We start from the raw sequence: 270,751 nt of genomic DNA, 5'->3' as shown, positions 1-270,751 counted from the left end.
GCAGCCATTCCCACCTCACCGATTCCTGTAGACCTCGGCCCAGCTATTCCCAAAGAAGCGGCCCGCAGGCTGTTTCCCGTCCTTGTCCTCGTACTTGTACTTGCCGGTCAGCAGGCCCCCTGCGGGAAGGCTGCCATCAGACTTGCTGGCCCGCACTGCGCCCAGAGGCTGCTCTGGACTGGGGGGGATGGTGGGGGACCCCGGAGGGATGGAGGACAGCCCAGCCTCTGGTCACACCTCTCCCTCCTTCCCAGGTCCTGGACCTGGATTTCCGGTCAGGAGTGGGCAGACACAGGACAGGACCAGGAACGCCCTCCCCCAGGGGAGCCTGCCCCACTGCAGCCCGTACCAGCCAGAGGGTTGTAGGCGTAGAACCTCAGTCCAAAGTGCCTCAGGCAGGGGAAGAGCTCCGTCTCCACCTGCCGGGTGGTGGCGTTGTACATGCCCTGCAGGTAGAAATCCCGGCTGGAGAGGGTGCCCTTGTCAACGGAGGGACCCCAGCCTTCTTCTTTAAAAACCTTCAGTCAAAATCTGCCTTTAGCAATGATTTCCAAAATCACTAGTGTTGGTAAGGGATGGGGAGATGGTGCTGGACCCATGGAAGGGAAACCAGACTGGATATATCATTCCACAAATATCTGAGGGTGCCAACCGTGGGCTGGACACTGGGCTTCCAAACACCAGCAAGTCCAGCAAGGTCTCTGTCTCCAGCTCCAAGAGATGTTAGAGTTGAGTGAAAAACACAGACAGAAGATAATGATCACAATAAAAGTGGATTCTACGATCATAGCAGATGCTCACAAATATTTGCTGAATGTACGAAGATGATGTCTGGAGACTGGATGCTCCTCTGGGGTGTGGGGAAAGGCTTCCAGAAGGAGAGGCATCTATGTGAGCCTGAGCACTCCTGCCAAAGCATGACGGGAGGAGTGCTCAAGGCTAAAGTGCAGAACAAGGAAGCGGGAAGGATGGACAAAGGGCACATGCAGGCAGAAGGGGGAGCCCGCGCCAGAGCGAGCACATGCCTGCTGGCCAGGCTGAGGAGCTTGCACATGACCCTGTGGCCACCTGGGAGCCACCTGCAGGCTGTGAGTAGGGGAGGGGCTGCTATGGGGAGGGCACAGGGGGCAGTTAGTGGGGTCTAGGGACTCCGGGATGAGCAGGTGCCCTGAGACGGAGGCCTCTGCAGCCCAGCCCTCACCTGGTACACGGTGGGCACGATCCAGCCGTTGCTCTTGCAGAGGGTGCAGATCTCAGCCACCTCCCAGGAGGCATAGTTGGAGAGGCCCAGCTCCACAAACTTGCCCTGCAGGGGAGGCGGCGGTCACATCCCACTGCGGCCCGGGACACCAAGAAGGGTTGACAGTGGGGAGGGGGGCACCCTGGGAACTGGGGACAGACCCCACTCTGGGACTGCCCTGGTGTCTCCACTCTCCTGGGTAGTGACAGGGCAAGGAGAGCAACAGCAGAGCTCCTCCCAAGCTCAGGGGGCCGCCCTCACCTCCTGGTGCAGCTGGTGGCAGGCGCGCAGTGTCTCCTCCACAGGGGTGCTGTGGTCGGGTGCGTGCAGGTAGAAGAGGTCCACCCGGGGACACTGCAGCCGCTTCAGTGATGTCTCTAGCTGGGACCGGACACAGTCAGGCTTCAGCGACTTCCCTTCCCAGGGATTGGCCTTGGTAGCGATTTTCACTTTGGGGGGAGAATGTAATGGTTGAGAGACTTATAACCTCTTACTAGCATGTAACCCTGGCTAAATTATTTAAATTCTCCGAGTCTGCATTCTCTAATCTGTAAAGTGGGGATATAACATGGAACTGTCCTCACAGGGAGATCGTGAGGATTAAATAATATCTGATACATAACTTCTCCATGTTCGCTGCTGTAATCACTGTCATTAGTCACCAAACTGCTGGCTGTGCCAGGCCTTGCACCAGAGGCTGAGTTCGCAGAGATGAACTAACTGACTCTGGACCTCTGCCCTCCGGGAGCTCCCCCGTCTAGCAGGCGATGTTACAGTATGGTAAGTGCACTAGAGACAAGCACCTCATGCTACAGGAGCCCAGAGGAGAGGTGTGTGGCTCCACAGCCAAGGAGGAAGGGTGGCAAGCACAATGCATAGCGTGGGAACATGGGCAAAGTCACAACAGCAAGAAAACACAGCATGTGAAGGGCCGTCATGAAGGCAGGGAGCAGTGGCACATGAGACAAGCGAAGGGGCACAGACCTAACCCCAAAGGGCTTTCTCAAACACCAGCATGCAAAGGTTTATGACTGGACCCGTCAGCCAGGTTCACTCTGGCTGCAGTACAGAGAAAGAACTCAAGGGGGCAGGCCTGGAGACAGCCAGAGGAGTAAAGAGGCTGCCAGAAGAATTCAGGAGACACGCAGCTGCCTGAACACCGGGCACTGGCAGAGGTCAAGCTGAGAGGCAGGTAGAAGGCAAAGGAAGCAGAAGGCAAGTGTATGTCCCCCTCCCCTTGCAGACTCACAGCGTCTGCACATCCACTGCAGACCCAGCCTCCATGAGAACAAGACAGTGTTCTGCCACACAAACAGCTTAGTGCTGGAAAGAACACTGGCTGTCTGGACTGACGGATGCGGGGACTGTGCACTTTTCACACTTGGCAAAGGCAGGTCGGAGGGTCGGAGGGGAGTCATCAGACCATGGGAAATGAGAGAGAACAAGCCCTGTAGCTTCTCATCCAGATTTTCTCCATTCCCCAACATTTCTCAGTTCCCCTGCAACGTCGGTGTGAACTTTGCCTCAGCTCCAACCTGAGGACTTGGGCTCAGTGAGTGCCTGGACTCAAGGAGGAAAGAAAGGAAGGGTTGGAGGAGAAAAACCAATTCAGAAACAAAATCTTCACTATCAGGAAGAGGCAGCCAGGTGAACTAGAAAGCGGGTGCCTTAGAAACGTGTTCCCGTTCTGTTCCTCCAGATCCACCAAGCTATGGATCCAAGGAGGACTCGGGGGCCCACGGTGCAAGGGCTGGGAAGGGAGAGGCTCAGGGTGGAAGAGAGGAGGCAAAGAGTGGGAGTAATAACAGTAGCTACCGTTCACTGAGCCCCAATATGTGCCAGGCACCCTCCTAGGCACCTCGCTAATGTAACGAGGGACAGTCCCTCCCACACATACACATCCTTCACTCAAGCCACACCTGCCTACTGGACATCCTTCCACACACGGGGCGCTTTGCATTTCCAAGCCCAGACTTTGCGCAGCTATGCCCTCAGCCTCAAATGCCCCTTTCCTTCATTCTCTGCCCAGCAAACGACTATTGGTCCACTAAGGCCCAGCTCCAGTGTTCTCTGAGCTTTCCCTAGTGCCTCTCTCTGTCCAGACCATCCTCTCCTCCCGCCAAAAGTGGTTCCTTTTCTATGATCCTCAGTGATCATTTGCTTCAATCTTCCCCGTTAGACTCTGAGCTCCCCGGAGGTGGGTTAGAGTCACTTTCCTTCCTATAGCCCCATATCACAGCCTGGCACCAGGCTATAGGAGTGGACAGAAAGGCCTCACGCCCTCTCTCACACCTTCCTACTCCTCACTCTACCATCCCTGCTTCCCCAGCCGGGCCCATGGCGTCGCTACAACTCTCCCTAAGAGAGCCAGGGGTACCGCCAACTGAACAGAGCAAAGTCTAGAGCCTGACCAAAGACCAGGATGGGAAAAGGGCGCTCCTGGAGCGCATGGGCCGTGAGGACAATGCAATAGGGAGAGGTGTAGGCAAGCGCCTGGAGCCCGGTTATGGGCACCTGGGAGGGATGAAAGGTGAGCTGCATAGCTCCGGAGACCAGTGTTGCAGAACCAAGAAAGCAACGGGGATAAGAAGCGAAGGACTAGAGCAGACTCAGGGTAAGACTCGGGGATTCGCGAGCTGCAACCCCCTCCCTGCAGGAAGGTAAAGGAAGGTAGAGGAAGGTAAAGGGAGGGGAAGGAGGTCAAGACAAAGCCCTGGCCGGCTGTCCGGGCCTAGATGTGCTCGGGGCCCGAGGAGCTGGGGTTCACAGAGCTGCGGGGTGGCCAGGGGAGCATGGCGCCCCGGGAGGGGCCGAAGGGGTCGGTCCTGACCGTGGCAGGTGCACGGCTGGGGCCGGGTCAGCGCTGCACGAAGCGGGGGGGAGGCCAGGGGCAGGGCGCGGGGGCTAGGCCATACCTTTGCAGTCGCCGCCGCCCAGCCCGAGCCCCAGGCCGCCCAGGATGCTCTCGGACTGGCCGTCGCTGTACATGAAGGCCGTGTCCAGCTCGGTGTGGCCGCGCTCCAGGAAGGCGCGTACGGCCGCGGCGCTGGCGGGCGCGTCCATGCGGCGCCCCATCTCCATGGTGCCCAGCACGGTGGCGGGCCGGACCCCGGCGTCCGAGGCGGCCCGCGGGGTAGACAGCAACCGGGACATGGCAGCGGTGGCGGTGCGAGCGTCGGGCTGCCCGGGGCGAGGTGCGCGGCGAACCCCGCCGCGACCCACCGCACGAGCCACTGCACGTGATGCGGCGGCCAACATGAGGTCTGCGCCTGCGCGCCGGGGTGCCTCGGGCCCCGCCCACCAGCCGCGGGGGAGGAGCCCCTGAGGCCGCAAGGGAGCGAGGACAAGGTGCGCGCCCCGCACGCACGCTCGGCCGGCTCGCGGCGCCTCCAGGGACCGTCCGCCAAGTGCGCGGCGCAAGAGGCGGAGCCGGGGGCTCCGGGGCGGGGCGGGGCGGGGCGGGGCCTCGGTCAGCTGACCCCGGCTGTGAAGACCGAACCCAGAAGCTGGGCCCGGGCGGCGAATCCTGACGCGGTGAGCCGGGATAGAGGCTGGGGGCCAACGCGAAGGCCGCGGGTCGGGACTCTGGGGCTTTCCTGCTGCATCTTTCCAAACCCTCCTGCAGCCCCTGAGCGGTCTTGGGGCTCCTGTCCCCTCCTTGGGGCGCGAGATCCTGGGACGCGGCTCTGGGCCGGGATTGGGTGACTCTTCGGGGGCAACTAGCATGGCCTCTCGGACCAGCCTGCCTAGGGGTTGGGGTCTGGGTCCCCTTTCACCTCCTAGTCCCTGCCGACGGGCCCCTTCGCTTCTGACGACTTTGTTTTCCCCAGGCCGGGCCAGGGGAGGGGGCCTCGCGGCCACTGTCCCCAGCGGCTGCCCTGTCATTATCCCCGCCAAACAAGCAGCCCGCGCTGGGCTAAGTCACCAGGAGGGAGTTGTGACCCAGGACCCAGAGACCTGGAGTGGGCCGTGTCCCCAAGCCGGACGCCCCTCCCCTCCGTGTACTCCCCGGGTCTGCAGGGAGCGCCGACTGCCCGCTCCCCACGCCGTGCCGAGGACGGGTTTCCAAGTGTGTACATAGAAAGTCTGCGTTTGGACGTGTGAGGACTGGCACGGGTCTTGCCCATTCAACACTTAGTGAAGGCTGCTGTGTGCCAGGGACCCCCGGGGGGGGGGAGCGGAGAAGGTGGGGTACAGTCAGGACAGAATAACAGCCATCCCCGCTGTTACTGCTGAGTTAGTGCTAACCTGTGCCAGGTGCTCTTCTCATCGCTTGGTGGGTTTCTCCCATTTAACTCTGCTGTCAGCCTAGGAGGTGGACGCTTGCCTTATTCCCCCGCTGTACAGATTGGAGAGGCTCGATCTCTTGCCCCGGAGTTCTGTCCTAGGAGGTCTGGGCAGGGCGGTTCCACAGGGCTTTCTCTTCAAGCCGAGGCCCTTCGAGCTCACAGTTACGTCTTTCTCCCTCCCTCCCTTCCTTTCTCTCTGTCTCGCTGTTTCTTTTCCCCTTTCCTGTCTTTCTCTGTGCAGCTGGTGTGTCTAGGCCCTGAGAATAAGCTTACAGCTAGGGCGGGGCAGAGGAGTGCGTTTAAAGTGGTCGCTGAGGATTCTTCAGGTGTGTGGACAAGGGGAGGGCAAGAGACAACAGGTGTTGTCCAGTCAGCTCTTGCCAGGCCTCTTTGAGAGAGCAGGTTAGCCTGGGCCGCAATGTCTCTTTCCCAGGCGCTGCAGGAGAAGAAGGACACTCCCGGGGAAGAGACAGCACGCGCAGAAGCCTGGAGGCCTGAGGAGTATCTGAAGACCTGGAGCAGGGGAGGAGACGGGTGGAGAGGGCAGTTCTTAGAGTGCCTCGGGGCTTTGCCTCAAGGAACTTGGCCTCCATTTAGTAGATCAAGGTGGTCAGGTCACTTGACCAGCTTCAGCGGGAAACCTCTCCCTGCCTCAGCTTGGGGTCTGGCAGAGGAGCTCCGAGGTGGCAAGAGACACCTTCTCCACTGCAGCCTTTCTCAAAGTGTGGCCCCGTGCACCAGAATCAGCTGGGGGAGCTTCTTGAGCCCAAGTCCCTGGTTGCCAGCCCAGACACACTGATCTTAATTTGTTTTTTTTTTTTTTAAAGATTGGCACCTGGGCTAACAACTGTTGCCAATCTTTTTTTTTTTTCTGCTTTATTCCCCTCCCCCCCCAGTACACAGTTGTATATCTTAGTTGCAGGTCCTTCTAGTTGTGGGATATGGGACACCACCTCAACGTGGCCTGATGAGCGGTGCCATGTCCGTGCCCAGGATCCGAACCCTGAGCCGCCACAGCGGAGCGCGCAAACTTAACCACTCGGCCACGGAACCGGCCCCTAATCTTAAATTTTGAACGAGTGCCTTCCAAGGACCCCTGCTTTGGTCCTTGTTAAACCTGTGGACGCAGTCACGCTTTGTTGCAACCCTGGACATCTGTTCACTTAGTGCTGTTTGTCCAGGAGGTGGGCCCGTTCTCAGAAGCAGGCCTGGGCCCAGGCTGGCTCCCTACTGGGGTCAGAACCTGCAGGTGACAGGCTGTAAGCATAGCGGCCCTCAGAGGAAGGCGCTTCTGTCCGCGGCTCGGGTGTGGCTCAGAGTCTCCTGAGCCCCAAGGTGCACACGGTGCTGTGCGGGGACAGGGACCAACCACCCAGTGCCCTGGGACCTGTGAGCCAAGGTACACCCTCAAGACACCCCCTCCCTCACTGGGCACATGTCCACCGTATTTCTTCCCTAACCTGGTGATGAGAGAGAGTGAGCGCGCAGCCTCAAAGTGGTTGAGATACTGGTCTCTCCTCAAAACAGTCACTACGATGCGGTGCGTTGCGTCGCATCAGGCACTGGGCTCAGAGCCTTGGTGCACTTCCTCTGCAGAACGACCCAAAGAGTGAGTGTCATTCTCCTCAGACAGGTTCAGACAGGCTACTCACTTGCTCAAGGCCGCTCAACCTTATCTGTAAAATGGGGACGGTATTCCACCGCCCCCCTCCCGCCACAGGGAAGTTACAAGGATGGCAGTTTACTAACGTGTGATGAGCTGCAGTGGCATGATCAGAATCTGTAGGGGAGGGTGGGGCAGGCAGTCCAATTAGGGGATCGCTGGGGAACAAAAGGACTTGATTTGAACTGCCTTTGGTGTTGCCAAGGTACAGTTCTTACCTGAACTGTATGATCCCCTGGGGTGGCCTTGCAGGTGCTGGTGGCAGGACATCAGGTAAACGATTCCAACATCAGCTGTGCTGAAAGTCATCAAGGTGGGTCCCCAAGGTGCAAGCAGAGGCTTCCAGCCACCCTTGCCGGGCCCTTGGAGATACTGCAGTGAACCAGGCAGGCGGTGACCTGGGGCACCCTTGCCTCCAGCTCGGGGCCTCTGCCCGCGGGTAGTCACGTTAGGGCTGAGAGCCTAGAGCTTCCTAAGAGAAGCAGCTGACTCGCTTCCTTTCCCTCCCCAACGCTCTCAGATGGCCGCAACCTCAGCAGTTCCACGGGTCCAGCCTGGGCCTCAGTCCTGGGCTATGACACAATACTGGGGGGCTAAGAAATAAAAAACAGACGTTTATTTCTTACCATTCTGGAGGTTGGGAAATCAGAGCTCAAGGTGCTGATAGGGTCAGTGTCCGATGAGTGTCCACTTCCTAGTTCATAGATAGTTGTCTTCTCACTGTGCCCTCACGTGGCAGGAGGGGTGAGGGAGCTCTCTGGGGTCTCTTATAAGGGCACTATCCCCGTTCATGAGGGCTCTGCCTCAAAACACCGTTGCCTTGGGGGTTAGGTTCCAGCGCATTTTGGGGGAACATAGACATTCAGTCTATAGCACGGGGCATTGCTTTATGAGGGTCCTGGGCCTCCTGACACAAGTGGGAACTGAAGCGGGCTGGAGAGAGCTCAGCCCAGGCGAACAAAACCCCTCTAAGCACAGGGAGGAAAAAGGAAGCCTGCGTTCTGGGCGTGAGAAGCTGGGCAGCTGTGCCAGACCACGGGAGAGTGCTGCCACGCCCAGGGACAGTGCGCCTGAGGAAGTGTGACATGGTGGCTGTGAGCTAGGGTTTGGGGCCCAGTCCTGGCTTTGACTCCCGGCTCTGCTGCTTCTTGGCTGGGTGGCCCTGGCAAGTCATTTCCCTGGTTCCTCACGGACGCATCAGTAGCCCGCACTTCACAGAGTCGATGTGAGGCAAAATGCGTACGTGCTGCAAGGTGCTTAGCACAGAGCTCAGTGACCGGGGCTGTGATGATTCTTCGTGGTAGGGGTGGCTCCAGCAGGCTCCACTTTCTCTCCCTTCTCTGGGACTGTCACACGGGCAGTCGCTGTCCAGGGTGCCTGGGCACCAGGAGGGGTCTTCCCTGCCTGCCACTGCAACGAGCCATCCTCTGGCTCTGTTGGTGGTGAGGATGGGGAGGTGGCTGTGGACTCCTTGTCAGCAGGTGTTCCACACATGTGAGCTCCTGGGAGATTCGAGCACACCACGCTTGAATCCCAGCCACCTGTGCAACCCTGGGCCTCACCTGGGCCTCATTCTCCACTTCCTCATCTGACCGACTTGGAGGAGGAGCCTTCTTTAAGTGAGAGAATGCACCTAATGGGCCTGGTCTCGGCAGACCCTCACAGCGCAATTTACAATGACAAAAGATTGGAAACAATCTAAATGTTCAAGAGTTAGAACACAGGTGACGTTGCTTGAGGGCTCAGTTCTCCACACTGTGTTGATGAACTCATTTAACCCTCACAGCTGTGCGAGGGAGGCTCTGTTATTGCCCCATTTTACAGATGGGGGAACTGAGGCACAGAGGGGCTGTCGCAGCATTAACATGTGGTGAGCTGGCATTTGAGGGCGCTTTTCCCTGCCTGCAGGCCCAGCGCTCTGCCTGCAAGTGTGGTGGGCACACGTTTGCTTCGATCTCCGTCCTTGAGGCTGATTGTGTCCTCTGGCTCAGGGGCTTGGTCAGTGACGCGTGATAAAGCTGGCATGGGGCCGTGACTGGGATCCCGACCTCCCAAGGCTAAAGGCCCCCTGTCTTTCTCCCTCTAGAGCCCTCCTCCTTCCATCCCTCCCACAGCAGCCATGGTCTGGAAGAAGCTGGGCTCCGGCAACTTCTCTAACTGCCCCAATGGCTCCCGCCAGTGGATATGGGACGTGTTTGGCGAGTGTGCCCAGGACGGCTGGGACGAGGCCAGCGTGGGCCTGGGCTTGATCTCCATTTTCTGCTTCGCTGCATCCACCTTCCCGTGAGTAGTGGCAGGTGGCAGGGGTGGGGCAGTGGCTCCAGGGACTGCACAGAGGAGGGGCTGCCTGGCTGGCATGGGCCTCTCCAGACTCAAAACCGAGTGTGCTCCCTCCCCCACCCCCACTCACTGACTTCTAACCCACCGTGGAGGGCCCTGCACTGAACCCGACCCTAGGCCTTGTGCTGGGCGATGCTGCAACAGATAAGAACAGTGGCTACTGTTTACTGAGTGCCCACTATGTGCCTGGCTCAGTTCTAAGCACTTGACATGCTTTTGCCTCATTTAATCCTCCTAACAACCCTGTGAGATAGGGACAGCTACTATCCCTACTTTACGAGGAAACAGAAACCCAGAGATGTTAAGGAACTTGCTCTAGGTTGCACAGCTAGTAAGAGAGGAGGCGGAGGGGCAGGAGGGATGAACTAGACACGGCCTCTGTCCTGTGACAGTCCAGTGGTGGACAAGCAGTGATTGCACAATAGTGTGGCCACTGCTGTGATTGCGGAGTGAGGACACTCTGTGACCTGGACAAGTCATTTTGCTGCTCTGTGCCTCAGTTTCCTCATCTGTGAGATGAGATGATTGTTCTCCACCTCCCAAGGTTGTCATGAGGGTGGCATGGGGGATGGGTATAGGGAAAGCACCCAGCTCAGGGCCTTTGCACATGCATGCCGAATCCCATGGCTGGCCAGGGTGTGTGAGGGTCAGGGGGCAGGGAGAGGTGAGGTCGAAGAGGTCTTTGAGGGCCCTGTCATGGAGAGGCATTCTCCCCTGTTAGGAAATTTGCTCTTTATCCTGAGGGGGAAAGATAATCAGGGGCTTGACATTTTTTTAAATAGCTTTTTTGAGAGATAATTCATATACTATACAATTAGCCCATTTAAATGTGCAATTCAGTGGTTGTAGTATTTCCAGAGTTGTGTAACCATCGCCACATTCAGTTTTAGAACATTTTCATCACCCTAAAAAGAAACCCAAAAATAAATGAGCCCTTCCTCATTTCCCCCTAATCTCCCAGCCTCTGACAGCCACCCGTCTACCTTCTGTCTCTATACGTTTGTCTGTTCTGGATATTTCATATAATGGAGGCATACAGCATGCGGCCGGCTTCTTTCACTTAACATAACGTCTTCACGGTGCATCCATGTTGTAGCCATGTATCAGTACTCTGTTCCTTTTTCTGTCCGAATAATATTCCATTGCATGTGTCTACCATATTTTCTTTATTCACTCATCCATTGATGGACATTGGGTTGTTTCTACTTTGGGCTCTTATGATTAAGGCTGCTGTGTACCGTCACGTACAGGTTTTGGTGGAGACGTATGTTTTACGTGTCTTGGGTATGGACGTAGGAGTGGAATTGCTGAGTCATGTGGTGACTCTGTGTTTAATCTTTTCAGGAACTGCCAGACTGTTTTCCAAAGCGGTTGCCCCATTTTATATTCTCAGCAGCGTATGGAGGTTTCAGTTTCTCCAAATCTTCATCAGCCCTTGTTGTCTTCTGTCTCTTCTATTACGGTGTCCTAGGCGGTGGGAAGTCGGGTCTCGCTGTGCTTCGATTTGTGTTTCCCTGATGACTAGTGATGCTGAGCAGCTTTTCATGTGCTTATTGGCCGACTATATATCTTCTCTGGAAAAAGGTCTCTTTGGATCCTTTGCCTGCTTTTCAACTGGATTGTCCTTCTTTGTTGAGTTGTAAGAGTTCTTTATATATTCTAGATACGCCGCCCTCGTCTGACGTAGGCTTTGCCAGGTGATTTCTCACTCTGAGGGTTGTCTTTTTGCCTCTCTTGATGGTGTCCTTCGAAGCATAAAACTTCTAAATTTTGATAATGTTCAGTTTATCTATTTTTTTGCTGTTGCTTGTGCTTTTGGTGTCATATCTAAGAAATCATAGCCTAATCCAAGGACAAAGATATGCGCTTATCTTTTCTTCTAAGAGTTTCTTAGATTGATCTGATTCTGATACGGATTCGATGTGTGTCTTTTCCCCAAACCATCAGGCAGTTAACTCACTTCTGACTCTACTTGGAGACAGCATCAGATCCCACCCGTTAAGGGCTCAGTCCTGGAAGGGTGCCTGCCCCCGCCCGGCCCCCACCTCGGATGCCAGTCCCAAGTCCAGGCTGTCGTCTGTGCTGCTGACTGCCCTGCTGCAGGTCGGAGCTTCCAACAGCCCCTCCTCGGGGCTGAGTCACTTGCAAGAGCAGCTCCCAGAACGCAGACATTTTACTTCATAGGTCGCTGACTTATCCTAACAGAGTATAACTCAGGAGCAGCCAGATGGAAGAGATGCGTAGGGCAAGGTATGTGGGAAGGGGCGCCGAGCTTCCGTGCTCTCTGAGTGTGCCACTCTCCCCAGATCTCCACATGCTCACCAGCCCGGAAGCTCTCCGAACGCCATCCTTTTGGGTTTTTATGGGGGCTTCATCACACAGGCATGGGATTAAATCACTGGCTGTTGGCGATTGAACTCAAACTCTGCCCCACTCCCCTTCCTGGAGGTCAGGGACTTTCACTTCCCCCTCTAATCACGTGGTTGGTTCCCCTGACAGTCAGCCTCCTCTCTCCTTAGGTGACCTAGGGGCCTTTACCAAAATCACCTAATTAACATATCAAAAGACACCTTTATTGCTCTGTTCACTTAGAAAATTCCAAGCGTGTTGGGAACTTTGTGCCAAGAACAGAGAAGACCAAATACATATTTTTTGTTGTAAATCATAGTATCCCAAATGAGCTCTCACATTTCTTCTTTGATCCAGTTTGAGCTATATTTTGTATACGGTGCGAGGTAGGGGTCCAGCGTCATTCTTTTGCGGGGGAACATCCAGTTGTCCAGGTACCACGTGTTGAAGAGACTGTCCTTTACCCATTGACTCACCCCAGTGCTGTAAGGTCTGGACATTTTTGCTGAATCACCTTGTTCCGGGTGCCGTGGGAGGTGTGGTGCAAGTCGGCACAACAGACCCTGTCTTTGCCTTTGCAGAGCTTCCATTCTGGCTCCCTCCCAGACAGTCTGAGAGTCACGGGGAAGAAGGACGGGGGGGGGACAAGGAGAGGGGCTGGAGGCTGTGTAAGATGCCCAGCAAGCCATGATGTCAGGGGGCATTGGAGAGGCCCTTAGGAAGCAGAGTGGACAGGTGTGGGTGACCGACGGAGGTCGAGGGAGAGAGACGCCTGTCCTCAGCTGTGACCTTCCCCAGAAGTCTCTGAGGAGCTGGCCGAGGCTTCGCTTTCCTGCCACGGCATGGGGCTGGCCCTGCCTGGGCCTGGCTGATCAACCAGTGAGGGGGGTCAGGGGCCTGGAGGGATCCCCAAGTGATGACAGGAAGGGCAGCCACCTTCCTCCTCGGGACTCGGCCTCTCCTGGGTTTGACAGAATCACTTTCCCTGCCGTTTATGGAGACACAGCAAGTCACAGCGTCCTAGAAGGAGCTTTAAGGGCCACGTGATAAACCTTAATTAAGGGCCTTCTCCGAGCCAGGCCTGTGCTGGGCACCATCCCTGCCCTCAGGAAGCTTGAGTCCAGGAGGGACGAGGATGTCCAGTGTTACAGAGGCGCAGGGAGAGGATGCTGGTGAGCTCACGTCAAGGAAGGCGCTGGGGAGGAACTGGCACTTCCTGAAAGATGGAGAGGAGCGGGTGGCAGGCTGTCTGCGGAAGCAGAGCTTGGAGGAAGGGAAAGCAGTCCTGGTGGAGGGGGCGGGGCAGAGGGACAGCCGGACCCGGGGGCCTTGTAAGGGCATGCTCATGAGGATGTGGGTCCTTGCTGAAGAGCAGTGGAAGGCTCTGGAAGATTTTGGCAAGATTGGAGTTTTAGAAAGCTCCTGAGAGGGAGGATGGATTTGAGGGGAACAGGCTGGGTTAGGAGACCTAGAGAGGTAGGTGGAGGGGGCTCCATGGGAGATGGCGATGGGAGGACGGCGGGGGTGGGGCAGGGGGAACAGCGCCCAAGTGCAGCTTTCCTAGGCTCTCACTTGGGTAAAGGATGGGGTGAGGTGCCATCTACTTACCGTTCATTTATTTAAATACACACAGATGATTAGAAAGAAATGGAACAGTGAATGGCAGTTTGTGTAATGGTGAAGAGCAAGACTGGAGCCTCAGGGTCTGGGTGTGAATCCTGCCTCCAGGTCTCCCTAGCCGTGTGACATGACTTGCGCGGTCCCCAGTGAGGTGGCTCGTCAAAGTAGACTTGACCTGCTGGGGGGCTGTGAGGACTGAGTGAAGGAATGTGCACGAAGGGCTCAGAGCTGCGCCTGAGGCCCCATTGCCACTGTCAGCATTGGACTCATGCTGAGACCTGGCCAGAGGTCCAGAGAGACGGTCCCAGCACCAAGGATCTTTAGGAAAACACTCAAAGTACCGAAAGCCACCGGCTATTGTAAGGAAAGCCAAGCTCCAGGAACCACAGTGCCCCCCTTGTCTGTTGCCCTTTGAAGATAACAGGCTGTGGTTCAGCCCATCTTATCATCAACCGCTCCTGGAGATAGGGCAGCGCTCAAGCCTTGGGCCCACTGCCACCACCGCTATCCTTCTTCGAAACCCCCACACCCTCCATAGAAGAATCCAGGGTTCTATAAAGTGGTTCTCAGGGCCTAACACAAAACCTCAGGACCCAAAAAAACCCAGGTCCCCACTGGGAGACCCCAGGGTGCTGTGGAGGAGAATCTGAACAGTGCTCTGGATCTCTCTGGAGAGTGCACATCCCATAGTTTCCAGGTTGGAAGGGAGCCCCCAAAGGATCAAGAAAGGCTCGCGAGGATTCTGCCTGCGGGAAGGATTGGCTCGCGGGCGACCTCCCGTGCTTCCCGCCCCTGCGCTGCTAGTCTGTGGTTGTGGTTGTCTCCTCCGGGGCTGTTCCCTCCTTGACACTCCAACACGGCGTCCGAGTCCTCGGGCCTGAGCACGTGTCTCCCTCCTTTGCCACAGCCAGTACATCAAAGCCTGCAAGACGGGCAACATGGACCAGGCCCTGTCTCTGTGGTTCCTCCTGGGCTGGATCGGCGGAGACTCCTGCAACCTCATTGGCTCCTTCCTCGCTGACCAGCTGCCCCTGCAGGTGGGCCGGCCCCTGGGCAGGGTGGGCTGCCTAAGACAGCCATGGCATAGGCACTGGGGCAGCCAGCAGGGGAGGCCTGGGCTCCAGAATCCTGACCCATCGTCCCATCTGGTGAGGGCCCCACTCTGTAAAGAGAGCCCTCTGCCTTGCCACACAGTATGACAGCGTGCTGATCAATGCCCTTTTCTGGGCCTCAGTTTCCCCATCTGCAGAATGAACACATCCAACCAGAGGATCGCCGGGCTGTTTTGCCTGTGAGGTGCTGTGGTCCTAACTAAGCTTTCAGGGCAGGGAGGGGGAAAGGAGTTTTCCCCTGGAGGCCCAGCTGCCATCATCCTCCTGTGGTGAGACAGAGCTGGGTATCGCAATCAGGAAGCCATTGTCTTCCCAAGCAGGACTGTAAAGTCCTGGTTTTGGTTTTTTTTTTTTTTTTTTTTTTTTTTTTGCTGAGGAAGATTCACCCTGTTGCCAAACATCCTTTTTTTGTATGTGAGCTGCTGCCACAGCATGGCTACTGACAGATCAGTGGTATAGGTCCACACCCAGGAACCAAACCTGGGCTGCTGAAGTGCAGCACACTAGGCCACCAGGGCTGGCCCTGGACTATAAAGTGTTAATTGCTCCTGTATCAGGCCAAAACAGAGCCCTCACTTCCTGCTTGCATCCCATTTTGTCCTGACTACTGGAGCTAGCCGCCATGTCCTGCACTGCCCAGGCCGGGCCCTCTGCCCACCTGATCTCTGTGCCAGGTAGGAACTGTGATCCCCTCCTTTCTAGAGGAGGAAACAGCTCAGAGAGGTGAAATGACTTGCTTAGGGTCACCCAGGTGTGTTGTGGCAGAGCACTACCCCTGTGCCAAGGTGTGGTCCTCGGAACCTGGGAGCGCAGCTCATGCCCCAGGCCCCTGCTTCTCTTACAGACGTACACTGCGGTGTATTACGTCCTGGCGGACCTGCTGATGCTGTCGCTGTACTTTCATTACAAGTCTAAGAGACGGCCCTCTGCGTGTGAGTACGGAGGTCCCTCTGTGTCAGGGCTCGAGGGGCAGCCGAGAGGGCCGGGAGCTTGGGAGGAAGCGGGTTTTCCATTGTTGGGTGATAAGCCAAACCTCGGAAAGACTTTCTGGGCCTTATCTGAAGGCCTGAGCCCTGATGGGCCAAGATAGAGGCCAGAGGGCGGTGAGCACGTCCGGGCAGGGCCACAGGGAGTGGCCTTCACTCGAGTTCTCAGTCTGCAAGTGTGACTTCAGCAGCTCCTCTATGCCCAACGGTGGCTTCGAGCTGAGGAAACAAGGACAGGGCACACAGACCATCACTGTCCTTGAGGATCCAGAAGGGATGATACCTGAGGTCAGTTCGGGGGCTATTCAAGACCGGGCACTTGCGATGGGGCTGTCTCAGCATTTCCAGTTTGCATAAGCCCCTCCTGTCCATACTGCTCTCATCATTTCACCTCTACAACCCGAGATACTGTTATTATACCCATTCTACAGATGAGAAATTAAAAGTCAGAGAGCTTAGGTCACTTGCCCAAGGTCACACAGCCACTGAGGGGCAGGGCCAGGACTCAATTCCCAGTCTGTCTGCTGCCACTCAGGTACCTAACCTCGGCTTCCCTCCTGCCTCATGTCCAGCCTCGGCCCCCATCAATTCTGTGCTCTTCTTCGTCTTGGGGATGGCGTGTATCACCCCGCTGCTGAGCAGCATGGGCTCTGTGGCTGCCCCGAGGGAGGTCTTCCAGGGGCGGACGCTCCTGTCTGTGGAGCCGGCCAGTAAGGTGAGGTGTGGGTAGGCGATGGTAGAGTGGGGAGCGGGCTGGCTCATCCCAAGGGCCCACCCCTTCGTGGCCACGTGGGCGGGAGGTTGCCCTCCAGGAGGGGGCTTGGGGATCTCAGCCTGCACCTCCGGCCCCTCCAAGGCACTGAGCGCCCCCTTCTGCCCTCTCAGCCCTTCACTCGGCAGGAAATCATTGGCTTCGTCATCGGCTCCGTCTCCAGCCTGCTGTACCTGCTCTCCCGGCTGCCCCAGATCCGCACCAACGTGAGCCTCGGGCAGGGACGGGTGGGGCTGCACGGGAGAAGAGCCAGCCCGCAGCTCAGGCCCTTAGGGTTAAGGGGTGGCATGGTGCGGGAGTCTTCGCGCAGAAGGTCTGCGTCCAAACTCACTGTTGGCTTGGGCAAGTTAATCCAATTCTCCCAGCCTCAGTTTCTGCCTCTGGAAAATGGGCATGCTGATGCCTGCCGTCAGGGGTCCGGGTGACCTTTGTGTGTCTCAGGGAAGGTGAGAAAGAGGGGCGGAGAGGAGAGGGTGGGGAGTCAGGGAGGGGGAGGCTTGCTGGGCAGCGAGCATCAGCATGGCGCTGGAGAGCAGGCGTGGTGGGGCCAGCAGGCACGGGCAGCTGCAGTCTCCTGTGCACCTGAGCGGGGCGTCTGGGAGAAGTCTTTGGACTGGGGATGGGGAGTCAGGCCCTGGGAAGGCTGGTCTGAGTGCCAGGCCCATGTTGGACACTGGGCACACAGTGAAAAATCAGTTCAGAGCATGTACAGTGTGCGGGGCTGATGGACACGTGGACAGTTCCAGTCCACGAGCCCTGTTTGAGGTCTCTGACCCCATGCCCCTCACCTCCAGTTCCTGCGGAAGTCGACCCAGGGGATCTCCTACTCACTGTTCGCCTTGGTGATGCTGGGGAACACACTGTACGGACTGAGCGTGCTGCTCAAGAACCCCGAGGTGGGCCAGAGCGAGGGCAGCTACGTGCTGCACCACCTGCCCTGGCTCGTGGGCAGCCTGGGTGTGCTGCTGCTCGACACCATCGTATCCTTCAGGGTGCGTAGGGCAGGTGGGTTGGGGTAGGCATGGCAGCGGCAGCCTCTGCCTGCACACAGCATCAGCATCCATCCATTCATCCACCCCTCCATCCACCCATCCTTCCATCCATCCATCCATCCACCCACCCACCCCTCCATCCACCCATCCTTCCATCCATCTATCCATCCATCCATCTATCCATCCATCCATCCATCCATTCACCACTCCACCCCTCCTTCCATCCATCCATCCATCCATCCATCCGTCCACCACTCCATCCATCCATCCATCTATCCATCTACCCCTCCTTCCATCCATCCATCTATCAGTCCACCACTCCATCCATCCATCCATCCATCCACCCACCCATCCACCCACCCACCCACCCACCACTCCACCCCTCCTTCCATCCATCCATCCATCCATCCATCCCACCCATCCAAGAGTCAGACCTCGTGTGTGCCCGGCGCCCCGGTAGGCACGGATCCAGTAGTGAACAAGAACAGACACGGCCCTTGCCTCAGGAAGCTTACAGCTCAGTCAGCACACACGTAATTATCAAACAGTTACTTCGTTGCAGTGGCACTGAGTAAGTACCACAGAGAAAAACTACGAGAGTCTGAGCAGGAGACTGTTCTGGTTTAGAGGCTCAGCAGAGGCCTCCATCAGTGCTATTTAAACTGTGCCCTGAAGGAGAAGGAGTCAGGTAAAGGCAAGGGAGGGATGTTCTAGGCACAGTTTGTGTAAAGGCCCTGAGGAACAGGGAGAAAAACCAGCCCATCCATGCCAGAGGAATGAAAGCTGGAACATGGAGACATACATGCATTAGAGTCAGAAAAACGTGGGTTCAAATCCTGGCTCCACAGTTTCATAGCTGTGTGACACGGGGCAAACCCTTAACCTCTCTGTGCTTGCATATCTTTCTCTGCATGGTAGAGGTAACAGTCACTGTCTCACCAGGATAATAGGGCAGTTACATAAGATGAGGTACCCAGAACCACCCAGCACACAGTGAGCGCTCAGTAAATGTTTGCTAAATGACTGAATGGGGCATTATTTGGATCTCATTTGGGAGAAAGTAAACATGGGCCTTGTTTCAACATTTGCTGAGTCCCTGCTGGGTGCAATGAGAGAGAAAGGAAATCTTAAGCTCTAGTGCCCTAAATGACCCCAGCCACTTGGTGAGCCCCCAGGATGCTGTAGGGTGAGAGGAAGGCAAGATCCTGGGGCTGGGGTTGCGGGGGTGCCGCCTGAGGGAAGAAGACCCCACGCTGGACTTGGAAGGTGCACAGAGTTTGGCTGGGGAGGGGACCGTGGTCAGAGTGGAGGGGGCAGCGAGAGCAGAGGCCAGGAGGACGTGGCTGATCTTCCCACCTGCCGGAGTGGGGACGAGAGGCGGGGAAGAGGGAGCCACAGGCCGCCAGGGGCAGGTCCAGCCCACGCTCTGCTCGGTGTGGCCTTGACGTCGGCCCCTCCAGATCTCCATACAGTTCCTGGTGTACCGGAAGGCTGCCACCTCCTCAGAGCGCCAGCCCCTCCTCCCCAGCTGACCAGACCCCAGGCCAAGGCGACAAGGACGTCCAGGTGCCACACTCAGGAAGAGAGAAGGGTGAGGGCAGTCACGGTGCTGCTGACCTGGACTGGGCCGTGGAAAGAGCTGGTGGGGCCTAGAACTCCCGGCCCAGCCGTCTGCCCTGTGGCTCCGAAACCTCTGTGGGCTGACTCTTCCAGAAGCCCTGACTAACTCTTCCAGGAGCAAGATGGCCCCCAGGGCCAGCCCGGCCCTCCCTTGGAGCGCACCTCCCAGGGTCCAAGGCAGCTGTCCCTGTGAGCCTCGAGGGAGGGGCTGCGGCCAAGGCCTTGGGCTCTCAGAAGATGGTGAGGCTGCCCATCGGCTCACCTACCTCATTCTGCTGTCTCACCCCTGGGTGCGGGGCACCGCGCGGCCCGGTGCCCAGGACTGCGGCCTGGCGCCCAGGCCTGTCCTGCTGGCTGCAGACAGCCAAGTAAACGGTCCTTCCCAGCGGGGCCTGTTCTGTTGCTCCTTCCCCCGTTGCTGGGGTCTGGGCTGCTGTGGGAACTGCGGCGGGTGGGGATCTGGGCCCTACCTTCCAGGGCCCAGGCGGGACCTAAAGGGTCAGGGTGTGGGATTGCCGAGCAGGAGGGGACGGAGTCTGCCAGTCAGCCCCAGGGGCCTCTGGTTTCTTCAGCCTGCTTCTCTGGGACAGGCCCCACACCTGGTGGTGGGGACACTCCAACAGGGTCCCTGCACCTCGGCGCTCAGGAAGAAGCAGGATACTTAAGGTCCAGATCTTGGTTCTGTGTCTTAGCTTCTTGGTGCCTGAGTTACCTCATCTGTGAAATGGGATGACAGTATTACCACTTCATGGCCTTATAAAGTGGTGTCATTACACAGTTTAGCCCGAGAGTCTGGCATGTAGTAAGGAATCAATAACGGTTAGCTTTGATTATTTTTAGTTGGAGGAGAAGGATGACCAGATCTCCCTGGAGATCAGGGAGACCTTCCTGGAGGAGGTGACATGGCAGAAGGATGAGCAGGGGACAGGTGGGAGTGCTGCAGGCCGGAGGAAGGGCAGGTGCAAGAGCAGGGGGAGGGAGGAGGGGAGGGCAGGCGCAGCCCTGAGCTCCACTTCCCAGGCCCCAGCCTTACTTTGTCACCTGGACCCTGTTCTGTGTCCACTTCCCTGTTGGCCACGACCCTATGGGTGCCTGAGGACAGAGGGGCCAGCTCCCCTCTGTGCTGGCCGCCTCTCGCCCCCACACACCCCACCCCACTTCCCCAGAGCCACCGGGGTGGGCGAGAAGCTGCACCCCAGCGTCTCAGAATCTTCGTCTTGCAGCCCCCAGCAACGGGGCCGCAGCCTCGGCCGCGAGAGGGCGCCGTGGCCCAGTTTGTGCCCCCAGCATTTGTGGAACACAGCCTTCCCTGCTCGGCCCACGCTGTGCAGGGGACCCTGGGCGGGGGGGAGGGGGGGGGGGGCGGTGAACCCACTCTGGTCCCTGCCCTCACGGAGGGGAGACGGTAGCTGGGGTCTGGTGGGAAGGGCTGGGCCCAGAGGGTACAAAGTGCCATGGGAATGAGGGGATGAGACCAGCCCCAGGAGACTCAACCAGAGAAGGCTGCACGGAGGAGGTGCCCTGGAGCTGAATCTGGAAGGGAGAGGGAAGGGCAAGGCAGGACAAAGGAAGGGTGTGTGCAAAGGCCTGGAGGTGGGAGTCCGGGCTGCTCTCAAGGTGGCACCACTTATGAGGAGCCTTGAAAGCCAGGCTGACATGAGGATGGTCGTGGAGGCAGGGCTGGCTGGCAGCGGCTCACAGCAGTTGACTGAGTTTGGTCTGGGGAAGAGGAGCAGGGAATTGGGTCTGGGGAGACCAGGGAGGGGGCACCTCTGGAGTTCGGGTGGGCAGGGAGGGCCGGCAGGGCCGATCTCCCCCAGCCCTGTCCTGGGCATGCCTGCGGAGCCCCGGGTGTACCCAGGCAGCTGCTGACGTTCATTGAGCACTGGCTGTGTGCAGGGTGGGGCTGCGCGCGGTCTCATTCGGTCTGCCCAGCCCCCTCTGAGGTAGCTGTAGTCGCAGTGGCCATTTTACAGATGAGAGAACAGGCTTGGAGGAATTAAGCAACTTGCCCTAGGTGACCTTGCTAGGAGTGGCCACTGTGTGATTTGCATTAGGTCCCTCAGCTGCAGGGCTTGAGGGTCCTCAGAGTCCCCTCCCTCCCTCTGTTCATGGCTAGGGGTCCAGGGCTTCAGGCCGGGGGCAGTCCCAGCCTCACTCTCACCCTCGGGAGTGGCCCAACCCTGCTGGGCTCAGGCTCCCTTCCCACTGTCCTGAACCGTGACTCCCACAAGCTTCTGGCTTTGTCCCAGCAGAAGTGGCCCCCCGGCCCCAGTTGGCCCTGGACCGGGCTTGGTTCAGGTGCCCTTTGTCAGCCAGCTGTCTGGCTCCATCCAGGGCTGTGACCTGGCTCGATGCCACTTACCTGGAACCAGGTGGTGCCCTCCCAGCCTGAAGAGCTGGGGGCTCAGTATGGCAGCATGAGTCCCAAGGGCGGGCCTGAACTAGAGCTGGCAGGGGAGAAAGACGTGAACCCTCATGTCCCTGCCCGGGAAGCCCTTGTCTGATGGGGGGGTGACATGATCCCTTGCTCCTGGGAAGCACCCAGTCTCATGGGGTGGTGGCTCTTGCTTTCAGGCGCTGCCCAGTCTGCTGAAGTCTGTGGTTCCTTCCTCCTCAGGAAGCCCGGGTCTCATGGGGGAGACCTGGCCCCTGGCCCGGGGAGTGCCCTGATGGAGAACGTAGTTGTGGTGAAATGAGATGGGCTTGTCGGCTCGTGCCCCAGCACCTGACACGGGTGTGTGTAAGGGCCTGGGAAATAAATGACGGCCACGTGAGCTTGTCTACCCACAGCCGGGACCTCCCCAGGTTCCTCTTGGAGAACGGAGGGCCAGTCCGATTGATGGATTCCACCGCATGGGCTGGGCCATGCTTGCTGGCAGACGGGGCCTGGAGGGGAAGGGTCTCCAGGTGGATTTCCTGTCTCCCCCAGCTCACACCTCGTGCTCCTTGCTGCAGGCAAGGGCTGGTGGGGTCCTCATCTCTAGGTGTGGCCTGACGGGATGGCAGCCCCCACCTCCAGTCCTTCCTCCCGCCTGAAGCGTGGGCCCAGCAGAGTTCTGCACTTGGTTTCAGGTCCAGGCTCAGCTGAAAAAGTGGCAGTGCACTTACCAGTTGCCCTTGGCCAGGAGGGTTTCTCCCTTAGGACCTTGATGGGCAACGGGAGGCTGGACCAGTCACCCCCAAAGATCCCTACCTTGGTGGGTTATATTTTAGCTATTGAATGAGATGCCATATGTGAAAATGCCTTGCACGATGCCTGGCCCTGGTGCTCCCCAAATCCCAGGGGACGGAGGCAGGCAGGCAAAGCTGGCTGGCAGGTGGCATTCTCCAACAAAGCAGACGGAACAGCCGGCAGCCGGGTCCTCAGCACTCAGCCCAGGCCCTCCCAGCCCAGGGTTCCCCTTGGCTGTTTAGCAGACCTGGCACTTTTTGAAGCCACAGCTCAGACAATATGGCTTCAGTCCCCAGAGCTGAGAAAAAGGAGAAGTCCACAGCTCGCCCTCTCTTCCGCCCTTCTCCTGCTGACTTCACCGGAGCTGGAGGGTGGGACCACAGAGGCCCCCGGGGGGAACAGCCAGGCGTCCCAGATGTCCCAGCACCCTATGGGGAAGGGGGTTGCCTTTTGCTTCAGATTAATTCGATTCACCTGATAACTACTGATTAGTCCTCCACCCCTGTGACAGCCCTGAAGACACGGCCCCCCACCGGTAGCACTGTGCCTAGCACATAAAAGTGCTCAGTAAGGATTATTTTTCTTAATAAGTACTTCTCCACCCCGACCAGACAGTATGGGCGGACTTCTCTCCTCTTCACCATCATATCCCCAGTACACAGTGGTGCTCAATGAATGCTTGGTGAATGAATGAGTGAATGCAGTGAATGCCTGAAACACTGTCCCTCAGGGAGCCTACAATCCTGGGAAGGAGGCAGGCCTGTTAGCAGTGATCAGAGCTGTTGAATGGGGTGCACTTTAAGATTTTATTTTTTTAATTTTTTTTTAAAGATTTTATTTTTTCCTTTTTCTCCCCAAAGCCCCCCAGTACATAGTTGTATATTCTTCGTTGTGGGTCCTTCTAGCTGTAGCATGTGGGATGCTGCCCCAGCGTGGTTTGATGAGCAGTGCCATGTCCGCGCCCAGGATTGGAACCAACGAAACACTGGGCCGCCTGCAGAGGAGTGCGCGAACTTAACCACTTGGCCACGGGGCCAGCCCCTGAATGGGTGCACTTTAAATGGGTGAATTGTACATGTGAATTAGATCTCGAAAAGGTTATTTGAAAAAATATCAAATTAGCTATTATTAAAATTTGAGTGGGAAGTGATGGGTAATGAGAATAGATTGCATCTTGCAACCCTTCTGCTCGCACACTGTTGCTACAGAGTAATGTGAATGCCTGATGGGCGTGAGGGTGGTGGCCAGTTAGGTGCGAGGAGTAAAGGGTTTCCTTCACCACACTGGGCAGAGAGAGACAGACACGTGTAGGACGGAGTCTGTCCGTCCCGGGGAGCATTTCGGAGCACTCATCCCAAACTGAAGAGTTTCACAAAAAAGGCAGAGACACTGATAATCAGAATGTGTGTCTGGGAAGGAATATTTTAAATGGCATGGAAAATAACTAAGGACAGAAAATTCAAATAAAACATTAAAAATATTGTACCACATTTAAATATTCAGAAACTTAAATTTCTCTAAATTATGAGTTTATATAAAGTAATGTTTGTATTCTGAATGTCATCTTTTTAAAAAGCTAATTGAATAACCAGAATAGAAGGGATACGAATTATAACCAAACTTTTTATAAAACAAGAAAAAATAGCACCAACTAGTTCTAAAGAAATATCTGTTTAACAGGTCATCTGCTTTCTAAAGGGCCAAGAAGTGAATTGCAAAATCAGTAACAGAGCTCTCACTCGAAATATTTTTAGTGAAACAGGTAAGTTTTGACTGAAGCAACAATTTGACAAGGCGTGATTAAGTAATCTGGTTTTCCAGCTGAAGGTTTTACAAATTTTAGTTATATTGAGAAAAGAAAATAATTATAAAATGAGACATTTTAACTTAATATTTAATTTCTATAATATTTAATTCATAACATTAATTTTTTTAATTTTTTTTTTTTTTTAGGATTTTATTTTTTTCCTTTTTCTCCCCAAAGCCCCCAGGTACATAGTTGTGTATTCTTAGTTGTGGGTCCTTCTAGTTGTGGTGTGTGGGATGCCACCTCAGCGTGGCTCAATGAGCGGTGCCATGTCCATGCCCAGGATTCGAACCAACGAAACCCTGGGCCGCCTGCAGTGGAGCACGAACTTAACCACTCAGCCACGGGGCTGGCCCCCCATAACATTAATTTGTTTTCATCCTTTCTTATTAAATTTTAAAAGGTTTTGCCGTAGAGGCTTAAAAAACAAAAATTGATGAGAGAACAGGAGAAAAAGATCCTCTCTTGGAACTCAGAAGTGATTGTACCGTGCAACTTTGCTGTAGCTGATTATTTCTATTAGCTTTCTGGTGGATTCTTTAGGGTCTTCTATATATAGAATCATCGTCCACAAACAACTAGAGTTTTACTTCTTCCTTTCCAATTTGGATGCCTTTTATTTATTTTTCTTGCCTAATTGCTCTGGCCAAAACCTGCAGTACTGTGTTGAATAGCAGTGGGGAGAGTGGGCACCTTGTCTTGTTCCTGTTCTCAGAGGGATGGCATTCAGTTTTTCACTGTTAAGTATGATGTTGGCTGTGGTTTTGTCATATATGTCTTTATTATGTTGAGATATTTTCCTTTATACTCATTTTATCGAGTTTTTATCATAAATGGCTGTTGGATCTTGTCAAATGCTGTCACTCTATCTATTGAGATGATCATGTGATTTTTATTCCTCATTTTGTTGATGTGGTGTATCACGTTGATTGATTTGCAGATGTTGAACCATCCTTGCATCCCTGGTATAAATCCCACTTGATCATGGTGTATGATCCTTTTAACGTATTGCTGTATTTGATTTACCAATATTTTTTTGAGGATTTTTGCATCTATGTTCATCAGCCCTATTGGCCTGTAATTTTCCTTCTTTGTGTTGTTGTTGTCTGGCGTTAGTGTCAGGGTGATGTTGGCCTCATAGAATGAGTTAGGAAGCATTCCATCTTCAATTTTTTGGAATAGTTTAAGAGGGATAGGTATTAAATATTCTTTTAATGTTTGGTAGAATTTCCTCAGAGAAGCTATCTGGTCCTGGACTTTTGTATTTTGGGAGGGTTTTGATTACTGTTTCAATCTCTTTACTTGTGATTGGTCTATTCAGATTCTCTATTCTTGATTCAGTTTTGGGAGGTTGTATGGGTCTAAGAATTCATCCATTTCTTCTAGGTTGTCCAGTTTGTTAGCATATAGCTTTTCATGGTATTCTCTTCTAATCCTTTGTACTTCTGTGGTGTCTGTTGTAATTTCTCCTCTTTCAATTTTAATTTTATTTATTTGAGCCTTCTTTTTTCTGACTGAGTCTGGCTAAGGGTTTGTCAATTTTGTTTATCTTCTTAAAGAAGTTTCATCGATCCTCTCTATTGCTTTTTTAGTCTCTATTTCATTTTTCTTTTGCTCTAATTTTATTATTTCCCTCCTTTTGCTGACTTTGGACTTTGTTGTTCTTTTTCTAGTTCTGTACTTTAAGATTACTTGAGATTTGTCTTCTTTCTTGAGGTTGGCCTGTATTGCTGTAAATGTCCCTCTTAGCACTTCTTTTGCTGCATCCCATAAGAGTCGGTATGTCGCATTTTGATTTTGTCTCTAGGTAGTTTTTGATTTCTACTTTGATTTCTTCACTGATCCAAGGGTTTTTCAGTAGCATGTTGTTTAGTCTCCACATATTTGTGACTTTCTCAGCCTTTTTCTTGTAGTTGATTTCTAGTTTCATAGCATTGTGGTCAGAAGGGATGCTTGATATGGTTTCAATCTTCTTAAATTTATTGAAGCTTGCCTTGTTTCCCAACATATGGCCTGGCTTTGAGAAAGTTCCATGTGCACTTGACAAGAACGTGTATTCTGCTGTTTTTGGATGGAATGTTCTCTATATATGTATTAAGTCTGTCTGGTCTATTTATTTAAGGCCACTGTTTCCTTGTTGACTTTCTGTCTGGATGATCTATCCATTGTTGTAAGTGGGGTGTTGAGGTCCCCAACTATTATTGTGTTGCTGTCAACTTCTCCCTTTAGGCCTGTTAATAGTTGCTTTATATACTTTGGTGCTCTTGTGTTAGGTGCACATATATTCATAATTGATATGTCCTCTTGGTGGAATGTCCCTTTTATCATGATATACGGCCCCTCTTTGTCTCTCATTGTCTTTGTTTATCTTGAGATCTGCTTTGTCTGATATAAGTATGGCAACATCTGCTTTCTTTTGCCTGCCATTTGCTTGGAGTATCGTCTTCCATATGTGTTTCCTGGAGGCAGCATATTGTTGGGTCTTATTTTTTAATCCATCCAGCCATTCTGTGTCTTTTGATTGGAGAATTTGATCCATTAACATTAGAATGATTATTGATATATGAGGGCTTAATACTGCATTTTATCTCTTGTTTTCCAGTTGTTCTATATTTCCATTGTTTCTTTTCCCTTGTATTTTTGACTGCCATTTCAGTTTGGTGTTTTTCTGTGATGGTTTTCTAGTTTTCTCTTTATTTATGATTTGTAGCTCTGCTCTGATTTTTTTAGTGCTTGCCATGAGGTTAGCATAAAAGATTTCATGGATGGGATAGTCCATTTTCTGATAGCCTCTTATCTCCTTTAGCCTAAGCAGGTTCAATCCCTTTTTTCTTCCCCTTCTGAGTTATTGTTGTCACAAATTGTTCTTTTCTGTGTTGTTTGTGATTAAAGTGTTAATAGTTATTTTTGATGCTTTCCTTCCCTTTGTCTTTTATGCTATAATTGAGTGTTTACTAACCTATTCTGATAGAGAGCTGCAGTTTTCTAATTCTGTTTCTCTCCTTGCTCAAGGGTTATTAAACCTTTGCTCTTTGGTTTCAGATGGGAGGGCTCCTTTCAACATTGCTTGTGTGGCAGGCCTGGTGGCAGTGAGCTCCCTCAGCTTCTCTTTATCTGGGAAAGCACATTTCTCCTTATCTGAAGGATAGTTTCACGGAAGCGTATTCTTGGCTGAAAGTTTTTGTCTTTCAGTATTTTGAATATACCATTTCATTCTCTTTTAACCTGTAAGGTTTCTGCTGAGAAATCCACTGAAAGCCTGATAGGGGTTCCTTTGTAGGTTATTTTCTTCTGCCTTGCTGACCTTAATATTTTTGTCATTGACTTTTGCCAGTTTTAATGTTATATGCCTCAGAGAAGGTCTTTTAGCGTTGATGTAATTAGGAGTTCTATTGGCTTCATGTAGGTCCAGTTCTTTCCCCAAGTTTGGGAAGTTCTCAGCTATTGTTTCTTTGAACGAGCTCTCTGCTCCTTTCTCCCTTTCCTCTCCCTCTAGAATACCTATAATCCTTATGTTGCTTTTCCTAATTGAGTCAAATATTTCTTGAAAACTTCATTTAAAAAAAAATCTTAGGTTTCTCTCCTCCTCCACCTGAAGCATTTATTTCTATCCTCTAAATCACTAGTTCTGTCCTCCATAACGTCAGCTCTATTTTTTATGGATTCCAGATGATTTTTTATCTCATTAACTGTGTACTTCATATCCAGAATTTGTTTTGTTTTAGAGTTTCCATCTCTTCGGTGAAGTATTCCTTCTGCTCATTAATTTTATTCCTGAGCCCACTGAACTGTCTTTTTGAGTTTTCTTGTAACTTGTTGAGTTTCTTTATAACTATTTTGAATTCTGTGTCATTTAGATTGTAGATTTCTGTGAATTCAGGATTGGTTTCTGGAGACTTGTCATCTTCCTCCTGCTTTGAAGTGTTACTGTGGTTCTTCATGGTGTTTGAGCAAGTGATCCTTTAACAGCACATTTGTGGTATCAGGTTGCAGATTCCACCTGCCACCCCTGGGGGTGGGCAGGAGCTGTATTTTCTGATCCCGTCCCATCTGCTGGAAGTTGTGCCTGTGGGGCTTCTCTGCATTTGCATGCTGGCCACAGCTGCTTGGCAGGTCATGCACACACGTGGAGGTGGGGGCCTCTGTGCTCTGCCAGTGGGTCGCTCTGCTGCAGGACACTGTGCTCAGCAGGGGACCAGCCGAGTTGGTGTGCTAGGTGGGAAGGGAAGGGCACTTTCTTACGTGCACGGTTTGGCTGAGCTGCTGCACTTAGTGGGGGCTCCTTCACAGGGGCTGAGCTGTGCCACTCAGTGGGGAGCATTCCCACAGGCAGGGCAGCATGGTTGGTGTTCCTGTGGGCCAGGCTACAGCTCCACAAACACTCACATGGGCTGGGCTGCCCCTGCCTCCTCTTACAGTTGCACTGGCTGCTGTGTGAGGACCTGTGACCTAGATCACTGTTACCACGGAGGGTGTGGGATGCGTTGAGAGAGAACATCTTGATTGGCCTGGCGTGGGTCACGCAAAGGAGAGGAGGGAACACCACGACTGCACTGCACTGAGGCTGCATGGACAGGGTGGTACCAAGGGAAGGAAGAGGGGCTGTGAGGCCAGGTCCACAATGACTGGTCCACCCCACCAACAGTGAGGGGATCCCACAGGGTCTGCCATGCAGCAGCAGCTTAGTCAATGATTTGAATGAATGAGTTTGGAGACAGGGAGTCATGGAGTCTGGGGCCCCAGAAGGACCTCAGGAAGGGCTCCAAGAGGCTGACTTGTCAAGACCACAACAAGCAGGGAGTGAAAGGGCAGGGCCTTGGAGAAACAGGAAACCCGATTATCCACCTGAGCCCTCACACTTCTGGAGATGAAGACCATCACCAGCGCCAGGGGAGCAGGGTGAGTTCGTGCAGAGCTGAGGCCAGGAGGCAGGCTCCCGACTCCCAGACCAGGGCTCCTGCCACCCCACCCTAAGCGAGACTACCTCCTGTTGTGTGAACCGGCACTAAAGGGCACCTTCAGGCAGCATCTGGTGAGCCCACAGGGGTGGGGGAAGCTTTGCTGCTGCCAAACCTTGGGAGTCTGCCACCTGCAGCACGTTGACCCAGAAGGCTAGTCAACCCGCCAGGGGCCCTTCGTGCCATTTCCTTAGCCGGCCTTCCTGTCTTGCCTCAGTGGAGCAGGGAAAGGAGTGGCCATGAGGGGCCCAGGCCAGGCTACAAACACTCCTCTTTTGCACTTCCTTCCAGCTGCCCCTCACCTAAGAAACCCAGTGTCAGAGCCCACTGTAACTAGTCTCACCAGCCTGACTTAACATCAGTAAAAGAGCAGTGATGGCACCTGTGGAAGATTCTAGAAGACAAAGCAAGATCAGGCCTGGCATGTGTCACAGCCACAATTTCTTGGTTTCAAGTGTTACTTTTGGGCACATGAACACCTAATAAAAATGAACACTCATTTATTCAGCACCTTCTGTGTGCCAGGTACTCTGCTAACACAACCCCACGAGGCTGTCACCTCCGTTGTCCACATTAGGAGACAGGCTCCGGGTTCGCTCCCCCTACCCCAAGGTCCCGCGGCTGGGGCATCCAGAGCTACATCTTCATTCTTCCCAGCTTTCCTCATCCTCTCCACCCGGTACTTGAAAGGAGCTGAGGGCAGGGGTTTTTCCTGTTACCCATTTCCATCTCCATGGTACTCTGCACGCAATGAAGATGTGCCCCATCTGGGAACTTTCTCGTCAGACCAAGCAGAAAGAAGCTAAGACTGGGTCAGGGGTGTCAAGGGTCCAGGCACCTCAAACCAGAGGGGGAGCCAGGGTGTGGGTCCTACTGACCCACCACACGGCTGCCCTGCTGGCACCTAGGAGAGCGTGGACTCAGAGTGTGTCACCTCAGCCCTCTTCCTCACATCTCTGAGGGCTATCGTGAAGACAGAGTGGGATGCATGTGGATGGACCTGCGCACAGTAGGTGTTTGCTGAGATGACAGGAGAGCAGGGAGCAGGGTGGGGAGGAGAGATGAGAGGCCCAGGGACTCCGACCTCATCACACCCTGTGTGACTTCTAGTGGCCCCAGCTCTGCAGGGTGGTGGGGCTGGGGTCTGCGAGGAGTAGGGGGGCCGAGAGAAGCAGCTCCAGGCTCCGCAAGGACCCCTTTTCTCCTCACTCACCAGGCGAGTCCCCATACTTCCTGTGCCCAACACCCCACTGAGCCTGCTACCCGTCCCATGGGATCAGCTCTAACGGCCACGGCTGCACGTGCTTAGAAAGTGAGGCAGGCGAGAAAGAACACAAGGCCAGTGCTAACTGCGTCCCAGTTTCTTTTTATTTATTTTTTTTGTTCTTTTTTTCCTTTTTTTTTTAAGTATGGAAGCTCAAGTATAAGATGTAGATTTGTTTTTAAGCTTTACAAAAAAACAAAATAAAACAAAAAACTCCTTTTGCATTCCATAAAAATTGACAGAAAAGCACCTGGCCAGAAGAGCAGAACGGTCAGCAGGCCCCACCCCGCACCCCCACAACGCGGTCTCCGCGGGACAGGGGCCAGTCTGCAGGACAACGCTGAGGGCCACCTCTCCTTTCTCCCAGAGCTGTCCCCTGTCCCCCTCAACCCCCAACCCCAAGCAACTCCCAAACACACGTGGAATCAGATTTCCAGTTTTTCTTCTATCTTTCACACACCACAGTTATTTCATAAAATTTTTTTGTTTTACATTTTTTACACCAATGTAACAAAAAGGTGGGAGGGAAGGGGAGGCAGACAGACAGTGTATTTTATGCTTCTAAATGGGTGGGTGGGAGAGACGGGGGGCTGGGGCAAACAAAAAACACACGGTCTCCATGGAAACATCGAGAGTTTGGGTAGCAAAACGTGGTGGGAAGTAGGCCTCAGAGACAGAGAAGGGCGTTTATGGGGCTTTATTCTTGGGGAGAGATGGCGCTGTGCGGTTGGTCGGTGATGCAAGTTGTTATGTGACCTGTCAGGGAGGGAGGGGACGAGGGAGGGAGCAGAAACGAGTTTCTAAGAAAGGAACCTAACGAGCGCACGGCGTGTCCGTTAGCGGAAGCAGAGGTTTAACACTGCTGCTTTCTCTTCAAAGCCTCCACCAGGTCGTTCTTAAGAGCTTCTTGTTTTGATTTGTCTGCAAAAGTCTGCACAGACCTGCCAGGGAGGAAAAGAACTGTCATTAGAAGGTTTACCAGGAAGAGGTGTGGTGGTGACCGGCTGGGCACCAGGGTGCTGGTGCCTGGCTCAGAGAGCTGCCTGCGAGCGACCGACATCCTGGGGCGAGTGACCAACCTGCTGAGGTGAGGGTCTCGATCACGGGGCCAGGCACTGGGTGTCGCTGGAGCGCAAGCAGTGCTGGAGAGGTGCGGAAGCGGCACAGCCCGAGACCTGTGCCCTCAAGAACCTCACTGGGCGCCACTGAGAAGGCGCACAGCCCACCTGGACAGATGCTCAGCTCTGCACCAGGCTGCGGGGGACCTGGCCGTGGTCCCTAATCCACTCCTCAGGGCCCAGGGCCCACCATTAGTCTGAACCAGAAGGTGGCTTCTGGGCTTCAAAGCACAATGCAGCAAAGACCCTCTGAGCTTCAGCCCAGCTGTGGCCTCAGGCCAGGGGCTGAGAGGCAAGGACTGGGCCATGAGGACCTGCTATAAAGCTTGCCCCTCTGCTCCCCTGCCCAGCAGAAGAGGCTTGTCGCTCTCCCCACAAGTGCAGGGTGCAGCCGGACCCCACTCAGTGAGTGTTTAAGAACCAGCGCCCTGGACACCTGTGCGCACTGGTTCATGGCCAGGAGAACACAGAGGGCAGGTGCTTTCTGGCTTCTGCTGTGAGGCACCATCAGCTGTTAACTTGGCCCAGAAAATCCCTCAGCCTGGATCGAGAGGCAGCGTGGGGCTGAGCTAAGGGGGCCTGGGTCCCTGCTGCCGAATCCTAGATTTGCGGGGAACGCAAGTGCATTTCCGCATGGCGCTAACACTCTCGACAAAGCTCGCAGCGACCAAGCTTTGCAGAGGCTGTATACCGTTTCCAAGGTGTTTCCACACTTTTCTGCTGTAACTCTCCACGAGCGTCCTGGAAGAGGCCCAGTGCTGTTCTCAGTTTACAGATGAGGAGACAAGCTCAGAGAAACGCCCCCGGCAGTGACCTGAACGATCACTTTGTTGCAACATGTTGGTTAACCAAGAACTTATTAAACTATTTACAAACTTTACAGCGTTTTCAAAGCAGAGGAAAGAGGAGGCGGAAGGCTGCCTCGCAGGAGTGCTGTGGATGGCATGCTCCATGGGAATCCCAGGTTTGACATGCATTGACCATGAGAAGGAACGGGGCAGAGGAGTCAAAAATCATCCCCAAATGCCGAAAATGGGGAAAGTAGTATGAAGTGGGACCTGGGAGAAACAAGAGCAGCCCAAGTTGAATTCTGGCTCCTGAACCCTAGGAAAATCACAAGCAGCGCCTCCAAATGTAAGAGGGTGGCACAGAATTATTTTGAAAGAATCTGTATACAACTAAAACAAATTCCACAAGAAATGTCGACATTTTTGGTTGATGCTGCTGAAATACACATTTCTTATTTTCCCTGGACTGCCCCTGGCTCAGCGGTCGCCAAAGGAAGGGTCAGATAGCAGCCCTGGTGGCCCTTGGGCTCCAAATCTCAGCCAGTCCACAAGGGGCTTCTGGAGAAGCTCCCAAGGTTAACACAGCCAGTGGGCGGACGCGGTGGGGGAGCAGCGGCTCAGAAGGCTCCCCGGCCTGCACGGGGGTGGGCTCTTTTGGGGAGGAGAAGCCAAGCATGCCAGCCCCGACCCCCATAAAGGAGAAAGTTCCAGAGTTCAGAGTTAGAGGCAGAGTTAGATTCAGGTAAGAGAGCTGCTAAAGGTCTAAGGAATGAGGAGCAGGGCGCTCATTTAGGGGGACAGAGCTTGGGAAGGTCATTGCCAAGCAACCTCGAACCAATGCCTGGAGGAAGCACTAACTTGGTGTGGGAAGGAAGACCTGGACAGACGGGGCGTCAGGCTGCCCACTGCTGCGGAGGGTTTCTATGCTGTAAAGCTCCCGTGGGTGGCCAGGGCTAGGGATCCAGAAGACTCTAGACCCACCCTAAAAGCTGAAGGCCTGGGGAGAAAACCGCACTACCATGGAACACCTTAAAAAGGGGTTTTCTCAACGCCATGATGGGAACGCAATGGTCCCGGCATGAGGCTGGAGGCTGCCAGGAGCCTGGAGCCTGAAGTTGGCACACACAGACCAGGCCAATGTGCCAAAGTCCCATGGACCCAGAAGAGCAGCTCTGCCTGGTTAGGTAAGCGCCCCCACCCCACTGAGCCTCCTCCGGGCCAGGCGCTCAGGGTCCAGCCCATGGGCCTGGGGGTAAGCCCGTAAGCCCCGGGCTCTGCAGCCTGCTGGCTGGGTTTCCAAAGCCCAATATTGCAGCCTGTTCCCCCCACCCCCCGCCTCCCTGGGGATGCAAGTACTTTCATACAGCCGTATCTGTCACAAGCTCAAGTCATGGTTCTCAGCCATTATCAACAAGCCCATCAGTGTGAGGCGTTTAAGAGGACAGCTGTGGCTCGTTAATGGCGGCAGGTTAGGCTGGTCCAGGCAGCTCCAGCAGGAACCGGTTTGGGGGTGCACCAGGCCAGGCTGGGGGATTACAGCCCCGACTGCGCTCCATCCTCGGACTCGGAGTGGGACACCCCTTTCAAGCCAGCTAGCCCCAAAGAGTCGACTTCTGCCTGAGAAGGGGCTTATTTGGCTTCTGGACTCTTTGGTGAGACGGTCGGGGAGGACCCAGCTGTGCAGGGAGCAGACTCAGGGAGGCTGCCTGGAGCGTGCGGTGAGCAGGAGGCGGGCCAGCCCCTGGCCCGTGGGATCAGAGCCGTGCAGACAGGCGGCTTCCGCCCGAGAGCCAAGCAAGCCCCCAGCCTGGGCTCCTTCAGGGCAAAGGCCAGAACCACCCAACGGCCCACACCACTCCCCGCCCGGCGTGCACAGCACACACACCACACACGTGACACGGGTCCATGTTACAGGGGCAGAGTCTACACGTTAACGTGGCTGCTCACGGCCGTGAGTGGACACGGGGGTTAGTGGTGGTTTAAATGGCCGCGCGGCAACAGCCAGACCGGCAGGTCTCGGCGGGTTGGTGAGTCCTGTTTAGTTGGGGGTGCTCACGCCTCTCAGGCAGGGTACCTGGATCGGCTTAATTATCAGGCTGGATGTGGATCTGGCGCTGGGTCAGCACTTGGGAAAGCTCCCTCTGCAACTGCTGAAACTTGGGGTTGTCGGGGATAACGTCAACAGATCTACAGAGAGTGTTCAGAGATGAGTGCAGCAGGAGGGGAGAGGGCACACGGACGGAGGAGCACAAGGGCGGGGTGGCAGCTGAGGAGATACAGGGGACACACAGGCAGAGAAAGAGGGGAGCGTCACCAAGGCCACGGCCGCTCGGGCTGCGGTGCGGAGGTCGCAGCGGCGGAGGCTGGCCGGCGGGGGTCCTGGTTTCGGGGACTCACAACCCCCCACCCTGCAGGCTCTCTGTGTCTCTCTCCTATTTCCCAGTGGCTGCCCGACACCGTGCAGGTTAGCAGGGTGTTTGGGGTGGATGGTGCAGCGGCCCCAGGCAGGAAGCTCTGGGCACAGGTGACTGAGGAGGCCTCAGACTCAACAGCCAGAGGAGGGTAACGTTGCCAGTGGGGGTAATACAGCCCACCAGGCAGGGCCAGACCCAGTTCCCCACAGGCGGAGTGGCAAGTCGGGAAAATGCGAGTCCAAAGGGGACGCTTGCTATTTTAAATCTGTGTGAGGGAGACCAAAACCATGTCTCCTGGACCAGTTCACAAGCCAGGGCCCACCCTCCTCTCGGTCCACAAGGAGAGCCCTGCACACGGAGCGAGGGATTCGAGGGCCGGAGGCCGAGGCTGAGCACGAGCCCCTGGGCTCAGAGCGGTGCTGGGCTGCGGAATAAAGCCGCGGGGTCTCATCTCATCTCTGCAGCAGCCCTGCCTCCCTGACCGGACGGGGGCTGCTGCCAGGAGTGCCTCATCAAAGGCCACGCGGCTCATAGTGACAGAGCCTGCAGAGATCCCGGCCCCTGACTCCACGCAGAGCTCACCCCACAGCCGCCTTCACCGGGGCCGATGCTGCAGGACCAAGGGCACGAGATGGGTGGGGAGGGCAGCTCAGGACCCTGGCCACAGGTAACCGAGCCCCGGCAGAAGACATCAGGGTGGCGGGGGCCATCTCCAGGAAGCAGCAGGGCGAACAGGCTCTTTCTGGAGGACACTCTGCTGCCCCAAAACCAGCCAACCAGAGGCGGCCAGGCCACATGGCCATCTGCCCTCCCCCACGTGTCTTGGGGTCTGGTTTGGAGGATCTCTCAGAGCCCAGAGCCTAAGGGGCTGGGCAGATTCTTTACACGGGACTGACAGGCTGGGCACTGAAAGGAGGCCAACTCCAGGGACCAGGGCACCAGCGGCTGTTAAGGTGACCGTGCCCCAGAGTGCCAACAGGGAGGAGGGCGGAACCAACACCTGCCGAGAGTGCAGACCACGGAAAGGCGCTTGACCCTTGAAAACCTGCACAGCAATCCTGGAAGGCGGGTACTTTGGTGCCCTATTACAAATGAGGAAACTCAGGCCCAAGGCCACAGAGCTATTAAGCAGTAGACCCAGGATTCAAATCCACATCTTTTTGGTTCCAAAGCTTGTTCTTCTGGGTACATTACCTCAGGCCATTGACGATGTCCTTCGTTTTTCCAAAGTAGATCTCGTTCAGCGTACTTCTGATTTTATTTTCCATGTCCTGGGAAGGGAGGTCAGTCAGACACATGGCAAACACCCTGCCACCTCGCACCAGCTCCACCCGCAGTCCCCGCGGTGACCACAGGGGGGAGGCGCAGGATCACACACGACCGCGGGGAGCCCACACCATCTGTGCCCCCACCACCATGTGCCCTCAGGCAGGGAGGGAGCTGAGGCCTCGGCACTGACGGCCAGCGCTGACCGCTCTCGGGAGCTGCTCTAACCACATGGCCGCCCCTCAGCCTTTCCACCAATTTTGTGAACAGTTCTGTGAAACCGGAGAGCAGTGCCCTTCCCCCACACTGCGCGGCAAGGGAGGCTGAGGCAGCCTCGACTGAAGCTCCTCCAGAGCCCCTTGGCATTGCAGGGCCTGGCTCCATCGCAGGCTCAGGTCTCTGCTCACACCCGGGAGCTCAGGGCGCAGGTCTCGTGGGAGAGCGCGGTTTGGCGCTGGAGGGGGTGCCTCCGGGGCTGGGCGCTGCTTCCCCAGATCAGAAGGCGCAGAAAAGACCAGCCCAGGGCAAAAAAATGAGAAATGCACCACTGGCTGCTACGGAGTTGGAAGAAAGCAGCAAGGGCAAGGCCAGTAGGCCGGCAGATGGGGCTCAGGGGCAAGCTGTCATGCACTGTGGAGGCGGCCCAGAGCCGGAGCGCACTCACCTCTACCAGGCGCCCGATGTTGGCTATGTGTGGGGAGCAGTCGCTCACAGTCTCATCCTTCTCCATCTGCAAAGACAAGAACGTCCCTCCAAGTCAGAGGGAGCCGGGTGCTCCCTGCGAAGGGCAGCCTCTATGACAGCACGGCCCGCCCCACAGTGTGCAGAGAGCCTGTCATTCCTGCTGGCCCCTCGGGAGCCAGCAGCAGGGGGTACACGGCCACTTTTCCAGTGGGGAAACCCAGCACAAAATGACTTAAATTTCAGGTCATAAACAGCCCAGCCAGCAGAAGCCCAGAGTCACTGTTCCCAGGGGAGAGTGTGTTGCTGCCACCCTTGGTGGAGCAGACACCCCCCAAGCCCACGGCAGGGCAAAGGTGACCACCCTGCCAGGCACCAGCTCACCCAAGGCCGACTGGGGAGGATGCGCCCAGTTTGTCGTTACATCACCACTTGCAGGCAGGCGCAGCCACAGGTGGTCTGTCCCTGGGCTGGGGCCTGACACCGCAGGTGAGTCTCCAACATCCCATGACACTGCTGTGCCCCGCCTGCACCTGTAACGGCAGCCACGGCAGCCACGGAGGGGGACCGACAGCCCTGGGGGACAGGAGGCTCCGAGGCTCAGGGAGAGAAAGTGACTTTTGCAACGTTAGCAGCAATGGCAGAACCGGGTCAAACCCTTTCTTACTTCAGAGCCTGCGTTCTTTCTGTGGGGCTGCGGGACCGGCCGGGTGGGCGTGGAGAATCTCAATCTAGACGCCCAGGTTAGGATGGGCCCAAGCACCTGGAGCCTCAGGCAGAGCCGGTGCCGGCCCATAGTCAAAACTGAGTATTGAATGGAGAGGGGGCAGGGAGGCAAGAGGGAAGCATGCACGCTTATTCATGAAGTACGGATTTCCCCACTTTCTTCCTCAGTTTACACTTATTTCCTTCACAAGATCACCAACTGCTTCAGAAGAGGTTCGCCTGCTTTACGCCTTGCAGGGTGCCCGGCAGGTGTGAGCACACAAAGCTCACTGTTCGCACCTAAGGACAGGCAGCTGCCACGGCCACTGCTGGGGAAATAAAACACGGAAGCGGAAACAGGTAATGAAGAGACAGGATGACAAGAGGAGACAATATCAGGAAGGCTAGAGCTCCGGGGCCGGCTTGGCGTGCTCGGAGGCAAGTGGCCCCTGCTGCGCCACCAAGGGGATGACTTTCAGGCCCAGAAAGTAGGAGAGACCCCGTGAGGGAGGGGGAAGCACAGATGGGCGAGCTGATGGTAGGAGAGAACCCAGTCACTTCAAACGATTAGGGTTCCAGGGGCAGACGGACCCGATTCCGAAACGGCTGTCCCTGAAACACTACAGCGCACTTGAGAGGGGCCAGGGCACTGGGAGGGCGACACTACTGTCAAGAAAGAGGGAGGATAGAGTTAGAAATTAAACACTAGTTGGATCCAGACAACAGTTTTTTTTTTTTTTTTTTGAGGAAGATTAGCCCTGAGCTAACATCTGCCGCCAATCTGTGCCCATCTTCCTCTACTTTATATGTGGGATGCCTGCCACAGCATGGCTTGCCAAGCGGTGCCATGTCTGCACGCAGGATCCGAACTGGTGAACCCCGGGCCGCCGAAGCAGAATGTGCGCACTTAACCACTGTGCCACCGGGTCGGTCCCAGACAACAGTGTTTGATGGGGCTGTTAAAAATCATCTGTTAGCACATTTTACAGCAGCTATCTCTAGAAGCCAGCATGGCCTTGCTATGACTAAGTTCCGCCAGGAGAATCTCTAATTTCCTATTTCGATGGGGATGCAGGGCTGAAGAGCAGAGAACTCCTCTGGTGAGATCACGTCACTTTGGCAGGTTCCGTCTAACACCCTGTGGCTGTGGCTGTGGCAGTGGCAGAGGCATGGGCTGGACGATGGCCTGCTCAGACGGAGCCTCTGCCGATAGGGATCAGGCCCGATGTCCCCAGGGTGGCCTCTGTGGCATCCTGCAGGAGTCTCTCCCTGGCCCTGGGTCAACTTGTTTGTCCAGAACTTAAAGGCAGGCACAGGTGAGACCCATCGGCAGCCTGTCAGCAGCATCAAGGGTGAGATGATCAGAAGGGTCACTACAGAACCCGGAAACGTGGGTCAGCCACCAAGCGTGGAGCACTTCCCGGGGGCAGTCACCTCATTCCTTTAGTCTTCATAAGAACTCCACGTTAAACCCCGGAAACTGAAGCTTAAAGACGTCAAGCAATCTGCCCAGATCACAGCTGATTCCCTGCCTCAGGATGCTGCCCACTCACCTGGGCAAACGTAAGCCAGACCTTCGGCCCACATGTCAGCCCAGTACAAGCTGGGGAGCAAGTCCTCTAGGAGACTCTTGGTTTGCAGATGATTTCAAGCTTGACAAGAACGTGATGTGGCTGCTACGACAGCTTTCATGCCACTTGAAGTCTGTAATGAAACTATTCCTGTGCCAGATCAGAGGCAGCACTCTCACCCCACATGTGACAAAGCTGCAGCTGCAAGCCTCTGCCACTCACCCGGGATGGCAATGGTCCCTTCTGCTCCGTGCAGGCCCTGGCCCCTTTGCAGGGCTGGATTCTGTGCAGAGCACTGGGTTTTACGAGAGCCACGGACAACTTAGAGTTCATCCGCTTAAAAGGTCTGAACACCTTGACCCCAAGAAATGGGAGAGAACTGGGGGTATTTCAGGCTGGGCAGGGAGACTCAGGAGATCCTGGCGGTGCTCCGGCCGGGGGAGCAGACCCAATCCACGCCACTGCCAAGGGCAGTGGGGCGACCACGGGGCGAGGGAACATCACGGGATGACAGATCTGTCTGGAACAGGCGTCTGCTAGAAGGCAATGAGGCCCAGGTCCCTGGAGCTGTCTGAGGAGAAATGAGGTGGCCATTTGTCAAGATGCTACAACAGGGGGGATCTGGTGTAGAGTGACAGTCTGGAACCTATGGCCTCGAAAGGCCCTTCCAAGTTATGAGATGGAATCTCTGCAGAACAAAGACGTCCGGCTCTGGCAAGACTGTTTTGCTGAGGACCAGCCAAATGGAAACGAGGGAGAGAGAGAAGCTAGAGCACTCGGGCTCTCTGACCCCACACTGGGCCCTGAACTGTCCCAGGCACTCTTTCGCCAGCAATCCTGGGAAGTCTTGATCCTCAGTGACTCCAAGGGTCCCCACAAAACAGGAGAAGTGAGAGTGCCCATGAACTTAAAAGGGGCAGCTACACCCCACCATTTCTGGTCTAATAAGTACCCCGCCCCAGGCAGAGCCACACTGTTTGCCGGGGCATTGCCTGCCCTCAGCAAGACCCTGCTGCCAAGACAGCTGAGGGTGTGCATGTTGAACAGGAGTTGGGAGCACACTCAGGAGGAAGAACAGTGCTCTATCCACTTTTTTTTTTTTTTTTTTTTTTTGCAGAGGAAGATTTGCCCTGAGCTAACATCTGTTGCCAATCTTCCTCTGTTTTGTATGTGAGCCACTGTCATGGCATGGCCACTGAGAGACAAGTGGTGTAGGTCCACACCTGGGAACCGAACTTGGGCCGCCGAAGCAGAGCATGCTGAACTTAACCACTAGGCCATGGGGCCGGCCCCTGTCCACCCATTTTTAAGAGATTTTTGGAGGCGAACACACTGGGATTGTGTGTTCTCTCCCCCGACATGGAAACGGTTCCTATGCCCAGACTGAGGGCCACTCAGCACCCCTTCTGGGCAGGGAGGAGCCTGGGGGTCTGATCTAAAGGAATTATGTCCTTCTGGCCCTAGAGACTCCTTCCCTCCCTCCCCAGCTCCACGCAGAGGGCACATTTCTGGCAACCCCAAGGAAGCAATGAGGCTTTGAGCTCATTGAGGGCCCCATTTTAAATGAGCACCAACAGCCCAGAGTGAGGCCAGGACTGCTGGCAAAGGGCCACGAGGGTAAGTAAAGTCACATCAGCAACCCAACCTCTTGGGCATCACCTTTGTGCTTCAGAATTAAGAGCCCCCTTCCAACGACGGAAAGGCTGAAACCTCTGGATGCTCAAGGGAAGAAGAGGTCCTGGCGGAAGGGGGGGAGTGAGAAGGGTCTCCCGCAGGAGCAGACTGACTGCCCAGGAGGTCACGCGGGGTCCCTAAGCTCATGGCAGCGGATCTAAGCCCAAGGAAAAGGCCCAGCAGTGACGGGGTAGGAAAGGAAGAAGGTGGGAAGAGGGTCCTGGCACACAGACATGTTTCCACAGCCCCCTCGCCACACCCCTGCCCACTGCCTCCACACCTGGTCAGGGGCAGCTTGCTGGCAATGCCGACCCACCAAAAATAGAACTATTTTTGCAACGCATATATTATTACATCCTTATAAAAGCGGCTGCCAAAAGAAAAACATTTTTATGTGCTGTGGCTGCACAGATGTTCCACAAGGTGGTTCCAAGTGAGGCTGAAGTCAGAGGCCAGCCCACTCGTCCCCATCAAGCACCTCTCCTCCTCTCTGTGGCCTGGGGATGGGGAGGGTGTGGGCAAGGGTTTGGAAAGCAGGCTGTTTCTGTCTGGTGTCTCCCACTGCCATGTGCATCTTCCAGTGCACACGGCCTGGAAAGTGGGACCCTGAAGGCAGCCAGCCCCAACTCCACAGCTCCTGCAATGGAGCCCAAGGGGCCAGGGCCTTGGCCTCTCTTGGCTTCAATTTCCTTGCCTCTACCTCGTTCTAGATGAGCGAATAAGCACACAATGCCCGCAACGGTGCCTGGCTGAATGGCAGCTCCGTTCCCAGCACTCTTCTGGTCCTGGCTCTCGGCAGAAGCCAGCGGTGTCCTCCCGATGACCGAGCTGTGCTCTGGCTAAGAGGCTGGCAGAAGGCCGGGACGTACCACGCCGTCAGGCCAGAAGACGGTGCTCAGGCAGCCTCCTCAAGGAAGGTTAGGTCTGCCTAGTTTGGGAAAATTTTAATTGAGCCTGAAACTGTACAGATACTAGAAGATAGGAAAGTCTCTGCTTGCAAGATACATGGTAGTAATAGTTACTATTTACTAAGCATAAACCACGTGTCAAAATGGCTTTCTATTCCTACTCTACGATAATCTTTCTAGAGGCATTACTAGCTCCACGAGGAAAACGCCGAGTTCCAGAGAAGGCAAGCGGTCTGTCTAGTCACCCAGCTGGAAAGTAACCAGGTGAGCATCTGCACCGAGGTCTGGAGGGTTCTGAACCTGTCTTCTTCCATGATACCTCTCCATTTGCTCTTGATCCACGTTCTTTACTGGAAAAACCAAGGACAAAGCACAGTGCAGGGCTCAGAAATTCTGAGCAGTACCCGTCCCTGCGCCCCCACCTCCGATCCCTTCCTCTCCTGCCAGTCCTTCCCAGCAGGGGACAGTCGCCAGAGGCAGTTTCACACAGCTTTCCTTCTCAACCAGGCGCTGGGTCGCTCCACCTCAGGTCACGTGACTGAAGCCACACGGTCCCTAGAAGCCACGCTGCCCAGGTGTCTCCCCGCCCGGAGCACAGGGAGCGTGGCCGCGGCTGTGGCTGTGTCTCCCGCAGTGGGAGAGCACTCCCGGGCCCGGCCGCCTTCGTGCCCTGCCTCCGGAAGGAGGGCCATGGGCCTCTGCGCAAATACACAGCCTTACCTACTGCCAAGCACGAGTCAGAGCTTTCCCTGCCACGACCCGGACGGGCGCCTCTGCTGGAGTTTCAGCGGTTGGAGACAATCACATACGGGCACCTACTGCTGAGCAGGGAGAGAGCTGGCCTTGCAAACGACCGGCCTCAACTTTCCCCCAACAAAACATTCCACCTTCATTTCTAAATATTTAGAATCTGAAAAAAATGAACATCTGCAGGGTCCGGCCCCGGGTCGGAAACCTTGGATCTCTTTCCAGAGATTTACGGTCTTGCCTCTTTCCCACATCTCCAGCTGTCACACAGGAGAAGTGACCTCTCCATGCAACTTCCTTTTCAACATGCTGGTACTTGGCTCACAACATTTTTTTACTCGCTCCACAGCCTTCCACTGGGGCCTAGGTGGCAGTCCGCCAAAGGGCACCTTCCGCCTTCCTCCCCTCACAGGACGGTCTGATCTGGCCGGGATGAGCTTCCACAAACACCACTGACCACCTTTCCTCCCACAGCCCCACAGCTGCAGGGACTTGCCAAAACACTTGATCTGCTTCGCCTTCCAGCTGACATCCCTAAGAGACATCTTTTGGTGGGGGTGGGAAACAAAAGGCCAAAGTGGAGGAGACGGGGTGAGGGCGCCTAGCGTGCACTTGGTCTGAGCGCACTGTGGTCTCCACACCCGGTGTCATGACCAGGTGTGAAATGAGACTCAAGTAATTAATCTGTCATGGTTAAATTCACCAACGATTTACACAAAGTCAGTGGGGGCAACTCTCTGTCTCACTCACCTGCACCCCCAGAAGCCATCTCAAGTGAGCAAGGAGGGGGCTGAGGGCAGAGCTGGAAGGCCCTGGGACGGGAGGGGCCCACGTGGAAAGCCTCCACCAGGCCTAAGCCGCAGTCCCTCTCGGGACGGGGCGTGGGAAACAGGAAAGCGACGGAGCACCTGGGGGCCGTGCCCAGAGAAGGGCGACCCAGGCCCGGCTGCTGCCAAGGCGTGAAAGCCTTGTCCTACTGTGTGGTGGCACCTCCGTCTCAGGGGGGTGTGTGTGTAACTAGACAGACTGTCTGGCCTCTGTGCATTAGACGTGGAACTGGGAGCCCTGGGGCCGGGCCTGCTTGGCCTTGCTGCGTGTTCCTGACTGCGGCCAGAACGGCCTGCAGGGTGGGCGCCCGGCACCGTGGGCCTGGCGAGACAGCCCTTTCCTTCCTGCTGCACCTGGGGCACGTGTGAATGTGGGAGCGAGTGTGTGAGTGCAGTGAGGCCAGCATCCAGAGGAAAAGCCTGGGCCTGGGCCACTGCCGGTGTGGCTTAATGGAGAAACTCAAGGGAGGAAGACCTTCATGGGACCCCCGACTGCTCACATCCTGGTGGTCACCCCAAGCCCTGACCACTCTACTCCAAAATGTCTCCCGACCTGTCCCTCTCTCCTCCTCGTGCCTTGAGGCCAACGCCAGCTCTTTCACTGGCCCCTCCTGGCCACAGGCTTGTCCCCTCTAGCCCTCCCAGGGCTGCCCCCATCCAGGCCCTGGTCGCCTCTCTCCTGGACGACTCTAACGGTCTTCTCTTGCCAACCCACCCTCCATGCCAGCCAGCAGAGGCATCTTTTGAAAACACGCATCAGATGAGGTCACTCGACTCCCTACAAATCCTACAGCCTGCTCGCCACCTCTGGCGGTGAATGTGTCTCATGCAGCCCACTTGCTTCCTGCAGGAGAATCCACCTTACAGCAAACGAACTCTGAAGGAGGGACCCAACGCGGTGCTGCTGAGCATGCTCCCAGGAGGCCTGCCCCTCCACGTGACTCCACAGCTTTGGCCCCATCGCCAGGCCTGTTTCTGGGAACACTGGGCGCCCACAGGGTAGTGTCTGATGTATTGCGTCTGCTCAATACATTTCCCTTAGAACATCTATTTAGAATCTACTGAATGCCAGGTACACGGGACAGAGGAAAACCAAAAAAGTGTGGTATGGTAGAAAGTAGCCTATTGTTTTAAGGTGGACAAATCTGGGTTCAAATCCTGACTGCCTCCTACTAGACAAGGCACCACAGGCAAATTACTAACCAGCTGGAACCTCAGTGTCCTCCCCTGTTAAATGGGAGTAACTCTATCTTGCTTACAGTCTAATCAAAGGAGACAGCCCACACAACCACGCATGTTCCCTCTCTATCACTGATGTGCTCCATTTTCCGGGAACCTCTTCATCTCATAGCCAAGGAAACCACACACGTGTTTCCAAGGCTCATCTGGGACGCACGGCTAAAGCCGCAACCCTCATTTCCCGTTTGCTCAGAAGCTGCGCATCATTAACTTGGATCTGTGTCCCTGTTGCTCCCTGCCCCTCCCTTTCCAGTTACTTACATTGGAAGCCAGCCCTAGCTTTAATGCACCTCAGATGAGTGACGTGTCAGCCGTTCGGATGATGGCAGAAGCACGGACCTCCTCATTAAAGCCCGAGAGCACAAGGCAATCCAAACGAGGCCGCGGTGCAGCCGGGGCGCGGAGGACAGCCGCTCGCCAGGCCTGTGCTTGGCTCGGCAGGAGGCACTGCTCACGGCAGGCAGGAACCAGACTCTGGCCACGGGCTGACAGCTCTGATTTAAACTATTAGGAAGGCTGAGGATTAAATATTTGTCCAGGTCACTGTAAACCCAGTGGAATTATAAACAGTTCAGAGCGGTAAGTGATGCAGGAAACAGTCTCTGGACACAGATTTAGGATTTTCCACCATTCCCAGGTGGCAGGGCAGGGGGAGGCTGGCTGGGGGAGCGCTGGCTGCCTGGGGGTTTGGCTGCCCCTCTCCGGTCAATGGTTCCTGGAAGACAAAGGCCCATTTCCACGCAAAAGGATGGGCTCTGCCCCAGTGAGAACTAGCCTTGGTTGTGGGATGGCCAGGGGACAGCCCTGCTCAGAGGCCAGAGAAAGGGACCCCCAAGACCCCTTCCGGCCTCAGGCCCCTCTGACACAGCGGAGGTCGTGGATGTTTCACATGGAGAGTCTAAGGCTGCGATACGCATCCCAGGCACGCGAGTGGACCACACTTGCACGACCACTGTTCAAGGCATGCAGATGCCTGTGTGACCATAACACACATTTGCTTAAGCGAGTTCCTAAGTTTATCCTTTCTGCCATAGATTTTTGCTATCAATGGCTATTAAAAGTATAATTATCTTATTGAGAAAACATTTTTGTTTGTTTTTTTTTTTATTAAAGATTTTATGTTTTTCCTTTTCCTCTCCCAAAGCCCCCTGGTACACAGTTGTATATTTTTAGTTGTGGGTCCTTTCTAGTTGTGGCATGTGGGACGCTGCCTCAGCATGGCCTGATGAGCAGTGCCATGTCTGTGCCCAGGATCTGAACCGGTGAAACCCTGGGCCACCGAAGCAGGGCGTGCGAACTTAACCCCTGGGCCAAGGGGTCGGCTCCGAGAAAACGTTTTTGATGTTAAAAGGAATCCTCATCAAGTCAGGCACTACTAAAGGGGAAATGGGAAGGTGATCTTCGCAGAAGAAGGCGCCTCCCGAGGACGTTCTCAAGGAGGCTGCTCTTCTGCCAATACTGACCTCCCTGAGGCCAAGGCTGCCGTGGGCTGAACCTTCCCTTCCCTTACACAGACGCCCACCGCACTGCACTGGCATGAGGTTAGGCCTTTCCTTGGGAGGGGCTGTCAAGGGTCCTAAAGGTGAACCCTTAAACGAGGGTCTTAAACCTGCTGAGATGCCTAAAGTAACTTGTGAAGTAGAAGTCAGGACAAGCCGTCTTGTGGGGAGGCAGTGCCTTCTAGTCCAAGCTCCCAGTTCACCTTAGATATACCTGGAAGGGACAGCTTGGAGATAGGTTGCTAATGATACCTAAGCAAAAATGGGCGAGAGAAAGGTACACAGTAGCACCTGTCAAATTTAACGTGCACATATTACCGGAAGCATTTTCTTAAATTTCGATCCCGATTTGGTAGGCCTGGGTAGGGTTCCAGATTTCTGCGATTCTGACAAGCTCTTTGGTCCTGGACTAGGCCATGAGCAGCAAGGCACAGACACTCTTGAGCTGCAGAGGAGAGGCTCAGAGAGCCAACCTGCCTGATGGGCTGCTCGTGACCAGAAAGACGGGAAATGGAGCAAAGCACTGCTTCTCACAGCACTAACGAGCCTGGGGTACAGAGGCGGGTGAGCCCTGATGAGAGTGAGGAGAAAGCAAGCATGGCCAAGCCTGCAGCCAGCTGGTCCTACTAAGGCAGGAAGCCAGCTGGGCAACGGCAGGTGGTGAACAACCACAGACAGCTCAAAGGGCACTCTCCGAAAATGTGAAGCCCGGGTCACAGTGGGTTTACAGCTGGCTGCACAAGCTGACCCTAAGAAGCTGACTGTTAGACTAACGCCTCCCTCTCAGGAAGTCTCTGGTAGCCATGCTGGAGGGCTCTGAACTTGGTCTTGAGCTAATATCAAGACACACAGTCATCTTAGTAAATGTGCGAATAACAAAGCCGGAAGGAACGGCTAATGCTTGGATGACGGGGACCAAGATTCGACATTACTGTCACTGGCAGGGCGAACAAAACACGACGTGAGGACGAATGTAAAATCTCATTTAAAAAAGGCTGACAGCACCAGAACAGAACGGGAACTCCCCGGACCCTAGCGGCTCCTGTGAAAAAGGGATGGCGGGGGTGCCAGCAGGCATGTTGCGAGGTGCCAGGCAGAGCAATCCTGGGCACCCTCTAGAGGACAGGACCTATTCTGGATGCCACCTTCTCGTGGAGGTCGACATAAAAGGAAGGGGCTATGTCCCAAGCAAGCTCCCTGACCTACCCAAGTCTTGTCAGTTAGGAGGCGACTTCTGAACTCTCCCAATTTGTGTGCATCTCGTGACTCAAGCAGCCTGCTGACTGCTTTGGCCAAATGTACTCCTTTCCTCTTTCCCAGGTGAGTGAGTGCTCTGAGCTTTGAAAAGTACTCTGCTTGGGCCCACACTGGAGGATCCTGGTGAATGTCCCCAGGTTCCATGCTTGGAGCTGTGCTGTGTGTTGGGGCCAGAGCCAAGCAGACAGCAGGCTCGCCACCATGCTTGTCGGTTCCCAGTCCCTACCAGGTGCCTGCGTGGCAGGGCAGGTAAACCCGCTTAGATGCTTCCCTCTCTGTGTCCTTTTAGTTTTTACTTCAGCCTCTTCTTCTGGCAGCCTGCGGCCAACCATCCAGGCTGACCCTCTGGCTCTGCTGTCCCCCTACCTACAAGATATGTCCCTCAGTCCTCTCTGCAGAAAGCGCCTCGACCAGTGTTCAATGTCTGCTGCCTGCTTGTGTCTATTCTTCCCTCTACTGCGAAAAGCAGCCAGATTCTGCTCTAGGAAATCAACACCCCTTTTCCACTTAGCCCACCATGGGCCACAAGACCCAAGTCTGGCCAGACTATTCCATTCCCTCTGGCCTCAGGAAACGACTCTGTGATGGACAAGTAATCCAAGCCAGGCCAGTAAGACATCCCTGGGGTTATGGTAGAGCTGTTCTGAAAGAGAAGCTCCTTCCCCCAGGACTGCCAGAGGCAAGAGCTAGAGGCTTCCAGGAGCCACCGTGTGGAGGCAGAGTCACGACATCACTTGCGTCCTAGACTAGCCCAGCTACGCTGAACGACGTCTGACCTTCTCAGTTATGTGAGCTGATTCATTTTCATTTTCGCTTAAGTCAGAGTTTACTTCTGTCTCTTGCAACCAACAGTCCTAATTCACAATCTACGTCACAACTGAGAAATCAATTCAGTGTAAAATGTTATCAGCAGTATGTCCTAAACGTCACAGGAGTATTTTAATGAAAACACCTTACCCAAAGACAAAGCCTCCCATGGGTGAATCTCAGGAACCCCCAAGAGGCCTGTGGGGAGCCCGTGTCAGGCACAGGCTGGCCCGGACCCCTCCCTGGGGGCAACCGCCCACTCCTCTGCGTCCACCAGCCCTGTGGCTGGCAGCGGCGGGCACGGGCACCTCTACCTGTCTGGTGAGGCTGCCTCCGAGGTTCATGGTGCCGGAGCCGGACTTGTTGGTTTGCAGCCACAGCATCACCGTGGAGGTCAGCTTGTAATGGGCGGTGCGGCCACTGGATTTCTCCTGGGGACGAGACAGAGATCAGAACCTTGGGTGCAACCCTGAGCTGAGGAGAGCCTGCAGTGGCTCCTACCAAGTCCCATCCTAAGATGTTACCACAGCCCTTTCCTTATAAAATCCCAAGTGGTTTTGAAAGGGACCAAATCCGCGATCCATGTATTCAGCTCTTCTGGGATCTTTATTATGTGACCTCTGTGATCTTGCTCATCTCTATCCAGTGGCTTCAGGGCATTTTCAGGAACTAGCAGGGGCTTATGCATCTCAGTGCTCCCCCCTCTGAGAAGCCTCTGCTACAGAACGGGGCTGCAATGGTTGGTGTGGCGCCTGTACTCAGAGGCCCGGCTGCCAGCCCCTGGGGCTGCTGTACCTGCACTTCTACCACGTGGATGGAATCCCAGCAGCCCTTGATCTTCTTTGAGCCATCTCCAGCCTTCTTTATGAGGATCACTCCAGCAAAGCCATGATCCAGATCCCAGAGGTAGACAGATGACACACCACCTTCAAAATACCTGCAGGAAACAGGCCCACGTGCCCATTAGACATTAAGCCCACCAAATTACAGATCACCAGCCCAGATCCCAGGGGTGGCCACTCAGCAAAAATTGATCTAAATGTCTGTCTGGGATTCAGGACCCTCCCTGCAATGGTTCCAGGGTTGATCCTTGCATGTGTTCTGATGGTCCGTTGGTCGAGGGAGGGTGTGTGGCATCCTCTGTGTGGTCGCAGAAAGAACATGAGTTTAGGAGTCCCAAAGACGAATCTGAGTTTGAGCTCGGCCACTTACTCTAGCTTTGTGGTCTTTGGCAAGCTTACTAAACTTCTCTGGGCTTCAGATTCCTCCCAGATGAAGGATCCAGCAAAGTAAGTGTGTGATGTATACAGGCACTCAAGGGGAGGGTGCGGGGGGCAGTCATTGCTATCGAGTAATCATTACTGTTCGATACTGTTATCTGTTTGGATGGCTATTTCACAGGGGAGACAAGGTGAAAAAGGCAGAGCTACAAACTCCTGCCCAGCCAGAGGCCAGGCCAGCAGGCCGCCTCTCAGAGCAGCGTGCTGCGAACCCCAGCCAGAGATAAAGGGCTGAGTGGGGACAGAGCCTCCTCCTAAGGTCTGAATCAACGTGGAAAAATCCCTAATTAGGATCAAATGGAAGAGGGAAAGAAAAGGCCAGAGGAGAACAGGAAATCAGGCTAGAATCCCAAATCTGAGGAACCCAAGCCAGCAGCTGATGGAGTCAGGCTGCCGCGAGCAGCGCCCGAGGCGCTCGGAAGCAGAGCTGGATCATCAGCTGACACGCAGTACCTCGATTTCTGCTGACGACCAACTGAAACACTGGAAAAAGCTCGTCTCCGGTGGCTAGCACATTCTTTACCAGAAAGCCTGGCCTCTCTGACCCCAATTAACCCCCGCCCCAAGGTGCAGGCACACTCGGGCCGCTCGGAGGGCGGTGCCACCCATGAGCACGGCGGGGAGCGAAGGCCGGGAGGTAGCAGGCAGGCGGGGTCCCGGGACCAGCCCCGCTGGGCCCAGCTCCACTCACCGTTTCTCCAGCCGACAACCACTGATGAAGGGCTACCAGAGATGAGCTGTGTGAACTGGGCCTTAGTTTCTTTCTAAGACAGGACAATACTATCTACTTTACAGGATTGTTGAGAAAAAACAACACAGGAAAGCAGATACCCGACAAATGATTATTACTAATTTTAATAGCAAAACCAGTACTAAAAACAAACATGGCTATGAATTATACCTCAATAAAGCTGGTATATAATAAAAAAAATATGGTAAACGTGAATATTTACAAAATCTAGGTGAGGAGTATACAAGAATTCTTTGTACCTCTTTTTGGGGTAATTTTTGCTGTAAATCTGAAATTACTTCAAACTAAAAAGTTCTTGTACAAAGGTCAGGACGTGCTCTGTGCCAGAGTGCAGCCGAGAGAGTGGATCAGACAGGCCTCCTGCATTCAAGCCCCAGGGCCCACCTGTGCTGTCCTCTGGCTCTGGCGCCCATGGGCCCACACCAAGATCTGCTACCCTCAGGCAGGGCTCCTCAGGCAGGCTGGGCCACACCACTGCCACCGCGTCCTGTCCCCACTTCCCCGTCCACACCATCCACTGTGATTAAGCTGTCACATGAATTCAGGACGCTGCCTCCCCCCAAGTCCCCGGGGGGCAGCAGAGGACAGGCATGCCAGGCTAACTCGGGAGACGCTCAGTCAGGATCCCCCAGACAGACGTGTCAAGGTGCCAGGCCAGGGCTAAATGTCAGCCAACAATGGAGGGTGGAGAGGGGCCTGGCTCCAGGCAAGCACAGCACAGCGAGGTACTGTGAGGAGAAACACACAGCGAAGGAGCAGACACCCCTGTGGGGCCCAGAGCTGAGTACCAACCGAGGGGACCTCCAGGAAGTCAGCCAACACTGGGCACTCAGGGAGGTCCTCTCTCTTCTCCAAATCTCTCTCCAACCCCCCTCCCTGGGGCGGGGCCAGAGAAGCAGGTGAGCCTTCTGGTCTAGGACCTGAGGCCCCACCTCCCTCCAGAGGGCCATCCTGGTCTGGACTAGCCTTGCGGGAACCTGGGCACACACAGGCGACCCTGGAATGCTCCTGGGACATGTGGGGACACATCTGTCACCTCCAGACTAGAGGCCTTGCATGCTCGGGTAAGCCTGCAGCAGGGGCTCCAGGGGCCTTTCCAGCTTGTGACTCCCTCGGCTCACAGTTCACTGGGACGCAGAGCACACTCCTGAAGAAAGAGCAGCCCGCGGTAGACCTGTGCATACCCGTCCTGTTGGTGACAGATGGCTGCGTTCTAACACACAGTCTCGCCTTTTAGTCTGCCTGGAGAAGAGCAGCCCCACATCAAAAGAAAAAAAACAGCAACTTTAAAAACTGTGGCTTTTCTTGTGCCGGCAAACGGGAAGGGCCAATAATTCCTCCTTTCCGTTGGCCATCCTGGAAGGAAGGCTTGAAGCCCAGCGGGCACGTCCATCCTTCCGCCCCTCACAGCTGGTGGCCCCAGCCTTCCTGTGCCTCCCCAAGCCAGAGCATGGTGCTGTTCTCGTCAAAGGCTCGCCGTCCTCTGTGTGCTGGAACACCGGAGAGCAGGTCAGGATGCCCTGGAAGGGATGCAGGAGAAATCCTAGGGGCCTCACAGCTCTTGTCACCACCACCAGGTGACCAGTTCAAAAGCACCACGTGGCCCACAGCTGATCCCCCTCAGTCCCATCACTGAGATTTGTTTTCTTCCAGAAAAACTAAACAACAGCATTTAACATTTCATAAGGTGGAACTGGTCGCTTCCACTCGGACGTCCCGCCCCATGGACCAGCTCCCGCTCTGGGCAGCTTCTCCCTGGCATCCTCCGCTTCCTTTGTGGGCCACACTGACTAGGTTCCAAGTTTCAAAATGTTGGAGACAAAGGAGGTAAAAACGCAAGCTCAGTTCTGACCTCCATGTGGATTACTATTCTTTTCCCCAAAATTAAAAAAATTTATTGCAAGAACATTATAAAAAAAGGAAATTTAAAAATTAGCCCACAATGCCATAAATCAACTTATCCCATAAATCCAATTTTTCCAAATCCCCTTCCAGTCTTTGTCCAGATGCATAATTTTTATAGAACCATAAGCACAGCGATGGTTCTGTGTTGGGTTCGGCTTTTCTCACTTGGCACGGAATCATTAGCACTTTTCCATGGAGCCACATGACCTCCATAACTGTTTTTAATAGCTGGGATAGTATTCCATTGGGCAGTATCCTAATTTGCAGTCAATCTGACTTTTAATAAAGAAATGACGACAGCAGAGTCAGAGGCACTGCTGGTCTCACGCGGGCTCAGCTCCCTCTCCCAGGCGGGGGGGCGGGGGGCGTTCCCTCCCAAGGAGGGCAGACATGCTGAAGCCTGGCCTCCGCAGGTATGGCCCCAGCACCACAACAATTCAAGAACCAACTTGCATTTCATTCACCAAAAAGGATCTCCAGGGACTCAAGGGGCCACAAGTCTCAACCTGATGTTCTGCCAAAGGGAGCAGAAGCCTGAGTGACTGGAAAAGGCCGTCACAGAATCTCCCAGAAACACCAGCCTCTCTGGCAAGTGTTGTCAGGACAGCTGTGTGCACGGTCGGCAAGGTGACTGCGGGGAAGACAGACAGCCCCCCATTACATGGTTTATGGCTGTGCTCTGCGCGTGAAGCATTAATTAAAGAGGGATCTCAACAAGTTTTTGAAAATTTATTTTTACCTACTGTACTTTGATCATAATGACATGAAACAGGAAAAAAAATAATTTTTATGTGGTTCACGTTTATGAGTTTTTACATAAAGGCTTTTGTGGGTATTTTAAGAATGTGCTAAAATGCTGTCTGAAACCACATAAAGCCATCTGAGGAGTGGCCCGCCAGAACTAACAGCGCACACATGGAAGCACTTTAACTGGTCTTTGTATATTTAATGAGTTAAATAGTATTAATATTGTTTAAATGCTAACATGCTATTTCAATAAGGTGGCGCTACCATCACCAGCGACTCGCTCTGGGCCTTGCACGTCACTGTGAACGAATGATCAAACGTGGCCCAGCGCGGAGAGCAGGCTCAGGAGCAGTGAACCTGGCCCTGCCCTGGGCTCTGCCCATGCTTGGTCATTTCAAAATCCCCAGCTCTCTGGGGAGGGACGGAGGGAGGAGGACGGGCCCAGTACCAACGGCCACGGCTCAGCTGATCTGGGCTGAAGAGGGAAGGCCCAGAGAGCTCCTGGAGGGAGGTCTGGTCAAGCGGGCACCTCGAGAACATCTTTAAAATGGGGAGACTCAAAGATGATAGCATGGGCTTTTCTCAGGCCTGAAATAAACACACACGGTGAGGAGGGTGAATGATCTGTTAGCTGGATGACACAGGGACGATCTGTGGGGAGACTGGAGAACCACCTTGGAAAGCCCTGAACTGTGAAGTGCTGGGGCCACTGAAAGCTCCAGGGACATTATAAGTGAAATGACTGAGCACCCAGGAACAGAAGGACAATGCTGTGCTGGTGTCCAGAGAAGAGCGAACTCCTTCAAGAGTGCCTTCGCTTCCACAAACAGTCCTGGTGGCTTTCAAGACTTTCCAAGGAAAGACTAACATCTTCCGAGGCAAACAGAGCCGCCAAGAACTCAGACAGCTGGGACTAAGGACATGGGGCCTACTTGGGTTGGCTCCGTGAGTCCTGCCGTTTGAAAAACAGTGTGTTGATTACAACAGGCAGATACGGGTTTCATAAACTCCAAAGACCGGGTCACTAGGGGACACCTCTGTGCCGGATAAGCAGGAGCAAAAGGCAAGACCCTCAGATGGGCTGGCTATTCATCAGCACAGTCAATTATAAGTCAGCATCTGGTCAAGTTTACTCTCTACCGTCAGTTAGATCCCTGAATTTGGATCAACTAAAAGCCTAATGAGTGAGCAACTCTCCTCTCCCTCTCAGAGTTGTACGCATTTCTCCCTGAAAATCACTCTTCCTCTTGAATAACACCACGGTCACATATTCAGATTCTGTGTCCATAACTCTTCAACCACAGGACTTCCGGGGGGAAACAGGAAAAAGGGAAAGCATAATACTTCACACTCAAAATGACCTACTTCACAAAACAAAGAAGAAAATATTTCGGCCCCCAAAGCTTTCTGGAGTGTCTGAAGCTGAGGTGTGCGTGGAGACCTCGGATGGAAACGTGTCTCAGGAATCTGAGCTATGACTGTGCGTCACCCCACTCCCAGTCTCGGCCAAGACTGGGCTACACACGCAACAGGGCAGACGGGCCTGGGATGCACTTGGAAGTTGGGCTTTACTCCTTCCTTTCAAATTGCCTCCTGGGAGAATATCGGACTCATGGTTCTAACACGGGGCCCCCCACAGGTAATGAGTCACATGCCACGACCTCTCGCAAAAGAACCAAGGCCAGGAGGGGTGTGCTGGGAGCAGACCTTTCTTGGGTTCAGTCAGACGTGGTCTTTCAGCCATCAGCGGCTGGGCTGCCTTCACAGGACCTGCCCACGGGGCTCAAGCAGACTTGGATCTCTGGCCCAAGACCTCTGCAGCGCCAAGTCAGAGGCAGGTGCCTCCAAACCCAGACGAGTCCAGGGGGCACGACAAGGGACACCCCCGAGATGCTGCTGGAGCGCGAGGGGCTGTCTTCTACAGTCTGCTTCATTAAATAAAGCCAAGGAGCATTTATTTGGCACCCATGTGGTGCCAGGACTGTTTTCCCATTTCTAAGACGAGAAAGCTGGAGCAGAGGTTCACCAGGGTCTCTCCCAGCTCTGAGACTCAGGATTTGGTGGCTGCTTCAAGGCCTGTGCAAGGCAGACTCTGAGCACCACAGCGCAGACCCCCACCACCTTAATCAAGTTGGTCAAAATTCTGCTTACACACCTCCAGTGACAGGGAACTCACTATATTCCTAAGGCAACGTTTCTGTTCTCACTGGACCTGGGTGAAAACTTCTACCTACTGCCTTCCAGAGCCACGCAAAACAAGAACTTAACGCCCCTTCACCTCATGTAGTTCTTTCAAATACCTAAACACAGCTTATGAGACCCCAAGATTTCTCTTTCTGGCCTTCTTGCCGTTGTACTATCCTCCTGAGATGTGATTTCAAGTCCCCACACGGTGGCCACCCTCCTCCCTCAGGGCGCGAGGACAGAGATCAGCGCCCGGCCCACGGGCTCACCAACGCAGAGCAGAGATGGCCTGACTCTTGGAGCAGGGGCTCTCTCTCCACCAGGGAGCTTGCGACTGGATCAGCTCTCCTGGCAATCACACGTCCCTCATGCTGACACACGCTGAGCTTGCAGTCATCTTGGACAAATCACACTGTCGCCCACAGCCTACACTTTTGAGCACTCGGTATACTGGACCCGAGAACATCACCTGCCACTGAAGTCTGCTGTGTCTAATTCGTACAGACACGGCTTCACCATTCAACACATCTCTAGGGTTTGCACCTGCTGTCATCTGTAACCTATCCAAGCCACCCTTCCTTGGAGGTCTTGACATATGGGATCACGTCAACGTCGATGCAATCCAAACAAGTATACAACGGAGTTCCAAACTGTGTGCGCACCAGGTGTCTGAACCACAGAATTCCAAGACTTTCTAGAAAGAGTACTGTAGGCTGGAGTGATGCTTCTGTGGACAAAACTTAGGGTCAGCTTGGAAGGATGGCTGTGGTCTGGACACTTCTTTCAAGCTTGGGGATAGTACAAAAATGGGACTTCCCACGGCCTCAATTCTGACTGGAGTCGAAGGGACCTGGAAGGGTGTATGAGGGAGAGACAGAGGGAATACATGAGGTGGACCCGGCTGAAATGCCAGATGAAGAGTTCAGACTAAAAATGTTTTAAATGCCAGTGCAATTAAAACAAGTGGAACCCTCTGTTACCCAGTGCCTAGCTAGGAACCCTAGCCCTCAAAGGGTGCAAGGCTGTAAAGTTCCACGAGATTCTTCCTTTTCTTGCTCTATGTCCTTCTGTCACATACATGGTCTGTTCTGCTTCTGAGATCTCAGTAAAGAGCAGCAGTAAGACCTGGGATAAATGGCCACGAGGGACACTCAGTTGCAACCGGCACTCCGTCATGATGGTAAGGAGGTCATGTGGGCACTTGTTCAAACAGAAATCCCCATGCGTGATTGATTTTAAGGCAAAGACAAGGACAATCAAACCCAGAGGCAGAGCCATTCCACCAGCGGCTGAGGTTCCTACCCCAAACAATACCTTTTTGTTTCCTCCCAGCCTAAAAAAGAAAATAAAATCTCCAGCTACCAGCAGTAGTTTAATGATCATCCTTAACATCCTTACAACATAAAAGGGCACCTGGTACCCACAGGTGGGAACAATTCAATTGCATCTCAGGAAAAAAGAAAAATCTCCAATTTGCTTGGAGAGGCATCTAAAACCTGCCTCCTTCCTTGCAGTGCAGACCGACATTCCTTTCTTGTGGGTTCCAAACCGGCCACGACCAAGAAGCTAAGCGCATCCCTGTCCAAAAGAAGGTCGTGGGTGCTGCCTAATGGTCCAGCTTCTGGAAAGCCCACAGGAGCTGCAGAAGGCAGGCTGATGGCCACAACTATGAGGGGCTAGGGATGTGGGTTCTCTTCCCCACTGGGCACCAGCCTCCCTTCAGCAGCACCTGGAAAAGCCCTCCTGGAGGCTAGGACGAGCACAGGAAGCAGGGGACCGGAAGTGCTGGCCACGCAGCCGGCACAGAGCAGGCACGCAGCCTCCGGCGTCTGTTCGTTTTCCAAAGGCACTCTCTAGGCTGAGGAGGCAGATCTCCTCTCTTCTCCCGGCCCTGACGCGTGAACCGCCATGAAGAAAGGTCCTGCTTGCTCCGTGAGCAGTCTGTACCCACAGCCCCAGGGGCTGGTGTGGCTGCCGCATAAAGCAGAGAAGGAGCACTTGGCTTTGGGCTGGCCACATCCAGATTTGCCACTGAAACCCCATCACCCTCTTTTGTGTGTTGAGAACAGCTGTTTTCACCTCGGTTTGTGAAAAGTGTTCCAGAGTCTGCCCGTGGACAGGGGCCGGGTATTCTGCGGAAATTCCTCTAGGACACACAGGTGCAGCCACCCCCCGAGCACACATACCGATCGGCTTAGGCATGTGTGACTTTGATGCCAGTTGCACACAGACGTGCACATCTGGACCGTGGCTGCCGCACTTTATAGCCTCTCTTTACAAGGCTTTTATTTTTTTTACTTGAAGAGAAATAACAAAGCCCTGGAAACAATGGTGCCGCTGCAGGGGCCGCCCATCTGGCTCTGGGACCTGACCAAACCGCCACGCTCAGCACCCACGACCACCTCCAGCCTCTCTGGATTCCCCGTGAAAACACCGCTGCTCCGCTCAGCCCACCTCATGACAAGGCTGACGGCTGAGGCCTTCTGGAGTTTCAAAGCCAACACCCTTGTCCAAGAGCTGCCATTTTGAGAAGCCATTCTGTCAGGGCTTTGCAGACATTATTTTACAGTTAAGAAAATTGAATGCCAGAGAGAAAGGAAAGCGCCTGACTCACACAGCTGGGAAGGGGGAGCTGGGACTGGACCTGAGTCTGGCAGGCCTCATGCGGGAGGGGGTACCACCTGGGGTGCAGGTGGGCAGACCAGGCCTCAGGTGGCTTTGGTTCACCCATGAAGTTGAAGTTGGGTAAGTTAAAGACACACATGCAACCACACCACTGTACACAATGCAGCCTCAAGGTGGAGGAGAAAGTCAGAGAAGGAAAGAAGCATATGGCGAGCGGCCAGGACTCTGGGGCACACCACTGAGCAACCTCTGTCGGGAATTCTGGAAAGGAGGGTCCTCCACCTCAATGAGGCAGCTGAGGTCTGCTGGCTAAACCTTTGTAAGGGATCTGCTAGGAGACGAGAAAGCAGCTCAGCCAGGGAGCACGGGGTCTCTGGCAGGACGGAGGAGCCTGACCACTGGAGGGAGCTGGTCGTTGCTTCCAGATGGTGTCTTCACCCCAAAACGTGGAACTGCACAACCCAAAGCGTGACTGTGTGCCATACGGTTATAGGAACTGAAGGAATCAGAGTCCCTGATGCTGACCCAGGGTATCATGTTTGTAAACGAACTTGTTTTCCACACACTGCTGTTGTCCATTTGACTTTCTTTTAGCAGATGAAAATCAGACAGGGCATGCCAAGGCAACGCAACCCTGGACTGCTGCCCTAGGATGCCAGATGAAGGCCCTGCAGTGGGCGCTCCCTTACTGCCCTCCAGGCTGGTCCACTCTTCAGGGGCTCTAGAAACGGTAGCAGACACCTCTGCTTAAGAGTTGTGGTCACAGGCCGGCCCGGTGGCGCAGCGGTTAAGTTCGCACGTTCTGCTTCAAGGCCCGGGGTTGGCCGGTTCAGATCCCGGGTGCGGACATGGCACTGCTTGGCATGCCATGCTGTGGTAGGCATCCCACATATAAAAGAGAAAGATGGGCACGGACGTGAGCTCAGGGACAGTCTTCCTCAGCAAAAAGAGGAGGATTGGCAGCAGTTAGCTCAGGGCTAATCTTCTTTAAAAAAAATAAATAAAGAGTTGTGGTCACAAGAGAGCTGAGACTCATCCTGAGAGCAGGAAGCAGACGCCACTCAATTCCCCCAGAAAGCCGACAGGGCTTCTCTTGACGCGTCTCCCTATTTACTACAACCGGGGTGAACTTGGGTTTCCCCATTAACTGCTTCCAGCACTTTCACATGAGCCCAAGGCTGTGGCAAGCTGGAGCCCCACAGCAGGCAGTGTGGGTTCTCAGAGGCCCTCTGTATGCATGGCTGAAGATACAAATAATATATGTGAAAACCCAAACACTAGTTATGCCGACGACAAGCTGAAAGCCAGACACAACTGTCCCGTCTTTACCCTGCCGTCCCGGTGGCAGGGTCCTTCTGGAGACCTTTAAATCGGGAAGGGGCCTAGACCTCTGGGCAAAGGGAAAAGGGTTATGCAGCACGAGCCACTCAGACCTATCTGGAGGGGTAGGGAGTGAGGGCGGATGTGCCAAACCAAATGGTCCAGGTTTCATCCAGCCCCAGAACCTTCCTGAACAATTCTCCCATTACCTCACACTTACTCTGCTCCGTGCTTTCACCCACTTCCCAGTGTTCTGACTCTAGAGAGCGAAGGGATGGCCAGGCTGCTTCCATCGGTGGGAAATACTGGGTAACCTTAAACTGCAGCTCTCACTCAGCCGGACTGAGGGGAGAGCCGTGAGGACGAAGCAGCCAGACTAAGGGAGTCTGCATCAGGGTCTTTCCACTCCCACTCTCCAATCCAGCCCCCAAACCGCTTACGGAGGAACTTCTGAGGATGTACGTCAGAGTTGTACAGGTACCTACGTACCCCTGGGACCCTTCCTAATGCAGTGAGAATGACACCCCAAGCCCAAGCCTGACAGGGGCCAGTGCGCCTCTCCCCATGGCTCATGTCCTGCTCTGGCCTTCACTCGTTGACCACTCAGCCCAGAACCACCTCAGGACTCTGCCCAGTGATCCCCACTGCTCAGAGCACTGCCTCCATCCTTCCCCCACCTCCCTGCCAGGTCACTCGGCTGAGCCTGGGGTCCCCAGCACCCCCCGGGCTTGCATGGTTCACTAGGAGGACTGGCCTCAGGACTCAGCACAGAGTCGTGCTCCAGCCAAGGAGACAGGCAGAAGCGGCCCAGGGAGAGGGTGCACGGGGCAAGTCCCGAGGAGACCAGACACAAGGTCCCAAGGGCTCTCCGAGGGGGTCACACAGGATGTGCCCAACTCCTCTAGCAACGAGTTGCGACAACACGTGTGAAGCACTGTCCACCAGGGAAGCTCGCCAGACTCGGTGACCAGCGCCCTCTACCCAGCACACACCCAAATCCTGGACGCCCAGGAGTGCAGCAGGAGTCAACACAAACCACGGTGTGTGTACAACAGCTCATGCACCAGGAGCCGTTCTTACCAGCGGACGGCGGGAGCCTTCCTGAGACCCAGGCTCCCGGGGCAGCCAGCCACTGCAGGCCGGCGGCCTCAGGCCCGCGGGGACGGCCCTCCTCTGCACAGGGCAAATCCGCTACAGTCAACGCGGTGTCCCCGCCTGGAGTCAGCCCCTCTGTTCCTCGCTGCCTTGGCACCGGTTTTCGATCCTTTACAGCACTTACCCAGCTGAGCGAGCACTTTGGTCACTTGTTCACTTCTTCCTGGGTGAACCTCCTCAGACCTGTTAAAACCTGAGCCCCACAGCGGGGGCGGGGCTGCACCGGATCCGCTCCCCACAACACCCTCAGTCTCAGAGCAGGGCAGGTTCAGTCAATATTTGTCTCCCTCTCCCGTCACCACACTCCTTCTCTCGGTTTCGGGGCCAGAGATTTACTCAGGGTCGCGCTGTGGGCTGGCGGCAGAGCCTTGAGGGGAACCCACAGCTTTCTTACGCGGCTATGGCTGGGAGCATCACACAGCCTGCTGTCTCACCACGGCCGCACCCAAACGGCCCCCGCCCACCAAAGCACAGAATATAAGACATCCATCAGACAACTGTTGCAAAATTAGAATACTCCTGTCATGCTGACAGCTGTAACGGCCCGAGAGGGCATGAGGAGTCAGCGCAAGGGGAGCGTTATCAGCAGCCCCTCACCGAATGCCCCGTCAGCCGCTAAGACGGGCAGAGGCACCTTCTCAAAGGTAAGGAAACAGAGGCGCAGAGAGTCTACTTATCTGTCCACAGTCAGCCAGAGTGAGGGCAGAAGAGAGAACCAAGTCCAGGCCTCTTTCAAAGCCCAGCTCCTCCCCCTTCTGCAGCCTGGCCTGGGACCCGGGGGTGGGGTCAGAGGCCTCTGCAGGTGTCTGTGCCTCCTGCCTGATGGCCCCGCCCACTAGCAGTTACCTGCTTCTACCTCTGCAACTTCCATTTCATCAGAAAATCTCCGCTGCCTTCTACAATTCCCACCAGGACCAAAACACTAAAACTCCCCAGGCCCAACACTCAGGTCCAAAGAGCGAGTAGCCCCTGGAGGGCCAGGGCCCACGGACTGGGAAGGCAGCAGGGAGCATGGCATCTCAGGGTCCCAGGACACCAAGCAGTGAACCTTTTCTACACACGCATCTGGACGCCCTGCCCTTCCCTGGCCAGCATTGCACAAACATCAAATGACAGACGGACGGACAATGGAGGGAAGGAGTGGAAACAACCACAATTCTAACGTGGCCCAAGAAAGGGGAGAGGAGGCAGGGAGCCAGGGCAGGGCCCATCGGCCCACCACCCTGTCTGCTCCCGGAGAGGCTCGTGGGCTTCTGGGACTGCCACAGGGACGCCAGCCTTGTTTCACTCTGTAAACTTCTTCCAGACAAGAAGGGCTGATTAGAAAAGCTAATTAAAGCTTTTGAAGATTATCTCAGACCCAAGCAAGGAAGAACACGAAATGCCTTCCCGCCCTGCTCCTCCACCCCCCAGACTCTGGCCTTCATTAAGCTTTGATTTCAATCAATTGCACACCCACTAAAATTAACTTATAAGGCCAATAAATTGCAACCGCATGTTTGAAGGTATTATCTGCTGCAAGCCAAGAGCCAAGGATCACAGAGCACGGGGCAAGATGTCTGGCACAGATGGGAGTAATCATCTTGGAAGAAGGGAGTGCCAGCCCCTTCGGTTAGAACATCTGGTGTCGGTAGAACCTGGGCCGACAGACAAGGAGGGAGACCCCAAGAGAACGCCAGAACACGGAAGGTTTCCTGTCTTCTCTGGGAACCTGAAAAATCACAGCACTGATCTTGGGGTTCATGACAGCCAACTCGGGGGTCACACTCCGGCAGCTTCAAGGGCCTATCCCACACCGAGGGCCCCACTGCTAAGTCTCTCCTGACAAAGACGGATGACTTCAGTCACGTGATGAGGTTTTCTGACTGATGAACTATGCTAGGCTTGGGTCTAAAAAAGCAGAGTCAACTCTGCCAAGAAAGAAGTGATCCCATGAGCCAGCACCCAAGAGCTGCCCTTCCTGCTCCTTCTCCCACTCCCCAGGGGCTAGGTTCTAATGACATTCCCTGGACTGGGCCAGGCCCAAGAAGTAGAGGTAGAAAAGCATCTTGGGGCTTGGGAGAGAAGAATGAGTAGCCTAGATATTGGGGACCAGGGTCGCAGGGCTTGGGGAAGGGAAGTGACAAAACTCAAGATGCCGTGAGAGTACACACCTCACCCAGCCCAGCACTCCAGGAAAACATGCCTGTCGTCTCCTAAGCATTTTCAGCAAACTGGCAATTTTAACGTAAAAACAGGGTTGTTTGGGTAGTGCTATCAACAGCTGCTTGATGGTTATTCTCCTCGGGGAAAGTTACTACCATGAGTCCTTTCTGCCACCTACGGAGGCAAAGGAGCAAATCTGGGATTTCCTGGGAGGGGACTGGTGGGCGGGAGGGTGAGAATGCAGCAGAGGAGGGGTAAACAGGAGCCGATCAGCTTCAAAGAGATCATGCAGGCACACGGCTCTTCTCCCTGGGCCCCTACTCGCTTCTTGCTCACCTTAGGGCAAGACTCAGCTCCCAACTGCTGGCACCTTTGTTCCATGACCGAGAAATGCTGTGTGCAGGCAGGGGTGGGGGTGCCACACCCCACAGGAGTTACAGGCCGGAGGGCCTGCTGGCCAACCTCTCCCCAGCTCCCTCACGCTGGCCATACCAACTCCAGGAGCTGACGACTAACTCTCATTCTCTACAGAGTCAAAGCCTTTGCAGAACCGGGGATCAAAGCCCAGAGCCTGAGGACAGAATCTGAGACTTCCCCTCCGGATGCTAATGGAGACCATCTCTCTGCAGCAAGCTGGGGACAGTGAGTGCTCCCCCTCTGGAAAGGCCTGTGAGGCTCTAGGACACCTGGCCTGGATCCTGGTTCAGCTTTAAGTGTCTGTGCGCTCACGGAGGTCTCCTTCCACTCACCTTCTTAAGGAGAACATCAAGAACAAGGTTAATGGGCCCCGAGAGCAAGGGAAGAAGGGAACGAGGAGGCTGTATGGACCGCCACACACATGCATCACTGGTGCTGGCGGAGCTGCGTCTGCCTATTTGTTGGATGACAACAAAACACTTCCACAAGTCCCCTCGTGAAGCATAAGCCGACGGGACGCAGCGGTGGGCGGAGTGGCAGGAAGAGCACTTTAGGCCTTCTTTATTCTGTTTCTCGGTCAAATCTCCAGCACTTGAGATGACGAAGAGGATAAATCTCTGTGTGAACTGAGTTCAGTGCGGCCTTCCCAGTAGAGAGCGAGGGCCCTTCCCCCTAGTGGTCCACAGAACAAGCAGCCCCCTGATGGCTCCTGCAGCAAAGCGCCCACCACAAGAGGATTCCGAGGACTCCGAGTGGCCGGGGTTTGGCAGCTTTCAGTTATTTGGGGGGGGGGGGGGGGGGGGGGGGGGGCAAGGGGCCAGAGCACAAGCCAAAGTCAGTCCTAACTCTGCGATCCATCAGGATCCAAGAATTTGGAACTCAGTGGCATCTGGGGTGGTGAGGGATTAGAGCGGGTTCATGCAGGGGACAGGGCTGCTCTTCACGTTCCCCACCCTACGGCGCAGAGGCCAACGCTCCATTTGGGAGTGGGGTGCCCAGGAAATGGCAGCCTCACTCACCCTACCCTCCTGGGCACAAGCAGCCCCTCTGCCTGGAGCGCTCTTTCTCAGCCCCAGCAGGGCTGGCCCCTTCTGGCATCAGACCTCAGCTCCAACATCACCTCCTGGAGAGACCTTCCCACCCGTCACTCCTGGCCCCGTCACCCATCAGGGCACTTGTTCACATGCTACTGTGCGTCTCTCTCCACTGGACGCCACAGGGGCGGGGGCTTGGGCTGCGGTGCTCAGGCCGCACCCATGCCCCCCAGGATTTAGTGGGCCAGGTGCTCGCGGCAAGGTCTCTTCACGTCGGCAGAGCATGTGAGCAAATTCTGGACGCTGGAGCTGGGTGAGGATGGCTCTACACACCATTCCATCGCTTCCTGGCGGCACGAACTTGGGCACGGCACCTCACCTCTCTCAATTTTTCAACTCATTTGTAAAACACGGAGGGGAAAATCCTCTCACAAAGGCTGTTGTGAGGACTGAACGAAATGAAGACAACCGTGAGGCAGTTAACACGGTGCGTGCCCAGTCACTGGCTGGTAACCGCGGTTACCATCGCTGCCATTTATTACCAGCATTGTCAGTACAGCATGAAATTGATCCCACTTGGGAATTGTAGTTTAACAGCCGGCTTTGGCTTCTTCCCAATGGCTCCATAAAAGAAGATAGTAAAAACAACCACAAATAAACTACGAGAGAGCAAGGAGTCAACTTCTCAGCATCACTTCCTACAATGGGGCAAAATTCTACATGGAAGAGCTCTTTAAACACTGGAATTTGTTTTAACTATGAGAATCAATATTTTGTGGAAACCTCAGGCAAATAAGGACTCAAATCCAAGCTCTCTGCCTCTGTCCTGTGGCCTACTGCGAGTTAGTTAGCCTCTTGGAGCCTCAGTCTCCTCATCTGTATAAAAGGGACAAAACTCTCTTCCCTAGAGGTTCTTGTGAGGATTAAAGATAAGACAGATAAAACACTGGCATGGGACAGACACTGAAGATACAGCTGAGTCACAGGGCGACAAGTTCAGGGCAAGCAAACGCTGCGGGCCACCTGTTCCCAGCTTCCTCAGAGCTGCTCGTGTGTTTCACTCATCTGCTCGACGGTGGCGGGGTTGGCGCATGTCTTTGTGTCAGACTCAGAAGGCACTTTTCCTCCCGAACCAGCTTCTAAAGGAAACTCTTTCTAGAACGAGTTGTATCAAATCTGCTATGAATGGGAAGAGCACGGTGGCTGTCTGCAGAGCGGAGACCTGAAATTCCCACCAAGCGCCACCAACCATCTGTGCCGCCACCTGCTTTCTGCAGCATCACAGCATCTCAGCACTTCAGATGCTTTGTTTCTCTCATTTCCATCTTCGTGCCGATATCCTAGATCAGGATGGGCAAACTACAGACTGAGGGCCAATCCCACCCACCTCAAGGCTCAAGAGGTGGTTTTTACATTGTCAAAAGTAAAACAACAACCAAAAAAACCACGCAAAGAGTAAGCGACAGAGATATGTGGCCCACAAAACCTAGAATGTTTACTGTCTGGCCCTCTACAGAGAAAGTCTGCCGACCCCTCTCCTAGACGACTTAGCGTGTGCTGAGACAGTATCGTATGTTTACAGCTGTACCATATTTTCACTAGAGAACTTCATTTAAAATGGGATTCTGTCGATTAAAACCAACACCTCAGAGGACAACCTTCCTGGAGCCTTTCCGTGCAAGGCTGGTCAATTAGGTGTGGTGTGGCGGGAGGCAGGACTGGATGGAAGCAGAAAGGAGAGGTGGGAATCTAAGCAGACCAGGCAAAACAACTTCCCGAGGCAGGGGCTCCACTCGTCCTGCCCTGGCAAGTGGTCTGGAAGCGGGTACCCCGAGCTCCAGGTTAAGAAGTGGGTTGGCGCATGCAGGACAGTGAAGAAAGAGGGGCCTCCGGGGACACAGGCAGCTGAGTCTGACTCCCCGCTCAGCCTCTTGCCTTGACCAAACACCTTAATCTGCCTGAGTCTTAATTTCTTCATTTGAAAAACGGGGAGTAAAACAGCTACCACGTTTGTGAGTGCTGGCGATGCTGTGGAGAAAACACCTGGCACTAACCTGCCGTTACCATGAGTCATGACCAAGGCACAGGCGAGTCTGTGTACGGTCACGTTCTATCACCGAGTCGTCTCATAACCGACCCCGTTACCAGCGCAGCACCCGGCGTCCTGCTCTGGGTGCTGAGAATTCTCATCATTTAGGCGAGATAGGTGACAGGTTCAAGGAGACCGCCTGGCCTGGTCATGCTCTCATTTATGATTTACTTATCAAAACCACAGGTGTTAAGGCGCACAGGGAGCAAGGCACTCACAGGTCTCGATACTGGTCAAAGGCGTTGTTGGCTTCCACCTCCAGCTTCCTCAGCCGAGCAGAAGGCATGGCCCCATCTTCCAAAGGAGGGTCATACTTGTTACTCCATGGTGACCTGGAGGGGAGGACAGAGGAGGAGAGCTCATGAACTGTCACGGGAACACACGGCCTATGAGCCTTCAGCCCAAGCCCAGCTCTCTGAAATTTCAGAGAAAAAGCCACCACCCACAGTGAAGGTTTTTCCAGGTCCTAGCAACAAACACGGCTTTCTCGAGTTTGCAGAGCAGGGTCAGTAACAGGCAGCTTGGTATGACCCCTGTGCTCCACCACTCACCAGCCGTGCACTCCCAGCAGGTGTCCTGACTTCTCTGAGCCTCACTTTCCTTGTGTACAATGAGGCCACTATCTGTTACCCAGAGGGCTGTGGTGAGAAGCAAAGGAGAAAGACACACCAAGTGCGAGACGAGAGCCTGGCATGGAGCAAGTGTTCAACAAATGTAATTTCTTTCTTACCTTTTTTCTAACTTTTCTAATTTTCCTTTGCTTTCACCATTGTATTGATCAACAGATGTCCCTCTCTCCCCCTGACCTGCTGGCAGAGACGGATAAACATTTACTCCACAGACCTTCTTACTCAGTTAAGGATGAAGAAGAGAGCTGTCTGTTATGGAAGCAAGCAAGAGCTTGAGCCCCACAGGGACATGCTGACTGCGCACAAGAAGACCTGAGTGAGTGAGTCCTCCACGAACAGAGGACAGCTGTCCTAACATCCCAGGGCCCGGCACACCTATAAAGACTGCGAAGTAATGAGAACGAGCCTCTTTTTCCAGTCCGAAGACTTGCTGCATTTTTTAAAACATATTTTGCCACATCAGAAAAGCATTTAATCACTGAGTAGTGGAAAGGAAGTTATAAGGAAAATACCTACTCATTAATTCCTGCAGGTGGAGTTCAGAGTTGGGGGTTCAGAGAAAGACAGAGAATGAAAAAGGTGAGAGAGGAATGAGCAGGAGGAGAAGAAAATGTGGAATTTGGACAAAGTCCTTCACGCGTTCAGGCATAAACACCTCAATGTGCTCACTGTAAGGAACCCACACTGCCTTCCCCACTTTCCCTGCTGACACCAGAGGTTCACATCACTTAGGACTCCAAAGAACCTTTTGATTTGGGGTTGATTTTAAGGGAAAAAAGTATCACTCTCTTCTGAAGCCCAGTTTTAACAAAGTCTGCGCAGAAACATCTTTCCTCTTGGTAACTGGTGCCCCCCTAGGCACCTACATAGCAAATCACAAGCATGGAGCCAGAGAAAGCTGGGTGACCTCTTCTCCGAGCCACCTGCAGACAGCGGTCCTAGCTTCTCGACTGCCGGCCCAGGGGGAGCAGGGGGAGTGGCCATGCTGGGTGTCTCATGAGGGTCTCCAGACAGCAGGTGCCCTGACCACCTCGAAGCAGAAGGAGCCTTTGGGAGCCCTCCTTTCCAAGCTGACTGTCCCCACTCACCACAATGGAGGTAGAGACTTTGCAAGAACGGGGTGAAACGCTCTCTTCTGCCACGTGACCAACAGCTGGCTGTTGCGGTCACACTGGACTATGCACACACCATAGGAAAGAGTCGTTCAACAAGCCAGGACCCCATCTGGCTTGGAGGGCAGGTGTGAAACTGACACTGGGCACCCTCCCACCCTCCCCGAGAGGCCTCTCCCTTCCCAAGCACGGGCTGACGCGTCCGTTCTCGTTTCTGTAATGTGTCTTGTTTATCCGTCAAAACAGTGCTGCCTGACAGAACTTTCCACAATGATGGAAATGTTCTGTATCTGCGTTGTCCAAAATGGCAGCCACTAGCTTCATGTGGCTACTGGGTACTTGTGGCTAGTGCAACTGACAGACTGAATTGTAAACTTAATTTGAATTAATTTAAATTTAGATACCCAACTCCAGAACTCCAAGAAGGCAAGAGTCTTTTCTGTCTTGTTCTCCACCATCTGCTCAGCACCTAGAACAGTGCCTGGCACTCAACCACATGGTCACTTAAAAAAATGGGTGTTAGAAGAATGAAGAAATTCTTGCACCCACCCCCCCAAAGCAGAAGTAATCATTCCGGCCTCCCTGGCCCCTCTCTGCCACAGAGACATCGATTCTTACAGCGGTCACGTTCCTGCCTCGCCCTTGCCCCAGACTGCAGCAGAACTTTGAGAAGGGAGCCTGCGCTGCTCACCCTCCTGCCCCAGGACCCAGCAGAGTTCGTGTGCGGGTGCCAGTGCACGCATGGGGCGGGGGGAGAAAGCACCCATAGGAATTCTGCTGGTGGTCCTCCAAACTGACAGAGAGGCAGCGACTTTCTGCTCTTTCTGCTGAGGGACAGCAAAGCATTAAAAAAAAATCAACAAAGGCCTCTTACTGGATCCAGAGACAAGGATGCAGTTGAGGAGGAGTGCTGTCACCACCACTACTTACTTGTAAACTAGGCCTGGTTCCCCCACTCGCCAGGGGGAGTGGGAAAGAATCTGAGCGTGAGAAGATGAACTTCCCGTCGACGTGCCCCTTTGAGACTCTGCTCAGCACAGCCAGAGCTCTGGCCTTTGTTTCCCAGTCAAGCGGCCATCGCCTTCCTCTGGGCCTAGAAGACCCGCCAACTGGCTTTCATTTAAAGGCGACCTGATTAGACATAAGAGCCCATCTCTCTTGCAGAGAAGGGGCCTGGAATTTTCAAGAAGCCTGTAACTCACATTTCTCCTGGCTCACAGACGACAGCATTTCAAGCCGTTAGTCCTGGAGCCGGGGTAATTGTAGCTGGGGGAAAAATCATAACATTACCCAGAATATTCTTAGTGGAAGGGGCACTCAGAACACATTTAAGAGCTTAAATGGAAGCCATTTGAAAAAAGACAGATGGACAGGAACGCTTAGATTTCAAAAGTCAGGCCTTTCATTTCCCTCAGAGAATGCTTTTTGTTTCAGCTAACAGGTTTCAAACAGTGCTGCTGGCAACGGCCACACCATAAGGATCTTATTTAAGCAAACGATCAAACACAGTTAGGATGAAAATGTGTGGAGAAAATCAGAAGGCCTTGAAGTTTTAAGTCAAGGAGGGAAAGGAAAGAAAATCCTGAGCCTAGACACCCTGGGCCCCTCTTTGGCCAAGGTCCCCGGGGAACAGGGACCTGGAGGGGCTGCAGGTACCCAGTCCCCGGGAAGCCCGGCCTTGGCATGGCTGTGGAAATAATCCCAGCCTTCCACAGGCTGCTGGGGAATGGCTGCCTCACACAGCAAGCTGGAGGTTTCAGGTGGAATGACAATACTGAGTGAGCAAGACTCAGTCCATGGATTACTTCTTCCAGGAAGCCTCCTCTGAACCCCGGGCCTGGTAAGTCTGCCTGTCCTTTGGTCTGTCAGACCACTCAGCACCCTCACGGACCTCTCTCCCAGTGAGGACCAGACCTGGATCTGTGCCCACAACCGCAACAGTGACTAGGCCTTCAAGGCTGAACTTGATCGACCTCAGGGCTGTCTCACCACCTGCTGATGGAGACTCCCACGTCTGCACCTCCATCTCCACCCAGACCTCGCTCCTGGAACGCCAGACTATCCACAGCCTACTTGACAGCTCCACTTCCATCTGACGGGCATCTCAAGCTTAAAATGCCCCCAAACCAGCTCCTCCCAGAGTCTTCCTCACCTCAGCAAACAGCGACCCCACCTTCCAGCTGCTCAGTCCCCCAGCCTTGTGATCCCCCCTCACCCCACTCATTCTTCCACGTCCCATCCACCCGCAAATGCTGCTGCCTCTACTTTTAAAACTTACTCAAATCCAACTCTCACCAAACCTCACATCTCCACTTGAGTCTCTGGCCTGGATTAGGCCACAATATATTCTTTACCTAACTTCCATTTGAAGCTAGCAAAGGGACAGGATTATAAAGCAGTTGTCTAGTCTCTTTAAATAGTGAGTATTAATTAAATCTTTGCAATTTACACCAAATTCTGTGCTATTCAGTACTTCGCCTGTGTTATTTCTCTTAGCCCCTAATAACCCCATGCTATGTCCTATGACCCTCACTCTGGCCTTCAGGGCCCTGTGCCATCTGCCCTTGCCACACCTCTGACCTCAAGCCCCACTCTCAGCCCCCTCCCTGACTTCTCCCACTCTGGCCTCCCTGCCGGGTTTGATCCTGACCAGCTCATCTCCACCTGGGGCCTTTACCCCCGAAAGCTCTTCTCGCAGACCTGTGCCTGATCACACTTTTTCATCCTTGAGTCTCATTTCAGACACTACCACTAAGGAAGAGCCCCCCGCCCCCCCCGTCCTTTTTAACTTACTTTATTCACTCTTCACAATCGATATTATTTATGCATTTACTTACCATCTGGCCTCCTCAATAGGAGATAAGCTCTACAGAAGAGGGACTGAGAATAGTGCCTGGCATATACTGTACATGCTTCTACAGAGATGCTACTGAGCATTCTGTTGAAAGAATGGATACTATTACTTCCACTTCACAGATGGGAAAATTAAAGACCAGAGAGAATAATTTGTCAACGTCCTTGTTGCTAGAGGGGGCAGTGCTGGTTTGGAGCCAACGCTGGCTGACTCCAGATACTTTTTCCTGCTTCCATTTTCCAGACCCCATCCCATCCCCTAGAAGAGCATGAGCCTGAAGCTTTAAGACTCAGCCCAGCTTCTGTGGCTTCTCAAGCAGACTGGCACTTCTCCCTCCACCATTCTCCAAGGCACTGACTATGGCAATCCATCACAGAAAGACTAGGCTGGTTTAGGAATTCCCATTGTTTTTAGTAAGAAGAACTCCCTAGACACCCTTAAAAACTTAGCTCAGACACCATCTCCTTCAGGAAGTCCTCCTGGAGTCAACCAGCCTCTTCTATGCTCCCTTCAGATCCTGCATCAGCTTGGCACTGGCTGCCCGAATCACATCACACAGTAATCAGTTGCCGGGTGCGTCTCCTGCTCTAGACCAGTGATCATCCAGGGTAGAGATTAACATCAACCGAGTTACTTATAGCCCTCAGCACGATCATGGGAAGAGAAAGGAGAGTTGCATATTTGCATGACAGAGCTTTATATAAATGTCCCTTAACCACACAGGCCCTCCTCGTGCTCAGGATTCCCCATCACGTACACACCCTGTACTGTGCCCTTGGCAGGACTTACTGCAATTATACTGAAATGCTCATTGTTTTGTAATAACACCCGTCTCCCATTAGACTGTAAGCTCCCCCAGGGCAGGGGCCTCCTGTTCACTGCTGAATCTCCAAAGCTTACTAGAGGCACTCCACAAACATCTACTGCTTGACTGGATGGAAGCAAGGGAAGAAGGGAGAGAGGGAGGAAGGACTAGCCAAAGGACAAATGGAAAGAAGGCTGATGGGCCGCTGACTGTCAAAGTCCAGCGGTCCCTGTGCCGCTGGCAGGCGGTAATGACTGCCCCAGGGTGTAGTGTGGCAGGCCTGCTGCATTCTTGGGGCAGGAGCTCACCTATAGGAGTCCCCATCTCTGTTGTAGTCGCACAAAAGGTAATCCTTTCCCACCACCTTGTCTCTGGCAATTTTCAGTGGCTGGTCAACAGAAGACAGGAGATCTTCACATAGACTGGGGACCTGGCAGAAAGAAAAGAAAAGGCAGAAACGGGTTAAAACAGTACATCAAATCCAGGCTGGCTAACGTGACTATAGCCATATCCTGATCAGCACATTTAACACCTGGCCCTTGGTACCCTGCCAGAATTGTGTGCCTGTTCTTTTCTTTCCCACATGTGTCTGACACCAACTGTGTCCCTCTATAAAGAAACCTGTTCTTGAATTACAGTGGCGCGTGATTTCCAACACAGCCTTCCTTCCAAATCTGCGTGCAGCTTTAATGACCCGCTCGCCAGGGTGGTCTAGGACATGTAAGTACGTCTAGGCTTGGTATTGGTCTCTGGTGGGCAGAGCACAAGCTGAAGTCCTGAGAAGAAGGTAAACATCTTAAATACACAGGAATCCAAAGAACTCTGAGAAGAATAACCCGTCCGTGCCAGAGAACTCCCACAGGCTCCCATGCTGGGTGGAGCTTCCAGTACTTTCCAGGCCCCCGGCCAAGCATTACCAGGTTGGCTCGTAGAGTCAGCCGTACCTGCTGCAGAGGTAGCCTCCCACCAGGTCCCAGCCCGCCGCGCTCCAGGTGGCTTATCTCAGGGTGACCAGCCTGGAGCCACCTCACGGAGGAGGAGGGCCCAGGGTCTGGGTGGGCAGGGCTGAATGCTGCTGAAGTTGACACACGGGCCTGCGAGGACCCAGGCTGCTGGCCGCCTCCTCCCAACTCAAACATCAATTTCCACCAAAATATTCCAGGAAGGGACGGCAGCGCTTTCAGAAATGGATTCCCTCAGGCGTGAGTCACTTCCATGCTATATTTTCAATGTGCTGACTTACTCGTTTCATGGGCCTGGGTTTATGGAGGCCCCACCATATCGTTTACCAGGCAAGTGGCTGCCAATTGCACCAACAGCCTTTCCAAATGGAAAAGTTAAATCATGTGGCAAAGACACCCGGAAGAGTGGCTCAGCAGAGGGGCTGACAGCTGCAGTGGTTCCAGAAGCCCCCCACCATCAGGAAGACAGGGACAGGGAACACGGCCACCTCAGAGACCACCCAGCCTCCGTGGACTTCTCAAAGGCCCCTCTGCTGACTCTCAGTGTGCTGCAGAACTCAGCCTGTAAGGCACTGTCTGGCACAACCGTACCGATGTGGCCCTGCCTGGCAGCTCACAGAAGTTCTGGGCTCAGTGAAGTGACTGTTTCTCATCCACGGAGCAGCATCAGTCATCGGCCCCCCCAGAAGATACAGCATCACTCACCCCTATAGACAACCCGCTTATTTCCAGAAGTTCTTCTCCATGCAACACCTGCTTGGGTACCTCCCTCCCGCAAACATACAAAGTTAGTCTTGGTGATGATAATATCAAACCCCCTATAGTAGTGCCAAGTGTCTGCCACATATCGCGCACCCGGCTGGGCCCCTCATGCCCGGCATATTGTCTGCTTGAAAGCTCACACTCATCTCGTGAAGTAGGGATGTATTAGCTCGATTTTACGATTAGACAACTGAGGCCCAGAGTCAGTCAGGTGCCCAAGGTCCACACAAGAAGTAAGCAGAAGAGACAGGAACCTCCTCCTCTGAGATGATTCTGGTTTAACAGACAGCTAAGAAGGAAGACAGTGCAAGCCAAAAGCACACTGGTGGCAAATAACACGCCCCATCCCCACCCCTGCTCAGCTATAGATGGCCAGAGAGCCTGGAAGAATGTCCTGGCCGAGGCAAGGAAGAGTTTAACAGCTTCCACCCAGGCAGCTGGGATGTGGAAGTGGCCTTGCTTTCCTGTCGCCAGCCCAGTGAGATGGCCCTGAGCACTTCCATGCCTGCCCATCCTGTTCCCGCTTTCCCTGAGAGTCATTATATATTCTGACGGGCTGCTGCCTTGGCTTACCTGTTGGGCCTTGACTTCTGCCTAGAACCTCATCCTAACTGGGTTGGGGCCCTGACAGTATTTTCCCAATTTATCTTGGATTATGGTAGTAAGCAAACAGGGTCTCAAATAAGACTTCCTGACTCTACTACTTACTGTCCTCACGGCCCTGGGCAGGTCATTCATTCTACTTCTCTACTAAGACTGGATTTCCTCACCTGTAAATTGCGGTATTAACACGAACTCATGGTGGTTTTGGGGATCACACGCGATAACGCAGTGTTCAGTCCAGCACCCAGCACCGGGGAACACATGCACATCAGTAACGACGTGTCGCCACTCCCACTTTCCTGCCCTGCGCTATCATCTGCTGTCTGTCATTCTTGGATGGCAACACCAGCCTAGGCCCCAGCTGAAGTCCCTCTACTGCTCCAGGGCCCTCAAGAACCCAGTCCTTCTTAACCCCAGTTCTGCCTGGACTCCCCACTCCCACCAGTCATGCTGCCCGTAGCTGAGTCCTCCAACACAGGGAAGCTTACAAAATAATGGGATTTGGTATAAAACAGGCTTGACTTCACACCCATCTAAGAGGTTAATCCACAGATCAAAGGTATTTCAATAATTTCTTCCCCGCACTTCAACCACCTGAAGTGATTGTTTAATTTATTTGTTGTCTGTCTCACTCAGAGGATATGGATTTTCTCAGGGCATATGGATTTTCTCAGGGCAGGGACTTCAGCCTTGTTCCCGGTTGCATCCCGTGCCTGCGGCAGCGCCTAACACACAGCAAGTGCTCGAGACATCTGGGAGGGAGGGAGGAGTTCTACAACATGGAACCCCCCAAACACCCATTAACTTTATTTTTAAATAAATTGGTGTGCAGCAAGAATCTTTACCAAGAGTTTGTTGTCGAGAACTAAATCTTGATGGACACCAATGACCAATTTCACTTATGGTTCCAACCAGGCATTCTCCAATATGAACAAACATGATGTAGTGGAAAAGCATTAGACAAAGAGAACGGGAGTTTTAATTAAAATCCTGGCATTTTTATTAGTCTATGACCCTGAGGAGCGTGGCAACGATGACAAGACTAAGACTTCAGAGACCTGAGTTCCAGCCGCTGCTCTGCTATCAACTGGCCACGCAGCCGGGCTCCGCCCAAGGCTGGTCATCTGTCAGGCGCGGGAGGTGAGCAGCATCAGAGACGGACTGGTCTGTGACAGGAGTCTCCCCACTCCAGTGAAAACGATTCAGGTAAAGAAAGACTACAAGCAAAGGGACATCGAGTCCCTCATATGGTTCGATGTATTCATCCTTTATTTGGAAAATGTCCCTTTGGGGGGGGGGGGCATGTTAAAACGTCCTTAATTTTATAAAATGACAGGTTTATTTTGTTTTCGTTTCAAAGGTTGGCAACCCAATGACCTACTCCTCCTCTTTTTTTTTTTTTTTTTAAAATGTTTCTGGCCTGTGAAGTCAAAAAATGTGGCAGCCACTGGTCTAGAAAATGGGATCCAGCCCTCCTCGCCTGCTGAAGTAGATCAAGGTCCTTTCAAAGTAAAGGACTGGAAGGGCCGCCATTCCTCCCCTTTTGTAACTCACGTCCTTCAAAGCACAGAGCTGAGTAAGGCAACAGTGCAAGGGGTTGACCTGTGGTACCAGATGTCATCAACAGCCACTCTTGTTGCCTGCCCAGCCTACTTTCCCCATTTTTGGGCACAAAGCTCTTCATTCCACGCATTAGGCAAGGCCGATCTCCACTCCACCACTGTCCATGGGCAATCGGAGGGCCTCAGTCCCTGGCCTATTCAGGGATGGAGACGTCTTATGAGTTTCCTCTAGGGGCTATGGAGAGAGGTGTGGCTCACCTTCTCTCCACCAGGGAAGCTGGGATGCAGGGGAGGGCCTCGGGCTGCAGCAGGCATCAGGAGAGCACCTGCCTGGGCTTCTAGGCAATGCAGAGCCACAGTGATGTTCTCTGAGCTCCTGGATCCAGTCACCCTTGAAGATCCGCGCCTGGGCTTTTCAAAGTCTATGGTCAGGTGCTGACCAACTTCAGAAGAATATACATCTAAACTGTCACTTAAACAATTATGGCAGTGCACAGAAAACAGAGAAAACTCGCAGATGGCATACCGTTTGCCCCACCATGAAAACCACTGGGGAAGTGATATGGCCAACTTCACCCTAGCAGGCACAATTTTTGCCTTTTGGATAAACCCTCAAGTTGAGCCATATTTTTGTATTCTATTTCCTTCTATCATCCTGTTTCTTCAATCAAAGATAAAATGCTCTGGAAGAATATCTTCTTATTGTCATGGGGATTGAGAAGTGTGGACTACATGGTGTGCCCACAGGATCTGTACCAGAGCAGCTGCCCAAGGGAGCATTAGTCATACTCTGGCACCACCTACCAATCCGTCTGACTCCCTCCCATCCCACCTCTCCACTTCTGCCTGAACCCTCTCAAACAACCACCATCCTATTCACTGCTCTCTGAACATACAAGTTTGCACACGCGTTCTTTCACTTAAAAACCTTCCCCATTTAGGGTTGCTGGATAAAATACGGGATGAGCCAGTTAAGTTTTAATTTCAGATATACAATGAACCTCAAATACACGGGACATATATTTTTATTTGCTAACCTAGCAACCTATCCCCATTCCTCTCTTAAATCCTACGATCCTTCAGGGCCCAGCCCAAATTCCGACTTCTTTATCAAGATGCCAAATTCTTCAGAATTCCTGCAGTAACACTGACGTCAACTGAATCCCAAATGCTTCGGGAACAGCTGTTCTAATACTGCCATCAGCTACCATTCTACTCCTTCCTCGATACTTAACACTCTTCCCCAAGTGCTGACTCTGTGCCCGCAGAGGCAGAGCCCAGGCCCCAGGCCCAGTCCAGCGACAGGCACACTGCGGCGGGTGCTCCCGAACGATTGCTGACTTCCGTGGAAGTGGGTATTAATCCTGGGATCTGAGGTCACGTTATAGACCCAGAATAAGGGCAGTTCATCTTGGTAATCTAGTCAATTAGTTTAGGACTTGCTCCCTACACTCAGCCGCACCCCCACTCCCATCTCTTAGTCACGTCAGATGCTTGGACAGTGGAAGAAATCACATTAAGTCTCATGGATCATGAGTTTGCACAGCAATTTAAATGAAAGGACAGGTCCAAATAAAGCCAAGAGTTCACTTTGGGGTGCCTGTGTCATCTGCTCTGCTGCCTCCAAAGCCAAGGAGGGCCTCTGGTGAGAACACGTGTTGGTGCCGACACCCGAGGGCTGGATGGTTTCTGTCCAAAATGCCCATCTCAGCTGCTTAACAGCCTTTGTAAGGAATTCGCAGATAACACCAAAGGTGTCGGATCCGTCCAGGCTGGAGGGGGATTTAAACTTAATTCCTAGTGACTCGGAATAACGAACAACGCCGCACTGGCCAGGACAGCGCTTCCGTCGTTCTGGTGGTGAGGTTCAGGGCTCCACCAATTTCTCCACTGCCACAAACCCCTTAGTGGGTGCAACCCAGCAAGGAGGAACCACTATGCCCTTCACGACCGATCCCCTCACCAGGGCCTGGGGACCCCTGGAAAGATGGGGGTGGGGTTGTAAAGCGAACTCAGGCAGGAAGAGAAGAAATCCCAGAAGCTAGAGGAGAGGCTAGGGTGCCGTGAGCGACTGCCTCAGGGGACGCCTTAAACAATGAGGATCTGGAGGAGGATGGAATAGTGAATGCCCTGGAAGCATGTGCCAGGCACTGTACTACAGAAGCTCACCTCCTTTCATCCTCCAAACAGCCCCGGGTGTAGACACGGTTACCATCCCTACTTTAAAGAGGGGAAAGCAGGGCCTTAGAGAAATAACTTACCCGAAGTCACAGAGCTACAAGCCAATGTCTGAGAAAGGACACGGGAGATACGTTAAAAAAAATTACATCCACTCTTGCTGTTGCCCCAAACTGAATACTTTTCTACTATCTAACCCAACAGCTGATCACATGAAAAGAGATACAAATCAGAAGTTTCCGGCCACAAGTGAGGTTTGCGTCTGTGCCGCCATATGGTTCTACTTTGCCTCTTCCTCTTCTCCATTAGTTATTAATGTTGAAAAAAATTGTTCAACCAGAAAAAGAAACTTGAGATGAACCCTTAAAAAAAGCACAAAAGCCAGACCAGCTCAGCTCCACGGATAATCTAATCCGCGGCGCCTTTGTCTTGAAGGAGCGCACCCTTGTACCTCGGCTTTTTAAAAAATGGCCAAATGAACACATTCCATCTTTTGATCTGCCCGCTGGCTGAGAGCCTGCCACCAGAGAGATAAGAATCGAAAACAGACCCTGATCACCGCGTCGCACACTCAGATGAGTAATGGTGGTGCAATCAGGGCTCGGCAGAGTCCTGGCTGGCCCCACTCCCCGCAGTGAGGGGAGCCCACTCCCCAGCGGACGGCAAAAGCTCAGGACACTGGGTCCCTCCGGGTGGCCAGCAGAGGGCTCTGCTTACAATTTATTCCTTTTATTTTTCCCAAGGCCCCAAACTTTCCCCTTCTTTCCCTAGTAAACATAAAAAAGAAAATAAAGAGAGTGTGTTTAGTGACACACATGCTAGTGTCAGAAACATAATCTACAGTGCAGCATTCTGGAAAACTCCAACCTGGAAATAAAACTTGAGTTCAAACCCTTGCTCTGCCACTCCCTGGCTGAGTATAACCTTCCGGAATCTCAGAACTGGGAACTACAACACCCTCCTCAAAGAGGAATTCATTCCACTCAATAAATGCTGAGTGCACATGCCATCTGAGGAGGGGGTTCAGGGGCAGAAGATGGACACATGCGGCCCTCTCTCATGAGGCGTGCTCCAGCCACCAGAAAGAGTTAAGGCACAGGAGCCATCTCGAGTGGCAAGGGCTGTGAAGCAAACCTGATGGGGACGGGAGACTAGGACTGTGGGGATCCAGGGGTCCAGAAGGTGGCACAGGATGGTACAGGAAAGGACGACTGTGGGGATCCAGTGGTCTAGGAGGTGACAGAGAGATGACACAGGAAAGGAGGACTGTGGGGATCCAGTGGTCTAGGAGGTGACAGAGAGATGACACAGGAAAGGAGGACTGTGGGGATCCAGGGGTCCAGAAGGTGGCACAGGTGGCACAGGGAAGGACAACTGTGGGGATCCAGTGGTCTAGGAGGTGACAGAGAGATGACACAGGAAAGGAGGACTGTGGGGATCCAGTGGTCCAGAAGGTGGCACAGGTGGCACAGGAAAGGACATCTGTGGGGATCCAGTGGTCTAGGAGGTGACACAGAGAGGACACAAGAACGAAGAAAAGCAGTGGCACTGGAAGCAGAGGGAAGAGCGGGCACAAAGGCCCCAAAGGGGAGTATACAGAAGAGAGGGGCATAAGTGTGGCTGGAATGGGACTGGGGCAGGTGAGGCAGTGCCTGTGGGCCACTCTAAGTGTGTTTTAAATATTTATAATAGGTAACAGTCACACAGGTCAAAATTCAAAAAGGTACAAGAGCACATGCAAGGGATAGCCTCCCTCCCACCCATCCCTGCCTCCTCGCAGTGATGGGCTTGGAGGCTGGAGGGTCCCTAGCTCCCAGGTGGAAAGGAGGATGCACTCAAGGACCAGCCCATCCATCTATGTGGGCATGGGCAGCCTCCACAGCCTAGGGGAGATGAGAGACGCCCCCCGCCCCTCACGACCGCTCAGTGCGGAGGAAGCACAAGTCCTCCCCGGGTTCCCTGGCAGCAGCTTTGATACAAGGACCTTAGTTTGTCATCAGGAACACTTTGGGCCATGGAAGCATAGTTTTCACATGAACCGATCTAGGAGTTTTCAAGCGATTTCATCTAATGCCTTTCTGAGTGTGGCTGCCCCGCTGTAAGGAGACAGCACCTTCAAGCCCGCAGCCCCACCCTGTCCTGTAAGTCACACTCAGACGGTTAAGCTTATCTTCGATGGGAAGGAGCCGATGTTCCAAGAGACTCAGGCACCAGCGGACCTAAGTGAGCAGAAGAGGAACCCAGGGGCCTCCACTGACCTCCAGGGAGCCTTGCTCACCCTGAGGGGCATCAAAATACATCAGCACAGCATAAAAATCACATGAGCTCATGTCATTAAGCACCTGCTCTGAGGCGAGGCTGGTGCCCTGCATGACCCCATGAGCTGGGCAACTGTCTTCTGAGGCAGGACTGGCGGTGCCCTCCTCACTGTGCGGATGAGGAAACCCAAGTGCAGGAAGCTGCCCATGACGCTCACATAGCTAGTGGGATGGGCAGCGGAACGGGAATCTAAACTCAAAATTCTGCTGCAGCTCTTCCAAAGCACGGGACCCCAGGGCCAAGGAGAGGCGCTCCCACCCTCCAGTCGCGCTCAGAGGAAAGGGGGTGACAAGGGAAGCGAATCGGGGAGAAACATGGGTCTGTGTGGACCAAAGCCCCCCTTCCCAGGCAGCGCTGGAGCACACACAGGAGCCAGTGCCTGAGAGGGACTGCCCTGAGGGGCCCCTGCTGCTCCGCCTGCCCTCCCCCCCACCCCCCCACCACCCTCCCACATGCGCTGCAGCCACTCCTGGACCGTGGGCAGGGACCCTGCGCTCCCCACCCTGCACAGAGCCTGGCGAGAAACGGGCACTGGGCACCTGCTGTACCAAAGGCCTCTCAGCCCTCCACCCCCAACACCTCACACAAGGGGTGCGTGTGGGCCCACCTCCTACTTCAGATCCAGCCTCTCTCCCAAGTGAGCTATCACTCAACTCTGAGAATATTCTTTAAAAGCACAGACTGCAGTCTCCATTTGAAGACTATAAAATGTAAGACATACTATTAATGAGAACATCGCTAAATGTAGGTGTTAAGTGTAAGAAGCGATTTCTCAATTTGAGAAACATTGAAATGAGAGTGAACCGTGCACCTTAAATTCGCGGCGCTGGTACACGGGGTCCGCTAGCAGACTAAGTATTGCTCCCAGTAGGCACACAGCTGTTGGCTGGGGTTATGGTCGCTTCGGGTCCAGCACAGATGAAGCTGGCCAGCAGGGCCAACATTAGGAAACTGTTCTTGACCAACAAATGTTTTATTCTACTTAAGAATTTTTCACATGCCATTAACAACAAAGAGCTTTCTCAAGAAACAATAAACCCCCCTCTCCCTTTCTTTTCTTAAGCAGGTGCCCCAAACCACCCCGGAGATAAATAATAAAATAAAGGCAAACTTCCTGGGCTGGGTTTCAGCCATTCATACTCAAGACTCAAAAGCTCTGCCTTCTGGAAGCTCACGGCCTGGAATAAGAGGCCAGAATGGTTTTCTAAAGGAAGGGTCAGGACAAAGAGAAGACAAATTGAAAGGAGAAACTAAAATCACTATATGTGAGTCAACCTCACAGGCACAAGGCTCCCGTTGTCCACATGTAACCTTACGCTTCCCTGAAGGGGATGAACAGGCCCTCAGAGCCTAATTAAATTAACCGTTCCCTGGCCAGGAGCATCCGCACAGAGAGACATCAGGGTCTTTCTAGGCCGCCTGCTTCTCTTAATTAAGGGCTAGTCCCTGAGGGATAGAGCACAATACACAAGCACCTTCAAGAAGCCAGAGGCAGAAACTCACTGGATCTAAGTTATCCTGGACTTGATACTGAGCCCTGCACGTAGCCCCCAAAGCTGGTACTAGAAGCTGCCACAGAGAGCAGGTGATGTCTCGGCCTAGACAGCAGCATGGAGGCAGGCTCGCTGACTCAGTGCAAGCCTCCCACCACAGCCTCACTGCTCTGACAGAAGCGCTGGTCCCTGCCCCCCTACCCAACATCTGAGCCCCTCCCACCGCAGCCTCACCACTCTGACAGGAGCGCTGGTCCCTGCCCCCCCAACCAACATCTGGGACAATCTCTCCACACCACAGCCACCCTCTCCACCAGAATCGTTTGTCCTTCTCCCAGCACCACCCAATGACCCCCAGTTATCCTGAGGTCCACCTCCTCCAGGCATTCCCAGAGCCTCCTTGGTGGAGGCAACTCCACCCATCTATGAGCCCTGGTCCATGCTCCTACAGGGCTGTACAAGACTCGGTCTTGGCCTCACAGATTCAGGACAGGGTGTCCTTCCTCTGGGCGGGGATGAGACATCTGGCCCGCCCTGTGCCCAGCGTAATGCTGGCAGGGCTTCCTCAGTGTTGGTGGGACCATGTAGAATTGTGGAAAAGTAGGGCTACCCAGCTTGAGTCCTCATCTTTTGAAGCCCAGTCGGCCTCAGTGGGGAGCAAGCTCCCAAAATGTTTTGTTTTGTTTTTTTGGTCCATTGAGGCATTTTATTTGCACGTATGTATTATATCCCTAGAAAAAGAATCCCAGGATTTTCCCTCCTGTTTCTGTCTTGCTTCTTCATGGTCCATGATGCCAGCTGAGGTGGTTAGTACAATGAAACCAAACTGACGGGACGGGAGTAAGTTATTCTGCCATTTTTCTTGATCTTTCAGTTGCACCTGAAATCTGCGGCTGATCCCTCCACACTTGTTTAATCTGCCAGTGACGTTCACAACAATCATCCCAGCTCTGTGGTCATCAGTGATCTCAGACCTGCCAATGGAACCACACTTCACCATCACAGTCAGAAACCGGATGACGACCCCCAGAGCACGGCCTAGTGAGAACGTCATCTGCGTCTCTTCTCGGCACTGCTGATGCTCGAGAGCATCAGCTGGCACATTCACGAGCACCACTGTGGCAGCACAGAGATGGCAGAAAGAGCGCAAATGTTCTTCGGTGCCTCTCCAGGAGATGGGACTACGGGCCTGGCTGGGTGGGTAGGGGTAAGAGTGAATGAGAGAGAGAATGGGCGAGAGACTGATGATCTGGGATGGCACGGCATCCCTGAGACCACTGGTCCCACAAGACGGATGGAGACTCAAGCTCTCTCACCCCAGGGGTGTGGACTACCACCCTGCCAGGACCTGTGGGGCTGGGCCTGCCCCTCACACTCCACACGGGTGCCTCCTGAAGCCGAGCCCACAGCCGTCCCTGCAAGAGGAAGGTGAGCATGGACACTGAGCCGTGATCCGCTTCCTGGACATCCCTCGGTCCTGCTTTCTCAGTCAATGTTGTTAACGTATTATCATATCGGCTGCATTCTTATAAACCACTTTAAATCTTTCTGGGGAAAAAGACCAGGTAAAAACACATGAAGAAAACTCTTTTTATAAGACGATCTTTTTGCTAAGACACTGAGTTTTATGGGCAGGATGGGACCTTCATCCACTTAATATTATAAAAGCTTTGACCCTAATGACAACAAATGTTGTTCTAAGTGCTCACTATGCACGAGGCACTCTTCTAAGCACGTGACACACTCTCTCACTTCATCATTACGGCAACCCTGTAGGAGGCAGTGGTGTTACTGTTATCCCAAATTATCATCAGTTACAGATGAAGACACTGAGGCACAGGTAGATTAAGCACTTGGCTAAGGTCACAGAGTTAGGAGGTGGCAGAGCAGGTCAAGGAAACGCGTGCAATCCCACCCCAGAGCCAGAGAGCCCTCAACCACTCAGCTGGTGTCACCTCTAGCATGTTGCCAGGCAAGTAACTGAGGGACAAAAACATTTAAGCTGGAAGAATCATCAACTGAATGGTGGCAGAGAGCAGCACTTGGCAAAGGGGGTTTTTGCATCATTAGGTCAGCATGAATTTCACTCCTAAACACCACCAGAGGGTAAAGCAGTGAGGTCGAATTGCAGAGGATAATGGAAAACTCAGTCCATTTCCTCATCACCAGAGGCTCTGGTTTAGGCCCAGCCTCAGGCTTTAGACTTTCCTTAAGGCTCTGAGTGGGTTGCCATGGAGTACATAGAGTAAGACTCTGCTAGGGAAATCTCTGACAAGAGGGCATAGGCCCCTGAATGAGAAGCGAGCTGCAGACAGGGCAATGCAGCGAGATGCAGAAACAACTGCTCTTCACCGCTCATCGGGGAGCGTCACCATGGCTGACGAGGACAAACCACTGGACAGTCATCCACATGACACGGCGGAGGGGAAAGTCCAGGGAAATCACGTGTCCAGCTGAGCAGTCAAGGGACAGCCGTGGAGAAATGTGACAAGGAATCGCTAAGCCAGGCCAAACACGGGCGCAGACAACTCAGGAAGCATTTCCAATTGTGAAACCCCACGAACACCCTGAAGTTCAACAGGGTTTCCCCAGATCCCAAGATGAGGCAGGGTCCACCTGTGCGTGTAGACGGACCAAACCATTCTCACCACCACCTGCTGTGGCCTTGCAATGAGCCAGGCTCATCCACTCACATCCACTCCTTAGAGCCACCCTGGGAGGCCAGTGACCTCTGAAGCAGCAGCAGAAGCTCAGACCCACACAGCCACTGAGTCACATGCCAGAGTCCCAGTTCTTTCCACCACTATTCTCCCCAAACTCTCAAGGCGGCAAACTACTTGACATCGCCCACCATCTACCAGAAGTCCAGCGATACTGCTGGTTCCTGTGCAGCGGACATGTTCCTGCCGTTTGCGTGTCTGAGTGGGGGTGGGGAACAGCACTGAGGCGCCACGTCTTGTGAGGCACACCCAGAACAAGGCGGTGGCTCCCTTAGCACAAAAGTCATCCTGGCTGACTGGCCGCAACATTTCACCCTGAATTCCTTCCATCCGATGGATGTCTCATCAGGTTTTGTTTTAATTTCACTGAGTCATCCAGAGAAAATGACCATACATAGACAAGAAAAAAATCTGTAACTCTTCCTATTGGGGAAGCAGTCAGCTCCACTCAGGAGCAAATGGTGTGTCCCCTTCGATGGCTGGGTCTTCCAGGGCCAAGAGCTCCTCTGTCTCTCCACTCTGGCTCATTATGAAGTGAAACTCAAAGCTGCGGCTCCAGACCCACTGATTAAATACAGCGTCCCCACCCTCCAGGAGCTCAGAGTCTCAGGAGAGAGAGGCTCAGATGCAGCACTGCGTGCTCTGTGCCCCGATGGACCGAGCAAGTGCTGGAGGCTATGGAAATGCAGAGGAGGGCCACCCAGAGCTTCTCTGGAGGTGAGGAGATGAGGAGCAGCAGGCGGGCGGGAAGACGTCTTGAGGAGATAGAGCCAGCTGAGTTGTAAGAGTGAAGCATGAGTGTGGCAGACAAGGTCACAAAGCAGCCTGTGGGACTGAGGTGCAGTGGGAGTGCCCGCTGGGTCACGCAGTGCAGCGTGGAGTGCAGACGCAACGGCCGCACAACTCTGCGATATGCTAAACCACAGAATGTACACTTTAAAAGGGGGAATTCTATAGTATGTAAATTATGTCTCCATAAAGCTGTTGTTGTTGATTTTTTTTTAAAAAGTGAATCAAGAGAGAATCTTCCAGGCAGAGAGTACAGGTATATCCAGAGAACTTGAGCTCAGTGTAAATGTAAAAAGAACTAACTGAGCTCTTCAGGAGACGCTCAGGAGTGTGTTAGGCGACCTTAGTCTAGGGCAGGACAAAGTGACTCTGGCAGCAGGCACCGGGGCGGGGTGCCTGTCTCTCTCAGGTGTAGCTGACTGCTGCCCCTACAGCCCAGAGCTTCCCTGAAGCAAATACACTAATGCAGACATCGTAGAGGACACACCCCCAGCCTGAAGCCAGAGCTGGGTCTGCGACAACACGGGACTAGGTGACTGGACGAGCCGCAGCCGCCCCTGGTCTCAGCCTCCTCTCCTCCAAAACGGACCAAGGCAGACGAGAGGTGCCTGTGGGGTGCTGGTGTAGAGGGAGGCGCTCAAGGTGACGAGTGAGAGCGGAAGTCTGGGCCCTCCACTGTCTGTTTCATTCAAGGTTTGTATAAGATTTAGTTTGTAAAGAAGGCTCCATTGACTTTAAAAATGTCTGAAAACCACTAGACTAGATGACCAAGAACGTTCATTTTAGTTTTAGGATCCTACAAAGTTTCACAGTTCAAGACTTAGTCTATTTACTTATTATCTCTATAACCATCCAGAAAAGGGCTTTATGAGCTAATGCAAGGTTTGTGATGTTCTTCCTGAAACAAAACATCTACTGAGCAAGGACCCACGTGAGATGCAAAACCAGCTAAGGCCTGGGCCTGCCTCCGAGGTGCACAGCCTTAGACACAGACAGAAACGGCGAATTATCCACACCACGAGGAAGAAGGAAAAGGCTGTGACCGTGTGAGTTTCTCCCCTGAATTCCATGCTCAAACTTAAAATTCTCAGGAAATTTCTCTGTTTATATACAGAACCCAAAGTACCTCCCTTCTCTCTTCCAGGAGTGATCTCCTGGCCCCAGGGCCCCTCACCCCATCTCGATTCACCAAGTTTCTCCTACTGCCCATAGCATGGGTATCAACTTCAGCGTCCCCTTCATTCACCTGCGCCCTCGTCCCCGGCAGTCAGCACAGTTAAAGGGGCCAGGCTTCTGCCAGACAGCCCCAACGACAAACCCCAAGGGACACACAGGCCCCTCCACGGCCCGGCCCACATCCCTGGCCTGTTCCAAATGTCAGGGAAAGCAGGCTGAGCACGCCACCCTCTTCTCAAGTGGTTTTAATCTGGTTCCCCAGTGAGATGTGTCCTAGCGGGTGGCCCAGGCACTCCTCATCCAGGGCTGGCACCTGCCGAGCGGCACAGGGGCTCCTGACGGCTCCTGGGAAGGACACGCTTTCTGCCTCCTCGGGTCCTGGGAAGCGGAATCTCTCTCCGGCTCACTTTTATGTCCCACACCTCCGATCAACCAAGGCAGGATCTGACTGAGACTCTTCAGACCTCCTCAACGGAAGCTCTCCAAGTATTTCATAAAACACTGCTCTCTGGGGTCCACCAGCAACAGGATGCCACACGGTTCCTGAAACACAGCAGCTGGACAGACCTCTGACTAGAAAATTCTATCAGGGCAAGGCCAAGGAAGGGGTCTTTGTGCATTTCACATGAAAGATGTCTTCCGGCTCCAGTTGACAAGAACCCAGTATCTTCTCCACCTCAGGAGAGCTTAGCCTTCTGCTACTGTACCCTGGTTCTTACCTAGCTCACGTTCCTTCCAAAGTGCCTGCCTGACCTGGCGGTACTGCTGCCCACTTAACAGACCACGGGAGGACTAAGCTCTTTTGTTCATTTTGCCCAGAGTGAAAGCAAAATGACACTGCAGCCCCTCATCCACCTAGAAGATACCACAGCCTGGACACCAGGAGCAGCCACTGCCATCTCCCAATGCCCTGAGGAGATACACACATCAAGGTTAACAAAAAAATGACCAATGAGCGGCTGCACAAATAATCCCAAAGAGACTTAAATTTCCTGTGCATAGGCAGAATAAAAACCATAAAGGGAAAAACTTTCCCCAAACAAAAGCGGGGCTTTCAAGGAGACTTGCTGAGCAGCAAACATTCTGGAAAGATGGAATTTTAAACACAAACACAAAAGGGCAGAGATTTGAGGCAGAAGAGCTGTGCACACAGCTGGGAGGCCCTTAATTAGGGAAAGATTTGCAAAGCCTGTGGAGCATCGGCAACTCTCCCCATGGTCTCGGAATGGAAAGAATGTGGAAACCAATGGGTAACCCACAAGTTCCAGTTCTGCTTGACACTCTCATCCAAAATGAAGCATGCGGTCTTGTTCCTCGACACCTCTTCAGTGGTCCCGGGGATCCTTTACAGCCACAGAAGAGATCCACCTGGCTGGATTGTCCCCTTCCTAAGGGTGCTTCCCACGCACAGCACACAGGAAAGCTCTTCTGTCAAGGGGTCCTAAGGCAGAAACATAACTCAAGGGAAAACTAAACACCCCCTCAGACCTGGGGGCTGTATTTTTTGTTTGCCTATATTAATGGCACTTTCACAAGTGTTTCCAACGGACTTACACACCCTGCACATGGCCAGATGATCTGTAATAAAACAGAAAAATGATATCCCCCTGCTGCACCCAGAGGGAACACCTGCCCATACGACTCCCGAGCGGCGGAAGCAGTGGTTTTCCCCAAACAGCCGACACCCATGTCGATACACTTTTTTGGGGGACGGCACAATGTTCAACGCGGCATTGGGCAGTCTTTTTAAACAGGTAATTTAAAGATATCCTGTGTCCCCTAGCAGTTATGAGGAGAGTTCCCAAATCTTAAGTTATAAGGATAATAAGGATCAGGAGCAAAGGCACAGACTCTGCACCCATCTCCTCCAAAATCTAGGCGTTCAGGAAAAAGGGAAAGTTGGGAGTTTCCTTTGGGTTCCCTTGGGAGCAGCAGCTGTCACCAACCAGAGCTCAGGAGGCACTTGACAGGGCACCTGAATGACCTTATTCACAAAGTCCTAGGTCCCTGTGACATCAGACAGATAAAGGCAGGTGGCACTGGCGACTCCTAAGAACACTGGGTCTCAACAGAGCCAGCAAGGTCCCTGCCTCCCAGGAAGGACTGATGTGGGCTCTTCCAGAGGCAGGCAGCCGGGGGAGTAATCTAGGGAAATGACACACTTCCCAGCTCTAATCTTAAAACTGCAGATAATCCATCTCTGTCCTTTCCCTTATTTATCTGGCAAGTCTGAGTGGCAACTAAAAGCTGATCCTCAGCAAAAGTCGAGTGCGTGCCCATCACCTTATTTGGCAAGGGACCCATGAGGTCTGAGCCAATGCCCAAAGCTTACTAGACATCAATTCACAAGTTCTAACTGCACAGAACATACTGCCCCCACTCAATCCTGGACCAGCCAGCTCCTTTCCTAGCACCCTGTTAGAGTGTGTCTCGGGCTTCACCTAGTCTGAGAAGCTTTTCCTGAAACCAGCCAGCAAGGGTAGGCTCGGTGCCCCTCCATGGTGCTCCCACAGTGTTCTGTGTTTCTCTCCACTGGAATCCCTGTATTCTGTCCATGCGGGTATCTGCTTCCTCCACAACTAGGAGCTCTTTAAAGACACAAACATTATCATGCTTATCACTCTAACCCCAGGGCTTCAGCTCAGACTCTAGCACTCAGCAGGGCTATGAGCACACCTTCACTGACTGTCTATCATGTGCCACATGCTGAGGACAAAAAGGGGAACAAAGCAGGCAAGATCCCTGCCCTCAGAGAGCTTAGCGGGCAGTGAAACAGTCATGTAATTAGGCAATTCCAGCCGGGAATAAAGGCCACTGCTGGGGTCACAAAGTGGGACACGGTGGGGAGTGAGGCCCAAGCAGAGGCTTGAAAGATAAGGAAGAGCTGGTGTGGAGATGTGTTCCCAGTAAATGGGACAGTATGTACAAAGATCCCACAAGACAGAGCATGGGGCCTTTGGAAGACCCTATAGCTGGTCAGTATGGCTCAAGTAGAGGGGTCTTGGGGGAGACAGGAGGAAGAGGATAGGGTCAGACCAAGAGTTCTGAAACCTAGATTATTCTCTGGGCTGGATCCTGACGACAGTGTGGAGTCATGAAGGGCCATAGAGGGTCAGGATCAGAACTGCATTTTGGAAAGGGTACTCTGGCTGCAGAGAGTGAGATGGGGTGGGTGGGGCGCTACAGGCAGGGAGGTCCAGAGGCTGTTAGAATCATCCAGTAATCAAGGGTAGCGTAGTTGCAACAAATGTGCACTGTTCTAAAACGAGGATAAACATACTTTCACCGACAGGCTGGATGGAGGTGGGCGGCACTCTTTAAAAGTGATCACTTTGGGCCCATGGAACCACATGTGTCACTGGCCTCCAACAGCTCGAGCTGCACCCAGTGCCCCTGAGACCTGGACTCCCAGATGCAGTTCTTCCATGTGGCACACCCTGCTTAATGCCTTCACTGTTAAGCCCAAGAGGCAAAGAACCAGAGGTAGTGGCATTAAGGCCACCTGTTATTGTGAGAAGATCTCAGCATCGTATGCCCCATTCCTGGCCGGAAGACAGCACCAGCTCCTAGAGCCTAATCAAGAAGCGCTCACCCACCAACCTGTCCTCACAGGAGAACGCAGCCTGCTTCTGACAAGGGACGTGCTCCTCCGAAAGGACAGCTGAATTGTAATGGGAAAGGCGAGGACTTCAAGCTCCCGTGACTGGATTTCTCCTCCACTCACCACATGTTGTCATAAAAGCCGAGGAGGAGAGGTCACCATCATCTCCTTTTCCTTCGTCACAGCAGTTACACTGTCCACTGAGCACTGACGTGCACCCAATGCTGCCCTAAGCAAGCCACATACTGCTCCTTTCATCCTCACAACTGTGCTCTGTGAGAACGAGGGAAAGTCATAATTGCCTCCATTGTACAGATGAGGAAACTGAGGCACAGAGGACCTAAAGAGCTTACTCAAAGTCACCTAGATATTCGGGGCACCCAGCTAACCAGAACCAGCTAACTCAGAACTCTGGTGATCTTAAAGACTCGCATTGATTTCCTGCTTCCTGCTGGGACCATCAGCCCTGGATACAGGAGCCAAGGTCTCCTGAGTTCCATCTCGGCTTTATGAGGCATCTCTGTCTCTTTCATCTCTCTGCCTCAATTACACAGCTCACAAAGTATAATATGAAGAGTCCTCTCAGAGTTCGGGGATGGGTGGGTTTACTGGCTCACTAACTAATATTTACTTAGCATCAATGACGTGCCCAGGTACTGTGTAGGGTCTGGGGATAAGGATAAGCATCATTCCATTCCACAGATGCTTCAAAGCCAGAGGGTCTTTGGTGCTAATAATACCAAATTATAGCACACAACTAACAGGAAGTGCTTTAAGACAACTTCTGTTGAGTAACACAACCTGGGGATGTGGCTTCCCCTAACATGCAGTGTTTAAAAGTATGAAGCCCAATGAAGCTGGTATGAAAATACTGGGAAAAGTAGTGAGCAACTTTAAAGTGGCTGACGCACATCTCTACTCCCAACTTATATTCAGCACAGTCGGAAAGGGGGGAAAACCCACTTCTACGAAGGATGATCCTTTCTAGCCTGGGGCAAACCTCCTAAAGGGTTTTGTTCTGAACCAAGAGTGTTATTTTAGCTTCCAGTCAATAATAATTAAGTGTGCTTATACATTCCAGAAAGAGGGGAGAGGGAGATTAACGATAATCAAATCTCTTCTGTATTTGGCTTCAAATCTCTCCTTCGAGTGGCCTGCTGTCAGATACTCATTCCAAAGCCGCCATCTGACAAAACTCCTACCACCACCATCTGTAACACCAATTCTGGTCTCAGCTTGGAAGTTTCAATTACATAAAAGGTAACAGCCCACCAGGACCTGAAAGTCTGGAGTTTTACAAGTGCTTTTCATACCTCTTCTCCTGCACACCAAGCATCTAGAATTTGGTGGGTAATCATTTGCAAAGGGGGGCCATAGGGCTGGACAGCCCCTTTGTGAGGCCTCTCACAGGCAGACTCTGTGCATGCTGTGACTGACAGGGTCTCTAATGAACCCTAATTGTTAGTGTGACAGGCGCAGGAAGGCAGCAACAGATGTGGCAAAGGGACAACCACAAACCGTCTGACTAATGAATAAAAAGTGTCCGGCCTGATGAGGGCCAATGACCCAAAAAAGGAGGAGGGCGGAATCATTCCTCACCCCTGCTCCCTTTCTGAAGCCCTGACTCCTTTATGCGAGCAACGGGCAGCCTGTGGGTGTACTGGAAGGCAGCTCGCCTCCAATCTCCCAACAAAAAAGGAACAGGGACAGCGATGCCACTCAGTGGCGGCAGCCTGGGCACGGGGATCACGTGATCGTTACCACGGACGCTGTGTCTCCATCCTTTAACACGGAAGGCTAGACCAGGACACACTGTGAACGTGGGAAGGGAAAGCTACACTCTACGAAGACTGAATAACTTCTTGCTTGTGCTAATTTTGTGAAGATATCAGTATTCAGAGTCAGCTGCCCACTCGTGACCTGCAGTGACAAGGAGAAAGCTGTTCCTGGAGAAGCTGCGGGCAGACAGCTTGGTGGGAGAAGAAAGGCCTGGGGTCGATTCTGACTGCTACTTCCTAATTAGCTGGAAGGCTCTGACCAACTCATTAAACCTCTGTTTCCTCATCTGTAAAAGGGGGACAGAAGACTAACCTTGTGGTGTGCAGTTTAAATAAACTAAGTATGTCAAAGGTCTATAACAGTAACTGGCATCTGATAGCCATCGATGAAAAACCAGGATACCAGCAGGGTTTTTACTCATTCGTACAATGGCCACATCAAACTTGTGCAAGTCTGCTGTGACCTCAGAACTCCAGGCAGACAGTTACCATAGCCAGGTGCTATGCTAGAAGCTTTACATATATGATCTCTGGGTCTGTCTCAAGGTTACTGTCAACATGTGCATCTTCTAGATGAGGAAACAGAGGCCGAGAAGTCACACAGCTAAGATGTGATGAAGATGAGAGCAGGGTTTGTTTGGGCTTTTCAATTTCAAGGTGCTCAACCATATTCCATCCCAATGCTCCTAAATGGACATTTCAGGCATCCACTCTCAGACCAACAGTCACCCTAAAAACCCCTAACCAAGAATTTTACAGAACCTCGATCCCCAAGCATACTAAAATAGGGTTTTTTTAACTTGGCAAATAAAGGGAGTGTGGGGCAGGGGGGGCAGACCATTAAATACCCAATCTGTTCCAAGGAACATGCAAAATAAATGGGTGCTCTGCTTCTGGCCCATCCCAAACTCCCCCTCGCTGGCTGGTGGCACCTCGCAGGCATTTTCTGCCTCAGGGGCAGGAACGGGTAGCAGCAGGTGAGGTGCTAAAATCACGTCCCCACCGTGAGGAACACTCAGGAGAGGCAGAGAGGGAGAATGCCACAGAACAGGGGACCACTGCTGGGTGACTGTGAACGACCCTCAGACATGGACTTGGGGGCTTTCAAGCTGAAGAGAGGGGTGCCTGGGGGTTCCACCGGCAGTGTGGGGCAGGCAGGGGAGACTAGAGGTGTGGGCTCAAGACAAGGACAAGAGATTCGCAGTCTCGATCACGTGGAAGTGTAAACTGAAGAGACGGCCCAAGAAAGCAGGATCTGGACAAGAGAAGGCATCCTGAGGGTTCAGAGTTCACAAGTGGCCTGTGCTGGGTGACATACAGGTGCTGGTGTGCACTTCTGGGTGGCTGACGCGAAGGTGCTGAGGTCAAATGACCCGTGGGGCTACAAGGTCGGCTGGCTGGTCCTTGGACACGGGGATCAGCCTTAAGACCAACCCCCCACCCTCGTCAGACTGTCGAATCACTTTATTTAGTTTTCCTCTGGGGCTTCCAAAGAACTCCGAATGATAACTGGGAGCAGTGATGCATTCGGGGACCGGAAGCAGGGAGAAAGGTGCCTGCCACAGCAACCAGGAAGAAGAGTGGAAGAGACCCACCCCAGCCGGGGAGCCTGCCCCCTGCCAGGCAGGAGGGACACATGACATTGGACTGCCCCTCCCTCTGAGGAATGACAAACCCAGTGACATGAAACAAGCAGCCACATTCCCACTCTGACCTCCTCTACTAGCTTTGGGATTGAGGGCAGTGGTGTTTCCCAGTGTTCTGTTCAGGAATCCTCACCTTGACCGTTCAGAGAAGGTGGGGGGACGGTTTTCATGACCACCTAAGATGCCTCAGTGGAGGGCCTTCTCAGCTCCCCACTTCCAGATTAAAGAAACCAAGTCCTTGCAATCACGCACGGGGTTATAACCCCTCCCCACGCCCATGAAAGTCCACACTGGGACTGTGCTCACCCATGAAAACACAGTCAGGAAGGCTGCCTGGGGCGTCCAGACACAGCCCCGAGACAGACAGAAGGTAGAGGTTAGCTAACAGGTCCCAGGAAGCCAGCGAAGGTGAAAATGCATCAGCTAGCATTCATTAAGCACCTTTCTTACAAGCACCTTAGCACTTCACATATATTCTCAAATCCTCACAAATGCCCCAGGAATTCACTTTTCTTATCCTGATCCTGTATGTTGGAGGAAACTCCAGGAGGTGCAGCGACTTGCCTAAGGTCTCAAAGCCGGAAGGCACCCGGTGGGATCTGAGTCTCACCGCTCTGCCCACTAAAGTGAGCTCCAAGGCAATGGAGACTGAGGTAGGGGAAATGTGCCAGAGGCCCCTGCTGCTCGGCTCTCGCTGTGTATTTACCATAGGGGGCAGGTTATATGGTCACAGCCCTGCGAGAAATCGATGTCACTTCTGCCAGGAAAACCGGATCCTGAAAGTAGTGACCTCAACATAAGGGTATCCATGGTGATGTACTTTCAGTTCCAGGCAACGGAGCTCAGATTCTGAGACTGAGCCCATCTGGACCTCACCTCACAGAAGAGGAGCCTGAGGCCCAGAGAGACACGCTGATCACAAGGGAAGTTGGTGGCGACCCAAAGCTGCAACCCAGGTTTCCTGACTCCAATGCTTAATGTACACAATGCTTTTCCCCACCTACCTTCTTCCCTCCTATTGAAGGAGCCAGACGTCTTCTGAAGCAGTTCTCTATTTGAAAAAAGCAACAAGGAAAGCTATGTTTCTCTCTATGCCATTTTACCAAACAGTTATGAAAATTTAGAACTTGGCTAACATCACACTGAGGACCACTGCCAAAAAGGTTCTAGAATCCAGGTCATCTGATGGGCAGGTTATGAACCTTCCCAGGAAACCAATGTTTTCCAAAGTGGATTCCATGAAAGTGAGTTACAGAAATGCTAGGTTAAAGGAAAGTAAGTTTTCTTTTTTTTTTTAACTGCAGGACTTCTCAAGACCTTTACTATGACAATACGGATAGTGAAGCTCCTAGAGGGTAATCAGTGTGCAATGTTTCCAACTGCTCATTGTCTTTGTCCCTCAAGAGACTCAACACCAACGTGTGCTGACCAACTTCAGGAAAGTCAGGGAAAGTGAAGGCTGCATCCAGGAGGAGCACGATTCCATCCGCTGAGCAGGAAGAGGGGTCATCGGTGAGGAGACTTTGTGAGCCGTTCTACCTTGTTTCATTTTGTACTCCTCTGACAAAGGACAAAACGTTCGTGTATCAGATATTTGCACTCTCTCCTCTGTGAATCACCTGTCTGTGTACCTAGCTCTTTGTGCCGACACGGCATTCCTCTTTTGCTTATGGATGGAGGCAGGAGCACACAGTGGTTGAGAACCCTGGAGCCAGACTGCCTGGGTTCAAAGCTTGGCTCCACCATGACTGGTGACCTTGGAAAGGTTGCCAAAGCCCCTGCTGTTGCTTCTGTTCAATGGGGACAATGACAGTAACAACCTCAGAAAGCGCTTTCTAAAGATTGAAGGAGATACACTCTTATGCCACAAGGTGCAAATATTTTTCAGAATTTGTTCTTTGCCTTTAAATTTATCTAAACTTTTCAGTGAAATTTGCATATATCAAAGCCATCATTTTGGCATTAGCTTCTATGCCTTATAAAGGCCTCCTCCAACTCAACAGCAAATATCATCAATGTTTTCCCCTTGGTTCTCTCACATTCATTTAATATTACCTCTTTAGTCCACTGGGAATATGAGTACATGCTGTGCAATAGATATTTAGCCTGTTTTCCTTCAAAATTGTTAGTTGTTCCAGGATTTTCTTGAGTAATCACTTATTGTCTCACAGTGAAATATGAACATCAGGTGTAATGTATCCTAAGTTCTGACGTCACTGGGCTGCTTCTGCGCCGTCTGACTCCATTCGCCTCCGCCCTCAGTTCGGGGCTCTGCAGCGGGCTTCACGCACGGTCCACTTGCCTCTTGGGAAGTTTATTCCTGGTGGCATGTTGCTCTGCTGTTACAAATGGGACCTTGTCCTCACACCCCCCGGTGTCTTATATAGTCTAATGGGTTTATGCTGGGGTGTATGCTGATTTTGGTGCCTTTGACTTAAAGGCAGTCGCCTTAGTGACCCACCCCTTCAGTTCTTGCACTGCAAGAACTTGCTTTTCCTCAAGTCTTTAGATTTGCTTTATTAACTGAAAGAAGAAATAGGGACATACTTCTTGTGTTTGGGTAGAAGGCTTTTTAAAATAGCATTCCCCACCCAAACACACACAATGCACGGGGGGTGGGGAGCTGGGTTGTTAACTGAAGAAAGTTTCACCTCCACACCACGGTTCCAATCGAGCCCACTGTTCCCAGCAGCCAGCCAGCGGACTCCCTACTCATCAGGATCTGAAGAAGCTGCACACCAGAAGAGCTGGAAAGAGAATGCCTTCTTTCCTGAGGTATTTACAAGTTCCTACAGGTGGTGACTAGCCTGCCCTCACCACAAACTGCTTTTACAGTTTCACCTTAAAAGATAATTCAACTGTAGCAGGCCAGACGAGAAAAGACATACTGCAATGTTTTCATTTTTAAGACAGTAACTCAGTGGACAATATGTTGGAAGCAATAGCTGGGGTTGACTTTCCCCTTGGTCACTATCAAGTAAGGGACTCTGGGATGTCCTCAGTTTCCTCGTCTATAAAAAGGATCCTCCCACTCACCTTACAGAGTGGCTGCGAAGATTAAACGAGGTGACGGATAAAATGTAGTAAGAATTGAGGCCCATATATCAGTGCATCTGACATCTGATGGATCTCCATTAAAGCTATTTCTTTTTCCATGTCATTATTCATTGAAAAAGCTTTTACGACGAATGACAAGAGGGGAGAGTCAAATTTGAAATGAGACCAAACAAAAAATAATTTCTCTTTTGAACTTTAGAATCTCTTCTGAAAAATAACAAAAGCATACTGGGTGGCTCATAGTAAAGGTTACGGGAGACAGCTGACTTGCAGATGACCCAGCTCTGGAGAATTTCAACCCCCAGCCATAATGGGTCACCTACCAGTACTGTCCTGGAACTGCTCAGGGCCAGTGGACGCATCATCACCGTCTCCGGGAAACAGTCTGGGCTCCCCAAGGAACACACACACACACACACACACACACAAAGGAGGCAAACGGCCCCTGTTCGTCATGTGGTTTCAAGTTTTGTCTGGACTGCTGATGCAGGAGGCCATTCATCTCATTCTTAATTGGATCAAATGGGGGTCTATTATTCTGCATATAACAGAACTCATCAGAATTTCAAATAACTTCTGGCCATATCTATGGGGGAGCAGGTCAGGTGAGGGCACCCCAGGAAGCCCCATTTCCTCATTCTAAGCAAATCATACATTTTGTCCTAGTTTAGAAGGGCTGCCTAGCTGCCACCTTGACACAAATCAGAGGCTGCACAATTAGGTGGCAGAGTCCTCACCTCACAACAGGCTGGGGTCATGAAAGGCCACCTCCCTATGGAGAGGCAGCCCTGGGCAGGGAACAGAGGGCCAGTTCAGCACCTACAGTCCGGGGGTCTGCCTTCTCGTTCTCCCCTGCTTTAGTCATCACAGCTGCAGTCCATTCAAAGAGCAAAAGGCTTGCATGAAAAGGCTCACCACAACTTTCCAAGGAATGGAGTTCATTAAAATACTGCTGGAGGCCCTTGGCTGGAATGCTTTTTCCCCTTGTAAAACGGGAACTGCAGCACAGTGTCGCCTGTAGAAAAGCTCAGAAACATCAGCACAACAGAGACTGTGCAGGGGTTGGCGCATAATTACCAATTATTCGATCCATTCCCTGCTCCCACTCCAGAGACAATATCCGGCCAAAGGGAGAAAAGTTCCCGGCAGACCTTATGACAAACAGCGGAGTGGAAGCTGCGTTCCCACCCCCGACAGAAACCCATGGGGAACTAACTTCCCTAGGCACGAGCCAAGGGGGTCCAGCACAGACGCCCTCCTCGCTTGGCAGGGCTACAGAGCAGGCCAGGGCTCCGTGCAGCACCAACCCCATGTATCACCATGTGCATCCCAGGGGAGAACCCCCCCCCCCCAGCTCCTGGGTGCCCAACAGGAGGGAGACAAGCTCCGCAGGGAGCCCCAGTCACAAAACCTAGCTGAGCACCTCCAAGAAAGGTCCCAGAGCCCAGGCTCCCGGGGCATCGACCTGACTTAAGGCTTCGGTGGAGAAAGCACTCTTTTTCTCTTAAAATGTCTTGCATGTGGGCATGTTAAAGACAAAACATTAAATTCTCTACTAGAGGCAGCCACTTTGGGATTTGCCCCTAAAACTCTATAGATACATATTTGCTCTCCTCTATCGTCAGGAATGCTTTGGGGAAAGAATGTAAGAAGCAGTAAGAAGCTGGGTGAAATGTAGCCAGCATCGAGTCAGGGGAGGGGGCAAAAACTCCCTGCTATCTGGGTACACCACTAAAGAGCCTGTAACACCTTTACTCCAAAGTGCAGACAGACACACACGCCTCTGTGCTTCTGCTCAACAGGCAGGCAGAATGCAAAGCTGGCCACGGCCAAGTCCTCCTCCTTCCGGAAAATCTTCCCTGAATCCCCACTTAATGTCAGCCTGATGGAGCCGACCTTGGCCTTTCATCTTGTACCCCCAGCCCCGAGAACGGTGTCTCGTACATAGAGGATGAAATACTTGTAGAAAGAATAACTCAGTTCTGCAGCGCTTGCTCGTCACCCCCAGAGCTGATTAACTGGTGAAGACCAAAGGGCCGAGAGAACTCAACCGAGGGCATCCTTACGGGGACCAAGTGTTTAGGATCCCTGCGTGTTCTTTCCTGTGGAAGGCGAGCCAAAGGATAAAGGCTGCATTTCTTCCCAGGGCTGAGCACAGTGCCTGCTCAGTAAACGTTGACTGAGTCCATTAACTTTTCACCTACTTAAGCTAAGACCCCTTTAGAAAGAAGACATTTTAAATGCTGCCTTTGAAACAGAGGAGGAAAAAATGCTGGTATAAGACTGTTTTCAATGGTGATGATAATGGGCAAACTAAGCAAGAAGAAAATGCAAGCCTGCTTCCTCTGGAACAGAGACAAACCAGGTCCTATCCGGCCTTCAAGATGCCCAAGGGCAGAGCCGGTGCTTGGGCCCCCAGGCCCCATCCTCATCACCTGGGGACAGAACTGAGTTTGATGCTTCATTCCATACAGCTGTCACTGGAAAAATAATTTCCAGATTTCATTGGTTCCACTATTAGAAACCAAAAACTGAGTAACAATGTTTAGCAGAAATCAAACATTTTAATGAACTATTAGATATAACATTAGCCTTAATTTCACCAATCACAAATGCGTGTGAGCTTGACTCCACAGGCTGCTTCGTGGAGAGCAGGTTCTGGGAAACGCAAGCTGTACTGTACGTCTCCACTCGCTTGTTCACGAGCCCCCAGGCCTAAGTGCAGCCAGCCTTCCATCTGTCGAGTGGGAAGAAGCACAGCATGGGCCTCACGCTCCCCAGAGTGGACAATTTCTGCGAGCCGTTCAAAGTGTAGGCACTGCTGAGGCTGGCAGAGCAAAGCCCTGCGCCCAGCTGCCCCTTTCTATTTCTGGAGAGCACTTCTGGCCGCTAAAAAGAGGAATATGCTGAAATGGAAACTGATCAAGTTAGCCATTCCCTGGTCAGAACACGAGGATGTCTCTTCCACCTCTAACCCACAGGCCTGGCTGGGATGGCTCGGATGCTTTCCCAGCTCTGATGTCTTCCTCCTTCCTTAAGTCTGGGGACACCCCAGAGCTAGATCTCTGGGTGACTATAGTGAAGAAGAGAGAAGGAATTAAAAAGTAAAGTCACCAACATTTGCAAGCAGAGACTTCTCTGCCTGGTTAAACAGTTTTAGGGCTATTTTTGGTTTGCTCTTAAAAAGGCAAAGGACGGATGGCCTGCTGAGTGCCAATTTGCAGAAACAAACTCCTTCCTCAGCTCAGGGCTCAAAATACACCCCAGCCAAGAAGTTTCGGCTTTTGCTGCCAGTGTGCAGAGTAAAGCCATACAAGGTCAAAGTTTAGGAGCCAAGGGAGCATCTTAACATCATATGATTTTTGGCCCGCATGGACATGTGGGTATTTTTGAAACAGCTTAACAACGGATTTCGGCTGGCTTCACTCTAGTACAATGGGATTAATATGTAATAAAATGATGTTTTGGCCGTCTGCAAAGGAAGGTCATTTTCTACCAATCAGAGCAGGCATCATAATTCCAAGGCAGCAAAACCTCTGATGCTGGAAAGAAAAAAGAAGAAAGCAAGCTGATCTGGCATGATAAATTGGGTTGCCTTGGCCTAGCTGCCAAGCATCCGCCACATTTCTCTTTAATACTACTCTGTAATCGGACCACTGGTGGACCGGATAAATTCCCCTACAGTTCTCTGGCTTCGACATCTAAGCAACGCCATTCCTTTCATGGGGAATGCTGGCAAATCCTAACATTCCTGTCAGTCTTAAAACTGGAGACTTTTCTTGAAAACCACCACCTCCCCTTCATTATTTTAGGCAGGTGAGCATGGGAGGAATGACTGTAATTTGCACCGAGCAGTGCATGAGCTGCTCTGAAAACATCTCACTGATCCCAGATTATGTGAAACAAAGGCCCGGATACATTGCTTCTAGATGGGCCCATATGGTGCGAGTTTTCTGAAATTACAGCTTTGGGAAGAAACTAAAACTGTAAGTGAACTTCAGAGCCCCAGCAGTACACCAGGCATGGACCAATTCTTACAATAATTTTGCAAATCCAGTTAAAAAGAAAAAAAGCACTGTCATTCCCAGGGAAAATAGAAGAAAAATAGCAGCGATGAAAAGAAAACATTCAAAGAAGTAATTTCTAGGGCTGGTCATAGGACCCGGCACAAAACCAACCCAGATGCCCCTTCTATACTACAGTGCATAGCAAGGACCTTAAAGCAAGAGCATTAACCAAAAAGTGGCTTTTGAAGCATGTCACTACGGTTTTAATGAGGCACGCTCTACCAGATCCTAATTCGCTGAAAAGTCATGCTCCATTTCCATTTTGACATTCATCATACTTCAAATTAAAAAATTAATGAGAACATCAATTCTCCAGCCCATTCTGGATGATGAGAAGGTACTACGGCCTCTTGTTCAGCCTGAGCAGGTAGATGGGGCCCAAGGCTGGCCTCCACACAACCCAGCGAGGGGAGTCGGCACCTCTCCAGCCTCCCCATGAAGCAACAGACCAAAGTGAACCGTTAATCCTAAGGAGCCTGGCTCTAAGAATCTTACGTCTTCCAATCTCTAGTTTTGTTTTTTTTTAATTATGTAAATTTTGCATTATTCTCCATAATACACCTATGTTTTAATATTTTAGATTACTAATGAATTAAATTCTTTAACACTTTTTGCCCAAACAGTTAAGACGGACACAGCAGAAAGATGTGCCGTGTTTAATCTGTTGCTTTGAATGTAAGTGACTGGACCCAAAGGCACCCAGCAGAGTTATCCCAGCAGGAGAAATCAGGTCTCCTGTGCTGCTCAGGCACCTCACCACCCTAGCTTCTTCCTCATGGGTCTAAATCATCCAAAAAAGGTGAAGCGATCATAGGTTCATTAAAGGAGTATTGTGAAAATTCAATGAAATGATAAGACAAATAGAAGCATCCAGCTTAGTCCTGGGCACACAGTAAGTATTCCACAAATGTTAGCTGTCAACCCACAGCCTGTGTCTGCGTCCATCCTCTCTCCAGCTACATCTTACAGAAGACAAAGGTACAAGTGGAAAAGCAGTACACTCTGACGGGGACCCACAGGATGCCACATATTGCATCACAGATCAGAGACAGGCACAGTGTGGTACTCAGGTTGGTGCGCGTGCCCTCCTACAAACTAAACCTCAGGCAGACCTCCCTCACTCAGCATTTGGCGAAGGTGGAAGGTGGCTTCTCATGCTCGCCTTCATTCACCGTCAATGCTGCCACTTCCCTGATGAGCCCAAGCAAAACCGGCATGATCAGCAAGGGAACCAGCAAGGGAACCAGCTGACAAGGTTTCCATAAGAGCAGCGACGTGCCCATCTCTGAAGTGACGAGGGATGAGGGAGTCACAGAAAAAAAGACACAGCCGTCATAAACAGTTCAGTTGCCGTAAGAAAAAAACAGCCTGTTAAATACCAAGAAGAGTCTACTGAGAAAAATCTGCTCATCAGTTCTTACTTGCATGTTCGGTTTATGTCTAAAATACAGTAATAACTAAATTGGCAAACTAAATTTAAAGTCGGCCAAGCAATTTCAGGCTGAGTTTAAAAGAAAAGCCTCTGCAGTGACCAACTTAGGGAGCTGACTATACCTTCGCCTTTTGCCCGCCTCTTCCACCTATGATCAAGCAAAACCCCCGACCAAGAAACACACAAAGACATACAGCACTTCCCAGACCTCACCGTGCAGAGCTCTCTTACAGTACTGAGAGTTAAATAAGGCCACGCAACAAACTGCTCAGCCCAACGTGGGGGTCAACGGTGGCAATAACCATTTATCAACTCAAGCCTCCTTCTGACTGTCAAGGCACCTCTTAACCATCTAACTTTACGTCTAATTATTTCCCAACAAAGACCATTTTCTTTATCCCCACCCCCGTCCCCCCAACTCACATTTCACACTTTCATGCCCAGATTCTACACAAAATCAGATCTAACTAATCCAATGTTTGGGCCCACGCTGAAAAATTGGAATATTTCACATAACACGAAAAATGTTATGGCACCTCCAGAAAAATCTGAAAACGAGCAACAGAGGATCACACTCCCACAGGACAACAAGCAACTGGAGCAAAGCAGCCACTGCCCTTCCGGATGGGGCCTGCCCGCCAAACCCCTTTTGCCACACCAAGTCCACTTGAGTGATTCATGTCAGCTCCCTGCACCTTGGCTCGTGATCCCCGATTCTGAGCATACAGTAGGCTCATTTGCATCACAACTCAACCCGCCACTCTGTAGCACTCACACAGAACGTCCACTTGTCTGGTCAGGGCCCATCACATTTTCATATCCACCTTTTTCATTTCCATCACAAACACCTGTAGCTGACTTTCTTGTCAGGAAGTCCACCTCAAGAAACCTCCTCCTCACTTCCTTCGATAGACCTGACTCCATCTCACACAGCTGCCTCTCAATCGGGAGTGTGTCCCCATAAATATACAGTTACGTGATGGACGCTTCAGACTGCTGTGAGGAGTTTAATCTGCGAATGACATGAGTCTCATGCAGTCCTGTAAGTTTCCCAGTAAAACTGTTCTGAGTTCACACGATGGAGTTCAATCTATCACTACAGCATATGAACAAGTTTTCAAACCACTATTTGAAAAGGTCTCTCATTGACGAGCCACAGTTGGCAACTGATAATTACACCCCGGAAGACACGGGACACAGTGAAAAGAACAGAGGACTCAGAATCAGCGAGCCTGGGCCCCAGACGCAGAGCCACAGCGCACTGGCCAAATGACCTAGTAACTCGGGTGGCCTTTTAGGGCATGATTTGATTTTATTTTACTTCTCTTCAATATTTCCCATAGCTTTATAGATTTTTAAATTATTTTGAGCATTTTCAAATAATATTATGGTGCTAGTTAATCTGAGGCATCATTTTGAGACCAATCATTCTGAATCTTAAAAAAAAACAGAATATTTAAAAAATAGATGTGATAAGCCCTTTAAAAGCCAACTTTTATGTTTTATACCATCTCCAAGCAGAAGGAAAGCCACTGCAGCATTTCACAGGGTCGATTCTGGGCCTGCTTTGACTGGAAAAGCTTCCACAACAGCACAGACACCAGTGATGCCTGGCACTGCGCACTGCTGAGCACCTGCTGGATGCGTGCAGCCTCTCCTTGCCCAGGCTTAAACGCAAGCTTCTAGAAACTGAAAACAAGGCAGCTGGGGGAAGGGGAGAAATTGTAATCAACTTGAGAACTCCTATCTTGGTCTTTGTTAACAAAAAGCTCTGAAAGACAACCATGTGAAACCCATCTTCTCTGTCTGGAGGAATCTTGTGACTCAGTGGTGGCATCTGGCTGGGGAGAGAGGAGGTTTCTTGTGTGTTTTGAATTCTGCTTGGAAAAAGGTACACAAAGCAACCAATTATGAGCCACAACCCCAATGAAACCATACGAACAAAGCACATACCAGGTCGATCAGGTCGCTGAGGTTCTTCTCGATTTGCTGCGGAGGCAGGCGCCTCATTAAGTCCAAGGCACAGTCCAGCTGCTGATCACTCTGTGAAAGAGAAACAAGCGTCTCAGTCACCTGGCCAAGAAAAACACCAAAAACCCCCCTTTAAAAAGCATTCTTGGGGCCAGCCCCGTGGCCAAGTGGTTGAGTTCACGTGCTCCACTTTAGCAGCCCAGGATTTGCAGGTTCAGATCCCAGGCGCGGACCAACGTACCACTCATCAAGCGACACTGTGGCGGCATCCCATATATAAATAGAGGAAGACTGGCAGCACAGACGTTAGCTCAGGGACAATCTTCCTCAAGAAAAAGAGGAAGATTGGCAATAGATGTTAGCTCGGAGAATCTTCCCCACCAAAAAAAAAACAAAAACAAAACCAAAAAGCATTCCTGCAGTTTCGGGCTGCTCAGGGCAGTCTAAGACCAAACAGGCCTCCAGTGGGCCCTCAGACACACCTCCTGGAGGGAGGCTGCTGGTGTGATGGCAATCTCTATCTCAAATGAAGGCATCCAAAAGATACTCAGAGAAGCAGGAAGAAGGCCAGAGAGTTCAGACAGTTGTCCTGTTCTACCGACATCTCAAACCCTCATCAGCTTTCCTTCTCCACCTCAACGGACCATGGGAAACGCAGATGTACTAACTCCCAGTTGGTTTTGCAGTAAGCATGCTCAAATGGCAGAGTAAGCTTTGTGCTTTGCTGTAACCTAGATATAAATGTCAAGTAACGTCACCTGGCCAGGTTCGTTGATCAACTCCAAGCCAGCGACAAAGCCAGGAAAGGAACAAGTGGCAAGACGCATGCAAAGGTTTAAAGCGCTTGAGTCATTCAACTAAAGCTTGATACACGTTTCCAGGCGCCAGGTCCTTGCAAAGCAGACCAAGACCTGGGCCACTTTCAGTCAAGAGCTCACTGTCTGCAAAGAGAACTACTGCAACAGACCAGGGTCACTGCCGCCACAGGGGCCCGGCAGGATAAACATTACTCTCATTTACTAAGCACCTTCTTGAGGCTATGCACTGGTGCTCCGCAGTACTTTCTTATTTAATATTCATGCTGTAACTAGTTACTGAGAGCTGCCATACGCCAGTCACCATAAACATGTAATAAATAATAAAGGCTGGGGGGAGGAAGGAAGCAATGAACTGAATGGGAGCAACGGTGGTAAAGCGCAAAGTACATTCAGAACACAGTGGGCTCAAACACAGAAGGCTAGACCTCAGGAGGAGTCACAAGAAATAAGGTGAGAAAGGCCAGCCAGGTAAAACGGTGAGGACCCCCGCATGCGACCCTAAGAAGCACAAGTGAGGCAGATGGAGAGCCCAACACAACCCACCAGGGGCACTATCCGATCCGCATCGCAGACCCACTCTGCTCAGACCAACCTCAGGACTTTTAAAAGCCCTGAATCAACAAGCTGAAGAATCTTCATCAAGTATAGAAAGTAATCCTGGAAATGCCACATTTGACTCTAACGAATTAGAACTTTTGAATATCAGCATCTACACTCCAGGTATATTAACCACAAACAGGCTAGGCTGTGGGACAAGGACCCATTTTTTATTCACCAAAAACATAACGCATTAAGTTAATTTAACACATAACATTAAGTTAACCAGACGCAATTTCATTTTCAGGTAATTAATATGGCATATACAGCAGGCTGTTTTTAAAACAGAAAAAAAAACTTGTTCCCTGCTCAAGATGGTTATCAGTGACAATTTATTCTGGGACACACAACAAACTGGCTACCCTGAAAAGAAACACACACACACACACACACACACACTCAGAAACCTTGCAGCACTTGTTTTGCTTACTGAAACATTCCAGCAACCACGAATTCCCTACTTGTGCCATGCCTTCTACACCAGCCAGGCCACGGTGACATGGGTTTGGTCCGCTGGCATGGGAAGACATTTTAACACCACTTCTAGGGTCGAGAACACAGATAAACTGATTTGACACTAGAGAGATCTATATTCAGTTCCCAGTTCTGCCATTCATTAACTTAGGACTTGGGCAAATTTCTTAACCTCTACAAGCCTCTGTTTGTTTCTCCATCAATGAAGACAGTATCTACTTCACAGGGCTGTTGCGATGATTTAGTTAATACCTGTGAAATGTTTATAATACATAGTAAGGATGCGTTAGAATGTATTTTCTGTGTATGTGTGTAAATATATGTTTTAAATATTTAAAAAGTATTTTAAAATATATTTTATAATATTCACCCCCCTCAACCCAACCCTGAAGTCTCTCAGGGACTAAGATGGAGTTAGGGGTTCAAACTCCATAAATAGCTATGTACCCCCTTGGCTGTGCAAGAACAGAAAACCCTAAAAGATTCAAGTCAAACTACTTAATAAAAGTAAACTAATAAGCTGAAGACCTTAACAGACACTTCACCAAAGAAGATACACAGATGGAAAATAAGCACATGAAAAGATGCTCAACATCATACATCACCAGAGAAATGCAGAGAAACAATGAGATACCATTAAACTATCGGAATGGCCAAAACCTATAACTCTGATAACACCAAATGCTGACAAGGATGTGGAGCAACAGGAACTCTGATTCACTGCTGGGGGGAACGCAAAACGGCACAGCCACTTCGGAAGACAGTCTGGCGGTCTCTTACAAAACTAACCATACTCTTACCATATGATCTGGCATTTGTGCTCCTTGGTATTTACCCAAAGGAGCTGAAAACTTATGTCCACGCAGAAACCAGCACATGAATGTTTACAGCACCTGTATTCATAATTGCCAAAATCTGGAAGCAACCAAGATGTCCTTCAGTAAGTGAATGGATAAACAAACGGATACATCCAGACAATAGAATATTATTCAGTGCTAAAAAGAAATGAGCTATCAAGCCATGAAAAGACACGGAAGAACCTTAAATAATATTACGAAGTGAAGTCAATCTGAAAAGGCTGCGTACTGTGTGAGTCCAACTATATGACATTCTGGAAAAAGCAAAACCAGGGACAGTAAAAAGATCAGTGGCTGCCAGATCTTGGAGAGGAGGGAGGGATGAACAGGCAGAGCCCACAAGATTTTTAGGGCAGAGAAACTCCTCTATATAATACCATAATGGTGGATATGTGTCATTGTAAATTCACCCAAACCCATAGAATATACAACATCAAGAGTGAACCCCAGGGGGCTGGCCCCATGGCCGAGTAACCGGTTAAGTTTGCACGCTCCGCTTCAGCAGCCCGGGGTTTTGCCGGTTCGGATCCTGGGTGTGACCTAGCACTGCTCATCAAGCCACGCTGAGGCAGCGTCCCACATAGAAGAACTAGAAGGAGCTACAACTAGAATACACAATTATGTACTGGGGGGCTTTGAGGAGAAGGAGAAAAAAAAAAGTGTGAACCCCAATGGAAACCGCAGATTTTGAGTGATTATGATGTGTCAGTGTAGGTTCACCAACTGTAACCCTGGTGGGGGTGTTGATAATGGGGGAGGCCATGCATGTGTGGGGCAGGGGTTATACGGGAACTCTCTGTACCTTCAGCTCAGTTCTGCTGTGAACCTAAACTGCTCTAAAAAATTGAGTCTATGTAAATAAAAAGAGAGGTGTAAACGAGTGGTTCTCAACTGGGGTTGATTCTGCCCTCCCCACAGACCCCCAGGAGACATTTGGCAATCTGGACACATTTTTGGTTGTCATCACTGGAGAAGAGGAAGCTACTGACATCTAATGGGTAGGGGCCAGGGGCCCGTTAATGCACAGGGTCCACCCCAACAACCTGGCCCAAAATGTCAGCACAGTCAAGTCTGAGAAACCCTGGTTTAAAATAATCATTTTGGGGGGCTGCAGACTCCCAGTCTCTGACCAAGGCTAAGGGCCCAGAAAACTGCACACACTCAGAAACATTTTACATACAATTCTAATTCACAGACAACTCATAACCCTAAAAACTTCTGGTCTTTGGAGATATTTTCAACTGGCTATTAACAATCTTCATGAGAACTAAAAAATAAACTTAGATATAAGCCAGTCTAGCTACGTTGAAACTTTAATCCAGCACATATTTGGATTCAGAAAGGATTAAGCAGAAGTTGAACAATTATTATCTAGGCAAAGAAAAGTCCTAACTTGACCAGAGAAGGTCAACAAGAAAAGACACTGCTTTAACCCTTCCATGAGCCTGTTCACACCCCCAACCCCAACATGCTCATCACAGCCTCATCCCCCCGAGAGCCAGTAGCAAAAAGGGTTCCTTCTGGACAATCCACTGCCTGATTCTATCTAGTCAAAACCATGAAAATACTATTGCAAAAGGGTCTAATTCATATTTTGCATTAATTCCAATTAATCTTAATTGGAAATTTTTCACCATAAATTTCTAGGGCCAAGGATGTCGAACTATCATTAAATTAGTACATGACTAAAAGCTTCTCATAAGCCAAGCAACATGGGAAAGCTTAACGAGAGCTTGTAAACAGTTAAAATGAGATTAACTGGAGCCCTTCACCTGGGAGTCATCCCAAACCCTGAGGGGTCCAAACAGGAAACAGCACAAGAGAATGAACAAAACGTGGATGGTCTACAGCTACGCGTGGCAACATGAGGGACCCCAGAAACAGAATGATGGTGGGAGTGAGGAAGCAAGTTCCAGGGGACAACCCAGGATGCTGCCACTTTTACAAAGGTCAAAAACAAGAAATACTCAACTCTCTATCATTTAGACATAAACACGTGTTTGTGTGTTTGTCTGTGTTTTAAATTAACATAGCAAGGTTGTTTTTCTTATTAGCCAAGACAAGGGAACAATAAATACAAAATTCAGGAGAGAGAGAAGAGTAGTTATAAGGGGAAAAGTCACCAGGGGGAGATCAAAGTTGATATTCACCCAGGTCTTGCACGGAATGGTGTGTTCAAGGGAATAAATACCATCACGATGCTTAAACTTACGTGTATGGTAACATGTCCCTTTACAGTTATCAGATATATAAACTTTTTTGAGATGACTTTTGTGTATGGTGTAAGACTGGGGTCCAGTTTCATTCTTTTGTATGTGGCTGTCCAGTTTTCCCAAGACTATTTATCAAAGAGACTGTCCTTTCCCCATTGTATAATCTTGGCTCGTTTGTCGTAAATTAATTGACCATATGCGCGAGGGTTTATTTCTGAGCTATTCTGTTTGTCATTATTTCACTTCACTGAATATATTTTTAAAGGTAATACAAAAAAATACAAAGAAGAGCAAGCAGGGACAGAAACTGGGATTCGGGTGCTCCGAGTCCAAGGTCTGCCCTGTCACGGACGCCTGTGTGACCTGAGGTGCACTCTTAACCTTGAGGCCTGGGATGTGAGCTAGACAGCTTCCAGGATTCCTTCTAGATGGATTGTGCCCTGGATCCTGCTGCAAGTGCAGATGCTCCCACTGGGTCTCACCTGCCCTGTCCTTCAACAGCCCCCTGCAGGCCTACAACCATGTTTCAATTCAACAACCCTGCACTGAGCACCGACTGTGGCCAGGCCCTGAACTAGGTTCAGTGAATGACGCCTAGTCCCCACCCTCAAGGAACCATCCACAAGATAGCAAATAATCCTAAGGCAGTGTGATGTGTACAGCAGCACACGGAAGACGCAGAGACGCGGCACAGTCCGAATATAGTTATCTGTACTTCACGTGTCAACTACTTTCGCAGCATTTCCCACCCTGGTGAACCTCCTCTAACTGGCTATTTATTTTGTGTACTGTCATCCTGTGACTAAGGGCCCTCCACCTGACGGCTCCTTCAGACTCCTAACTGACCTCAGACACTTCCTTCGTAAAATGAGCCTCATCAATTCCACCCTCCCCTGGGGGCGTTTTCTGGGTTGAAAGGTAAACAGTAAAAGAATGACCATTTCACTTCACTTCCCAGAATTCTCTGCCGGTTCAATTAGTCACTCAATAATTATTTGAGTGTTTCCAAGGTGACAAGCGCTGTTTTTGATGCTGAATGGTGAACATAACAAAGTCCCTCCCTGTCCTTCAGGAACTTATGGTGCAGTCAAAACCTACACGGAAAAAATTAGGGACGAGTCCTTGTTAGGATATCAGAGAATAAGGAGGGGACGGTTACCCCACTTTAAGCTAGTGAGGCTCCAAGGGGTCAGTTTAGGTTTTTGTTGTGTTTTTTTAGTATATAAGCTGAGCTACGGAAGTTTCACTTTCTGCTGGTTTTCACATGACTTAAACAAAAGCAAACTGCTTAAATCACCGTACGACAAGTAAAACAACTGTTAATACAGACTAGAACGATTTTTCAGAAGAATAAGTAAGTCAAAACACTACAGCTTAAAAAAATCTACTAAGGAATTTTCAGACACCTGATAGTGTTGTCAGTCATTTCATAGAGTAAAACTTGGTCTATTAAACGAACTAACAGGGCAAAGACTAATCTGGAAATCATCATCAAATAAAATTTATTCAGTCCCTAGGTAGGGATGCAAAGAACAGGACAAGCCCCAACCTGTGAGAAGCTCAAAGTTTAATAGAATAAACACACCTATCCACAAAAATCAAAAATGTTATAGCAAAGATACATACTAAGTGGCACAGGGAACCTCAAAAGACTTCCCAGAAGGGTACAGGAGCCGGTTATTGCCGGCAGAGTAGGGGTGCCCTGGGCAGACACGGAGGGGCCTTTCCAGGCAGCAGGTGCAGTGAGATAAAAGGAGAGGCATGGAAGAGAGGGCCCACACACATGCTCCACGAGCAAGGGGTGCTCCAGAGGAAGGGCAGCACAGTGGGCCGGGACACCCGTCACGAGGAGCCCACAGTGAGGCCAGATGGTGCCCAAACTGCGCAGAGGGCAGCGGTTTTCTAAAGAGGCTGCAGTGTTCCACAGAGCTCCAGGCCCCAGGCTCAGCCCCTGCCTTCTCCCAGTAGTTTTGCTTCTGTCTACTTTGCAGGTAAGGATTCTGTGCCACATCATTTGGCCTTTAAAACTTTTTTTTTTTTTTTGAGGAAGATTAGCCCTGAGCTAACATTCACTGCCAATCGTCCTCTTTTTGCTGAGGAAGACTGGCCCTGAGCTAACATCCATGCCCATCTTCCTCTACTTTATATGTGGGACACCTACCACAGCATGGCTTGCCAAGTGGTGCCATGTCCACACCCGGGATCTGAACCGGCGAACCCCGGGGCCACCAAAGCAGAACGTGCGCACTTAACCGCTGCGCCACGGGGCCGGCCCCTGGCCTTTAAAACTTTTTAAAAGATCTGCTTCTCCAGAAGGGTCAGAAGCCCCCAAAGATTCTTCCGGGGAGAAATGACAGAAATATTTTTGTGTCATAGAAGGTGAAGCAGATTATACTTTCCAAAAACGGCCATAACACAAGCTCTCCCACCTGACGTGTCCCTCTTACAACGTCGCTGTGACATTCCTCCCATTGAGGGGTGGAGTCTATGTCCCCTCCCCTTGGAACAGGGAGAGGTGGGTGACTTCATCAACAGAGAACAGCAGAATTGATGCTCTGTGACTTCAGAGGCCAAGCCGTGAAAGACGCTCCACCTTCTCCCTTGTTTGCTGAACACGCACCAGGCGGAGCCCCAAGCAGCAATGGCAACAGGTGAACTTCCCTAAGGCCGCATCCTGTGAGGAAGCCCCACCTGGCCCAGGCAGAGAGCCTGAGACTCGCTGAGGTGAGACACCCAGCCAGCACCCAGGTGCTCCGGGCCCCCACTGTCCCAGCTTCAGCTGTCTGACTGCAATAGCAGGAGACCCCAAGCCACAGCCACCCAGACAAGGCCCTCTGGAATTTCCAACCCAAGGAACCACTGGAGAGAAAGAAATGATTACTATTTTAAGTCACTAGGTTTTGGGGTGAGTTTGTTAGACAGCAAAAGTAACTGATACAGAAGGATGCCTCTGGTGACTGTGGGGAGAAAGTCTGACCAGAGATGGGACTGAGGGCAGGAGGGCCAGCAGAGGCGAACCCACAGCAACCAGGGCTCTGGCTGAATGGCTGGAGAGGAGGCAGAGGGTCAAAGATTTTAAGAGGAAGAACAGATAGGACGAGGTTGCCTACGGAAAGGAGAGGCAGCCCAAGACGTCTGAGACAACTGAGTTTCTAGTGGGGACTACCTGCTAGACGATGATGCCAAAGCGTCATCAGCGTGTGTACGGTTTGTGTGTGCCCTCTTAAAACAGCATTTGTAATTTCAAGGACAGGAGGCAACTCAAAGCACTTGGTTTCCGAGCAGAAGTCCTGCCTGGCCTGCTCCAGTGACTGGCTGAGGCAGATCTGTACTTAACAGCATCTGTCTGTACATAAACCACCAACCAAAGCCTTGAAAGGCCTTCACAGTTTGTTCTCAAATTCATCAAGACCTTCACTCGTTTACATTCCCGAGAGGCTTAGCAAACAGTTACTTCCCAGACAACACAGAGGTGAACCCCACTGGAGCCCAGGCTGATTTATCACAAATTTATAGTGTCTAACTTAACTGTGGTTTGTCTTGTATAATCTGTGACCCGACAAGCAACTTTGTTTAAAAGTTGAATCTGCTTTCTGCCCTGTGGCTCAGGAACAATCTGTGCTGGGAGTTGTTCGGGGAAAGATTCACCGGCCAGTGCAGCCGACGACTCACCCGTAGGGCACTCTGGAAAACGGCATGGTTTGGATTAACAAAAAGAAAAGTGTTTCTTCCACTGACTGACTGTCCTCTGGTTGAATCTTCTGGGAGGGACACGGTGATGACAGCCGGACATGGAGGGAGACGGCTCATCACACACAAACACGCGCACTCCCTCTGGGGGACTTTTCATTCCCATGGGAAAACCCAATACCCCACACCGAAGGAGTCAAAGCCACAGTGCAAGCCCACTTGGCAGAGCAAGCCTTCTTCGACCTTTTGGGGTCTACCGTACATCATCATCGCTGGGGCAATGACATCTTTTTAAAATTGAGGTGAAAACCCTCCACACAACATTAACCATTCCGCAGTGTTTTTGGTGGCTGGGTCAATGCCGTTTTGATCACCAGGAAAACATAACTGCTTTAAAGTCTCTGCTTTAAAAAAATTCTGCCACGATCACAGAAATTTAGATCTGGACAGACTTTTCAAGTTCACCTAAGTTCTATCCCCTCATTTTACAGAAAAATAATGAAGTTTAGAGAAAGTTTCATAAGGTCACACACTCAGTGGCAAAATCAGCACTTGAACCCACAGCTTCACGTTGAGGGGTTTTCTACTACACCTCATGCTATCTTTCTACCTGGCTCAGTCGCTAAGCAACTAAGTGAGGGATGAGTAGGCACTGGGCACACAGAGCTGAACTAGTCAGACATGGTCCCTGCCCTCAAGGAGCCTGTGACCTAACGAAGACGACAGGCAGGAAAAACAGCAGGAAACAGGGACTACAGCAACCCACTCTACACTCCTCCTGTGACTTTTCCAGATGCCCACACTACCAACTTTCTTTTAATCCTAAAAGATGGGAATGCCTCTAAAATGTTTTACAAGGTCCATGTTTTCATACCGAGGACACAAAGCAATGAACACAGTCAAACCACTTCTCATTGGCAATGGGACACGGCTAGGAGCGTCCAATACTGAAACATGGCCCTGGGTCTGCTTTTTAAGTGTTTCTGCCTCTTCTGTCTGGCTGTCAGCTACACTTTCTCATCTGCTCTTATCTCATTTGCTGCTAATCTGCTAAGGATCAGGAAATTAGAAACTTCTTTAAAAAAATAACTTTGAGACAAGGCATAAAGCACAGGTTCATAACCAGAGTCACAGTCCCACAGTTTTGTGAGGACTCTGACAGCGTGTGAAGGTGTGCGTGTTGTCAAGGTTCAGGGCCCACCGCTTCATTCTTAAAGTCTCCGACGCTAAAGGCCCAGGTGTGATCTGATAGTAATAAAAATTCCTGTTCTCCTACTGAACCTGCAGGGTGGAACTAAGCAAGTCACCACTTAATCCCTTGGAGCCTCAGTTTTTAAGACTTTAAAACGTGGGCCGAACAACACCCTCCGCCTTGCAGGGCCGCGGAGAGAGTGAGGTAACGTGTCTGGCACAGCCTCCGACCAAGAGCATCCCGCAGTCTGTCCTCCTTAAATGGGAGGAACTCTCCAGGAGTGTAAAGCACGGGCTTATCTGCTAGGACTTTTACATAACAGTTTTTGGGTGCCCAAGGGCCCTTTCCTCCCTGATTTTCTGCTCATGTGACGCAGGTTTTCCATTTAGGCTGCCAGGAGTCTTAGAAAGGTAGGCGGGGTGTTATTTCAGTTTCCAAGTCATTAAGCACCAACAGAGGAGGGCAGGCTTCCACGGCTCTCGCCCCACACCGTGTCCCCGGCCCTGTTCTTGATGGAGGGCATGGACTGGGGGCTCCTCCAAAGCCAAATGAGAGGGAGGAAGAGGACCTTCTGGGCAGAAAACAGAGTTGACCAAATTCCATATTCACCCACAAAACATCTTCTCTTTTTCTTTTCTGTACTGTTCTCTCCTTTTCCGCTTTCTTTCTGAAGTCTTCTGACCCCTCTCTCTGGATGGAGAGCACCAAGAAATATTTCCACCATTTCACCTCCCTATTTACTGGTGCTCCCCAGCCCATCTGAGGCCATCGAAACCAGACAAATAGGACAGCCCTAGAAGAGTCCCCAAACTACCTCACCTCCTCACCCAAGAATGAGACTTCCAAGTGCCTCTCTCCCTGGTATATTTATTCCAGAGCAAAACTTAGCAACCTACATATGGGCTCCATGTCAAATACTACCACAGCCATCAGCTGGTTTTCCCTCACACACCCCTCAGGGAGTGAAAGACCCAAAAGGAATCACAGGCAGGAGGTGGAGCTGTATCTCTGCTGTCATGTGGGTAAGAAAAAGGTTTTGGATAACCGAGTCAATGTTTACAGCCCCAAAATCGCCAACTGCAGAACACAGAACGGTTTCTCTGCAGGAATCAAATTTTACCCAGGAAACTTGGTGGAATGGCAAAAATCCTCAATAAGGAGCTAGCAATGGGGGTCCTGAAGGAGGCGTGGCTGTGCAGGCACATTCTAACCGGCAAAGCAGAGCCCTGCGCAGCAAGGGGAGGAAGCGCAGGCGCGTCTGGGGTTCTTCTAGCTCCCCCCGTAAGGCAGCTGCCCTCCGCCTCGTGCATCCTCCACCTCCGCCCATCCCTCCAACAGCTCAGCAAGCTTGCTGACCCCTCTTCCGTGTACTAAAACTCGGTTCCCAGTCAGCACTCAACCTACAGGCGACTGCAGTCTGCTCTTTACGACCCTGCCACGCAAAGCAGAGGGGATGACTTCATGCCGGGAAACACCCCAGGTCAGATGACAATGGACAAATCCACTGCTCCGGACTGCGGCCCGCCAGATTTCTCACGCACTGTTCTTGGCTCTGCTAACGAGCCAGCTGGGTGAAGTGGCGCATTTTATCCTGGGTGTGCCTCCCTCTACCTCTCCAGATTTTAAAACACAGAATCATAGAAATACTAAGCTATGGGGATCTTAGAAACCATCTAATCAGCAGCTTCTTTTAAAAAGGAGGAAAACTGAGGTTTATCCATAGCTAAGTAAGACTTATCATATAACTAAACAGCAACGAACCAGGATCAGAAAACAAATTTCTTTATTATACAGTTTAGTGCTTTCCAGCTGTTTACAGATTAATCGTAAGTCAAAATTCAAGAATTGGGCTGGACTTATCCAAAAAAATACTGTTCCTAATAAACCTCTCTACTATTAGAACAATGGTATTAAGAATACATACATATCATCCAGATAATTTTATTTTTCTTCCAACTTAATTGTTCTTTACTAAGAATACAAAACATCCAAAATACAAACCAATCTCAAAAGAGAAACGGAAGAAGTCTTCTGTCTGCCAGGGGCCCCCCAAGAGCCCCCCAAGGGCCAGGCCCGTGGGTCCGAGTTGGGAAACCCTCACAGAGCTCTGTGAGATGACACTATTATCCCAGTTCCACAGATAAGTACACCAAGGCTTAGAAAGGCTAACTGGCTTGTCTCAGATCCAGAGCACTGAAGGACACAGATGACACAGAACAAAAACCCAAGGTCTGCCTCCCATGACCAAACGTTATCTAAGAGAATGTTAACAACCCAAACGAAAATAAAATTAATTTCAAGTGACTTTTAGAGAACAACTTGCCAGCTCACCAAATCAGACAGGGGCACTGGTCTCTCCTCCCATGCTGGGCAAATTATGGACAATTCCATCTACTACCAAATTCTGAAATGCCGTCACCTTGGATTATAGACTCTGTTCTCACAAACACTATCACTGATGGGTGGATTTCTCGACAACACGAAAGCCCCTTCAGACCATTTCTCTGGTTGATGGTTTCCTGGACCCCTTCAGAAGATCCGCAAGGGGCCATTACCTATTGTCTGATCATTAATGTTTCACAGATGTCTACAGCTGCTGCCTCTGTGTGATCCTGGCTGGTTTCATGTAACAAGCCACTAATCCGTCCACTTTGTCAGCTGGTAGTTAGACACATAATTAGGGCGATCCTGAGACGTCTCCAATGGATGCCATACGTGCTGTCCATTTCTACCTCGATGGCACAAGAAATTCAAGAAGCCTTTCAGGAAAGTCTAAGATGACTAAACAGCAGAGCGTCCCTGTATTCCAAACAAGAGCTAAAAAAAAAAAAAAAAAGCAGTTTGGAAAAAACATTGTCCACATGTTCATTGATGAAGGCTACGAAAAGTAAAGTCCCTTTTTCATAGCAGAAGCAGCCAATTCACATAAACCTTCTCCCAAACTGATTTATAGGATGGCCTGGATGAAATCTGGAACATTTGGCCACAGGTTTACACCAATAACACACTGGACATACATTCCTGCCAAAGGTTTTGGGGGAAACATTGGGTCCAATGTGCAAACAGCACAAACGGACAGGTCACGATGGGAAAGCAGCAAGATTAAAGGATTTGGGAAAAGTAAAGGCTCCATCAAGCCATGTCTTTCATCTAGAAGGTGGCAATGCTGCCTTTTCACTTTCATCCAAAGGGAGGACTAAGGAAAAGACAAACACGATGCTTACGCAGCAACCAAACCAGTTGGGCCGTTCCTTTCCCGGGTTCCTGAGCTCCTATCTCAGACACTTGTGTGTGAATCAATGTGGAAGACTCCCCTGATCTCCACCTGCCCCACCCGACTCAAGGGCAGCTCTTCATCACAGCACATTCTCTAATCTGCCAACCGTGGGCACAGCACATCACAGAACAGAATCCTGCGACAATGACCAGCCCTCTAGCACCCCAAATACATGGCCAAAGCTTTCATATACTTTGGTGACAGCAAAGCACAATGCAACATTTTACCAACCTGTGATAAATTTGCAAATGTAACCTAAGACCTGTCATAAAGCTCCCCACTTCCAGCTGTCGGATCCACCTGGCAGGGAGGGGAGATGCCTACAAGTGAGGTCCTTCTAGCTTCAACATTGAAGACCTAAGACACAGTTTTGCCAGCCTGTGAGTGATGAAAAGGACCTAGAAGACAGACAGACAAGGGTTTAAATATTTCATCTGCCACTTCTGGCAACGGAGGTCTGGACAAGTCCTTCACTTTCCTGAGCCTCAATTCCTTCATCTGTTAAGTGGAAATAATAATAACATTGCAGTGTTGTTTTGGGGACAATAGCATAAAGTGCACGTAAAGAAACTAGCACAGTTCCTGAAACACATTAAGTGCTCAATAAAAAAAGAGCTATTATCACCATCCTCTTACACAGAGTTTAGTCCCAGAGGGCACAAGATTCTACCATCCAGTATGGGATTAAAACACCCACAGCCCTGCCCTTAGGAAGTTAACGTTACCTGAAGGCATGCAAGTGGGTGGCCAGGGAACAAGAGCCTGAAAATCAGTCAGTTAAGGCCACTCCTTTTTGGTTCTTTTGGGCTAGATGAAAGTGTTCTTTACAAGTAAAAACACTATTCCTCCATCAACAGACAAATTTCCTTAGAGCTAGTGAACATCTGCCCACGAGGTGTTTTCACAAGCTCAAACCCTCTTTCCTTCCACCCTCAACTGAATGCTGAGGGCTAGGTCTCAAGAAAGTTGGTGGCTGAGTAAGGAGCTTAAAGTCCTTCAATGAGTGAAGGAATTAACGAAAGGGAAGCAACAAGTTCCAATTCCAAAATATCTTTTGGATAACCAGGAACTAAACCCAAACAGTGAGCAATCGGTACTATTATTACCATCTCTCACGCCACCACCTAAAGCGGGCTCTGCCAACCGCAGCACACCACAACCGCCACGAACAACTTCCACCGCGCAGTTACTCCACGGCGGGCTCGGACTTAGGGGCTTAAAATTCATTAACGAAAATAACAGCTGGGGACTGGCCCGGTGGCAGAGTGGTTAAGTTCGCACATTCTGCTTCACTGGCCTGGTGTTCGTGGGTTTGAATCCCGGGCACGGACCTACACACCACTCATCAAGCCATGCTGTGGCAGCATCCCGCATACAAAAAAGGAAGACTGGCACAGACGTTAGCTCAGGGACAATCTTCTTCAAGTAAAAAGAGGAAGATTGGCAACAGATGTTCGCTCAGGGCCAATCTTCCTCATCAAAAGAAAAATAACAGCTAAAACTTACTAAGGCATTGTTCGAAGTGCTTTCTATGCCAACAACTCACTTAACCTTACAAACAATCCTGGGAGGTCAGTGCTAGTATGAGTCTCAGCTGTGGAAACTGCGAGACAGACAGCGTGGTGAGGTTATACATGTAACGGCAGTGGAGCTGGGGTTCAAAGGCAGGTCTATCTGACCCCAAAGCTACATGCCTAATCACCACCCTGTAATGTCTAGCAGCCAGACTCCTGTGCCACCACACTCCCTTCTCGTCCTAAGAACCACGGCCACCTCTTTGTTTTCAAGACTCCAAAAAGAAGAGGGGCTGGGGGCTGGCCCCGTGGCCGAGTGGTTAAAGCTGTGCGCTCCGCTGCAGGCGGCCCAGTGTTTCGTTGGTTCGAATCCTGGGCGCGGACATGGCACTGCTCATCAAACCACGCTGAGGCAGCGTCCCACATGCCACAACTGGAAGGACCCACAACAAAGAATGTGCAACTGTGTACTAGGGGGCTTTGGGGAGAAAAAGGAAAAAATAAAATCTTTGGAAAAAAAAAAAAAGAAGAGGAGCTGGTTACTTTGCAGCAGTCTTGCACAGGTGAGTGGCCAGTGCGGGAGGCACTATAGCACCCTTCTTAAGGGTACACGTTTGAGAGAGGTCGTCTGCAGTCAAATCCTGACTGTACCAGGTTCTAGCTGTGTGACCCTGGATTAGCGACTAAACTCTTCCGAGCCGCAGGTTCCCCAATCTATAAAATGAGGGTTATAATAGCAGATACTTCACACTGTTATTTTAAGGATCAACTGGGAGTAATCCTTATACAGCACTTTGCACATACCTGGGACACAGTCACTGCTCCCTAAATTGTACATGTTAAGTCAACAGAGAGGAGGAAGGAGGGGAAAAAAAGTAAAAGGACATAATATAATGTTTCAAAGTAAAGGCCTCTCTGGCCTCCTGCCAGCCTCTAGGAAACACTGCTGGACGTGGTGCATCCACGGCGACGGTGAGCACCAGGGAGCTCTGGCGGCCGCAGAGCTGACGGCCTGACCGTCTGATCAAAGGAGGGTGAACTTAGGCTTGGAGATCCGAGCTGAGCCTGTTTCAGGACACAGTTCTACAAAGCAGAAACCCAGGGACGGCTTATACGACAATTTTTTATGAATCGGAATGCTCGATTCTCAGAATAGCATTTTCCCATTCCACGGGAGATAAAACTGTTTCTCATGCAGACATATAAATGCCCTGACTGACAGCTTTCATTAAAAGCAAACAGTCTTGTAATATGGGACCTAAATTTAGTGAGGTCTTCCGTGAATGTACGAAATGTCACCCTGGCTCAGGCTAAAGGCCCTCGCAACGTGCTTCTGAGAGCAGGATGGAGAAATTCGAGGACAAGGTGCTAAACGACGCAGGGGCTGCAACGTTCTTACCCCCATCACCTCGGGTTAATGCCTTTCTCACCAAGACAGGAAAACCACAGTCAGGGCCACGCAACTGAGCCCCAGGAGTCGCACTTTTCTAAATAAGTTTTTGAGTGGGATGCTTGCTAACTTCGCATAAAGGAAATCAACAGTAACAGCAGTTATTTCCCGTCTCTTGGTCAGGTGAATAAATACAGAATGCAAAGTGAGCCAGCCTAAGAAGCTTGTGCACCTTCTGCACAGTCTGAAAGACTTGGTAGGAAATGGAGAATCTCTACAACTGCAAAAGCCATGAGGAACAAAACACAATGGCAGTGAAATTCACTCCAGGACTGTCACAGCAAGACACCCTTCTAGGATTCCAAAGCTAGGAATGCATCCTCCCTGTGTTCCCACCAGCCCAGCGAAACCGAGTAAACTGTTTACCAGGTACCTCAGCAAATCAAGCCTCACAACTCAGCAGTGGGAGAGCTTCGCGACACAAAGAGAAAACATCTTTGCTCTCCTCTGCCAATTTTCTTATACTGAGCTCATAAGTTCCGTGACCAAAACGAATGGGAGGCACCATAGGAGAGCTTAGAAAAGCAGAGGAGTATGTTTTGCTAGGCTCTTTCCTCTAACATGAAGGGAGAAATCAATTCACTTTCCCCTCTAACCCTTGAATCCCAGGAGAACGCCAGTGTTTGGATGGCCTACACATGCTCAGCTTTCCGGCAGTGCCCCAGACAGGGAACCCATCCATCCACGTATTGTTCTTACCTCCCACCTCCTCCTACGGCAGGGGAGGGGCATGGGCACATGGTTCTGAGGTCACGCTCCTCACTTAAAGGATCGTGGGAATGCTACGGAAACACTTGTTACAGCTCTGCCAGCTGGAATGGCTGCTTACTAAGAGGCTGGAAAGCCAGGGGTGCAGGACCAGACACAGGAGGAAGGCGAGTGCAGGGAGGCGGATGTTACGTGTCATAAAACAAACAGAAATGCTCACATTGTCCACTTTAAATATGCGCCACTTAATGTACTCAATAAAGTTGGAGGAAAAAAAATAAAAAGGGGGGCGCTCTCCTACCACCTCAGAAGCGCACTGCTGCCCAACAGCTTTGGGAAAACAAGTTTTAATAAGAAAATTCCATTAGGAAGTCAACTTAAGGAAACCCAGAGTGTGCTGAGTGAAAAAGAGGTTTTCCCAAGCATGTCCTCTGAAAAATGACCACTGACGCGTCCCATGGCTCTCTGGGGAATCCGAAGCCCAGCAGAGGCCACGGACTTCACCTAAGCTTACACACGGAACTAGAACCCAGCCCCAGATCGGCACCACCTTTTCCACTTTCCTGTGCTGCTTCACTAGCAAGACTCAGCCAGGAGTAAGCGGCCCTGTGAGACGGCCCAAGTTAGGACTTCAGCTCTCGGACACACGAGGGCTTCAGGAAGGCAGTCCCACAGACGGGCCCGACTCCCCACCAGAGGCCGACAGGCAGGCCCTGGACAGCCTTCAAGGTCACCAGCAAGGGCAGCTTGCTCTCTTTTTTCTGGTTTCCCTTATAACCAACAGCAGGCAGCTGCTCAGTGCTGGGATGTCCTCTGACTTGGGGAAATGGCTTAGCTGAACTTTCTAAGAAGATTAAATCCAGGGCCAGGGAGCAGGGGTAGGAATCCATTTCCAATCAACGATGGAAAGCAGCCTTACTCATCAGCCAGGATTCATTCTCGCAAGATGTAAAAATCAGCAGTCCCACCCAAGATCAGAGAAGTTCAAGGAGGTCTGGAGTGTGGTGGCACATCCTGAATGAGAGAAGCCTGTGGGAAACACCGCCTTCTGGCCGTGGGCTAGCCGTCTAGAGAGACAGGAGACCAGTCTCTAGGAAGGTATTCCAAAAACGCCCGCAATGGGAAGGAGAGGTAAAGTACAGAACACCCCCCTCAGGTAAATACTCTCTATTTAAGGGAAGAAAAGCTGTAAAACATCTCAGACAACTACAGCCTCCCTCCTGCGGAGCACAACCCTGCGCACGTGCATTCACGGGAAAGATGGTGTCAACTAGGAAAGTCTCTGAGTTACAGGTCTTTTGCTCTTAGGAATCCAGGATCGAGTTTTGTTGACCTCGGAGTCCCACTTGCCCCTTACAAAATCCCTAAAGCACTGTGTCTTCCAGCAGCTGCTAGATCATCACCAGAGCTGAACAAGCCCCCACATCCAGGCAGCCTGTTTTCACATAGCACTGGTTATTAAGCAGCTCTTCCTCACATCTGCAACTTCCACCCACTGACAGTCCTCCTGAGCCACCGCAAGGATGTGCGAGTTCTGGGCCACAGGACATCCTTTCGAACACTGAAGCAGGCCATCACGTCCTCCCTCACAGCCAGCTCAGCTCCTGGCTAAACACTCCTGGTTCTGCCATGGGCTGGACATGACACAGCTGTGAGACCACTCACCATTGGGTGTCCCCCAGGGTTGATTCCACCGACTTGTTGACTGTCTGCTGTGGGCTGCACATGACCCATCTGTGAGACCACTCACCATTGGGTGTCCCCCAGGGTTGATTCCGCTGACTTGCTGACTGCCTACTATGAGCCACTCGTCTTAGATCTTATTGCTCTTAGATTCAGTCCTTGGAGTCTCCTTGTTGTTTTTTTTGAGGAAATCAAGGTCCTAACATCCAGTACTTGAGCAGTTTCTGCGGTGGCCATCACATCCTCTGCCCAGGCATAAGAAAGTAGGACAGGGCCAGAGCACGACCAGGCAGGGGGTTGCTACCGATTTTTCCAACAGCTGAAGTAAAACACCTGCATATTCCTGACAAGCCCAATAAACCGCTTAGAAAGTACTTCGAGGTACGACCACTCAGGAAACACTTTAATACAAGATACATGTGTAAGGAATGCGTGTTAGAAACAGATGATGTAAAAACAATCTGCTTTCCTACGTAGATTAAGCATTTCTCCTGAAATCCAGCCCCAGCAGCTCAGTCCGACCTTTCCTCACAGTGAAAGGCTAAATTTCAGCCGAGCCTAAGGCCAACTGTTCTGGGTGACAACCAGTGGATCCAAAGCAAGGAGGTGCGACGTTGCTAGGATGTGTGGTTTGTGCAGCTACGAACAATTTAAGGAGGGAAAGTTTGCACACATCCACGCTGAGCTCCCCTAGGCGGAGTGACTCAGAATTAGTGTCTGGATAGGTATTATTGCATCCAACTCTAATTTAGACAGACTACCACATTCAAAATCATGCTTTCCAACCATCGTTGATGAAGTTAGAAAATACACATAATAAGAAGAAGTACTGAAAACTCTCAGAGCGAATCCCAGCTAGTTTGCCATGCATTCCTCAGCTGTGCAGCTTGTGTCCCGGAGACAGGGTGGGGTCTATCCCCGCCCTGCATTCAGAGGGTGGGGACACATGGCACACCGGTGGGCTGAGCAACACCAGGAGTTAATCTGCTTGAGGACTTTTCTTAGAAGTAAAGCGAGCGTAGGAGGCGTACTTAGGAGCACTACATTTTCTCTGGGACTCAGCTTTGTTGCCCAGACTGGTGAGAGAAGGGTTTCAAGGCAGAAAGAGAAGGCCCTATTGACAGGGTGGGAGTGGGGGATAGCACATTCACTGAGCACCCACCATATACGTAAAGAACAAGCCACTGACGGGAGGGTGGCGATGGGTATGTTCACCTCTTGTGCACAACACAAACCCAGTGTGTCACCAACACGCTCAGAACTAGAACCAAAGAGAGGACCATTTCAGACCCTCCCCAGGCTCCAAAGTGGCAGAAGCAATGGTGATGCTGGCTGAGGGGTGGCTTGATGGGGGGGGGGGGGGGGGGGGCAGAGCAGAAAAAGGCAAAGAAAACAGCAGCCCCAAGTTGCACAAGAGCACATGAGAGGTATCCACAGGGGCCCTTCAAAATCATCACAGTGGCTCTCTGCTGATGGTGGAATTACGGGGGGCCTGTCTGTGATTTTCAATTCTAATAGGCATACATTATTTTTTTTTTTTTACCATACAAAATGCTAAAAAATTTTTAAACTGACAGTTTTCAAAAACAAAAGCCAGCAACCACTCTGGTCGTCTAGACCTGGTACAGCATGTAGGAGAATTCTGTTCTCAGAACCGAGAGACCCAGAGTGTGCATTAAAATTAAACCAGACGATCTGATTCAAACTAATTTAAGCTAGAGGAAAGTGGAGTGAGCGGGTCTAGATAAAACAAGATTGGCCGTGGCACACGTAAATGGGGGCTCATTATATTACATGCTTGAAATTTTCCATAATACAGTGTTTTGTAAAAATGTAAAACAGGCAACATGCCCTGCACTGCACGAAGCCGCAGCTGCCATCGAAGGCAGGCTCCCGCAGGCTTCATGATTAAACAGCAGACACGAGTCTAATGTTCACTGGACTTTAGGCAACTTTCTCCCACTTGCACTGGGTCCAGGGCAGCCCTCCTAAGGGAGGAGCAAAAGGAAACCCTAGAAGCAGCTTTGCAGCAGCCCAGGTGCTTAAAGGACTGGAAAAACACAGGGTCCGCAAAAACCTTTCAACTTGGAAAGCTCTGCTTTGCTGGTTTCCTGTAAAGATGCCACCAGGCACTCAGGAATCTCCAACTCTGGTTTGTTTTTAAGAAAGTTCCGTTTCTTCTGGCTTTCATTTGGCTGCCTTCTGTATATTATAAAAATACAGCTCCTTTGTGCTGTGGAAACTAACTCCACACCAACTGCACTAAAAGTCAAGTCTGCACGATTTGCACTCATTCTATCAGCATACAGAAGGATAAACATGTGGATGTCTAGCACTAGTTTGATTTCATACCGTTTCCCCCCCAAAAAACTTAAATAATAGTTATACCCTTCTCTACAATGAGCACATCTTTTATAAAAGAGTTTTTTCTTAATCCATTCCTTATTTTAAAATAAACAAGATACTGTATAACAGAACCACATTAACATCACGCTGCTCAGGGCCCAGCTGGAAGCAGATACAAGGTTCTCAGGTCAGTTTCTGGCCCGTGGCTGCCTTTAAAAACTTCAAGAGCCAAGATTCAAATAATAACTCTGATGTGAATCTAAGTGCCTCCAGAGTGCCTGGCACTTCACAGATGAGAAAACGGAGGTGCAGAGAGGCGAGGTCACCTGACTAAGACCACAGAGAGGGTGTGTGATGGCTGCAGAGTGGAGTGTGTACCGGACACAGCCTTCCTCTTCAAGGAAGACACAAAGTCCTCCAGGGTACTTCACGGTTCCTACCCTCCGTGAGGCCAGGGATAAAGTGAAGAAAGCCACGGACCCTCTCCCCAGAGAAACGCATACACACAAAAGTCTGAGTAAGGTATCCGGTGGACTCACAGACCCCAGACCCTTCCCATGCTCCAAACATCCAGGTTAAAAACCTCTGTTCAGATTTTTGATCCCTTCGGTAAGAGGGTCTCCAGTTAGAAAGGGGCATATGTGGACCTGGCCTCAACCTCTCTCCTGAAGTCTGCCTGTCTCCTGGGGTCACCCCTCACAGTCTGTTCCCCACACCCCAGAACTTAGGCCTCCCAGGTACCTCTGCTGCCCCTCCCCCCACCATATAAAGGAACAACCTTATACTGAAAACTGAGGATGGGCCCCAAGGGATTATTCACAAAAACAGAACACGCCTGACCCCTGTCTAGATTATAAATCTAAGACTTTGCTAAGACAAGCTACATCCTGGCTACTGCGGGCACTGCCATCTTCTTGGCCCCAGTTTTTGGCTTTTCCATTCATTTTGCTGCCACTTTCCACCTTGCAACTCAATCTGACATAAAGAAGCATGCCCTAGAAATCCAGACCCAATCCTGGACCCAAAATAGGTAATTTCAAGAGGTAGGTGAAATTCAGAGAAGAAATCTAGAAAGCAGTTTTGCAAAACAGTTCCAAAGTGAGAGGGGAAAAAAGTTCTTTCAGGTACACACTCCCTGGCCCAGAATTCTGTGAAAGTCTTACACAAAGCTTGTACAGGGACATCCATTCTGGCATTAGTTATAGGAGCAAAAAGTAAATAACCAGATGCCCAGTGTAAGGAAATTATGGTACAACCACAGATGAGTCACTGTTATAAGCACTAAGAAATCTGCAGAGGTGTGTTAAGTGAGAAAAAGACTTACGTGATGTCAATAAGAAAAAGCAGGATGCAAAATTTAAAGTATAAAAGCTGTGTTTTAAAAATATGCTCAGAGAAGACAAAAAAACACACACACAAGGTAAACTGGTTCCATCCATGAGGCGGGGAATTCTGAGTGATTTATTTTTTTTCATCTTCTTTATACTTTTTTTGCATTTTCCACAAATGAAACATGCGCTTTTCCGCCTTTACCTTTTTCTTCTGATTATAAATGTAACACAGACTCTCTGTAAGAAATTCAAGCATTACAGAAAATAAGTCCCTCTACAACCCCACCACCAGGAGGTAACTACCCCAAAGGTAACTCTAACTACTGCTAATTTGGATTCCACTCTTCCAGCTGTTTTCCAACAAGCATTACTTTTAGAATCAAATAACTTCCTTAAAAAACAATCCATATGATTCCACATATATGATATGTCCAGAAAGAAAGATTAGTGGTTGCAGGGGGTGGGAACGGGGAGTAACCACAAATGGGTGCAGGGGATCTTTTTGGGGTGATGGAAATGTTGCTAAATTGGATTGTGGTGATGGCTCCACAATTCTGTAAATTTGCTAAAATATTTACAAAATTGAATCACACACTTAAAACCAGGGAATTTTATGATATGTAAATTATACCGTTTTAGGGCAGCTAAAAAAACCCCAAACACAACAGTGCCAGGACTAGAGGCACTGACAGGCCAGGAAGGGGAGGGAGGCAGACCCCAGCTTTGTGTCCTGCTTTTCTCAAGAGCACGTGGCAAGACCGTGTGGCAGGAACAGAGGCAGCTGGCAGCCTCTCAGCAATCGGACGAACCGCCTGCATGGAGAGGCTCTCCAGATACTCTAGGGGCATGCGGGGCAGAGGTCAGTTCCAGAGGACGCAGCACGCAGGGAGGCGCTGACCCTGAAAAGCCACTCATAAGGCTCGGGCTGAGCTGCCAGGCTCGCCTCTGAGACAAGTGGCAGATGAGACGGAGCACCGGCCCAAGAGCCCACATCTCTTACGAAGTTCAGGATGTGCCGTGCGCTGGGACACTCAGAGCATTACCCAACAGCAGCTTTAAAGCCGTCCCGATAAGATGTAACTCCCTGGAAATACTCAAAGGTGAGAAGAAACGGGCCAAAGTTTAGATGAATAATATCACAATCAGCCATCCAGGAAGAGCAGGTGAGTGGAAGATTACACATCACATAAAGGGCACAGTGACTGTAGACTGGAAGAGCATTCGGATGCCTGAAAGGGGGTAAATGGGGACAATTCTCTTAGAAGTAAAGGCAATTACGTATCAGAAGCTTTCCAAGTGTTCATACCCTTCCAGGGCTCTACCCTGAAGAAACTACTCAAGTTTAAGCACAAAGACACCAACTGTTAGGTTGCAAAAATCGGAAATAACCTCCCCAACAAGAGGGAAATGATCAAATCATCTGTACCTATTACAATGTTTGCACAATGTCCTTAAAAATATGGGAAAATATCTATTTTACGTTAAATTAGCAAAGTTGAACATAAAAATTTAATCTCAACTAAGAAAAAAATGCCCACACCCTGGAGAGAAATAAGATAATGAAAATGTTAACTGTTGTTCTTTCAGTAGGGAGATCTTGTGATTTTTTTTTCCCTTCCTTTTATCTATTTTTCTGAACTTTCCAAATTTTTTATGAAAGGATTTCTCAATGTCTAAAAACCTGTGATCCATCTGCCAATTGGATTCTGTTAACCTAGGGTTTGTACTGTGTAGAAACTAGGCCTTACTTATTTTCCAGACATAGAAGTCTAATCATGGCTATGCTTTCTCAAATTACAACACCACGATCAAAAACGACAACTAACATACAATGATGATGGTGGCGCCCGCGATGACGAGGTGTGCCGCCCACCCCAGCCTTCACTAGAAACACGTAAAACTCCTATCATCCTTTGGAGATAAGGATTTTGGAGTTTCTGTGGCTTTGTTTCAATGTGGGAAAGAAAATACCGACAAATTCAAAACTCAACCTAGACAGAGTCGTTGGGCAGGACCAGACCTAATCCTTGAGGGAACCCAGTATCACCTAGAAGGAAACTGGAACCACAAGATCTTTGTGCCTTCTTGAAGAGTGTTTTGTGAATGCAGCCGTCCAGCTACATGATTTTAGTTAGCAGATTTACTTAACAGACATGCCCCAAGGACGCCAGCCCAAGGTCAGGGTCTGCGCAGTTCAGCCAGGGCTCAGTGGAGAACGGGTGGAGGAGGCAGAGCCAACTGGCCCAGTCCAACACAGCCCCAGGAGGAGCTCGAAAGCCCTCTGCTCCTCTGCTTGGCAGCCTAGACCAGAACGCTGTGCCATACTGATGAGCTGGCCCCATCTCACCTGTTTGCAACTAACTGTAGTTAAGGAATAAAGTTTAAGAATTAGAACGGATTCCACGTTAGCTCTCTAATTATGATACTCTCGCCTGCAGTGTGTGAAAAGAGGGTGGAGATGGAGCTAACAAGGGAGCTGAGCAGCCTCCAGCCTGGGCCGGAGTGGGAGGGGGCTCCAGTGCCTCCCAGGCATGGCGTGGCTGGGCTTTGCTTTGGGAGGCGTATTAGCAACAGACCTATCAGCCAATCAAGTGCGAAGGGGCCATGGTCCATCGAGATGGGGAGCCAAACACTCTCCAAGTGATCACATGTCAGAGGGGGCTGCAGAGGCCTGGCTTAAGCAGCAAGAAGGGCTGTGTGCCTCGGGCCTGGAAAGGAATGCTGGGGCGGCTCCAAAGGAGAGAGCAAACGCCCAGAACGCCGACTTTCTCTCCTGGCACGGTCCACCTGTGAAGAGATTCTTCCTTGTCAGGCAGCGGGACTTTACTCCTAGTTGTAAATCAACTTGAATGGACTATCTCCTCTCCTCCTCCCTTCCACCCCTTAGGGTGAGTATTTGATTAATATTTTTCTTCTTTTGTCGCTCCAAGTTGAAGAGTGTTCAGAGACTGGGATGAATACAGACTTCCCACTTCCGCAATCCAAAAAGCCCAGAGGCAGAAACTCCCAAACTTCTTCCTCTCTGAACCATGAATCAAAACCTGGTGGCAGCTGTGACAAGCTGGACGAAAGAAGGATGCAAAGTGTTCCACCACCTCTTACCTATGATAGATAAACGTGTTTTTCTCCTACATTCAACTGCAAAGATTCACAGTAGAAGTTGCCTGGTGACCAGACCTACTTCGGTCCTCAGTTTGCAACAAGCTCTCACCGAGCCAACACATTTCCTAAGGGGACTGTTCGGTGTCTGTCAGTTTAACCGCTGGCCCTGCGCACATCCAAAGATCTCCCCAGGAGCCGTGGGGATCCCATTAACTCTGCGATGCACTTTCCCTACCGTCTCCCTTCACCACGACCGTTACTTTCCACCCTGGTGGCCGTTTAACCATCTGTCGCTCCTCTCCTTCCGTCAGACCTGACATGTGTCAGCTCTCTAGGTTCTGGGTCACATCTGGGGCTGGCTGTGGCCCGGGCAGGAGAGCCCTGCATCCTGGAACTATCTGGGCATGGAGAAGATGTCGGGTTACAAACAATCATTTGCAGGCAGGGGCGGCCCGGGGAAGTGGAAAGATGACAGGATACTCGGCCTCTGCTCCAGGCTGCCCCCTGCCCCCTCCTGACTTCTCCCATCTGGCTTCCATCTGACGGAGCAGCTGGCCAGGTGGTTTTCATTTGCAGATGAAGCCCCAGCAGCTCCACCGCCACAAACCTCCTGACCCTGGAGTCGATGGAAGGCTGACAGACACAAAGTACACTTGTGTATCCCTGAGCAGGACAGAAGGGCCACGCTTTCCAGAGCCGGAACCAGGGGTACAAGTACAAAGTGGGGTCTCGACGCCTGGAAATTCTGACGACAGCCAAGAAACAGAAATACACCAGCCTGACCAGATGTGAGTCAAAGTCTGGCACTGGAGCTGAGGAAACGGAGAGGATTCTTACAAGTCCTGCACGCTGTCTCACACTCAAGAGGCCACTAAATCAGACCCTGTCTCAGCCGCCTGCTGGCATGCTCAAGAGGACAAAAGAACAAGCACGGCTTCGACGTGGACACGGTACGTCCACACGCAGAATACCATCAAACAGTTAAGATCTGCTTCATAAAGAAAGTATAATGATATGCAAAACTGGTGCTTAGAACAACAGTTACACTAACAAAGAGTTTTCTGTGTGTCAGACGCTGTTCTAAGTGCTTTTCACATGTTAACTCACTCAGTCCTCACAACATGCCTGTAAGATAGCTTCTATCATTCATCCTATTTCACAGAGGAGAAGACTGAGGTAGAGAGAGGTTAAGGAACTTATCAAAGATCACAGAGCTAGTAAGGGGCAGAGCTGGAATATGGACCCAGACAGCCTAGCTCCAGAAGCCGTGTTTTTAACGGCCACGCTGTACTGCTACCCACAGCATAATACACACATGATAGTATCTAGGCATAGATCCACCAAAAAATTAAATAATAAAAATAAAAGGTCAGAGAGAAATACTCCAAAGAAACAAATGTTTTGTCTTGGTGGTGGGATTCAGTAATTTTCAGTTTCTTCTTTTATACTTTGCTCTTTTTCTAAATTTTCCACAATTTACAAAATCAGAAGGAGACGACGGCTATTATCACTTTTAAGTCCTTAGAGAAAAAAAGATATTCAGTGTGCTGGCACTAAGGGTTGCCAGTTATCAGCCCTGAGTGGTTCTGAGGAACCTTTCACACAGGTTACTTAAACCCTGCCACCCCACACACAAGTCTCTTAACCTGTGAAACGGGAATGCCCCTCACTCCCTAACCTCGGAGACAAGTTAGGATGAAATGAGAGCACAGGGAGAGTTCCTGGCCCAGAACCTGGCATCAGAATAATCACATCCTTTCCAGGGGGCCCAAAACATTATTCACAATAACAACAGCTACCACTTTTTGATGCCCACCCCACGAAGCATAGTAACATATATTGAGTCCACTCTTTCTAATTCCCTGGTAGGCCAAAGGAGAAAATGAGGTTCAGGAGCTTGCTTGCCCAGAGCCATGGTGCCTGGAAGTGGCTGACTCAAGATTCAAATTAGGTTTGCCCAACTCCAGGGCCTACGCTTCTTCCACGATCCCCGCTCCCCCTTCAGATCAGGTTCCAGGTGCAGACAGACAGGGTACCACCACATTGGGGCTTCTCTTCGCCGTCTTGCTTTTTCTGGGCTGCTCCCTTTGTTCCCAATTATTCCAGACTCCTTAGAGTCCAGGGAGAAGGGAGCATGCTTCACACCGAAATGATTACGAGTTCTCAGTATCTCTGTTCACACTCGAAACCTGATCCACCTGCTTCAATTACTCACTAACTGCCCTTAACTCAGTCCAAGTTCGCAGAGAGATTGATGCTGACAGTCTTGGGAGCAGACTTCAGCCCTCTCCCCCTAAAGCTGCACAGAGGAGCAGTCTGTCGTTTGGCACTGAACTGAGGAGAAAAGACTGTGGCTGCCATTTCGGTAGATTTGACTCTAGGTGAGAGTGCCACGGTGGTCTTTGAACATGCACTCTGCCTGGCCACTGGTCCCAGCTCTCCCCACGGGACGAAAGGCTCACCCTCAGGAGGCTCAGATGGGTAAGGGCGATGGCATCGCTGTGGGTTACAGTCTGGACCAGCGGAGAACAAGCGTCCACTTGCAAAACTGGACACTGGGGCGACTCCAAAGAGGTCAACAGAAGGCCATCTCAAAGCAGGACCACGCTTCGACGATGCTCCTCACCCACCGGCAGAGGTGGCTCTGCTTCAGGAAAGCAAACGTGATCACTCTAGTCCCTCCCCTGACCTCCCAAACAGACTTCCTGCTGCAGTTAGTCACATGTGACAGAAGTTTTTATTTTTTCAAATTAAAAAAAGTTCATTATACGGTCCCTTAGGGTGTGGGTCTGACATACAAAAAGTGCATTTTACTTGCTCTACGCTTTAGGAGTCCTCCTACAGCCTAAGAGCAAAGGCCACTTCAGCTGGATCCATCCTGGAGCAGGAGGCAGGAGGACACTTGGACCTTATCAAGGTTCACACCAGCATTTCACAAACAAGAAAACTGAGTCCAGGAGAAGAGAATCTGGCACAAGAACCCTTAGAAACAAAAGCCCTTAAAACAATCCTTTTGCACTTTTGCAACGTCAGCTGACATTTCGGCTTGTGCTGGGAAATCCTGCACTTCTGAAGGATATAGGGGCAAGGGAGGAGACATAGCTAAAATGCAGACACTCACCACGTTTGTTTTGGAAAAGACCAGTCAAGAATCCACAAAAGGTTATGAAAAACCCCAGTGACACCACCACCAATGTTTGTCTTTGGAATAGCAAGGGATGTTTATTATCCGTAAGAATTATCTTTGCTATTACGTGACTCATTCCTGCATGCTAGGACTGCTCTCATCTGGTGCCAAGGAAAGACTGCTGATTTACAAAGTTTGCAAAAGTTATCATTGCCCACTATGTGTCACACTGCAGGGCACACAGATATGAACCCTGAGGCCTCCGAATCAGCTACGTGGGCGGATTGTTACATGCCTCTCAATACCAGCTGTTCCCGTTTTACTTTAAGGCCTTAAAGACATTTTAATCCAAGAAATTCTCAACCTCAGCAGCTGAAATGCCCACAGAGTCAGCACGAGTTCCCAAGGAGAACCCAAGAGAGGTTGTAGGGGTCGGATCATGTCACAAAGAAGGGGGTGAGGGGGGCAAGGACAGAAACAGGAGAGGAACGGGGAAGACTGTGGATGGCGAAAAAGAACTCACTTTACAGATGGCAGACTAGAAGGCTTTAAGTGTGGGAGTGAACAATCCTGTAACTGGCAAAATATGAAAGCTTTTCTCCCACTCCCAACTAACATGCACTGGAAGGACAGAGAGGAACGTGTAACAACACATAAAACAACACTAATACCACCCTACACGTGTGTAGCACCCAAGAGCCTGCCAAGTGTTTCCACCTTAGTTACTGGACCCTCAAACAAAGCCGTAGGGTAGTGATACCATCCCTCCTCTACAGAAGAGGAAGCAGAGGCTCTGAGAGGTCAGCACTCCCAGTGGCATATAGCTCCTCAGTGACAAGGCTGGGACTAGACGGCGAGCACGCTTCTGCACAGGACAGTTTGGAAATATTAGCAAATAATATATCCCCAAATCATCTAATTACTATTCCTCCTCTTCTCTGGATGACTCCAAAGTATCTCAACTTCAACATATGCAAAAGAAACCTCAGGATTTTCCTGCACCAAAACCTATCAATTATCATGCAAATTATCGAGAGCATTTACTAAGTGCCAGTAATAAGGCTATGAAGCATGTTAACTTATTATTTATTACATTGTTCTTTTACTATTACTTCTCTCCATCCCCAATATCAATCTTCCCCCTCGCCCAAGCCATCAGCATGTCTCACCTGGTCCACCACAGTGGCCTCCAGATTGACCCACACCTGTCCCAGCCCCCTCCCTTCTGCACACCTGGTAGAGCCAGCTTTTCAGGACTAGGCCTGATCACCCCCTCATTGCTTACACCCATCAAAGGTTCCTCCAATAAAGACAAACCTCACGCTGGGGCCAGGAGGGTCCCAGCCATCTCTCATTCTCATTTCTCACCCTACTCCTCGCCCCCACTGTCTTCTTTCGGTCCCTCGTACTCACTAAGCTCCTTCCTGCCACAGGGCTTTGCACATGCTGTTCCTTCTGCCTGGGTTGCTATTCCCTCAGCTTAAGCCTAGGCCTCATGACCATCCCTACGTCAAACCCCCCATACCGCCTCTCATGGCAGCATGCCTCCCTCTGGGCATGAGGACCCTCTGAGTGGTGTCCATCTCCCCCACTAGGCTGTAGGCTCCAGGAAAGTAAGAGTGATGTCCTTCCTGGTCACCTCTGTATTGCCCAGGTCTGGCACAGTGTTTAACTTATGGCCAGTGAATATACTCAAGGAACAAATCAACAACTCTGCTACCTGCTTGAGCACCAAGAAGGGGCTGCAAGCTGACTCCTGGGCCTCGGTGGGGCTTCCACCATCATCACATGAACGCAGCAAGGATGGTAAGCGGCCACGGGGACGTGTGGGAAGAGCACTGGATGTGGAGTCAGCACACCCAAATCAGGAGGCCTGATGGTGACCGTTCCTGTGGGTGCTGGTCACTCAACCACAGACAAGCCCCAGCTGCCCTCTGGTTGGAATCAATGTCACCCTACAAGTCCTCCGATTCAGAACAAACCCCAATTCTGTCCACCTCCACTACAGCCACTCTCTTACTGGACCTCCTAACTGCTCTCCCCCGCTTCTACCTGAGCCTCTCCGATCCTTTATCTGCTTAGCAGTGAGAATAACCTATTTTAACATAAAAAAAGATCACAGTTTTCTCCTAAGACCCTTATGGCTTCTTGTTACCTAAAACCTGATGCACAAGGCCCTGTGTAATCCGGCCTTGCTGCCCCTGGCAACCAGACATGGCGCTTCACTCACCAGCAGAACCTTCTTTCTACTACTCCGCCTCAGCGCCCTGGCACCAGCTGTCCCTCTCTCAGAGGCCCTCCCAGCAGCCTCATCTGCGCCCCAGCCCTGCCCCCTCCTCTCAGGTCCCAGCACATGAGCCTGCTCTGTTTCTTTACAGCACTATGACTGGAAATGCTCATGTTTCTTTATGACTTGCCTCATCCCAAGAAAGCAGGGACTTGGTCATGATCACTATTCTGGTGAATACTGCCTCTCACGGCGTTTACAGGAAACAATTACTGAGCCCTTCCTGGGGGCCAGGCAGTGAGAGAAGCACCTGAGATGCCTTAACTCATCCCCCATACCAGAACTCTGTCCCCATCTTACAGATGAGAAAAGTGAGGAACAAAGGACCATAGGACATGTGGGATTCAAACCCAGGCCCTGGCTCCAGCGTCCACCCCCCGGGGACTGTCTCCTGGTGCTTCACTGGATGACAGATTTGTCTCCCACAGTGGATGGGGGCTCCTGGGGAGCAGCGCCGCATCTCAGCAGCATCTGTCTCCCGGGGTCAGACACCCTCACAGGAGGCCCCGGACAAAAGCTTAGAAATAAACGAAGCAAGCAGAGAAGCCCTGGCCAGGAAAGTCGTCCCAAAGATGGGGAGACCGGCGTGAGCAGCACCTCCTCGCCGTGTTCACAGCGCATGCCCACACAAGGATGAGGCTGACAATGCACGCCCACACTCACAAGGACGAGGCAGTCCCTCAGGCGGGACAGGCCTGAAGCACGGGCCACCTAAGACACGCCTCCCAGAGAGCAAGTCAGTCCCACGAGGCCGCGCACTTCACCCGTAACAGCTACACCCTGATTTTTAAAAACACTTTTCCACAGAAAGTCAAGCAAATGACATCTGGAGGGAGTTTCCCACTGCTTTTACTTTGGAAAGTTGCATACGATTACTAAGACCTACTGTTAATTGTTTTCCTGTTACATATTTATGCACAACCCTCGTTCCATCCTTACAAGCCTGTGAGGCTCACATGATCATCCCACTGGCCAAGGAGGCTCAGGGATCCGAGGGAACCTGTCCGAGGCCACCCGCAGCTGGGCGGGAAATCTAGCTGCCTGACTGCAAACTTACATTCTTTACCAGAAGCCAAAAGCTTTAAGAATGCATTTCAGAACGGTGTCACAATTTTCTCCAAACGATTTAAAAGTACTCATTCAAGAGGCAGAGCTTTGAGGCTGCAAGGAAAGACAGAACCATTTTGAGGGAAGTACTGTCCTCCTAAGTGATGTGTTAACGTGCCTCACCACAGCTCACAGCTCCTCTGGCAAGAAACTGCAGACGTCAGCAGGAACCGCAAAGAAAAGATAAACTCAGGGTAAAGGGAAGGAGGAGGGGCTGAGCGCGAACTCGGGGTAAAGGGAAGGAGGAGGGGCTGAGCGCGTGAGTGCAAACTGCAAACTCACAGAACCATCCTGCAAGAGGAAGCCAACCTGCAGAGCAGGCAGCCAGGAAGCAGAGGGCGCAGAGGGGCAGACAGCGGCGGGGCCCCAGGCCAGCCACAGGCGTCCGGCCCAGAGGAAGGGGCGGGCGAGCTCTGAGCCACGGAGTGGCAGAGGGAGGCAACTGATGCCTCCCCTTGGGTGAGGAGGCCAGGGTGCCCAGTGAAGAGGAAGGAAAGGTGGCCACCCAGAAACAGGAAAAGCCAGCGCTGCACTGAGCAGGGGCTAATGAGAGCGCAACACGGTACGAAAGCACTCCACAACAGCCACTGCCAATGGGGCGCCTGGGGGGTCCCCAAGAGTGCAGGGCATCAAAGACTCCGGTGACAGTCTGTTTCCATTTCTGTTAACAAACTTTACTCTCTAAAAGAGGCCAATTTCAGAGGACCTCCACGTGCCCACCGACAGGTGTGCTGGGCAGGTAATGGAGTTCAGAAGCGCAGGAGCCTCATGGATCCACGTTCTGGCTCGGGACCATTAGTCTCCAACACACGTGGTTTAAGTGATCCTCTAATAGGCTTGTGGTTTAGAACGAGCAGGAGACCCAGAGCACGTGCCCTCCTGTCTGTCACGGTCCTGCCACATCTCAGGTCTCTCCGGCCTGGCCAGCTCACTCCTATCATCTACTTGCCACGGTGGGCCTTTGGATTTGCAATCCTGCTCTAGAAAGGCTGCTGAGGAGCTACAGAGAGAGAAGAGAACAGTCACAACGCCTGCAAGCGCCGCTCATCTTCAATTCTTCCAAAAGGGCTGTCGGACTCAGGGGCCCACCGACACGGCCACGACTAGCACCAGAGGCTATCGAACACTTTCTTTCCAAGCCACAAAGAGGACACAATCAGGCCACAATCTCTGAGCAAGCTATTTACATAGAAAAGACCGATTTCCTGCATTTTATAACGTTCTTACACATGCAAGGCTCATAATTTTAAGAGCAACCAAAAATCTGCCGCTATAGTAAATGAAAGACGTTGAAGAGAGAAGAGCTTTGAGAAATAAAATACAAAAATAATCTCTGAATACTAATAACACCTCTCAGAAGAGGGTCAGCTGCAAATCCAAGGAAGGATCAGGTATTCTGTAGCAAACTAGTAAAAAAAAAAAAAAGAAAAAGAAAAAGCACGAGTGCGTGCGCGCACACGCACAAAATCGACCTCCAGTTTCATACAGAGGCTGGCAGACAGGAACATCTTTCCAACACTAGCCTCAAGATCCCAGTCTTGAGCTCCCTTAAACACAGGTGCCCTGAGTTCATACATAAACTGCCTTGGATGGGATGCAGAACCATCCCCACCCACGCACGGCCGTGCTGTCCAGGAGGCACAGCCAACTCACAGGCCCAGCCTGTCTTTACGGGTCAGCCCATCCCACTGCATGACATCCTCAAACGGACTGTATTTCGCTTGGGCTGCCCACGGGGTCTTCTTGGGAAGGGAGAACAGAGCAGTCCAGGCCAAGAACTGCTCAGACCACAGGAATCTAAAACACAGCAGGAGACCACTAACACTTGAAAAGAAGGAACTTTTTAAAAGAAGGGATGTCTCAAACACGACTTCAGCAAGATGTGCTCTTGCACAGGTCATCCTTGCTCCTCCAGGGCTCAAGATGGTAAGAGGCACTAACAAAGGTCATTATACTCACCTGAACAGGGCACCTTTCCGAGGATTTTCATCCAGGAAGTGGAATAATGACCAGCATTCCAGACTATTACCTAGAGATTAATTCACTGGGTGGGGGGAGGGTGGGACAGGCTTAAAGGGTTACGTTTAACCCCTGCAAGGCAGGAAGTTCCGGCAAAAAGGCTGTCACTCTATCCAAGTCTTGCTGGAACTAAAGCACAGCAGGAAAACCAAGCAAACTCAAGAGAATTAGAGCCGTTCACAACGGGGGGGGGGCCTTGGGATTCGTGGACTCTTTAATTTTCAAGTTTCCTAAGATTTACGGCTAATTAGGCCCCTTTGCCATACTGTAATGTGATCAAATTTCAGCTGAGTTCACGGAACAGCTCAAGGTGGAAGATGGCACTGAAATCTCCACTGGGCCCCAGGGACTGCAGACAGCCCCACAGCACTTGCTTCCAGCCTTGAGCCAAACTAATTAGGCACCTCTAATTCCCCCAAACAACGGCTCAGAGGGCGATACATAATCCACCGTGTACACTTGGGGAGCTCTGTTCTTACAACACTGCTTAAGGATAATTCTCTAATTTGGTTCAGTGCACACACACAGCTCAAAGGTGGGGAGGGACGACACTGAGCGCCACTAGCAAACACACATGTGGACAAAAGTAGTCAACCTTGTTAACCTACAAACGAAAAATAAGGCACTCTTTATTGCCTATTAAATTAGAAATCAAGGAAGAAAAACACTGAAGGTTGACAAGGAAGCAGTAAACTGACACTCATATTGCTGGTGGCATTATGACTCGGCGTGACATGTTTGGAAAATAATTTGGCAGTATTTGTCAACGGCTGTGAAAGTGTTCAAACTCTGACACAATAATATTACTCCTGGGAGTCCGTCCTACAAAAGAACCCAAATACAAGGAAAAGGAAACTGCATCAAGGACCAGCAGCCACTGCAACACTGTTTATAATGCAAAAACGGGAAGCAAGTCAAGGCAGGGCATCAGGAAGCGATGCCAGGTCTACAGCACCTTCTCTGCGGAGCACTGAGCAGCCAGGAAGGAAGGATGGTTATGAGACTTCTCAGCAAGGCGGAAAAAGTCTTCATAACCAAGTCATAGCAATTTCTTTAACAGACTTTACCTTTTAGAGAAATTTTACGTTCACAGCAAAATTGAGCAGAAGGTCCAAAGTTCCCAATAACTCCTAGCCCCACTCATGCACAGCCTCCCCCATTGCCGACACTCCCCACCAGAGGGGTACCTTGTTATAACTGGTGAACGCACACTGACACCTGATTATCACCCAAAGTCCAGAGCTGACATTAGGGTTCCCTCTTGGTTACACTCTGTGGGTTTGGACAAGTGTCTAACGAATGTACCTACCACAGAGAGCATCATACAGAGTAGTTTCTCTGCCCTAAAAACCCTCTGGGCTCTGCCCATTCATCCCATCTTCTCCCCTAACCTCCAGCAACCACCAATCTTTCTTCTGTTTCCACGGTTCTGCCTTTTCCAGAATGTGAAACAGCTGATAGAAGAAACAGCCAGTGCAAGTCAGTTTCACCATATTTAGGCCCCATCTGAAAGACGCAGGCAGGCTCTCCACCCACTACCACGTGGAGATGGCACCTCTCTGCTAGGGATTCGAAGGGCAGGAAGCCTCCCCTGGGTCAGGAGGGCCAGGACCTGAAGTTAAAGCTAGGAGCGTTTATGCAGGAGGGTGTGGCGAGTGGAAAGTTCTGCTCCGACCGGATTCCCCCACAACTTCCGCTCACTCTTCCAAAGGCCTCCTGCATCTTCAACCAGGACCCACTTCCCAGTCCAGCGTCTCAGAGGACGTCTGCTTCCCTTCTCTGCCCTCAGGACAAGGCTAACCTTATTCAACCAAGTACCCTGATTCTGTGCCCAGCAAATGGGATCTAAGGACAGGAAGGCACACCGTGAAAAATGTAGACTGAATAACCCTCTGTACAGGTGGAAGCATTGTTTTAAAGAATAAGCACGTGGAGAAAACATCTAGACAAATACGTATGTGGAACTCGTAGCGATATCTCTGGGAGTAGAATTAAGGGGTGGTTTCACTTTCCAAGCTACCCATTTCGATGTTCTTTAAATAGAATACGTATTACTTTTGCAGTCAGAAAAATAAGGAAATTAAAGTATTTTTTAAAAGAGAGAATAGGAGGGGGCTAGCCCCGTGGCCGAGCGGTTAAGTTCGCGTGCTCCGCTGCAGGCGGCCCAGTGTTTCGTTGGTTCGAATCCTGGGCGCGGACATGGCACTGCTCATCAAACCACGCTGAGGCAGCATCCCACATGCCACAACTAGGACTCACAACGAAGAATATACAACTATCTCCTGGAGGGCTTTGGGGAGAAAAAGGAAAAAAATAAAAAATCTTTAAAAAAAAAAAAAAGATTTACTTCTTTTTTAAATTTCCCACCACTCCTTGCTCAGCCTCCCCACCTCTACTTCATAGTTCCCACACAGAGGAATTTTTCTACCCAGAAAAGGGAAAGGAGGCTGGGAGAAAGAAACACCCCGCCCTGGAAGCCCACCACAGGCGGGGCCATGTGCTGGTGCTGCATCCCCATCAGCATCCCCATCACCTGCCCCTTGGCTGAGCTGAAGAGCGTACTGCCCGCCCCTTTGGAGCAGCTCCCTGGCCACCTGCAGGCTGCCAAGGAAGGACTCTAGCTAAGGGCCCACTAACTGACAGAGAGCACTGGCCTCAGGAACCTCTGGCGAGGCTGGGCACCGGGAGCTGTGTTAGTCACGTTCCTCACTTCCTCTTCAAACCCAACCCATGAGGTAGGGTCCTGAGACCCCCGTCCCTATTTCAAGGGTGGAAAAGCAAAGCTCGTGGTCAATGAGAACGCAAGCTTCATGAGGCAGTCTTCCTTTATTCGCCGCTGGGTCCCCAGCACCCAGAACAGTGTGTGGCTCACGGGAGAGCCTCCAGAAGGACTGGTGGTGAATGTAAGAAGGAACCCTCCCAGGTGTGGAGAGGTGGAGTGACTTGCAGAAGGTTGCCCAGCCAGAAAGCAGGTGGCAGAGTCAACTTTTGGGCTCCAAACGAGCAAGCCTTGCCATGGATCTCTGCTGTCTGGTGGCACACAGAGGAGCAAGAGAACATTTCAGGGCCAAGCTCTGCCTCCTCCTCTCTCCCCCAGCTCACCGCCATGGCCTGGGGCTCTGGGCAGCAGCTGGGCTTTGCCTCGCTTGAGCTGAGCACAGGCTCAGAGAGCACTCCAGGGGGAATGTGTTCAAAGCGAGCCCTTCACGGATTCACGGGGAGGGGGACAGGAGCTTGCCAGATGAGCTGGCCTCCACCCACGCCACCTGCTCACCTCACCCCTAAACCCTCACAGCCACTGACCCCTGACGTGAGCACTACTGTAAAGCCTATTTTTAAAAAAATCTGATTGAAATTTACCTAAAACAAAGTTTTAAATGTTGAAGGAAATGGATCTATTTTAAAAATAGCCATTGCCTAAATAAAGATTTAACTGGAAATGAGCTTAGGAGGCAGACCTGAGTGGGAATCTGAACTCTACAATTAACTGGCAACATAACCACAGGTAAATTACTTCACCTCGCTGAGCCTCAATGTTCTCATCTATAAAACCAGGATAGTAACACCCAGTCTCATCGGGACGAATGAAGATTAAACTACACTTGAATGAGATAATACATTTGCTTAATGTCTTGAATACTATTCCTGGCACAGAGGGACGTTCAATAAATAGGTGCTATTGCAATTAGAGACAAAAATCATAACAATGGCTGCACCAGAAAGGACTTTAAAAAGCCCATCTAGTCCCACACCCTCCTTACAGATGGGGAAACTGAGGCCCGAGGAAGGTGGGTATGTTAGGAACCTTCTGATGATCCAATATAGCACTTACCAGGGTGTCTTATAAATAGTGGGCACCCGTCCATGTGCTATATAAATAATACCCCGTACAAAACAACATATTCACCCAATCTGCTTAAACAGCATTTAAAACAGGTCCAGCTTAATGGTATTCCCTATGGCTCCTACCTAGGATAATTTTTAAAGAAAACTCCTCAGTGGGAGTCAACATTCCTCTGGACCTGCACTGTCCAATACAGTAGCCACCAGCCACATGTAGCTGTTTAAATTCAAGTTCATTAAAATTAAATAAAACCAAACATTCAGTTCCTCGATCATACTAGGCACATTTCAAGTGCTCAAGAGCCAGATGTGACTAGTGGCTAGTGGGCAGCAGATACAGGACATTTCCATCATCATGGAACGTTCCAGTGGACAGCACAGCTGTAGAAGAGAAGACTTCCTTAAGCAATGTATAATTTCTGTTCTTCAACAGTGGATTTGCTTTCCTAAATCCCACTGTCTGCTAACAGAACTACCAGAAGATGAGAAGGAAAGGATCTCATTAGGCTTCCTTTTTTTTTTTTTTTGATGAGGAAGATTAGCCCTGAGCTAACATCAGTGCCCATCTTCCTCTATTTTGTATATGGGATGCTGCCACAGCATGGCTGACGAGTGGTGCATAGGTCCACGCCTGGGATCTGAACCTGTGAACCCCAGGCTGCCAAAGCAGAGCGTGCAAACTTAACCACTATGCCATGGGCAGGTCCCATTAGCCTTCCATTTTTAGGCAAATCTGCATATTCTTCAAGAGTAATCTCCCTCAGAAAGTTCAAAACAGTGTATTACCGGGGGAGGGAGTGGGTCTAGAAGGCAATAGGGACAGGGGGACAGGTAAAAATAAGTACGACTTTAACAAAACGTGTGCTGAGCAAACACATCACTTGCGCTGCTGTCCTGACATCAGGGGACTGAGCATTCTTCAGACTAGGTCAGCGGCCACTCAGCAAGCCTCACTCACAGAAGGACCACAGGAGAGCGGGAGTTCACCTCTGCTGAGCTGTGGGTTTGCAACAGGATGTGATTGGTGCACCAGCTAACTTCCTTTACAATTTAATACTGACACCAAAATACTCAGGTGACCCCACCCAAGCCCAGCACAGCGGCACACTCGCCACCTTCAATGGTCCAGAAAGCAAGAAGCCCTGCGGATGGAACAAGACTCGAGCACAAGCCACTCTGCTGCCACGCCCACCTCCATCACCTTCTCTGAGGGTCCAGCAGGCTGCCACCCCCTCCAGGAGCCAAGGCCACCTGGCACCCTTAACTGCTGGGACACTGGGACACATGACCAAGTTGAAGATTCCATGAGTCACCTCATCTGGTAGTGAGGCTCTTTTAAAAAACACAGGGTGCCAAAGCATTTTTACAATAGTCCACCCTTTATGTAAAAAAAAGGGGGGAACATAACGTATTTGTATTTGTTTGTTATGCCTAAAGAAAAGAGGAAAGAAAAAAACACGTCTACATAAAAAATTATCCATGAAGATTTATAGCAGAAGTATTCATAACATCCAAAACCTGAAAGCAACCCCAAATGCCCATCAACTGGTGAATGGACAGACTGTGACATACCCACACCACGGAACTCTATAGAATCCACACAGCAATAAAAAGGAACAAAATATCCATACATGCAACAACATGGTTCAAGCTCAGAAAAAGCACGCTAAGTGAAAGAAGTCAAACACAAAAGGCTGTGTACTGTGATCCCATTTCTATGAAATTACAGAAAAAGCAAAACCACAGTGACAAAGCAGATCCTCGGTGGTCTAGGGGTGGGGGTGGGGGTGGGGGTGGGGTGGGGCAGAGCAGCACAAAGAGGCTCAAGGGAACTTGGTGGTGGTGAGGAAACTAGTTTACAACTTGTTTGTGGTGGTGGCTACAGGATTATAACCAAAACTCATTAAACCGTCCACTTAAAACTGGTGAATTTCCTTGTATGTAAATAATGCCTTGATAAAACAAAACAAAAAGAGCCCCTAGAGATATTAACAGTGGTTACCCAGGGATCAAGGACTTGGGGAGGGAGGGGCAGTCGGAGGAGACTGGGCATATGAGGGCAAGGACAGGACGGAGATTTTCATTATGCAGTGTTTTATGCATAGACTTGTACTTCTGAAACTTGTGACTGTATTGTCTATGCCAAATTTAAGTTACAATTCTTTCAAAGCCACATGGAGAGGAGGGCTTTGTGCCCTGGCTCAGCTGGGGCAGTGTGGTCCAACACCGGGTTCCTGCTGGTGGGTTACAGGCACGAAAAGCTTAAAGCGGGTGGGGGAATGAAAGCGTCTTGGATTCAACCAGAGTCAAATGTGGAAAATCATCCATCTTCCTCCTCTCCTCCAGAAGCCAGTGCTCCCTGTCCAGGCCCCCTGCCACCACGTTAGAAAAACAACAGGTCCACTTACTGAGTACTTACTATATCCCAGGTGCTACTACTCATTTGACACGTGTTCTCTCAATAATGATAAAACCAACAACAACGTGCATGGAGCCCTAACTACATGCTGAGTACAATGGCAGGGACTCTATCTGCTTTATTTCATTTAATTAACCTCAAACAGACCCTCTGATGAGGAACCAGTCCCAGAGAGTCAAATGAAGCCCAAAGCTACACAGTGACAAGTGGAACAGCAAGGATTTAAACCCAGGTAGTCTGGCTCCAGAAGCCAAGCTTTACATCTATGCCCAGCATCGCTGTTATGAGACAGACAGAATGCTAACCACTACAGCCTTGCAGGCAGGAGGTGGGGAAGGAACCCACGGCAGACACCGGGGGAGCTCTGTGCTCCTGGCCTCCTCCACAGCACAACAGCCCTGCCTGAAGGGTCTCACACCCCACATTAGAGAGGAGGAGCCGGAAGGATGGAAGGATTCAGGAGGCTGCCGGGCTCCAAAGGCCTTACTCTTTGCACTCAACCAAGCTGCTCCATTGGCTAACAAGCTGTCAGAGCTGAAACCCAAATAAAAATAAGCAGCCTGTGGGAAGACAAAATGTTCCTCAACTGCGATATTTTTAAATCTCTCTTTCTTCGAGCAAATGAATTACAAGACCAGGTCCGAGTCCTGAGCTGCCGTCAGAGGGGCAGGGAAAGCCTGGAGGTGCCAGTGAACAGCATCCTGGAATTCTTCAGCCTAGAGCAACCCCGGCGCTCTTCAGTCCAACAGGAAGAAGAAAAGGAGGCCCGGGTTCAGGGGAGGAATCATCAACATCACGCAGGACATCAGGGGCTCCGGACTCCTGGTGCAGTGCTCTTTCTGCCCCTCCAATGTTTCCCAGAATGTGGTGCGCAGATCACTCAGGTTTGAGAGAGGTTTTAGAGGGACTATGGACAAATGCAGTTCAGTGGTTACCTATTTTTAATGTACACAGAAAAAATATTACTAGCACATCAAATGTGATTATACGGATGCTTCTGCTTAGAAAGAGACTAAAGCAGACTGTGGTGTTAAGATCAAGCCAATTTAAAGAAAAAATATTACATAAATAATAATAAAGGTAGCACAAAAATATGGCAAACATTGTGCTGGTAGATGGCCACATAGGGAAACATGTCCTACATCAGGCTGGGGTTCCTCCAGTGGCAGGCCAAAGCAAGAAATAAAAGGGAAAGATGAAGCAGAAAGAGAAGGGAGAAAGAGAGCGCGAGAGGAACAAGGCGCATGCGGAGTCCCACCTTGGCCCCCACAGGCACCTGGGCTCTCACACGGGAGCAAGCCCCGCAGTGTAGGACAGCCAGGTGCACGCCCCCCTCCCAGGCTCATCCAGCCTCAGCCAACGGTCTTCCCACCCCAGCAGGCTCAGGTCCAAACACCATGCTTCCACCCAGGCAGGAGGAGCAAACGTCCTGGGTCCTATGTACCCCCCAGAGCACTGTCCAGAGGGCCTCCCTCTGCCCCCCAAACCGGAGGCGGCCGTGCATGTTTACTCCATTTCCGTGCCTCAGTGATGCAGCTGGCACCGCAAGACTCTCCTTTCCGTTCCACCGCGTGCTTCCTTTAAGCTCCCAGGGCAGGGAGGCCAGGAGTCCTCCTTGAAGCCTCCACACTCACAAGAGCCCAAATTCCCAGGACTGTTCTGGCTTAAAGCACAATTCAGGTCCACGTAACACCTCGTTATGCTTCCCCACCAGCCTCAGATGCCAGGAACGAAGCTGGAAAACTGCAGGGCTGGGGGGCTCACAAGAGCTGCGCCCAACCCAGCCCAGCCCTGCAGGTCCTAAGAACGAAGGCCCCTCCAAAATCGCCAGGGACACAAAGGGCCTGTGATCATGCCGGAGTCAGGCCCATTCCAACAGAGAGGAGAGAAGTGACTCCCCAAACACTTGAGTCTTCTCAGACTTTGAGAAAGATTCACTCATTCACTAGAAAACTACGTATCGAGGACTCAGGGATTACACTTTCCCTGCAACCCCAGCAACAAAAAAATCAAAACTTCAAAATTTGTGTAAGAATTCCATGAAAATCTTACTTTTACAGCATCATCACTGTACCCACCTCTACCTCACGAGGCAGGTACCACACAGGCCACACACCAGGCTTGCTGGGCACGCTGCGTGGACAGTCGATTCCTGCCATTTGCTGATTCTCTATTGGCAAATCTGTCTACTTGCTAAAATTTATTTGTAACCCCAAAAATCAATACTCGTGGCACTCTCATGGTCATCCACAGACGAGCACAGTGGCAAAAACTCTGAGTCGCTGATGTGCACACTCTCAGCTGAGTCTGAACAAGTGACGCTCTGCCATGTATCGGCTCTCACACTAAAAACAAGAGTCCTTTTCACAGTCTATTTAGTGCCATGTTTTCCACATTTTTTGTGCTTTTTATTGATTTCACTGTTTAAAAATGGCCCCCAAGCATAGCGCTGTCTAGTGCTCCTAAGCACAAGAAGGCTGTGATGTGCCTTATGGAGAAAACACGTGTGTTACACTTTGTTGGGACGATATATATTAAATAAGGTGCCCGTAAGCACAAAAACACATAAAACAAGGCTATTTATTTTTTTTAATGTTTCACATTAGATTCTCAGACCTTATTCATTTTTTGGCTGAAAGTTTGTACCCTTGTACCAACCTCTATTTCCCCTCCCCGACTCCCACCCCAACCCCTGCCAACTACTGTTCTACTCTCTGTTTCTATGAGTTTGGCTTTTTTTTTTTTCCAAAGATTCCACATGTAAGTGACACCATGCAGTATTTGTCTTTCCAGCTATGTATTAATCAGATGACAAAAACGTTGTGACCAGAGCATGCCAGGAACCTTACCCTGTATTTCCCCAGGAGCAGTGGTCCAGGACTTGCTAATTCAGTGTCCATGGTGACTTTACAGAGTGACAACAAGTAACAAGAATAGACTCTATGTACGCAGGGAGGAAGAAAGGGCTCATACTCTCAAGACACACCCTACAGGAGCAAAGTCATAACATGCAATACGCAAATAAGAAAAGGACCAAAAAATACTGCTGCACAAAGACCCTCACTACAGCGCAATGTATAAGGGAAAGTCAGAAACCTCTACTTGCCCAACAACAGGGAATGGTTAAGCAAATGACAGTATCAACCAGTTGAAATATTAGTCATTTAAAATGTCCATAAAGAGTTTATAACAAGAAAGTTCTTGTGAAAAAAATCAGGATATAAAAACAACACGGACAATATGCACTCCATCACATGAAAAACCTTTAAAAGTTATGCACAAAGACAACGGAAGCAAGAGACCAAAGGCTCACAGCAGCTGCTGGCACGGTACGATTACTTCCTTTCCATATTTTCCAACTTTTCTATAATGAACACATTACTCTTATAACAAAAGAAAAAACACTCTAACTTTTTTTTAATAACACTGTCATATTCCAAAGGGATCCCTTATGGTGGGGAACAGGCCAGGAAGCTTCCCACCTGCATTTGGTGTTCACGCTCAACTAGATGGCCATGTAGCTCCTCCCTAGGCTGTGAGCTCCTTGAGGCAGTGACCTCCTTTTATTCAGCTCAGTGTCCCAGGGCCTGGCACAGAGCATGGCAGAGGAGGTGCCCAGGAAACAGCAAACAATGATGTGGGGGAAGGCAGTTAACCTGCACTCAAGGGAAAAAAGCCAACTGCTAAAGTCACGAGGAAAGGCCACTAAAGTCACAGGTCAGCTCAGGGTATGGAGAGGGGGCTGAAATGCACAAGGGTAAAATCGAAATCGGAGCCTCCTTCATGAAACAGGACTTCCTTCGCGAGGTGGCCCCTGCCTCCCCACCCAGCCGCATCAAGCTCTCCCACTCCTACCTTTTGGGTTCCAGCAAGTTTTAATTATTGTCAGTTCCCCTGAGCATGCCATATTCTGTTGGACCTCTGAGCTTTAGTACACACTGTTCTCTCTGTCCACCATGTCTGCACCCATCCCTTGTCCTCTTGGCAAATGAGTCCTCTCATCTCGGCTCCAACAGAACACCTCTCCCCTGGGGCCCCTGCCTTGACACCCCTCAGCCAGACACCATCTTCTTCAACGCACCTGCACACCCACTCTTGCAGTGATTATCTTCCATCCTACAGGCGCTTTAGTCAGACTGTCCCCCACTCGAACAGTCCCCTTTTAGATAGGGAAAGTATCTTTTAAGGCGCACCCCCAAGCAGAACACATACTATTGCTACATGTTTGTTTATTTGGATGGACGGATGGATGGGTGGATGGGCAGACACATGTGGAGGGCTCGGGTAGTGAGAGAAGGCTCGGGGGCAGAGGAGAGGATACAGCTAGGCCCTGGAAGGTCAGTGGGATGGACACAGGCAGAAAGGAGGAAGGCAAGGAAGGTGATGCCGCAAGCTGAGGCCCAGATTCAGGAATAAGCCAGACACTGATGGTCACCAGACAATTTTACGTGGTCCACAGATGAATACCTTTTATATCAATAGTTACATATGTTTATTTCAAGGTGAACTTTCCATTTATGGCAATTGATATTGGTTTTCCATTTACGGTAATGACAAAGTTTCCCTCCTAAATAATTTAAGTTAAAAAATGAGGTAACGTAAAGAAACATGAATTAATGATTCTAATATGGAGATGAATGTGCCAAAAACCATGAACACTAACCCTAGAATAGGTCATTTTTGCAGAAAAGCAAGACGCTCTCTTGACTTGGCCAGAACAGGGAGCCAGACTGAGGAAAGGAAGCTTGCTAGGCAGGGAGGGTGAGGTCAAATCAGAGGGCCCTGAAGGAAAGCCAGCGAGGTGGAAGCTACTATGACAGCAGTTGTTAGAGCAAAGTAACCGGGAAGAAGTAGAGAGAAAAACGCTTCTCTTTAGCCCTACAATCTCACTCCTGAGGATTCACCTTAAGGAAGTGACTGAGGGGAGGGGGAAAATATATACATAAAGTATCTACATCCATCCATCCGTGTGTGTGTAGATAAACAGAGACACAGAGATCGACTGCTTCTGACAGAGAGAATACAGTCAAGGGCTTACGAACTGTTCATTGAGTTAATCCTCGCAACAGCGCCATGAGGTAGGTATTCTAACACTTTACAGAGCTCTGAGGACAGGACAGACTCGCTCAGCTTTTCGTTTTACTCGACACCATCACAAACCTTTTCCTCACTGCTACACAGTCTTCATATTTCCCGTTTCAGCGGCTGCAGTACATGCCACTGTACTGATGCACCAACATTTTTCAACGTCCATTGTCGGACGTCCACTTTCTTCAGTGTTTTGTTACTGCAACTCATGTCTCCTGTGTAACTGCAACAAAACAGGAGCTATACATGGAAGGGACTTGGGTTTGAATCTGACCTGTCCCTGGATTTCTTCTTGAACTCAAGGTGCTGGCTTTCTGCGTTGGTCAACAACTGCCATGAAGCTCTCTCACAGTGTCATGCTGGCAAGTGTGGTCTTTCCACCCTCCCATGTTCAAAGACGAGTTTTCAAATGGGCCTAAGTTTATGTGGCAGAAGAGACAGCGGCCTACTCCACAGAGTAGAGTCCAGGCTCAGTGTTAGATGCAGGACCCCAGTCCCAGGTGCCCAGTGATTTACTGTGGGGCCTGGACAAGGCACAAGCCCCGCGTGGGCAGTAAAACCCCATGATCCAGCAGCGGTTAAGGGCAAAGGCTCTACAGTCAGAGCAGCTGGGTTCAAGTCCTGGCTCTGCCGCTTATTAGCAATTTACATAAAGTCTCGAAATTTACATAACATAATTTACATAAAGTCCTAAATTCACAGGATCCCATGCTTCGGAGAATTCTGGCAACTAGACAGGATAACGCATGTAAAGTATGTCACAATAGACGCTACTGCCTTCCTTCCCGTATTAACTCTGAGGGCCTGCTGAATGCTTGAGCAGATCTGGAATCTGCCTGTACTTGTTCCAGCACACAGCCCATCACCTGAGGCTTGGAAATCATTTTTTCCCTTTCCTTAGGGATTCTTGCATGTAACAAAATTCAACTCATAGAATTTCATCAGTCAATCGAAGGCTTCACAAGAATGCTGGAGTAGGATTCAAGCCTCAGGAAGCACTCTGAGCTCATCATAAGAAGGTCCACTGCTCTATTTGTGCGTCTGTGTTCTGCCAGTCAGTCACATGACGGGAGGGCCCTTCCTTGGGGGCATGGCAACCAGCTCTTGGCTGTTATTTCAAGAAATGCTTCCTCAACAATTGTTATGTACCAGACACGGTGGAACCAAAATAAAAGCAGGATCCTGGGGAAAATTCCCAGGATGCTTTTGTATGCTCTCCATCTGGAATTCAGCAGGCTCAGAAACCACATCACTATGTTGCACACTTGAAACTAATATAATGTTGTATGTCAATTATACCTCGATTAAAAAAAACGCTCAAACCCAAACATTCTTAAAAAAAAAAAAATGACCATAGTCCACCAACATGAGAACAAGGCTTATAAAGCCAGTTTTGTGATAGGCAAAGGACAAGGGAATTCTAGCTGGCCGTTAGATAAATGCTTCTGGAGGAAGTTACGGAAAGGAAGGAATGAAGAAATCAAGGTGGTTAAGGAAATGTGAAGACTGGACCCGTTTCCCAGGAACATCACTTCGTGCCCAATAAGATGGAAAGGCATAGAGGCTGGCATGAGCTGAGGACGCGGAGACGCTGCCCACCTTGCAGGCAGGGGCTGCCATCCACAGCCTAGTGCTCTAAGCACCCTGAGGTCAGGAACTTTTCAGTGCCTCTGTATGGCTTTACCTCTTGGGGTTGGACTAATCAGTTAACCACCATTTATCTAAGTAGGCAGCCAATATGGCCTCTCTGCTCATTTCTGGCCCCAGCTGCAGGGGTGACAAAGCCAGGCATGGAGTCAGCTGGTTCCGAGTTTGAATGCTAGCTTGGTCACTGACAGCTATTATCCCCATACTATGCTGCATTCTCTCAGAGCCCGCCTGGATGTGCACAGAGAAGAGGAGACGTCAGGGAGGAATAAAGACTGTACAGTACTCAGGGCCTCAAAAGTGATTCCAAACCCTGACTATGGGTTAGAAGTCACTACGTGGGAAACGAGGCTCCCTTTTAAATGAAGAACTGCACCTACTGCCAGCTCATTCCTCTCACTCTTAAGATGGGCTCCAAGTCAGTAAAGCAAAACTTGGGGTAGCCACCTAACACATAGTCTGCTTTGAGCTGCAAAAGGGTTAAAAAGTGCTAAAGAACGCCTGTTAGAACCATCAACAAAAAGCACCTTCCTCTCACATGAAAATGGCACCCCTGGACCAGCCTCCAGGGTGGACTGAGGGCTGGGTTTTGGAATCAGAAAGACCAGTTTAAAGGCCACCTCTTCTCCTTACTAGCTGTGTGACCTTGTACAAGATACCTTTTAACCTCTCAGGCCTCCATTTCCACATCTGCAGCATGTGGGCATGCACAGGGCTCCGGCAAAGATTACATGAGATGGTGCCTACAACGTTCAGCACACAGGGGCTGGCCCAGCACAGGTCCCCTTGCGTGATCAATCCTCTGAGCAAACGTGCAGAGGCCTGCTCGGCTTAAAGCAGCGACCCAAGAGCAAGCATCTGGGGCAGCCAGAAAGTCAGGGCCTCTCCTGAGTGTGGTCATTACATCTGCATCTTATTTTTTTTTTTTTTAGATTTTATTTTTTTCCTTTTTCTCGCCAAAGCCCCCCCGGTACACAGTTGTATATTTTTAGTTGTGGGTCCTTCTAGTTGTGGCATGTGGGACGCCACCTCAGCATGGCTTAATGAGCAGTGCCATGTCCACGCCCAGGATCTGAACCAGCGAAACCCTGGGCCACCGAAGCGGAGCGCACGAACTTAACCACTCAGCCATGGGGCCGGCCCTACACTTGCATCTTAGATGGGCAGCATTCCTTAATACAGGGATTTTTAGATTCAATCCAATTTTCTTCCCTGCGGAACGGTGCTAATTTGCATAATGAATGATGAAATTCCCATAGATAATGAGTCTGTATTAAGCGTCCTCAAATGAGGCCTGAACTCCAGTACCTCATGGATATCATTCTGATGTAACTCTCTCAACTACCCTGTGAAGAGGCGGACATTATGTCCATTTTACTGATCAGGCAGTTGAGGCCCAGAGAGAGGAAGCAACTAGTTCAAGCTCACACAGCTCCTAAGCAGCCCTGGTGGGACGCAGATCCAGGAGTCTCCTTCCACCATCCTATGCCAGGCTGCCTTCCAACAAGTGGCACTTTCTTCCCCTTTTTCCTTTATCTTGCCTCCTTCTTATACCCTTAAACCCCAACACTCCACATGCCTTAATATCAAACACACGTCCTTAAAATAAAATACTCCATCCCCGAGGCAGCGAGGTCTCACAGGTCTGTGGCAGTTCAGAAACGCAGCATTAGTTAGCGGACGCTGAGAGCACCTATGAGAACCTGCCACCTCCAGAAAAGGAGAAAACGGATCATAAAGCAAGCAGAGGACGCATGTGTGTGGGGGGAGGGTGATGAGGATCATCAGTCAGTACCACGCCCTGCTCTCCTGAAAGGCCCTGGGGACCACATGGAACAGGCATTCCAGGGTTGGCCACTCATGCCAGGAGAAAGAAAAAATTAAACCATTTTCCAGAAGAGTGACTTTTATTATAACCTGGAACAAAAGCACCATTTCAAACGACTTGTTCATGGGGAGGCAGGTGCATGCTCGGCAGGCCCGTGACTGACAGAGGTTTCCAGTGAGCTATGGGAGAAGCAAGGCCTCGGCGAGATCAAGCCTTGACACAGTCCAAACCCCTTCCAACACAAGGCAAAGGGAGTTTCCACATTCGAAGTCTCCTGGCTCTAACAGCAGGCTAAGAGTCCGTGTCACTGCTAACAACATCGTGTTACTATTAACGTTAATAATAATGTTACCATGTATCTGGCTTTACACCTATTTATTCATTTAATCCTCCTAAAATCCACCAGAAATACATACTATCATTCTCATCATTTCATGGCGAGACAAGGAAACTGAGGCAGCTGCCCAAGTCTGCAGGCTCAGACCCAAAACCAGGCAGTCTGGTTCCAGAACCTGCCCTTCCCTGCCCCCGGACTCTGGAATCAAGGCTGCCTGGGATCCTTCAGAAGCTCCAAGGAGGGCCAGTCATGCGACTCTGGGCCAAGTGCTCAGCGCCCACCACGTACAGAGCCACCAGTGAACATCAGGGCAACTAGGATCACTGTCCCCACCAAGCCCTGATCCCGCCACTGCCAGCAAGGCCGGACAGTCTTCAATGCCAGGAGTGGCCTGAACAGCTAAAGAGTGCTGATTCAATCTCGGAGGCAGATCCCGCTCAGCTCTTTCCGTTCGTGTCACTCCCACCTGAAGTGACACCAACTGTCCAGGAGCCCAACACCGACATTTCATGAGAAGCCAGGTTTGGCTGAGAGCTCAAGTAGAAAGGAAGATCTTGATATGGCTAGAAAGTCTCCCACTAGAATCGCCCTGCCCTAGTGTCTGGTCTGTATTAGACTGAACCACACGAAATGCTGATATTCCACTAGTTCTCACCCAAGAAAACAGCAATTTCAAGTGGTTCACCCTAACAGGAGGAGGGGCACTTATATTAAGAACCTCCTAGATGTTCATTCATTCAACAAACACTATGGCACAACGGTCTGTGTGCCAGCGACAGTGTAACACTGCTATGGCTCTCACATCTCTGAGAGGGGGGACTTATTCATCTTCCCTCCTAAGGATTAGAAACAGAACTTTTCAGGCAGTGAAGGTAACCAACTCCACCTGCTCAAGGTCATGTAACTACTGAAATGGGCCAGTATGCTCTTCCCTCAGAAGCCCTGCAACCTGACCCTGGATGTGGTGCCCAGGGCTGGGACGGGGCTTCAGAGAAAAAAGCCAAGGGAACCCCACAAGGTTTTGTCAACCAAGAGTCATCCACGAGAGGCAGTCACAACAACTAGGATGTGTGCAAGGAACAACCTGCCCAGAATGCTGAGATGCACTCATAGTGAGGCCAGGCTGAGACGTACCCAACACCTGAAGGCTCGGCAGATATCCTCCTCAAAACGGACTGCAGCTCAGAAAGTTCCACCTGCTTTCATTTCAACAACCTGAACCAAAAACACCTTCTCACTTCTAACCTAAATCCAGACTTCTCCAGCCACCGTGGCTGGACCTCCATTGAACCGCTCTACCCCCGTCTCCTCCTCTATAAATCAAGCAGCCGGTGGGTCTGTGCGTGAGAGGGAGGACAGCTGAGCGCAGTTCGCACGAGTGTTGAGTGGGATGGACCTGGGTCAGAACGCTGACTCTGCCACTAACTAGCTGGGGGCCCTTCAGCAAGTTGCTAAACCTTTCTGAGCGTTAGTTTCCTTATCTGCAAGATGAGGAAACGGGCCTCCTAGGGTGGTGGTTGAGAGAATGAGAGAGTGACTGTGGGCATCCAGCCGAGACACCAGCACAAGCAAGCTGCCACTGTTGTGACTAACAGAGGACCCAGGAGCGAATAATTAACAACCTATGGAATGAAGACTGCCACCTCAGAGTACCTTCAATGCCTGCCCCACAGGCCCTCAAGACCAAGTCAGAGGCCTCAAAGCTCAGGAGTACCAGGGGTCCGCACCCCACTGGCTGAAAGAGATTTCAAGACGGGAGCTGTCTGGAGGAGGATACACAAGGAAGCCAGGACAGCACACACCGGGCATTCGCAACAGAGCACAGCACCTTAAGCGGCCGAGCCCGGCCACTGCTACGTCAGGGTCTGTGTTCCTCAGTGACAGGTCCACGTCCAGCCCCAAGAAGCACACAGTGACCAGGAGGTCACAGGCAAGCTGTGCTCAGCAGAGAAGCAAAGGACAGATAAAAACAAAGCCACAGATGAGACAGAGAAATTCAAGAGCAGCTCCTTCAGTGGCCACACTGCCCTAAAATGAGACTTTTCACTAGGAGTGTGTGGTGGATAAAACTTCCTCTCGTCAGTTTCTGAGCACAAAACTGCATGCAGGAAGCTCGTGCACGTGAAACCAGAGAGAGGCCCACCATGACCAAAGCCTCCTAATGGAGAAGCCTTGAGTAGCAACAGCAGATGGTGACCGGAACTCTCCATCTACCAATCACAGCTACGAGGGGAAGGGAAGAGGGCATTTGGTACCACCAGGAAATGCTCACTTCCAATGGGAGTCTGCTTGCTAGTCACTTAACCCAGCAGATGGAGTACATGCAAAACCATCTTTTCACAACCTTAACATTTTTAATTAAAGATATTTCACTTGGTAAATGCAATGAGTCCTCTGCCTGAATCTTCTTATAGAAACCTCTGAGACAGTAAGCCTGAACAACGCTACATAACATAATGGTTTAGGCGCAGATCCTAACTCAGAGGGGGCCTCTGAGCTCAGTGCGAGAACAGGAAGCTTCACAGGGCAGCTTAAGCAGTAGGTGGAGAAGTGCAGGGTCTGAGGCAGTGGTATCGACTGCTTGCAAACTGCAGCGTGGTAAGAACTTTGCAGCAAGAAAACACAGGGCTGTAAGCCCTTAAGACTGCCAGCAAGGGACTCTACCGCTGGGGGTCTCAGCAGAACAGGGAGCTACCACTTGCCTTCCAAGATAGCCAGGAGGTTAAATGAAACACTACCTGTCAACCATCCATAGTACTAAAATAATCAGATAACAGCCAACACCCTGGCTGCACTTACACAGTGCCAGGCACAGCCTACTTTCCACATAGAAACTCACTCAATCCCCCACGGGGCTGGTGGATGGTAACCACCAGGGTTGCTGCCTTGGAAGAAATAGGACTACTGGACAGGAAATTTATTACTAGAAAGTTGTAGATGAAGGTTCCTCTTCATAGGTTTGCAGAGATGTCAGCAATACTTGGGAGCGGACAGGAGGAAGCAGGGAGGAGGGAAGGCCAGCAGCCCCCAGGCCCACATGTTGTGGACTTCTGCCAGGCGACTCCTGCACTTAGGCCTAACTCAGTCAGAACCTTAGCTTGACCTGTTTCCATCTGCCTCCTCATTTAACTTTAAGACTCATATTCTGGGGGGTCTATCTGACCTGCTCAGAGCGTCCACAGGATGAATGACCCCATGGAAAAAAGCCGTCGAGGCAGCGGCGCCTGGTGCCCACGTGATGAGGGTAACACGAGAACCTGCCTCACAGGGGTGCTGAGGGTACTAACGAGCTCTGTCCGTAACACAGCCGCCATGCAGCACCCCCACCCGCAGCGCTCGGCCATCCCCTCCGCAGACAGAGGGTCTTGGGCTTTTCTGTGCCCAGAGCCTCCTGCTGTGCTCGGTGAGCAGAACCCACTGCCCGCAGCAGCCACAGGCCGGCTGGACGGCGGGATCACTGTGCTGACCAGACTCAAATCCCGTTCAGTTGTTAACAGGATATCAAAGCCTTGCAGGCATCGCTATCTAGGATTTAAAGTGACCAGAAATAGTTTTTGGGCCAGTGATAAGCCACCCTATCAAAATGCCTCAACAGGGGAGCTCTGGGGACAGAAGCGTCCCTCTCGGCCCCAGAGGTGGTAAATCACATCTCACTCTGCCTGCCTATCTAACCCTTTCTCACCCACCCCTTCCGTTCCATACCCACAGCCGCACAGTGGCCGGGACCCTCATAACCCCACAGGCCAGTGCCCGTGAACGCCACCCTCCCATCTCTTTCACCTCCCAGGTCCTCCTGCACACCACCACCAGATGACTCTTCCTAAAATACCCCTACTCTGCCAGCCTACTCAAATTTCCACCTGCCCTGTCAAAAATGTAACTGGCTCCACACTGTCCCCGATCAAATGCAAACTCCTTAGCTTAGCAACTCAGGTGCCCACAACTCACTTCTGAGACCGAGGCAACCGCGCTCGCTCCGTCCCCACTGTGGGTGGTCCCCAAAATCACAAGGCTGACCTTTCCTGGGCTTTGCTTTTGTTCCAGGCCCCTGCCTGGAGTGGCCACTCCTCAACTGCACCCCATCCTATCCTCTCTGCCCGGCAAGGGCTCCCGGGGCTTCACACCCAGCCCCCAAGCTGCCTGTGAGCTGGAGTGGTCTGCAGGGCTGTGCAGGTGGCAGAATGCAAGCCAAGCATGCAGGGATGGGCAGACTTACAGCCCTTGTTAAGCCTTTTCTATACTACTTCCTTCCTGCTATACTTAACCTTTGAGACGCATTCTGCCTCCCCTTCTAGATTAGAGGACAGGGATATGGCTTCTGTTTGTGTTCCTTACTCTGCAGTGTGCAGAATAAGACAAATAGTAATCAAAGCTACTACTTACTGTGTGCCAAGCCCTGGATTAAGGACATCACAAATTCCATTTCTTTCTCCTGGCATCCCCGTAAAACGTCATCCTTATGGTATAGGTCAAGACACTGGGGCCGAGGAAGATTAGATAGATGCTTACTTAAGGTCACATACTGAGTGGCAGAGACAGCACTCCAACCCAGACCTGCCCAACTCCCAGCTCCATGTTCTGTAGAGCAGGCAGCAAACAAAAGGTAGCCCCTCTCAGCTCTTACCACGCACTCACTCGGTGTTTACGAAGCGCCTACTAAGCGCCAGGCGGCCAGTGCAAGGTGTGGGGTGGTTAGTGGGAACCAGACAGACAAGGTCCCTGCTCTCACGGAGCTCACACTCTGGCCCCAGGCCTGCCCCTCTTCTTCCAAGCCTGGAAGAGGGCAAGGACTCTCAGTTCTTCAGGGGCTCCACCGAGCACAGACAAGGCATCCAGAGCTGAGATTACAGCCTCGGGCCATGCGGTGTGCCGAGCACACAGCACAGGGGGCCTCGTGTTTTGCGTGAAGTCCAGCCTCAAGCTCTATTAGGGAAGCTCTTCATTCAAGGCACAGTCCAAAGCCAAGCAGACTTCAAATAATCAGCAGGCAGTGAGGATGGAAACTGGCCTAGCTCTTGAGTCAGAAAACTCAGTTCCTCCACTTAGCAGCTGGAGAGAGACTAACCACACACCCCTATGAACCTCATCTGTAAAATGGCGATAATAATAATAGCTAGTATTTATATAATTCTGTGCCAGATGCTGTTTGAGGCACTTGACACGTATTATCTCATTTAATCTCCTAACAGCCTTATGAAGAGCTACTGTTATTATCCCAAGGCAGCCTGGTTCCTAAATCCTAACTTATACTATGCTGCCTCCCTCCTAAGGCTGAACTTCCCGGTCGGGCTGTTGTGAGGAGGATCCAGCGGGCTAAAGCCCCTGGCGGAGTGCATGGCACATGGGTGGTGCCATATAAACGTTCAGTCTCCACCACTAACACTGAAACAAGTAAAAGCTTAGGTCTGGAAATGGCATTGCTCCAGCCGATCCTAACATGGGTGATTTTGCAATTGCATCCTCTGGGCTTCCACACCCCACTCTCACTGGTGGGATCTGCTGCAAGCAGGGATGAGAGCCTGTACTTACGGGCCCTACTGCTTACTGTCTCTGACAAACAGTTAAGCGTCCAGCACAGGAGTCAGGTGGACCCAAATTCGAATGCCAGGCCTGCCACGCACAGCAGTCACTCAACCTCTCCAGCTTCAGGTGCCTCGTAAGAAGAACGAGGGATGAGGTAGAATCTAAGCCAGGTGTCTGGATCCCAGTAGATCTTCAATCAATGGTAGCTACCCAGTAAAAAGTGCAGAACTTCCGTGGCACCACAAGCGGCGCTGCAAGGTTATATTCCTGGGTGTGAGAGCTGCCGGTGTGCAAAGGAACAGACTGTGCGTGCAGTGCAATTCAGTTCCACGGTGATGGCAGGGACAAGAGCAGGCACACTCCGAAAGGTGTGGGAGTGAAGCCTGGCACAAGCCCCAACTTTCTCTTAAATCTCCTGCCATATCGCATGCAAATGTGCTTGCAGTTATATTAAACAGAGCCCTTCCTCCTTAAACTTTAGTTAAAAGTGACATGCCCCCCACTCAACAATGTAAGCGGTGAGGGCAAGAACCCTTGGGTACCTTGCTCACCACTGCATCTCAGCACATAAAGCAGCACAGAGAAGGCACTAACAAATACACACTGAATTTATGTTACCCCGTAGCTCCAGGTACCCTCTAAGGCATCTCTGTATTTGGCTAATGGTAAGCATTTCCCAGCCTGGGAAGCAGGAGTCTCAGCGGTCAATGTACCTGCCCAGCCACCACGTCTCTCTGCCATCAGTCATCTGTCCTCTTCTCTCCCCCACAAAAGTATAGGACTTCCGAGTTATAAATAGGAATATCTGCTTTCAAACGTATGATTTATCCTCTACTTAATCACAAGCTATCGATCCTTGGCTACTTTTTTCAAGAATTCCACCAAAGAGAGGCCAGTGGGGTTTAAGCGAACAGGGCTGTATATACCTGTGGGTTCTGAGCTGAGCTATGTATCTCACCCACATCAGGAGACCAGCCAAAACACATTAGTGTCAACTACATTGTTTCACCTTGTAACAATTTGACAGGCTTCTCCCGTCAGCTCCTGTCAGGCAAAACCATCTGTAAGCTGGACAGACAACTCATGAGGGCGCCTCACCTGTTCCTTCACAGCTACAGCCCCACCATCATCACCAGAATCCTAAGTCTAAGGCAGAAGAATAACTCCTAAGTTGGAAGCTACAGCAGTGTAAGGAGAAGTGCTTTGAAACTGTAAAGCACTTATAGACAGTGCTAAGATTATTATCTGCTAAGGGAAAGCAAATAAATTCTATTTGCCTATGCATTCTTAACTGATGCCAATAAAAATCATGGAATTTACTCCAAAGTCCAGGGCATTTTAGATTCTCAAGCCACTATTTCCCTCCATGGATAACTAAGATCTGTTTTCTCCACCATCAAACCTACCTAAAATAAAACACACAGTGGTCTTAATTCATTTTCTTATGATGCAACCCCACGCCACCACTTCTGTCCTACCCCAACAGTCGACACTGGTCTCTTGGAGTACTCAAGTAGGGGATAAATTTGACAATAAGCAGTCAGAAATGACTTATAAGCCTAGGGGATACTAACAAAAAGTTACTGAGAGAATGAGGATGAAATCCAAGTGGCTGAGTTCCAAAAGAACACCCCAAAAGAGAGCACTCTGAGCGACCTCCTTCAGTGCCGGGTGCTGTTCTAGGGCCCCAAGAACGCAGCCGTGGAAACACAAGACAAAAACCCCTGCCCTCGGAAGAGCGCACGTTCCAGCCCACGCTGAATATGTCTGCATCACCATACTCCATTTCACTATTAACGAGATTCCCTATGCAAAGGACTCAGCACACGATTGGTAGTCAATAAATGCTGCTCCTCCCTTGCCATCTCTGAGTACCTCATTACAGTCACACACCATATAACAACATCTGGGTCAACCAAGGACCACGCAGACGATGGCGGTCCCATAAGATTAGTACCATGTAGCCAGGTGTGTAGTAGGCATATCATTCAGGTTTGTGTAAGGACACTCTATGACGTTCGCACAATGACAAAATCGCCTAACAACACATTTCTCAGACTGCATCACAGTTAAGTGACGCATGAGTGTATTAGGTTTTCTGAACAGTGTCCTTTATGTCTTCCAACATAGAAACAGCCTGGCACAACGTGAAGGACGAAGTTTAGAGCCTGCCAGATGTGCTTCCACTGACTAAGCAACACCTTAAGTTACTGCACCCCCAGAGCCTCAGCTTCCTCATCTGTAAAATGGGGACAGCAACCACCTCAAAGCACCGTGTGTGGATTAAATGAGCTCACACAGGGGAAGGGCACAGCACAGTGCCTGGCACCCAGTAGCCCCTCAAGAAATGTTAGCCCTTTTCCTCCACCCCTCCCACAGTCCTTTCAGATTACCCAAGTAAGACCCCAAAACAGGACTCTTGAGAAGCCTCATGTGTCATCGTTCTCCTCCTGGGTCACTGCCGGCATTTTCCCATCATATTTGGAGAATCAGGCAGGCAAGGCCAAGGCAAGACGTCCTCCTCGCCAGACCTCCTTGAGCAGCCCCACCTGGCCACCCCACGTCCTCCTCTGCTTTTGCCCTGAGAGCAAATTTACAAAATCTCACTCCACTTTTAAAGTCCTCACCCAAAACTGTCCTGGAGAAGTCTTTCCCCACCCAGGCCTGAGGCTGGGCTACCCCCTCCATGCAACCCGTTCTCAGCTGCCAGACTTCTCCAACAGCACTGACAACAGCACTGGCCGTGTTTTTAATCAAGATACAGCAAGGCATCAAGAAAAAAACATGGCCTGTCTGAATTAGTCACCCTAGGTCAGCAGCAACATCCCTTCTCTAAACAAGGAACTAAGATTCTCAAAATCCTTTGGGGCTCAAAGTCCACATGCAAACATCTGCCTGCACTGGGCGGAGGAGCAGGTGGAAGGCCTGAGCTGTGTCAGTCCACTCTCCAGAGGTTCCCTGGCTGTGTGAGGCAGAAGTCTTACGGTCATTCCAAAGTGGGTGCAGGCCTGCCCTGCAGAAGGTTCCAAGGTGGATAGGAGGGCAGGCTCACGTGTGGGGCCTACGGGAAACCTCAGGCCAGTCAGAACACCTGCCTTCATTACCAAAACAAACACCACCAGCGAAGCTAGCTCTCTCCCTCCAAGCTAGCTGTCTCCCTCTGAGTCTGGCTCACCTGACCCGAGCCACGTCCATAACCAGCAGTTCCAACCTTCACGAGCTGACAGTTCAGGGGGAAAGGGAGGTTGCGCCTGTAGGGTTGCATCGTATCCTGGCCGTATGGTGGCCTCGGGGCCTAGTGGTCCCCCCCAAGGGCTGCGGCCTCACAAGGGCGATTGTGCGTTCATCCCTGTCCTGTCCGCTCCCCCACCCTCACCCCTCCGCCCCCACTCAGGCCCCGGCGCCAAGGAAACCGGCCGCCCCGCAAGCACCGCACTGGCGGCACGGAGGCGGCGGCCGGGAAAGGCCCCGCAGAGCGCCGCGCTGCCTTCCGGGCACACAGATGCCCGCCCTTCCCTCGCTCGCTCCGAGGCGCCTCCCCAGAAAGGGCAACCCTCAGACCTGAGAAGGCACAGCCTCCGGGACCACCCCCACCGGGCCAGAGAGCGCTTCCAGAGGCGGCAAAGAAGGTTCGCCCTAAGTGGCGGGGAGGGGACCACCTGGGTCGAGGGCAGGACAGGGAGAGGGCCCTGGAGGGAGGGAAAGCCCGGGACAGAGCGAGGCTGACTCAGGCTGCCTTAAGAGTGGTGTGAAGTCCAGGCAAGGGGATCGTGGAGGAGGGGTGACGGCCAGGAGGGGCCCTGGGCGGAGGAGGGGGAGGTCCGGACTTACGCCCATGGAGGGAAGAGAAGATTCAGGTTGAAGCATGGAAGAGAGGGGAATCGAATCCAGGCTGAGGCCATTGCAGGAGGGGTTGACGGGGGTCTAAACTGAGGCCATGGAGAAGGGACGGGGGCGGACAGAGGCCTAGTCTGGACCATAGGGTGGAGACACTAGCCTGGGCAATGGGGGGGACGATGGCCTAGCCTGGGCCGTAGGGACCAGCGAAGGGGCTCTAGCCTGGGCCAGGGGAAGGAGCGAGGAGGACCAAGCCTGGATCCCCGGAAGGGGTGCCTGGCCTGGACCAGAGGTCCAGAAGGGTCTAGCCTGGGCTATGGGGGCGACTAGCCTGGACCCAGAAGTAGAGAGTGGGACTCCAGCTCGAGCCAAGGGCGGGGTCCAGGAGGGGGAGGCAGGGTCGTGCCCACCCAGGCCGCCCTGGCGGCGGCTCCCTCCTCAGCCGCCAGGGATGGTGTCTACCTGCGGGCTGGGACCCCGCCCCTCCCCCACCCGGGGAACCCACCCTTCCCGGGCCGGGGGTCTGCGGGCGGAGGGGGACGCGAGCGCCGGCGGGGTCCCCGGGCTGGGGGAGGGGGACGTCGGGCCTTTACCATGGTGGCGGCGGCGGCGGCGGTCCCGGTCCCGGCGTCTCTGGCTCTCCCCCCCGCAGCAGGGCCCGGCGCTTCCACTTCCCCGGGTGCCCAGGAGTGAACATCCGGGTCAGCGCCCCCCTCCCCCCGCGCCGGGCCGCCGCCACCTTCCTTCCCCGCCCCGGCCCGGCCCGGGCCCGCCCCCCCACGCAGCCGGCTTTCGGCCAATGAGCGCGCAGGGCCGCGGCGATCGCCAAGTATGGAGCGCGGCGCGGGGGGCGGGGCGCCGTCGGGGGAGTGGGGGGCGGGGCCTGCGGGGCGGGGCGCGGCGCGGCGGCCGGCAGTGGGCGGGCCGGCCGGGGGTCGCGGGCTGCAGGCGGGTGGTGGGAGGCCCGGGGCCGTGCCCAGGGCCGGGGCCGGGAGTGGCTTTCCCCGCACCCACACCCAACCATCCGCTCTGCAGCTCAGAGACCGTGCCCGCAGGCCTCCCGGTGGGGATGCGGAAGGCACTGGGGCTGGGAGGGGTCAGTCCCTCCCCGCCCCGCCCGGTGCACGCGCTCGCTCCTGCGGCGGACCCGGAACTGGAGCGGCCTGCGGGCCCAGCCCAGCCCCGAGAGAGCGGAGGGGGCGAACCTGAGAAGCGCTGTAGCTTGCTACATGTGGGAACTGGAGCAAGTCGCTGCATCTGAGCCCGATCTCTAAAAAAGAGCCTCGGGCCACAACACTCTTGAGCACCTACTGTATATCAGGCCTTGTTTGAGGCACCACAAGATAACAGAGGGGGCTGGCCGGTGGCGCGCAGAGGTTAAGTTTGCACCTTCCGCTTGGGCGGCCAGGAGTTCGCCGGGTGGGATCCTGGGTGCAGACCTACGCTCGGCTTGTCAAACCATGCTGTGGTAGGCATCCCACATATAAAGTAAAGGAAGATGGGCACGGATGTTAGCTCAGGACCAGCCTTCCTCAGCAAAAAGAGGAGGATTGGCCAGAACGAAAGCCGACCTGTGGACTCACGTCAGTCTTGGGACCTCTGGAACTGTTAGATAATAAATTTATGTTATTTAAAAAAAGAGAGAGAGAGAGAGGATTGGCAGCAGATGTTAGGTCAGGGCTAATCTTCCTCAAAAAAAAAAAATAATAATAACAGAGATGAACCAGGCGTAAAGATACCCTCAAAGCTACCTGCTACAGATGGCTGTGACAACCACACAGGCAGAGATTAGGAACCTGGGCTCAGTAAATGTTAGGTGTTGTGTTTTTAGATGTGCTGCAGAGAACCAGCCCATTGGCCCAATGGGGCTGCCTCACTCCGCAAAGTGACTCAGAAGTTCTTTTTTTTCTTCATTCGACAAATATTTGTTGAGCTTGGTCTAGAAGGCAGGAGTCCTGAATTGCTAGTCCTGCTAATAATGCCTGCCCTCCCTCGCTGGCTTGCTCCCTTCTCTTGTGAGAATCAAATCAGGTCAAGTGTTAGAGGACTAAACTGTGAAGTCGTGTGCAAATGACAGGAATTATTACCACAAACGAGGCCATGTTCTAGGCCCCTGTCCTCAGGGAGTTGGTAGTCAACTAAAAGGTGCCAGTGACGTAAAAAGTGATAAAGGTTAATCCCACAGGAATGATTCAGACCTATGTTACAGGAATTCAGAGAAGAGAGTGGCACTTAGGAATTCTTTCAGTTGGTAAGTATTTATTGAGCACCTACTGTGTACCAAGCACTGTTCTAGGCTCTAGAGATATAGCAGTGAACCAGACAGCCCATGGTGTTGCAGAGCTTGAATGTTGGAGGGGAGACAATCAGCTACTAAGTAAATATAGTGTCAGGTGGTAATTAGAGATGTGGAGGAATGGGCTGGCAGGTTAGCAAAGTGGGGCTGTGTTTTGGAGGGTAGCCCAGGAAGGCCTAACTTAGAAAGTAACATTTGATCAGAGGGAGGGAGCAGGCCATGTGGACAGCAGACGCACAAGGAAGAGCAAGGGCCAAAATGGGATGGGGACAGTCCCTGGTGTGTTCATGGAACAGGGAGACAGAGGTGGCTGGCCCAAATTGAGCAAGAGGAGAGCAGTGGGAGCTGGGATCGAGAAGTGCAGAGCAGGGACAGGCTCTGGCCTGCGCTTTGAAAGGATCGGGAGGCTGCTGTGTTCTGAATGGACTGTAGGGGGACTAGGGCGGTTAGAAAGCTATCTCTGTATTCAAGGCATTTTTTCTTTAGCTAGCAAGCGCTTTTAAGGGGCTTCCCATGTGATGAACACTGTTAAGCACTTTACAAATAATAACTCATTTAATTCTCAGAACAGAGGCCTAAATAGATAAGCCCAAGGTCACACAGCCAAGAGATGAAGGTAGCTTCCACCAGGATAGTAGCATTGGAGGTGGTAAGAAGAGGTCATATTCTGCATATTTGCTGATGGGTTGCTGGTGGGCATGAGAAGAAGAAAGGAGTCAAGGATGATGCTCAGATTTTTAGCTTGATCAATGCTCGAAGGATTTAACCATTTATTGATCTGTGGAAGATTGTAGGAGGAGCAGGTGTGTGTGTTGTTGTTGTTTTTAGGGGTCAAGGGATAAGAGTCATTTTGGGGCAAGTTATGCTTGAGATGCCTTTTGCAGATTTGAATGGAGATGTCAAATAAGTAATTGGATATGGAAATCAGGAGCTGGGGAGGAAGTTGGAGCTGGTGATAAATTTATGAGAACTGTCAGCTAATAAATGATATTTTAAGATGCTTAAAAGCACAAAACATCTAGGTGAGCTCACTTAGGAGGTGAATGTAGACAGAAGAGGTCAAGAAGATAAAGAGGAACCAGCAAGGAGACTGAGAGGTGACCTGGGAGGGAGGAAGAGGACCATGAGAAGGCAGCGTCCCTCTGGGAAGCCGAGGGTTAAGGGCATGGGGGAAAGTTTTGTGAAAGAAGGGACGCTTGAATTGTTTACTTGAAAGTAATATTGAAAGGGAGCCTTGTTCAAAATGCATTGCTTACGTTTTCTTGTTTAATCCTCATTACAACCCTATGAGGTCAGTACTAGTATTCCCATTTTACAGACAAGGGAGCTGAGGCACAGAGGGGTTAGGTAACTTGCCCGAGATCACATAGCTAATGAGTTCAAAACCAAGCTGTCTGGGACCAGAGCCCAAACGCATAACCTCAGGTCTGATCACCTTGCTTCCCTGCTCAAAAGCCTTTGAAAGTTGTTATCTCATCATAAGAGGACTCAGGAATGAATCCAGAACTCAGGGACAGGCTGGTCCATCTCTCTCATGCAGCCCCATTTCTGCTTCTTTGCTGCACCTGCTACATTCTTCCTTTCCTGTCTGGCATCCTCAGCCTGCTTATAGCAGGATTCCTTTAACATTTCAGCTTGTGTGGGATCCATCCTGGTGGTCTTTGCCCCCTCTTTATTCTCTGCATCTGCTTGCTCTATTAACTGGCAAATTCTTTTTGTGTTTCATAGTTCAGACCCCAAGACAGAATCCAACTGACCCATCTCATCTTTTAATGCTGACAGCTCATCGGATAGGTCACTGGCCAGTCCACAGATTGGCTGCCCCTAGGTCAGATCGCACCCCTTGACCAGCCAACTATTGCTATGAGCATGGGGGCATGTGGCATTAAACATGGCTGCCTATGAGGGGCTGTGGGTAGACAGACAGGCACCATAAATATTTTTAGTCCTATTTCTCCTCTTTCAAAAATTCAACCCCCTTCAACTTCATACTATCATATTTTTCCACCTGCCACCCCTCCTTTTTGCTCTCAGGAACTGACTCCATCTCCCCTCCTGTACCTTTATGACTTTAGCATCCATTAGTGTAATTCATGAGAAATCTTACTGACCCCTCGCTTACTGATTTCTTCCCTGCCAATGAGTTTTCTCTTCCCCTGTCCCCAGGCACCCACTCCCATGGTTTTACCCAGGACTTGCTCACACCAATAATTGCACTATCTCAGAAAACGCAATCACAAAGATCTTAATCTGACTTTAACCTCCTTACTACAGCATCACACACAAGCATTTCTTCAACCTCGTCAAGACTTGCAGACTTTGGACCTGCCAGATTTCCACACTTATCTTCCTTCTCGGGCTCGCTTCTCTCCTTACCAGCTTAGTAATGAGCATTATACTCTCTTCCTGACAAAAACCCATAACCCCTCTGCCCCTCTCTTTTCTTATAACTTTCCCAACCCTCATTAAGCCAGCTATTCCTCTACTCTCTGCCTGTATTGCTGGGAAATTTACAGTGACTGTTGTCACTTTATGTTGATGTCCACAAATTTTAAATCAGCCCTCAATTCTGCCTATCAATCCTACTATATTTTGCTGCTGTTTTCAATTCCTCACACTCTACAATGATGATTTTTCAATCTTCTTCCTCCCTTAACCCCTTCTCATCCTTCACTCTAAACAGATGAGCTTGCCTCATACTTCACAGAGATGATAGAATCCATCAGATATGAACCCTCTTGTCCGTCTACCAACCACTGCACCTTGCCCATGTTCTCTGCCCTCCCCGCTTTTGAATGAAGGGTTTGCGCACCTATTAGAGCCAACCCCCTTGCCTGTACCTGGACCCCTCTCTCCTTAGTCATCAGTTTCTCCTTCTATACCAGATCATTCCCACCTGCTTAAGATAACATGCCCCAGTATCCCGTATCCTAAAAACAAAGTTTGAACAACAAAAATTGCCTTGATCCCACATCTCCGTCCAGCCACCTCCCTCATTTTTTTGCTCCCCTTCACGTCAAAACTTTGTGAGTTCTCTGCAGTTGCTGTTTGCACATCAACTCCAATTTCTCCTCAGATCAGTCTGGGTCAGGCTCCTGCCTCCACCTGTCGATCTGGAAACTCCATGTTTCAGAAGCCAATGATCCCTTCGGGGCTTCATCTTACTGCTGACCTCTCGGTGTTTGCTACAGTTGGCCACTCTCCTCTCTGATGCGCCTCTCTTGGCTTTCATGATAGCACTTTCTCTCAGTGCTCAGATGTCCTCTGAGTCCCCTTTGGTGGCTCCTCTTCCTTTTCTGAGGACTCCGTTCTCTTTTGTATCTAAACGCTCTTTTGGTCACTATGGGTCTTCAGCACCTAGAACATAATAGCTGCTCAGTGAAGGTCTGTGAAATAAGACAATATCAACATCATAGGATTATTGTGTGAATAAGTGGACAAAGAATGAATAATAAAGTAATGGCAACTTTCAATTGAGTGCTTACTATATGCTAAACAATTTTCCTGTATTATCTTATTATTCTTCCCAACAGTCTTTTGAGCTAGGATCTTCTATTATTACCTTTTTTTTTTTTTTGAGGCAGATTAGCCCTGAGCTAACATCTGAGGCCAATCCTCCTCTTTTTGCTGAGGAAGACTGGCTCTGAGCTAACATCCATGCCCATCTTCCTCTACTTTATATATGGGATGCCTACCATAGCATGGCTTGCCAAGTGGTGCCATGTCTGCCCCTGGGATCCAAACCAGCGAACCCCTGGCCGCCAAAGCAGAACGTGTGCACTTAACCGCTGTGCCACCAGGCCAGCCCCCCTATTATTACCATTTTATAGAAGAGGACGTTGAGTCTTAGAGGAAATGACTTGCCTAAGGTCACACAGATAAGTGGATGAATCCATCCTCACTTTGGTCTTTCTGACTCAAAGACTATTCTCAGAACCACTAAATTGCGATCATGTGTAGGAAAGTGCTTTGTAAACAGCGAAAGACAATGCAACTACACACCAGCACATAGTGTGGCAACTTACACATAGTAGGTGCCTGCAGTATTTGCTGAATTGAGGTAGGGTGGAAGGGAGCCACAAGCTAAACAGTACCATCACCTGAGGAAAGAAAAAGCAGTCTTGAGGACCCTAGAGAAACAGCCTTCCACTAAATGCTGAATTTTTTGTGGTGCTCATCAGCTAGTACAGGACACGTTAAAGTAGGCATTACCCAGAAGTTTGCCCAAGTGGTTTCTCTCTTTCCCTCTTCAATTTTAAGTCCCCACAGCTGTTGGGACTGTTGGGTTAACAAATGCACAATTATCCCATGGGGCTGGGGATTGCCTAGCTCCTAAATCACCCCTGATTTAACAGGCCTGGGCCTGCTTCCTGAATTGGGGATCTTCAGGGATTACTAACAGTGGTTTTAGATATATCATTGTGTCTTTGGAGATGCAAGAGAACCCTAGAATTAGCCAGCTTTTAACTCCTTGCTGCACTGAATTCTACAGACAAGGGGTTTAAAGCATATTCCTTGAACATTCTAACTCCATATGCTGAAGTTGCAGTGGGATTCAATTCAAGGATCTTTGTTATCAAGAAGACCAGGAGGGAAGGAACACCACGTGGAAATTCCATCTTCCCCATCACTCGGCTGGTTTAAAGGTCCTTTCTGGACTGTGTCCCACGTATGCATATCCTCTCTTTCCTACAACTTATCCATTCCGCGTTCTCAGGTACTTAGTTTGGGTGTAGCTGAGCCTATCTCTGGCTCCAGAGAAGATCCAGATTGGCTGAAGCTAAAGTACAGCCTTGGCCAGACTAATTAGTTTGGGGATGGGCTCTTGACTTAATTTGGGCCACAGTGCTTTCTGCAGAACGCTAATCAAAATAAACTCTGCATGAAGTGGGGGATGGTCCATGAGGTAAGTTTGGGAAATGCTGTAAACAATATTCCCTCTTGGGGATTCTGTGTTCTTACACTTCAATTATCCCGTCTCTCCCCAGATTGTTCAACTGCTCCCTCTCAGCTAGATGATTGCTGTGGCTTTAAACATGCTTAAGTGTCTTAAATCTTGCATAAAAAAAAAAAAAGAAAAAATCTACATGAATCCCACACTCCCTCTAGCCTACCATCCCATCTCCTGCCTTTCGCAACTACAAAATTGTCAGTATTTCCTCTCCCCACTTCCTGACTTCCCATTCTATTCCGTCACTCCTCCACTGAAATGACCTAAGGTCACCCATACCTCTGTGTTAAAACCACATGGCTGTTTGTCAACCCTCGCCTCCTTTGATTTCCCAGTAGCATTTGACACTGTTGGCTCTTTCCTCCTCCTTGAAGTACCCTTCTTCCACTGGCTTCCGTGACGTCACATGACTCTCCTGGTCTTAAGCCTAGCTCTGTGACTGCCCCTTCTCCCTGTCTTCTGCAGACTCATTCTCTTCTGTACAACCACTAAATGATGGGGTTTCTTGAGGCTAAGTTGCGGGCTCTCTCCTCTTACTTTGTTCTCTCTTCTTAGACAATCTCGTCCATGCTCATGGCTTCAGTTACCAGCAGGCCTCAGTCAGGAGCCCACCTCCGGAGCAGAGAGGGATGGGGACCTGATAATGGGGGAGGGGAACTGTTTCCCTAATAATAGGGGGAAATCAGGGTACTATTACCAAAAGAAGGAGAAAGGGATGCTGAAGAGTAGAAAAACAAAAACCAGATGATTGCTACGGGCATGCATTCTGGGTAAGCTCATGTAAATGAAAGACACAGGCTCCTTTCTGGTCTCAGAAATTTCTGGTCATTGGAACCCTAAGGAGGACTGAGTACAGGCCAAAATAAAATATGCTGATTTCCTTTGAAGACAGAACACTGTGTGGTTTGTAGAGGAGGCAGCCTTGGCTAGACAGCTTATATCAACTTTTTCCATGCCTCAGCATCCTGAAAGAACATGTAGCAAGAAGAGGGGAGGTAGACAGACCACTAGCAACCCACTTTTTAATACATCCCCAACGTCTTGAGTGCCAAGAGGATACTTCAGTCTGAGGTTAGACACCATCATCTCAGGGCTCTTGTTTTTGCTTTTCTAATAGGTACCTGGGAGAACTCACAACTGCTTTCTGCTGGGCCAGAAGCATTTGTATCCTGACCATCTGTGGGGTCTTGCTCAGAGTTACAGAAAGGCCTCTCACATGTGAGCCAGCTGTTGGAGTTTTGATATGCATGTTTGGGAGAATTCATGTTTAGTTTATGAAGCTGGCCAGCCAGCCGCCCACCAAGCTTTGGATGGCCTCCACAATGTGTGTAAGGCTGACCCTTCAGACTCAGATGAATTGTCACCTCCTCCTCCAAGTAGTGTTCTCTGACACTGGGGCCTCCCGCTCTATGTTCCCAAGGAAATTCTATACTTAGTACACCTTATAAATCGCCTTTTCACTTGTAGTTTGCCCCTACTGCTCTCTGGGCTCCTGGAGGCAGGGCCTGTGAGTCATATCACTGGCAATTAGCATAGCACCTAGCATAGGGTACTCTATGAATGAAGCCTGGCGAGTCGTGAGCCAAGGAAACTCCAAGCAAAGTCATCCAGGATGCAAACCTGGGTCACCGTCAATTCCTCCCGAGCTCTCATCCCTCATTCCAATCCAACATTGCACTGTTCTAAGTGAAACCAAACCAGACGCAGAACTGACGTGGGAGCAGAAAAAAGTGGCGGAACTGAAAGACCAGTTTACTGAAAGGCTGGAATGAAAGATCAGAGCAACGAACAATTAGAAAATGTTTAAAAATACCATTTACAGTAACCTCAAAAAGCATAAAACATTTCAGAATACACTTAATGAGAAATGTGCAGGTCTCATGTACTCTGAAAACTAGAAAACATTGCTGAGAGAAATTAAAGATCTCAATAAATAGGTGTATTCTGTTCATGGATTGTTCAATATTGTTAGGATGTCCATTCTCCCCCAAATGATCTTTCTATTCAATGCAACGCGATTCAAAATCCTAGCAAGACTTTTTTTTTGACAAGCTGATTTTAAAACATATGTGGAAATGCAATGATCTTAGAATCTTGAGAGAGGAAGAAAAAAGTTAGAGGACCTACACTACCTGATTTTAAGACTTACCATAAAACTGCAGAAATCAAAACAATGTGGCGTTGGTGTAAGGATAGACACATAGATCAATGGAACAGAATAGTCCAAAAATAGACCCCCACGTGTACAGTCAAATAATTCTTGGCAAAGGTGCCAATGTAATTCAGTGGGGAAAGAAAAGTGTTTTCAATAAATGGTCCTGGAACAACTGAAGATCCATTTAGAAAAAAACGAATCTTGACCCTTACCTCATACCATTTATAAACACTAACTCCAAATGGATCATAGACCTAAACATGAAAGTGAAAACTATAAAACTTCTAGAAGAAGACGTGAGAGAAAATCTCCACAACATTGGGTAGGCAAAGGTTTCTTACATAGAAAAAAAATTTCTTTAATTGATAAATTAGATTTGATTAACAGAAGAAAATTCTGCTTTTCCAAAGATAGCACGATTTCTGAGTCATGTAAAACACTATTTAAACTCACATAGGACTTTAAAATTTTTTGAAAGAAAATGTCATTCCACTACATAAGTTTCGACCTTTCTAAATAAATAAACACAAATATCAACTTTATTTTTTATTCAAATGAACCAACGGAGTGCATGGCAGAAGAGGACCTTTATTGAGACTGTTAGCTCCCAAATAAGGCTAGGCCTGGTGGCCTATTTATCTAAGGCAATCAATGTCATTGTAGTCAGAAATACTCTAGATCTTTGCCAAAAAGGAAAGCAGAGGTCAAAGCCTTGGAAGTGATGGTGACTATCTGGTCCAGCAGGTAAAGTGACTGTTCATGGGGAAAATGAATCGCCAAGTCTAAAGGTAGAGAGATGGGAAGCAAAATGCAAAGAGGGAAAGTGGAGGGCACAATGGGTCAGGGAGATTCACCAAAGAGGCCCAGAGCAATGCCCGTAGTGATGGAGCCCATTTCTAATATTCTTTGACGCTGCCTGTTTGACAGCTTAAAAACTGCCAGACAAGATCACACATACTTGATCTAAGATCCTGTAAGGTCTGGCCCAGTTTAAAACCTGTACACGTCAAGAAAACTCTGATTGCCAAAGATTTCTTTCTGTCGGGCACCATTGCCTGGACAACTACCATTGCATTTCTGTTGGGCTTTACCTGGATGACCATTCGTTCTCTTCCCCACACCACCTGTGATTGCTACAGGATGTAGCACTGACAAGCTACATGTTCACCTTTTCCATTTCCTCTTCCTGGCACATAGTCTATATTTCCCAGCCTCCTGTGAGTTAGGTTGTGGTCTTGTGGCTGGGTTTTGACCAATAGTATGTAGGAGAAGTGACATGTGCCACCTCCAGGCACGGCTGTAAAATGTCCCTTGCGACCTGCACCATCCTCTCTTTGTTCATCAGTCAGATGAATGCAGAGGATCCAAGGGAGAATCCAAGATGGAGGAAGCCTGAATCCCCTTCCAGGACAGTCCACTGAAAACATCCAGTGAGCCTGTGCCTCAGGAAGAGAATAAACCTTTATTGTAGTAAGCCACTAAGAATGAATGTTCTTTGTTTCAGCAGCTGGCGTTATCCTGACTAACACAGCTCTAAAGAGCTCCCTGTGATGGCTTCCAGAAAATGTCTGGGATGATCAGTTTAAGCAGGATTTCCATAAACGTGTGACGGTTCCACAGATATCTCAAGGTAGAGCCATGAGTCTGGACGAAAATCACATGGCTACATGGATGATGAGCCAGGATTTGAATGGAAGTCTGTCTGATCCCAAAGCCAGTGCTCTCTTCACTCCTCACACTGCCCCAAACAAAGAGGTGTTTAGATGTTTTGAGTGATGATGATGATGATAGACTCAACGGTTCTATGTAATTTACTCTCTGGCACATTTGTGCTATAAATTACTGGAGAACTTCTACCACTCCCCACAAGCCAATGGGGTTGAATATAATGACACCCTGTAATCCCCATTTTTGTGTCAACATCATCCCCAGGTGCTCAAAGGAGGGTAGTTAACATTATTATCATTTTTTCCAGCTAGCAATCTAAATGTTTACCAGTTTGGTAAAAGACTTTTGGGACCTTGCCATAAATGCACAGGTCTTCCTTCTCCATCAACTCTTTCCTTCCTAGGTCAACCATCCCAGCCAGAAACTGGGCTCTATGCCTCCCCTAGCTGAATAAATGCATCTTCTTTCTCCCTGCAATGTTAGAAGGGCAGGTGACTGAGCATCCATATCCTAGTTTCTACTTCTGGAAAATGGGGTTATGACACCTACCACATACAGTTGCTGTGAGATTTAAATAAGATAAGCAGTAAACTGGTGGCATATAATATGCGATTTGTTTTTATGGATGACCCCCCTCCCCTGCCCCGCACAATCTTCAGGGTTCTTACCAAATATCAAATGATTCTTGATATTTTGTAAATACATTTGCCGGTCTTATTGTGTTGTCCATGTGTTTCATATCTGGTTATGTCAGCCTGGTATATCTTTGACCTTAAACTCCAAATAGGCAGAAACCCACGGTTGCTAAATATGTGTAGGTCCCATGATCATACTCTTCACTCATTACCTTCCAACCATAATAAAAAATCATTGAGCACTTTCTATCTTTGTGAGCTTTATGCTAGGAGGCTCCCAAATAAGACTCTGTTTCTGCCCACAAGGACCATCAGAGAGGTGATTTTAAAAGGCATAGCAGTTTATTATTCTTCTTGAAAATAGCATTTTAAACATCTGACTACAGAAATACATGCTCGTTGTAAAAAATTATAGATAAAACACCCAGGAAAGAAAACTACCCAAGAAATAATCACTGTTATCTTTTAGAACCTATTCTTCTAATCTTTTTCCTATTGCACATATATACACATTTTACAAAAATGCCATCATACTGTGTACACATTTTTGTAACCTGCTTGAATATTTTACACGTTATTAAAGATTCTCCTCTGGCATAATTTGTTGGGGTCTTTTTGGTGAAGAAGATTGGCCCTGAGCTAACATCTGTTGCCAGTCTTCCTCCTTTTTGCTTGAGAAAGATTGTTGCTGAGCTAACATCTGTGCCAATCTTCCTCTATTTTTATATGTGGAATGCCACCAAAGCATGGCCTGATGAGCGATGTGTAGGTCTGTGCCTGGGATCCAAACCCGTAAATCCCAGGCGGCCAAAGCAGAGCACTCAAACTTAACCACTATGCTACTGGGCGGGCCCATGTCATAATTTTTAATGGTGGCTTATTATCCATTGTATGGATAGATCATGATTCTTTTAAAGCAATCTCCTAATGTTGTACAGTTAGATTATTTCCAGTTTTTCACCATTATTAGCAATGAATGTCTTTGTATGTATTCCTCTGCTCACATCCCTAATTATTTTCTTAGAACTCACAAGTAGAAGTCTGCATCAGAGGAAGAGCACATTGTCAAGGCCTTTCCTACCCACTGCCAAGTTTTTGATTAGAAAAGTCATACAAATTCCCAACCCCACCAGCAGCGTATGAGAATGCTATAATAAAGGCTTTTGGCCAAGATGATGATTATGAAAAAAATAAATAATCCAGAAGATAAGTGTTTGCTAAAGGCTCACCCCACGCCAGCTGTGTTTATTTGTTGAATTCTACAGCCATGTTCCTTGGGCCGAACACAGGATCTTTTAGACCCAGTTTATTTAGTGCCTCTTTCAACACCCTGAAATTCTGACCCAAGTTTTATCTGAAGGAAAGGAGATTTTTGGTAAATATGGTTTCCAGTTCAGAAACTCAGCCCAAGCACTTCCATCCCTCGTCCCAGCATGGACCACCTCTGTAGTTTGGACTGCTGAGAATCAGTCAGAAAAGGCTGCTGCTGGCTTGGAACTGAGACCTTAAGTACTTATAAGAAATAAAAGAGCTGTTTGGGGTGAAAAAGTCATGTTCTGAGGTACAAAGAAAAAACCAATAACAACCCAAGAGTTTGGAGTTTCATTTGACCCACTCTGATAATATCGCTATGGTGATGGTCTCCATAAACATTTGCAAAATAACAAGATGAAAAGGCACGAGCGAGTTCCACCCAGGCAAGCTGGAGTTATTTTAGGGATCAAGGCAGTGTCATCTGGGGTAAATATGGAATGCAAAATCCGTTCTTTTAATAACCGTCCCCTGCTTTTGTGAGGCTCAACAAAGGCCCGGCAGACCAGGCGTTTTGTGCTGAAGAAAGCACTGACCCAGCGTCTTCGGGGCGGCGCAGGAAGCACGGCCAAAAGAATGGAACTGATGGTTAATAACAGATGCCGTGATGATTCTTCTCACACCCCTGGCCTCGGAGCCTGCTGAGCCTGCCGTGGAGTCCAAGGGTGGAACTAGGGTGATGTTTTCGGGAAGGGCTGGCCTGGCTGAGAGGCTGGGGTTGGGCCCCCAGAGAACTGAGCTTGGTTGTCTGCCCCGACCTTGATTCCTGGGCCAGAGAGGGTGGAGGGAAGCATCTTCAAGGCCACAATCTGTCTCTGGGGCATCACCATCTGCTGCGGATGACATCTGCCACTCCCATCCTCATGCTATTCTCTTTGAACCCCTGACTCAGCGAGCCCCAATCCAAAAAAGCAGAACTAGCTATTTTTCACACCAAGAGAAAAATGTCAGGCAGTACACTTGCCGAACTCCTTCCTGACCCTGAAACTCTTAGTCTTTGCACTTAACCCCTTGCTCCTCCCGCTGCCTCTTTGCTCCTTTCTCTTCTAAATGGCTAAGTTGCAAGCTCCACCACCGTCTCTAGTGAAGATCCTGAAGGGAAAGGGTTGTTCTGCAGCCACAGAGTCTGGAATACTGGCCTGTTGCACAGAAGGTTCTCCGTAGGTGTCAGCAGATGGGAACTGAATCCAAAATCCCGTGTCCACCCTAAAGTGGCCCTTTCTCCAGCAGGTCTGAGACAACGGCTGCTTGTTTATTCACTCATTCAACAAATATTTATTGAGCACCTACTAGGAGCCAGAACTTCCGCGAGGGACTGGAGCTACGGGGATGGCAAGATCCCAGGGCTCCATCCTGACGGAGACCACCTTCTTGTAGACCTAATGTCGGAGTGGTGAGCACAGCTGTCATCTTACCACAGAGCTTCATAGAATCACGCTCAACTCCCTCCCTGTTTTGTTTTTCCTCCCAGCACTTATCACCAAAAGGGCGCGTCATATACTTATTTGTCTCGCTTTATCTGTCAGTCTTCCCACACAAAAATGTATCCTCTTTGAGGGTAATTTGTCCCTGGTGTTCCCTGCTGAGTCCCCAGAGCCATGCCGAACCCACAATAGATGCTCAACAGATCTATGTCAAGTCAATTTGTTCAATGAACTCTGCGTTCCTCTACAAGAACCTTCTGGCAGAAACCTCCAGGGAATGAGCCGGGAAGAACTCAGAGGGTCACGACAACAAATTACAACGTCCAAGGCTTTACACTTTACAAAGCAGGGCAGTGCACTGGGGTGAGCATGAACCTTCCCCTCCCAGAGCCCCGCTTTCCTCCTTGTACGGCGGAAGTAATAACATTTGCCTTTGGGGACTGTCGTAACAATTGGATAAACTGAGGCGTGTGAATCGCCCAACCGGGGACCTGGTACGGAGTTGGGTTCCATGCCTGGAGAGGAGCACCATTGTTTCTTTATTCTCTGAGCTTCTAAATTCCCTGTGGACATTATTACTATAACCATGTCACCAACGAGGAAAACAGAGCTCGCAGAGGCTTAGTGATTTGCTCACGGTAGCTCTGGCAGACCTAGAACGCGCCCCCCCCCCCCCCCCCGCCCCCAGAAGGGCAGCATTCCAAATACAATGTCTTATATACCAGGCACCCTGCTGCCAACTCTGGCAGGAAGCTCATCTTACAAATGCCTCCTAATTCTTCCTCTGCTCTCACTTTGACGTTCCCCATTTTCAGTGCGTCACACCACCCATCGCTGTGGGAAGAGAAGAGATCTGGGGAGAAGCGAGCCTGAGGGGAGGATGGTACATTGATTGCAGGTGTAGGATGAAGCCCCCTCCTGCTCGCCTGCCCAGCCCATTCTGCAGCTTCCGGAAGTACATCCCCCACTTCTCCAATGCCTTAGGGACCCTCGCCCTCCCAGAGGGTTCTGGTCCAATCAAGTGGGATGGGCCCGGAGACTTCTTCGTGTAAACAAATCAGAAATTTCTCAAAATTCAGGGGTCCTCAGAACTTGGACTAGACTATAAAGACTACCAGTAACTGAGCTTCTTAAAAATAATCATAATTCAAGCAATAATTATAATAGTGTTAGTTATAATTCATTGAGCATCTCCTCAGTCCTGGGCAGAGTGGGAGAAAACTTAGAAACACCCAGTCCTGACAATAACCTGGAATGGCAGATATTATTATTCCCATTTTATAGATGAAAAAACTGAGGCCCAGGGAGATGAATGATCTTGTCAGAGGCCATGTAGCTACTAATTGGTGAAGGCTGAGAATTTAAACCCGGGTCTGTCTGCCTTCAAAGCTCGTGCTACTCTGCTTCATAAAAATATGGGGGTGAGGGAAGGTTATGTGCACTCAGGCCCCTATCCCAGCATCACTCAGAAGAAAATTGGAAACATCCTAAAAAATACAAAAACAGGGGGATGGTGATATGAATTATAGTGGGTGTAGCCAGTAGAATATTTTGCAGTTATTAAAAATGACACAAAGAATATGATGATGTAGAAAAGTATTTATGATGAATGGAAGATGTAGGATACAAAATGTATGTCCGTGGAGATTATAATGTATAAATATGCATATGAAGTATAAACATACATGCATAAGAGACTGAAAGGAAATATATAAATACGATCATAACTGCGTGGTGGGATTTGGAGGGATTTATTTTCCCCTCTAGTCACTAATCTTTCTGTAATGTGGTTAAATTATTCTGCAATTTACAAATTAAAATTCTAAGACACTTTCTCAGAAATCCCGTAGCTTTGCACGTAGAGCACGGAAACCAGCATGCATTGTTTTAAGTTGCTAACTGGACAGACGACTTTCCTTTAGCAATTGCTCCAATCCTGGAGATGCCCCTGCTTCCAAGCCATAGCCCTTCCTGCACAAATTCTTGCCCAGCCCAGCACTGGAGATTATTCTCCTTTGCTTCTGTGTCTGTCTGCTAATGCTGTGCTTTAATCTAGAGCCACGCTTTCCAATATGGTGGCCATTGCCACAGGTGGGTATTTAAATCTAAATTTAAATTAATTTAAAGAAAAAAATAATTCAGTTCCTCAGTCTCATTGACCATGTTCCAACTGCTCAATAGCCCCACATGCAGCCGATGGCTACTGACAGCACAGATATAGAATATTTCTATCACAGCAGAAAGTTCCACTAGACAGCATTGATATAGTATCTAGACTGAGCACAGTTTCTTGAGCTCCAGAGAAAGGATTCCCCAGCCACTTGTCATCCATGGACTGGCTGGACAATGACTTTTCCATCCTAAGATTTTACTCTTTCATCCTTTCTCCAGTCTCTGGAGAGTTCAAGGGTCAGGGGAAATTAAGGATGGCCGCTCCCCACTAAAACGTGGGGTCTCCCAATTATAGCTATTTAAATTGCTTTACAGGGTGAAGGTTGATCAGGCAGAGTGGAAAAGTGGGAGGGTTAATTACAGTGTTGTTTTTTATTATAAATGTTATCAAGAGAAGCCATTTATTGATGTCAACTGTATGCTAAGCATTGTATATATTTTGTCTCCACTGATCCTCATAACCCTGTGAGGTGGATCTTACTCCATTATATACCAAGATGAAGACACTGAGGCTCAAAGAAGTAGAGAAACTTGCCCAACTTCGTGAGCCAGAATCCATACCTTCAGATACAAAGTTCATACTCTTTCCATTAGACCAAAATACCTCATGGGGGATTCCAAATCTCATAGACGGGTTCTGATTGGCCCTGCTTGAGTAACAAGCCTATCCTGGGACCAATCCTGTTGGAAAGAAAGATTGGTACCATGACTGGCCAGGTCTAAGTCATTGTCCATCAGTGTACGGGCAGGGGCAGTGACTGACGGTTCCATTAGAACCGTCTAAGATAGGGAAAGGCAGTTGCCAAATAGAAAAAAGGATGGAGCAGACTGAAACAATTGCTATTCACTACTTTGACCCCAACAGTGTAATTCCCACAGGGCCTACTCAAACGCCGATCTCATTAGTTTTCAAAATTATCTCAATGAGAAAAAATAATTACTACTACCTTTTATGGAGAGCCTGGGTACTGTGGCCTGTGCTTTTTCCGTGCATTATTGTTGATTTTCATACTTGTACATGTTGTTCTTCAATAGTGTTGGACTTTTTTCTTACTTTGGGTAGAAATAGCAGATCTTGTTTCCTGGAGGCTGAGACTTGACCTTCCTAGGTTCTCTGTGGTCTGTTTCCCACAGCTGGGCCACCCCCTGCATTATGCTCCAGACCAATTTCAGTGATCCACATATTGACCATCAAATCCTTTGCCCTGAAGCCTACACTCTCTCTTTGGGAGTTAAGTGACTAAGACATTCACATACAGCATTAGTCATTAGGTTGGGCGCCAAGGGGCCAGTTCTAAAACAGAACTCAGTCTACACAGTCCAGCCTGGGGACTGGACTGTCGACCAGAGGCTGGACCGGATGCCCTCCAGAGGGCCCTGGAGAGCTGAGAGGGCTGTGTTTCAATGGTCAGGGGAGAAGGAAGAATGTTCCCGGGCCATGGCTTCTCCTTGGACTGAATCCAGCCTACACTAGAGTCGCTTGGGGCCCAAGTTGTCTAAGTAAACATTGATTCCTTGACGAGTTTCCAAAATCAGGAACAGAGCAACTGTTTGGTTGAACAGGCTGTGCTCTGTAAACCACCGCCTGCATATCACCAGGGCCCCATGTAAATATTTTAGCTACAGATTGGAAGAACACAACTTTTTTTTGAAATCCCATCACTTCATTGCTAGACTTAGAATAAATTATGTGTTGTCTCTGTTGTTAGACTTAAAGTGAATTATGTGTTATTTCTATTTATTGGGAGGTCCAATCCTCTAATTTTATTGAAAGCATCTTAGATGTGTCTCTCCTGAGACTGTTAGGGTTTGGGGAAAGTCCAATAAATAACGTGCCCCTTTTCTCTGCTTGAATTGGAACGAAATGGAGGGAAGACTCAGGAATCAAGTAGGTAGAGATGAAAATATCCTTTTATTATCAATAAAGCTGATTATGGAGAAGTTGGCTTTAGGTGTATGACTAAGGGGCCTTCTAATTCCTCCCCCCAGAATCAGGCAGACAGCTATCCAGTCTGAGACAGCACTGGACTGGGGCAGACCTGTCTCTGTAGAACCTGATGCCTGGAGGAGCAGAAGAAAGTGTGTGCTGTCAGAGAGAAGAAAGGAGGGAAGGCACTGAGGTGAGCATGCCCAGTTCCTTCTCCCAAACCCGCCAATCAATGAACTCCTCCTCCTGTGGGAAACTGTCAGAGAGGGGACCAAGAGCCGCTGAGATGTTACTGTGATGGGCCTCCTGCCACATGGGAATTTGAAGCCAGAGCAAAGAAGGTTCTCCAGCAACAGACACCATGATGAAGAATGAGGCAAAGTGAGGGCCTGGTCAAGGACCCCCAAACACAGCCTCTTGGCAAAGAAGATGGCAGAAAGCAGAACTTGATCTTAAGAGAAGGTTTACCTTCAAGTATAGTTGCAACCATACTGGTATAACTCAGGTCACATTATAGGTAGAAAAACTGAGACTCCAGAGTATTACTTCCATGATTGCGCCAATCACCACAATCGACATCACCTGCCTTTGCCGAGAACACACCCCTCTCTGCTCAACATCTGCCTTCTTGCCTGTGGCAGACAAGATCTGCATCACCGAAAAAGCGGGGCATCAAGTGGAAATTGGCATCGTGAATTTCAAACCCAATCCTTTACATGTTTCCTGTCTTGGTTGCGTGGCAGGATGGGCTTCTCTGAGCTCTGCACCCTCTCTGCTCCTTCCCATTCTCAATCCTGGAAGGAGATGAGAATATAGATCTTTTAACACAATAATGCTGCAAAGGTCTCCAAGAACCTATTAATGTTGGTAAGACAGAAATAGATCTCTTTAGCCTCAATCACAAGGTGTTGTGGCTAGATGGAACCAGCGGCCCTGGGAAGAGGGCAGAGAGGTAGAAGAACGAGGCAGAAGAAAGGAGGAGGCAAAGAGGGAGAGAAGGTTCCCACCCAGAGAGCACAGGAATAGTCAAGATGTGTTACACCATCCTCTTGACTTTGAGGACATTTGTGATTGGCTGGCTAATAATAAGATGGGGAGCTTCCTGGGAGTGGACTCTACCTGCTTGCTCTTCCAGGGGTTGTTGGGCATAAGGCAGGGTTTTACTTAAATGGCCACATCATCCTCACTTACCAGTGGCCTCTTTACCGAGTTCCTCTCTCCTCACTGATGACCAATCCTTGTCTCTTCTTTCTCTGCAAGGTCTTTCTGTCATCTGTCTCATTTCTGTTTTCACTGCTCTGTTCATCAACTCCTGATTCGCCTGCTGGAAAAACATCTTACCTGGACTTCCTGCCTTTATGACCTCTCAAATGCATCTCCTGTTCATTTCCAACCAGAGGGATCTTTCTGAAAATCAGATCTGATCTGTGAAGGCCCTCTGGTATTCAAAAGTCTTTGCTCGCTCCCCATTGCCTACAAAAATAAAGTCTCAGATCCAAGATCCTCAGGCCAGCATTCAACTTATCTCCCACTGTTATCACTCGTACAACTTAAACACTAAGACAAATGTAGCTAAGCAAGTGTGGAATGTTGGATCAGAAGGAAAGGGGTTAGGGGTAACTGGACAAATGGAGCAGTTTTGCAGGAAACTAGAGGGAAGGAGAAATCATTTGGTATTTTTAATATTTACCAGGTCTCCGTAAATTTCCAACCAGAGCGGGATGGTGAAGTGATTTATGAAAACTCTGCTTATGATACGTTACATACTTACAGTTTACAATTGCATTTACAGTTCAAAAATAAGGTAATATGTGTACAAAAGAAGCCATGGTACATTTACATGATACTTTATTATGAAGCCATCTAAAAATCGGATTTTTTTTTTAATATTTTATTTTTTTCCTTTTTCTCCCCAAAGCCCCCCGGTACATAGTTGTATATTCTTCGTTGTGGGTTCTTCCAATTGTGGCATGTGGGACGCTGCCTCAGCGTGGTTTGATGAGCAGTGCCATGTCCGCGCCCAGGAATCGAACCAACGAAACACTGGGCCGCCTGCAGTGGAGCGCGCGAACCCAACCACTCAGCCACCAGGCCAGCCCCTAAAAATCGGATTTTGAAAAATATTTAATGGGATTGAAAAGTTAAAAAAGTGGAATAAATTTATCATTATAGTGATTTCCATGAAGAGAAAACAGACTAGAATGTATTACAAAAATCTATTAACGTGTAGTGGGATTATAGGAGACTTTTCATTCATTCTCTACATTTTTCTGTGTTTTTCAAATATTCCACAATAAACGTGTATTATTTTTATTTTGCCATCAGAAAAGAGGAATAATGTTTTCAAGGTTTGTAATAATATGAGGAAATGTAACTTATTACAGTGTTAAATTTAAAAGCCAGAAGACAAAATTATATAGAGAGATCTCAACCAGGTTAAAATATTTTGAAAAGTTGGGAAGGAAATAGATCCAAATGTTAGCAGTGGTTGTCCTGGAGTATTTCCTTTAATGTGCAAGTATTATTTTTTATTGTAGGAGAAACATTTTATTTTAAAATTTATTATCACAGTCTGTCTGATTTCTCCAGAGAAACAGAACCAATAGGATTTATTTATTTATTATTTATTTATTACAAGGAGTTGGCTCTCGCAATTATGGAGGCTGGTGAGTCGCTGGAGGCTGGAGGCCTGGACAAGCCGGTGGTGCGGTTCCATTCTGAAAACACTCTGCTGAAAAATTTCCCGCTGCTCGGAGAAGCTGGTCTTTTTCTTCTATTCAGGCCTTCAACTGATTGGATAAGGCCATTGTGGAGGGCAATTTGCTTACCCAAAGATTTAAATGTTAATCTCACTCAAAAAGGCCCTCCACGTTGACACACAAAATTAGCCATCACAGACAGCACACCCAGTAAAGTATTCTTGCCAAAAGAGTATATCTAAGTGACTCTTATCAATCTACTAGATCTAATGACCAGTTTATGTGAACAACAGAGGATAGAAAAACGTGTTAAAAGACACAACAGGAATGAGATGACCCAACTCGGTACAAGACAAATTAATAACATAAAAAAATAGGGGAATGGTGACAGATGAATTGTGGCTTAAGAGGCATGTCAGCCAAACATGGTGTGTGTAGCTTGTTTGGATCATGATTTGAATAAACCAAGTGTAAAGAGGCATTTATGAGAGAATCAAGGAAATCTGAACATTAACTAAGATATTAGTTGATCTTAAGGGTTTGTTTTTTTTTAATATGTTAATGGTGTCGTAGTTATACTTTCTAAAACGAGAGGTCTTGTCTCTTAGAAGTACATAATGAGGCTTGTACGAATGGAAGGATTTGTTGTCTGAGCTTCGCTTTGGGATAACCCAGCACACTGGGAGATGTATGGGTGAAAGAAGGTCTTGTGTGTGTTGGTAACTGTCGGTGGTGGGGGATGGGCACATGGGGGATCATTATATTGTACTGTCTGCTTTTTCTGTATGTTTAAATTTTTCCATTAAAGTGTCCAATTTTTTACTTCTGCTTCCAGCCAAAAGTATGAGAACTTCCTGTTGTAAGCAAGAATGACCTATTCTGGAGCATAGAAATTCTGTATTTTCAAAGTCACACATCCCTGTAAATGAGTACATCAGTGAGATTCTTCCAGCTCACAAAACTACAAGCCTAGAACAGCGCTCTGCAGTAGAAATAGAAGGCAGGCCACATGCGTAATTTAAAGTTTTCCAAGTCACATTAATGAAAGTAAAAACAAATAGGTAAAATCTGTGTTAATAACACTGGAACTTGACCCAATATACCCTATTTGTATCATGTCAATATGTAATATAAAAACCATTAATGAGGTATTTTACGTTCTTCTTTTTCACTCTGTCTTTAAATCAGATCTTCATTTGGCCTAGCTACATTGCAAGTGCTCAGCAGCCACATGTGGCTAGTGGCCGCCATATTGGACGGCAGAGGCCTACGGACTGGGCAATCGGGACTTTGGAGACTCTGGGGCTTTTCTCTATCCTGCTTCAAATATTGTCTAGTTCCTGGGCTTGTTTCTTCGTGGCTGCAAGAGGACTTCCCGTAGAAACCAGAGCAATGTGTCCCGAAGTCATGTTAAAAGCAAGACAACAGGCCCAAAATAGATTCAATTATGCTAAGCCTCGTGTCACCAAACCAAGACTTAATTATAGTTTGGCTTTCCCAGAAATGGACTCTTAAAGCAATCAGTCAGGAACTGCTGATCAGCACTAGTTAGGTAGTCTGCCTGATAGGGCCCTGCCATCCCCTAAAGGAAAGTAACCTTGCAATAACCAACCCAATTTTTTGCCTGGTATAACTTCCTTGTTCCTGCTCCCTTCTGCCTGTAAAAGTCTTTCCTTTTGTACAGCTCCTGGGACCTCCTTTCTGTTTACTAGATTGGATGCTGCCTGACTTACGAATTGTTGACTTCATAAATTGTTAAAGCCAATAAGGTCTTTAAAATTTACTCAGCTGAACCTTTTTTTTTTCCCGAGGAAGATTAGGCCTGAGCTTACTGCTGCCAATCCTCCTCTTTTCGCTGAGGAAGATTGGCCCTGAGTTAACATTCATGCCCATCTTCCTCTACTGTATATGTGGGACACCCACCACTGCATGGCGTGCCAAGCAGTGCCATGTCCCCACCCGGGATCGGAACCGGCAAACCCCGAGCTGCCAAAGCAGAACATGCGCACTTAACCGCCGTGCCGGCCCCTGTATCTTGTTTTTTTAACAGTCACATTCGACAGGACTAAGAACCTGGCAAACAGCTTCTAATGTCTCATTGACCCATATTGGCCTGGACCGGCCATCCTTGAACCAGTCATTGGCAAAGGGCGTGGGACTGCCGTGATTGTAAATTGCAATGCCTAGAGCTGCCGTCAATTCTTTGAGTCTCACAGCTGTTCCTCAGTGGGGGGCAGATGTAATGGATGCTGGGGCGCCAAGCCCAACACCATCTATTTTAGGGAAGGTTCTAGCACTCAGGAATACCATCCAGACTGTTCATGATCTTCTCTGTCATTCGTGAGACAAGAGAGCACAATTCCTTGGTGGGGCATCTTTCATGACCTTAGTCACGAAGGAGCAAAGAGCTCATTCACACAACTTCTTTTCAGGCCAGCCAGCACGAAGCTGAGCTGTTGACAGAGATCCGTAAGACTTGGCTGGGGAAACAAACCCCCAAACTTCCGTTTTCTTTCAGCGAAGGGTCGATGGTGTAGCATAGATGAAAGAGCCTTGCCCTGGCTTCCACACTGCTCTGCCCACCACGTATTACCTGTGGGACCGTCCAGAGCACTGAGCTGTCCTGGTTGTGTTTCCCATTTATAAAATACAGGATTATATCACCACAGTGGTGGTCAACCATTGTTCTTCCTTTTGATGATATTTTACAAGGAAACCCAACATACGAAGCAGATAAAAGCAGAGCTTCTCTGCTTGTAGTGAGGACAAGGACATGACCTTCCCCAGAGTTGGGCCAATGAGTCATTCTCCTTTTAATTTAACACTTATACTGCATTTACTGTATGCCCAGTTCTGTTCTAAGTGCCTTATGTGCATGAATTCATTTAATATTTCATTTAAATCCTAATAACCCTATGAAGTAGGGATTATTATGATCCACAGTTTACATGAGGCAATTGAGGCCCAGAGGGCTTGAGTAACTTGCCAAAGGTCACATAGCTAGTAAGTCACAGAGCCAAGATTCAAACCCAAAAATCTAGCTCTGATCCACATTCCTATCCTCCAGAAGCCCTGTACCTCCTCTGAGCTAGATGATCCCTGAGATCCCCTCCAGCCTTCGAGTCTGCCATCCTAGGGTAACAGGCTGGTTTGTTGCTTGCTTCTTTCAGTGTGGTAGACTTCCTGGATGCAGAATTCCATTGTCCACCCTCCAAAATTTCATGTTTGGTGCAAGGGGCAGGGACGTGGGAGAGTGATGGCCAGGGCACTTCTCCAGACCCTGGAGGAGTCTCAGTCCTTCTCTCGCCCCAGTCCACTCCAACTGAAGCTACCCCTCTGCCATAATCCCAGGGGGAGCACATTCTCCCAACGGCAATGCAGGCTCCATGGCTAAAACTATACATACATAACGATATTGTGATATAATAAGAAATATAATTGGTTTTCCTCCAGTCCCTGGCACAGAGCTCCTAAAACTCTTGTCATTTCTTAAGCGATAAGAGCAATAGGAACATCTTTCGTTATAACATTTATTTTTTGTCCCCAGTTCCTGATACAGCTCTGGAGGATAGCAGTGAAAGGAACATCTTTTGTTATTCCTAACAAGCCCCTTTCAGCCACAGCTGGGTTTATGTTAATGAGGTGACTTTTGGAAAGCCCCTAAGATTTGGGGGCTGGTTCCCAGGGGAACCAACCATGTGATTAGAGGGTTGGAACTTTCAGCCCTACCCCCCAACTTCTGGGGAGGCGAGATGGGCTGGAGACTGAGTTCCATCACCACTGGCCAAGGATTACTCAATCCTGACGGTGTGATGAAGCCTCGAGAAATAACCCTACAGAAGGAGTTCAGAGAGCTTCCAGGTCATTGAACAAAAACACATCCATGTGCCGGGACGGTGGTGCACCCTGACCTCTACAGGGACAGACGCTCCTGTGCTCGGGACCCTTCCAGACCTTGCCCTGTGTATCTCTTCATCTAGCTGTTCATTTTTATCCTTCAACATATCCTTTTATAAGAAACTGATAATCTAGTAAGTAAACCATTTTCATGAGCTCTGTGAGCTGGTGTAACATATTATCGAACCCAAGGAGGGGATCATGGGAACTCCCCATTTACAGCCTGTCTGTCAAAAGTACTGGAGGCCCAGACTTGCGATTGGTGTCCAAAATGAGGGGAGGGCAGTCTTGTGGGACTGAGCCCTTAACCTGTGGGGTCTGTGCTAACACTCCGGGCTGTTAGTGTCAGAACTAAATTGTGTGGGACACCCAGTCGGTGTCTGCCGAGAATTGAAAAATTGCTTGGTGTGGAAAAACCCACACATTTGGTGTCAGAAGTGTTGTTGGTGTGAGGAGGAGTAGAGAAAAACTGTTTTTTTCCTTTTACACATACTCGTGAGAAAAATGGGAGAAATTTTGCTAATCAAGATTATCCTGAGAAACTCATATGATGTAAAATCATAGACAGAAAGTTGAATAGTGGTTTCCAGGGGCTGAGGAGAGGGGAGTGAGAGTAAGTGTTTAATGGATGCAGAGCTTCCTGTTGGGGCCATCCTGGAGACGGATGGTGGCCACAGTTGCACAACAATGTGAATATACTTAATGCCATGGAATTGTACACTAAAAAAACGGTTAAAATGGTAAAATACTATGTAACATATCTTTAACCACAATACACTTTTTTAAAAAGTTATCCTGGAAAATGCACAATTTATTGACTAAATTTTGTATTCACGGAACTGATTCACTGTAATGAAATTCTCACCTCCAGCTGTTCCATTATTTATTCTCCCATCACACTGAGAAGGTTCAGATCAGAGGTTTTACAGTCAGACAAATCTGGAGTACATTCCCAGCCCTGCCACTTGCTAGCTGTGGGACCAGGACAAGTTCCTGAAGAATAAAAATGTCAGGCCCGGCCCGTGGCCTAGTGGTTAATAACCTTTGCACACTCTGCTTCAGTGGCCCCGGGTTCGTTGGTTCAGATCCTGGGCGCGGACTGCCACACCGCTCATCAGGCCACGCTGTGGTGGCGTCCCACACAGAACTAGAATGACCTACAACTAGGATATACAACTGTGTACTGGGGCTTTGGGGAGGAAAAAAAGGGGGAAGATTGGCAACAGATGTTAGCTCAGGGCCAATCTTCCTCAACAAAAAATAAAAATATCAATTAACATTTATTTTTATTGAACATTTTCATTTATGACAGGCACTGCACTGAGCATTTTACACGTATTATTTCATTTCATCCTCATTATTGCCGTATATAATATAGTCTGCCATTTATTCCTGTATTCCGGGGAAGGAAAGTGAGGCCCAGAGAGGTAAAGTAACTCAGCCGAGGCCACACAGTCAGCAAGCGAGGGAATCAGGACTCACTCCCAGATGGGCTGACTTCTCCGTTAAGCACAGAAGGGACAGCGTTCTGAGCCCACAATGCTTTTAGGGGCCCACAAAATTGTTTTAATTTTCATTTATTTTAAAATCAGAAGAAAAAAATGAATACAAAGATAATGAATATATAATAATAAATTCGATCTGAATTAGATTCATCTTTATTCCTGCATACTTGTAAAATATAATGGTTAATATTTTTTCTAGAAGGAAGAGGTTCACAAAGGCCAGAGTGCCTAGGACCCGTGAAATCAGGACCTCTGACTCCAGGTCCCCTAACTCCCCACCACCCCAGTTAACTGAACCCCAGTTAACCTGCTTTAAGGCTGGATATCTGCTTGGACTCAGACAAGTCACCCTTTCTGTGCCTCGGGTTCCTCCTCTGTAAAACGAGAATAATAAATAGTGTTGACTGGTCTACGGCCTGGGAGGATGCCCTGAGTAAATGTGCGCAACACATTAGCCACGTGCCTGATGCTCAGGAAGGGCTCCGTAATGACTAACCATCTCTGACATCATTCCTCACGGCAGCAGCAGCGGGGTCTGGAGCTTCCAGAGCCCAGAGGGGCTGCTCGGAGGGGCCAGCTGGCTGACAGCCTCGGGGTAGCGACACCTCATCAGGCACACCAGGAATTCCAGGGCATCTTCACAGCAGCCTCTGGAGAGCTTCTGATGTGTTCTTCAACCAACCAGGGGAGATCCGTGCTCATAAAAGCTTCCAGGCCTCAGTGCTAATTTTCCCGCTTCCCATACCCCTCCTGCTCCCCTGGGCCCTTTTCCATCTTGGCTCCGTTTCTGCAGGAAACAGGACAGAAAGGACTCAGTTTTATGCAAGTAGAGAAGAAAGGGCACAGCCTTGGAACTCTCAGGGACTGGCTTTGCAGCCCAGCTCTGCCAGAACAAGCTTGGACGAGCCGCTCAACCTCCCTGAGCCTCAGAGCCCTCAGCTGGGTAACAGGAATGCATAATTAAAGTAGGAATAATACTTGTGACCATTATTACTACAGTGTAGTGGTAGAAGCATTAGGACTCTGAGATCAGAGCCCTTGGGTTCAAATCGTGGCTTCCACCCCTTGACACTGCATGATCTCCCCTGTCCGAGCCTGAGCTTCTCATTTGTGAGATGAGGAATGATAATAGTACCCACCTTAAAGGGTTATTGGGAGGATTTGAATGAGATTGTATCTAAAGCTCTTTGCAGGACTGGGTACATAGTAAGCATTCTGTAAAAGTCAGCAATTGTTATTTTAATTATAATTGTGCCTCTTCATGATCCCCATAGCACGTGGTCCAGTTCCCCAACTGCACACAGTAGATGTTCGATGAGTAGCTGTGGAATGAACAGATGAATGAATGGATGGATGAGTAAAGTGGAGGTGACAGTGTGCAACTTCCAAGATGAGATCATAAAAATCACTGAGGCTCCCTCTTGGTCTGTCTCTTGGATTGCTGGCTCTGAGGGAAGACAGCTGCTGTGTGATGAGCACACTCACGCAGCTCAGGGGAGGGGTACATGGAATGAGGAACTGAAGCTTCCTGCCTACAGCCACGTGAACCAGATGTCATAGAAGCACACCGTCTGGCCCCAGTCAAGCCTTCAGATTACTGCAGCCCCAGCCAATGAGTTGACTGTGACCTCGTCAGAGACTCTGAGCAAGGACCATCCATCTGAGCCACTGCCAATTTCCTGACCCGCAGAAACTGAGATAATAAGCATTGTAGATAACGAATGTACTTTGTATGAATATTCTTGATAAAAAGTTGAATGAATGCTTTTCTAACAATACCTGGCTCCTGGAAGGAAGCTTCTGACTGTTCGTTCTCCGTATTGACTTAACGCTATTCAGAAAGCCTGAATCCACACTTTACTTGTGACGTCACCATTACTAGACCATGCCTGCTAACTCACTAAGGACCACGTCCCCATAGTAGCCCAGGTGGGCTGCATCCTGACATCTGTTGTACACCGGCCCTCAGTGGGATTGGCACCACCAGATCCCCAGCTGGGAAGGAAGAGTCAGGCTCAGGAACAAGCAGGCCTGCATCCTGTCAGTGGCTTGTATTTGGAAGCACCACACTGTTCATTTCAGGAGCGCCCATCTCAGGGAGACTGTTTCCTTCCTGACAGCTTCCGTGCTGTTTTAACAGCAACTAATCATTTCACTTTATTTGGAGACAACTTCAGAATCCTTTCCCTGGCTAGCCAAGCCTCTGCACGCACTAGAGAGAACTCTCAGAGGCCTCTGTGTCTGAGAAGTCTCTGCCTGATGTGGAAGACAGCCTGGAAAGAGTGTCTGATTGGAATGAGGGCTCAGGGCTGATAAAGACAAGCTGGCTCTTCTTATCTCACAGCCCCGAGGTTAGCAATCGGGCTGTCCTCAGGGCATGGCCAGGGTAGCTATGGCCATCAAGTTCAACAGTCTTTTACTGAGTGCCTGCTGTATGGCAATCACGCAGACAAGGCCAGGACACAAAGAGTAGACAAGGTCTTTGCCCTGAAGGAACTCCCAGTCTGATTGGGAAGACAGACAAATCAATCAGTAATTAATTCAGAGAAGTAAGCAGAGACATACCCACACCAGGTGAACTGGGAGCACAGACGAAGAAAGGGCAAGGAAGGTTTGTTCCTTGGGGACGGAGAGGACAGGGCAGACTCAGAGGACACCGGGGAGGTAGAATCAGCCATGAGCCAAGCCCGGGGGGGAGTCGATCCTGGGCTGGGGGCTTTGAAGGCTGGGGCAAGAATTTCTCTGAGTTCTGGGTCATAACTTCTGAGGGCTGGTAGGATCTCGTTTACTCTCTTTCAGTCCCTCTTAGAGTCTAGCTGGAAACATTAACCACCAAACCAGACTTGAAATTTGAAGGAAGATCTCGTGAAAAGAGGTAAAGGTCCATAAACCCACACCCAGTTTGTAGCAAGGATCCTGAGACAAGGGATGAGTGTAGATTTCTTGTCAAATTTGGAATCTGTTCACTTTTTCCATCTGCACTGCCCTCACCTGGATCTCAATCGCCATCTTCTCTCGCTTGGACTATTGCAGTAGCCACCTAACTAGTCTCCCTGTTTCTACTCCCCATTTCTACCCTAAATCCAGGCCCCACGTGACAGCGGCAGTGACCCTTTATAAATTTCAAAGTGGATCATATCACTCCTTTGCTTAAAACCCTTGAGAGATCTTCTATTACACTTCAGATTGGATTCACCCTCCTTTCTATGCGCTATCAGACCCATGTGCCTGCCCTCTGCCTACCTCTCCAAGCTCCTCTCCTGCCCTGCCCCACTCTCACCCTGACCCGCGCACTGGCCTTCCACTGTTGCCCGAATATCCCAAGCTCTTTCCCACTCAGAGCCTTCCATTCACTCAAAACGTATTTATCAAGCACCTTCTATGTGCCCAACATCGTTCTTGGTGCTGAAGACACAGGGATGAACAAAATGCACACAATCCTTGCTCTTGGGGAGCTACATTTTAGTGATGGGAGGCACACTGTAAACAAGACAAGTAAGTAGATACGGTATGGATGGGAATCCAAGCTAAGGGAAAAGAAATAAAGCTGAAAGAGGGGACCAGAGGTGTTGGGGAGTGGGTTTGCAACTTTCAAAGTGGTAGCCAAGGATAGTCTCAATGAGAAGGTGACATCCGAGACTTGCAGGGGGTGAGGGAATGAGCCATGCAGATATGTGGGGGTAGAGCATTCTAGGAAGAGGGGATAGCAAGTGCAAAGGCCCTGAGGCCGGGGCACACCTGGCATGTTCAAGGAGCAGCAAGGAGGCCAGAGGAAGTAGAGGGGAGTCATAGATGAGATTCAAGAAGTAACGGGGATCCTCATCAGGTGAGCCTGACTGGCCATCATAAGAACTTCGGCATCTGCAGAAACTTCTACCTGGAACATTCCACCCTGGCTCTTCACATGGCTGGCTCCTTCCCATCTTTTAGATTTCAGAGAGACTTTCCTTGACCACCCTTATACTTTACAACGCCTTCTTTCCTTCATAGTAAGTACCAAAATGTGCAATTGTTTGATCAATTCCACGTACTTATCTATTTACTACAGCACATGTTCCACTGAGGGCAGGAGTGCCCGTCTGCCTTGTTGACCATTGTGAACACAGTGCTTAACACTGTCTTGCACTCAATAAGTGCTCAATAAACAGTTTGTTGAATGAAGGAAAGAAACAGCGAGATTCTATAATTATCTTCCTAGTTTGAACCCTACGGAGTGTGAAGAAGTATGTTTTGACTTTGGAGGAACGTCCCCAGGAAACCTCTGGGCGTTGGCCTAGAGGGCAGAAAGTTTTCAGAGAGTGGGAGAGATTGAGAAAAGGAAAACCAAAAACATGCCAAGTTTAAAGACCTGGGAATTAGAATGGCCTTGAACTTCTAAATAATCACGTTAGAAGCTAGAAGGCAAAGGAACAAAGCCTTCAAAACACTGAGTGAAAAACGTTGTTAACGTGAACTCTACACTTAGCCAATCTACCAGTCAGCTGGGAGGTTGAACAAATGCACTTTCAGAAACACAAACTCTCAGAAATTTCACCTCTCGTGCACTTTATCTCAGAAAGTGAGTGATGACATTCTCCATTCACATGAGGCAAAATGCAAGAAAAGTACAGGTATCCAGGACACAGTGGCTCCGCCCAGGGGAACGGCCAGGGAAACACCTGAGCTGATGCAAGAGAAAGACTCAGGACGACAGCTGTGCAGGGGGCTCCATCCGGAAGGTAGAGGAGGGCAGAGGGCTCCTGGATCGGGATCTCCTGGAAAACGGAGAGATTCGCACACGATCTATTCTGTGCAACCAGGACCGCCTGCGAGATTTGCAGGGCCCGGTGCAAGATGAAAATGAGGCAGCAAGGCGTCTTCTTTAAGAATTATTAAAAATTTCAAGCTGGAGAAAGCAGAGCATTAAAAAAACTGGGTGGGGCCGGCCCCATGGCCAAGTGGTTAAGTTCACGCTCCACTTCAGCAGCCTGGGGTTCGCTGGTCCAGATCCTAGATGCGGAGCTACACACCGCTCATCAGGCCATGCTGTGGCGGCATCCCACATAGAAGAACTAGAATGACTTACAACTATGATATACAACTATGTATGGGGCTTTGGGGAGAAATAAAAAAGGGGGAAGATTGGCAACCGATGTTAGCTCAGAGTCAATCTTCCTCACCAAAAAGAAAAACCAAAAAACTGGGTGGGCTTTTCCGAGAATGGGGCCGCTGTGCTATTGCACGGGTCATACACCCAGGAAGTTGGCCCCACATGTGACCCTGTGGAAAATGTATTGATAGCTGTTCTCTGCAAGCTAAGAGAAACCAACTCTAGTTGACTTAAAGAGAAGGGGAATTTATTAAAAGGATATTAGGTGGCCTACGGAATCCCCCGAGGGTTGGAGAACTTCTTGTATAGCTACCCAACTAGAAAGAACTCCTCAGACCAGGCTGTACGCTGGCATAGCGAGGGTGAGGCTGCTGCTGTCTGCCAGCCCCAGGTACCACAGTTTGCCGAGCTGACACCGCCGGGTCCCCGGCACGGTTCACGGCCGCCGTCTTGCACTGCTGCCCACTGCAACTTCTTCTACCAAAATAAGTTCCCTGCATTTTCTGCTTCTCCAGTCATTAGTTATCTATTCAAAGTCAGAGATGGGTGCATATGCTGGGTGGAGACCAAACCAAGTGCCCATGCCCTAGCAAGAGGAGGCTGGGAAAAGAAGCTTCTAGAATCTTCTGCTTCTATGGTGGAGGTTCTGTTGCCCACAGGTCTCATCAGGAAGAATTCCTCCAAATACAGGAAGGGTTTAAGATCTGGGCAACCAGGAAGAATGACAAATTTCTGCTGTAGAGGAAAAGGGAGAATTGGCGATACGTAGATTGGAAAAACAAAGACAGGGGCCGGCCCGGTGGCATAGTGGTTAAGTTTGCACGCTCCACTTCAGCCGCCCAGGGTTCATGGATCCACATCCTCAGTGTGGACCTACGCACTGCTCGTCAAGCCATGCCACGGCAGCGTCCCACAGACCAAATAGAGGAAGATCGGAATGGATGTTACTTCAGCCAAAAAGAGGAAGATTGGCAACAGATGTTAGCTCAGGGCCAATCTTCCTCACAAAAATAAATAAATAAATAAATAAAAATTTTTTAAAAATCAAGAAATCCTAAGCAAATGAAAGGAAATGAAACAAATGTAAATGTAGATAAAAATAAAAAGCTGTTCAAGAAAGGAAACATAACATAGTATAGTATCTGACTCATCAGTCTTCTACATTTGCATACTCTGAATCATGTAGAAACAGAATGTGGATTTAACCCCCAAATTTCATATTCACCACACTGTGAGATCAGAAAGGGGAGAATCAGGGTTGCTGATGATTTAAGAATGCTAAAACGCCATCTCCTATAATACGAAGTTAATAGATAATGCCTACAATTAGATACATAAAAAATTGGTGATAATGCATACAATTAGATACATCAAAAATTAGCAGGGGCCGGCCCAGTGGCACAGTGGTTAAGTTCGCACGTTTCACTTTGGCGGCCCAGGTTTTGCAGGTTTGGATCCCAGATGAGAATCTATGCAGCGCTTGTCAAGCCATGCTCTGACAGGCATCCCACATCTGGAGTGGAGGAAGATGGGCACACGTGTTAGCTCAGGGCTACTCTTCCTCAACAAAAAAGAGGAGGATTGGTGGAGATGTTAGCTCAGGGCTAATCTTCCTCAAAAAAAAAAAATTAGTGAACTCATATTTAGAAATACGGGCATAAATGCCAAAAAGAAGCTGCTAAAACTGGAGAGTGGGGAGAGAAGAGGCAGGAAACGGCTATTTTTGTTGCTCGTTTTTGTTATAAACCTTCTGGCACTTGTTTTAGTCAGGCTGTGTTATGCTACGCTGCAGTGACAAATCCTGAACAGCCCAGTGGCTTAACAAAGTCCCAGGGTTTTTTCTCATTCTTACAGAGTCCAGCGTGGGTTGGGCAGCCCTCTTTGGTCTCGTAGTCCCGTCATCTGGAGCGAGGTCAACGCAAAAGGAGGAGAAAGCTGGAGGGTGATGTGGGGTGTCTTTGAAGGGCCAGGCCCGGAAGTGGCTTACTCCCCTTCCACCCACATTCCTCAGCCCGGAACTCAGTCACCCGGGCCCACATCACTCTAAGAGAGCTGGGAAACGGCTCCTCCTCGGAAGACATCGCATTGTCTGCCACAACACCATTGGCTTTTTTTTTTTTTTTTTTAAACTCACAGACTTTATTATTTAGAGCAGTTTTAGGTTAACAGAACATTGAGCAGAAAGTGGGCAGTTTCCATAGATCCCCTCTCCTCCCGTCACACACACAATTTCCTCTATTTTAACATCTTGCACTGGTGTGGTACATTTGTTGTAATTGGTCAACCAATATTGATACGTTACTATTAACCAAGTCCATAGTTTACAGTGGGGTTCACTCCGTACGGGTTTTAACAACAGCACAAGGTCATGTATCCACGATTATAGTATCATAAAGAACAGTTCCACTGCCTTAAATACCCCCCGTGCTCGCCCTTTGTCTCTCTCACCCGCCACACTCCCTGAACCCCTGGCAACCATTCATCTTTTTCCTGTCTCTGTAGTTTTCACTTTCCAGAATGTCCTATAGTTAGAATCACACAGTAAGCAGCCTTTTCAGAAACACTTCTTCTACTTAGCAATACGCATTTAAGCTTCCTCCACATCTTTTTGTGGCTTAATAGCTCATTTCCTTTTAGCGCTGAATAATATTCCACTGTCTGGATGTGCCACTGTTTGCTGATATTCATTCACCTATTGAAGAACATCCTGGTCGCTTCTCATTTTTGGCAATTATGACTAAGGCTGCTAGAAGCTTTCTGCAAGTTTTTGTGTGGACGTAAGTTTGCAACTCATTTGAGTAAATACAAACGCAATTGCAGGAATGCGAATGAATCTTATGGTGAGACAATGTTTATCTTTGTAAGAAACTGCCAAACTGTCTTGCAAAGTGACCATACCTTTTGAATTCCCACCAGCAACGAATGGGACTTTCTGCTGCTCCACATCCTTACCAGCATTTGGTGTTATTAGTGTTTTGGATTTTAGCCATTTTAATAGGTGTATAGTGGTATCGCATTGTAGGTTTTTTTTTTATTGTTATTTTTTATTGAGGTTATGATAGTTCATAACCTTGTGAAATTTCACTTGTACATTACTATTTGTCAGTCATATTGTGGGTGCACCACTTCATCCTTTGTGCTCACCCCCCACCCCCCTTTCCCCTGGTAACCAGTAATCCGTTCTCTTTGTCCATGTGTTTCTTTATCTTCCACGTGCGAGTGGAATCACACAGAGTTTGTCTTTCTCTATGTGGCTTATTTTGCTTAACATAATACCCTCAAGGTCCATCCGTGTTTTTGTGAATGGGATGATTTTATCCTTTTTTATGGCTGAGTAGTATTCCATTGTATATATATACCATATCTTCTTTACCCAATCATCAGTTGATGGGCACTTAGGTTGCTTCCACGTCTTGGCTATTGTGAATAATGCTGCAATGAACATAGGGGTGCATGGGTCTCTTCGAATTGCTGATTTCAAGTTCTTTGGATAGATACCCAGTAGTGGGATGGCTGGGTCATATGGTAGTTCTATTTTTAATTTTTTGAGAAATCTCCATGCTGTTTTCCATAATGGCTGCAACCAGTTTGCATTCCCAGCAGTGTATGAGGGTTCCTTTTCTCCACATCCTCTCCAACATTTGCTACTTTTTCCCTTGGTTATTTTAGCCATTCTAACGGGTGTAAGGTGATATCTTAGTGTGGTTTTGATTTGCATTTCCCTGATGATCAGTGATGTTGAGCATCTTTTCATGTGCCTATTGGCCATCTGTGTATCTTCTTTGGAGAAATGTCTATTCATCATTGTGGTTTTAATTTGAAATTCCATGATGGTAAGTGATGTTGAGCATCTTTTCATACACTTATTTGCCATGTATATCTTTGGTGAGGTGTCTGCTCAGATCATTTGCCCACTTTTTAATTGGGTTGCTTGTTTTCTGATTGTTGAGTTTTAAGAGATCTTTGTATATTTTGGACAGAAGTCTTTTATCAGATATGTGTTTGCAAATATTTTCTCCCAGCCTCTGGCTTATCTGTCATTCTTTTAACTGTCTTCTTTTTTTTTCCAGTGAGGAAGATTGGCCCTGAGCTAACATCTGTTGCCAATCTTCATCCTTTTGCTAGGAAGATTGTCTCTGAGCTAACATCTGTGCCAATCTTATTCTATTTCATATGTGGGATGCTGCCACAACGTGGCTTGACCAGCAGTGTGTAGGTCTGTGCCCAGGATCCAAACCAGCGAACCCCAGACCACCAAAGCAGAGCATGTGAACTTAGCAACTACACCACTGGGCCAGCCCCTTAACTGAGTCTTTCCCAGAGAAATTTTTAGTTTCAATGAAGAGCATCATCAATTTTTTCTTTTGTGGTTTATTATTTTGGTGTTGTCTCTAAAAACTCATTGTCAAACCCAAGGTCACCTAGATTTTCTCCTATGTTATCTTCTAGAAGTTTTATAGTTTTGTGTTTTACATTTAGGTTTTTTTTTTAGAAGATTAGCCCTGAGCTAACATCTGCCAATCCTCCTCTTTTTGCTGAGGAAGACTGGCCCTGAGCTAACATCCATGCCCATCTTCCCCTACTTTATACGTGGACACCTACCACCGCATGGCTTTCCAAGCAGTGCCATGTCCACACTGGGGATCCGAACCAGCGAACCCTGGGCAGCTGAAGCAGAACGTGCGAACCTAACCGCTGTGCTACCAGGCCGGCCGCAACACCAAATTTTATGCATGTTAATCTCTGTTCTCTTGTTTCTCAAAAGTTAATGATCTTACAGAAAACAATAAGTGTTCACAAGGATGTGGAGAAATTAGAACTCTTGTGCTTTGTTGGTGGGAACGTAAAATGGCGTAGCCGCTATGGAAAACAGTAAGGAATTTCCTCAAAAAATTAAAAATAGAATTCCTGTATGATCCAACAATTCCATTTCTAGGTATATACCCTAAGGAACTGAAAACAGGACCTCAAAAAGATATTTGCGCACCTATGTTCATTGCAGCATTATTCACAACAGCCAAGAGGTGGAAGCAACCCAAGTGCCCATAGATGAATGAATGGATAAAGAAATGTGGTATGTACATACAATGGAATACTATTCAGCCTTGAAAAGGAAGGAAATCCTGTCACATGCTACAACATGGACGAACCTTGAGGACATTATGCTAAGTAAAATAAGTCAGGCACAAAAAGTCAAATATTGTATGATTCTACTTATATGAGGTACCCCGACTAGTGAAAGTCACAGAAACAGAAAGTAGACTGGTGGTTACCAGGCGCTGGGGGAGGGGGAGATGGGGACGTGCCATTTAAAGGGTATAGAATTTCAGTTTTGCAAGATGAAAAAATTCTGGAGATCAGCTGCACAATCGTGTGAATATACTCATGAACTGTTCGCTTAAAAATGGTTAAGATGGGGGCCGGCCCCATGGCCGAGTGGTTAAGTTCGCACGCTCTGTTTCGACGGCCCAGGGTTCAGATCCTGGGCACGGACATGGCACCGCTCATTAGGCCACTTTGAGGTGGCGTCCCATGTGCCACAACTGGAAGGGCTGCAACTAAAATATACAACTGGGGGGATTTGGGCAGAAAAAGCAGAAAAAAAAAAAGATTGGCAACTGTTGTTAAAAGAAAATGGTTAAGATGATAAATTTTATGTTATGTGTTTTTTCCTACAATTTAAAAAAAGTTAATGATCTTTCCATATTGGACTGGAAAGATGAACTAGAAGCTTTTCAGGTCCCACCAGACCCTACCAGAAATCTATCTGTAAGCAAATACTTAAACATGCCATATCATTACTATTTAAATCTTAAATCTTTTAAGTGTCTTAAAGGCACTCTTTATTTAAAAAATGATTATTTTGCAGTGAGAGTGGCCAACTCTAATTTATCAGATTTGAAAAGTTAAATTTTTGTTTCTTGAGTTTTCTTAAGGGCTTCAAAAGTAGATAGCACTTACTGGGATTGAAAAAGTTTCATTTTTCTGAGCCCATACAAAAGGCAGCTATTCAACTACCATTACTGTGTAAGTAAAGAATTAGAACCAGCCATGTTGTCTGAGCAATTAGTTTGTTTTTGATCTTAAAGGTGCTATCAGTCATGCATCAAAAGTGTTGCCCTATTTGCTTTGCCAACTAGGAAGCTCAGAACAAGATTTGCAGCGTGTCTCTAGCAGCTACACAGAACTTCAGGCAATATATTTAGGCAACTTTGTGCTCTAATTTGCCTCTTCATTCATCTGATTTATTCCTTCCTCTCATTTTTGCTTAGCCCCATCCTCACCACTTACTTTTTTTTTTTTTAATCTTTGGCACAGCACACCTTCAGTAAATCCTCTTTGGAACATGGTGGGGTCTATAAATAAATAAAATACAAATGAGTAATGTGAACCGAGCACCTTATAGATACGGTCTTATATAGTCACGAATTTCTAAATGTCATCAAATCCATTACTTCCGAAGACAAAACTCCAGGACCAAGTGAAATTCAGCTTGTGAAGCAGCAAATCGTTAGGGGGTGGCCCCTTCGGCTAATAGATTTCATTTCTCTTTGTAAACAGGAAACAGCTCTAACAGCCCAGCAGCTGATGACGCGAGGACGTGGGGAGGAGGGCTGGGTCCGGGGACGAACGAGTTGAGGGGCAGTTATTGCTCCCCGCCATCCTGATTGATGAAACCAGCAACCTTCTAAGAAAGAGGTAGGAAGTTAAAACTACACAAAGAGGAAACTTTTAAAGACATGGATGTATCATAAATCAAGATGGCACTGATGACTTCTGTTAGCTGTAATCTGCTTTGAGCTGTTTCTCCGGCAGTGGGAATAAGGGGCTTTGAGCTAACCCCACTCTCCCTTCTAGTTTTCTTTCCTAAGAGCTGCATAGAATTAAATGAAGTTAAGTGGGGCATCCATTAGAGTTCTTGGTTACGAGCCACAGAAACTGGCTCTTCCTTTAGCAAAACCACCATTCATTACAAGGATGTTATGGACTGAATGCTCGTGTCCCTCGAAATTCATCTATTGAAGCCCTACCCTCAACGTGATGGTATTGGAGATGAGGCCTTTGGGAGGTAATTAGGGTTAGAGGAGGTCATGAGGGGAGGCCTTCACGATGGGATTAGTGCCCTTATAAGAGGAGACATCAGAAAGCTAGCTCTCGGGGCCGGTCCGGTGGTGCAGTGCACACATTCCACTTCTCGGCAGCCTGGGGTTTGCCGGTTCGGATCCCAGGTGCGGACATGGCACCGCTTGGCAAAAGTCATGCTGTGGTAGATGTCCCACATATAAAGTAAAGTAAGATGGGCATGGATGTTAGCTCAGGGCCAGTCTTCCTCAGCTAAAGAGGAGGATTGGCAGTAGTTAGCTCAGGGCTAATCTTCCTCAAAAGAAAAAAAAGAAAGCTACCTCTCTGTCCACCCCAGCACACACAAAGAAGAGGTCCTGTGAACACACAGCAAGATGGCGGCCACCTATAAGCCAAGAGAAGAGGCCTAAGTGTGACACCTACCTTGCTGGCACCTTGATGGACTTATCAGCTTCCAGAACTGTGAGAAAATAAATTTCTGTTAAGTCAGTCAATCTATGATCTTTTGTTATGGCAGCACAAGCTAAGACAAAGGATATGGGGGTTCACAGAATCCAGAGGAAGGTGTGGGGCTAGCTCGGAAAATCAGCAGGAACAAACGGAGATCTGGAGGCCCGGCAGGCGTGGTCGTACCATTTCTTGGGCAAAGTCACTACATATTCCCACAGACCATGAGTTGGCAGACTGTGGCCCACCAGCCAATTCTAGCCCGTCAAGTGTTTTTACAAATAAAATGTTATCATAACTACCTCTTTCTTGCAACATTGCTGGTTTCTTCCATCAGAAGAACAATAATTGCTCCTAGAATGCTCGTCAGTTTACACGTGGTCCATGGCCGCCTTCACGCTGTCATGGCAGAGTTGAGTCGTTGTGACAGAAATCGTATGGCCTGCAAAGCCTAAAATATTTACAGAAGGAGGCTCCTGATCCCTGCCATAGACTAACATGGATTAGCATGAAAGGTGCCCTCCAGAGATTGTGACCCACGGTGGCCTTGTCTGGAGGGAGGCCGGGGAGCAGGACTGCAGCTAAGGCTGTGCTGCAGGATGGAGCGTGTCCATGCGCTGCCTCTGGGTGAATCTGGAGTTCCCAACCCCTTTTCCATTCTCTGTGTCCTTAGAGAGTCCACTGGCTGAGCGCAAGTCACGGGCCCATCCCTGTGCTATGGGACAGAGAGTGGAAGGATCTGGCCGTCTTGGCTTTATTTACAAAGGTGGGTAAGGGTGCCAGGAAGAGCCCTTCCTGTAAGACTCCAACTGAGCTCCTAGAGAGGAGGTTTGGGTACCAACAGGAAGAAGGTGGCAATTGGATGCCAATTGGCTGAAAGTCTCCAAGTGTCCTCGTAAATACTTACAGATAGCACCACCATTGTCATATGACCCATCAGGGTAGACACATTTATTCATTGCCATGCCCCACAGCCAGAATCTGGCCACTTCTCACACCTGCACTGCTGCAACCTTGGTCCAGGCCAACACCATCCCTCACCTGCATTCTTGCAACAGATGCCTGCTCCCTCTCCCGGCTTCCAGCCTTGCTCACCACAGTCTGTTCTCCACACGCCTGTCAGAGTATTCCTTCTATTGTTTGTTTGGTTTGCTTGTTTGTGGGGTGATTCTTTAAAACCTGAAGTCAGGGGCCAGCCCTGTGGCCAAGTGGTTAAGTTGTGCACTCCACTTCAGCGGCCTGGGGTTTGCCAATTTGGATCCTGGGCATGGACCTACTCACTGCTCATCAAACCATGCTGTGGTGGCATCCCACATAGAAGAACCAGAAGGACCTACAAGTAAGATATACAACTGTGTCCTGGGGCTTTGGGGAGAAAAAACGAAAAAACAAAAAGGCGAGGTCAGATCATGCCACACCTCTGCTGATGCTGTCCAGTGGCTTCCTATCTAACTCAGAGTAAAAGCCAAAACTGTCACCCTGGACTACCTGGGCACAATCTGTCCTCCCACTATCTCTCTGATCTTACCTCCTGCCACTCTTTCCTTCACTCACTCTGTTCCAGCCACACCAGCCTCCTGGTTGTTCCTCCAACGACACAAGCATCCTCTTGCCTCTAGGCCTTTGATCTTGCCCTTCCCTGGCCTGGAACTCTGTTCCCCCAGACAGCTGCACAGCTCCATCCCTCAGGTCCTTCCATCTTTGCTCAAATGACTTCTCGGCACAGAGGGCCTCCCTGAGCACCCTGGGACCCTGTCTCCCTCTCCCTGCTTTATCTTTCGTCACGCATGTCACACCACCAGACATGTTAGACACGTGTGTTTACTAGTTCATAGTCTGGGCCTCGTCTTAGAGAGAGAACTCTGTGAGGGCTGCTGCCTCGCTGTGAACTCTGCCTGAAGCAGCACAGGCACTCCATGGATAATGCTAAGTGAGAGAGTCCTGACTCAGGGAGGGCACTGCTTCACTCAAACCCCTGCGAACCTCAGGGCCCCGTAGCCCCCAGCTGCGTGAAAATGAACCTCTTTTCCCCGCCCTTGGATGTTGATCTCGAATTCTCTCTGTCCACCCCCAAGGAATCTCCAGAGGGAAAAACTGAAAGCTGAAGGCATTGACCTTTTCAACCCCCAAAGTCTTCAAGAGCAGGAAAAGGGATTCTAGTCCCACAGCAGGGTCGAAAAGGTTTTCTTGGGGCCGGCCCAGTGGCACAGCGATTAAGTTTGCACATTCCGCTTTGGTGGCCCGGGGTTCACCAGTTCGGATCCCAGGTGTGGACATGGCACCACTTGTCAAACCATGCTGTGGTAAGCGTCCCACATATAAAGTAGAGGAAGAAGGGCATGGATGTTAGCTCAGGGCCAGTCTTCCTCAGCAAAAAAGAGGAGGATTGGCAGCAGATGTTAGCTCAGGGCTAATCTTCCTCAAAAAAAAATAAATAAATAAAAGTTTTCTTTTTCTTGTCCCCATCACTCTGCTTTATTTGTCTTCACAGCGTTTGTCACTATTTGAAATGGAGCTGAAGCTCCATACAGCCACTTGGCTGTTCCTGTATTTTAGGTCTGTTCTTTCTGAAATTTTCTCCTGATTTTTCTTTGGGGACACCGCCCCTCCACTCTCAGTCCATATGACTCAGTTGGCATAGCTCTCACCCCAGCTCCAAGAATGGGGCATGAGGACCAGGCCTACAGGAGTCAGTCTACTTTATCCCTCTGGCCACAGTGACTGCTTTGAACATGGCCATGTGACCCCATTCAGTCAAAAGAGAATCAGAACCAATTCAAGTCAATGGGACTGCTAAGGAAATAGAACATCTTCTTACTACTGGTTTCAAAAGAGAACAGGATGTAAACCTGGAGCTGCCAGTGCCAGTGCCACCACTTGGGAAGACCTTCCTATATCGAGTTCCACAACAAAGAGATGAGTAAAGACTGGTTCCGATACCATTGAGCCCCTGGATACAGCCATACCTGAACTCCGTGGAATTTTCGGATACATGTTGCCTAAGCCAATTTGAATTGGATTTTCTGTTACTTGCCACCAAGGGAGCTTTTTCACTCACTCTTCCCTCCCAACTCACTGTTCATTCACTCCTTCTAACTCCTCTGCTGTTAGTTGGAGCTGTATCTCTAGGTCAGACATGAAACCCTGAAATAGGATACAAAAGCACTTCCTGCTTAAGCCAAAACAACTGGATGAAGAAGGGGAAAGGTCAGTCCATTTTCCCCATGTTTCCAAACATTTGGATGCTTGTCAACACAGAGACAGAACTTCCAGCTTTTTATCTGATAGTTTTGAGCTTTGTTGATGCCGAAGGGCCTGATTCTCATGCTCTCTTTAGAACTGTAAGACTTACTAACATGTGACTGAAGTCTAACAAATGTGCAGAATTGGGAGAGAAGGACTTTGAAAACATTTGCTGAAATATTTGCGCAACTTCCCCTTAATCTTCTTAGATGATGTCACTGTCTTTACGGGATTTTGAGCTCTTTTTCCTTTTTAATGTTAAAAGAACAGAGGCAGACACATATGTAGACTGCGTCTTCATTACATTTTAAAAATATTTACCCTTCATCATTTGTTTTCTTATTGAAGCAATAACTGTCTTAGAAAAAGGCAGCATTACAGAAATATACAAAGGAGGATATGTAAATTTCCCCGAGCTGACTCGCTAGAGATGGCCATGATTGATATTTGATGGATATTCTAGTATATACTAAAACATAAGTTTCTTAGACACAAATGGATTATACCATACATATTGTTTGTGACTTTTTTCTTTTGTATATGATGAACAACTCACCGTGTCCTTATACAGAACTATCACAATCTCTTAAAACGTTGTATCATGTTTCCTTGTGTGCAGCGCTATGTATGGAGTTTGAGTTGCAAATCAGTGATGCTTCTGATTGCATAGAAATTCCATAATTTATTTTTCCATTCTCTTTTTGGCCAACATTTGGGATAGTTCTAATATTTACTCTAACAGATAATGCTATATTTGCATATTTCTATGTTTGCATGCTTGTACAAGTTTGTAGAATTTATTTCTAGCTGTAGAAGTCCTGGGTGAAAGGGAATAAAAATTTAAATTTTAATAATTAGTGCCTAACTTTCCTCTACAAAGGTTGTACCAACTTTTACCAACGGTGCTTTGCATCGTAACCTTTTTTTTCAGTAATAAAAACCATCGGTAGTTGTCTTAGTCTGTTCAGGCTGCTGTCATAAGACACCATAAACTGGGCGGCTAATATACAATGGAAATTGATTTCTCCCAGTTCTAGGGGCTGGGAACTCCAAGGTCAAGTTACTGGTATATTTGGTGTCTGGTGAGAACCCTCTTCCTAGTTCATAGACTGCTGTCTCTTTGTTGTCCTAACATGTTGGAAGGGACAAGTCAGCTCTCTGATCTCTTTTATAAGGGCACTAATCCCATTCTTGAGAGTTCCACCCTCGTGACCTAATCACCTCCCGAAGACCGCACCTCCTCACGCCATCACATTGGGGGTTAGCTTTCAACACACAAATTTGGAGGGAACAGAACCATTTGGTCAGTAGGATTGCGCTTCTTGTTCTCTCTTTGTCAGTATTAGGGTGTGGACTGCACTCAGCCATATTGGTTTTCATTTACTTTCATTGTCTCAGCCAGAAACCAAACTCAAACTGGCTTGGCAAAAAAGGGACTGAAAAGTGAGGTAAATGGCTTCAGGCACTTCTAGATTCAGGGCTCAAGTGACGACAGTGGAACTCATTTTCTGTTTCCCACTGGGTTGGCTTTCTTCTTCTATTCTAGATCATGGCCCCCAGCAGCTCCAGGCTCTCCCCTTGTAGTGGCAAGGTGGTTGCAGCAGCTCCAGTCCTCGTATCCTCTCAGATTCAAGTTCTGCACACAAAAGCAGTTTGTTTTTCAGTAGTCTAAACCAAGGTCCTGATAGTCACTTTTACTGGGCCTATCGTTGACCCGATCGAAGTGGCCCAAAGAATGGGTTGAGCTGACTGATGGAGGCATAGGCGGTCAAGTGCTCCACACCTGGGGAGTAAAACCCAAACCCTCAGCACAGGGACTGAGACTAGGGGAGAGGCAGAGGTTGCAATGGCAATCTGGGAGTGCCAATTTGCTGCTGGGGAGATAAAGCCTTCATCCAGCTGTTGGTCACCACTGCCTCCAGCATGATCCTGCGGTAAGTCCACTCTCCATGCTGCAGCCAGAAAGGGCCTTCCAAAAAGAGCTAAATCTGAGCCTTGCTTAAAATGCTTCAGGCATTCTTCCTTGCCCTCAGGGTAAGTTCCACCCTCCTTAACAAGGCCTCCAAGACCTGGCCTCTCCTTACCCCCTCCATACCCTGCTCCCTAGCATTCCTCAGGAAAGCCAGGCTGCATTGCTTCGCTGCCTGAAGATGCCTTGTTCTCTTTCCCACTTCTGGGCCTTTGCATAATAGTCCTGGTGATTTATAAAGAATATACGAAGTGCCAGGCAATGTGCTAAGCATTATGTGTGTATTTTATACCCCACTTGAGCGCTCAAAATAACCCCATGAAAGACAGTGGGGTGTCCGAGATCCAAACACACACCCCAGAGTCGGACCACTGGAGTTCAAATTCAGGCTCTTGTATTAATCATGCTTTCATTTTCTGAATTTTGTGTTGCTTTGACATTTTAGGACCTTGCTAATCCTGGAGAGATGGCCCCTCCCAGGGCTGGCTAATTCCTCTAGGTAGTAAACAACTTGCCTGAGAACACGTCTTTCATATACAAACCAACCAAGTCAAAGCCCAAACACCCAACCACCTCATCCATCTGACTCTCACACACAAGTCAATATGCCCTTTGCCCTAAGTCACCCCAGGGCCATGTACCAGACGACTAGAGACCATCCCATAGCCTGGAGCCTGCTGAAATTATTCACACTAACCAGTCCTAAATGGCTTACCTTGCCTCTCCCATTCCTTCCCCGGAAAACCACAATAAAGGCTTTTGCACACACTTCTTTTCTGTTTCCTAACCAACCTCGATGCTTTGCCACATGGCCCTGCGTGTCTTGGTGCAGCCCCTCCTCTTGGAAACTATAAGCAATAAATTCTTTTTTTCAAAGGCAGTTGTCTCCATGTCTGTCATCTTACCATACCTGATGAAAATACAATCTTGGGTACATTTCACAACAGCTTAGTCCTTTACTAGCTGTGTGACTTGGGCTCAATTTCTGTCTTGAGTTCTCTCTATCTAAAATAGGGATGATAAAAGTACCCACTCAAAAGGTGGAGGGAAAAACTGTGGAAGACTTTGAAATGGAAAAAGAAAGAAAAAACTCGAACAGGTGTTTACTCACGGTGTCAACTCACCCAGGACAGGTGTTACTGACGGTGTTAACTCACCCATCAGCGTTGTCTGTATTTATCATACCTATCATCTTTTACAACTCTGTAAGTTGTAGAAAACTGATGGTAATGCAATAATTCTTGCCAACAGAAATGCAACTGATTTCGTCCTAAGGATATTGACCCGTTTTGTCAGTTTCACTTCTATTTATAAATTCATTTCAGTATTCCTTTTCTGACTGTAAATGGTAGTATTTTGAATTTTCCTCTTAACCACTTGTAACATTTTACTGGTTTACTCATGACTTAGTGAGTTCAGTGAAATCTTTAACAATGTTCATTTATATCAGTGTAATAGTCATCATTTTACCTTTTTTGAAAATGATCCTTTCGAGATATCCAGTAGATTTGCCGGACGAGCCAGGTAAGCTGCATTTGCAGGAGAAGTCCACCTCAAGGTGTGTTAAGCCTCAGCACATTGCTCCCCGGCTCTCCGAAGTAAGGCCTGAGGAGCAATGGAACTCTCACTTTACTAACTCTCTGTTCCTCTATTTTCTGTCTCTCCATTAAGTTTGCATTTTGTTTTTGGGTTTTTTTGGTTGATTTACAGCTGATGAGCTATTCCCCTTTAGTGGCAGCGATGATTGGGAATTTGATTTTTATGGTCGGAACATTTAGTGATCTCTACAAATGGGTTAATGGATTATGCAGATCTCTTCTCTATTGAGAGAGGCAAGGAACCTGGCTTGTTAGTCCTTTTTTGTTGGTCTATTTGAGGTCACATCAGTTAAGAATTTCACACCCACCAGGAAGGAGAACAGCTCTTTGATATCTGGGCCAGTGAGTTTTTTGTGTTTTTGAGTTTATTCTTGATCCTTGGCTAACGTTATAGATCTGAAGCCATAGGCTCTACATGTCTGTAATACAGAAAGGGCCTTATCTCTTGTTGTGTAAGTGTGTGAAGTTTTCCTATCTTTAGAAGATATTAATAAATTAGGATATAAAGTCTCTTATGGAAAAGGAGCTCTTTTCCGAATCACTTGTAGAGATTTTTAAAAAGTGATTATAAATATTCCTAAAATTTGAATAAAATTAGACAATTGAATTTCTAGTGCTTTAAATGTGTGATAAGTAAAAACTATTCTTACAGTAACTCAGAAATGCTTTAAGAATCCAAGTGCACATAATTAAAGTAAGTCTTTGGCAAATAAGGCTAGCTTAATAATTAAAAAAATTAAAACAGCTGTATCTGATTTAACAGTGTGACTATACTACAAGTGTACATTTTATTCTACTTGGGCTTGTTCATCCTAAACTTACTCAGGTTTATCGATCAGGTCAGCTAACATTACTTCTGTGTAACACTTAGGATAATGAAAAAATGTAAATTTGTATTCAACCAAATCGAATCATTATTCTGACAAACTTTATCAGTGATCGTGTCTTACAGTATGTCAGCTACTAGATAATTTCCAAGATCTTCAGATGACTGAAAGCCTTGAACTGCTATTAAATTGGGTTATTATTTAATGAATAATCGTTGATACCTAAATAATTTCTCTTTAAAAAAATTATCTTATTGAGGTCATATTGGTTTATGATACCTAAATAATGTGTAAGATAGAATACTGAAACATTGTTTACTAAGCATAATTTTAAGTTTATATACTCTGCTTATATGTTATATAAAGGCTATGTTCTAGGTTATGTTAATGAGTGTTTTTAAAAGGTGTAAAAGAAATATGCGTGGCTATAGAAAGTTGCAGTGTAAGCTTTGTTCATTGGCTGCAATACTTGGGTAAGGCAGACAGCGCTTAATTAGTTACCCCCACATCCCCCAGTGTTATCTGTGAAATAGAACTTACTTTGGTAAAAAGTAAAATTTTGGGGGCCGGCCCCATTGCTGAGTGGTTAAGATCGCAGGCTGCGCTCTGGCAGCCCAGGGTTTTGCCGGTTGGGATCCTGGGTGCGGACATGGCACCGCTCATCAAACCATGTTGGGCTGGTGTCCCACGTAGCACAACCAGAGGGACCAACAACTAAGAATATACAACTATGTACTGGGGGCCTTTGGGGAGAAGAATTAAAAAAAAGATAGAAGATTGGCAACAGATGTTAGCTCAGGTGCCAAGAAAAAAAAAAAGTAAAACTTTGGTTAAAGATAAAAATTCATGTGAGTAGTTGAGATTACACTAGGAGCAGTTGTAACAGAGAAATATAATGTATGCGGGGAGAGCTTCTCAGGCTGTGTGTGTGTGTGTGTCTTGATCCCTTTCCACTCTCGAGACATATTGTGGACCCCAAACAGCTTGTGTTTATGTGAATTTTAACTATCAATATTTACTGTATTCGAATTTGAAACTGGGAAAATTTTTAAATAAATTTCAAAATGTTGGTTGATTCATTTGAAGATAAAAATGATGCACTCCTTGCATGTTAACATAAATAACCTCTTAACGTTAATATAAAAATTGTTTTGACCTTGTGGACCCCCTGAAAGAGAAACGCTGTGCTCAAGTAAAGTGTCAGTTTGATCTAGAATATAAAAGAACATCTGCGTGAAAGCAAATTTTACTTGCTTTGGTTTATGATACCTGAGTCTGAAAAGAAGCTATGAAATATGTTAAAATCATAGCAGAATTTGTTTTATCTTGATGGCCTTGCTCTGATTTACTGATTAATACTTTCACCTGCCATATGAAACGTTATTCTTTATTTTCTGTACAATTGCCCAGATAGCAAAGAGTTCATGTGTTAATGATTTTCTGAGATTCACTTTGATTTTATTATATCTTTGATTATTTAAGGGGGAAAAAAAAAGAATCAAGATTCCTCACTTATGATGGAGCTAATGCTCTTTACAATCTTGTTACTTTCCGTTTTTATTTTGAAACTTTTTTTTATCACAGTTACAGTCACTCAGGATCCTATCTTTTTTCTTTTTTTGAGGAAGATCAGCCCTGAGCTAAAATTCACCACCAATCCTCCTCTTTTTGCTGAGGAAGACTGGCCCTGAGCTAACATCTGTGCCCATCTTCCTCTACTTTATATGTGGGACGCCTGCCACAGCATGGCTTGCCAAGCAGTGTGTAGGTCCACACGGGGATCCGAACTGGCGAACCCTGGGCCGCCGAAGCAGAACATGTGCACTTAACCACTGAGCCACCGCGCCGGCCCCATATGTAAATATTTTTAAATTGGGCGTTTTATGGGAGGTCCCTGGGACAATGTCCTTACTGTCCATAGCATATTTCTACCCTGAAGGAGAAGACTCTTATGAACTAGTTCTCTTATGAACTAGAACAACTATGAAATAGCTCTGTCGAGTTTTCCTGTTTTTATCGGAACCCTGTTAGTACTTTGCCTGATGATATTGACAACAACAGTATAGTGTATCAGCTATGAGCTCAGATATTACATAAAACGTTTACCTGTTGTAGCCTTCCTCTTTAATTCGAATCCAGCGTGGTCTAGGCCAGGAGGTCTCAAGTGAGATGCACGTCAGACTTACCGTGACAGAGATCTGTAGCCATCTCTAAGATGTCTAGGCCCTACTCCAGACTTACTGAACCTCTTTACTTTATACTCTTGGTGAGAAAAAATTACATCTCAAGATTATCATATGTTATGTCTCAAGATTTTTTCTTCTGTACAAATTACGTTCATTCATCTTTATAAATCAGGTGTAACATTTACTGACTTCCTTGAAAACAGGCCATCATTATCTTTAGAGGTATTTTGCCTAAATTTTATTCTTTTTGGAATGATTTGATTACCTTTGTTTTGTGTGCCAGAAACAACCAAATTTCCTTGTCGGTTTCACGAGTCTTATGAACCCTCATCAGACCTTTCACGTTGGAAAATGATCAGTAACAAACTAACCAGAGCCATTTTAACTCCTCGCCGCCTGCAGTACCTATCTCTGAGGCTTGCCCGAAGACTCTGCTATCAGCCACAAGCCAGAGTTTGTATTTTCAACAAAGAACAGTCTCAGAGCTTCATAAAAAAGGACTGTACCAGATACTTCAAACTGACGCTCGAAGCGGAGCTGACGCGACTCAGACAGCGTTTAGACCGTGCCGGTGGAGCCAGTCAGGATTGCTGGGACCCGACAGGTGAGGAGCAGGTGGCTTCATGGGACTCTAACTCGAGAGCCAGCAGAACAAGAATTAATTACCCAGGACTGAATGAACTGACCAGAGAAATTCTACTGTGTTGTTTGAAATACTGTTGATCTTGTTTTAATGTTTTGTTTTCCAGATTTTTAAGGAAGCCCTTTGTCTTTCTTCTTAAGCCATCTGTAACCCATAACCATTTAGTAGATTCTGCTTTTGTAAACTGAAGTAAACCATTTAAACTATCTGATTTTCACTGCCTTTACAAAATTCTGAAAGTCTCAGTAACTCTCCTTACTTTTCATGATAATAGTTATTTGCGTAGGTTCAGTAAGAGTGTGCCCTCCTTCTTACCAGGGTAAATTAATTGTGCATCAAGGCCTCATCTGGAGTGTCATACTGAGAATGATGCTCATCAAATCAGGTATGTCGAGACATTTTAAGGATTAAAATTGCGCTGTGCTTAACTAAGTTAATGCCTACAAACCTCTTTGAGGAAACTGGTCTGGTACCTGATTTACAGGTGCTAAGGAATGCTATTTGGAATATTTGGGGAAACCTCAAAAAGAGAGGAATTCACCCAAATTTATAGGTACAACAGGTGAAGGATATCTGGTGGCAAGAGTTTCTTGGGCTGGGTTTCTTAACCAAGGAATAACAAATACTAGAACCTTTTAAAATTCCATTTGGAGATTCCTTATAAAAACTTTCAGACAGAAGTTAATTTTGCAGTTGTTTAAAACCATTTGGCTCTAAATTTTGCGAAGGAAATTTAGGAGGCCTCTGTGACAAATTAATACTCTCCCTGTACCTATGTAAACAAACAGGACAAATCTAATGAGACCAGCTTTATTTTGTGATCAAGAATAATTTTTCTTTGAGATTATTAAGATCATAGGGGTTGGGGAGACCGTAGGCGCAAATTGGAAAGACCTTGAAATTTAGCGCTGTCCTGACTAGCTCACCAGTTAGAGTTCTCTCTCCCTTTGATTGTCTTTGGGCTGCTTCACAGCTCTGTAAGTTGTAGAAAACCGAGAGCCATGCAAATGATTCTTGTCCGTAGGACTGCGAATGTGTCCGGTGGAATGTAATTTATTATTGCCTTGTGGATATTGACCGACTTCGCCAGTTTTGAATGTATTTGTAAATTAATTTCATTGTTCCTGATCTGACTATAGTCGTGGGGTTCTTTGAATTCTCCTTCGAACTAATTTAACATCATAAAATTTTTGATATGGGTTCGTTTTATATGCTTATGAGAGTCAAAATTTTATCTTTTTTGAAAATTATCCCCTGAGCTAATATATGTAAGTGCTTTGAACAGTGCCTGGCACCAAGTACGGGCACAACAAACGTTAGCTTTTGTAAGAAAAGCATTAAAGTTATCCCCATTTTACAGATGAGGAGAAAGGTGCAGAAAGGTAAGCCGACTGGCACAGCTTGTGGAGGTGGAGCAGAACTAGAAGCCATGTCTGTCTGCCTTCAAAGTCCCTTTTTTCTTGTCCTTCCCTCCTCCCCACCCTTCTCCGACCCACAGTCCTCTCTGGCTGTGCTCTAACTCCCACTCATTCTTCAGGTTTCATAGTTGGAGTCTTTCTGGATCCTTCTGGGCTACGTTAGCAGCCCCACCTCCAACCTTGTATCTTCCCCTATCAACTCTTATTGTAACTATGTGACAGCCATCAACTTCTTCATCTAAACAATGAGCCCCATGTGACCGGGGACGGAGACTGTCTCCGTCACCATCCAGCACGTGCCCGTGGGCAAGTGCCAGAAGTGAGGTGTCGTGTAGGCGGGGCATTTTCTCCCCCTGGGATGGAGAGCAGGGGTGCTTTCTGGAACTGCCTGGAACCCGTCTGCGTCTCCATTCTCTGCCTGCCCAACACTCTCTGGGCTCCTGGCCGCTCTAGGGAACATCAAGCCTTCGAAAGAGGATGCCCGAAGTCACTAGCCTCTCATGACTTAGTTTCTGGGTTTTGTTCTTTTTTTTTTTTTTTCCAAATCAGATTCCAGAACTCCAGGTTTAAAAATAACCGAGAAATGCAATCTTCTCCACCAAGCCACTTGGCAAAAACAAATCCTCAACGAAGATCAGTGTACAGTCTCGCTTCACACTTACTCATTCTCAGACGCCAACTCAGCTCTGTTCTGGATGGGGAGGAAAAGGGGAGGCAGGACTTCTTGGGGTTGAAGGGCAAGGGCACAGGGGCCGGGCACAAGCTGGGCTGGACGGCAGGGCCGACCTGGTGTGGCAGGCACACGCCCTTGCGGGCAGGCAGCTGCTGGAGACTTGCTGTGAAGTCCGGTTTTCCTTGGAGTCTACACTTGCTGGTCCCCAGCCCTGGATCGGGCAGGAGATCAAAGCAGCCCTGGAAAACCGTCTCCATTAGTGATCCAGAATTCATTCCGCCTCCCTGGGGAGACATCAGCTTCTGCTCGAGCCTGCCTTTCCTCACCATTCCTCGGGAAAGCGGCTGGTGGTATTAGGGAGTAGCATTTCTACTCCTGCTGATCAACAACCTCAAACGCCCTCCTCTCTTCTCCATGGTCTATTTTTTGACCTGTCATCTTTCTCAATGCCCATTTTGTGGGCGAGAAAAATGTGTGATGGAAGAGAGGAAATTCAGGACCAGGGAAGGCCTGGAAAACGGACAAATTTCATATTTCCTCCTCCTTTGAATCTGCATGTATGTCCCTCAGTGGGGTTTCCTGCATATGCTTGTATAACTCCCTTTTAAAACAATTTTTGCTGTTTTTTCCTTTCCCTGCCCCTGGGTAAGTTATTCCAACGACTACTTTCCACCTCAAAAGAAAGTAGTGGACAGGAAAAAAGTGGTCGTGTGGTCTGTTGGCTACAACTCCAAGTGGGGCCAGGAGACTTTGGTTCTATTCTGAGCCTTTTTGGGAAGCGACCGGAGGAGAGGGACACGAGCGCTGTCCTTTTATGGGAGTTCCCGGGACTTTGTGCCAAGAGTAGGAAGTCGCTTACACTGGATCAGAAGGGGACCAGGAAGTAGCATTTATGAAACACCTGCAAAGTGCCAGGCCCTTTACTGGCCGGCCCACTTAATCCTCACAACTTTGTGAGACAGGTATTGTGTTTATTTCACCAGCACACACTGGATCGTATGCTGTGGCCTAAACCCCCCTCTGAATCAGCACAGTGTCATCAGCAAGGGGCAGGGTGGTATTATTCCAGAGTCCAGAGACTGGAGCGAGTCTGCCTGGGCTCGAATTCAGCCTGCACTGCTTGTTTACACGTGACTTTAGGTAAAAATCATGTAACTTCTCTGTGTCTTCATTTCCGTGTCTATAACAGAGGCAGGTGGTGATAATAATGCCACCAGCATAGATGCATTGTGAAGCAGCAAGTGTATGAAATCTAGAACAGTGCCTGGAATGTAACAGGTACTTGTTTTATGATTTATTTTTACTAAGAGCTTTGGCTCTAGAGAGAAACAAATTGGATTGGCAGGTGATCCAGCTCGGAAACCTCACTTTAACTTGCTTCCTGAGACCACTTCCAGTATCAACTGACATAGGTTGGCTTCTCTGTGAAACAGATTCTGAGTCTGAAATTTGCATATAAGAAGTTTGGTGGTGGGGGCGAGGATACTCTCGGGAACAATACTTGTGAGTGAGTGAGAGAAGCAGAATTGGGCAGAGGGAGAAGCTGAAGTGTGATGAAGTTGCTCTGAAAGCTTCAGACAGAACATTGGGAGCTCTGGAGTGGAGATGGATTTTCAGAGTTGGCCTGCCTTGAGGCAAGGGGGCGAGGCATTTGGACTCGCTCCTGGACCAGTTCTTGGATGCAAGATGCCTTTCGGGAGGGGACTTGATCTTGGGCAAGGCATCACTATTTGTCTGAGCTGGGGGAGTGAGTGCTTCAGTCCTGAAGTGGGGCATCTGGGAGAACACCACAGTGTCCTCTGTGGAGAGCCTGTCTTCTTCCTATTGATGTGTAGGTATTCCGTGTACATTTAAAAGATTAGCCTCTTGTCAGTTTTAATGTTGCATATATCTTCTTTAAATCTGTCATCTGTCTGTTAACTGTCTCTCAGTGTCATTTGTTGAGCAGAATTCCTTATTTATGATGTAACCAAATTAATAGATTTCTCTCCTTAAGGATTTGTCCCCATTCCCTATGTCACAAAGATATCCTCCCACATTATATTCTTTCATTGGATCTATTTTTACCTTTCATATTTAGGTCTTTAATCCTTCCAGAGTCCACTTTGAAAGTGGGTATTCGGCAGACATTCAATTTTCTCCCCTTTTCCTCTGTACAATGAACCAGCTGTCTCTATTTGTCTTGGATTCTCTGCTCTCTGATTTCTGCTCTCACTGCTGTCTTAAGATACAGAGAATCGGTGACCTCTTAATATTCATACTCCATGGCTTTCTAAAAGTTCCCATTCGTCTTGCCCTCTACGCAGCACTGGGCGCTTTGGGCCACTTCCCCTTCTTGAAGCTCTGTGTGTACCCCCTTTCTAAACTTATCGGTCTTGTTCGCCTTTTTTTCCTTTGTCTCTTCCTCTTCTTTCATCCCTCAGGCTTTGATGGCTTAACTTTCTCTTGCAGCTCTTAACAATTGCTGCAATTTAAAACTCTATCCCGGTCTTTATTTTTATCCCTTGTAATTCCATCTTCTTTGGGAAATTCATCCATTGTCAAGATTTCAGCACCTCCAGGTGGGTGACTTCCCTACGGGTAAATCCCACCCTGGCCTCTCTTGTGAATGCCAGTGACAAATTTCAAACTGAAAATTGGACACTTTTTAATATGTCTAAATGTGAATTAATCTTAACCGTGAAAGTCATTTTATATGATTTGTGTGTATTTTGTACATTTCCAAATCCTCCAGTGTTTTAGCAGAGGATCTCCTAGGTATTCAGCATATATTTATGCAGTGGGGGAGAGGATCTGTCATGTTTAGCCAGATCAAAAGTGAAAGGCAGATACTTTTATTCATGGTTCTAATGAGCAGAGTCACATAAAATTTCAGAGGGAAGGTTTGCTGTGAGCCAGCTTGTGTTCATCCTTTGGGAAGAGAGTGGCTCTCTCCTGGTGGGTCACCTCCTCCTGTCTTGCAGTGTTCCTGTCACTGAGATAGAGTAGAGAGGGAGGAATAAGGATTCGCAATGGCCAGAGTCATAGCCACTGGGTTGTACTAGAAAGATCAGAGTTTTGGAGTCAGAGAGACCTGCATCGAAATTCCATGTCCTCTACTTACGAGGGCCTGGTTTCCTCATCTATAAAAGTGGGTAAGAAGGCTCAGCCCAGGTGGCTGTTAGAAGAATAAAAGAAAAACGCATGGAAAGTGCCTCACGCCCAATAAAAACAATGGAGTTCCCTTTCCTTCTTCCTCCCTGCATCCTTCTCCTGCATTCATCTTCAAGCTGAAGACAGAAGTGTCTTAGCTCTCAGGATAAATGGTCCCCATATTGAGCATCCTGCACAGCAAAGGGAAAAGTCAGACTGAAAGTCTCATTAATCCACACAGCATCCCCAGGCATCTGTAAAGTAGGTTGAGGAAAGTACAATTGTCTCCTCTTTCCAGATTAAGAATTTGAAGAATCAAGTACCATCCCAAGAGCATCAAATGAGCACTTTACAGTTTACAACAGCTCAGAAGTCAGATTCTCATGAAGGGAACTTATTGTTAACTTTTGAGATGGGCAATAAAGGAGACAATGTCAAACGGTCGACCCATCATGATCTTTTTAAATGACCCTGTGCAGGGATGCAATGTAAAGTCACCACAAGCATCCCCAGTTTGTCTCTGGAATCCTTCCAGACCACCTCCTTGTCTTTCCACGGTGCTACTCCTTGTTCATAAGTTTCTTGGTCCTTACTTCTCTTTGTTTTGGCTTCACACTATGCTTCCCATCCTCCACCCATTTCTTTAGTGGATGGCCCACTGGGCTTGACTCACACTTCTGGCTCTCGACAACATAACAACCATAACGATCCAAGCCATTGCTTTTGGTCTTTGCCCTTTGCTCTCCCACACTGCTCCCATGGGCAAGAAGCAGCATGTCTGTGGGGTCTGCTGGATGCTCCCCACCCTTCACCAGGACTGCAAGGGTTGTGGTGGTCATAGTTTCAAGATGGCACAATAAAAGCATTTCTGATCGCCGTCTTTAAAAATCACCCCAAAACAAACAGTGTAAGAAATGAAAACGAAAGTATTGTTTATGAAATCAGGAGACAAGAGCAACCCCTGATCACGCTAGATGAAGTAGAGAGAGGGAGGGCAAAGCGCCCCGGGTGGTGCCGGTAATGGAAAACATCAGAGCACCCCCTGAGAACCACCAGACTAGATTTTGAAGGCAGGGGGTTCATCTTATGCATTTCTTTATCCCCAGAGCTTAGCATAGGACCGGCCAAACCAAGTCCTCATTCAACACTTGTTGAATGAATTATGTCATTTTATATGTATCATGTAACAGTTATCAGCATATGAAGGCATATTTTACTGAAAGGAGAATGTTAGAAATGTTTACTACATTGCTAAGTGGAGCTGCCTTTATTTCTATTAGAGGCCCTTCTAAACCTATATGCTGAGGGAGAGAAATCTAAGCAATATCCTTGCCCCGATGTTTAGCATTTCATTCCTTCAAATATTTTTAAAAATTCACAAAATCTGCACTTTCATTAGCTCAGTTTTAGTCTTTCATTATTTTAACGTGAACTTGGTTCCTATGGCGGTCAGGACTTGATAATTACATACAGCCCTTTGCAATTATTAGTAAAGAACCAGGTAACAGCACTGACATTTAATATTTAATTGTTTTTGATCAGCATTAATTAGTCACAGATGCACACCAGATTCCCACTTAATTAAATACTCTCGGGAACATATTGTGGGCTCAGGGATTCTAACCACATCAAAAAGGAAATGTTCAGCTTTAAAAGTTGGGCCCAAGAGACTCAGGCATCCACGGAGAGGAAATTCCAGATGTCTAGCATTCTCCCTCTTTCCTCAGAAATAAACCTCCTACTTCCAGCCCCCTGGAATCTAAAATCTTAGCGTTTCGGCTGGGAACTTCCAGGCTGCAGCCATCTCCTCTCTCTCTTGCATCATCAGTTTTGCCCTCTCTCCTGAACCATTCCCATCCACGTACAAACATGTGTCATTTCTCCCATTCTAAAAATCTTGCCCTCAACTCCACCCTTTTTTAAGCTTTTCCCCCTTTTCTTTGTCCCTCTTTGGAGAAAACCTCCTTGAAAAGTTTGTGTACACTTGCTGTCTCCAAGCCCTCTCCTCCTCATTTCTCTCAAAGGCCCTGTCACCAGGCTTTGGCTCCGACCCTCCAAGGCAACTATCCTTGTCATTGTAACTAAAATAACCTTCTTGACGCTAAATGCAATGCCCAATTCTCCATCTTCATTTGACCCAGTTAATCGCATTTTCTTTCTTGGAACACTGCTTTCATCTGGCTTCCAGAAAACCATTCTTTTTGGTTTTCTTCCCACCCATGGTCATTCCTTCTCATTCTCTCATGCTGATTCATCCTCAACTCCCCAGCCTCTAAATGTTGGAGTGCCACGAGGCTCAGTCCTTGGTCTTCCTTTCTCCTCTGTCAATACTCATTCCTCAGGTGATCTTAGAGAAGCATATATATGCCTTGAACTCCCCATTTTTACCTCCAGCACTGACCTCTCCCTTGGTTCCTCCTCATTTCCACTTGAATGTTGTCTTACCCTGGGTTCCTTAGAAATCAGAGCCTGAAGCAGAGCTCACACATGCGCAAGGTCTATTGGAAAAGGACGGTCCCAGGGCAGAGAGCGAGGGAAAAGGGAAATGAGTCAGGGAGGGAGGGAATGCAAACACAAGGGGGTGCATTATCCAGCTAGCCACGTATCTATCACAAGGAAACTCAGCTAGCAGCCCGGTCACATGGGAACATCTCCAGAGAGGCAGAGGGGAACCATAGCATCTCAGTGCTGCCTCTCGGGAAGCAGATTATTTCTGGCCTGCGGAAGGAAATGGAGCTCATCTGTTGACTCCTTCTCATCTCTTGTCGCTCAACGATAGAAGTCTGCCCCTGCACCTCTGGGTTGCAGTCCCAGGCCTCTTTAGGCTCCTTGGGGATGCCAGCTTCCCTAGCTCTGGTTTAGAACTTAATCTGGGCTCGGAAGCAGTGAGAGGAACCATAGCCTCTGTGGTCCTTTGGGCCTGGTACCTGGAGCTTTTGCAGCAAGGGTTGCAGCAGGCATGCCAGAGGTAAGCTGGAGCCTGGCCCTCACCCTGGGAGAAACTGAGGCAGCCAGTGGTCTTAGCAGGAGGCCATTGGTTGCGGTAGCCAGGACTCTCTCTGAGTAAGCAGTCAAGGTGGGAGGGAGTGAGGGGACTGAGGAAATATGGGGCAGCACATCAGCTGGGTCAACTAGGCAGCTCCAATCTTAACCTGGCCAAAACTGAATTCCTGATTCTCTTCCCCACACAAACTTCTTTCTCCATTTTTCCCATTTCAGTGTCAACTCCTATCTTTCCATTTGCTTACCCCCAAAATCTTAGAACCACCCTTAACCCTTGTTTCTTTTTACCTCAAATCCCACATCCCATCTATTAGCAAATCCCATCAGCTCTACCTTCAAAATATACCCAGAAGCCCAGCTCTTCTCGCTGCCTCCTTTGCCATCCTTCTTAGATGATTGCAGTTGTCTTCCTATGTGGTTCTCTGCTTCTGCCTTTGCCCCCAACATTCTATCCTCAGTACAATGGTCAGAGTGAGATGGTGTCACTGCTCCCCTAAAAATCCCTCAAAGTCTTTGCCATGGCCTACAAGCTTCTATACCATCTGCTTCCACCACCCCTCTGACTTCATCTCCTGTTTGCATACTCTGTTCCAGCCACCCTGTGCCTCTACAGGGCCGATCAGACTTCCACCTCAGGGCTTTTGTACTTGCTCCTCTCTGTGGCTGCAGGACTCTCCCCCCAATTATCTGTGTGGATTGCTTCCTCAGTCTTCAGAGCCCTTAAGCAACATGTTCCACTGTTTCTCAGCTAGAGAAGCCTCCATGGAGGAAGAAGGGACTGAAGGATGGGAAAGACAAAGAGAACAGGAAGAAAGGAGTGACCTCCTCAGGAGCTTGTAGGAAAGCCCAAAGAAACTGCAGGAATACTTCGGCCAACAGGAAGACCTTACGTGTGGGAGCGTAACAGAATAGTTGAATGGGGAGTGGAACCATCCTCAAAAGGCTTTGAATGCTAAGTTAAGCAGCTAGGTGTTTATTCTCCATGCAAAGGCATCCAACCGGGAATCAAAGTCAGTTCATTCAAGTTTCCGTTGAGAAATGTCTTCCACCAGGACCACTGAATCAGTGTTTGTTCTGGCGGCCTAAACATGTCCGTGAAGGAAGCAAGAGAAACCGGCATTGACAAGGCAGCAACAAAGCTTATGTATCCCTGAGAAGAATTTTCCAGGCCCTTCCAGGAAGTTGATGGGAGAAGGTAGTCTTCCCCAGAGCTACTGTTTGAGAGCTTGCACATCCCATGACGTGGCAACCGGGGGTTGGAAATGGTACTTCAAAACCAACCCAAAAGGAAGAACAGGGGAAGGTTGGTGTTGTCTTCTGGTGCCCTTGGGTCAGGTCTACCTGGCTCAACCTCTTAGATCTCTCAATAACCAATGTTGTAAGATCAAGGAGGTCAATGAATATGGGCGCCACTGCCCTCTGCTGGAGGGACTGGCATCCTCCCCAAGACCTGTACTTGGCTCCAGGTCAATGGTTCTTAAACTTCTTTGGATCTTGGGTCCCTTTGGGAATCTGAGGAAAGCTATGGACTCAAAGAAAAAAAGATATGCAATCATACATCAATATTTGCATAGAGTTTCAGGGATCATGGAAGACCCTCTGAGACCCTGCCATCAAGCTCCCAGGTAAAGGTGTGACCTTAGAAGCAGACAGACCTAAGTGCCAGTTCAGAGCTATGAGACAGAAGAGAAATTAAGAAGAGGTTATGCAACCTATTTTGCTGCTCTTTCCTCCCTTGGATCCCATATTTAGAAATATTTTCTCTACCAAACAAATTGCATTGACTAAGAAACCTCTAATTTTTTACTAACCAAACAGAAGAGGCAAGTGATAGCCAGTAACCTCATTATGGCTGAGTTCATATAATCCAGGTACGAATCAAAGCTAACTTGACACTGAGTTAGCTGGGCGAGCTCTGTTGTGGACAGATGTACGGATTTGGGTTGGGCTTTGAAACAGTAAGACTCAAGCTATGATGATGACACTTGCGCCAGCTCTCGCTCTCAAACACACACGCTTAAATCCAAACCAATCAGTGAGGCTATCTGTCTCAAATTCATGCTCTCTCACAAATCCATTTACATACAACTTCAGCGTGTCTTCAAACGCAGGTAAATGCAGACTATGCACCTTTACAAGCATTCCCTCAGACCCAGGCTCTAACGTCAACTCAAATACACGGTGACCACAAAGCTACACTCAAGTCTGCTCTGGTTGTTACTCTTCAGCTTGTGTCCCACCCTGGGACACTTTAGCCTCAAAGGCAGGGCCATGTGAGAACAGAGAACATGAACTGAGCACCACTGAGTACCTGGCATGGCTGGTGCTAGAGATGTTAAAACGAAAAAGACATCATTCCTGCTCCTCGCTCATTCATTCAAGAAATATTAATTAAATGCCTTCAATGTGCTAGACATTGTGTGAGGCACTAGGGATATCGTGATAAGGAGACAGGTGAGGTCCCTGCTTTCGTGGCACTTACCATCTGGTGGGAGAAACAAGGTGAGACGGGGTCGGGGGAGCAGGAGAGCAGGGGTTGCAAAGCATTAAAGTGTTTCTATCATCTTCTCCTCTCTTAGGGACACTTTCATTCAATTTGAGTCCCTCACTCCTGCTATATTTTGTATTCAGAACACACGATTGAGTAGTTTAATCACCTGAAAGAGCAAGGATTACCACAATGAGATGCCACCATGCACCTACCAGATTGGCAAGACTTTCAGAGTGTAATTAAAAAACCGCCTGTGGGTGAGGATGTAGGGTAACAGAAGTGGTCGTGCCACTGCTGGTGAGGACGTGAACTGGCATAATCTCTTAGTGACAAGGTTGGCAGTATTCAATAAATAGGGCATACCCTATTAATTGCTCTCCTTACTTGTGTATCCTATAAAAACATACGCCAATGTGCATCAGGATACATGTACAAGAATGAGAAACCTTCTTGGTCATAATCCCAAGATGGGAACAATCCAAATATCCATGGACAGTAGAATAAATAAACAAGTTACGGATAGAACTTAATGGAATACTATATAGCAACGAGATAAGAATGATCTACACACACAACAACATGGATGAATCTTAAAGCATCATAATGAGCAAAAGAAGTCAAACACCATAGAATATAGATGATATGATTCCATTTATATAAAGTTCAAAACCAGGAAAAATTAAACCATATTGCTTAAGAATGTATAGTCAGGTAACAACACTTAGAAGCAGGGAAATAACATAAAAGTCAGGATAGTGGTTGTGCTGGCAGGGAGGGGGGAATATGGTCTGGCAAAGGACACATCAGGAAGCAGGCTTCTGAGGTGCTAGTAATGTTCATTTTACAATAATTTATTTATTACACTGTATTTATGCATTTATCACTTTTCTCTATGCTTGTTATATCCCACACTTACACACATGTTAAAAAAAAAAAAAAAAAAAAAGAAGAGAGAGTGGAATCCGGGCTTTGGAACCAAACGAAGAAGCTACATGGTAGCTGTTTGGCTCTAGGCACATTAGCGAAGGGGCAAATGGAGATAAGACCCCTCTTGAAGAAAGAAGATATCAAACGAAAAATGTGAATCTCCCTTTAAGAAAGGAATTAGTTTTAACAGAAGGGAAACTGCAAAACACCACTGGAATCTAAAAGACCTTATTTATGCAGGTGCTGTGCTATAAAATATTCTAATCTGCGTCGTTAATGAAGCTGGATTTACAGCCTAGTAAACTAAACAAAGGGCTTATGTTTAGTTGATTAACCAGTTGAGGCTAAACTCTAGTCTACCTAAGTGACAGTTTTCACTTTTACATCTTTCTTCTATCCAATGTGAAAAGATGCTGGCTCTCTTGCTGTGAAATTGCTTTACTATATGACTCTATCTTTATCCATTTGAAACGCAAACTTCTATCTTTGTGAACCTTGTTCCATTGAGAGAAGTCCTAATGGTGGTACGAATGACTTACACAAGGAGTTCTGCTTAGCAACCAAGCATTTCATTAGGCAGTTTGTAGTTATTAAAACATTTTGATATGCCCCTATCATCCTTTGAAGACTTCCTTACTTCATGACACAAGAAGATATTCCAGGGTCATCTTGTATTTTCCCGGCTTCAGCCTGGGAGCCTCAGTCATTTTTTCAAGGAGCCCTGGGTCCTTTTAGTAGAGAATGGTATTTAGAAACCAAGATGTAGGCTTGCTTATTGCTACTGGGATGTCACTGCTTTTAGTCCCTCTCAGTAGACAGGATCAACAAATATGCACATACACACACGTGTGTGTGTGTGTATCTATCATATTAAATACCATGAGTTCATATTCATACATTTAATTCCAATCCAACAGCAGAGTTCCTTCTAGCATTCACCCTTTCCCTGTTTGTAACTCCCTTCTCTAGCATTGGGAAATCTATTCTTAATCATTTTGAACATAACAATTCGTAAAGAGTGTTTCCATTTTTTTCCCTCTTGTATTAGCCTTTGTTCTCCAAGAACAATAAAACCTCCAGAGTTTTCATTTATTTTATTCATTCAACCAACCTATATTCATCAAGCAAATACTATGTGTCAGATAATGTTCTAGGGCTGGGGATACAGCAGTGAACAAAACATCATATTGGGGAAGGAACCAGGGAAAGAGAGAATAGTAGATACAAAGCTGGGAAATGGCAAAGCAGGGATCTGAACCCAGACAGTCTGGCTCCAGAATTCATACTATACCATCTGCCTCTGATTGCTTTTGTAATTTGCTCTCTGCCTTTTACAAAAGTTTACAACTCTCTTGAATCTAATAAAAATGCCTCTGTCAGTTTCTAAATCTACACAATGCAGAGCCTGTACATCTTCCACATTACTTAACTTCTCTGAGACTCAGTTTCCAAATCTGTGAAAATGAAGATATTAATCTCCACCTGCTGCGAGGATGAATGAAATTTTATGAGATGGCTGGTGTTATTTGTGATGCATCATAGACATTTAGTGAAGTTGATTTTCCCTTTCTTTTTCAGCAAAAATGCTACACTATAAAGTTTCCCCAGGATAGAGACTTTTTTCTCTTTCTAATTCGTTCAATCAGTCAATCGTTCATTTATACATTCATTCATTCTTACATCTATTCGAAAAGCATTTATTGTGAATCCAATATATACCAGGCTCTCTGCTGGTCATTGAGGATACAGAAATGGCACAGCCCCCATTCTCAAGGAGCTCACAGTCATATTCAAGAGACACACAATTACAGTACAATCTGATATGTAGCTCACGTGAAAGCTAGAAGCAGGGTGGTTATGGAAGAAGGTTTCCTGAAAGAAGGGGCTGTGTCCTAGCAAGGACTGGTATAGCAGTTCTGCTATTAAAGTTGCCAAGAATGAATGAATAAACAAATGGGTGAACGAATTCAATTCAGTTCAGCTAATATTTCATAGAAGATCCTACTCTCCAAGGCACTGTGCTCTGAATTGGGAGTGTGCAGATGAAAAAGGGGCAGCTCAAGTCCTTAACCAGCTTTCTGGTTTTACTGGCAGATACAGACATCTAGAAAGAGATGCTTCAATACAGTGTAGCAAATTCGATGGGGTAGGCAAGCTGCTAGGACAATTAAAATGTTACAAACTGGGTTCCTTTTGCCCCCCACATCATTATGCCAATCACTGAGACCATGAGTTTGCAAAGAAAAAGGGTTTAATCACAAGTCAGCCAAGCGAGGAGATGGAAGAACCAATCTCAAATCTGACTCCCCTAAAAAAATGGAGATTAGGGATATTTGTGGGATAAAGGGGCAGGGTGGTCTGAAGTGGGAATAGATGCTTGGAAGTAAGAAGTGAGGTAATTGATGATCTGCGCAAACATAGTCAAGCTTCATGGCTCTTCATAGGACGCCTGTTCACAAAATTGTGGCATTACCATGATCTGAGGGTGGAGTTTTCAGCTCCTTGACACCAAAGGGTTATCTCTCAGTCATCCTCGAAGGCCCAGTTGATGAGTCAGTGGTCTTCACCAGCCGGAACTGCACCAGGAGTCAACTCTCAGTTCCTGAAAAACTCAAGCACCTGTTACCATGGTGACCCGGGTGTCAGAGATGTTAACTATAGAGTGGGTTTTAGTAATGCATTATCTAATCACTTTTGCAAACAGACAACTGAGTGTAAAGCAAGTGGCCCCCGGTTTCAAAAAGATGGATTACGGCTCTAAGTTCTATTAGCGTAGGCTTCCTAGAATGAGCTCCTTGAAGCTTGAATATATCCAATAGAAGAATAGGAGTCATTGGCAGCTTCTGATCTGAGGAATAATATGGCCAAATTTGTATTTGTTGGTAGGATGGAGAATGGAGGATGGAAATGGGGAAGAAAGACTAAAACCCAAGGCACCAGCTAGGAGCCTGAATTATAAATAGGAAGCTTGAGGTAGACGTTTGCTTTGGTGATAGAATTAGGCAGGGGTTGCAAGTACTCACGCAGAGTACGTAGAGTGAAAAGAGGGTTGATGGAACCCTGCAAACCAACACTGTTTAAGCAGCTGGCAGAGAAAAAGCAGCCCTGGAAGCACACCTAAGAAGAGTCAGGACAACTAGGAGAGAGACTGGTGTCCCGGGAGTCCGAAAGAATAAAGAGAAGACGGAGACAGGGAGGATCCGGGAGGAGGGATGTTGTGTCCAGTGCTGTAGAGAGGTCCAAAAAGCGTCCGTTTGGTTTGGCAACAGGTCATCTTTGCCAGAGCAGCTTCTGTGTTAGCGGTGCAGGCGGGAGTTCCACTGCAATAAATGAGTGAATGAGAGAGTAGAGAAAGCGAAGGGAAGTAAATGAATGAATAATCAAGCGCTGTGCCCTCACTTGCCCTGGGAATTTCCAGGGCCAATGTGGGAGTAGGTGCGGAGGCAGGAGGGCCTTCCCGACAGGGCTCTGGGTGCCGCCTAGGAAACCTGTCAGCCTCGCCACCCTCGGGTAGGCGCGGCTCCAAGGTCAGGGTCACCTCGGGCCTCCAGGCAACCCGTCACCTTGACGACCAACTGAAAAAAACCGGAAAGGACGGAAGCGGCCAGATCATCTCGCGATATCTGGCCCGCCAGCGCCGGCCTTCCGGACCTGGGAACTGCGGCCGACTCTCGCGAGACTTGCGTGGCGTCGGAGCGAGGGGTTGGCCCGTAGGGGAAGCTGGAGTTGCGGGTGGAGAACATGTCGGATTCAGAGCTCGGCAGGAAGTGGGACCGGTGCTTGGCGGATGCGGTGGTGAAGATAGGTAAGGGGCGTCTCGCCGCTGGCAGGCTCCCCCGGAGCCGAGCAGCCAGCTCCAGGGTCTGCTGGCCGGGAGGGCGGCAGGGGAGCCCCGCGAGAGGTCAGGCCGTCCGGCCTGTTCCAGCCCTGAGGCCAGGGCGAGCTGCCCGAGCCCGGGCGGGAGGTCACCCGGGCGGCGGGGCACGCGGGCCCGAGGAGCCTGGCAGCCTCCCGGGGTGCTAGGGTGGAGTTGCAGCCCCGAGGATGGGCGGCGGGCTGGCAGGTGGCAGAGTTGCGGAGCTCTTGGCGTGAAAAACGGTCCGCCGGGCACTGCCTTGTGCCGGGGCCCCAAAATTCTCCTGCCTGGTGCCACAGGTCCCGCACGGGGCGTGGAGCCTGGGGAGGAGGCCACATAGCTCCCCAGCTGAAACAAAAGTGCCTTCTAAAGAAGGTCCCCCGCAGCATTTTATAGACGCTGCTGGGGCCGAACCTGAGTTGCTGACATTCCCGAGTTGTAACCTGATTTATCGGGTCCAGAGTAGTCTGGGGCCTGAAACTGGAGACACAGTGATGGTGATCTGGAAAGAGAATTGCCCTGGAAGGTAAGAGATTGGTCACTTTTCAGTTCTTAAGTGTAACTTCTCGTAGCCTTTGAACATGTGCTCAGTGACCACACGGATTATGAAGTCACTGCATGGAGTGGAGAGGTGGGGAGAGAGGGGAACCCATTTATTCAGCGTGTACTAAGTGCCAGACGCTGTGCTGGGCGCCCAACTTAATACACTGTCTCATACAGGCCACGAAATTGAGAGTCAGGTGAAGGCATTTGCCCAAAGTCTAATAAATGACAAAGTTGCTAATAAATGGCAAAGTTGGGAATTTAACCCAAGTTTTCCTACTTCGAGTCCCATGCGCTTTCTTCGATAGTAATTTTTTAAAACAAATTGGATATTTTTGTATGGAAATCTTCGAGTGTTTGAGAGGTCTTAAGGTTTTGCCCTTGAGTGAAAAGATTGGAAGAGAAATAAGATTGTAAGTTCCATGAGAGCAGGCTTATCCCTGGAAGGATGCTTAATGAAAATTGTGGAGAATGAATTAATAAATGAAGTATTTGATCACAGCTCCCGCTTCACCCTTGAGTTCGCCATTTACCAGTTACCAGCTGTGTGGTGTGGGGCTAGTTATTTAATCTCTCCATGCCTGTTGCCTCATTTGTAAATTGGCAATAATAATTATTACTTTCTCAGAGTTGTTGTGAGGATTAAATGAGTTATTGGGTAAAGCCTTGAGTATGGATCACTTATTAGGAATGGCTTATTCTGGAAATGACCAAAGAAAGACACAGTTTTTGTTATTGTTAACAGCTTATGTTTAGGAGAGAAGATTTAACGCCTGGATATGAAATGACCAAAGTAATTACTAAACAATGTGTTGTAGCGGTTAAGAGTGGGTTTTGGAGCTAGGAAGAGCTGAGTTTGCAATCACCCTCTCTCACTTCACCCCCATCCTCACTAGTTTTGCAGCTTTGGGTGAGGTCTCTTCCTTAACCATGAAAAGGGGATAAAGAGGAAGATTTACCTAAAAGGATTAAGATTAAAGGATGGCAAAATACTTAAGACATTTAGGACAGTGCCTGGCACTTATTATGTCTTCAGTAAATTGTGGTTGTAATAATCGTTGATATTGTGCCACTGATGATCACCTGAGGCGGTGAGTAGTGTCAGTGTCATTCATGAGTGGGACGTTGGTGGGGGCACATAGACAAGTGGAATATTAAATGAGGTACAGTGATGTATGATTAAAGATAAAGGTTAAAATGAGGGATTGAGACTCCTAGCTATAGAGCTATTGTAAGTGAGGTAAGTAGAGTGAGGGGCTGAGGTCATCCAGTAAGAGTTTGCAAGGGAAACGGGCCTTCAGCTGACCTTGGAGAGCGACTTGGACTTGGATACTCAGAGAGGGTGGGAGGATTTGAGCAGAGGCCGCGCTGAACTTTTACAGAGGAGGAAATTAAAGCGTGGAGAGGTAAAGTGGCTCACGGTGGAGGAGCTGGGGTTGGCACCCAGGCATTCTAATTCCAGCGCCCCTGCTCCCTAAAGGAAAGCAGGCTGGTTTGGGTGGACGCAGAATTGTGAAATGTCTTAGTGAGATGCCACATTATCTTGAGGGCTTTTGAGTTTGCCTTTGGCTTTTTCACATGCATTCTGCATATTCAACATCTTTCTCTTAAAAATCTCTTACTTTTCTGCTTCCCTAGGCTGGGTGGGGAATCATGGGATGGTTTTAAGAAACACTTACTGAGCTCTGGGCCGGTCAGTGGGCAGATAGAGAAGCAGAAGGCATTTCTCTGCCCTCAATAGGCAATTGATGTGATATAAATGGAATTTCGCTATGATTGTTCTGCCAGTGTTTTATACAGGACAGATTTGGAGTAGAGGAGACTGACAGTACTGTGAATGTGAAGTGATAAAAGTCTGAACTCTTAGACTGGAAAGGAGTGGGTATATCTGAGAAACTTCAGGTTTTTTCTCCCATTTATCAAATGGAAAGACTATTACCCACTTGCTAGGCCGGCACGGTCCCAAGTACATAGTAAGAACTCAATAAATGCTATTTTCTCTCCAACTGGTTGACTTTGCCTCATCTTCATTATAAAGATGACTCCGAGGTTAGACCTTGGGTAAGTGGTAATGTCACTGATCAGAACATGGCAGTAAAACAGGAGGGGTGCATGGGCACCTCACTGATAATAAATAACACAGAGCATAAGACTTAGTGACTGACTGCGTGAGGTGGCAGAAGACAGACCATACTGAGAAAAAAGGTCATGATTTTGGTTGTTTTTCTGCTTAAATAGTTGAATTTGTTTGAGAATTATAATGGAGAAGTTGAAAAGAGGTTTTTAATTTTGAGGGAGCAGGTGAGTTCACATTTTGAGGGGCTTGTCCCTTTAGTAATGGACCTGGAGACAGGGCATGAGAGAGATGAAGCATGGAAGTGTAATTTGGGGAAACTTTAGTCTTAGCGGTCGTAGAGTCTATGAGGATGAACGCTCTTCTATAAGGAGTGTGTTAGTTCCTGTTCCTATAGGCAGTGAGGTTACGGAACTCTTGAAACCTCTTTGCTACTTGCTTTTCTCCTACTTCAAAATGGAAATGGAGACTCAGGGAATGACAGCCTGCCATAAGCTAGAGGTTTTGTGGAAGATGTAGGCCAGGAAGAAAGGGCCACTGCAGGCTTGCATCTGCATATTCCTAATTTCATCCTTTCTCGATTGACAGAGACGGAAGGGAAGCCAAGGTCAGTGGACAGCTCCCTTTGTGAGCACTTCTCTGTTTGTTTGGCTAAAATGTTTTGTTCTTTTCCCATTGGTTTGCTGACAAATGATTAATTTTAATTGCTCATATTTGGCCTAGACGTGGTACAGCTGACTTAAATGGCTCTTGCAAGCTTGTGCTTTAGGCAATGTTTCTTTAAAAAAGTGTTCTTCAGGGATCTCTTACTCTGAGACTTCAGGAGTGTCTTTTTTTTTTTTTTAATTTTTTCTTTTTTTTTTTGAGGAAGATTAGCCCTGAGCTAACTACTGCCAATCCTCTTCTTTTTGCTGAGGAACACTGGCCCTGAGCTAACATCCGTGCCCACCTTCCTCCACTTTATACGTGGGACGCCTGCCACAGCATGGCTTTTGCCAAGCGGTGCCATGTCCGCACCTGGGATCCGAACCGTCGAACCCCGGGCTGCCGAAAAGCGAATGTGCGAACTTAACCGCTGCGCCGCCAGGCGGGCCCGGGTAGTGTCTTAATAGAAAGTTTTCATATGATTTGGTCCTGTAGGAAAAGATGCATTTATTTATAATTACCCCTCCCCCTCCTTTTGCTATCATAAGAGAAGCAGTTCTATTTCCCCGAATAATAATTAGGCTTTAAAAAATCTACAGCCATGTGTCACTTAGCAATGGGGATATGTTTTGAGAAATGTGTCATTAGGTGATTTCGTTGTTGTGTGAACATCAGAACGTACTTACGCAACCTTGATGGTATAGCCTACTGCACACCTGGGCTGTATGGTATAGCCTGTTACTCCTAGGCTACAAACCTGTACAGCATGTTACTGTACTGAATACTGTAGGCAATTGTAACACAATGGTAAGTGTTTCTGTATGTAAACACGGCTAAACAGAAAAAGTACGGTAAAAATATGGTATAACAGATAAAAAATGGTACACCTGTTTGGGGCACTTACCGTGAATGGAGCTCGCAGGCCTGGAAATTGCTCTGGGTGAGCTATCCTTTTATATGACTGACAGTGCAGCAGATATTTTTTTATACCAGCATCACCGCAAACACATGAGTAATGCACTATGACATTAGGACAGCTACGACGTCACTAGGTGATGGGAATTTTCCAGCTCCATTTATAATCTTATAATCGTATATGTGGTCCGTCGTTGACTGAAATGTTGTTATGCGGCACATGACTGTATTTATTTATTTGGTGTCTGGTAGGAGTAGGGTAGGATAAATGGTTTCTAATACGATTTGACCTGATAAATTGAGCCCATGGATCAAGAAAAGAAAACAAAACACTGTCCCTGTAATAGGCACAATGGGTCATTGTTCATTACGCATCTGTTTCTCTCTTCTCTCAGCTCTTGTTCCTTCCCACATTTTCACCCTTCTCTTTGGCCTCTATTCTTATTCCTGCCGCTGCCACCCATGTGCATTGCTAATTCGTCCATAAAGTTTCAGATTAATGTGTCTCTAAGAGAAAGCAAGCTTGTTAGCATTTAAGAAGTTCCTAGGCGTCCTACTTATTCTGTGTCACATCAGTCATTTTTCTCGGTGGCACAGATCACCATCTGAAATTTGCAATTTGTTTCCTCCTTGATTCCTGCTCCCCCTCGAATGGAAACTTCCTGAGAACTAGAGACCCTTTTGTTCACTGTTGAGCTCCCAACTCCAGGCATAGACAAGGCGTACGGTAATTATTGTCAAACAAATGACATGTATTGCTGAGAAATTTGTAGACTATGTTCTCTGCCCATATTTTCTGCTCAGCATGTATTAACTGAATGAATTAGAATTTAAATTAAAAAGTCCAAGTAAGGTAGATTTTATGTGAATTTCTGCCAGTTCACATGTTTGATCAAGTGTCCTTGTACTCTTTGGACTTGCACCAACTTTTTATTTCATCTGGGGATGTAAATGACTGTCAGTAGACCTTCATAATAAAATAGTATTAGAGGGGCTGGCCCCGTGGCCGAGTGGTTAAGTTTGTGCGCTCTGCTTTGGCGGTCCAGGGTTTCGCTAGTTCGAATCCTGGGCGTGGACATGGCACCGCTCATCAGGCCATGCTGAGACGATGTCCCACATGCCACAACTAGAAGGACCCACAACTAAAAATACGCAGCTATGTACTTTGGCTTTGGGAGAAAAAGGAAAAATAAAATCTTGAAAAAAAAATCAGTATTAGAAATGTTTGGGAGTAGTCAACCAAGAAACAGACTAGAGAGCACTTTTGTATTTAAAGAAGTAGAGGGGATGTTGGTTTTGGTGGTAGAGCCAAAGTCTTATTGCAGGAAATTAAAAAGGAGCGAAGAGTATTACATTTTATGAATGGCATGTTCCGTTAGGTTTATGTGAATGCGTCATTAATAGTTTTTGCTAATTTTGTGGATTTACTTTTAAGTTTTATCAGATTTATTGAATGCTCTGATTTTCTTTCTCCGCTCAGTTCAAGGGCAGTGCTGTACTGAGTAGTTTGTCTTGTGTGTACCGGTGAGTGTGAATAAGTCACACATTCTTGTTAATGAGAGTAGAAGGCATAGGATCTTGTCAACACAGGAGAACTGATAGTTCTGGTCTCCACAGAGCTGATGCCCTCAACTCAGGCTCGTCACTCTGGATGGGAGGTTATATCTGTTTTCTGTTTCCCAGGGAAGATAAGGTTCTAGGAGATGAGAAAATCAGTTGTGAGGCTTGTGGAGGTGCTTCCCTGCGATTTGGAACTTCTAAGCCCTGCATATGTGATCGTGGAGGCGCTGTCATTGCCTTCGGAGTCCTGTTACAGCTCACTTTTGAATGCTGAAGCCCTGTGCTGGCAGGCTGTGACCTGATGATGAAGCTGATGTCTGTGTGACAGCCACCAGGGCCTGAGTTGCAGATTTGCCGGAGGAGGCTTTGAGGAAACTGATTCCACTACTTTCTGGGTTCATGTGGAGGTCCCGGGAAGCCCTACTATGACTCGAAAAACTTAAAATTGGCTGTGTCTCTTGGCCCCTCATTTCACTCCCACTGTGAGACCAGAGCAAGTAATATCTGGTTTTACTAATCCATGCCTTGGCCAGGAACTCTGAAAGAGGGGAAGGAGATGGCATGGTTGGGGGAGGGGTTGCCCAAGGCTGTGATACTTTCAAGCCAGGTGTGGCAAGCACAACAGTGTTTTTCATTTTCTTAGTAAAAAGGAAAAACACAAGCCATGGATGTTTCGAAGCAGCCCCTAGGATGTATTCCATTCACTGGACTCTGGGAGCGTTCACATGCCTTTGCTTTGCTCTTCCCCAAGTTTTCCGTTAGAAATAAATGTGCCAGTAAGTACCTCTCTGTGCTTCCGTTTCCTCAACGTTAAAGTGATAGTCCCTGCCTCAGAGGGTTGTTCCAAGTAAGGGTAAATGAGAGAATCTCTGTAGAGCAGTTACGACGTTGCCTGTACTTGATAAACGTTAGCTGCAGGCGGGTAGATGAAGGATAGCAATCATAAGTTAAAAGAATTAACACATTTGCTCTGATCTTGGCTATTGTACGTGGTATGGAAACCTGATGATCAATATTCCAGTTTATATACGTAATTGTTAATGTGTACCTCCCTATGGGGCCGGCCCTGTGGTGCAGCAGTTAAGTTCTCGCGTTCCGCTTCCGTGGCCCAGGGTTCACCAGTTCGGATCCCGCGTGCGGACATGGCACTGCTTGGCAAACCATGCTGTGGTAGGCGTCCCACATATAAAGTAGAGGAAGATGGGCACGGATGTTAGCTCAGGGCCAGTGTTCCTCAGCAAAAAGAGGAAGATTGGCAGCAGTTAGCTCAGGGCTAATCTTCCTCAAAAAAAAAAAAAAAAAGTGTACCTCCCCAAACAATTTAATACCAGGTGTTGTGGAAAGTAGGGGTGTGTGTATGCACAGATGAATAGACACTGGCCCTATCCTTGAGGGGCTTACCTCCTTGAGACTGTGAAAGTTCGATCCTGGAGAATAGGACCCAGTAGAGGACTGCATCCGAGGCCTTGGAAACTGTTCAGGCAGTGTCCCAGAGCAGGGAGAGACTTTGGGTCCTTTGGGGAATCGTAATATTGGCTACCGTTTATTGAGCACTTAACATGTGCCAGACACTGTGTTAAGTGTGTTATAGTTTACATGCGTTATCTCATTTAATCCTCATAGCCTTGTGGGGCGTTTTGCCCGGTTTTTTTATTGTGATAAAATACACACAAAATTTTCCATTGTAACCGTTTTTAAGTGTACAGTTCAGTGGTATTAAATACATTCATAATGTTACGCAGTCATCACCACCATCCATCTCCATAACTCTTTTCATCTGGTAAAACTGAAACTCTATACCAATTTAACAGTAATGCCCCATCTCCCCTCCCCCCAGTCCCATTCATTCTGCTTTCTGTCCCTGTGACTTTGACCATTCTAAGCATAAGAAGAATCATAGTGTGTTTGCCTTCTTGTGACTGGCTTATTTCCACCTAGCATAATGCCCTCAAGGTTCATCTATGTTGTAGCATATGTTAGAATTTCTTTCCTTTTTTTAAGGCTAAATAATATTCCACTGTGCGTGTATGTGTGTGTGTGTCACATTTTGCTTACCCATTCACCCATGGATGGGTGCTTCGACCGCTCCCATATTTTAGCTGTTGTGAATATTGCTGCTATTGCCGTGGGTGTACAAATATCTCTTTGAGACCCTGCTTTCAATTCTTTTGGGTCTATACCCAGAGGTGGAATTGCTGGATCATGTGGTAGTTCTATTTATAATTTTTTGAGGAACTACCATACTGTTTTCCACAGTGGCTGGACCATTTTACATTTATGTTCCTAGCAACAGTGCGCAAGGGTCCCAGTTTCTTTTCATCCTTGCCGATGCTTCTTTTTGTTTTTTTTAAATAGTAGCCATCCTAATGTGTGTGAAGTAGAATCTCACTGTAGTTTTGATTTGCAGTTCTGTAATATTAGTGATGTTGAGCATCTTTACTTGTGCGTGTTGGCCATTTGCATATCTTCTTTGGAGAAATGTCTGTTCAAGTCCTTTGCCCAGTTTTGAATTGAGTTCTTTGTTGTCGTTGCATTTTAGGCTCTATGTATATTCTGGGTGGTAATCCTTAGCAGATAATATGATTTGCAAATATTTTTTTCCCATTCTGTGGGTTGCCTTTTTTACTTTGTTGAGAATGTCTTTCGATGCACAAAATTTTTATGAAGTCCAATTTGTCTGCTTTTTCTTTTGTTGCCTGCGCCTTTGGTGTCTGAGCAGGAGAAAACTCCCTGTTTCTCCCTTACTCTTACACTCACAATACTTCTGATATCAGATGTGTGGGTTTTGCACACCAAGGAATTCTCTGACACCAACCAGGTGTCCTATCATTCAACTCGATTCTGACTCTAACTGGAGTTAGCGCAGCCCCGCAGATTAAGGGCTCAGTTCTGTAAGACTGCTCCCACTTCAGATGCCAATCACAGTCCAGATTGTTACCTGTGCTTTTGACTGACTGGCTGTGGGTCAGCGGTTCCCACGACCCCCTCCTAGCGTTCCATGATTTGTTAGAATGCCTCACAGAACTCAGGAAAACAGTACTTTCTAGATTACCGGTTTATTACAAAGGATATTAAAGAATATTAATGAACAGCCAGGTGAAGAGATACATAGGGCAAAGTTCTGAAGGGTCCTGAGTGCAGGAACTTCTGTCTCTGTGGGGTTGAGGCTGTACCACCCTCTTGGTACGTAAATGTGTTCAGCAACCTGGAAGCTCTCAGAATCCTGTACTTTTGGGATTTTTATGGAGGCTTCATCATGAAGGCATGATCAATCATTAACTCAATGTCCAGCCTCTCTCCCCTTCTTGGAGGATGGGAGTGGGGCTGAAAATTCCCAGCTTCCAATCATGGCTTGGTCTTCCTGGTGATCAGCCCCCATCTGGAAGCTATCCAGGAGCCCAGGAAGAATGGCCTCATTAGAACCAAAAACACTATCACCCAGGAAATTCCAAGGGATTTAGGAGCTCTATCTGGGATCTGGGAACAGAGACCAATGTATGTTTTTTCTATTATTTCACAATGTCATAGCCAGGAAATCACTGCCAAATCCAGTGTCATGAAGCCTTTGTCCTATGTTTTCTCTAAGAGTTTTATCGTGTTAGGTCTTACATTTACATCTTTGATCTATATTGAGCTAATTTTTGTATATGGTCTCAGGTAAGGAAGAGTCCAACATCATGCATGTGGATATCCAGTTTTCCCAGCACCGTTTGTTGAAAAGACTGTCCTTTCCCCATTGGGTGGTCTTAGCACCCTTGTCAAAAATCATTTGACCATACATACGAGGCTTTGTTTCTGTGCTTTCTAGTCTATTCCATTTGTATATCTGTTTTTTATGCCAATAGCACACTGTTTGATTATTGTAGGATTGTAGTAGGTTTGGATATCAGGAAGTGGGAGTCCTCCAGTTTTGTTCTTGTTTTTCAAGATTGTTTTGGCTATTTGGAGTCCCTTGAGATTCCGTGTGAATTTTAGGATGGGTTTTTCTGTTTCTACAAAAAACATCATTGGGATTTTGATAGAGATTGCATTGAATCTGTATATTTCTTTGGGTGGCACTGACATCTGTAAACAAATTATATTTTATGGTATGGATATACCACATTTTGTTTATCCATTTATCAGTTGATGGGCATTTAGGTTGTTTATACTTGTTGGCTATTATGAATAATCCTGGTATGATCAAGTGTACAAGTTTTTATGTGGACACGTTTTTTCATTTCTCTTGGGTATGTACCTAGGAATAGAATTACTGGCTTGTGTGGCAACTCTATGTGTAGCATTCGAGAAAAACCATTGAATGTTAAATTGAAGAGTGACATGGTTGAATTTCTGATTTCAGAAAGATCATCAAGGTAGCATGAGGAGAATGAATTGGAAAGGGCCAGAATAAAGGCAGGAAGGTCGGTTAGTATATTATTGCAAAATGATGCCAAAGTTGAAATGATCAGATTAGAGGAAACCAGAGCTAAGATGAAGGCAGAAGGAGCGGTATGGAGACAGATGTAATGGTGGTGGTAGAGTAGTAATATTTACAGAACTTGAAATGCAGGCTCATGAGCTGGAGGAGTCAGGGGTGATGCCAAGTCTGTGTAAATGGAGAATGGTGTTGTCATTGGCAAATAAGAGAAGCAGGAGGGGAGCCCAAGTAACCTTTCGCCGTTTATTAATTTCTAGTGTGTCTTGAGATGTCATTGGTCATATGCAGCTCAGTCAAAAGAGATGAAAGTTAGTGCTTTGCCATGCGTTCATCTTTATGAAAAGAAAGGATTTGGCTTCCTTTTCCTTCCTTGTTAAGAAAGTAGGACAGTAAATGACTTAGCAGTTGAACTGCCTTAGAATTAACCAGCAGATTTTGTGTATTCATTCGATAATCAATCTAGTTAAATTGATTGCTTAAGGCCATTTTAATGTTAAAAAAATATTATACTGGAAGAGGCCATTGAATAAAGTCATGGAAAAAGAAAGCAAATTATTGTTTTTATTTAAGTATCCGTTCATCTGATAAATGTGGGTTACCACAAAGTATTGGTGGCTCACCAAAAATGGCCTTTTGGTAGCCTGTGTTTACAAACTGATAGCTCTGCATTTCATGGAGTGATACCAGTTAGGCTAAGCTAAAATACTTCAAAGGTTTTTGGTTGTTTACAGGTTTGGGTTTCAAATTAGTACATGTTAATTGTTGAATTAGTAGCCATATTGTGTTTGTTATATGTATTTCTAAACAATGTTTGGGAGCAAAAATACTTTTTCCATTTGTGGCAGCAAAATGAATAATGGAACATTGTGATCTTGCTAGAGGAGAATTTTCTGTTAGTATTATAGAATATTGTAATTAGGTGCTATATGGAACTTGAAAACATATTTAAATTTTTGTTCTGGCTGTGGTTTTATGCTTTCCTAAAATGTGGCCTGAAACAGTTTATTAGTAAATATGCTGAATTGCTTTCTCTGGCAAGTGCATTTCAGTATTGAATCCAAGTAAAAATACAAATATTTACTTATAAAAGTCGTTTGGTGTGGTAATATTTTTACTACGGCCATTGACCCGCTAGTGAAATGTTAGGGCATTGCTAGATCGGATCCTGTTTATTTAAAGGCCAAGAGAGGGGAAGAGAGAGGAAGCTAATATTAACTGAATGCCTGTTGGTGTGCCACCGTGTTTGGTGCTCTACCATATTATCCCTTTTTTACTCTCCCAGCAACCCAGTGAGGAAGTTTATATTATCTCTATTTTTCCAGCAAGAAAAATAGTGCTCAAAAATATTTATAGAAATCAAGAAGGTGATTGTAAAATCTATCTGAAAATGTAAACGATCCAAAATAGCCAAAGCAATCTTTAAGAAGAAAAACAAAGTTGGAGGACTAACATTGCCTGATTTCAAGACTTACTGCAAAGCTACAGTAAACAAGACAGTGTGTTCTTGGAGAAGGGCTATACGTACAGATCAGTGGAATTGGCTAGTGACTAGAAGGAGACCCATACATATATGGTCAGTTCACTTTTGACAGATGCCATGGTGTTTTTTTTTTTTTTTGAGGAAGATTAGCCTTGAGCTAACATCTGCTGCCAATCCTCCTCTTTTTGCTGAGAAAGACTGGCCCTGAGCTAACATCCGTGCCCATCTTCCTCTACTTTATATGTGGGACGCCCACCACAGCATGGCTTGCCGAGCAGTGCCATATCCGCACCCGGGATCCTAACGGGCGATCCCCGGGCTGCCGAAGCGGAACGTGCAAACTTAACGCCTGTGCCACTGGGCTGGCCCCGCCATGCCGGTTTAAAAGGAAATCTTCCCACCAAATTGTGCCAGAATAACTGGGTATCCATATAGCGAAAAAGTGAACCTCATCATCATGCATAAAAAATACCTCGAAAGGATCACACACTTAAATGTAGAAGCTAAAACTATATAAAACTTCTAGAAGAAAACATCTTTGTGACCTTGAGTTCAGAAAAGATTTCTTAGGTTACAGAAAGCAAAAATCACAAAGAAAAAAATCGATACACTGGATTTGATCAAGATTTAAAACTTTTGCTTTTTGAAAGACACCATTAAGAGAGCAAAAAGGCAAGCCACAGAATGGGAGACAGTATTTGCAATATATGTACTTGCTTCCAGAATAAATAAAGACCTCAAATTTAATCCTAAGAAGACAAACAACCCATTTAGGACAATGTTTGAAAAGATTCTTCACAAAAGAAGTTATACTAATGGCAAATAAGCACATGAAAAGATGTTCAACGTCAATGGTCATTAGGGAAATGCACACTGAAATCATCATGAGATACCGCCACAGACCCATTAAAATAGTCAGAAAGACTGACAACACTAAGGGTGGACTAGGATGTGGGGCCACTGGAAGCCTTGTGCACCGTCCATGGGAATGTGTAATGGTACAACCACTTTTCACTGTTTGGTAGTTTCTCATAAATTTAAGCATACTATTTAGTCATTCTACTCCTAGGTGTTTACCTGAGAGGAGTGAAAACATATGTTCACACAAAGTCTTGTATATGATTGTTCATAGCAACTTTATTCATAGTGTACCCAAACTGGAAAGAACCCAGATGTCCATCAACAGGTGAACAGATAAACAAAATATGGACTATCCATAGTGTGAAATATTTAATAATAAAAAGGAACAAACTACTGATATGTACATACATTTCAAAATCGTTATGTTGAGTGAAAGAAGCTAGAAACAAAAGCGTATATACTGTATGATTCCATTTATATGTAAAATTCTAGAAAATGCAAACCAATGTATAATGGCAAAGTAGATAAGTGGTTGCCTGGGGCAAAGGATCAGGGGAAAGATGGACTGCAAAAGGATCCAGGGAAACTTTTAGGAGTGATAGCACTGTCTGTTTCTTGATTGTAGTAGTGGTTTCACAGGTATATACATCTATCAGACTCATTGAATTGTACACTTTAAATGGGTACAGTTTATTCTATGTAAATTGTACCTCAAAAAGTTAAGGCCAAAAAGATGAAAAATATCCAGTGTTGGTGAGGATATAAGCAATCAGAGCCCTTAGACTCAGCTCGTGGGAGTATGAACCACTTTGGGAAACTGGCGCTATCTGCTGAAGCTAACATATGTGACCCTGTGATGCAGCAGTTCCGTGCCTAGGTATACAGCCAACAGACGTGCGCACATGTGTTCACCAGATGACTTGTACCAGAATGTTCGTAGAACACTATTCCTAATAGCACCAACTGGAAACTGCCCAAATGCCCATCAGCAGAATGGGTAAGTAAATTGTGGTATATTGCTGTAACGGAATACTGTACAACAGTGTTGGGCCAAAATATTTAACTGTGTGATTCTGTTTATATAAGTTCAAAACCAGACAAAACTACTCTCTGCTGTTAGAAGTCAGAATATGGTTATCTTTGGATGGAGAGTTTTGACTAAGGGAGCACAAGGCGGGCTTTTGGGGCTCTTTCCTGCTCTGTTGCTGGTCACATGGGTGTGTTTAGTCTGTGAAATTCATCGAGTGGTACACTTGATTGTGCAGCCTTCTGTATGTGTGTTATATTTCAATAAAGTTTTCAAAAGACATGTATTGTCACAGAAAGGTGTCCTTGATAATTATAAAGTGAAAATAGCAAGTCCTAGAACATCGTGTGTTATATGTGATCCCATTTATATAAATGGAAAGAACAACAATAAGCTTAATCCAAATTCTCTCTTGGGAATGATAAAGATACTTGGTGGCGAGGATCATTAAGTTTGCTGTTTTTTTAATGTAAGCAAATAAATGAGAACAGTTTCTGTTCAAAAAATTATTTACTGAATTTAGTGGGTTTCTATAGTTGAGGATTGTGAATAATCTTTAAATAAATATGTTAAGTCTAGTTTTGTCATTAAGCAGGTTAGTAGTTTAAAGTGAAAACCTCTAAGCTTTTCTCCAACTTGGAAATTACATTGGTATCTATTATTGAAGTTTCTCACTGGTTGACAGGTTGATGGGATTTGCTCGTGATGGTGTCCCACTGTTGCTTTCCTTGGATGACTCCAGTTGAGTAACCTCCATGAATTTGTCGTCTTACAGAAGGCTAGATTAGAGCTGGAAGGAACCTTGGGGATTCGTTTGGTCCAGTGGTTTTTAAATGTCTTCCAGAGTACCCTAGGGTAGCCACTGGGTTGGGGTAGGTACGGAGGGGAAAACTGGGGGAGGCTGAGCAAGTAGATTTCTGGTCAGGCCTCCGGCCGTCTCCCCTCCCCCTGCCCTAACAGAGCAGCTCCACTTTGATCTGTTTTATTTATCTATTTTCTGTGTAAGATTTTATTTGGAAAAATAGTTTCATTGCTTTTGGGAAAAAAAAGAAAGGGCTGATAACCACTAATTTATTTCAACCTTCTCATTTCACAGATTAGAAAATTGATGCCTGGGGAGGTTGAGATGTGTTTCCTAGGATCCGTTCATATGGGGTGATTTGCTTGGAGCCTGTTTCTTCTGTTCTGTATATTGGACAGATTTGTCCCTGGGGCTGCTGCTTTCCTAGTCTTCTGATCCCAGCTTATAACTCCTCTCCTCCTGGAGCTACCCACCCATTGGGGTCCCACACACTTGGCACACCCCGCCCCCGCTCCATTCCTCTACAACTGACCTGTAACTTAGTTTGGAGCTTGGTTTAAGACACTATCTCTACTGAATGTGGCTGGTTCCTATTTCAGCTAGAGACATCCCTCACTAAGAGATGGCCATTTAGAATTGTATAAGTTTTGTGTTATAACCACCAGGGGAGTTCATTTATCACCACTTTTCAAAATGTGTTCTGTAGTGCCCTAGAGTTTTTGGGGCCCCTCTGAGACAAGTTGGGGTTCAGGAGGTAGGGCCTAGATGCTACTTGGACTCCTGAAATAGAAGCTTAGTTTTCATCTATTGAAGGTACTGGGCTTCCACAGATTTCCCTGCAAGAAAGGCTTTCTGCTTCGAAAGAAAGAAAGGGAAGAAGGAAGGGAATTGGGAAAACCGCCTTAGCGCAGCGTCTTGCTGTAAGGGTCAGGGAGCTGAGGGCCTGCGCTGTTAACCTTCTTCAGCTGGAGCAGCAGCGTGGGACGGTGAAGAGAAGAGCGGGCCTAGAGCCGAGTGAGCTTGGGACGGTTATTGGCCTCTCTGAGCCTCAGTTTCCTTGTCTGTAAACTTGGGACACTAATCCCTACATGGTTTTGATGAGGCCCAGGGTAAGATAATAATCTGTGGATGCGAAAGCATTTTATAAATCGTAAACCCCTCAACCAGTGGTTCTCAACTGGGGGTGATTTACCCCCCCACCTGCCACTCCCCAGAGACATTTGGCAATGCCTGGAGACATGTATGGTTGCCATGCTGCGGGATGGGGGTGAGGGGGTGCTACTGACATCTAGTGGGTACGGGACAGGGATGCTGCCAAACGTCCTGTGATGCACAGGAGCACCAAACGATTGTCCAGCCCAAATGTTTGTCAGTCGTTGAGGTTGAGAAATCCTGCCCTGGACAAAGGTAATCTGCCCCAACTTCTATTCTCTAGGACTCCGCAGCCACACAGCCCTTTCAGACTAATACGCGCACAACACAGGGTCATGTGTTCATTCATCTGTGCGCATGCTCTTTCAGCAACAGCAGAGGAGACGGGGAATGAAGGAAGAGGAACAAACAGAATAATTAGAATGACTTTAAAGAAAGCATAGCCTGTAACTTTCAGGTCTTTTATTTTTTTAATCAAATTCATGGTTGTAAAAAAAAAAGACAAAAGAACTGTGTTATTTATCAAGTGAAAGTCCGTTGGAATCTGGATGGTAACTGTTAACAGTTAACCATTTGTCATTTTTAAAAGAAGTGGAGAAAGTGAATGTGAAATGCTCTTTAGACAGCATGACAGGAATGAGAAAGGATAGACTTGAGTTCAAACTCGAAAAAATATGAGAAGAATTTGGGTTAACGTTAATGGATGATGAGGAGCTGACTAGAAAGATGGTGCGGGCCTGTCTGGGAGAGAGGGCGGGCAGGCGAGCGGGCGGGCCGATCCCAGTGTGGCCGAGGTGCTTGGTTCAAAGCATGCGGACTCTCCAAGTTGCTCCAGTGAGGCCTCTTCAGGGAGAATTTTGAAACTGTTGGATTAATCGTTAGCAGTGTATATGGGAGGAATTGAAACCCAGTGCTTTTACTGCAGTTTTCTTTATCCAGCCTAAACCTGCATTAGAATGCTTAGGATAATTGGTCATGATTGGAACCCTCTGACATGATCACTGATGGATTTGTAGACTTGACTTTGACAAATGTTTACGAGTTAGAACAAATGTTTCTGATTGTTTGCTGGAACCTGCACCTACCAACCACTCAAAATACCTGTTTGATCGATTTTAAATGATTAACTGAAGCAAATGATTTGAGCAACGTAATTCACTTCTTACTAGGAAAGGGGTCCTAAGAAAGCTGCCAGTTTCTTGGCATCGTTTCAGGTGACTAAGTGGAAATCCATTAGGTGTGGGAATTTTTGTTTACCGTTTCCTCGTAGGGCTGTGTGTGACAAACCCTGAACTTTTGAGCTCGTAGATGTCCCACTCTGATTAGAATAAAAAATACAGTGTATTACTGCTCTAATCGTATATGGTCTTGACGTTAGAATAAATGCTCCTAATCTTATGTATTCCCAGAAAAGACTGGCTGGTACTGTTGAGAAATCACAACTTAGTTTTCTCCTTGTTCCAGCTGCAGCTTGAAATTCATTTTATTTCAGCTCATAACTTCTATTTTAAAAGACTGTTTTTCTTCACTCGGTTTATGAAAACTAAATTCTTGTTTCTTAGTGTGTGCGGGTCCAGTGATTTGGAGAGGCTTGTGGGGCTCCGTAGAATAGTCGTGCCTTTAGGAAAGACTGTTGACTACTACTGTATGATCACGTCAGCTGGGTGCTGTTCCCTAGCTTTATAGTCTTGGGCACCTTGTTAGAGCCATATTTGAAGAGCAGAGAACAAGTTGCTTGCTCACAGAAGGCCCCGAAATTCAGGTGAGTCCTCCCAACGCCTTTGCGAAGGCTGATTTAGGCTGTTCACCGTTTGCACCAGCAATTCCTTAAATACAAAACCATTGATATATTTTAAAAATATTCCACCCTATTTTCTCTCCTTATTTACTTGTCCATGACTATATCTTTACCTAAGGATCCCTTATCTAAGAACCGTCATTAAGTGTGGTCACTCCTACTCCTCAGAAGCCCCTAATCCCTGATCAAAGTCAGGCTTTAACCTGCACTGCTTGCCTTTGGCCTCAGTTCTTTCCTTCCTGCCAACATGGAATACAGGAAAGGTAGGGAGGGCTGCTGAGGAGAGGCCAAAGTATGTAAGGTGCCATTTTTCAGTCAGATGGGCAGAGAAGAGAGAATCTGAAGTCTGGGCCTCTCTCTCCTCCTGGGCGAGGGCTTCTCCTAACTGGGCTCTCCATCTTTCATGGAGCCTTCTTCACATCTAGCCTCACAGCTGCCAGAGTGGGCTGTTGTAAAGCACACATCTGATATGTTGATTAATTCCCTTGATTGCTTCCCCACTGCTTATTACAGAGGCCGAGATCCTTAGTATGGCATAAGACTGTCTTGCTTTATCTCCCACCTCACACTTGATAATTTAGCAACTGAGGAGCTCCTGGTAGTCCATTTCTCTCGCCGCCTTCTCTCCCCCTCTCTTCTCTAACCCTCCAGGATGGGTGCCCTCCTCAGTGCTTCTCGCTCACCCAGTTCCTGTCCTTGTACCTCGTACTTTGAATTTGTAATCATCAATTGGCCCCAACTCCAGGCTCTGAACTTACTGAGCGCAGCAGCAACTCACTTCCAGGCCCTGGCACAGTGCCTGGCACACAGTAGGCACTCAGTTTGTATAATTAAGGAAATGCCCACACACAGTGTTGGCCAGGATGAATTTTGGAAGGGATTTAGTTTCCTTTGGCAAGTCAAAATTAATGATTATCATAACTTCATGTATCTGTGAGGAGGCCACACTGGCAGCAGTGTGGCATGGTGACCAAGGACCAGGCTTCTGGAGTCAGACTGCCTGGGTTCACATTCCAGATGTGTGACCCAAGGCAAGTCACTTAACCTTTCTGTATCTTGGTTTCTTGGTCTATAAAATAGGGCAAATAAAAGAAGTTTGTAAGGATTAAATGAGATAATTTAATCCTGAAGCATAATGCTTAGTGAATGATCTTCACTTTATTTAACATTGTGTGGTGTTCCTGAAAACATTGTAGCTGTTGCATTTTTATAAATCAAGGTATATTTTAGATTTATTAAGGGAATTTGGTATTAAGAATTTATTTGATGCCTATTAAAAATAGCACCAATGTGTTTATAGTTATCCAGGTAGAAGTTCTTAGTGTTTTCTGTGACAGCCTTCCCCTCTGCAGCCCCCAAACCCTGTACACACACACTTAATCAGTTGTTAAGTCTTGTAACTTCTGCCAGCAAAACTTCTCTTCCTTTCCAAGTAACCCTACACACCTTAGTCAGATGAGTCTTGCTAAAGCATAGCCTCAGTCATGTTAGACCTTTTTAAAAAACTCTCGAGGGAAGCCCCTGCCTACTGAATTAAGTGCTGTGTAGACTCCTGGCTCAGTTTCTGGTGCCTTCAGAATGGCTTGGATCCCTTTCTAGCTGTAGCCCTCCGGCCCAGGACACACTGCTTCAGCTGGCGGCCCCCCGTTTCCCAGCACAAGCCCTGCTTCTCTGCCCCCTGGGTACAGTGCGCATCCATCCCCCAAACTCTGGCTGTGACTTGAAGATTCAAAAAAAATCTTCCCAGTGGCGTGTGTTCCCATCCTCCTCCTCTGACTGGGGGAAAATCGCCCCTCTCACGGCCTGCAGGGTCTGCTTTTGTTCAGTTTTCTGCATACTTGACTTGTTATCCCTTCTTGGTCACAAGCTCCCCAGGAAGAGACTGCCTTATTTCTGACCCTTGTCGAACCCAGTACTCTTGCCCTTCAGTGCCCAGTAAGTATTCGAACTTCCGATTTGTTCTGAAATGCTTTTTGTGGGAGAAGAAGACAATTACAGTTACTGTGTGCGATACACTGTTCTTCCAAGCTTTTTACACGTATTATGCTGTTTCATCCTCACTGTCCCCCAGTCAAGGATAGGCACTATTCGTATTCCGATTTGCCATGTGAAGAAACTGACACCTAGAGAAGTTACGTAATTTGCCCCAGGACTGAGACACCCACCTAGTGTAACCTCACCAGTATTCTCAGTCACGTTTAACCTGTCTTACCCCCAAGTCCCCATAACCTTATAACCAAAGTATAAGCACTGTGTGACGCTTCCCACTTTTCAAAGAATAAACACTGTACTTGAGTGGTGTGCTCCAAGAGTAAGGAAATTTATCCCCAGTGCCTTCTGCTTAATAAATGCTAGGAAATGTAGATCAAGTGAATGTGTAAGGAAAAGGAATTGTGGGTACTTGTTTCTCCATTGACATTTTCATTTGAATCAGGAAGAGGCGACAACGTAATAGCTCTAATGCTGTGGACACAAGGATGATGAATCCCTGATTCTGAGGTTTACTTTCCGAGGGTGCGGATCCAGTTCCTGATGCTGGTGAGGAGGGGCCAGAGGTATTGGAGGCGTCAGGAGGGAAGGCGCTCGCTGGAAAACACACTGTCAAGTTGAGATTCATTTGAAATCATCGCAGCTCTAGCCAGTGCTCAGAGGGAAGGAGTCTGCCCCCCACGTGATTTGTTGACTGTTTCTCATGGATTCTAAGTAACTTCAGTTTTTTGTTACCACTCCTGCCATCTGTGGTTTCTGTTGTTTTCTTGAGGAACTGAAGAGTAACATAAATTACCCATGCAGAGTGCTACAATCCAGAAAAACACTTTGTTGTCATATGTCACAGTAGACTGGTGGCTCTCTTGCTCTGCTCACCTCTCCCTGAGGTTTATCCACGTGTGTAGGAAAGAGCCGTGACTCTGCGGTCAGACAGCCTGGGTTCGAATTCTAGTTTGTTTAGTTATGTGTACTTGGGTGAGTCACTGAACCCCTCTAAATTGTTTCCTCTGCTGTAAGACAGGATCATAATCCACCTCCTGACGTGGTTCTGTGGATCAGATAACATGTAGAAACCTAATACTGACACTCTATTGTTGTTAGTACCTCAGAAGTACCCTCTCCCCCAAATACATGTAACGCGTTGTCTTCTATTGTGTTTATTGAAACTTAATACTTCTGCATTGTTTCAGTCTCCCTTTAATAATTAGTCTTCAGACTAATTATTTTTCCTACATGCTATGCCCAAATGAGAATTAACTAATTATATCTTAGTAAAATGTGTACAACTGTGTTTCTCCTTTTGTGCATCCTTGGAAAGTTTTATGGCTGTCCGAATTCTGAAAGTTGGATCATGTGCTATATGCGCTCATTTAAAAGGACCCTTTTGTGGGTTTGGCTTTTCTTGAGGCAGAGCACACCAGTAATGACTTCCACATTTACCTTCCCTATCTTTCCTCCTTTCTGCTGACTGGTTTGCTTACTCGGCTCAGAATCGTGGTAATTGACGTCCACCTGAGAAATTCCTACAGATGTTCCAGTCTGTCTGGTCCGGATAGCCACAGGAAGGTTAAGGTCTTACAAAATAGTCACCTTCTTAGTCCGTTTCCTATATACACTGCAGCAGTAGTGACTTTTGAGAAACTAATTAACACAGACCGAATTTACCATCTCTGGGTTTTTGGTCTGGCACTCTTTCTTGGTTAATTCACGTGACTTGGCATTTACACATGGACACCTGGGACAATCTGTCTTTGCCTCAAAGGATTAAGTAACACAGTTTGGAGCTGACTTAAAACTATTTTTTTTCCTTCATAAATTGGGCCCTGAGTATCTTTCATAAATCAGGAGTGTTTCTTGGAAGTGCAGTTCTAACTAGACTCAGTCCCAATGGTACTTTTCTGTAAAAGCACATTCATGTTTGTTCTGTCATAACAAATGCATTTGATGAGTTTAAAGCATTGATAGAAACGTGATTAAAGGAAAGCATGCCCGTGATAAACAGGTCAATTTGATATTAACCCATGTTCAAAGCATAAATGTAGTTTTATTAAACACAGGACAGCTCTAGGAAAATATATTTTAAAAGCAAAATCTTCTCGTTCAGCAATGAGTCTGAAGGAATCCCCTATTTAAAAAATATATATTAAACCCTGATGTATTCCTATAAACAGTTGCTGATGCCAATGAAGTATAGTCAACTATGCAGAGAGTGGGAAACCAGCTTCTGATTTTCAGCTGTGGCGCAGCCCACAGTGTGATCGTAAGCAAGCCAGGGAGTTGTGTTTCACAGGAGGGTTAACTATTAACATTACACTTTTGACGTCTTTTGAATCTTCTGAGAGGTAGCAGAACTTAGTACCAGTCATAGAGTTCCGTGTCACACAATGCAGATACCTTACATTTTCCGAATACAGCAGTGCTGTGAGACTGTTTTCACACTACAGATGAGCAGGTTGAGGCCAGGCCAGCATGAATCATTGCCCTGAGGTCAGAGCTGGTAAGGAGTCGAGCAGTGCTTTGAACTAGGCCTGTCTTGCTTCAACATCAGTGTTCTTGCTGTTCCCCTCAGCAGGAGAGGAAATCTCTCGTTTTTGGGAGCTATTATCTTTTCTTTCAGACATTTCAGAATAGAGTTGTTTGGCACATGGCTTCTAGCATCTTAAAAACTTGCTTGTAATTCCTGTAGCTTCTCATATTCATAAACTGCCAGGTGAATATGTAGTTAAGTTTTTGCTCATATGTCTTGATATCTTATTATACAAGTTAAAATGGAGTTGCTTCACAATTTTAATTAGTTTTTAGATGCAGGTCAAAATTTAGCATTGATAACTATACATTAGGCTTATGAATTTAGGGATTTTGTTTGAAATGTTAAATGTAAGCTGGAGTGAGATCTTAATTATCATATTATGTTACTAATAAGTAAAATGGGTCTGTGTCCCCCCCCCCCACCATGATCTGTTATAGAAATGTTTTTGAAGTGAATGTCTGAGGATTTTTTTCTGTGCCTCTCCAATCAATCAGTTATTCCTCCTCCATTGAACGGCCATTGGCGATTGCAGCTTGTACGAAGTTGACTCTGCAGGAGCGTGTATTGCTCCAGCCTGTTCTGTGTAGGGGCTAACATCCAAAGTACATTTCTACCCCAAGCCTGCAGTCAGATTATGGAGCCTGCTTGTTAATTCTTGCTGATTATGTTTACTTATTAACTGTTTGCAGTGAAGTAAAGCTTCATGATATGTGGCATGGTGAGAGCAAAGATTTTCCTAAGTAAGCTTGCATTGACTAACTAGAAATTGTCCATATGTCACGGTATTGACCATCAAGATATATTTTCCTGTTTCTTACACAAAATGTGGGTTAAAGTGTACACTGGTGTACTGCTGTTGGTGGTTATTCTTTTAAATTTGTTTTCAAATTCACTTGGGCATAAGATAAGGCAATATTTTGTATGTAGTTAGTGGGAGCAAGTACTCTGTTGTTATTAAAATAGTATCAGATGAACTGTTAAGGAATTGCTCCTTCCTAAAAATGTGTGTTTATCTACTAGGCAGTTTTATGATGTCCTTTTGGGCACTAAGTGTGCATTAAAGTGCAGGGTTAGATTGATTTGGAGTAATTTCTTTTTGAAACAATTTGTGCCAATTCTTTTTCCTCTCCAAAAGAAATGGTTTCAGAGCATGGGCTCCTTGCCTAATGTCAATTCCATAAGGCTTCTCTGTTGTGTGTATTTTTTTTTTCTTTTTGCTTTGCTCACCTCCTTCCCCCAATAACTGGACTTTGCTGTGAGGACGATGTGCACCTATAATCAGGCATTTCTTTACTTTAAGGTTATTTGTCATTTCAGATAGCATGGACCAAAAGAACAGGCTTGAGTGGGGGAAGGCAAAGTTATATAAACTTTATTCATAGTTAAATATTTGCTTCCAGGAAAGGTGAAAAATGCTTTGTACTTTTTCCTTCGGCTTTTTTCCTCTAAGAGAGCTTGTCATGCAACAACAAAAAAAGTGGCCAAAGGCAGAGAAAACTCTTCTCTTTTCCATGTTGGTTTGTTTTTATTGTAAGACGAACCTTTCATGTTTTATTGTTATGAAGTTTAAACCTGGCCTAGAGGTGCCAATCTTTAGTGGAAACAGCTGCAGAGTTGGTGTCCCCTGATCAGGTGGGACTTTCTTTGAAGCAACATGTTGCCTTTTAAAAGAAAATCGAGCGTGTGAGAACTTGAACCTGTGAAACTCATCAGCAGGTCCACCATTGTTTCTCTCTTAAATAACTGAGATAGCTGACTTTAAGTGAAACATTGACATTTAAAAATTATTTTCTGTATTATTTTTTCTGAAGAGAATAGTCTCTTTTTTTGTGTCTTAAAAATACAGAAACAGAGAAAAAAAACACTCTTAAGAATTGAAGATGAAGCAGCCCAATTTAACTAAGCCCATAAAGCACACGCAGTCTTTTGGCTAGTCTGAACTGTGATTTTCGTCTGTACTTATTCTTGGCGGTAAGTGCCCTTAATAGGAGCAAAACTGCGTGGTTGGGCATATACCTGAACTTAAATGAAGTCTAGAGATTCAAAATTTTCTACTCGATATTGATTGATGTTGAAGCGTTTCTCATCTTTGTAGTTGAGTGATACTGGTGGCAGTGGGCTTAGCGTCTTTCTTGGTCTACTACTAGGAAAAGTTGAGCATCAGAGAGCTTTCTTTCCATGGGGGGAAAGTAACAGAGACAGGCATGGAGTTAGAGGGACAAGAAAAATGCTGAAATATTTTCCTTTTGGGCTTTTGATTTGATTGCCAAAAAATTGCCTTCCAGATGGAGAAGACCAAAAGCTCTGATTCTAAGCCTTTATGTTTTTACTGGCCTACCTCCTCATCCCATTGCCTGGTTTGAAATCTGTAAGCCAGTCCAAATGCTTTACCTCATTTTCTAGTACCAATTTACTGTCTTACTCATCTTCCAGCTGCAAGGGGGTGAGGCAGGTCGCTTTGAGATGGAACCCTGTGCCATTTTGTACACCCAGCAACAGCAGGTTCTTGCCGAGGAGTATCCCTTTCTCTCAAGTTCTTGAGTCCCGCCTACCAGGTAGACTTGTGTCTGTGACGTGTGCGGTAGGATTAGTTGGGAATGAATCTGCTCAAGCCCTTCCGGCCTTGTGTAGACTTGTTCCTGGTGTTCTGGGCTCTTGCACGGGGAGGATGGTTTGTTTTTTGGCCGCATCTTACTTCACTGGCAGTAGAAATCTTGACACTCCAGTTTCCTTTGGGCAGTAAAGATTGTTTATGGTTGAAATAGTAGGGGAATCCACTGTCAGGACATAGAGAGTATAGTGGCCAGACTTTGGAGTCTGGCAGACGTGGGCCCAGTTCATTGCTCTACTGCCAACTAAACAGAGTATCCTTGAGCAAGTTATTTTCTGCATCTAGAAAATGGGGGTAATGCCATATCAGGTTGTTTGGTTTAAAAGAGAATTTTTGGAGGGGAAGAAAAGAGATTGTTGAGTATTCATGGGAAACAAATGTTAGTTCCTTTTCCCTCTCATTATGTCAACCTTGAATAGGTTAACTATTGTGATCTGTAAACTGATTGGTTTTCCACCATTTTATTAAATTATATGGAAATTGGGATGACATGAGCGATTTTCAGATATTGTATTTTGAAGTTGGGCACCAAACCAGTACCTAATGCGGGATTTATTGGACAGAGCAAAGTAATGATTTTTAACTAAAACTTGTATTTGTATAAGATACAGTCATAGGAAAGAAACATCCATCACGGTCACATATGTGGAGGGGAGACTTACCAGAAATCTCCTGGGTAAATCGCGTAAATGCTTTTCTTCAGGACAGCCTCAGCTGGGTTGTTGCATAGGTGGATCAAAAAACGTGTTGATTAGTTTGCTTGCTCGTGATGAAGTTTGGAGCAGAAAGGTCAGGTTGGGTTGACTGAGGAGTACTTTGAAATGTTCACACTGCAGTAGCCCCAAATCATGGTTAGACAGAGAAGAAGCTCTTGGAATTTCAACAGCACAAATTTGAAAACCATTAAGGCAATTGGGACTTTTTTTTTTAAAATATTTTATTTTTTCCTTTTTCTCCCCAAAGCCCCCCAGTACATAGTTGTATATTCTTCGTTGTGGATCCTTCTAGTTGTGGCATGTGGGACTCTGCCTCAGCGTGGTTTGATGAGCAGTGCCATGTCCGCGCCCAGGATTCGAACCAACGAAACACTGGGCCGCCTGCAGCGGAGTGCGCGAACTTAACCACTCGGCCCCGGGGCCAGCCCCAGGGATTGGGACTTTTATGTGGTGCTTAATTGTTCAAGAGATTGGTGAGGGACTCTGTTGGGCCATGGAGCAGACACTTAGTAAAGAGCATGAGAAGACTCTGAAAGGTCTGAAAACAATTGTCTGTCAAATCTGAAAAAAAAAAAAACGAAGTCTGTGTGTGTGTGTATATATGTGTCCATCTCAGCTTTTGGCTCTTTTCTTTGGCATGTGTAACTCACTTGTCTGATGTGGAAAAATAAGTTTATCTCAAAGTTTGGGACATGTATCACTACAGTATGTGAGATGATTTTCTTCTGAAGTGTACCACAGACAAATTATTTTTATTTTAATGGTTTTACATTTGTTTTAACACACCTTAGGAAAAAATAGAGCTAGCACTCAAATCTACAATTACACCTGTATTATTAAGTTGAGGCTAAGTTTCTTTAATTAAATGTGTGCATTGATTTTCTTGTTAAGGAGAACAGTTAAGTAAATAATTGTGCAGGTGACATGTGAATTTAGCAAAAATTGTGACAGTAACACTAGAATGACCAAGATTTGAGAAATATGTACTGGTAAAATTGAAGATTTGGTCTTTTTTTTTTCAGGCTTAGATTCCTGTGAAGGTTGATTTAACATTAGGTATTTAAATTTTTTTTCTACCAGACTATTAGGCTTGCCTTTGTTCTTTTATTTTGAAAGATAGTGGTTAAAAATGTCCTGTGAATAAAATGAGAGGAGAGGATTAATCTCCACATTTGGGGCTTTTGAGGAAGTGCTCACCCTCTGTCTGGACACTCTGGCTTGTGCCTGACTTGTGACAACCTTTGGGAATTGTTCTGGATCATTTCTTTCCATCTTCCTCAAAAAGTAGCCATCACTCAAAGTGTTGAAATGACAAGGGGAGCTTCCTGTTGACATTGTTCATCTGATGTCCTGGCCGTGGCCGCTCCATGGAAGACGGTAGGAGAGCCCAAGATGCCGGGGGCTACTTGAGGGCCATGTGGAGAGCGTCTGCTCAAGAACTGTCCTGTCTTGTTTCCCCATCCCCAAGACTTGTCTAGACAAAATGAGGAATAAAGTTTTTACCCCCTGTTGTGGGCAGAGGGGCCAAAGGCATCTGTAAAGCCTCTGACAACAAGAAAGAAGGTTAGAAATGAGAAAATCAACTCTATACCAAGTTATGAAAAAAAGATCTGTTTTATAGATGTTCACATTTTTGAAGTGTTCATTTTATTTTTGTCCAGTTACTCTTAGGAGATCTAACATGTTTTGCTCCCTCTTTGTAGGTACTGGCTTTGGATTAGGACTTGTTTTCTCGCTTACCTTCTTTAAAAGTAAGTGTGACTTCTACTCCCTTTTCAACATAATGTCCTGGTGTGCAGGGACACTTCTGGAAGGCACATCTCCGTGTCTGCCAACCCATCCATTTATGGGTCTAGGTAGGCCACTGTAAAGTGAGCTAGACAAAGAATGTGGACTCAAAAGAGGTCAGAATGGGTTGGGCATCTCCAGAATTCCTCCTCGGCGTTGAGTCAGGGTGCCTGATATCCTAGATATGGTAGCATTTTAAAAGCTGTGCTTGATGCCACTTAGTCATTTGGCCAAATCTACATGCTCAAGCATTTCTAATTAATTACAGTTTTTTCTAAAGGAACTTGAAAATGAGAGTCCTGCTGGTAATAAAAACAAGTGGACCAGACACACGCAAACTTTTTGGCCAAAAATTCTCCTAAGCAAAGGGCAGGCAATGTCCCTTTCATCTGTGGAAGAACTTCTGAAGTTTGGATTTTGACTAAAAGCCAAGGGGGCCACTTTGACCTCTTTCCACAAAGAGGTGGCGTGGAATACATAACTGGACAATCATAATTAGCCCAGAGTGCTGATGTGAAATAATCATTCACAGTGTTGGCTTAAGGAAACCTCATGGCTTACTGTCATCAAAACATGTAAATATTGGTGGAATTCTTGCATATTTCTAAAACTCAAGCACCTTACTGAAAGATATTATTTCTGATAAAATTAAGAAATTAGTTAAAATGAGCAAATGATTAGAACTGACATAGAAAAGTTATAAGGTTCAATTGTGTCTACTGTTTTCACACTGTACCACTTATTAATACCTTCAACCTAGCAGCAAAGGTACTTAATAAATATTTGCTAAATTAATAAGCTTACTGATGATCCCCCACTTCCTTTTTTTGGCCATTGATTAAATAGTGACAAAAATGTGTAGCATGTTATAGTCATCAGAATGGTGCATGTTGAATATTTATTCAATCCTAAGCAAGTGTTATAACCAGAGAAAAAGCTTTATCTTCTCTTAATGGTTCCCTGTTGGGATTTTCCTTTTTCTGCTCCCTAGGAAGAATGTGGCCATTAGCCTTTGGTTCTGGCATGGGATTGGGAATGGCCTACTCCAACTGTCAGCATGATTTCCAGGCTCCATACCTTCTACATGGAAAATATGTCAAAGTATGTACAGAATTGTTGTTTCTCATCCTTTTAAAAGAAGAAGAGTTTCTCCTGTGTCCCTGAAGAATTCTTTAGAGTGCATATAATTAATAAACTGTGTGTGTCACTGTGGCCCCACTGAGATCCTCATTGCCCTTTGGCCTTTAGTGATGTTGACACCACTTTGGTGCCTGAAGTCCTCCCCTCCCCCGTACCCTGGGATGCATGTGTGCTTGCAGATGTGTACTTGGATGGGAGCTGATTGGAACTGACGGGCCTGCCTGAAAGGTTATCACTATAGTAAAGTAGATTTGTGTGAAATATCTGTAAGGAGCGCTTTTGTTCAAGATCTCAGAGTCCCCTGGAAACATCTCACACATACACTAACCCTAAAGGCTGCGGGGACTCAGCCGTTATTGTGCTTTCGTGGAAGAGGGCAGGTTTTTGACTGTAAGTCCCGCGTAGTTCTGCCAAAGTCCTTGTCTCCAGATGGATTGTGAATGATGCGGACAGGATGAAAAGTTCTAACACATGCCTCGAGAGGGAAGAGAGCAGCAGCCTTTCCCATTGCCTTACTTCAGGGGACTGGTTAGCAGGGAGTTTAAGTGAAAGATCGTGGGAGGCTAGGTGCTCAAGGACAGAGGTGGTATTTGCTCTTGTATCCCCAGGGCCTGGGACAAAGTAGGCACTCAAATAAGTGTACAATGAATGAATGAAGTAAATTGTATATCCTGTTAGATGTGTTAATGGCCTCAGCCTTACCGAGGCATAACCTTTATGGCAACACGAGTTTCTGCGAAGAACTTCACATTCCCTGGATGTGTAGAATCATCGACTTTCTAGGTTACCCTGGAGCTAGAATCACAATGATCTGGGCAGCAGCAGGGGCCGGAGGAGAGGGCACAGGAGCCGGGAGACCTGGGCGAGAGTCCTGGGCCATTGCTGGCTTCCTGTGTGATCTCGAGGTTTTCTCTTCTGAGATTCTGTCTTCTACCTAGAAAATGAGGGTAATATTTCTACCCATAGCGTTGGTGGGAAGATTAAATGTGAAAATGTTTTTAACCTGTGAGGTGCTATATAAAAAGAGGTGTTGGTTTATTATAGTTGAGGCCAACCAAGAAGGGCGATTGACTTGTCATCGTTCCACCATAATAACAGGTAGAGCAGAAAATGTGGTACAAATGAGTGTCCCAATTCTGGTCAAAAGCTGTAGCCACAAGAGTCGCCAAATCTCAAATGACAATGTCCCGCCGCAGCTCAGTAGCCTCTATTTTAGAACGTGCTCTGACTGTCAGCTGCCTACCGACCTCTGCGTGCTTGGAGGGAGAATTGGGAGCAGAGGGAGCTGGCAAGCTGGGAAGCCTGGCGGGCCTGTGGCTGCCCTCCCTGCTCCTGAACCGTCTCTGCGCCGAGCCAGGGTGGGGCAATCAGAGGGACAGTGCAAGAAGAGGCTCAGCCGTGTGGCACCAAAGCTGCCGACGGGCAGGTTCCACTGTTCCCCGACTTTTTTGGCACCACAGCTGAATTTAGGGGAGAACAGAAAGGAACAGGGAGAGGAGCTTCAGGTCTTTTAATTATTTAAAATGTTTTCGTTGTTCCAAACTGAGTTGTCATGGATAATGGCTCGGGGGTGATTATATGCATATTATATGTTTAATGGCTGGGAGTTACTGTGGAAAATATTGTTACGTTTTTTACAGCCTTATGTGTACTGCTCCAAAATGGCCTTGTAACTTTATCTGAACTTGAGTCTGTGCCTTGATGTTGTCATCCTCCATTCTCTGAACAAAGGAGCAAAATCCCACGTTGGGGCCTTTTCAGTGTGGTTGTATTATGGTAGTTGCTTGTTGAGTGCCTGCTGTGCCCTGTGAGCCATCCTAGGCGCTGTGCCTTTATACTCTTTCTCCAGACCTCCCTCCTAATAGATTGGTGAGAGAGGTTTTATTATCCTCAGTCAGCAGATGAGAGAACTGAATCTTACTGAGGTTAGGAAACTTGCCAAAGATCCTATCCTTAGTAGGCTGTTTGATTCCAGGACCATGCTCTCTCCACTCACCTGGAAGCCATCCCTATGATGGCTTTTAGGAATACACCTATCCAGGTACTGATTATTTGGCCCTCTTCAGCTCCTTTCCCACTCTCCTCCCTCAAAGTTTGGGGAGCCACTTTGAGGAACCTGGGCGGGATGTGTGCAGTCCTCTGGTGAGACCATTTTAAAGCAAACAGTGGGATGCTTTTGGGCCCATTGGTCCCTTGAGCCTGACCTGCAGCAGCAAGCTAGAGAGGGTTGTCAACATGCTGTCTGCACAGTTGTAACCTGAGTGTCCTTCCTTTACAGGAGCCGGAACAGTGACTTAGACCTGAGCGCATCCCTGTGGGGAGAAGAGAACTCGTGTCTATTCCTCAGGAATACTGCCGTGCCCTGGAGTAAGCTGACATTCTTCTGTAACAATGTTATCAGTAATGCCTGAAACTCCAGCACACTGTTTATGTATTTGAAACCAAGTCTGTTTCTTGTTTTGTATTTTCTCTCTGGAAACTGCAAGGAGGTGGTCTTAGAAGAAATAAATGAAACGAAAATCGGCAGTCCAGCACGTTGCCTGCGTTTCTTTGCCTTTGGTCTCTGAGCGTGGGGAGACTGCGTGTGAACTGCCAGCAGCTGTTGCCGCTGTCCCAGCCTCCCTGAGAGCTTCCTGAACCCCCCGCCCTTGTGCATGTCTCCCCACTTGCCCCCTAATGTGTAGTTTCCACAACTGCTTCCACCTCGTAACTCGGAGGTTGGAGGTTGCTGCTGCACTGTCCGAGGAAGACGACGCAGGTCTTGAGGAGCCTTGCCTTTCTGCGGCAGCTCTTTAAGATCTGTCTGTTCTCAGCAGTGGACCTGGCAGGGCACTAGCTGTGCCTGCTGCACTGAGGTCACACAGCTGGTTGTATTGGCAGGGGATGGAACCTGACTGTGCCCATGGCTCGCTCCACTGATGTCACAGTTTCCCGCAGCTTTATGGAGCTTGCCACAGTCCAGGCTTCAGCACTGGGGGCTTTGTCCTGGGAGGTGGGGGCAGCTTGTGGCATACCCACCTGGCTAGAAGGCCATATTTGGTTTGAGTTTCTCGTCACATAGCAGCTGAAGTTGGAGGACAGAAGAAGCACTTCTCATGCCCCTCTGTGAGTTTGTTCCTTTGGTTTCCCTTGAACCAGGGAGGCTGAACGCAAAGGTAGCATTGTAGCAGTTTCCTTTGAAAATGCACCGAACCCCAGAGCTTCGTCTTTTACCTCTTATTTCTCTTCCTTTATAGTAAAATTAAGACGGGCAGAGCTTGATCCCACTTGTCCCTTTATCTGTAAATGTTGATTGAGCATCTAATGGATGAAAAGACAAGACATAAGGCCCTGCCTTCAAGGAGCTTAGAGTCTATGGGAAGATGCGCATGCAAACTCTTGGCGCTGGAAGAGGAGGATGTAGACAGCACGCAGTGAGAACAAAGGAGAAGCGGCAACGAAGTCTCCCTGGGATGGCCTGGCAGAGGAGGCGATAACGTGGCCTGAGACTGGCAGTTGACTTGGACATTCCAGACAGACCAGGAAGAGGAGGAAGGTAGCTTCTGTGAAGGCTCGGGATCGCGGCAGTGCGTGTTAGAGTTGGGAAACCATGAGTAGGCCCGTATAGCCAGAGCGTGCCGGGGCGAGGGAGTGGTGTGGAGGATGAGGCTGGGCACCAGGGTGGGGCTAGTGTCTGACCCCGGTTCTGGAACACCGATTAGACAGTTCTTGCAAGTGTTGGAACGAGTAGATTCAGGTAGAAATACTCCCTCGTTTTTCCCTCCCTCATCCTTCACTCTACTCCACTTTCCAGAAAGGTAGCTAAGCTCTGGACCAGAGCAGGCAACAGTGGCTCTCTGCCCTGCAAACTGTCCACGCTCCTCTGCTCTCTGGGCTTTTCTGTGTCTTTGCACCAGTTAAAGCCCAAAGATAGGCCTGACCCAGGACTGCAAGTCATGGCTGTGGCTCGCCATAGCCACTCAGCTGTTTGTCACGTTGCCCTCTTTATTCCATGATCAAGGCAGCCCATGAAATTAAAAGAAAAATAACCTTGCAACCTGTTTCATCCTTTACACTTCTCTTCTCATATTTGTTTTAAAAGTTAATATTTCCCCCCAATTTTTCCATCTTTATCCAGGCAGAGAGAAGAATAATAGGTCCTCTTCCAAAAACGACAAGAACAGAAAACATAACATGCCCATTCTCTAGATGTGTCAGAAGAATATGGAAAGGGACCCTGGAATCAGACTTCGCTCTCATTAGTCATTAGCTTTTAGGCATTTATTTGGATGGATCCCTTTGCCCAGCATCTTTGAAACACCACTTATGTGTTTTGAGAAACTGGTCGGCTCTGTGAGGGAACAGCTCTGGGCAAAGGCCAGCCAGAGGAAGCATTGACTGTTTGCTTTAATTCCAGAGTAGTTTGTATTCCCGCCTTGTAGCTCTTAGCAGAGCCTAGCCCAAAGCACAATGCTTGATCTTGTCCCTACTCCCTGCCCCCATCTCAAATCAACCTTCAGAAAGTTCGAGCTTGTTGGCAAAGGCACACATTCTGTTCTACTTTAAGTTTCATTAGAAATTCAAGTCCTCCAGGGCCCTGGGCCCTTGTGGGGTTGTGAGACTGACTTTGCTTCTTGTCTGCCCTTCTGGAACCAAATACAAGGAGGTTCCTGGGTTTGGGGAGAGAGTGATAGGAACCCAACTGGGCACAGGATGCGCGGGTAAAGCTGTGGCGCCCCAGAAGTGGCCTGCTCTGCCAACATACATAAATACATACAGTCTGAGCTTGACAATGTATAATTTGGCCCAGAACAATATGTATTTTGAACTTATTTAGGTGAATGACTCTGACATTCCAAGTCCCCACTGGGGGAGCCTTTATCAGGCTGCGTTGCCTTATGCAGAAGTATGCCTTTGTTCTGAGAAACGGCCTCAGAAACACACTCTGCTGAGCTGTCTCCTTTAGTGAGTGTCCTCCTCTCTCCCTTTCAAAAGATCTGAGGATGCAGTCTTGAAATCTGCTTGTAGGAAATGCAGAGATTGGGAAGGAAGGATAAATCTATGTAGTTTTGTTTTTAGTTTTCCCAAACCTCACTGTTTACATTTTTTTTTATGTAACCAAGCCATAATTACATTTTGCTTGTCGTGGTTCAATCTGATTGTATTGTTGAAGGACTATTTTTGAACCTGTCCAAATAAACTCTGCAAAGTGTTTCCACAAGGATGAACTCCATGGGCTTGGAACAGCCTTCATGCTGAATGATCCTGAGACACAAATGGTTTCCTGTTGCATGTTTTCTAATTACATAAATGCAAAGGGGTGGAAGGGAGAAAGTGGAAATTCTAAGTACCAAAAGGAATGTTAAATTTAGAATAGCAAGCTCATCTGGAAGCTATCACTACTTTTTCTTTAAGTGCGCTGCAAGTACCACTTTCCCTTGGACACCAAAGGATGGTGTCGGGGTAAGCAGACCTGGGCAGGGGCAGGGCAGGCGTTCCCATGTTCTCTGAGCAGCCTATGTGTGGAACAAGTGTGAGAGTCAGTGATAGCTCTTTAGGCGGTAAAGTGCCTCAGAGGAAGAGGACAGACCAGGAACAAGGGAGAGGCAGGGTTGTGCAGCGGGAAGAGCATAGGATTTGGAGTCAGAGTCAGAGGGACCTGGGTCCCAGTCTACTCCACCACTTACTTGCCATGTGCCCATGGGGGGGGTTCCTTAATCTCTTAATCGCTTCAAACATCAGTTTCCTCATCTGTAAAGGGAGAAAGAATAATTCCTACCTTATAGACTTTGAGGGTCGGTGTTGCTATTTGAATCAGAATAGCATGCATGGTATTAATGGAAGGTAGGCAGGGGACTGTTCTAGAACAGAAAGAGGGCGTAATCCTTGGGCTCAAGGAGTTGGCTCTTAGAGTCTAAATCAGCAAGCTCTGAGGGAAAGAACAGGTGTCCCAAATGAGTTCCTGGTAATAAACTAAAAATCGTTGAAAACATTATGCATCTTTATGAGTCAGGATTGATGTCATTTGTTTCCACGCTACTCCATTGAGATACACACGAGTAAAGCCATTGTGGCTTCTCCCCTTCTGAAACTCCACCCCAGCTTTTTAAAAATCAGAGTAGCTTACTGAGCACATGCTTTCAGTGCTAGGCCAGGAAGGGAAGGGGGAAGAGGACACTGAAGAAATAAACTGGAAAGCCAAGAACTCAGGGAGCTTCTGGTATGATAGGAAACAGGCCAATGGCAGACTGTTTGCATTCAGGATAATGGCCTTTATTTGCGTGATCCTCACAGAGCCAGAAGATGTAAGTGGGGGAAGACGATGTCAAGAATTTTTGGAGGAATTCAGGAGTGGGCAGAAAATGAATCTTTAATAGGGAAGAGACTGGGACTAGAAAAAGGAGCTCATTATCAACTGTCAGTCAAGTCATCCTTCTCTGTTCCTGGTCTAGCCAGTTTGAGCCAGGCAGAACTTAATTTGATCATTCAAATGAATATATAATAATAGGATTTATTGGGTGCATACTCCGTGCTACTTACTGTTCCAAGGCTTTATGGATATCATGATGCTTAATTTTACAACAATCATTTTATAGATGAAGGAACAGATTTTGAAAGGATAAATTAACTTGCCCAAGGACAAACAGCTAAGAGGTGATACCGGCGGGATTTTCACCTGATTCCACAACCTGTTCTTAACTCCTCTGCCCTGCTGGTGAAAAGCTATTTAAACTGGGAAGAATCGTTCAAAGTGGTTTGATCCAATTTAAACCTGATTCGATACAAACTTGATTGAAGTCATTGAAATTGTTCAGAGTCAGTTGCATTGAGTTTAAATTGATAAAAACAAGTTGATCCAATTTGAAATCAGCCGTATTAAAAAAAATAATTCCTGTGTTTATTAATCAGAAACATAATTGTCAATCAGAGCTTCAGGTCGGAGTTACTGATGAGTTTTGGTAAATCTTTACAAATGTAATAAAGCATTATGACATTTTATCGACCTATGCATCTTCAAAACTATATATACTTTTCAATTAGGTTTTTTTAAGGCATAATTTACAGACAGTAAAATGCACCCATCGGTAGGTAGAAAATGGAAACCCTTTTTCTAGTGTATACCTTTCGTATACCTTTAGTGTACTTTTAAAGGGTTAAATTTTTTTGTAATTTTTTATTTTGCTATAATTTTACTTACAGAAAAGTTGTGAAAATAATACAAAGAACACCTTTGTACACTTTACCCATATTCACCAATTGTTCACATTTTCCTTATTTACTGTATCATTCTGTGTGGATGTGTAGTATTTTTGAGCCATTTGAGAGTAAGTTGGAGATATGCCCATTTACCCCCTAAATACTTCAGTGTATATTTTCTAAAAATAAGGACATTCTCTTATATAATAATAGTGCAATTATCAAAATTCAGGAAATTAGCATTGATACAATAGTATTAGCTAATCCACAGTACATATTCAAATTTTGCAAATTGTCCACATAATGTCTAGCTGTTTCCCCCAGTCCAGGATCATGCATTGTATGTAGTTGTTGAGTCTCTTTCTTTGATCCAGAACAGTTCATCAGCCTTTTTCCCTGATCTTGACAGTTTTGAAGAGTAGAAGCCAGTTATTTTGTAGAATGTTTCTCAGTTTGGGTTTGTCTGATGTTTCCTCATGATTAGATTCAGGGTTTGCAACTGTGGCCAACGATGTGTCCTTTTCAGTGCATCCTATCAGGAGGCACGTGACGTCCATTTGTCTCAACACTGGGGATGTTACCTTTGTAGTTGGTTGATGTGGTCTTTGCCTGTTTTCTCCACTGTAAATGTATTATTTTTCGTTTTGTTATTAATAAGTAAATTGTGGGGAGATACTTTCAGGACTGTAAATATCTTCTTCCTTATCACACCGATAATTAGTTTTAGCATCCGTTAATGATTTTCTAAATTCATTATTCCTTATAACTTGACATGCTATGAGGAAGAATTCTCCCTTCTCTCTCATTTATTTGTTCATCTATTTATATCAGTATGGACTTGTGGATTCTTATTTTGTTAAATTGACTATTTTCCATTACTGTCAATATTTCTTACTCAGATCGTCCAAATTTGTCTAGTAGGAGCTCTTTCAAGCTGATGCCTGTGTCCTTTTAACAATTCCACTCCATTCTTTAAGCAAAGATAGTCCAGACTCCTGTATTTGCTTTACCCCAGCCTTGGAATCAGCCATTTCTCCAAGGAGCCCCAGTTCCTTTTCATGGAGAATGGTAGTTAGATCTGTAGGTGTGCTCATTGCTATTAGTGCATCATTGTTCCTAGGCCTCTCAGCAGACAGAGCTAGGAAATAGGTGTTCAGGTGTGTGTATGTATGACCTTGAGTTCATACTGATAGCCTGGGGTTTAGTCCAGCCTTGCCCCCATCCGTATTTGTAACTCCCTTATCTAAATGAGAATTGTGGCTCTAGGGATCGAATTTCTGAAGAGCAGTATTTAGGAATTAGGTCTGCTGGGCTCCTGTGTGTATGGACATGAGTGGAAATACGCTGTGACTCCTTGAGAGTCAGTGTGTGTGTTCTCTCGTCTCTCATATCTATCTGCATATGTCTTCCAGTTTCTCTCATTCCTTGCTTTCTACCTTTTCTGCTGTCTATACCTCTGGATGTGATCAAGACCTAGAGTACATTTTATTATGCTGTTTATGGAAGTTTTATCTTTACTATCTTTCAGTTAGGTAGTTGAGTTTAATGTTGTCTATATTTTTAAAACCCCTAAATTAACTTGCTTTTTAAGTGGGTGGCCCTGCTTGATCATTTCTATGGGTCAGTGACTTTCAATTGGAAGAAAGGCTTCCCCAAATCCTTACTATAGAGCATCCTCTGTTCTCATCTGAGCTGCTTCCCTGGGTCACTGTGTAATCATGAGAAAGTCACTTGATCTCTCTGGGCCTCATTGTAAGATGGTTGTAAGGATCCCTTCCTGCCGCACAGTACAAATGGGAGGTCAGGCACTCTGTTATTGAGGAGAAAAGTGAAATAGCCAGCTAGATAAGATTACTTTATAATATAGTCAATTTGCAACAACTTATGATCAAAAGAGTCATCCCCCATTTAAACTGGAGGCACATGGATTGTGATAGCCCTTGACAGACTCTTTTATGCCACAGAAGTAAAGAAAAGGCTCACCACCATTCTAGACTGGACATCCTCTTCTCTCTATAGTGGACTTCATGGATAAAACACAAGTTCCACCTGTCTTCCCAGGAAAAGTCCGGTCAGGGAGTAGAAAGGTAATTATAGATCTTTCCTCGATCCACTTAGATACCCTTCTTGACGACCAGGAGATGGAGCCACAGAAGGCGAAGCACAGAACACGTCTGTCAGTAGCCACGTCTGCTGAGGTTTCTTGACTCCTCTCCCTGGGCCCCAAAAGCAGCCGTAACACTTCTTCTCGGCCTGCACCTGGGATCTGTAAAGCCTCGCTTTGGTTGCGGCAGGGGAGCCCCCGGGGGATGCCTTCACCCCGCTGGAACCTCTGCAGGTCTTCCAGTGGCCTCCCAGCCTTCAGACTCTCCCCCTGCCACCAGTCTTAATACTGTTCTGTGCCTGTTGTTTCCTGTTCAGAAATGTTCAATTGCTCCCCAGTAATGCACAGAATGTGGGTCCAAATTTTTTAGCCTATCATTCAAGGCCCTCCTCTCTCCAGCTCCTCTCTCTGCCTCTTACTGTGTGCCTATTACCCCCTCCATGGAGTAAGACAGAGGCTAAGATTGGGGGCTGTGGAGCCAGACTTTTGGAATTTGAATTCCAGTACTGATACTGACCTGCTCTGGGGCCTTGGAAGTTATTTACTCTGTTCATGCCTAGGTTTCCTCATCTGTAAATGGGAACGATGATGATAATACCCACCTCAAAAGGTTATTATGAGAATTAAGGTATGAGAAACCTTTTGAAGCGTGCCTGGTGAATAGTCATGTTAGACTGCATTATTATTTCTGCCCCTCTAATCTGTTCTCCACACAGCAGCCAGTGTTCAAACATAAGTTGATTATGTGAGTCATCTGCTCAAAAACTTCCAGTGGCTTTTCATCCCATCCAAGACCCTACAAGATCTGGCCCCCTGGAAGCTGCCTGACCTTGACTCCTGCCACCCTCTCCCTTCCTCCTCTGCTCCAGTCATTCCATCCTTGTGTCTCTGAACACAGCGGTGCATTCCTGCTCAGGGCCTTTGGACCTGCTACTCTCTGCTGAGACCACCCCCTTCCCACACAGCCACACGACTTGCTCCTTCCTCTCCTGCGAGTCTTCCTACTCAGATGGCTCCTCAGCAAGACCTTCCCTGACCGCTCTGCAGTGTGCAACCTTTCCCCACACCCTAACCCCCTCCCCGGCTTATTTTTCTCTCCGGCGTTTGTCACTGTCTCACAGTCTAGGTCTTTGCCTACGTGTTTTGTTGGTTATCTGTCTCCTCCCACGAGAGTGTAAGCTCCCTGAGGGCAGAGACTGTACTGCTGTTTTAACTGCTATATCCCAGCACCTGAGCAGAGCCTGGCACATAGTAGGCACTCAAATATTTGCCGAGTAACTGAATATTAGTATATTAACTCTATTTCAATCAAACTAGTTATTCCTGAAACACATTTTCCTAGGGGTAACAAATTCATTCAGACAAATAAGTTGTATCTCACAGCCAGTGTATCCATTTGGTGTTGACCACCTGGAGGAGCTGTGCTAAGAAGGCTTCTGAGGCTATTTCTGGGCCAATGCAGAAAGCGTTATGTTAAGAGCATCTGCTGTGGTGCCTTGGATGCCTGGGGGTTCCATATTTGTCGAACGCAAATTCCTCTTTCTGGGCCCTTTCTTTCTTAGTATGGACTGCTTCCTTGACTTGCCCAAGTCTCGCTCAGATCTCAAGCCCCTGTTTGAATCCCACCTGCTCCCACAAGCCTTTGCTAGGCCTGTGAGCCCCCCCAGACCTCCCCCTTCTCCAAACCCCTTGGCCCTCATGGCTGGGCGACTTCCTTGGCAATGAGCTTTTCCTTTCTCCACCGCTTCCCATTATTTGTGTGTCTGTCCTTTCCCTGTCCAGGCAGGCCTTATGCCTTATTCTGTCTCCAGTACCTGGCTCTGTGCTGGACACTTAGTAATTGGTCAGAGAAATACACTGTTTTAATCAACATTTTTTGGGAAGTGAGTAACAAATTCCTTCAAATCAGCTTAAGATCGTAAGATCCTGAAGCAGCTCAGAGATTCTAAGGAAAGGTGCATATCGAGCACACACAAGGCGGGAACCAAGCCCCCACCAGCTTCTTCAGCAGCCAGAGGTCTCTAGAATTCTGTCCTTAATGTGATTCAGCTGTGCCTCTCGGGCCATTCATCAGAGAGAGACTTTGATTAGCTCAGCCTGGTCAGGTGTCCACTCTGGTCCAGTCTACTCGGGCCAGGCGGGCAGGTTCATGGGGAGTCAGCTTGGCTGCTGGGGTACCCTGTGTTTATTTGTGGATGATTTGGGAGGCCGGTTCCCTAGGAGAGGGGCAGACGCACACCCAGGTGATATTCTTTTGTGCCGCCTTTTTCTCCACTTCCTATGTTCCTAAAAGGAGATTTTTCAGTGAATTTTTCTGAAGCACAAACCCCTTAAGGAAAAAACCCTGTTTTGTGGGATATTAAATATGCACAGAAGGAGCAACTCTGGAGGAGGGAGAAAAATTCTTCTGCTCTCTGTGGATGTGTGGGCCGCTGGGAGCTGAGGAATGGAAGAAACAATGTAAGAAGAAAATGGAGAAGTGACACTAACAGAATTGATTTGCCTAATGCTGCCCACGCCCATGGCAACCCTCTTCACCATGTTTCCCCGGGCAGCAGGGTGAGGAATTCCAGGCATGGGCCCTTCCTGAGAGCCCAGCCCTGATGCTGTCACATGGGGGTGGGTGGCTGTTGCTGTGGGGTCTGAAGAAAACAGGGAGAATTCAGCTCCCTGGGGCTGGGGCAGTGACGGGGGAGGATGCAAACAAATGAAAGGCAAAGTGACTGATTAGGGACAGCTGCTGGCAACCCATCCCTGGCATTTAGGCCACAGTCTCGGTACCAGCAGTATGCCCGTTCTTACAGATGAGGAAACAGCCATAACCCCCATGTGCACTGCCTCTCAAGCAGAGAAAGGACAGCCACTGGAGTTGGACGGACAGGGGTTTACATCTCCACTCCAAAATTCCCAGAGTTTAATTCTTGTCTCTGACCCTCTCTTCTCTCCCATTCTTAGCATTTGATCCCTCTTCTTGATTCTCGGTCTCCCACGCTAACTACAAAGAGCGTTTGAAATTTTTCCATGGGGCCAAGGACCCTCTTCCTGGGGCCTCGTTCCCGCTCTGCAGTCTGGCCAAGGCCACACGTCCTGCATCCCCAATAGCCCTCAAGGATAGACCTTCCAGTGCATCGCCACCTCCTCCTCCCGCCTTCTCTGAGCTCAGGATGGGGCCCAGAGTCTTCCTGAGCCTCAGGGACAGGAGGAGGAGGCAAGAGGACACAACCCAGGGGGTGGGCTCAAAATACCTGATTCTGCTCCTGGATCTGCTGCTGACTCACTGAGTGAATTTAGGCAAATCCTTTTTCTCCCCGGGACAGGGTAAGACAGCAATAGTAGCTGCCACTCCTGAGACCCAAGCAGGTGTCAGGCTCTGTGGGGTACTATTAAAATTCCTGTTTCACAGATGAGGAAACTGAGGCTCAGGAAGTGGCTGACTTGCGTTGGGTCAGAAAGCTTTGTGCTGAAGCCTGGGTTTGAGCAGGGGCTCTGGCTCCCGGCCATCCCTCGGCTGCAGTGAGCCTCCCTAAAATAGCTTTCAGGTCCTGGAGCACGTGCTATTTCCAGGAACTGTGCCAAGCACCTTGCATCCATTTATCTCCTCGAATCCTGGCTCCTTCTCATGATCTTACCTTAAACGTCACCTCCTTGAGATGTCTCTGAGGCTTCCCATCACATCACCCTCTCTGGCTTACTTAGCTCCTTCATGACATTGGATTGTGAGAAACCCCTCATCGGCTTACTTGTCTGCTCTCTACCTCCTGTTGCAGAACTTCAGCTTCTTGAGGGCTGGGACCCTATTGGTCTAGTCCATTGTTGTGTCCCCAACACCTCTGTGCCGGGCTGGCACAGAGAAGTCACCATAAATACTTGTTAAATAGACAAATGAGTCCCAACAACAACATATCGAGTACATACCGTTACCAGCCGCATTTTACAGAGAAGGAAACCGAGGCCCAGACATGAAACAGCTTGCACACAGTCCTAGATTCAGTGAGTGATGGAGCAAGGATTCAAACCCAAGCAGGAAGACGCCAGAACCTTCCGTGATGAGTCCTAACGGCCCCTCCCAGCTCCAAACTTGAAAGTGTAGACACTCTTGGTCTTTATCTCGCAGAAGAGGGAGGGCCTGTGTTTTTGCCAGGCCAGTGCCAACCCTCTGATTCAGTGGTCGACTGGCAAGGAGGGCCTTTTGCTTGTTTCCACTCGCTCTCCAGGAGACTGCAGAGGTTTGGACCCCTGTCGAGGCCAGGCTGACGGGATTAGAGGAAACAGCTGGCCCAAGCCCGTGCCCTGCGGGAGGGAGCTCACATTCCCGGGGCTCGGGGAGGGAGCAGCTGCCACAGCCCAGTCACATTCCAGGTCGGTCATTTTCCTGAACCCAGATGTTTGCTAATGAGCTGGGGAGAGAGGGCTGAGAGCCTCTCCCCAGCTCGGGCCCCACATTACCTCGGCCCGAGAGGCTGGCCGTGGGCCAGCAGGCTCTGGCTTCAGGCCCGTGCCCTGTGCCAGCCAGGCCTGTCGGGGCAACTGGTGTGCTGCTGCCAACCAGGTGCATCTGTGAGCCGGAGACTCTAACGTGACAGGCTCTGCCCTTCCCGCTGGGGCCCACCACCCTGGGTCCTGGCGTGAGCGTCCCTGCTGCAGCCGGATGGGGATGGGCTCTGGTGCGGGGTGGCAAAGGAGCACCAGCTTTGGAGTTGATGGGTTTGGGTTCCAGACTAGGCTCTGTCAGTCACTAGCCATGTGATCTTGGGCAGGTAACTAAACTTTCTAATGCCTTGATTTTTCTCTCCTGTAAAATGGGACTAATGATGGGATTACAGGAAGGATTTGCTAGGAGAAAACAGGTATAGTGCTTAGCATAATGCCTGGCACATAATGGTGGCTGTCGATACTATTGACAAGTCACTTCCCAGACCCCCTGCCCTCATCGGAGCCCTCCTGTAATTACCAGTCTTCACCAGACAGGTGTGACTCAACCCCAAAACCCATATCCTTGATTAGGCGGTTGGGATTGTTCTAGAACCTCCCTGTGTTGGAGAGAGCAGTGGCTGCACTGTCAAGGGCTTCTGCTCCCGGCTCTCGGTGAGATCTGACAAGCTCCTTAGGCTACACAGTTAGCTTCCTGCGGTGCTGGAGTGGGGTCTTCAAATGTAGCCCTCCACTCCCCCGCCAGGGTCCACACTGGGAATGGTGGTGGTGAGCAGGATGGTGGCCGTGTTCTCAGTGCCCACTGTGTATGTGCAGCAAGGCCAGCTTCTGTGGGTCATGGTCACCCAACTGGGAGTAGCTGACATCACCTCCTACTGCGTGACCTTAGGCCAGTTCCTTAAGCTCTCTCTAGGTCTTGTTTTTTCACTTATAAAATGGGGATAACAATACTGTTTATCTCATAGATGTACTGTGCAGGTGGAAAGGGCTTAGCATGGGACGAGGCCTATAGAGAGGTGCTCAGTGTCTGCGTTGTTATGATCGTCATGACATTATCATCATGGAAACACTAATCTATGGGGGATAATGACGACTTCATTCAGCCAAACATACTGTACACCTTGTGTGGCCCCACCTTCGGCACTGGGGATGCTGAAATAACCAGGTTACGCCTGCCCTCGAGGAGCCGCGGTCTAGTGGAGGAGAGGGGTGTACACAACTGGTCCAGAGGGAAATTAGTGTCAAGAGAGGTATGTATCCGGAGCCCCAGGATCACACTGGAGGAGGGAGTTTATGCGACCTGAGGGTCTTGGGACGGCTTTCCAATCTGGTGCTGGAAGAATGCCTTTAAGGGAGATGAAGGTGGGGAAGGGAACGCAAGCAGAAGGAACAGCATAAGCGAGTGCTAGGAGGCACAGAGATGCATGCTGGGCTTGGAGAGGACGCACAGACGGGGCATACCACCGACTTATCAGCAGGCCACTAGGAACCACCCAGGATGCTCAGCCACCTCCAGACATCAGATGAGCTGCGTCCATCTGGGAGCTTCCAGCCAGTTTGAGGCAAAATACGTGGACAACTATGACAGAAAACAAAATCTCCAAGTCCCACAGTTGGGTCCTGGGTTACTGCTTTCCAGGAGTAAAGCTATTTTCTCACTCCACTGGGCACACAGAACAGAGGACACGATTGCAATGCACCCAGGTGCCCAGGAGCAGACTGATCAGTGGGTGCCCCCCCCCCCCCGGGTGAGGCTGGACGCTCAGCTCTTCCCAGGAGCCAGAGAAGTGAGTCCATTTTCTGGCGCTTTCCTTCCGAAGAGTCCTTCCTGGGCTCTTATACCCTTCGCTGGATGCTTACGCCAAGTGCTTGAGCTGAGGGGAGGCTGCGCGGAGGGCGAGCGACACAGGGTCCTGAGAGCACAGACCTGGCCGGGTCGCATGCCCGGGAGCGGATGGGTTGGGCGCACCGCAGGCCTGCGGAGGGAGCACCAGTCTCCTGGTGTTGAGACTGGAGCGCCACACCCTCGGAGCAAGACTGCAATGCCCAGTTCCCGCAAAAAGGAACACCTCCATTTTTGTCACCCCGAGGTTTGGCAGGGCCTGACGGCCCAGTCTCGGAAAAAGTTAGGCGGAGAGAAGTCGGAGCGCAGAGAAAGGCGGCGGAGGGCGCTTTGGGACGAGCGGGGGCGCCAGGCTCTCCGCCCTGCCCCTAGGGCGGCCCGGCAGCCCCGCTGCGCCGTCGGTCCGCGCCGAAGCCCGCCCGAGGCTCGCAGGCGGGCGGGCGGTGAGCAGGGCCGGGGCCCCGGGCGGCCGAGGTGCCCCTCCTGCGCGCCCGCAGGGAGCGGCCGTGCGCGCTCGCCCGCCCTTTCTTTTGCGCGTCCCTCCCTCCGCTGCCCCCGCCCTCGCTCCCTATTTGGAGCGGAGACACCCCTGACGTCGGAGCCGCTCGGCTCGCCGCTCCCCCGCACCGCGCGCCCGCCCGGGGCCGCAGACGGCGCGCCGCGCAGCCCAGCCGAGCCTCGCGGGGCTGCCGCCAGCCCTGCCCGCCGCCTCCCCGAGCTCCCGGGGGCGCCGGGCCTGCCCCGCGGCCCG

General features: G+C 48.6%; 4 protein-coding genes across 10 annotated transcripts in view; 2 read left to right on the top strand and 2 right to left on the bottom strand.

Moving 5' to 3' along the window:
* The window catches only part of AKR7A2 (aldo-keto reductase family 7 member A2), an 11,291-nt gene extending 6,778 nt beyond the window's left edge, over positions 1–4,513 (bottom strand). The window contains exons 1-5 of the mRNA XM_046662880.1: positions 4,156–4,513; positions 1,502–1,689; positions 1,202–1,306; positions 350–446; positions 20–119 (exon numbers count right to left, since the gene is read on the bottom strand). Of these exons, the coding sequence (XP_046518836.1) occupies positions 20–119; positions 350–446; positions 1,202–1,306; positions 1,502–1,689; positions 4,156–4,498 (833 nt within the window). The 5' untranslated portion in view covers positions 4,499–4,513. The remainder of the gene's footprint in view (positions 1–19; positions 120–349; positions 447–1,201; positions 1,307–1,501; positions 1,690–4,155) is intronic.
* Positions 3,674–19,758, top strand: SLC66A1 (solute carrier family 66 member 1). Of its 5 annotated transcripts, none has more exons than XM_046662881.1 (8): positions 3,674–3,854; positions 9,307–9,475; positions 14,409–14,538; positions 15,458–15,545; positions 16,172–16,314; positions 16,485–16,577; positions 17,166–17,351; positions 18,824–19,758. In XM_046662881.1, the coding sequence occupies exons 1-8, from the start codon at positions 3,689–3,691 to the stop codon at positions 18,893–18,895; spliced, it is 1,047 nt and encodes a 348-aa protein (XP_046518837.1). In that variant the 5' UTR covers positions 3,674–3,688; the 3' UTR covers positions 18,896–19,758. The 5 variants fall into 5 exon arrangements, with proteins under 5 accessions (XP_046518837.1, XP_046518840.1, XP_046518839.1 ...); XM_046662884.1 differs by having other exon boundaries at positions 3,771–3,854; positions 9,279–9,475; XM_046662883.1 differs by lacking the exon at positions 3,674–3,854 and adding an exon at positions 4,707–4,774 and having other exon boundaries at positions 9,279–9,475.
* Positions 19,759–30,269: 10,511 nt separating this feature from the next.
* On the bottom strand, positions 30,270–161,883 carry CAPZB (capping actin protein of muscle Z-line subunit beta). 3 transcript variants are annotated; one of them, XM_046661177.1, is made up of 10 exons: positions 161,764–161,883; positions 102,839–102,928; positions 71,049–71,170; positions 65,559–65,672; positions 48,484–48,625; positions 48,003–48,119; positions 36,438–36,503; positions 35,702–35,778; positions 34,168–34,280; positions 30,270–31,128 (listed from the first exon to the last, which is right to left on the bottom strand). In XM_046661177.1, exons 1-9 carry the CDS (start codon positions 161,764–161,766, stop codon positions 34,178–34,180), a joined length of 834 nt encoding a protein of 277 aa, XP_046517133.1. In that variant the 5' UTR covers positions 161,767–161,883; the 3' UTR covers positions 30,270–31,128; positions 34,168–34,177. The 3 variants fall into 3 exon arrangements, with proteins under 3 accessions (XP_046517133.1, XP_046517131.1, XP_046517132.1); XM_046661175.1 differs by lacking the exon at positions 161,764–161,883 and adding an exon at positions 160,509–160,613; XM_046661176.1 differs by lacking the exons at positions 34,168–34,280; positions 161,764–161,883 and adding an exon at positions 160,509–160,613.
* Positions 161,884–226,197: 64,314 nt separating this feature from the next.
* MICOS10 (mitochondrial contact site and cristae organizing system subunit 10) lies at positions 226,198–256,977 on the top strand. Its single transcript, XM_046660903.1, has 4 exons — positions 226,198–226,344; positions 253,222–253,269; positions 254,298–254,407; positions 256,725–256,977. Exons 1-4 carry the CDS (start codon positions 226,281–226,283, stop codon positions 256,737–256,739), a joined length of 237 nt encoding a protein of 78 aa, XP_046516859.1. The 5' UTR covers positions 226,198–226,280; the 3' UTR covers positions 256,740–256,977.
* Positions 256,978–270,751: the final 13,774 nt, after the last annotated feature.

This window comes from Equus quagga, chromosome 5 (genome assembly GCF_021613505.1).
Source record: "Equus quagga isolate Etosha38 chromosome 5, UCLA_HA_Equagga_1.0, whole genome shotgun sequence".
NCBI classification, from domain to species: Eukaryota; Metazoa; Chordata; class Mammalia; order Perissodactyla; family Equidae; genus Equus; species Equus quagga.
Note: the sequence above shows the minus strand (reverse complement) of the source record. Positions and strands in the feature narration are given on the sequence as shown.

Excerpts from the sequence above, each read along its gene's own strand:
- SLC66A1 (XM_046662881.1), top strand. The coding sequence starts at position 3,689 with ATGGGCCGTGAGGACAATGCAATAGGGAGAGGTGTAGGCAAGCGCCTG. Across the intron at positions 9,476-14,408 it reads TTCGCTGCATCCACCTTCCC|CCAGTACATCAAAGCCTGCA; the intron begins GTGAGTAGTGGC and ends CCTTTGCCACAG. Across the intron at positions 16,315-16,484 it reads CTGTGGAGCCGGCCAGTAAG|CCCTTCACTCGGCAGGAAAT; the intron begins GTGAGGTGTGGG and ends CTGCCCTCTCAG.
- CAPZB (XM_046661175.1), bottom strand. The coding sequence starts at position 160,598 with ATGCAACCCTACAGGCGCAACCTCCCTTTCCCCCTGAACTGTCAGCTC. Across the intron at positions 71,171-102,838 it reads TCAGCGACCTGATCGACCTG|GTCCCCAGTCTATGTGAAGA; the intron begins GTATGTGCTTTG and ends TCTTTCTGCCAG. Across the intron at positions 48,626-65,558 it reads TTTGACCAGTATCGAGACCT|GTATTTTGAAGGTGGTGTGT; the intron begins GTGAGTGCCTTG and ends TGTTTCCTGCAG.
- MICOS10 (XM_046660903.1), top strand. The coding sequence starts at position 226,281 with ATGTCGGATTCAGAGCTCGGCAGGAAGTGGGACCGGTGCTTGGCGGAT. Across the intron at positions 226,345-253,221 it reads GGATGCGGTGGTGAAGATAG|GTACTGGCTTTGGATTAGGA; the intron begins GTAAGGGGCGTC and ends CCCTCTTTGTAG. Across the intron at positions 253,270-254,297 it reads CTCGCTTACCTTCTTTAAAA|GAAGAATGTGGCCATTAGCC; the intron begins GTAAGTGTGACT and ends TCTGCTCCCTAG.